Source organism: Oncorhynchus clarkii, chromosome 31 (genome assembly GCF_045791955.1).
Source record: "Oncorhynchus clarkii lewisi isolate Uvic-CL-2024 chromosome 31, UVic_Ocla_1.0, whole genome shotgun sequence".
Lineage (NCBI taxonomy): Eukaryota > Metazoa > Chordata > Actinopteri > Salmoniformes > Salmonidae > Oncorhynchus > Oncorhynchus clarkii.
The window spans coordinates 36,198,951-36,487,308 of record NC_092177.1 but is presented as its reverse complement, the minus strand read 5'-3'; the positions used below and the strand labels follow the sequence as shown (position 1 = coordinate 36,487,308).

General features: G+C 41.7%; 1 long non-coding RNA gene across 1 annotated transcript; it reads left to right on the top strand.

The window, feature by feature from the left end:
- The first annotated feature begins 147,932 nt into the window (after positions 1-147,932).
- Positions 147,933-280,331, top strand: LOC139390708 (uncharacterized). The gene is made up of 3 exons (XR_011629532.1): positions 147,933-148,246; positions 220,773-220,850; positions 280,244-280,331. It is a non-coding gene; the product is annotated as an uncharacterized lncRNA (long non-coding RNA).
- Positions 280,332-288,358: the final 8,027 nt, after the last annotated feature.

Below are 288,358 nucleotides of genomic sequence, written 5' to 3'. Positions count from 1 at the left end.
AAAAACAAAACTAGGTCAAGATTTTGACTGTGGCAGTGAGTAGGTCCGGAGACATGTTGGATAAAACACACTGAGTCAATGATGGATCCGAAAGCCTTTTGGAGGGGGACTGTGGACTTTTTCATTTGAATATTAATGTCACAAGAATATTATCTGCCATGACTACAAGATCCAATAGGAATTCAGGGAACTCAGTGAGGAACGCTGTATACGGCCCAGGAGGCCTGTAAACAGTAGCTATACAAAGTGATTGAGTAGGCTGCATAGATTATGACTAGAAACTCAAAAGATGAAAACACAGTCGTTTTGTTTTTATTGTAAATTGAAATTAACACCTCTGCCTTTGCGGAATGCACAGGGGATATGATCACTAGTGTAACCAGGAGAAGAGGCCTCGTTTAACACAGTAAATTCATCAGGCTTAATCCATGTTTCAGTAAGGCCAATCACATCAAGATTATGATCAGTGATTAGTTCATTGACTATAACTGCCTTGGAAGTGAGGGATCTAACATTTAAGTAGCCCTATTTTGAGATTTCACAATCTCTTTCAATAATGACAGGACTGGAGGAGATTGCTAAGGCGTGAGATTGCTAAGGCGAACACCGCCATGTTCAGTTTTGCCCAACCTAGATCGAGGCACAGACACGGTCTCAATGGGAATAGCTGAGCTGACAACACTGACTGTGCTAGTGGCAGACTCCACTAAGCTGGCAGGCTGGCTAACAGCCTGGGGCCTGGCCTGCACCTTATCACATTGTGGAGCTAGGGGAGTTAGAGCCATGTCTATGTTTGTAGATAAGATGAGAGCACTCCTCCAGCTAGGATGGAGTCCGTCACTCCTCAGCAGGCCAGGCTTGGAGCTGTTTGTGGGTGAGTCCCAGAAAGAGGGCCAATTATCTACAAATTCTATCTTTTGGGAGGGGCAAAAAAACAGATTTCAACCAGCGATTGAGTTGTGAGACTCTGCTGTAGAGCTCATCACTCACCCTTACTGGGAGACAATTACTTGATGCCGACACATCTTTCTAGCTGATTTACACGCTGAAGCTATGTTGCGCTTGGTGACCTCTGCCTGTTTCTACCCGCCATCGTATATATATATATTACAATATCCCTATACTCTCAACACTCGCCAATTTTAGACATAGCCAGCACCATCTTCAGATTAGCCTTAACGTCGGTAGCCCTGCCCCCTGGTAAACAGTGTATGATCGCTGGATGATTTGTTTTAAGACTCATATTTTGGGTATACCAAGCCAATGAGTAGTGTTTTCAATTTGTCAAAGCTAATGATGCAAGGCTCAGCCTCTGACTCCAACTTGTTGCTTAATGGTTAGAACCGGTTGAAAGTTTCTGTCGGCTGAATGAGCGACACCGGTTGAGCATTCCTACAACATTTCCTTCCAGAAGCCATGAGAAAATTGTCCGGCTGCGGGGACTTATACTACGATCTGTACTTATTGGTGGCACAGACGCTGTTTCATCCTTTCCTACACTTAAATTACCCTTGCCTAACAATTGCGTCGGAAGCTGGGCTTGCAGCACGGCTATCCTCGCCACAAGGCGATCGTTCAACTGTGTCATGACTCCTACCGAAGGTGGCTCCCCTTCCCGTTCGGGTGGCGCTCGGCGGTCGTCGTCGCCGGCCTACTAGCTGCCACTCATCTTTTCCTCCCCCTCCTTGTCTGTTTATTAGTTACACCTGTTGTTAATTAGATTTATCAGTTGGGCTTTATTAGCCAGCCGGCCCGCCTGCTGGGTGTGCGGGATTGTTTTATGTGTACTCTTTGTACATATACAGTGCCTTGCGAAAGTATTCGGCCCCCTTGAACTTTGCGACCTTTTGCAACATTTCAGGCTTCAAACATAAAGATATAAAACTGTATTTTTTTGTGAAGAATCAACAACAAGTGGGACACAATCATCAAGCTGTAAGTCGCTTGGGGTATGTCTCTATCAGTTTTGCACATCGAGAGACTGAATTTTTTTCCCATTCCTCCTTGCAAAACAGCTCGAGCTCAGTGAGGTTGGATGGAGAGCATTTGTGAACAGCAGTTTTCAGTTCTTTCCACAGATTCTCGATTGGATTCAGGTCTGGACTTTGACTTGGCCATTCTAACACCTGGATATGTTTATTTTTGAACCATTCCATTGTAGATTTTGCTTTATGTTTTGGATCATTGTCTTGTTGGAAGACAAATCTCCGTCCCAGTCTCAGGTCTTTTGCAGACTCCATCAGGTTTTCTTCCAGAATGGTCCTGTATTTGGCTCCATCCATCTTCCCATCAATTTTAACCATCTTCCCTGTCCCTGCTGAAGAAAAGCAGGCCCAAACCATGATGCTGCCACCACCATGTTTGACAGTGGGGATGGTGTGTTCAGGGTGATGAGCTGTGTTGCTTTTACGCCAAACATAACGTCTTGCATTGTTGCCAAAAATTTCAATTTTGGTTTCATCTGACCAGAGCACCTTCTTCCACATGTTTGGTGTGTCTCCCAGGTGGCTTGTGGCAAACTTTAAACAACACTTTTTATGGATATCTTTAAGAAATGGCTTTCTTCTTGCCACTCTTCCATAAAGGCCAGATTTGTGCAACATACGACTGATTGTTGTCCTATGGACAGAGTCTCCCACCTCAGCTGTAGATCTCTGCAGTTCATCCAGAGTGATCATGGGCCTCTTGGCTGCATCTCTGATCAGTCTTCTCCTTGTATGAGCTGAAAGTTTAGAGGGACGGCCAGGTCTTGGTAGATTTGCAGTGGTCTGATACTCCTTCCATTTCAATATTATCGCTTGCACAGTGCTCCTTGGGATGTTTAAAGCTTGGGAAATCTTTTTGTATCCAAATCCGGCTTTAAACGGCTTAAACTTAAGCTTTCTTCACAACAGTATCTCGGACCTGCCTGGTGTGTTCCTTGTTCTTCATGATGCTCTCTGCGCTTTTAACGGACCTCTGAGACTATCACAGTGCAGGTGCATTTATACGGAGACTTGATTACACACAGGTGGGTTGTATTTATCATCATTAGTCATTTAGGTCAACATTGGATCATTCAGATATCCTCACTTCTCCAAAGTTGCTGCACTGAAAGTAAAGTGGCTGAATAATTTTGCACGCCCAATTTTTCAGTTTTTGATTTGTTAAAAAAGTTTGAAATATCCAATAAATGTCGTTCCACTTCATGATTGTGTCCCACTTGTTGTTTATTCTTCACAAAAAAATACAGTTTTATATCTTTATGTTTGAAGCCTGAAATGTGGCAAAAGGTATCAAAGTTCAAGGGGGCCAAATACTTTCGCAAGGCCCTGTAATTTTTATTTTATTATTTTAAGTCATTGTCTTGTCTTTTAAGTCATTGTCTTGTAGGTCACGGTTGTTCGTGTATGTGAGCTGTTTTTTGGGACTGTTTAGTTCCCCTGTGTTTTGGGGCATTTGTTTTGAGTGGCGTCTCTTTTCACCTGGTCGGTGTATAAAGAAGTAGCCTACTCTGAACTCTCTGTCTCCTGCGTCTGACTCCTTCCTCCACTACACCCCGGGCATTACAAACTGTATGTTATGAGTACAGCAACTGCAATTAGAAGGCATAATGTTAATGTTACAACTTAGCTTCGGCTGGTGGATGTCCTGACATACCAAGTCCAGATAAAGTGTCCGGGGTGAAAATGTTGAATGAAAAACGTTGAGTGAGGGAAAAAATAATATAAAGCAGTAATTAAAAAGTAAAAAGCGCAAAGTTGGCAGGTAGCAAAGTAAGGTTAGCATCAAACCGCACAGCAGCACGTAAACAAGTCTACAAGTTGTGACCGAATAAGGTCCAGCTGACCAAAGACATGAAAGAAAATGCTTTAACGCCATGCTTTAGCCATCATGTGGTTTCAGTGATTAAAGGCATAAACATCATACAGAGGATGCAGTGGTATAATTTAAGTGCAGTGGTGGGGCTTATAAACAGCCTGGGAGAGGGTGCAAGCAATCAAACGTTTGGACACACCAACTCATTTAAAGGTTTTTCTTTTTTTTTTTACTATTTTCTAAATTAATAGTAGTAGTGAAGACATCAACACTATGAAATAACACTTATGGAATCATGTAGCAAACAAAAAAGTGTTAAACAAATCAAAAAAGACCAGCCCAAACACAGGACCAAACAGTCCGGCGAAAACACACATGAAAACCACTATCCAACAGAGTAATAAAAACAATCCCGCACAAAACAAGGACGGGACAACCTACTATATATAGGGAAGATAATTAAACTAAAATACACACAGGTGAAACTAATAAGACAAAACCAACAGACAAACGAAAAAGGGATCGGTAGCGGCTAGTAGGACGGTGACGACGACCGCCGAGTACCGCCCGAACAGGCAGGGGAGCCAACTTCGGCGGAAGTCGTGACAAACCATCTCAATTGGGTTGAGGTTGGGTGATTGTGGAGGGCAGGTCATCTGATGCAGCACTCCATCACTCTCCTTCTTGGTCAAAATGCCTTACAAAGCCTGGAGGAGAGTTGGGTCATTGTCCTGTTAAAAACCGAATGCTAATACAGGTAAACGCAAACAGATCAAATCAAATTTATTTATAAAGCCCTTCTTACATCGGCTGATATCTCAAAGTGCTGTACAGAAACTCAGCCTAAAACCCCAAACAGGAAGCAATGCAGGTGTAGAAGCACGGTGGCTAGGAAAAACACTCTAGAAAGGCCAAAACCTAGGAAGAAACCTAGAGATGAACCAGGCTATGAGGGGTGTCCAGTCCTCTTCTAGCTGTGCCGGTGGAGATTATAACAGAACTTGGCCAAGATGTTCAAATGTTCATAAATGACCAGCATGGTCAAATAATATTAATCACAGTAGTTGTCAAGGGTGCAACAAGTCAGCACCTCAGGAGTAAATGTCAGTTGGCTTTTCATAGCCGATCATTAAGAGTATCTCTACCGCTCCTGCTGTCTCTAGAGAGTTGAAAACAGCAGGTCTGGGACAAGGTAGCACGTCCAGTGAACAGGTCTAGGTTCCATAGTCGCAGGCAGAACAGTTGAAACAAGAGCAGCAGCACGGACTGGGGACAGCAAGGAGTCATCATGCCAGGTAGTCCTGAGGCATGGTCCTAGGGCTCAGGTCCTCTGAGAGAGAGAAAGAAAGAAAGAGAGAGAGCATACATAAATTCACACAGGACACCGGATAAGACAGGAGAAGTACTCTAGATATAACAGACTGACCCTAGCCCCCTGACACATACACTTCTGCAGCATAAATACTGGAGGCTGAGACAGGAGGGGTCAGGAGACATTGTGGCCCCATCCGATGGTACCCCCGGACAGGGCCAAACACACCTACTTTGCCAAAGCACAGCCACTAGAGGGATATCTTCAACCACCAACTTACCATCTTGAGACAAGGCAGAGTATAGCCCACAAAGATCTCCGCCACGGCACAACCCAAAGCGGGGGCGCCAACCCAGACAGGAAGATCACGTCAGTGACTCAACCCACTCAAGTGACGCACCCTCCTAGGGACGGCATGGAAGAGCACCAGTAAGCCAGTGACTCAGCCCCTGTAATAGGGTTAGAGGCAGAGAATCCTAGTGGAGAGAGGGGAACCGGCCAGGCAAAGACAGCAAGGGCGGTTCGTTGCTCCAGAGCCTTTCCGTTCACCTTCACACTCCTGGGCCAGACTACACTCAATCATATGACCTACTGAAGAGATGAGTCTTCAGTAAAGACTTAAAAGTTGAGACCGAGTCTGCGTCTCTCACATGGGTAGGCAGACCATACCATAAAAATGGAGCTCTATAGGAGAAAGCCCTGCCTCCAGCTGTTTGCTTTGAAATTCTAGGGACAATTATGAGGCCTGTGTCTTGTGACCGAAGCTTACATGTAGGTATGTACGGCAGGACCAAATTGGAAAGATAGGTAGGAGCAAGCACATTTAATGCTTTGTAGGTTAGCAGTAAAACCTTGAAATCGAGCCCTTGCCTTAACAGGAAGCCAGTGTAGAGAGGCTAGCACTGGAGTAATATGATCAAATCTTTTGGTTCTAGTCAGGATTCTGGCAGCCGTATTAGGCACTAACTGAACTTTATTTAGTGCTTTATCCGGGTAGCCGGAAAGTAGAGCATTGCAGTAATCTAACCTAGAAGTGACAAAAGCATGGATTCATTTTTCTGCATCATTTTTGGACAGAAGGTTTCTGATTTCTGCAATGTTACGTAGATGGAAAAAAGATGTCCTTGAAACAGTCTTGATATGTTCGTCAAAAGAGAGATCAGGGTCCAGAGTAATGCCGAGGTCCTTCATAGCTTTATTTGAGATGACTGTTCAACCATTAAGATTAATTGTCAGATTCAACAGAAGATCTCTTTGTTTCTTGGGACCTAGAACAAGCATCCCTGTTTAAAAGTAGAACATTTGCAGCCATCCACTTCCTTATGTCTGAAACACAGGCTTCTAGCGAGGGCAATTTGTGGGCTTCACCATGTTTCATTGAAATATACAGCTGTGTGTCATCCGCATAGCAGTGAACGTTAACATTATGTTTCCGAATGACATCCCCAAGAGGTAAAATATATAGTGAAAACAATAGTGGTCCTAAATCGGAACCTTGAGGAACACTGAAATGTACAGTTGATTTGTCAGAGGACAAACCATTCACAGAGACAAACTGATATCTTTCCGACAGACAAGATCTAAACCAGGCCAGAACTTGTCCGTGTAGACCAATTGGGGTTTCCAATCTCTCCAAAAGAAGGTGGTGATCGATGGTATCAAAAGCAGCACTAAGATTTAGGAGCACGAGGACAGACGCAGAGCCTCGGTCTGACGCCATTAAAAGGTGCAATCTCAGTGCTATGAGTGGATCTAAAACTACATTGAAGCATTTCATATACATTGTTTGTCTCCAGGAAGGCAGTGAGTTGCTGCGCAAGAGCTTTTTGATTTTTTTTTTGAGAGAAATGGAAGATTCGATATAGGCCAAGAGTTTTTAATATGTTCTGGGTCAAGGTTTGGCTTTATTACTGCCACTTTATTACTGCCACTTTTAGTGAGTTTGGTACACATCCGGTGGATAGAGAGCCATTCATTATGTTCAACATAGGAGGGCCAAGCACAGGAAGCAGCTCTTTCAGTAGTTTAGTTGGAATAGGGTCCAGTATGCAGCTTGAAGGTTTAGAGGCCATGATTATTTTCATTGTGTCAAGAGAAAAAGTACTAAAACACTTGCGTGTCTCCCTTGATCCTAGGTCTTGGCAGTGTTGTGCAGACTCAGGACAACTGAGCTTTGGAGAAATAATCAGATTTTAAGAATAGTCCGTAATTTGCTTTTTAATGATCATGATCTTTTCGACAAAGAAGTTAATTAATTTATCACTGCTGAAGTGAAAGCCATCCTCTCTATGGGAATGCGGCTTTTAGTTAGCTTTGCGACAGTATCAAAAATACATTTCGGATTGTTCTTATTTTCCTCAATTAAGTTGTGAAAATAGGATCATCGAGCAGCAGTGAGGGCTCTTCGATACTGCACGGTACTGTCTTTCCAAGCTAGTCGGAAGACCTTCAGTTTGGTAATGCGCCATTTCCTTTCCAATTTTCTGGAAGCTTGCTTCAGAGCTCGGGTATTTTCTTTATACCCGGGAGCTAGTTTCTTATGACACATGTTTTTTTTTTTTGTTTTTAGGGGTGCAACTGCATCTAGGGTATTGCGCAAGGTTAAATTGAGTTCCTCAGTTAGGTGGTTGATTGATTTTTGTCGTCTGACGTTCCTGGGTAGGCAGAGTGAGTCTGGAAGGGCAACAAGGAATCTTTGGGTTGTCTGAGAATTTATAGCACAACTTTTGATGCTCCTTGGTTGGGGTCTGAGCAGATTGTTTGTTGCGATTGCAAACGTAATAAAATGGTGGTCCAATAGTCCAGGATTATGAGGAAAAACATTAAGATCCACAACATTTATTCCATGGGATAAAACTAGGTCCAGAGTATGACTGTGACAGTGAGTAGGTCCAGAGAAATGTTGGAGAAATGGCTCCGAAAGCCTTTTTGAGTGTGTCTGTGGACTTTTCCATGTCAATATTTGAATATTATCTGCTATGACGACAAGGTCCGATAGGAATTCAGGGAACTCAGTGAGGAACGCTGTTTATGGCCCAGGAGGCCTGTAAACAGTAGCTATAAAAATGGATTAAGTAGGCTGCATAGATTTCATGACTAGAAGCTTAAAAGGCGAAAACGTCATTGTTGTTTTTTGTCAAATTAAATTTGCTATCGTAAATGTTTGCAACACCTCCACCTTTGCGGGATGCGCGGGGGATATGGTCACTAGTGTAACCAAGAGGTGAGGCCTCATTTAAATTCATCAGGCTTAAGTCATGTTTCAGTCAGGCCACTCACATCAATATTATGATCCGTGATTAGTTAATTGACTATAACTGCCGTTGAAGCTAACATTAAGTAGCCCTATTTTGAGATGTGTGGTATCACTACCTCTTTCAATAATGGCAGGAATGGAGGAGGTCTTTATTCTAGTGAGATTGCTAAAGCCAACACAGCGATGTTTAGTTTTGCCCAACCTAGGTCGAGGCACAGACACAGTCTCAATGGGGATAGCTGAGCTGACTACACTGACCATGTCCAGATAAAGCGTCACGATGTGAAAAAGTTGAATGAAAAAAAGTTGAGTGAGGGAAAAACTAAAAATATAAACGGTAATTAAAAAGTAAATACCGCAAAGTTGTCAGGTAGCAAAGTAAGGTTGGCAACAAACCGCACAGCAACACGTAAACAAGTCTGCAAGTTGTGACCAGAAATTATCTCGTCCTGATGTCAACAATACATGCACTTTAAAAATGAGGGATTGGGATGGCATATCGCTGCAGAATTCTGTGGTAGCCATGCTGGTTAAGTGTGAATTCTAAATATATCACCAACAAAGCACCCACACACCATCACACCTCCACCTCCATGCTTCAGGGTGGGAACCAAACATGCAGAGATAATCCGTTCATCTACTCTGGGTCTCACAAAGACACAGTGGTTGGAACCAAAAATCTCACATTTGGACTCATCAGACCAAAGGCCAGATTTCCACCGGTCGAATGTCCATTGCTCGTTTTTCTTGGACCAAGCAAGTCTCTTATTCTTATTGGTGTCCTTTAGTAGTGGTTTATTTGTAACAATTTGACCATGAATGCCTGATTCACGGAGTCTCCTCTGAACAGTTGATGTTCAGATGTGTCTGTTACTTGAACTTGGTGAAGCATTTATTTGTGCTGCGATTTCTGAGGCTGGTAACTCTAATGATCTTGTCCTCTGCAGCAGAGGTAACTCTGGATATTCTCTTTATGTTACGGACCTCATGATAGCCTGTTTTTGCAAGGCAGTGAGTTGCTGCGCAAGAGCTTTTTGATTTTTTTTGAGAGAAATGGAAGATTCGATATAGGCCAAGAGTTTTTAATATGTTCTGGGTCAAGGTTTGGCTTTATTACTGCCACTTTATTACTGCCACTTTTAGTGAGTTTGGTACACATCCGGTGGATAGAGAGCCATTCATTATGTTCAACATAGGAGGGCCAAGCACAGGAATGATAGACTGTCGTCTCTATTTACTTATTTGAGCTGTTATTGCCATAATGTGGACTTGGTCTTTTACCAAATAGGGCTATCTTCTGTATACGATCCCTACCTGGTCATAGCACAACTGATTGTCTCAAACGCATTAAGAAGAAAATAAAATCCAAAAATGAACTTTTAATAACATAACCTGTTAGTTGAAATGCAAGCTGGTTGAGAGAATGCCAAGACTGTTCAAAGCTGTCATCAAGGCAAATGGTGGCTACTTTGTAGAATCTCAGATATAAAATATATTTAGATTTGTTTAACACTTTTTTGTTACTTATGTGTTATTTCATAGTTTTGATGTCTTCACTATTATCCTACAATGTAGAAAATAAAAAATAATAAAATAAAAAAAATAAAAAAAACTCTTGAATGAGTATGTGTCCAAACTTTTGACTGGTACTGTTTATTGGCTATATTGTAGAAATTAATTTTGGTCTTAATTTAAGGTTATGTTTACGTTTAAAATCAGATTTAAAGTGACCACTCTGCAGAGCTGCCTCCAGAACAAGATTTATGACAACAACAAAAAACACTAACCTGCGTATTTTCCAGCCTATCTGTCACGACTTCCGCCGAAGTTGGCTCCCCTGCCTGTTCGGGCGGTGCTCGGCGGTCGTCGTCACCCTGCTACTAGCCACTACCGATCCCTTTTTCGTTTGTCTGTTGGTTTTGTCTTATTAGTTTCACCTGTGTGTATTTTAGTTTAATTAGCGTCCTTATATATAGTAGGTTGTCCCGCCCTTTGTGCGGGATTGTTTTTGTTACTCTGTTGTATGGTGGTTTTTCGTGGATGTATTCTCCGGACTATTTTGGTCCTGTGTTGTGCACTGGAGAATAAACTGACACTCTACTGAACCCTGCTCTCTGCGCCTGATTCCACCCACCACTCCTAGTATCTCGTGACACTATCACCATTATTAACAACAATTGTATTTGTAAACTTAATTGACAACGATAGGTGTTGATGAACAGGTAAGTAGACCAATCACATCTATGAGGATTTGGCACATAAAAAGTGATTGGAGAAGCTCCACGTTGACTTTACTTGATTGACCCTTAGAAAATAAGTGGAAACTATGTCTTGGGACAGCCCAGGGCATAAGTGAAATAAGCGGTCACTTAAGGACCCCAGCTACTAGGGGGCCCCAACAACATCATCATGTTTTATTTACTGTTGAGAGTTAAAATAGTACAATACACAGGAAGCAATTTCAAAATGTGGAAGTGCATCAGCAGTTTTTATCTTGTAATGTCAGTCACTGACAGTCACTTAATTAGCCCATGTCAACTAACATTATTTAATTTGGTAATTTAGTCTAGGCAGATATCTACACCTTGTAGTAATCATGGCCAAATTACTGACCAGGCACGTGGGGCATCTGCCCTTGGGCCCTGACCTCCATGGGGCCCACATAGACTTTGTCACTCTCACTCAGATATCAAATGAACATGGCATAAATCATAGCAAAATGTGTAGAATTGCATTAAATTAGCTTAAACATTTCTATTTTTTTCTCTCCACCCTAGGAAACATTTGTAGAATTACATGAAATTATTTTGAAAACTGTAACATGTTCTCTCTGCCCCTTAACAAAATGTGAAGAATTGCAGAAAATTTGCTTTCAAACCACAATATTTTCTCTAGAAGCTCCCAAGACGGGGACTATGTTTACCCATGAGGTGGGGGACCCCCAACCAAATATTGTTTAGGAATGCCAAAAAGGCAGTACTCACCTTGGGAGTTTTTACATGTCAACAGAGCAGGGAAAACTAGCTGAATATCTACAGTGCCTTCAGAAACTATTTATACCCCTTGACTTGATCCACAATTTGTTGTGTTACAGTCTGAATTCAAAATGGATTGAAAAACAATTTTCTCACACACAATACCTCATAAAGACAAAGTGAAAACATGTTTTTAGGCATTTTTGCAAATGTATTGAAAATTAAATACAGAAATATTTCATTTACATAAGTATTCACACCTGAGTCAATAAATGATAGAACCACCTTCGGCAGCAATTTACAGCTGTCGGTCTTTTTGCGTATGTCTCTATGAGCTTTGCATACCTACATTGTAAAATATTTGCACATTATTATTTAAAAAAAAATCTAGCTCTGTCAAGATTTTCAAGTCGATTGAAGTCAAAATTGTAACTAGGCCACTGAGGAACATTCAATGTCGTCTTCGTAAAAATATGTTGTTTGATGCAAGAAACCACTTTACAAAATAAAGGTCATTATTCCCATACTATTATTACAGAGAGTCAGACAAATTATGCTATCCTCTGCCTACTGGCTACTTATCTTATTCAAGCATGTCTCTGATAGAGTTCAGTATGTAAAATCGGAGGGTCTGTTGTCCGGGCCTCTGGCAGTCTCTATGGGGGTGCCACAGGGTTAAATTCTTGGACCGACTTTCTTCTCGGTATACATCAATGATGTCGCTCTTGCTGCTGGTGAGTCTCTGATCCACCTCTGCGCAGACGACACCATTCTGTATACACACCATTCTGTATACTTCTGGCCCTTCTTTGGACACTGTGTAAAAAACCCTCCAGGCGAGCTTCAATGCCATACAACTCTCCATACAACTCTGTGGCCTCCAATTGCTCTTAAATACAAGTAAAAGTAAATGCATGCTCTTCAACCAATTGCTGCTTGCACCTGCCTGCCTGTCCAACATCACTACTCTGGACGGCTCTGACTTAGAATATGTGGAAAACTACAAATACCTAGGTGTCTGGTTAGACTGTAAACTCTCCTTTCAGACTCACATCAAACATCTCCAATCCAAAGTTAAATCTAAAATTGGCTTCCTATTTCGCAACAAAGCATATTTCACTCATGCTGCCAAACATTGTAAAACTGACCATCCTACCAATCCTCGACTTCGCCGATGTCATTTACAAAATAGGCTCCAATACCCTACTCAATAAATTGGATGCAGTCCATCACAGTGCCATTCGTTTTGTCAACAAAGCCCCATATACTACCCACCACTGTGACCTGTACGCTCTCATTGGCTGGCCCTCGCTTCATACTCGTCGCCAAACCCACTGGCTCCAGGTCATCTACAAGACCCTACTAGGTAAAGTCCCCCCTTATCTCAGCTCGCTGGTCACCATAGCAGCATCCACCTGTAGCATGTGCTCCAGCCGGAAATATCTCTCTGGTCACCCCCAAAACCAATTCTTCCTTTGGCCGCCTCTCCTTACAATTCTCTGCTGCCAATGACTGGAACAAACTACAAAAATCTCTGAAACTGGAAACACTTATCTTCCTCACTAGCTTTAAGCACCAGCTGTCAGATCAGCTCACAGATTTCTGCACCTGTACATAGCCCATCTATAATTTAGCCCAAACAACTACCGCTTTCCCTACTGTATTTATTTATTTAGCTCCTTTGCACCCCATTATTTCTATATCTACTTTGCACATTCTTCCACTGCAAATCAACCATTCCAGTGTTTTACTTGCTATATTGCATTTACTTCGCCACCATGGCCTTTTTTTGCCTTTATACCTCCCTTATCTCACCTCACTTGCTCACATTGTATATAGACATTGTATATATTTTTTCTACTGTATTATTGACTGTGTTTGTTTTACTCCATGTGTAACTCTGTGTCGTTGTATGTGTCGAACTGCTTTGCTTTATCTTGGCCAGGTCGCAATTGTAAATGAGAACTTGTTCTCAACTTGCCTGCCTGGTTAAATAAAGGTGAAATAAATAAAAAATGTCCTAAAATACAACAAAAAATGCACTTTACCTGGCTCGCTTTTCAAAGATGCCTATAAATGCTTTTGTGTAACCAATCACCCATTGCTGACTAGAAATTAGCTATAACTGGGCTAATAACTCACTTGCTAGCAAAGAACCGTGACAAATTTGCGCACGTCGATCTCAAAACAAACGTAGGTACATGCATCTCTCGCTTCAATCTCAAAACAAACGTAGGTACAAGCATCTCTCGCTTCGATCTCAAAACAAACGTAGGTACACACATCTCTCGCTTCGATCTCAAAACAAACCGCATCTTCTCGTGAGCACTCATGCTTCATTGTGAATGGCACCAATCCATATATGGCAATGGTCTATTTGCATATAGGGATACTGCAGCTCTGATTGGTTAACTTAATAACCTCTTGGTGTTAGGGGGCAGTATTTTCATTTTTGGAAAAAAAAACGTTCCCGTTTTAGACAGGATATTTTGTCAGGAAAATATGCTAGAATATGCATATAATTGACAGCTTTGGATAGAAAACACTCTAACGTTTCCAAAACTGTAAAGATATTGTCTGTGAGTATAACAGAACTGATGTTGCAGGCGAAAGCCTGAGAAAAATCCAATCCGGAAGTGCCCCAGGTTTTGAAAGTGCTGCTTTCCAATGACTCCCTATTCAGCTGTGAATGTACCATCAACGAGCTTACAGTTTCTACGTATTCCCCATGGTGTCTACAGCATTGTGACATAGTTTTACGCATTTATGTTGAAGAATAGCCGTAGGCGGCTACATTGCGTAAGTGGTCACATGGTGGCTCAGTAAAATACAGAGGTAGCCATTACTCCAATCGGTCCTAGTGAAAAACGAATTGTCCCGACGGATATATTATCGAATAGATATTAGAAAAACACCTTGAGGATGGATTCCAAACAACGTTTGCCATGTTTCTGTCGATTATATGGAGCTAATTCGGAATATTTTTCTGCGTTGTGGTGACCGCAATTTCCGGGCGATTTCTCAGCCAAACGTGAAGAAACTTGAACTTGGCTGTCTACCTGGGAGTCTCGTGAGTGAAAACATCCGAAGTTCATCAAAGGTAAACGATTTAATTTGATTGCTTTTCTGATTTCCGTGGCAAGGTTGCCTGCTGCTAGCAAGGCATAATGCTATGCTAGGCTATGATAAACTTACACAAATGCTTGTCTAGCATTGGCTGTAAAGCATATTTTGAAAATCTGCGATGACAGGGAGATTAATGCTGCACTGGTTTGCAGAGTATGGGCTGAGTCATGCCTGTCAATGCAATAGAATCCTACTCCGGTGCATTTTGACCATAATAAAATCTCTTGCAAAGTTAGTTTTGCATAGTAAGTCAGTCTTGCATAGTTCATTTTGTTACGGTATGTTGCATTGAAAGTGGCTAATATGGGCAATTCCCACAGTAGAGGGAAATGTTGATAGTGCTAACTAAAGGGGAAAACTAGAAAGTTGGGTGAAGTTCAATCTCGTGCTTCTCTGCGCAGGCTGATATTTCTTCTGTGCAGAGGTCCCAGGGGAGCTGCACGCCCGTGCACAGTTTAGAGGGAACATTGGCTGTATTCCGTTTGTTTTTACCCAAAAAACTCCCTAGTCATTGTCGATAACAAATATACCCATAACCTTATAGATACTTGTATGTGTGTGATACAGAGATTAGGCAGTCATTCAAAAATCATGATAAACACTATTATTCAACACAGAGTGAGTCCCTGCAATGTATTATGTGACTCGTCAAGCCTTGTTAAATTTGACACCTGAAGTGATTGAGGCCTGACATAACTTTCAATGGCTGCAGGTGCAGTATTGAGTAGCTTGGATGAAAAGGTGCCCATTGTAAACGGCCAGCTCCTCAGTCTCAGTTGCTAATATATGCATATTACTATTAGTATTGGATAGAAAACACTCTAAAGTTTCCAAAACTGACAAAATATTGTCTGTGAGTATAACAGAACTGATATTGCAGCCGGAAGGAACCCTGAGGAAAACCAAAGCAGGAAGTGGATTCTATTTTGAAAACTCCATGTTCCACCCTTTGCTCCATTTAAAGGGATATGAACCAGATTCATTTTCCTATCGCTTCCTCAAGGTGTCAACAGTCTTCAGACATAGTTTCAGGCTTTTATTTTGAAAAATGAGCCAGATCGAGAACGTCGCGTCAAGTGGTCACACGAGTTTTGCTCGCGCAACAGAGTTTGGATAGGTATTGCTTTTCCCTCTCCTACTGTGAAAGACATTTGCGGTTGATACAGTGGGGCAAAAAAGTATTTAGTCAGCCACCAATTGTACAAGTTCTCCAACATAAAAAGATGAGAGAGGCCTGTAATTTTCATCATAGGTACACTTCAACTATGACAGACAAAATGAGAAAAAAAATCCAGAAAATCACACTGTAGGATTTTTTATGAATTTATTTGCAAATTATGGTGGAAAATAAGTATTTGGTCACCTACAAACAAGCAAGATTTCTGGCTCTCACAGACCTGTAACTTCTTCTTTAAGGGGCTCCTCTGTCCTCCACTCGTTACCTGTATTAATGGCACCTGTTTGAACTTGTTATCAGTATAAAAGACACCTGTTCTCAAACAGTCACACTCCAAACTCCACTATGGCCAAGACCAACGAGCTGTCAAAGGACACCAGAAACAAAATTGTAGACCTGCACCAGGCTGGGAAGACTGAATCTGCAATAGGTAAGAAGCTTGGTTTGAAGAAATCAACTGTGGGAGCAATTATTAGGAAATGGAAGACATACAAGACCACTGATAATCTCCCTCGATCTGGGGCTCCACGCAAGATCTCACCCTGTGGGGTCAAAATGATCACAAGAACGGTGAGCAAAAATCCCAGAACCACACGGGGGGACCTAGTGAATGACCTGCAGAGAGCTGGGACCAAAGTAACAAAGCCTACCATCAGTAACACACTACGCCGCCAGGGACTCAAATCCTGCAGTGCCAGACGTGTCCCCCTGCTTAAGCCAGTACATGTACAGGCCCATCTGAAGTTTGCTAGAGAGCATTTGTATGATCCAGAAGAAGATTGGGAAAATGTTATATGGTCAGATGAAACCAAAATATAACTTTTTGGTAAAAACTCAAATCGTCGTGTTTGGAGGACAAAGAATGCTGAGTTGCATCCAAAGAACACCATACCTACTGTGAAGCATGGGGGTGGAAACATCATGCTTTGGGGCTGTTTTCTGCAAAGGGTCCAGGACGACTGATCCGTGTAAAGGAAAGAATGAATGGGGCCATTTATCGTGAGATTTTGAGTGAAAACCTCCTTCCATCAGCAAGGGCATTGAAGATGAAACGTGACCATGATCCCAAACACACCGCACGGGCAATGAAGGAGTGGCTTTGTAAGAAGCATTTCAAGGTCCTGGAGTGGCCTAGCCAGTCTCCAGATCTCAAGTTCAAAGTCCGTGTTGCCCAGCAACAGCCCCAAAACATCACTGCTCTAGAGGATATCTGCATGGAGGAAGGGGCCAAAATACCAGCAACAGTGTGTGAAAACCTTGTGAAGACTTACAGAAAACGTTTGACCTCTGTCATTGCCAACAAAGGGTATATAACAAAGTATTGAGATAAACTTTTGTTATTGACCAAATACTTATTTTCCACCATTATTTGCAAATAAATTCATAAAAAAATCCTACAATGTGATTTTCTGGATTTTTTTCCCTCATTTTGTCTGTCATAGTTGAAGTGTACATATGATGAAAATTACAGGCCTCTCTCATCTTTTTAAGTGGGAGAATTTGCACAATTGGTGGCTGACTAAAAACTTTTTTGCCCCACTGTATATTATCGATTATATATTTTAAAAACCTGAGGATTGATTATAAAAAACGTTTGCCATGTTTCTGTGGACATTATGGAAACTATTTGGAATTTGTCTGCGTTGTCGTGACCGCTCTTTCCTGTGGATTTCTGAACATAACGTGACAAACAAACTGAGGTATTTTGGATCTAAAAATAATCTTTATTGAACAAAAGGAACATTTGTTGTGTAACTGGGAGTCTCGTGAGTGAAAACATCCGAAGATCATCAAAGGTAAACGATTAATTTGATTGCTTTTCTGATTTTCGTGACCGAGCCACCTGATGCTAAGTGTACTTAATGCTTTATTGTGCGATCGATAAGCTTTCGCTGTAAAGCATAATTTAAATATCTGACACGACAGGTGGATTAACAAAAGGCTAAGCTGTGTTTTCCTATATTGCACTTGTGATTTCATGAATATAAATATTTATAGTAATATTTATTGTATGTAGCGCTATGCTATTCAGCGGTTGTTGATGACACTTATCACGATATCGGGATTGCAGCCATAACAAGATAACAAAGGGATTGAATACCGATTGACTAAAGACATTTCAGCTTTTCATTTTTTATTAATTTGTAAAAATGTCCACTTTGACATTATGGGGTGTTGTGTGTAGGGAAGTGACACAAAATCTCAATTTTAATCCATGTTAAATTCAGGCTGTAACACAACAAAATGTGGAAAAAGTCAAGGGGTGTGAATACTTTCTGAACAGTGCCATTTATGACGAGGGAGGATTATTGTATTTTTTTTAATGGGCATTGCCTTACTTTTCTATTACAGCATGTTGGATAACTATCATTCATATTCCATTCACCCAGTTCAATGTAACATTGACAGGTTTAGGCTGTTACACAACTTTAGGCTACTACATACTCAAATTGTCCCTATACCCATCATGAGGTTGCTACAACCTAGCCTATGAATTAAAGTTTACAACGTAGGTGCACACAGGTCAAGATATTTTTTTTAGATGACAGACAGTGGCACATCCAATACTGCCTCGCACACTATTGCCGGCATCTAGCTTATCTAGGGTGTAATCAAAAGCCCAAAAGTTGCAAACAAGAGTTTCTATCGGACAAATTCCAGTATTGTTTATCCCGTATATGTTTAATTTCCTTCCTTTTAAGAAAAGTTAACAGAATCGACAGAATGAATACGCCTCTGATCACGCATAAACACAGTTCACTTTCATAGCAGCCATGTTGTATTCATTCTCGCCTCAACGCATTCTCCTTCTCTCACCTTTACCCTTTGTTTGTGAACTTCAATGAACAACACATCAGCTGTATGTGACCAGGTGAAAAAATATTTCCAAGCCAAGCCAAACCATTTCATAACCGCTACACACAGCCTACATTGTTGTCCCCATATTAGCTAACTTAACACCCTAAGTCCCCTTCCTCCTCTGAGGAGCCTCCACTGTTTCTGAAGGCACATGAATATAATGCAAGCAGATTGTACTTTAGCAGGTTCCCATTTTGTAGAAGCTCCCTTTTCCTACCTGCGAGGAGGTCACTGTGGCCTACAGCACTGGAGTCTATTGAGCAGTACAATTTGACAATACTGTACAGTATGTGGGTCTCTAAGCCATATAAGTAGTATTGAATTAGAATGTCAGTCCTCCATATGATAAAATAAACGGTGTCCTATTTTGATGTTGCGCAAATATTGGTGTGCGCAGAATAATGTAATGAACATCCAATCGGCATGCAGAACACGAAAGAGAGAATTGAAAGGAATGGTTTGAATAATAAATGGTGCAAGCAAGAAAAAGAGGAAGGAAAGAGAGGGATGCATCAGCAGATCTGGGACAAATAACTAGGATAGGGGCACTTAGTTCACGTAGCCTGTGAAATTGGACTAGTCGCCCCCTTTTTCCACAGGCTGTGTGAGCAAGTGGAAAACAAATAACTCAACACTTGACTACTAACGTTGAAACCCTTCTCTGAATTAATTTGCACACTGCTTTATTTATCTGCACTCTGCACCTCACGGTCAGCTCCCACTGTTGTTGTCTGTATCTCTGGCTCAACATCGCTTGGCTTTACTCATTTACTGTATGTTAATGGTCAGCTTGAATTTCTCTTCTCCCCTCCCTGACGCTCTTTAATAAATTTCTATAGCACCACCTTGCTTTGACCGTCGACTTTGTTGTTTTCGTGGCGACGAACAAATGGGACAACAATTAGGATTGCCCCCACAATCATTCCCTCTCATTCCCCGTTCACACACAATGCAGGGGGAAACGTGAGACATCTGCATATCCGCAGCTTTCCAACTGCGTGAAACTAGCATGAGACATCAACCAAAAGAGGACAGAAAGCACCACATAGTGCAGAACTGCGTGTTGTGTTAATATTTAATTTTCCTTGGAAACAATCCTCTTCCTGTTGGTTCTCAGTCAGTGACACTAGTCCACTTGATAAGAGATAAACTACTTTTGAGGTCTAATTCTAAAGATTTGTCCTAAGGTCCTCCAACAATATTTGAGCTCAAATGTGCTAAATCATTTATAATTAACTTCAATAATTTTCATTAAACTCACCATTTTAGGTCCACTGCCTTTGGGCTATAGTCTGTTAATTTCCTTTTAGATGGGTGTCATTAATTATGGTACATTGAAACAGTTGCAGCTGGTGGATGTCAAGCAATTGAAATACTTAAGAAGGATTGCAAAACGCTTAGTTCACTCCGAATGAGGAGGGTCATGCTACAGGGATTAGCAACTCACTCATGAAATTGATGGAAAATCTGGTATATTTGCATTTTCAGTGGACTATTTTTGTATTGTGCATTTTGTATTGTAATACTTTTATATGATGTACTGTTTTATATGTAATGTAAGTGCTTTAATGTGTTTGGACACCAGGAAGAGTAGATGCTGTCTTGGCAGCAGCTAATGGTGATCCCTAATAAATACATATACAAAATTATCCCTTTAATCTTGACCTATGTAATGGTGCAGGTATTTATCCATGTCAAGTTCTATGTGTGAAGAGTACATGTCTTCCAATGGCCCAAACGCAGGTTGACGTTTGTCATGAGTCTTGTCCTGGACGCAGAACCGAGTGATTTCCACTTAGATAGGCCAGCTGCAAAGTCAAAATTGGCTATATTATCAAAACTCATTAAAACAAAAATTGAGCTTTAAGGTTTGGCATTAGAGTTAGCAGTGTGGTTAAGGTTAGTTCGGGTTAAGGTTAAGATTAAAGTCAGATTGTGCCAGCTAGTGACCCCTCTGCAGAGCTGTTCCAGAACAAGATTCATGACGAAAAATGCTAACCTGCGGCCCAAACCCAAATGGATCCCTAGTGCTTACCCCTAGATCCTTAAGGCCCACATCTAATCCTTTCATATCTATGGGCGATTGGGCACATACATTGAAAAGGGGCAACAGATGAGTGAGGTATTGGTTGGCTTTACATCTCTTTATACCCATGTCATATCGAGTTGACTTGAGATATAGGATATAGGTCATGTGTTGAAAGTAGAGAAGGTTTCAATCTGTCTCTGCTGTTAATCTATACACCTTTCCCAGACACTTCTGCACTGAAACAGGTTATGGGCTAGATGCAGTAACAAATGTATTGAGGGTGAAAAAAGTATTCATATGGAGGGCTTAATATCCAAGGGGGCTAAACGAGAACCCTGGCAGAATTATTATGCTTCACTGATTTAATGATCTTGGGAATCTTGCATCCAGCCAACTGGGATGATTGAGAGCCCTCCACACTCTTTACCATCAGAGGTATGCATTTGAATGAAAAAATGCCTATGCTGGACAAAATACTGTATGTTTTTCACATACCTACCAGGAAAAATGCCAATGCTGGAAGAATTGTGTTTCTCACATATGTAACGCAAGCAGGGTTGAGAAACATGGGAGCCGATTTCAGAGAAATTAAATAAGGATCTACATGGAATATCTCAAATGTGGTTGTCTATGTCAACATTGGTGTATAAATTAGATGTTGTAAATAATGAATGAGGAACATGGAACATGCACCCATCCATTAGCTCATGAATGAGGAGTAGTTTCTCTCTCAATTGCTTCATTAATAAAGATCATGCTATATAAGACTATGGTGATTTTCACTCACTGACTCAGTTACACACAGCTACAAGGGAGACCTTCAATTATGACACTTACTTGTCCTCATATAGTAGATGTCTAACCCCAACTTTGACACCAAATTTGATTCAGTCCTTGGAGTAACATCAAATGTAGTTTATGAAAGTTCAATCAGGAAAGCTGTTCTGAATGGGTGTAACTTTTTTATCCATCTAGTAAGCATTATATATACACATCACTCCCTATCTCACGGGCATAGCAGGTGAGCCTATGGTAGCTTTTACAAAGTTACCTCATCAGCATAGCGTCACGTCTCTCCTCCTTTACTATTGGCAAGCATGAGGAATATCATTCACCTATTAATGTCAGCCTATGAGCACAGCACACTCAGGCAATGTTACCACACTTGCTGATTAACCTACGGGTTCACTCCTGCAATAATCGCTTTCCTTTGACTAATGGGCGTAAATCTAGGGTAGTATTTAAAATGTCAACTTACCCCTTGTGACTCTCACTTGCTGTTTTACAGCAACAGTATTTCAAAGGTCGAAATAGCAACAGCCTTCAATTCCCACTTTGTTGACTCTGTCAATGTACTGACACAGAACCAAACCACTGGATTCTTGGACTCAGCGCCAGTGAATGACACTCAACTGGCCTTCATTATAAGGGAGGTTTCTGAGTCAGAGTTGAACAAGGTGATTAGCTCACTAAAGCCAAAGATGTATTTGGGCTGGGCTCTACCTTTCTTAAAAACTAGAACTAGTCACTCATTGGCACATTACACAGGGGGAATTGTTGAGGCTGTATTTCTAGACCTACGGAAAGCTTTTGATACTGTTAACCATGAGATTCTCATCACAAAACTGTCCAAGTTAAACTTTTCCCCCAAATCCTTGAAATGGATGAAATCATATCTTGAAGGCAGAGCCCAGTGTGTCAATGTAATGTGGGCTTGCAACAAGGGTCAATATTGGGGCCTCTCCCATTCAGCCTGTATATTGATGATCTGTCTTCTGTCTGTGCTGGATCTGAAGTTCAAATGTATGCAAATGATACAGTGATACAGTTGAAGTCAGACGAAGTTTACATACACTTCGGTTGTAGTCATTAAAGCTTGTTGTTCAACCACTCCACAAATTTCTTGTAACTTCTTCAGGCTAGTGGGCAGTATTCAGAAGTTTGGATGAATGAGGTGCCCAAAGTAAACTGCCTGTTGCTCAGGCCCAAAAGCTAGGATATGCATGTCATTGGTAGTATTGGATAGAAAACACAAGTTTCCAAACCTGTTAAAACTTCTTGTGACTCTCAAACCCGGATCCGGGAGCGTAATCATCGCCTCAAACGAATTAGCATAACGCAGCAGACATAAATCTTCCTAGAAAATCTTCCTATTCATGAAAATCACAAATGAAATATATTGAGACACAGCTTAGCCTTTTGTTAATCACAATGTCATCTCAGATTTTCAAAATATGCTTTACAGCCAACGCTAGAAAAGCATTTGTGTAAGTTTATCATGGCATAATGCTATGCTAGGCTCTGCTGGCAGCAGGCAACATTTTCACGAAAATAAGAAAAGCAATCAAATTAAATAATTTACCTTTGAAGAACTTCGGATATTTTCACTCAGGAGACTCCCAGTTAGATAGCAAATGTTCCTTTTTTCCAAAAATATTATTTTTGTAGGCGAAATAGCTCCCGTTTGTTCTTCACGTTTGGCTGAGAAATCGACCGGAAAATATGGTCACTACAACGGCAAACTTTTTTCAAAATTAGCTCCATAACATCGACAGAAACATGGCAAACGTTGTTTAGAATCAATCCTCAAGGTGTTTTTCACATATCTATTCGATAATATTTCCGTCGGGACAATTGGTTTCTCATAAGAAGCGATTGGAAAAATGGCTACCTAAGTACTTTACGCAAGATTTTCTGCAGGATCCATCATGTGACCACTTGCTCAATGTGGTCCCTTACGGCTATTCTTCAACATAAATGCGTAAAAAGACGTCACAATGCTGTAGACACCTTGGGGAATACGTAGAAAGCGTAAGCTCATTCGTAGCCCATTCACAGCCATATAAGAAGTCATTGGCATGAAGCGGTTTAAAAAAATGCGGCACTTCCTGATTGGATTTGTATCTGGGTTTCGCCTGTAACATCAGTTCTGTTGCACTCACACACATAATATCTGTGAAAATAACAGAACTGATATGGCAGGCAAAAACCAGAGGACAATCCATCCAGAATGTTTTTTTTTTCAGCTCACATCTGATTACAAAGGCTGGGAATGGGAATATAAAAGGAATTCTTCCCAGATTGCAGTTTCTAAGGCTTCCACTATATGTCAACAGTCTTTAGAAAGAGTTTCAGGCTTGTTTTTTGAAAAATTAGCTATAATTTGTAGTATTTCTAAGTGGCCCCATTTTGGATGTAGTGTTTGTAGCGCATTCCGGTGAAGGCGCGTACTTTGTTATTTATCTCCGGTAATGGTCTCCAGAATTCTCAGTCTTAAATGTTATAGTTTATTTACATAATAGGGTACCTGAGGATTGATTAGGAACGTTGTTTGGCTTGTTTAGAAGAAGGGACGGGATTCATTTTGTATGCATTTAGAACGAGGGACACTGGTGGATTACTGAGTCAAGCGTGCCATCGAAACTTTTGGGGTATAAAGAAGGACTATCGAACAAAAGGACCATTTGTTACGTAGCTGGGACCCTTGTGATTGCAACCAGATGAAGATCTTCAAAGGTAACGGATTTCATTTATCGCTATTTCTGACTTTTGTGGCGCATCTGCTTTTTTGGAAAATGTATGTAATGCTTTTGTGTGCGGGGTGCTGTCCTCAGATAATGGCATGGTGTGCTTTTGCTTTTTTGAAATCTGACAACACGGCTGGATTAACAAGAATAAGCTTTTAAATGATGTATGACACTTGTATTTTCATGAATGTTTTTACGATTTCTGTAATTTGAATTTGGCGCTCTGCAATTTCACCGGATATTGGCCAGGTGGGACTGTAGCGTCCCAATAATCCGTAAGAAGTTAAACAGAAAACCCAAACCCATGCTCATCTCTGCAACTCCCAAGTGACGGAATCCCTTTCTCAGGAGAACAAGTTGTTTCGCTCAGAGGGAAGAAAAGTACAGCGGAAGATCCCAAGACGTGAGGGCATAAACTTCTTTGACCAGGCTGGTCCTCCTTCTTCCACTCCCCACACTGCTGCGGCCACCTCCACCCGGGCTCCCAGAACTGCGGCCGCAAACAACGACCCGGTGCTGGTGGCTATCCAAACCATCCTCGGCACCATGGACTCTCGAGGCACGACTCCAAGTGATTGAAGTAGACAGCTCCGCTTGCGGTATCGTTTCCAGCATAGCAGATCTGACCCCAGTTGTAGCTGGGGATCCTGAAGCAATTTCTTACATGCACAGCCCATGTTAATCCTGGCCTCGGCTACACCGGCGGCCCCCAATGGTAGGCCCTACGTGTCCTCCGCAGACTACGTGTCTCCCCGACTGAGGACCACCATCCCCCAAGGGAAAGACTGGTGACCAGAGGGTTGTGGCTTGTGGAGATGTAACAGCTGTCTTTAAGACCTCTGATCCCAGGATACAGCGTAACCTTTCCATCTCCGAGTTCGTTGTAGTTTTTAGCATTTGCTGCGACATTATTTGCTCTGTGTTTCACCTCAGGCGAAAGGAGCTAGATTTACATCTCTAAGATTTGAGATCTTAGTATTAAGTCTGAGGGTGCTTTTCCGCTAAAGCTGCCCTTCATCTAGCTACCTTCAACGAGGTCATCGACTGGTCTGTCCTTGACACGGAGTTAGTGGTGCTGCATGCTAGTAGCGATACAGTAGTTATAGGGCCCTAACCTGCTCAGATTGTGGCCAGCCAGGCATGCCCCGAGATGTGCCTGAAGGCTTCTTTTGGAGTCAAGCCGGCAGAGGTCCCCTGTGCTCCAGCATCATGTTTTGTTGTCAAGTCTGAGCAAATATGCCCTTCCCTTGCCCTTTTCACCACTCGCCAGGGATGTAAGGTGGAGTTTCACAATAACACAACCTAAATTCAACAATTTCAATGAAAATAATCTATAATTGCATCTTCCTCCATGTCTGCAGCTCATGCTTTGATCCGCACCCAAAGTCTGTGTGCCCATTTTGCCGCTCTACCCCTCAATGGCCAATGTTTTACATCATGTGGGAATCTCTGTATTATTTCGCTATCAGGCTCTCCTTGAAAGCAAGTTTAACAAACGGTAGTGTCACACCCTTATTGGTTTCACCTGTCTTGCCCCCCCCACCAGGTGTCTCCCATTTGTCCCCATTATCTCCTGTGTATTTATACCTGCCAGTTTGTCTTGTCAGGTCGTTCCAGTGTGTTTCCCGTTGTTTTTGTTTTCTAGTCTTCCCGGTTCTGACCATTCTGTTTGCACTGAGCCTGCCTGTCTTTGTCTTTGATTGACTCTGCCTTGGATTACTGACCCCACCTGCCCTTGACCTGCCATTTCCCTGCGCCCTGTTTTATAATAAATATCTGAGATTTGAACTGTCTGCCTCCTGTGTTTGCATCTGGGTCTCATCCTGAGTCGTCATGTCAAGATCGTTTGTAGAATTAACGGAACAAGGCACAGCGTGCGTAGAGTTCCACATGTTTAATAAATTAAACTCACCAAAAAAAACGAAACGTGAAGTCAATGCAGTGCTCACAGGCACTACACAAAATCAAGATCCCACAACAAACAGTTGGGAAAAGGCTGCCCAAATATGATCCCCAATCAGAGACAACGATAGACAGCTGCCTCTGATTGGGAACCATACCAAGCCAAAATAGAAAAACAGAAACTAGAATGCCCACCCTAGTCACAACCCGACCTAACCAAAAAAGAGAATAAAGGATCTCTAAGGTCAGGGCGTGACACGTGATAGGTAGATCTGTTCTGTGTATGTTTTTTCTAAGCTTCCCGTTCTGAAGTTTTGTTATTGCATCTTTTATTTCTGGTATATTACACCAGCTTCAAACAGCTGAAAATATATTTGACAGCGCTTTAGATGGTACAATGATTTTCTGCACTCTGAGTGCTTGTTTTGTCACAAACTGAAATTAGGCTGACTATTTGAATTTTAGCAACCAGGAAAAGGAGGAACGATGTCTGCATATTGCACCTTTAAATAACTACCATTTTTATACAATTTTCTGGTTATTAATTTCCCTCCTGACAATTCAGGCCACGCAATCTCAGAAATTCTAAGCTCTAGGCATCCCTCTGTCAGAGGAGAAAACTATTGGCCGTTCAACCACCCTTGAGTTCCTAGGCATAACTCTAGATAGCATCAATAGGTTTATCTCCCCCTAGATAAACTGCTACTCATCCATGAATCAGTGCAGTCCTTCACGGATGGGCAGCCCAACACTAAACACGATCTATTGACTATACTGGGACACCCTAACTTTGTGATGCGTATCATCCCTCAAATTCGCGCCTTTATATCACAGATTCTTATGCTAGCCTCTCAGACCTATTATTCCTGGATGAGGATTTCCATTCTTTGGTTCTGGTCTCTCTTGCTTAATAGCTGGAACATAAACTATTTTTTCTACGACGAGTTCCTCATGTGCTCGGATGCCCTCGAGTTCTTTATGGATGCGGCCCCATCCTTGGGTTTTGGGGGTGATTTTGAAGGTCAGTGGTTTGCAGGTAGATGGCCACCCTACCTCTCCAAATTAGATCACAAAAGGTAATTATTTCTAAGTTTACCCCATCGTCGTGGCTTGAGCTATATGGGGCCAGCGTACGGCAATGGAAGCGCAGAACTGTTCACTGTGAAAACGAAGCCGCACCTAACATGGCTGTCTGTCATTCATCATTGTATTATTAATGCCGTACATATCCCAGGGCACGAGAATACTGTGGCTGATGCTCTGTCTTGTTTCTGTTTTCAGGAGTTTCGTCGCAGGTTCCCAGCTGCTAGCAAGGTCCCAGTGCCACTGCCGCCACACTTGGAAATGCTGCTGTTCTAAACAATCCCGTGATAGCAGCCCTATGGGGGTCAGCTAAACAATATATGCGCAGTGGCATAGACGTTTCCACATTGAAATCATATGATTCTGTGTGGAAATCACTTTCTTTATCACTTTCTGCAGGGACCACCTTCATCTTTCTCCTCAATACATTCACTTTATGGTGGCAGGTATCCAATTCCATGTCAGATGTTGTGATCCTTCTTTTCTGAGTCTGTTTTCTCACCATGGAAATTAAATGGATGCTCATATGCATGAAAAAGATGTATCCCTCTCCTCCTGATGCTAGGCTTCCCATCACTCTCATCATACAACAAAATATGCTTGCTGGTGTTAGGGAACAGAGTTTTTCCCCCTTTATTGATATAGTGCCTGATGCTGTATTCCTCCCGACTTTCTATGGTTTCCTTTGTGGCAGTGAGTTCACTACTCCTTCCAACACTTTTTTCCCTTCACATGATCTTGGTTTTACTGATCTGGTCTTTCACCCCATAGAATCACTCTCAAGTATTCCAAATCAGCTTCTGGGTAATAGCTCACACTAACAGTCAATTCTGTCCTTACTCTTCCATGCTTAAATATGTCCTGTCTCAACTACGCTCTTCCCCTCATCACTCTCTCTGTTCATCATCCCTCCTCTTCTACCCTTGTCAAAATTCACCTTTCCCAAATAATACTATGCTGCAGTCTTTCAGCTCAACACTACACTAGCCACTCGTCCCGAATCGGAGCTGCGACTACAGCAGCCACACTCCAGCAACTAGCTCGCTGGTTATCCTCTGCCTACTCACAAGGTTGGGGAGTAATGGATTACATGTAAAACGGTAACTAATCTGTTTCGTTACCAGCATAAATATTGTAATCAGATTAAAGATATATGTTTGAAACACTAGATGAGGATGTGGATTTTTTATTGTTGTTGTTGACACTTCTTTGTTTCCTCAATGACATTCAAATCAGCATTGAAAAAAGGCACAAGTTCAAGTTTGTTACACCTGAGTGAGCCTGACCACAAGTCAGAGACCACTTTGATGACCCATCAAATATGTTTGATGGATTGAGGGAAAAGAGCAGGAATAGGCTTTTTTTGGCTACAGTCTTTTTGGCTATGTCTTCCAATTGCGCAACCGCTGTTGGCATCCAAAGATTATCCAACTTGAATAAACGCTTGGAGATGAGGATGTGGTGTAGTCTACGGCGATACAGATATCACTTATTATTGATATCTACAAAGAGCATTAATGTGAATCACACTGCTGCTCTCTCATTTAGTTATTTGCGCCTTACGGATGGATGATGGATGTTGTGAATGGCTGTTCACATATCGAAATATGTATTTGAACTCAATAATGGTTGAATTCAAGAAGTATAAATTGCCTATCAATCATTGAAACCATTCATTGAAACATTTTTCACCACAGCCGGTGAAAAATGTGCTTTTACAACAGCTACATGGTACGAATCCCAACATATGGAATAAAAGTGGGGCTTTTATTGCTCAATCTAATTCATGTTGATAAAAAATACATCCATAGACCTAATGGACAGGGGCAATCTGTAGTTGCTACATCCATTTTGGGATTTATAAATTATATATATTAATCATATTATTATATGTAAAAGAAAGTGATGGTTTGAAAAAGCCTACATAACCAACCCATAAAGTAAAATGTTACATCTATATATGGCCAGCTATGTAAACTTTAACATTGATTTATCCTGCAAAAGATGTTGTTCACTTGGTAACATAGATTTTTGAATTATTCTAATGGGGAAAGTGGCTCTAATCAGAATAGAAAGAGGAGTGGGAAGCCCTGGTGCACAACTGAGCAAGAGGACAAGTACATTAGATTGTCTAGTTTGAGAAACAGACGCCTCACACGTCCTCAACTGGCAGCTTAATTAAATAGTACCCGCAAAACACCAGTCTCAACGTCAACAGTGAAGAGGTGACTCTGGGATGCTGGCCTTCTAGGCAGAGTTGCAAAGAAAAAGCCATATCTCAGACTGGCCAATAAAAATAAAAGATTAAGATGGGGGAAAGAACACAGACACAGGACAGAGGAACTCTGCCTAGAAGGCCAGCATCCCAGAGTCGCCTCTTCACTGCTGACGTTGAGACTGGTGTTATCCGGACAAGGACAGTTCTAAGTGACTCCAAACATTTTGAACGGTAGTGTACATGCAGACATCTAATTTCAACCAAACGACATTAAACATTGTTAAAATCAGCGCACCTTGAATTAAAAAATACTTTCCATTACCTTGTCTTCAATCTTTATATGCAAACTTTGCTCCATGTATCCCTCCTTTCTGATGAGTAACTTATGCTGCCCAGCATAGGGTTACCTGTCATCCACATCTGGTACCCAGGAGCATTTTCTTGGAGACGAGGCCTCCCCCAATCTATCTAATAAATATTCCTTATTGCATTCTGTTTTGTTGTCAAATAAATTAAGCCTAATCTCGATTACACTGCCCATAAGGCTGACAAGTACACCATGAAGAGGGCTGTAAACAATGTTCTCGTTGTAATTCCAGCTTTTCAAACTCAGCAAATTTTTATGCTCCTGTGGAAAGCTCAAATGAAGTCGAGGAAGTGTTTTTTTTTGTCATTTTAAATGTATTATTGTCTTTACAAAAAACAGCAGCCAGCTCAGATAAGGCTTGATTGAGCAGGCACAAAAATGCTGATAACGACAGAACAGGGTGGCAGCAAACATCCATTTCATCTTTTGCCATTCAAATCAATGGTGCCCAGCTGTGAAACACAACGGGTTCTGCAACAAAAAGGGGCTAACTAAATACAAGACATTCCTTGTGTTGCATTACACCAGGAGGGCAAGGAAATTATGCTACAACTCCACTCTCTCTGCATTTAATTTGCATCCCAAATACTACCCTATTCCCTATATAGTCACTACTTTTGACCATTTGGGATTTACCCTTACAGCCGGCCCGCACTTAAGCTATAATTACTTGCAGTGGAAAAACAGGAGAGAGGAGGGGTAAAAAAAAATAAAAAAATCTGAATGCACACTATGCCGTGATGTATGAAAGGGAGAGTGTAAGAATGGAACAAACACAATCCCCAAACAATGCTTATTATATGGTGTGCATTTGTCATGAGGATGTAGTAGGCAGGCCCACATATTATTTGTATGAAAACGTTAATAAAAGACATGGGCTCGTCTTATCACATATTTCACATAATACCATTTTATGTTATGTTAGGTGATTACTTACAACCGGTTAGTTTGGAAAATCTGAATAACTTGCTTGAGAAGAACTATGGAATTCATGACCTTTGTTACCCGGAATTCTTGTGATTCTCATACATCCAGAACACTGTGGTGGTATTTCATAACTGACCAGCCAATTGGATCATACAGTTGTATTATAACATTGCCACAAAGTATATCTATTCAAGTTCTATCATATAGCATATACTGTATTGATGAACAATACTGTACTTTCCAAAATAAAGACTTCATATCATGGGCTGTGGCCCTCCGTGTACATTTAGTCTCCCACTCCATTAGAAAATAATTTTGATGCTGTTGTTTTTCTCTTTCCCCCGCAGCCATCGACGTCACTCCTTAGAATCTCTCCAGCCGGGAAGAGTGGACCCTGACTGGAGTCATGCTGTGCAATGCCTTCATTGCGCACACATTTGACTGTCAATTCCAAAACCCCGGGTGGGAGAGAGGGTGGGGCCGAGGAGGAGGGTCTCGCAGGGATTGCTCAATAATTTGCGCAAACTAACATTTCGCACGGCCATATTAAAGTCCATTGGAAAGCCTTTGCTGGTGAGGTCTCCTGTAGCTAATGGCAGATAAAGTGATTTGAAGCCCATCAACAGGTTTGTGTAACGTCACACTGTAACTTGCTTACTATTTAATGGGAAACCCATAACATGCTAAATGTGGGCAGTGCTACAGTATAAAGAGATATCAGTTGCAGAACCCATGACGACAGTGTTCTGTTTTATCTCTAAATTACAAATGAAATCAAATTAAATAAACATTTTAAACAACATTTTAACCTGCCTATTTAATGTAATTTATTAACCCTAAGCATCTTTACACATTCCAGCTCATTCTCTTCTCAATGATGAGTGCAATTTAAAACAAGGATAACTTTATTTTTAACAAGAGAAGACAAAACTAAAGTTGCAAATTTACAGCGACTGTGATTAACTGACTGTTTAAGTGGCAAATATCGACTATTAAGCAGATGATTACCACTATGTGTAAATGAAGCAGGGTTTAAATTAAACAATGATGGCTAAACTACTACTATTAACATATCTATCTTTCACATGGAATTATTGATTCTTGTGGACATCACTTCAAGGAAATTTGCATCTGTTGTGTGTTGACAGTTCAGGTTTGGTATTGATCGTAAAACATGCATCTGCACAACAATTTGCACACATAACATTTAATTTTGAAAGCCCAAGCATATTATTCTGAGATCCGTGAAACATCATTGTTGAAAAGTGTGACATTTACTGCGCTTGTTTGACTTTCATTGTTTCCAATCTAATTTAAATCAACTTTAAGGCACTCCAAGTACCCTCCAGAATGTAATTTAGTTTGACTTCAAGATTGAATTCCAAGATTCTTTGTTTTATCATGTGCAGGCATTAACCTTGATAATTTTCATACACTTACAGTATAGAAGCCCATTTAATCATACTGCAAATCACATGATACTTTGAAGAGCCAGACAACGTTTCTAGTTAAGAGTATTATCCCACACTTTAGGGCCACATTTCCCATCAAAACCCACATTTCCTCCCTTTTTGTTGCGGTACTGTAACCACCATTATTTACTGTATGTGGGAATCATACTTGCTTGTTAAGGCTTTTGTTCGAGACCGACACTAAAAGGACCTGATTCCACAAAAAATGCCTTAATGATTAAATTCACTATTTGAATCCATCAACAATTTGACATACCTCCTTAGTTTCATTGAAACCACCCCCTTCATAACTATGTTCTTCTGCTTTCCTTAATTTCTAATGCAGCAACATATGGCAGGTGGCAACTTACTGCAAATGTACTGTATGCATTTAAACAGAAGAGCTCATTTGAATAATGACTGAGTACATATTGTAATGAGCATTCAAATAAATATCTATCTAGTTGGTACTCACACTCTTAGAAAAATAGGTGCTATCTAAAACATGAATGGATAAAAAAATAACTATTTTTTTAAATGAACTCATCATGAGGGTCCAGAGTGGCTCCCAGGTCTACGTACCCACAATTATACCCCCTTGACAGTGGATAATATATATTTTTTAAAGTTAATTTCCTGCAAATCTACACAGTTTGCCACAGGGCGTAGAGTAACTGTTGCAGTTTTAAAGCAAGTTTTCTGCAATTTTACACATTCTGCCATGGGACGGAGAGAATAATGTGAAGTTTTATCAGCGAAATTCCTGCAATTCTAAACATTTTGCCATAGGGTGGAGAGAAATGTTTGCCGTTTTCAATATGATATTTGAGTTAGAGTGACTAACAAAATCAATCAGTTAATAAACCATGATTACTAAGTTTAGATACAGTCAGCAATAGTAGTACGGTGCCCCTGAAGAAAATGATGGTTAAGTGCCTTGATCAATGGCACATCGACAGATTTTTCACCTTAAACATTAAGCTATCTGCCGCTAGACAGCTAGACTAAATTACTATTCTAAAAAAATGCTAGCTGACATTGGTCAATTAAGTGACTATCAGTGACTGCCAAAAGATAAATGCTGGTACGCAACCGAAAAGGGTTCTTCGGGCAATCCTTTGAATAACCTTTTTGGGTTACATGTAAAACCCTTTCCACAGAGCGTTCTACATGGAACCAAAAAGGTTTCTACCTGGAACTAAAGTGGGTTATCCTATGGGGAAAGCTGAAGAACCCTTTTGGAACCCTTTTTAAAGAGTGCTTAAGGGATTCTTCAGCCCATCTTCTGTAAATATAAAGATCATACCTATGCTGATAAAGTCAGCAGAAATGTGAGGTCCTCTTGAGATGTTTGCTACAGGTATGGTGTTGACCAAATGTGTATCTAGAACCTAAAAGGGTTATTTGGCTGTTGGCTTATGAGAACCCTTGAAGAACCCTTTTGGGTTCTAGGTAGAACCATTTTTGGATCCATGTATAACCCTTTCCACAGATGGTTCTACATGGAAGCCAAAAGGTTTCTACCTGTAACCAAACAGGGTGAGGTTTGTATCAATATATTACAGAAAAATACATGCTGCTCACACATTCATGTCCTTAGATGTGGTACTGCCCACCTGTGAGTTTGGACTGTACTCAGGACACATCACTTGACAATATTCAACAAAGCTTCAGGGATATACTGTACCAGTCAAGTTTGGACACCTACTCATTTTTATTTTATTTTTTACTATTGTATACATTGTAGAATAATAGTGCAGACATCAACAATATGAAATAACACATATGGTATCATGTAGTAAACAAAAAAGTCAAATAAAAAAAATATATATATTTGAGATTCTTCAAAGTAGCCACCCTTTGCCTTGATGACAGCTTTGCACACTCTTGGCATTCTCTCAACCAGCTTCACCTGGAACGTTTTTCCAACAGTCTTGAAGGAGTTCTCACAAATGCTGAGCACTTGTTAGCAGCTTTTAATTGTGATTATGGAGGCCAGGTCATCTGTTGCAGCACTCCATCACTCCCCTTCTTGGTCAAATAGCCCTTACACAGCCTGGAGTTGTGTTGGGTCATTGTCCTGTTGAAAACAAATGATAGTCCCACTAAGTGCAAACTAGATGGGATGGCGATTCACTGCAGAACTGTGGTATTCATGCTGGTTAAGTATGACTTGAATTGTAAGTAAATAGCAGACAGTGTTACCAGCAAAGCACCCCCAAATCATTACACCTCCTCCTCCATGCTTCATGGTAGGAACCATACATGCAGATATCATCAGTTCACCTACTCTGCGTCTCACAAAGACACGGCGGATGGAACCAAATATCTCAAATTTGGACTCATCAGACCAAAGGACAGTTTTCCACCGGTCTAATGTCCATTACACGTGTTTCTTGGCCTTGGTGTCCGTTAGTAGTGGTTTCTTTGCAGCAATTCGACTATGAAGGGCTGATTCACGCAGTATCCTGTGAACAGTTGATGTTGAGATGTGTCTGTTACTTGAACTCTGTGAAGCATTTATTTGGGCTGCAATCTGAGGTGCAGTTAACTGTAATGAACTTATCCTCTGCAGCAGAGGTAACTCTGGGTCTTCCTTTCCTCTGGTGGTTTTCATGAGAGCCAGTTACATCATAGCTCTTGATGGTTTTTGTGACTGTACTTGAAGAAACTTTAAAAGTTCTTCCAATTTTCGGTATTGACTGACCTTCATGTCTTAAATTAATGATGGGCTGTCATTTCTCTTTACTTATTTGAGCTGTTCTTGTCATAGTATGGACATGGTCTTTTACCAAATAGGGGTGGTATACAGAAGATAGTTGTGTTATGACAAGATAGGGCTGATTGGCTCAAAATAATTAGTAAGGAAATAAATAATACAAATGAACGTTTAACAAGGCACACCTGTTAGTTGAAATACATTTCAGGTGATTACCTCATGAAGCTGCTTGAGAGAATGCCAAGAGTGTGCAAACTGTCATCAAGGCAAATGGTTTCTTTCTTTCTCTCTGAGGACCTCAGCCCTAGGACCATGCCTCAGGACTACCTGGCCTGATGACTCCTTGCTGTCCCCAGTCCACCTGGTCATGCTGCTGCTCCAGTTTCATCTGTTCTGCCTGCGGCTATAGAACCCTGACCTGTTCACCGGACGTGCTACCTTGTCCCAAACCTGCTGTTTTCAACTCTCTAGAGACAGCAAAAGCGGTAGAGATACTCTGAATGATTGGCTATGAAAAGCCAACTGACATTTACTCCTGAGGTGCTGACCTGTTGCACCCTCTACAACCACTGTGATTATCATTATTTGACCTTGCTGGTCATCTATGAACATTTGAACATCTTGGCCATGTTCTGTTATAATCTCCACCCGTCACAGCCAGAAGAGGACTGGCCACCCCTCATAGCCTGGTTCCTCTCCAGGTTTCATCCTAGATTCCGGCCTTTCTAGTTTTTCCTAGCCACCGTGCTTCCACACCTGCATTGCTTGCTGTTTGGGGTTTTAGGCTGGGTTTCTGAGCAGCACTTTGTGACATCAGCTGATGTAAGAAAGGCTTTTATAAATTCATTTGATTGACTGATTGAAAGTAAAAATAAAGACAATTCCTGGAATGAGTAGGCGTCCAAACGTTTGACTGGTACTGTGTAAATAATGCATACTTACATGTAGCGCTGAAAGAGAAGGCATGTATTGATCCACGTAGATGTATGCCACAGTGTATCGCCATCAATCATAAATATGATAGATGGCCTTATACATGGCTGTTAAGTGGTGTGGCTGCCTGCTCAGATCAAAGTCTCTAGGTGAAAAAAAACTTAGGATGGATTTGAAAGCATGCAAGACACACAATTCGCTGAAGAGAATGTCATTGCATGTACTACAAATGTGTAAACCTCATGGGCATCCTCAATGCAAGCTTTAGAAGATATATATGATCTTTCTGGTTTCGAGTGTTAATACAAATGTTCATGTACAGGTATATGGTATTATTTTTCTCTTATGTAGAGAAATCAAATTAGTTGGGCATTTAAAAGAATGGGTAGGTGTGTACGCATATTGTGGAGAAACCTGTCATATTCCACATATTTTGCACATAATTAATTATTTGCGTGGCACACATGAGTTGACGTGTTGTCCTGTACTGAACAAAAATGTAAACGCTACAATTTCAAAGATTTTACTGACTTCATATAAGGAAATCAGTCAATTGGAATAACTTCATTAGACACTAATGTATGGATTTCACATGATTGGGAATACAGATATGCATCTGTTGGTCACAGACCTAAAAACAAGATAGGGGCGTGGATATCTGGCATGACCATAATTTGCTCATGCAGTGCGACATCTCCTTCGTATAGAGTTGATCAGGCTATTGATTGTGGCCTGTGGAATGTTGCCCACTCCTCTTCAATGGCTGTACAAAGTTGCTGGATATTAGCAGGTATTGGAATATGCAGTTGTACATGTCGATCCAGAGCATCCCAAACATGCTCAATGGGTGACATGTCTGATGAGGATGAAGGCCATGGAAGAACTGGAACATTTTCATCTTCCAGGAATTGTGAACAAATCCTTGTGACGTTGGGTCGTGCAACATCTTGCTGAAACATAAGGTGATGGCTGCGGATGAATGGCACGACAGTGGGCCTCATCACGGTATCTCTGTGCATTCAAATTTCCATCAATAAAATGCAATTGTGTTCATTGTCCGTAGCTTAAGCCTGCCCATACCATAACAATAATCCGGTAGTGGGGTCAGTTAGACACACTGCCAAATTCTCTAAAACGACGTTGGAGAAGGCTTATCGTAGATGAATTAACGTTAAATTATCTGGCAACAGCTCTGGTGGACATTGCTGCAGTCAGCATGCCAATTGCACGCTCCCTCAAAACCTGAGACATGTGGCATTTTAGACTGGCATTTTATTTTACAGGTGCACCTGTGTAATGATCATGCTGTTTAATCTTGATATGCCACACCTGTCAGGTGGATGGATTATCTTGGAAAAGGATAAATGCTCACTAACAGGGATGTAATACATTTTTTGAAAACATTTGAGAGTATTATACTTTTTTTGCGTATGGAACATTTATTGGATCTTTTATTTCAGCTCATAAAACATTGGGCCACTTACAGACAGTCCTTGCAAAAATCTTGCTGGAGAAATTGCTCTTGTTTTATTTTGACAATTTTAATTGAACACAATCACTGTAAGGTACTTTATTCTTACCCAGAAATTATTTCATTTTGAGATTGAAATGGCTGCATTGGACCTTTAGGACAAGAGAGGTGTTTTATGAGCTTGGAGATCACATTGGGAGGGATCTCCCAGCAAACAGGGGACTTCCTGAGGGCATTCGGTGACGTTCCGATAAGGTCCCTTAATGGTTTTGGCGCAACGTTATCCCACTGACGCTCTAAGAATGTTACGGGATGGCCCCAAGGGAACGTTCCCTGGGGGACATTTGTCTAGTACCAAGGATGTCACTGAGGACCATGTCAGGATGTTTTTACATCATTTCTCAGGACTTTAATTTTACTAGTCCTTACTATGTCACATGATGGTCCCAAGGGAACATTCTCTGGGGTACCTTTTTATAGTTACCGGTTTGTTCTGGGGATGGTGTTAGGACGTTCTTGGGATGTCAAGTCATGGTCCCCTGAAGGTTCCCCATGGAGGTTTCGTCTTGTTCCCGGTCTGTTCCGGGGACGTTTTTAGGGAATTCTTGGGATGTTGTGTCATGGTATCCCAAACCATTATAAGTAAATAATTAAATGGCATGACTGTTTTAAGGTAAGTACTCTCTTCAGCTAAAATAGTGTGAAAATCGTTAATCAATATGATTACATTTGACACAATCATTTAGTCCTGACTTTCCAGTGACCCCACCTAGGATTTGAACTCATCTTCTGGATTTGGAATAAATGCTGCGCCACAAAGTCTGTCAAATTTTAGAAGTCTCCTGCACATTTATTACCGTTAAAATGTCTCTGCACTTAGCAAACGAGTACCATCTGCACTGCTATTTTAATTAGCAGTTTATCTGATTATTCTCTCATTGATTTTAATTTACTTAATTTAGCAATATGAGTTTGGGTTTTGAGTATAGTTGTCTAATGTTGATGAGGCATATTATTCTGGTTTAATGTTACACCTAGATAACTATGAGACATATAATCGTTTTTCTTCAGTGTAATTTAAACAGATTTGAGATTTACTTTGAAGTGCAAAGTGTAGGAATAGCACTACAGGTGAAATCACTCATTGATACAGACATGGTGGCGTAGCAGGAAGGTCAGTATGTTGTAAACCAAGAGGTTGTGAGATACTAATACTACTGTATAAAGGAACATACACAATGTAATCACGTACTTGTGTGTCAAATATGTAAGTTAAAAGCACTGTTTGTGTGCGTGTGTGTGTGTGTGTGTGTGTGTGTGTGTGTGTGTGTGTGTGTGTGTGTGTGTGTGTGTGTGTGTGTGTGTTTGTGTGTGTGTGTGTGTGTGTGTGTGTGTGTGTGTGTGTGTGTGTGTGTGTGTGTGGGTGTCCCTACTGTAGCATTGCCAAAAGACAAAGGGCTGTGACTGGATCAGTGATTCACCAATCAGGGCTTGGCAACACTAACGTAATGTAGCAGGTGTAAAATAAATGCCTGGAACTAAATCCCCTACATACTGGTCTTGATGATGAGAAAGAAAACTGAAGGGGGAGATTCTCTTCTGCACTGTAAAAACCAATCCAGTAAATGTGGAGGAGTTTTTAAGATGGACTAATGCCTTGTTTATTCTTTAGGGTCGAAGACAATGGGGGGAAGGGGGTGCTAAGCTGACATTTGGAATTGTTTTAATAAGAGGGTCATACTATGGATTATTTAGCTATGTGATTTGAAATTCTAGGACCCCTTGAGGTGAAAAATGTTTTAAACATTATTTGATAAATGTAGATTTTTTGCCTTTACTACCAGTATATCCCAAAGAAACGTATTGAATAACACATTCATAAATGGCAAAAAGGACAGTAAAAAAAATCATAAAGGTTTTGAAGTGTCTGTCCTAAATATTGGAGATAAGAAAACTCTGGAAATATATATGTTTTGTAGACATAAAACTAACTTCATACTTCAGACGAGTCCCGTGACACTTGTGGTCGTACAGACAAACCAAGAACACCATTGTGTTCGTGAGAACGTCCCTTTCCCATTAGTTTGTATCCCAAACAGTACAGATGCTACCAAACAGAAGTTGGCACATAGACGATACCGACTTCAGAAGAGTCCCCTGACAATTGGAAAATGGAGATTACCATCGTGGTCATAATACACTGCATTCCTGGACTTTTTCCAGATTCTTTTAGATTACAGCCTTATTCTAAAATTGATTAAGTTAGTGTTTCTACATCTATCTAAACACAATAGCCAATAATGACTAATTATTACATTTATAAAATAAAATAAAAAATACCTTGTAAGTATTCAGACCCTTGAGCTCAGAAGCATCCTTTTCCCATTGATCATCCTTGAGATGTTTCTACATCTTGATTCGAGTCCACCTGTGGTAAATTCAATTGATTGAACATGATGTAGAAAGGCAGACACCTGTCTTTATAAGGTCCCACAGTTGACAGGGAATGTCAGAGCAAAAACGAGGCCATGAGTTTGAAGGAATTGTTCATAGAGCTCCGAGACAGGATTGCATTGAGGCACAGATCTGGGGAAGGGTACCAAAACAATTCTGCAGCATGGAAAGTCCCCAACAACCCAGAGGCATCCATCATTCTTAAATGGAAGAAGTTTGGAACCACCAAGACTCTTCCTCTTGCCCAAACTGAGCAATTGGGGAGAAGGGCCTTGGTCAGGGAGGTGACAGAGAACCCGATGGTCACTCTGACAGAGCTCCAGAGTTCCTCTGTGGAGATAGGAGAAGCTTCCAGATGGACAACCATCTCTGCAGCGCTCAACCAATCAGGCCTTTATGGTAGAGTGGCCAGACGGAAGCCACTCCTCAGTAAAAGGCACCTGACAGTATGCTTGGAGTTTGCCAAAAGGCAGAGAAAGGATTCTCAGACCATGAGAAAAAAGATTCTCTGGCCTAATGAAACCGAGATTGAACACTTTGGGCTGAATACCAAGTGTCACATCTGGAGGAAACCTGGCACCATCCCTACGGTGAAGTATGGTGTTGGCAGCATCATGCTGTGGGGATATTTTTCAGCAGCAGGGTTTGGTAGAATAGTCAGGATCGAGGGGGAGATAAAAAGAACAAAGTACAGAGAGATTCTTCATGTAAACCTGCTCCAGAGTGCTCAGGATCTCAGACTGGGGCAAAGGTTCTACTTCCAATCGGACACCGACCCTAAGCACACAGCCAAGACAACGCAGGAGTGGCCCAGCCAGAGCGCGGACTTGAACCCGATTGAACATCTTTGGAGAGACCTAAAAATAGCTGTGTAGTGACGCTGTACATCCAACCTGACAGAGCTTGAGAGGATTTTAACTGAAGAATTGTAGAAACTCCCCAAATAAAAGCGGTGGTGGAAAAAGTACTCAATTGTCATGCTTGAGTAAAAGTAAAGATGCCTTAATTGAAAATGACTAAAGTAAAAGCGAAAGTCACCCAGTAAATTACTACTTGAGTAAAAGTCTAAAGTATTTGGTTTTAAATATACTTAAGTATGAAAAGAAAAAGTATAAATAATGTCTAATTCCTTACATTAAGCAAACTAGACAGCACCATTTTCATTTTTTTTAAACATGTAAGGATAGCCAGGGGCACGCTCCAACACTCAGACATAATTGACAAACTAAGCATGATTTTAATGAGTCTGCCAGATCAGAGGCAGTAGGGATGACAGTAGGTATGACCAGAGATAAGTGTGTGAATTAGACCATTTTCCTCTCCGGCTAAGCATTCAAAATGTAATGAGTTCTTATGGGTGTCAGGGAAAATGTATGGAGTAAAAAGTACATTATTTTCTTTAGGAATGTAGTGAAATAAAAGTTGTCAAAAATGTAAATAGTAAAATAAAGTACAGATACCCCAAAAAACTAGTTAAATAATACTTTCAAGTATTTTTACTTAAGTACTTTACACCACTGAATACGTGTCCTAGCTTGCAGGTACTGAGTACTGAGTAAAGGGGTCTGAATACTTAAATCTAAAAACCTGTTTTTGCTTTAATCCATTTAGAATTAGGCTGTAACGTCACAAATTGTGGAAAAAACTCAAGGGGTCTAAATACTTTCCAAATGCTAAAATGAAAACTAAAATGTAAACCTACATGCAACAATTTCAAAGTTTTTAATGAGTTACAGTTCATATAAGTTAACAAGTCAATTGAAATAAATTCATTAGGCCCTAATGCCTTGGAGGGCATAGGCCCGCCTACTTGGCTGCCAATCAGAATACTTTTTTTCCACAAAAGGTCTTTATTACAGACAGAAACACTACATTTGAAAGTGTTCATTTATTGTCTCCAGCACAAGGTCCACCTGTGTAATGATCATGCTGTTTAATCAGCTTCTTGATATGCCACACCTGTCAGGTGGATGGACTATCTTGGCAAAGGAGAAATGGTGACTAACACAAATGTAAACAAACTTGTGCACAAAATTTTAGAGAAATAAGCTTTATTCGCGTATGGAAAATGTGTGATTTTTTTTCGGCTCATGAAACACTGGGCCAACACTTTAGATGTTGCATTTATATTTTTGTTCAGTGTAGTTTTTAGGCCAAACTGTTCGAGTGCTACAGTGGTTTTTGAGAGAAGACTGATTTTTTGGGATGTCTGACAAGCATCGCTCTAGCTCTGCCACCTTTCACCGCAGATGTGAAAGTGCGACATCGGTGGATGCGGTGGATTGAGATGCATCCAATACAAAAAACCTACGCATTTGATGGGGATTTTTCGTTATGACCATCAGGTGTCGTCCCCAGGACCCAACGGAAACTAGACAAAACCTCCAGGGGACCATAACACAGCGTCAGGATAACTTTAGGCAACCATTTTGTGACGTCCCGTGTATATCCTCATTATTGTTTGCAGGGCTTAGACATTCTTGCATACAGAATCTTGGTCTGCGCTTATGGACTGCCCTCTTCCATTCAAACCTCTGGTTTACAATGGGGATCAAGTCCAGAGACTGAGATGACCTTCGATAATTTAATAACATTTTCTTTCTGGATTTTCATATGTGCTTGGGGTTATTGTCTTGCTGGAAGATCCACTTGCGGTGTCAGCCACCTGGCATAGGCAACCAGGTGTTTTGCTAAACTGTCCTCGCACTTGGTGAATGTCACTGGTTCAAATACCCGAGACGACAATGTGAAAAATCTGTCTGTGTCCTTGAGCAAGGCACTTAACCATAATTTGCTCCAGGGGTGAAGTAATACTATGGCTGACCCTGTAAAACAACACATCTTACTGCAATTATCTGGTGTATTTGACAATAAAACACACATAAATACATACACTATATATACAAAAGTATGTGGATACCACCTCAACTGAGTGGATTCGCTATCTCAGCCACACCCGTTGCTGACAGAGGTATAAAATTGAGCACACAGCCATGCAATTTCCATAGACAAACATTGGCAGTAGACTGGCCTTACTGAAGAGCCCAGTGACTTTCAAAACGGCATCGTCATAGAATGGCAAACAAGTCAATTCGTCAAATTTCTGCCCTGCTAGAGCTGCCCCGGTCAACGGTAAGTGCTGTTATTTGGAAGTGGAAACATCTAGGTTCAACAATGGCTCGGCCATGAAGTGGTAGGCCACACAAGCTCACAGAACGGGACCATGCTGAAGTGTGTAGTGTGTAAAAATCGTCTGTCCTCGGTTGCAACTACCAGGATAAAAACTGCCTCTGGAAGCAACATCAGCACAAGAACTGTTCGTCTGGAGCATCATGAAATGGGTTTCCATGGCCGAGCAGCCGCACACAAGCCTAAGATCACCGTGCGCAATGCCATGTCGGCTGGAGTGGTGTAAAGCTTGCTGCCATTGGACTCTGGAGCAGTAGAAACGCGATCTCTGAAGTGATGAATCACGCTTCACCATCTGGCAGTCCAACGGACAATTCTGGGGTTAGTGGATTCCAGGAGAATGCTTCCTGCTCGAATGCATAATGTCAACTGGAAAGTTTGATGGAGGAGGAATAATGATCTGGGGCTTTATTTCATGGTTCAGGATAGGCCCCTTAGTTCCGGAAAAGGCAAATCTTAAAACTACAGTATAAAATGTCAGTTGATGACAATTCTCTCGGATCCGGGAGAGGGAGTTCCAGGAGGTTAACTTGAAACTACCCATCCCGGATCCGGGAGAATTGTCATCAACTACACTAATTAGCATAGCACAACGGTCAAAAAATATTACTAGAAAGTATTCATATTCATGAAATCACAAGTGAAATATAGTGAAACACAGCTTAGCCTTTTGTTAATCACCCTGTCATCTCAGATTTTTAAATTACGCTTTACAGCCAAAGCAAAACAAGCATTTGTGTAAGTTTATCGATAGCCTAGCATAGCATTATGTCCAGCTAGCAGCAGGATGCTTGGTCACGAAAATCAGAAAAGCAATCAAATTAACCGTTTACCTTTGATGATCTTCTGATATTTTCACTGACGAGACTCCCAGTTAGACAGCAAATGTTCCTTTTGTTCCATAAAGATTATTTTTATACCCAAAATTCCTCCGTTTGTTTGTCACGTTATGTTCAGAAATCCACCGGAAATAGCGGTCACGACGATAATATCGACAGAAACATGGCAAACGTTTTTTATAATCATTCCTCAAGGTGTTTTTCAAATATCTCTTCGATAATATATCAACCGGGACAATTGGCTTTTCAGTAGGAGCGAGAGGAAAAATTACTACTTCTGTCTTTTACCCAAGAATCACTGAGAGCCCCTCAGCTGGCCACTTACACAATGTAGTCGTTTACGGTCATTCTTCAACATAAAGGCGTGAAACTACGTCACAATGCTGCAGACACCTTAGGGAATACGTAGAAAAAGGAATCTGGTTGATATCCCTTTCAGTGGCCAATAGGGGTACATAGGAACACAACGGTTTCAAAACATGAGTCACTTCCTGATTGGATTTTTCTTAGGCTTTTGCCTGCAAAATCAGTTCTGTTATACTCACAGACAATATTTTGACAGTTTTGGAATCTTTATAGTGTTTTCTATCCTAAGCTGTCAATTATTTGCATATTCTAGCATCTGGTCCTGAGAAATAGGCAGTTTACTTTGGGAACGTTATTTTTCCCAAAATAAAAATAGTGCCCCCCCCTAGTTTCAAGAGGTTATTAATGCAACCGCTGTGTCAGATTTCAAAAAAGCTTTACCGAAAAAGCACACCATGCAATAATCTGAGTACAGTGCTCAGAGACCAAAACAACCCAAACAGATATCTGCCATGTTGTGTAGTCCACAGAAGTCAGAAATTACATTATAAATATTCACTTACCTTTGATGATCTTCATCAGAATGCACTCCCAGGAATCCCAGTTCCACAATAAATGTTTGATTTGTTCGATAAAGTCCATAATTTATGTCCCAATACCTCCTTTTTGTTCACATGTTTAACCCAGTAATCCAAATTCATGACGCGCGATAACTAGGTGCAGACAAAAAGTCAAAAAGTTCCTTTACAGTCCGTAGAAACATGTCAAACGATGTATAGAATCAATCTTTAGGACGTTTTTACAATAAATCTTCAATGTTCCAACCGGAGAATTCCTTTGTCTTTAGAATTGAAATGGAACGCAAGCGAACTATCACGTGAACGCGCGTGGTCAGCTCATGCCTCTCTGGCAGACCTCTGACTCATTCCCCTCTCATTCCCCTCACACTTCACAGTAGAAGCATCAAACAAGGTTCTAAAGACTGTTGACATCTAGTGGAAGCCTAAGGCAGTGCAATATCACCCCATAGACACTGTGTATTCGATAGGGAATGAGTTAAAAAACTACAAACCTCAGATTTCTCACTTCCTGGTTGGATTTTCTTCTCAGGTTTTTGCCTGCCATATGAGTTCTGTTATACTCACAGACATCATTCAAACAGTTTTAGAAACTTCAGAGTGTTCTCTATCCAAATCTACTAATACTATGCATATATGGGCCTGAATAGCAGGCAGTTTACTCTGTGCACCTTGTTCATCCAAGCTACTCAATAAGGCCCCCAGCCAAAACAAGTTAAAAGACTAGGCAGTGAATACCAACCAATGTTAATCGTAATTAGCATTAAGCCAACATAATGCAAAAAAATTCTATATTCCAAAATGCCTAGGAACCAACCTTATATCCCAGCCGAGCCCCCACTTGTTACAAACCGGCTCTTAGCTCATAACAAAGAGGGAGACAACGCGGAGATAAAGAAATAAGAAACTTATATTTATTAAATAAAGTAACCTATATACACGTAACAATGCCGTGTTTAGTCAGTAGTGTAAGTGAATGGATGAGTGCATAGATGGTGATAATGAGGGGTGTTGAGAGGTGCCAAAACAAAAACAAAGACGCCCCAAAATGCCACAACAAAAGACAACAGTGTGTCTGCATGGAAAGTGACCTCGATGTATGGGGAAAAGGTGTATTTAATCCCGGAACACATCCGAGCCCAGGTGTGTTCCATTTCGCTGAAGACTCTCACAGCTTGGCCCACCGACATCCTATTAAGGAAAGCAAGAGCAGAGAGAAATAATTTGTCAGATTGAGTGGGAGGGTATTCGTAATATGTATGTTTGTGTATACAGTGCATCGGAAAGTATTCAGACCCGTTGACTATTTCCACATTGTGTTACGTTACAGCCTTATTCTAAAATATATATTTTTTAAATATCCCCATCAATCTACACACAACAACCTATAATTACATTTTTTCTCATTAAAAAAACCCTGAAATATCACATTTACAGAACCTTTGCTCAGTATTTGGATGAACACCTTTGGCAGCGATTACAGCCTTCAGCATTTTGGGGTATAACGCTATAAGCTTGGCACACATGTATTTAGTGAGTTTCTCCCATTATTCTCTGCAGATCCTCTGAAGCTCAATCAGGTTGCATGGGGAATGTTGCTGCTCAGCTATTTTTAGTTCTCTCCAGAAATGTTCGGTTGGGTTCCAGTCCAGCCTCTGGCTGAGCTACTCAAGGACATTCAGAGACTTGCCCCGAAGCCACTCCTGTGTGGTCTTGGCTGTGTGCTTAGGGTCATTGTCCTGTTGGAAGGTGAACTTACACCCCAGTCTGAGGTCCTGAGCGCTCTGGTGCGGGTTTTCATCAATAATCTTTCTGCACTTTCTGCACTGCTCAATTCATTTTTCCTCCTGAATGAGTTGGTTTGTCCAAACTTTTTTCTGGTACTGTATATGTGTGTATGTATATACTACCTGTCAAAAGAACAGGTAGTATATAGAACACCTACTCATTCAAGGGTTTTTATTTATTTGTACTATTTTCTACATTGTAGAATAATACTGAATACATAAAAACTATGAAATAACACATATGGAATCATGTAGTAACCAAAAAAGTTTTAAACAAATCCAAATACATTTTATAGGTGAGATTCTTCAAATAGCCACCCTTTTCCTTGATGACAGCTTTGCACACTCTTGGCATTCTCTCAACCAGCTTCACCTGGAAGGCTTTTCCAGCAGTCTTGAAGGAGTTCCCACATATTCTTAGCACTTGTTGGCTGTACTTTACTCTATGGTTCGACTCACCCCAAACCATCTCAATTTGGTTGAGGTCGGGGGATTGTGGAGGCCAGGTAGTCTGATGCAGCACTCCATCACTCTCCTTCTTGGTGAAATAGCCCTTACACAGCCTGGAGGTGTGTTGGATGATTGTCCTTTTGAAAAATAATTATAGTCCCACTAAACTCAAACCAGAAGAGATGGCGTATCACTGCTGAATGCTTTGGTAGCCATGCAGGTGAGCCTTGAATTCTAAATACATCACAGACAGTGTCACCAGCAAAGCAGCCCAACACCATAACACTTCCTCCTCCATGCTTTATAGTGGGAAATACACATACAGAGATCATCCGTTCACCCACACCGTGTCCCACAAAGACACAGCTGTTGGAACCAAAAATCTCAAATTTGGACTCTAGACCAAAGGACACATTTCTGCCGGTCTAATGTACATTGCTTGTGTTTCTTGGCCCAAGCAAGTCTCTTCTTATTATTGGTGTCCTTTAGTAGTTGTTTCTTTGTAGCAATTTGACCATGAAGGCCTGATTTACATAGCCTCCTCTGAACAGTTGATGTTGAGATGTCTGTTACTTTTTGCATTTATGTGGGCTACAATTTCTAGTAACTCTAATGTCATACTATCCAGGTCTGTGCCTAAATAATTCAAGCTTTTACTTTTAAAAATACACTTTCCAGAAACAAATCTCTCACCGTTGCTGCTTGTTATAGACCCCGTTCAGCCTCCAGCTGTGCCCTGGACACCATATGTGAATTGATTGCCCCCCATCTTCAGAGTTCGTACTGTTAGGTGACCTAAACTGGAACATGCTTAAAAACTTCTTATGGCTGCAGGGGCAGTATTGAGTAGCTTGGATGAAAGGTGCCCATATCAAACGACTTGCTCCTCAGTCATAATTGCTAATATTTGCATATTATTATTAGTATTGGATAGAAAACAATCTGAAGTTTCTAAAACTGTTTGAATTATGTCTGTGAGTATAACATAACTCATATAGCAGGCAAAAACCTGAGAAATTCCACTTCCTTCCACTTCTAGATTTTCAACCAAGGTCTCATTGAAATTACAGCGAGATATGGATGAGTTTTCACTTCCCACGCCATCCACTAGATGTCAGAAGTCGATAGAATTTTGTCTGATGACTCTAATGTGAAGGGGGGTCGATTGACACAAGAAATAGTCACCACAGCCATGAGTGGACCATGCTTTCACCATTCGCGTTCACAGGGGAAGGACTTGCATTCCACCGCTCATCTGAAGTAATTCTAATTCTCCGGTTGGAACGTTACTCAAGATATATGTAAACAAAATTTTAAAGATTGATTCAGTACATCGTTTGACGTGTTTCTACTGACTGTTACGGAACCTTCTGTTCTGAGCGCCATCTCAGATTATTGCATGTGTTGCTTTTTCTGTAAACTTTTTTTGAAATCTGACTCAGCGGTTGCATTAAGGAGAGGTATATCTATAATTCCACGTGTATAACTTGTATTATCATCTACATTTATGATGAGTATTTCTGTTGAAACGATGTGGCAATGCAAAATCACTTGATGTTTTTGGAACCAGTGAATCTAACGCGCCAATGTAAACTCCGATTTTTTTGATCAAACAAAACATGCATGTATTGTGTAACATGAAGTCCTATGAGTGTCATCTGATGAAGATAATTCAAGGTTAGTGATTAATTGTATCTTTATTTATGCTTTTTGTGAATGCTACATTTTGCTGGAAAATGGCTGTGCTTATTGTGGTTTGGTGGAGACCTAACAATCGTTTGTAGTGAAATCGGACAGTTTGGTGGGATTAACATCGAGAATAGCTTTAAAATGATATAATGTATGTTTTAGGAATTGTAATTATGAGATTTCTGTGGTTTGAATTTGGCACCCTTTATTTTCACTGGTAGTTGTCATATCGATCCCGATATCGGGATTGCAGACATAACAAGTTAACACACTGGCCGTCCTACAATCTAAGCTAGATGCCCTCAATCTAAGCTAGATGCCTTCAACACAAATTATCAAGGAATCTACCAGGTACAACCCTAAATCCGTAACCATGAGCAGCCTCTTAGATATCATCCTGACCAACTTGACCTTTAAATACACCTCTGCTGTCTTCAACCAGGATCTCAGTGATCACTGCCTCATTGTCTGTGTGCGTAATGGGTCCGCAGTCAAACGACCATCACTGGCAAACGCTCCCTAAAACACTTCAGCGAGCAGGCATTTCTAATGGCCCGGGTATCCTGGAAAGATATTGACCTCATCCCGTCAGAAGAGGATGCCTGGTTGCTCTTTAAAAATGCTTTCCTCACCATCTCAAATAAGCATGGCCCATTCAAAAATTGTAGAACTAAGAACAGACATAGCCCTTGGTTCACCCCAGACTTGACTGCCCTTGACCAGCACAAAAACATCCTGTGGCATTCTGCATTAGCATCGAATAGCCCCCTCGATATGCAACTTTTCAGGGAAGTCAGAAACCAATACATTCAGTCAGTTAGGAAAGCTAAGGCTAGCTTTCTCAAAAATAAATGTGCATCCTGTAGCGCTAATTCCAAAAGTTTTGGAACACTGTAAAGTCCATGGAGAATAAGAGCAACTCCTCTCAGATGCCCACTGTACTGAGGCTAGGAAACACTGTCACCACCGATAAATCTAGGATAATCGAACATTTCAATAAGAATTTTTCTACGGCTGCCCATGCTTTCCACCTGGCTACCCCTACCCTGGCCCACCGCTCAGCACCCCCTGCAGCAAATTGCCCAAGCCCCCCCGCTTCTCCTTCACCCAAATCCAGGCAGTTGATGTTCTGAAAGAGCTGCAAAACCTGGATCCCTACATATCAGCTGGGCTAGACAATCTGGACCCTCTCTTTCTAAAATGATCTTCCAAAATTGTTGCAACCCCTATTACCAGCCTGTTCAACCTCTTTCATATCATCTGAGATCCACAAAGATTGGATAGCTGCCACAGTCATCCCCTTCTTCAAAGAAACTGTTATAGACTTAATAATAATATGTATATATTAGTAACTGGGACTGAGGAGCAGACCGAGGAGCAGGTCGTTTACTCTGGGCACCTTTCACCCAAGCTACTCAATACTGTCCCTGCAAGTTAGTGAAACATAAGAAGAAGTTACAGAAATACATTCCAGGTGACTACCTCATGAAGCTGGTTGAGAAAATGCCAAGAGTGTGCAAAGCTGCTATCAAGGCAAAGGGTGGCTATTTACAGAATGTCAAAATAACATCTTTTTTGGTTATTACATGATTCCATATGTGTTATTTCATAGTTTTGATGACCTCAGTATTATTCTACAATGTAGAACATAGTAAAAATAAAGGAAAGCCCTTGAATGAGTAGATGTTTGTCCCCCTCAAATAAAAATATTTGATATACTGTATGTGTTGTCTTAAGGGGGAAGGTGTTACAGGCTTTGTTTTTTCCATTTTTCTATTTTGAGGTTGTACATTAGGATATTAGCACGTTGCCCGCTCCAAATGGTGTCACCTCTTTAGTCAATATGATTTACACCTGTGCTGGCTTGTCATCTCGTTAGTCAGGTGTTTCACCTGTGCTGGCAAAGATGATATTTAAGAGTGGCTGGCCCATTGCTCCATTTGGCTTGAGAGATGTTGAGGCTTACCATCTTCATCTGGCTCTCCCTGTTTGACAAAAAAAATAAAAAATCTGATCTTCCCTGTTTTCATTTTGCTCCACTGATTTGCTTCCTGTCTTTAAGTTTGGTGTGAGGTTTTATTGTGTTTGCATATTCTTAGGCAAATTTAGTGGGGTGTTCATTGTGGGTATCTTTTAGGTACTAGTTGTTGCTAGTCAACTTTCAGTGGACATCCCATGATTGTCTTTCAGAACCTGTCCTAGAACACCACCTATCTGATTTTGGTTGTTGTCAGTGACTCTTTGTTAATTCCCCCTTCTATTTGAGTGACATTTTTGTTTCACTTGCTCGGGAACATAACAGTCCAGGTAGCTATTTGGTTAACTATTTAACTAACTATGTAGCAGTCCTATGGCTTGGGGATAGAAGCTGTTCAGGGTCCTGTTGATTCCAGACTTGGTGCATCGGTACCACTTGCCGTGCGGTACTAGCCCATCCTCCCAGACTTTCTTTGGGCCTGTGTAGGGATCATATCTGGTTTGTTTTGAACAGCAAGGCAGTGTAGTGCAGTTTATTTAATTTTTATGATATTTTTTTTTTTATTGTGAGGAAGCGGGAAGCCAATCTTGGAAGCCATGTTGTGGTCAGAAGTGTTTGTAACTAGGAAACTGTAAATTTAATAAAAATAGACTTGCTATATTGCATTTACTTTGCCACCATGGCCTTTTTTTGCCTTTACCTCCCTTATCTCACCTCAATTGCTCACATTGTATATAGACATTGTATATATTTGTCTACTGTATTATTGACTATGTTTGGTTTACTCCATGTGTAACTCTGTGTTGTATGTGTCGAACTACTTTGCTTTATCTTGGCCAGGTCGCAATTGTAAATAAGAACTTGTTCTCAACTTGCCTACCTGGTTAAATAAAGGTGAAATAAAAAACATAAATTTTGTCTGTTCTCTTTGGTCACACTGTCATTTTTTTTAAATTTACTCCTCGTTTTAGAATGGTGACTGTTAAACCTCTTTGGGCTAGGGGGCAGTATTTTCACGTCCGGATGAAAAGCATGCCCAAAGTAAACTACCTGTTACTCAGGCCCAGAAGCTAGGATATGCATTTGCATGGTAGTATTGGATAGAAAACACTCGAAAGTTTCTAAAACTGTAAAAATAATGTCTGAGTATAACAGAACTTATTTGGCAGACGAAACCCCGAGCACATTCCATCTAGGGAAACATTTTTTTGGGGTCATTGTGATTTCCAATTATTTTCTATGGGAAACCTGATTTATTGAAATCAAATCAAATGCATTTATATAGCCCTTCGTACATCTGCTGATATCTCAAAGTGCTGTACAGAAAACAGGCCTAAAACCCCAAACAGCAAGCAATGCAGGTGTAGAAGCACGGTGGCTAGGAAAAACTCCCTAGAAAGGCCAAAACCTAGGAAGAAACATAGAGAGGAACCAGGCTATGTGGGGTGGCCAATCCTCTTCTGGCTGTGCCGGGTGAAGATTATAACATAACATGGCCAAGATGTTCAAATGTTCATAAATGACCAAAATGGTCAAATAATAATAAGGCAGAACAGTTGAAACTGGAGCAGCAGCACGGCCAGGTGGACTGGGGACAGCAAGGAGGCATGGTCCTAGGGCTCAGGTCCTCCGAGAGAGAGAAAGAAAGAGAGAATTAGAGAGAGCACACTTAAATTCACACGTACACCGAATAGGACAGGAGAAGTACTCCAGATATAACAAACTGACCCTAGCCCCCAACACAAACTACTGCAGCATAAATACTGGAGGCTGAGACAGGAGGGGTCAGGAGACACTGTGGCCCCTGTAATACGGTTAGAGGCAGAGAATCCCAATGGAAAGAGGGGAACCGGCCAGGCAGAGACAGCAAGTGCTGTTCGTTGCTCCAGAGCCTTTCCGTTCACCTTCCCACTCCTGGGCCAGACTACACTCAATCATATGACCCACTGAAGAGATTAGTCTTCAGTAAAGACTTCAAAGTTGAGACCGAGTTTGCGTCTTTTACATGGGTAGACAGACCATTCCATAAAAATGGAGCTCTATAGGAGAAAGCCCTTCCTCCAGCTGTTTGCTTAGAAATTCTAGGGACAATTAGGAGGCCTGCGTCTTGTGACCGTAGCGTACGCCAGGACCAAATCAGAGAGATAGGTAGGAACAAGTCCATGTAATGCTTTGTAGGTTAGCAGTAAAACCTTGAAATCAGCCCTTGCCTTGACAGGAAGCTAGTGTATGGAGGCTAGCACTGGAGTAATATGATCAAATATTTTGGTTCTAGTCAGGATTCTAGCAGCCGTATTTAGCACTAACTGAAGTTTATTTAGTGCTTTATCTGGGTAGCCGGAAAGTAGAGCATTGCAGTAGTCTAACCTAGAAGTGACAAAAGCATGGATTAATTTTTCTGCATCATTTTTGGACAGAAAGTTTCTGATTTTTGCAATGTTACGTAGATGGAAAAAAGCTGGTAGATGGAAAAACGTAGATGGAAAAAATGGTCTTGATATGTTCTTCAAAAGACAGATCAGGGTCCAGAGTAACGCCGAGGTCCTTCACAGTTTTATTTGAGATGACTGTACAACCATCAAGATTAATTGTCAGATTCAACAGAAGATCTCTTTGTTTCTTGGGACCTTGTCCGAGTTTAAAAGTAGAACGTTTGCAGCCATCCACTTCCTTATGTCTGAAACACATGCTTCTAGCGAGGGCAATTTTGGGGCTTCACCATGTTTCATTGAAATGTACAGCTGTGTCACCTGCATAGCAGTGAAAGTTAACATTATGTTTTCGAATGACATCCCCAAGACGTAAAATATATAGTGAAAACAATAGTGGTCCTAAAACGGAACCTTGAGGAACACCGAAATTTACAGTTGATTTGTCAGAGGACAAACCATTCACAGAGACAAACTGATATCTTTCCGACAGATAAGATCTAAACCAGGCCAGATCTTGTCTGTGTAGACAAATTTGGGTTTCCAATCTCTCCAAAAGAATGTGGTGATCGATGGTATCAAAAGCAACACTAAGGTCTAGGAGCACAAGGACAGATGCAGAGCCTCGGTCTGATGCCATTAAAAGGTAATTTACCACCTTCACAAGTGCAGTCTCAGTGCTATGATGGGGTCTAAAACCAGACTGAAGCATTTCATATACATTGTTTGTCTTTGGGAAGACAGTGAGATGCTGCGCAACAGCCTTTTCTAAAATGTTTGAGAGGAATGGAAGATTCAATATAGGCCGATAGTTTTTTATATTTTCTGGGTCAAGGTTTGGCCTTTTCAAGAGAGGCTTTATTACTGCCACTTTTAGTGAGTTTGGTACACATCCGGTGGAGAGAGCCGTTTATTATGTTCAACATAGCACAGGAAGCACAGGAAGCAGCTCTTTCAGTAGTTTAGTTGGAATAGGGTCCAGTATGCAGCTTGAAGGTTTAGAGGCCATGATTATTTTTATCACTGTGTCAAGAGATAGTACTAAAACACTTGAGCGTCTCTCTTGATCCTAGGTTCTGGCAGAGTTGTGCAGACTCAGGACAACTGAGCTTTGAAGGAATACGCAGATTTAAAGAGGAATCTTTGTGTTGTCTGTGAATTTATAGCACGACTTTTGATGTTCTTTGGTTGGAGTCTGAGTAGATTATTTGTTGCAATTGCAAACGTAATAAAATGGTGGTCCGATAGTCCAGGATTATGAGGAAAAACATTAAGATCCAATACATTTATTCCATGGGATAATACTAGTTCCAGAGTATGACTGTGACAGTGAGTGGGCCCAGAGACATGTTGGACAAAACCCACTTATTTGGGCCCAGATTGCAGTTCCTATGGCTTCCACTAGATGTCAACAGTCTTTAGAAATTGTTCAACGCTTTTCTTTTGAGAAATTAAGAAGTAGTCCTATTCTTTCCATGTGTCACTCAGATACACTCAAGTTTGTTGGTGCATGTGAATAAGAGCGCGCTCCTCGTTATTCTTCTCCGGTTTTAGAATCAGTTTATCCCGTCTTAAATTTTAGTGATTATTTACATTTTAGGGTACCTGAGGTTGGATTAGAAACGTTTGAAATGTTTGGACCAAGTTTACAGGTGACTTAGATACTTTGTAGTCATGTTGGGCGAGTAGGAACCAATGTATTTCTGAATCAAACGCGCCAAATAAATTGACATTTTGGGGATATATAGAAGGAATTTATCAAAAAAATGACCATTCATTGTGTCACTGAGACATTTGGGATTGCAAAAAGATGAAGATCTTCAAAGGTAAGGCATTTATTATATTGCTATTTCTGACTTTCGTGTCGTACATGCCTGTTTTTGTATGCGGGGCGCTGTCCTCAGATAATCGCATGGTGTGCTTTTGCAGTAAAGCCTTTTTGAAATATGACACAGCGGCTGGATTGACAAGAAGTTAAGCTTTATTTTGATGTATTACACTTGTTTTTATATGAATGTTAAATATTTATATTTCTGTAGCTGCAATTTCACCGGATGTTGTCAAATCTATCCCGGTAACGGGATTCGAGCGGGATTCGAGGATGTTTCTACAACTTGATTGGAGTCCACCTGTGGTAAATTCAATTGATTGGACATGATTTGGAAAGCCACACATCTGTCTATATAAGTTCCCACAGTTGACGTCACAGCAAAAATCAAGCCATGAGTTTGAAGGAATTGTCCTTAGAGCTCCAAGAGGATTGTGCTGAGGCACAGAGCAGGGAAGGGCTCCAAAACATTTCTGCATCATTGAAGGTATCCAAGAACACAGTGGCCACCATCATTCTTAAATGGAAGACATTTGCAACCACCAATACTCTTCCTAGAGCTTGTTGCCTGGCCAAACTGAGAAATCGGGGGAGAAGGGCCTTGGTCAGGGAGGTGACCAAGAACCCGATGATCACTCTGACAGAGCTCCAGAGTTCCTCTGTGAAGATGGGAGAAACTTCTAGAAGGACAACCATCTCTGAAGCACTCCACCATTCAGTCCTTTATGGTAGAGCAGCCAGACGGAAGCCACTCCTCAGTAAAAGGCACATGACAGCCCGCTTGGAGTTTGCCAAAGGGCACCTAAAGGACTCTCAGACCATCAGAAACAAGATTATCTGGTCTGTTAAAGCCAAGATTGAACTTTATGACCTGAATTCCAAGCGTCATGTCTGAAGGAAACGGTGAAGCATGGTGATGGCAGCATCATGCTGTATGGATGTTTTTCAGTGGCAGGGACTGGGAGACTAGTCAGGATTGAGGGTAAGATTCACAGAGAAAAGTACAGAGAGATCCATGATGAAAACCTGCTCCAGAACCTCACACTGGGGCAAAGGTTCACCTTCCAACAGGAGAACAACCCTAAGCACACAGCCAAGGCAACGCAGGAGTGGCTTCGGGACACATCTCTGAATGTCCTTGAGTGGCCCAGCCAGAGACAGGAATTGAAGCCGATCTAACATCTCTGGAGACACCTGAAAATAGCTGTGCAGCGACGCTCCCCATCCAATCTGACAGAGTTTGGGAGGATCAGCAGACAAGAAGGAGAGAAACTCCCAAATACAGGTGTGCCAAGCTTGTAGCGTCATACCCAAGAAGACTCAAGGTTGTGATCGTTGCCAAAGGTGCTTCAACAAAATACTGAGTAAAGGGTCTGAATACATATGTAAATGTGATTTTTTTGGGTTGTTGTTTTTTTCATACATTTACAAAAATTCCTAAAACCCTTTTTTGGTTTGTCATTATGGGGTACTGTATGTAGCTTGATTTGAAAACAACAACAACAATTTCATCTATTTTATTATAAGGCTGTAATGTAACAAAATGTGGAAAAAGTCAAAAGTTCTGAATACTTCCCGAATGCACTGTAAGAACCTTTGAACGGGGTATAGTAGTAGGTGACAGGCGCATGGTTCGGATGAGTTAACTGTAGGTTCGGATGAGTTAACTGTAACGCTGCTGGGTTTTTCACTCAACAAATTCCCCTGTGTATCAAGAATGGTCCACTGCCCAAAGGACATTCTGCCAACTTGAAACAGCTATTGGAAGCAATTGAGTCAACATGGGCCAGCATCCCCGTGTAATGTTTTAAACACCTTGTACAGTCCATGCCCTGATGAATTGAGGCTGTTCTGATGGCAAAGGGGGTGTAACTAAATATTGGGAGGTTGTTCCTAATATTTTGTACACTCAGTATATGTAAAACACAAGAACAAGTAAATCACATTTTTGCCGGCACTGGGCCTTTAAAGGAATCAGGCTGGCAGGTAGGATTTAGTTCCTCCTTGCCTCTGGCCCACACTCCAGTACAGTAGGTGGCAGTAATGCACCATAGCGTTGGATGCCAACCACCGATTAACCCCACGGTGGTTCATCCTTGTCATAGTTTGGAGTTGTCACAGAAGGAGGATCATGGCGGAATTGGATACCAAGTCTGAATTGAGAACAGTGTTGAGTAAAGTTGAAGATGATGAATAGAAAACCGTAGTGTCATAGAAGGAAATGATCAAAAAGGAAATGGTAAAAATTGGAATGGATGATGGGCGTAGGTCGGATAAGGATTTGTTTCTTGTTGGGATGCGTTTTTTGAGTAAGGATGTATACCTAGGAAACCCGCTTGAGGTTTCGAAGAAGGTGAAGCATGTGTTGGGAAGAGTGGAAACAGAGTGACCAGGAGTGGGCTTGTTCTGGTTAATTGGGTTTCTGAAGAGGAAGGGGTTGGGAATCACAAGAATTGCAAATTCCAAAGTATTATGCTTTGAACTGTGGAGTAGAGCACCAGTTAAAGGAGTCATAGCCGTGGTGTCGATGGAGGCCTGAACCACATGGTATATGGGGAAAAGGAGGAAAGTCTGTCGGTTCTTTTGTTTCTTGATAAAGGGCACATCCCTACACGTAAAGTTAGGTTATGTAAAGTATGCAGTAAGAGCAGTTGTCCACAAGCCACTACAATGCAATAACTGTAAAGGAGCTTATGCCTACCCATACCATAACCCCACCGCAACCATGGGTCACTTTGTTCACAACGTTGACAGCAGTAAATCACTCATCCACACAACGCTATACACGCTGTCTGCCATTTGCACGGTACAGTCTAAACCGGGATTCATCCATGAAGAGCACACTTCTCTAGAGTGCCAGTGGCCATCGAAGTTGAGCATTTGCCCACTGAAGTCGGTTTCGATGCCAAACTGCATTCAGGTCAAGAACCTGGTGAGGACGATGAGCACGCAGATGAGCTTCCCTGTGAAGGTTTCTGACAGTTTGTGCAGAAATTATTCAGTTGTGCAGTCTGCGCTTGTGAGGCAGGTAGGAAGTACTGCCAAATTCTCTAATACAATGTTGGAGGCTTCTTAGGGTAGATAAATTAACATTAGATTCTCTGGCAACAGCTCTGATGGATATTCTTGCAGTCACAATCCCAATTGCACCCTCCCTCAAAACTTGACACATCTGTAGCATTGTATTGTGTGACAAAACTGCGCATTTTTGAGTGGCCTTTTATTGTCCCCAACACAAGGTGCACCTCTGTAGGATTCAGTTCCTCCCTGTCTCTGACCCTCTGTAGCGCCATGGATTATATTGGAAAATAAGAAATTCTCACTAACAGGGATGTAAACAAATGTGTGCACAAAATTAGAAAAATATGATTTTTGTGCATATGCAACATTTCTTGGATATTTTATATCAGTTCATGAAACATGGGACCAACACTTTACATGCTGCATTTATATTTTTGTTCAGTATAATTTATAAAATACTTTTATGGCAAGCCTATGTAAGTTCAAGAGTAAAAATGTGCTTAACAAGTCACAAACTGTAAGTTGCACGGACCATCTGTGTGCAATATCAGTGTTCAACAAGTTTTTGTTGTACCCCACACATACAATTATCTGTAAGGTCCCCCAGTCATGCAGTGCATTTCAAACACAGATTTACACACAACACACAACGAAGAGCACTTACATCAGGAGGCTAAAGAAATGTGTTGTGTCACCTAAAACTCTCACAAACTTTTACAGATGCACAATTGAAAGCATCCTGTTGGGCTGTATCACTGCTTGGTACGTCAACTGCACCGCCCGCAACTGTAAGGCTCTCCAGAGGGCTCTCCCAATGCATTACCGGTTGCAAACTACCTGCCCTCCAGGACACCTACAGAACCTGAAGTCACAGGAAGGCCAAAAAGATCATCAAGGACCACCCGAGCCACTTCCTGTTCTCCCCGCAATCATCTGAGGTCAGTACAGGTGCATCAGAAGCTGAGGTCAGTACAGGTGCATCAAAGCTGGGACAGAGAGACTGAAAAACAACTTCTATCTCAAGGCCATCAGACTGTTAAACAGGTTTTCTAATGATCAATTAGCCTTTTAACATTATAAACTTGAATTAGCTAACACAACGTGCCATTGGAACATAGGAGTGATGGTTGCTGATAATGGGCCTCTGTACGCCTATGTAGATATTCCATAAAAAAAATATTCAGTTTCCAGCTACAACAGTCATTTACAACATTAACAATGTCTACACTGTATTTCCGATCAAATTTATGTTGTTTTAATGGACAAAACAATAGCTTTTCTTTCCAAAACAAGTGACCCCAAACTTTTGAATGGTAGCGTATATAGTCTTAATTCATTCCTACTTAGATGTGTGTGTGTTGGGTATATGTTGTGTAATTTGTTAGATATAACTGCGCTGTCGGAGCTAGAAGCACAAGCATTTCGCTACACCAGCATTAACATCTGCTAACCACGTCTATGTGACCAATAGAATTTGATTTGACTTATTGGTAGATGAATATAAAAAGCAGACATTAAATATCCCTTTGAGCATGGTGAAATTCTTAATTACACTTTGGATGGTGTATCAATACACCCAGTCACTACAAAGATGCAGAAGTCCTTCCTAATTCAGTTACCGGAGAGGAAGGAAACTGCTCAGGGATTTCCCCATGAAGCCAATGGTGACTTTAAAACAGTTAAGAGTTTAATGGTTGTGTATCAAAAACATTTGCAGTTACTCCGCAATAAAAGAGGGGATAACAAGTGCATGGAAAACAAGTGCTTGCAGAACACAGTGTAAGTACCCCTTATTTACAAAAAAGAGCTGCCCTGACATATAGCATATCTGCCTGCGTCCTTTGACAGTTGTCTTCTCATTAAAAAAATATGATTCAAATAATGCTTATGTTTTCAAAACTCCTAGAGATCGAGGGGCAATTAGAATGACCAAATCTGAACTCCTGCCTCAGTGGAGTTCACTGCACTCATCACTATCACAGCTTTTTCAATTCAGCAATTGTATTAGACCTGCCTTTTTGACCCTTAGCCTGCAATTTCTGCAGCCCCGCAGGAATCTAATGAACATATTACCCCCATCAAAATCCGTCTGTTTAAGCTAGATAACTTTTTGCATGTTCTGAGTCTCAATCCACTGCATATGCCGATATGGCCCCTCCGCATCTGCAGTGAAAAGTGGCAGAGCTAGAGTGGTGTTGATGATCAAACTGGCTCTAACCAGAATAGAAAAAGGGCAAGTACATTAGAGTGTCTAGTTCGATAAACGCCTCACAAGTCCTCAACTGGCATCTTCATTAAATAGTACCCGCAAAACACCAGTCTCAGAACAAGTAGTACACAGCTTTGTTTGTACGAGATCTTCAGTTTCTTGGCAATTTCTCACATGGAATAGCCTTCATTTCTCAGAACATGAATAGACTGAATAGTTTCTGAAGAAAGTTATTTGTTTCTGGCCATTTTGAGCCTGTAATCGAACCCACAAATTCTGATGGTCCAGAAACTCAACTAGTCTAGGCCAGTTTTATTGCTTCTTTAATCAGATAACAGTTTTCAGCTGTGCTAACATATTTGCAAAAGGGTTTTCTAATGATCAATTAGCCTTTTAAAATAATAAACTTGGATTAGCTAACAAAAACTGCCATTGGAACACAGAAGTGATGGTTGCTGATAATGGGCCTCTGTACGCCTATGTAGATATTCTATTAAAAATTGTTTGTTCCAGCTACAATAGTAATTTACAACATTAACAATGTTGTTAACTTTTGAACGGTAATGTATATACAGTTGATGTCAGAAGTTTACATACACTTATGTTGGAGTCATTAAAACTTGTTTTTCAACCACTCCACAAATGTATTGTTAACAAACTAGAGTTTTGGAAAGTCAGTTAGGACTTATTTCACTTATAATTCATTGTATCACATTCCAGTGGGTCAGAAGTTTACATACACTAAGTTGACTGTGCCTTTAAACAGCTCGGAAAATTCCAGGAAATGATGTCATGGCTTTTGAAGCTTCTGATAGGCTAATTGACATCATTTGAGTCAATTGGAGGTGTAACTGTGTATGTATTTTAAGGCCTATCTTCAAACTCAGTGCCTCCTTTGCTTGACATCATGGAAAATCAAAATAAATCAGACCTCTGGTTCATCCTTGGGAGCAATTTCCAAACTCCTGATGGTACCACGTTCATCTGTACGAACAATAGTACGCACATGGGGACAAAGATTGTACTTTTTGGAGAAATGTCCTCTGGTCTGATGAAAGAAAAATAGAAAAGTTTGGCCATAATGACCATCATTATGTTTGGAGGAAAAAGGGGAAGGCTTGCAAGCTGAAGAACACGATCTCAACCGTAAAGCACGGGGGTAACAGCATCATGTTGTGGGGGTGCTTTGCTGCAGGAAGGACTGGTGCACTTCACAAAATAGATGGCATCACGAGAAAAGACAATTCTGTGGATATATTGAAGCAACATCTCAAGACATCAGTCAGGAAGTTAAAGCTTGGTCACAAATGGGTCTTCCAACTGGACAATGTCCCCAAGCATACTTCCAAAGTTGGCCATCACAAAGCCCTGACCTCAACCCTACAGAGAATATGTGGCCAGAACTGAACATTTTGTGCGAGCAAGGAGGGCTACAAACCTGACTCAGTTACACCAGCTCTCTCAGGAGGAATGTGCCAACAACTGGTAAAATAATGAATTTATATATATATATATATACAACCATTATTTTACCAGGTAAGTTGACTAAGTACACATAATTTACAGCAACGATATAAGGAATTGTTACAGGGGAGTGGATGGGGGATGTTTAGGTGGCCATGATGTTATGAGGGCCAGATTTGAAATTTAGCCAGCCCCCCCCCTCTTACAATAAGTGGGATCTTTAGTAACCACAGAGTCAGGACACCCTTTAACCTCCCATCCGAATTACGGCACCCTGCACAGGGCAATGGGATCTTTTAAACCAGAGGAAAGAGTCCCTCCTATTGGCTCCCCAACACCACTTGTAGAGTTCTGGGAGGGTTTGCCATGTCTGTGTAAAGCTGATACAAAGCGAGACAGACAAACGTGTCAAATGCATAGAAAGTGAGTCTGTAAATCTTTAGGTGAGAGAGAAATAGGAAACCACAACCATGCTAATTCAACTGGAAAAAAAAAGTAGTGATCTGATAATGGTCAGTCAGCACTAAACGTACTCCATTGGGATGGAGTTGAGATCATTAGGCTACACTAAACCAATAGAAAAATGGTTTAGAGTAGAAAAACAAAAGAGGGCATAAATGTCATGTAGGCCTAAATAATTATGTGTATTCTAGAGAACGACCTATATGTATTTTTTTCTGGCCGATACTGATACCCATTTTGGGGGTTCAAGGAGGCCAATGGCCGATATTTAATACAGATATATAATGTCAGTACATTTCAAAATGTTGATGACATCATTTCCCAGAGAAAGGCATGTATGCATTAATGCCTCAATTTTAAAATCAAACAAATGACACTATGTTTACAAATCTAAATATCTTGAAAACTGGGTAAATCAAGAGGCCATAGGCCTACACAATACAGGTGAATGCATATTCAATAGGAGTGTGTGCATGTATTGAGCAATTGAGCTTGTTTTGGCAGATTTCCGTTGAGTTTTGCCACCCATCGCTGGCGACTTTCTTCAGCAAAGATGTCTGACAAAAAACATTACTCTGGAAGCAAATGTATAATGTTATGTCATAATGAGCAAAAAAATGTACAATTGAGAGGAATATGTTAATGTAGAGACAAACGATTGTGCATATTTTTTGTCATGAAGTTAATTTACAAAAATCTATATTTAGCAAGTTTTTTTTCAGTAATTTCTAATACCAGGTATCAAATTCCATTTTGTGAGTGATGCTGTGTCTGCATGTATGTATTACTATTATACACTTCAACTGTCACGCCCTGGTCTAAGTATTTTGTGTTTTTCTTCATGTATTGGGTCAGGCCATGGTGTGGCATGGGGTTTTTGTATTGTGGTGTGTTTTGTCTTGGGGTGTTGGTGTGTATGTATTGGGATTGTAGCTAGTGGGGTTATCTAGCAAAGTCTATGGCTGTCTGGAGTGGTTCTCAATCAGAGGCAGGTGTTTATCGTTGTCTCTGATTGGGAACCATATTTAGGCAGCCATATTCTTTGAGTTTGTCGTGGGTGATTGTCCTTAGTGTCTTGATGTCCTTATTCTGTGTTTATTCACACAAGTATAGGCTGTTTCGGTTTTCGTTCATTACGTTCTTTTGTTTTGTTTTGTAGTGTTTGTGTTAATTCGTGTTTACGTTGTTCATTAAACATGGATCGCAATCTACACGCTGCATTTTGGTCCGACTCTCCTTCTCACCAAGAAAACCGTTACAGAATCACCCACCACCAACGGACCAAGCAGCGTGTTAACAGGCAGGAGCCACAGGAGAGGCAACAGAGGCAGCAGCAGCAGCTGCAGTGGGAGAGGCTGCACCACCTGGAGAAATGGACATGGGAGGAAGATCTGGACGGTAAAGGACCCTGGGCTCAGCCTGGAGAATATCGCCGCCCCAAAGAAGAACTGGAGGCGGCGAAAGCTGAGAGGCGCAGATATGAGGAGGCAGCACGGCGTAGCGGATGGAAGCCTGAGAATCAGCCCCAAAAATGTATTGGGGGGGGGGCTCAGGGAGAGTGTGGCAGAGTCAGGAGTCAGACCTGAGCCAACTCTCCCTGTTTATCGTGAGGAGCCAAGGAGGAGACCAGAACCAGAGCCGGTGTTGGAGATGAGCGAAACAGAGACTGTGAAGGAGTTAATGGGGAAATTGGAGGAGAGAGAAATGAGGGAGTTGCTGTGTTGGTGCTTTTTGCATGGAATTCGCCCGACGGAACGTGTTGGGGATTTGATGGCACCTGGGTTAGCGCTCCATACTCGTCCTGAGGTGCGTGTTAGTCGGCTGGTGAAGTCGGTGCCAGCCTCACGCACCAGGCCTCCTGTGCACATCCCTAGCCTTGCACGTCCTGTGCCAACACTGCTCTCAAGATCTCCAGTACGCCTTCACGGTCTAGCCCATCCTGTGCCACCTCCACACTCCAGTCATCCGGAAGCAGCTCCCCGCACCAGGCTTCCTGTGCGTGTCCTCGATCCAGTACCACCAGTTCCAGCACCAGGCCTTCAGTGCGCCTCGCCTGTTTAGCGCAGCCAGAGCCTTTCTCCTCTACAGCGCTGCCGGAGCCTCCCACCTGTTTAGCGCAGCCAGAGCTTTTTTCCTCTCCTGCGCTGCCGGAGTCTCCCGCTTGTTTAGCGCAGCCAGAGCCTTTCTCCTCTCCTGCGCTGCCGGAGTCTCCCGCCTGTTTAGCGCAGCCAGAGCCTTTCTCGTCTCCTGCGCTGCCGGAGTTTCCCGCCTGTTTAGCGCAGCCAGAGCCTTTCTCCTCTCCTGCGCTGCCGGAGTCTCCCGCCTGTTCAGCGCAGCCAGAGCTGCCAGCCTGCATGGAGCAGCCAGAGCTGCCAGCCTGCATGGAGCAGCCAGAGCTGCCAGCCTGCATGGAGCAGCCAGAGCTGCCAGCCTGCATGGAGCAGCCAGAGCTGCCAGCCTGCATGGAGCAGCCAGAGCTGCCAGCCTGCATGGAGCAGCCAGAGCTGCCAGCCTGCATGGAGCAGCCAGAGCTGCCAGCCTGCATGGAGCAGCCAGAGCTGTCAGTCTGCATGGAGCAGCCTGAGCTGTCAGTCTGCAAGGAGCAGCCTGAGCTGTCAGTCTGCATGGAGCAGCCTGAGCTGTCAGTCTGCATGAAGCAGCCCGAGCTGCCAGTCTGCAAGGAGCTGCCAGTCTGCAAGGAGCTGCCAGTCTGCACGGAGCTGCCAGTCTGCACGGAGCTGCCAGTCTGCACGGAGCTGCCAGTCTGCAAGGAGCTGCCATTCTGCACGGAGCCACCAGAGCTGCCAGTCTGTAAGAAGCCGCCAGAGCCGCCAGTCAGCATGGAGCAGCCATTGCCGCCAGTCAGCATGGAGCAGCCAGAGCCGCCAGTCAGCATGGAGCAGCCAGAGCCTCCAGACAGTATGGAGCAGCCAGATCTTTCAGTCTGCCAGGATCCGCCAGTCAGCCAGACTCTTCCAGATCCGCCAGTCAGCCAGACTCTTCCAGATCCGCCAGTCAGCCAGACTCTTCCAGATCCGCCAGTCAGCCAGACTCTTCCAGATCCGCCAGTCAGCCAGACTCTTCCAGATCCGCCAGTCAGCCAGACTCTTCCAGATCTGCCAGTCAGCCAGACTCTTCCACATCTGCCAGTCAGCCAGACTCTTCCAGATCTGCCAGTCAGCCAGACTCTTCCAGATCTGCCAGTCAACCAGACTCTTCCAGATCTGCCAGTCAATCAGACTCTTCCAGATCTGCCAGTCAACCAGACTCTTCCAGATCTGCCAGTCGGCCAGGATCTGCCAGTCGGCCAGGATCTGCCAGTCGGCCAGGATCTGCCAGTCGGCCAGGATCTGCCAGGATCCGCCAGTCAGCCAGGATCTGCCAGTCAGCCAGGATCTGCTAAAACCACCAGCCAGCCAGGATCTGGTAGATCTACCTACCTGCCTGAGCTTTCTCTCACTCCCGAGCTTTCTCTCACTCCCGAGCTTTCTCTCACTCCCGAGCTTTCTCTCACTCCCGAGCTTTCTCTCACTCCCGAGCTTTCTCTCACTGCCGAGCTTTCTCTCACTGCCGAGCTTTCTCTCACTGCCGAGCTTTCTCTCACTGCCGAGCTTTCTCTCACTCCCGAGCTTTCTCTCACTCCCGAGCTTTCTCTCACTCCCGAGCTTTCTCTCACTCCCGAGCTTTCTCTCACTCCCGAGCTTTCTCTCACTCCCGAGCTTTCTCTCACTCCCGAGCTTTCTCTCACTCCCGAGCTTTCTCTCACTCCTGAGCTTCCCCTCAGTCCCGAGCTCCCTCAGTCCCGAGCTGTCCTTCAGTCCTGATCTGCTCCTCAGTCTAGTGGGTTTCTGGGTGAGGACTACTAGGCCATGGTCGGCGGCGAGGGTGGACTATCCAGGGACGCGAGGAGAGGGGACTAAGACATTGATTGAGGGGGGTCCACGTCCGGCGCCAGGGCCGCCACCTTGGACAGACGCCCACCCGGACCCTCCCTATTGTTTTGAGGTGCGTTCGGGAGTCCGCACCTTAGGGGGGGGGGTTCTGTCACGCCCTGGTCTAAGTATTTTGTGTTTTTCTTCATGTATTGGGTCAGGCCAGGGTGTGGCATGGGGTTTTTGTATTGTGGTGTGTTTTGTCTTGGGGTGTTGGTGTGTATGTATTGGGATTGTAGCTAGTGGGGTTATCTAGCAAAGTCTATGGCTGTCTGGAGTGGTTCTCAATCAGAGGCAGGTGTTTATCGTTGTCTCTGATTGGGAACCATATTTAGGCAGCCATATTCTTTGAGTTTGTCGTGGGTGATTGTCCTTAGTGTCTTGATGTCCTTATTCTGCGTTTATTCACACAAGTATAGGCTGTTTCGGTTTTCGGTCATTACGTTCTTTTGTTTTGTAGTGTTTGTGTTAATTCGTGTTTACGTTGTTCATTAAACATGGATCGCAATCTACACGCTGCATTTTGGTCCGACTCTCCTTCTCACCAAGAAAACCGTTACATCAACAGTGTTTACAACTCCTGCGACATCAATGATTATGCAAGACTAGAAACATTTCTATTTATTTATTTTACCAGGTAAATTGACTGAGAACACATTCTCATTTACGTCAACAACCTGGGGAATAGTTACAGGGGAGAGGAACGGGGATGAATGAGCCAATTGTAACCTGGAGATGATTAGGTGACCAAGATGGACAGCTTGGGAATTCAGACAGGAGACCAGGGTTAACACCCCTACTCTTACAATAAGTGCCATGGGATCTTTAATGACCACAGAGAGTCAGGACACCCATTTACCATCCCATCCAAAAGACAGCACCCTACACAGGGAATTGTCACCAATCACTGCCCTGGGGAATTGGGATATTTTTTAGACATGAGGAAAGAGTGCCTCCAACTGACCCTCCAACACCACTTTAAGCATCATCTGGTCTCCCATCTAGGGACCAACCAGGACCAACCTGGCTTAGCTTCAGAAGCAAACCAGCAGTGGGATGCAGGGTGGTATACTGTTAAACATGATTTAAGTAAAGGCTGATTTGTAATTCATATATACAGAAAAAATGTAAACTACACTTCCTATGCATATCTAACTCCCTTCATCTGTGTTAATCGGAGGAGGTTGTCCCAGCCATGTGGATGACTGAAAACAGGGCAGAAAAGTTTGGTTGTCACCAGAGCGGTTTAGAGCATATTACTATTTGCCTGTGAATAACCAGACCTTCATGCTGAATTCTTGACGCACAACCGAAGGTGCTGCCATATCCTGCCAGCACTCCCACAAGCGAGCCACTCTGGTGGAGAATGAAGTGTGGAAGTGAGCGAGGAACGAGATGGGAGTAACAATCCAGGCTATTTGCTCTGAGACTGGCATAATAATGTAATGAAACAAGCAGGAAGCAGGTTTCAAACCCTCAACATTCTAGCCCGAAGTCCAGCACGCTATCGACTGTGCCAAAAATGTCTTAATTGGGTTTGGGGTCGATTGTGGCTAAAAACAAGTGGAAAGGGGAAAAAGCATAGTTATTTCTTTTTCACAAGTGCAGCAGGCTGTGAATTATGCTAACAACGTTTCTAGGATGGACTATTAGCTAAACAATAGACTATTCAACCTTTACTAAGCCAAGCTAGGTGTTAACCCCCCCTCCCCAATTTGAGCTAGGTGTGAACCCCCCCTCCCAACTAGCAACAAATCATTTGTATCTACCTTTCCACATCTCGGTTAATGGTTAACGGTTAATGTTCTGAAAAAAAAGAAATGTATATATATACAGTATATACTGTATATATATTGCTCATGGCTTCCTAGTGGTGCAGCAGTCTATGGCACTACATCTCAGTGCAAGAGGCATTACTACAGTCCCTGGTTCGAATACAGGCTGTATCACATCCGGCCGTGATTGGGAGTGCCATAGGGTGGTGCAAAACATCTGGGTTTGGCTGGGGTAGGCCGGCATTGCAAATAAGAATTTGTTCTTACCTGACTTGTCTAGTTAAACAAAGGTTAGATTTAAAAAACAACTGGTGGCAACCCTAACGCAATCAATAGGAGGTGAACAGTGGCTGGTGCTGAAAATATAGCTAACTTGTTATGCAAGTGTTGGACACCAACAGATGGAGAAAACCTACACCAGTCGAGCAATTCGTTTCGGCAATAATCTTCATTTTAATTTGACTTTACAGACAATGAGGGCTTAATTTGAGTATTTCTTCCAAGCCAAGACCTATATAAAATAACAGCCTAATAGAAGTAAGATTGTCAAAAATGTAAATCATTTAAAGGAAAAAAGTCTGCACGTTTGAACCTAAACAATGTAAATAATAATGAAAAGCGCACATTTGTAAATCCCAAACTCTAATAGTAATTGACATTGTGGTTACAATAAAGAATGTAAACAAGATGCTGTGTTTTTATTTACAGTAGTGATTGACAACTGGAGGCATTTTGAAAACAGGCTTTCAAACACTTGTTTTTCACAAGTGTACTGTTGCACTGTAGCAGGTGTAGCCCATCATGCAAATGTTTCCTATTAGCAGGACAATATACTTTTTATAGCCCGGCTACTGTTGTGAAAATCCCTCAATTTGCAATGTATTTGGTGTTACATTTCTAACTCAAAACAGCAGTACAGTATTTCTTCTCATCAACATCTTAATGCTTTCGTTAATAAAATAACGAGAAAAAATACATTCAAATGCAGATGTTTATTTAAACTACATTTTAGTCGCACATCCACCCAGCTCCACTACCACAGGTAAAACCTTGCTGAGATGATCAATGTATTTGTGGCATTGTTGTATCGTCAATTTCTCTAGCCGAAACATCTTGATGGCCTTGACCAGCTCATCTTTGCTTGTCGGCTTGGCAGAGTTACGGATGAATGTTTTCAGTTGATGCCAAACAAGTTCGATCCGGTTTAAATCAGGAGTTGAGCAGATGCTTGGTACTCGGCTTGCTTGATTGCTCAAGGGCCATGGTTGATTTGTTTGTGAAGATGACGTCATTGAATGTCTCACCAGCTTTGATCCATGCCTGGGCCTGCAGGACACAAAGTTCTTTGTTTGTCAGACAAATCATTGGGATGAAACTACAGAACAGTACAAAACAAGCGAACACAGGGTTCTGAGAATTAAAAAATAATAATATATGTAAAACATTACTTACCGATCCTTTCCGTAAGTCCACACAAGTTTCTTCAAATGTCTTTTGACGGTGATTAGAGCGATGCTGTGCTATGATGCCAGCAGATTACAAATTGCCATTGCCGATTGCTCATCATCTTCATTCATCAATGAGTTGATGGCTTGAATAGTCTCGCTAGAAATGAAATACAATGTAAACATGTGCAGCATACAGTAAAGACCAGCAGTCGATTTACGCATTATTTTCAGCATTATTAGGCCTACTTTACAGTATTGTCGTCGACTCCACCAGTTCATTTTCCTGGGATTTCGAGTTTGGCGTAAAACAAGCATCTGATGATAGTGTTTGTGAATAGCACTGTCCGTTAACAAAATCCCCAAGTCTACCAGTATTTTTGAAATGTTTCCAGTAGATTTTCCATTCCTTCTGAATGCTCAATTAAATTAATAGAGATCCTAATCATGGTGCTAGAGTATGCTGTCCAGCATAATCAAAGTGAGGACATTCGGCGATCTGCTGTATACCTATTGTAACCTGAAAGTCACACCTTTCCTCACCCCGCCCAAAACTCCACCATTAAGGATGATCAATTGAAACAGGATGCACCTGAACTCAAATTTGAGTCTCATAGCAAAGGGTCTGAATACTTACTGTACCCGTCAAAGGTTTGGACACACCTATTCATTCAAGTGTTTTTCTTTATTATCTACATAGTAGAATAATAGTGAATACATAAACTATGAAATAACGCATATGGAATAATGTAGTAACCAAAAAAGTGTTAAAAAAAATCAACATATATTTTATATTTGAGATTCTTCAGTAGCCATCCTTTGCCTTGAAAACAGATTTGCACACTTTTGGCATTCTCTCAAACAGCTTCATGAGGTAGTCACCTGGAATAGATGTCAATGAACAGGTGTGCCTTGTTGTTGAATTTCTTTCCTTCTTAATGCATTTGAGCCAATCATTTGTGTTGTGACAAGGCAAGGGTGGTATACAGAAAACATCCCTGTTTGGTAAAAGACCAAGTCCATATTATGGCAAAAACAGCTCAAATAAGTAAAGAGAAACAACAGTCCATCATTACTTTCAGACATGAAGGTCAGTCAATTCTGAACATTTCAATAAGTTTGAAAGTTTCTTCAAGTGCAGTCGCAAAACCCATCAAGCTCTATGATGAAACTGGCTCTCATGAGGACCGCCACAGGAAAGGAAGACCCAGAGTTACCTCTGCTGCAGAGGATAAATTAATTACAGATAGCTGTACTTCAGATTGGAGCCCAAATAAATGCTTCAGAGTTCAAGTAGCAGACACATCTCAAATTCAACTGTTCACAGGAGACTCTGTGAATCAGGCCTTCATGGTCGAATTGCTGCAAAGAAACCACTACTAAAGGACACCAATAACAAGAAGAGACTTACTTGGGCCAAGAAACACAAGCAACGGACATTAGACCTGTGGAAATCTTTCCTTTAGTTTGATGAGATTTTTGGTTCCAACCACGGTGAACAGATGATCTTCGCATGTGTGGTTCCCACCGTGAAGCATGGAGGAGGAGAAGTGATGGTGTAGGGGTGCTTTGCTGGTGGCACTGTCCATGATTTATTTAGTATTCAAGGCAGACTTAACCAGCATGGCTTCTGCAGCAATGCGCCATTCCATCTGGTTTGCGCTTAGTTGGATTTTCACTTGTTTTCAACAGGACAATAATCTTACACATCTCCAGGCTGTGTAAGGGCTATTTGACCAAGAAGGAGAGTGATAGTGTCACGTTCTGACCTTAGTTTCTTTGTTTTGTCTTTGTTTTAGTATGGTCAGGGCGGGAGTTGGAGTGGGCAGTCTGTTCTTTTTTCTAGAATTTGGGATTTCTGTGTTTGGTATGGTTCTCAGTCAGAGGCAGCTGTCAATTGTTGTCCCTGATTGAGATCCATACTTAGGCAGCCTGTTTTCACCCTTGAGTTGTGTGTGATTATATTTTCTGTTTAGTGTGTGTTGCACCTGACGGAGCTGTTTCGGTTGTGCTTTTTGTTTCTTTGTTAGATGTTGTTCAGTTGAAATAAATAACATGAACAAGTACCACGCTTCGCTTTGGTCCTCACCTTCTTCCTCCGACGACCGTTACAGAATCACCCACCAACCAAGGACCAAGCAGCATGGTAATGGGCAGCGGCAGAAATCTCAAGACTCATTGACATTGTAGGAGATTCTGGACGGCAAGGGACCCTGGGCACAGGCTGGGGAATGTCGCCGCCCCAAAGCAGAGCTGGAGACAGCGAAAGCTGAGCGGCGGTGGTATGAGGAGGCAGCACGACAGCGCGGCTGGGAAGAGAGGCAGCCCCAAAAATTTATTGGGTGGGGGGCACACGGGAAGTGTGGCTAAGTCAGTTAGGAGACCTGAGCCAACTCCCCATGCTTACCGTGGAGAGAGATGGACCGGGCAGGCACTGTGTTATGCCATGAGGCGCACGGTGTCCCCGGTGCGTAGGCATAGCCCGGTGAGTTACATAGCAGTGCCTCGTATCGACCGGGCTAGAGTGGGCATCGAGCCAGGTGCCATGAATCCGGCTCAGCGCATCTGGTCTCCAGTGCGTCTCCTCAGGCCGGGGTACATGGCACCAACCCTACGCATGGTGTCCCCGGTTCGCCAGCACAGCCCAGTGCGGTCGATCCCACCTCGTCGCACTGGCCTGGCTACGGGGAGCATCCAGCCAGATAGGGTTGGGCAGGCTCGGTGCTCGAGACCTCCAGTGCGCCTCCACAGTCCGGTCTATCCGGTGCCTCTTCCACGCACCAGCCCTCCGGTGAGAGCCCCCCGCACCAGGCTGTCTCTCCGTCTCCTCCCTACAGGTGCTCCCTCCTGTCCAGCGCTGCCAGAGTCTCCCTCCTGTCCAGCGCTGCCAGAGTCTCCCGTCTGTCCTGAGCTGCCAGAGTCTCCCGTCTGTCCTGAGCTGCCAGAGTCTCCCGTCTGTCCTGAGCTGCCGGAGTCGCCCGTCTGTCCTGAGCTGTCGGAGTCGCCCATCTGTCCTGAGCTGCCTGAGCTGCCGGAATCACCCGTCACTCCGCCCGTCATAAACTTTGACGAAAGATACATGTTTTACATATAATTAAAGATACACTGGTTCTTAACCTCTCTGATCTCCCCATCCCGGATCCGGTGTCAGGAATACAGACTCAAGCTCATTACCATAACGCAACGTTAACTATTCATGAAAATCGCAAATGAAATGAAATAAATATGCCATCTCTCAAGCTTAGCCTTTTGTAAACAACACTGTCGTCTCAGATTTTCAAAATATGCTTCTCAACCATAGGAAAACAATAATTTGTGTAAAAGTAGCTAGCTAGCGTAGCATTTAGCGTTAGCATTAGCGTTAGCATCCAGCACGCAACATTTCAACAAACACATAAAAGCCTTCAAATAAAATCATTTACCTTTGAAGAACTTCTGATGTTTTCAATGAGGATACTCTCAGTTAGATAGCAGATGCTCAGTTTTTCCAAAAAGATTCTTTGTGTATTAGAAATAGCTCCGTTTTATACATCACATTTGGCTACCAAAAAAAAAACGAAAATTCCGTCCTCAAAACGCGAACTTTTTTCCAAATTAACTCCATAATATCGACTGAAAACATGGCAAACGTTGTTTAGAATCAATCCTCAAGGTGTTTTTCACATATCTCTTCATTGATATATCGTTCTTGGAAGCATGGTTTCTCACCCCCATTCAAATGGAAAAGTACAAGCAGCTGGCAATTGCGCACCGAATTCCACGCAGGACACCAGGCGGACACTTGGAAAATGTAGTCTCTTATGGTCAATCTTCCAATGATATGCCTACAAATACGTCACAATGCTGCTAACACCTTGGGGGAACGACAGAAAGTGTAGGCTCATTCCTTGCGCAATCACAGCCATATAAGGAGACAATGGAAAACAGAGCTTCAGAAATTCTGCTCATTTCCTGGTTGACGCATCATCTTGGTTTCGCCTGTAGAATGAGTTCTGGGGCACTTACAGACAATATCTTTGCAGATTCTGAAACTGTCAAGAATGTGCATAGTCGAGCATCTTTTCGTGACAAAATATCGCGCTTAAAACGGGAACGTTTTTTATCCAAAAATGAAATAGCGCCCCTAGAGATCAAAGAGGTTAATGCAACCGCTGTGTCCGATTTTTTTTTTAAACGTTATGAAAAAAGCATACCATGCAATAATCTGAGACGGCGCTCAGACGTACACAATATTTCTCCGCCATGTTGGAGTCAACAGAAATACGAAATTACATCATAAATATTCCCTTACCTTTGGTGATCTTTCATTAGAATGCAGTGCAAGGAGTCCTACTTCCACAATAATTTGTTGTTTTGTTCCATAATGTCCATTACTAGTGTCCAATTAGCTGCTTTTGCTAGCACGTTTAGCTCACATGTCCAAAAGCTGGCGCTGGTCCAGGCGAACTCGGACGAAAACTTCAAAAAGTTATTTTCCAGGTCGAATAAACTGGTCAAACTAAGTAGAGAATCAATCTTCAGGATGTTATTTTCATATATATATCCAATAACGTTCCAACCGGAGCATTCATTTTTGTCTACAGTCATGGAACGCAGGCGATATTAACAGAAAATTGCGCAACCAGGAAATGGCATTCTGCCAGGCCAGTGACTCATTCCTCTCCCATTTGGTCAAACATCACACTAGAGGCTTCATTCCACATTCTACTGACTGTTGACATCTTGTGGAAGGCGTAGGAAGTGCGAACATATCCATATCTTGTTTGGATGTGGACAGGCGATGACTTCAAAATCGACCAGCCTCAGAATTTCCACTTCCTGTTTGGAAGATTGCCTGCCCTATGAGTTCTGTTATACTCGCAGACATAATTCAAACAGTTTTAGAAACTTCAGGGTGTTTTCTATCCAATAGTAATAATTATATGCATATATTAGCGTCTAGGACAGAGTAGGATGCAGTTCACTATGGGCACGCAATTCATCCAAAGTGAAAATGCTGCCCCCTATCCCTAACAATTATCTTCCTCGAGACCAGTGTCCCATCCAAGGGACGGTTAAGCTAACATAGGCTAATGCTATTAGCATGAGGTTGTAAGTAACAAGAACATTTCCCAGGACATAGACATATCTGATATTGGCAGAAAGCTTAAATTCTTGTTAATCTAACTCCACTGTCCAATTTAGAGTAGCTATTACAGTGAAATAATATCATGCTACTGTTTGAGGAGGGTGCACAGTTTTGAAGTTATTAATAAACAAACTAGGCACATTTGGGCAGTCTTGATACAACGCTTCATTGGATCAGTCTCAGACGTTGCACATGCACTGCTGCCATCTAGTGGCCAAAATCTAAATTGCAACTGGGCTGGAATAATTCATTATGAATTATAACTCCTCCACACGCTTTTTCAGTTCTGCCCACACATGCTCTATAGGATTGAGGTCAGGGCTTTGTGATGGCCACTCCAATACCTTGACTTTGTTGTCCTTAATCCATTTTTCCAAAACTTTGGAAGTATGCTTGGGGACATTGTCCGGTTGGAAGACACATTTGTCACCAAGCTTTAACTTCCTGACTGATGTCTTGAGATGTTGCTTCAATATATCCACATAATTTTCCTTACTCATGAAGCCATCTATTTTGTGAAGTGCACCAGTCCCTGCTTCAGCAAAGCACCCCCACAACATGATGCTGCCACCCCCGTGTGTCACGGTTGGGATGGAGTTCCAAACAATTCTATTTTTCTCGTCCACATGTGCAGTTTAAAACCGTAGTTTGGCTTTTTTATGGTGGTTTTGGAGCAGTGGCTTCTTCCTTGCTGAGTGGCCTTTCAGGTTATGGCGATATAAGACTCGTTTTACTGTGGATATAGATACTTTTTCCTCCAGCATCTTCACAAGGTCCTTTGCGGCTGTTCTGGGATTGATTTGCACTTTTCGCTCATCTCTAAGAGACAGAACGCGTCTCCTTCCTGAGAGCTATGACTGCTGCGTGGTCCCATGGTGTTTATACATGCGTACTATTGTTTATACAGATGAACATGGTACCTTCAGGCATTTGGAAATTGCTCCCAAGGATGAACTAGACCTGTGGAGGTCTACACTTATTTTTCTGAGGTCTTGGCTGATTTCTTTTGATTTTCCCATGATGTCAAGCAAAGAGGCACTGAGTTTGAAGGTAGGCCTTGAAATACACCCACAGGTACACCTCCAATTGACACAGATGATGTCAATTAGCCTATCTGAAGCTTCTAAAGCCATGACATAATTTTCGGTAATTTTCCAAGCTGTTTAAGGGCACAGTCAACTTTATATATAAACTTCACCCAATGTGATACAGTGAAATAATCTGTCTGTAAACAATTGTTGGAAAAATTACTTGTCATGCACAAAGTAGATGTCCTAACCGACTTGCCAAAACTATAATTTGTTAACAAGAAATTTGTGGAGTGGTTGAAAAACAAGTTTTAATGACTGCAACATAAGTGTTTTTACACTTCTGACTTCAACTGCAGTTTCCTGAAACGGGACACATATGTGGGAACTCCGTCAACACTGTTGTAAAAGCATTCCAGGTGGAGATGGTTGAGACAATGCCTATAGTGTGCAAAGTTGTCATCAAGACAAAGGGTGGCTACTTTGAAAAATGTCAAATATAAAATATATTTTGATTTGCTTAACACTTTTTGGTTACTACCTGATTCCATATGTGTTATTTCATAGTTTTTATGTCTTTAGTATTATTCTACAATGTGGAAAATATTAAGGAAAACCCTTGAATGAATAGGCGTCCAAACTTTTGACTGGTACTGTATGTAAATAAGGTATCAGTGTTTTATTTTTTATAAAGTTGCAGACACTTCTAAAAACCTGTTTTCACTTTGTCCCCATGGGGAATTGCATGTAGATTGATGAGAATTTTTTATTTATTTAATCCATTTTAGAATATGTCTGTAACTTAACTAAATGTGGAAAAAGGGAAGTGGTCTGAATACTTTCCCTTGCCCATTCACCCTCTGAATGGTACTTTAGAAATACAAAATCCATGTCTCAATTGACTCAAGGCTTAAAAATATTTGTACGTGTCCCCTCCCCCTTCATCTACACGTTTTGAAGTGGATTTAACAGGTGGAATCAATAAGGGATTATAGCTTTCACCTGGTCAGTCTGTCATGGAAAGTCCTAATGTTTTGTACACTCAGTGTATATTTCCACATTGAGGTTTAAATAATACTGTGAAATTGCGAAAATGATAATGCCATTTTAGTGTAAGACCTGTTTGAAAAGACTGCCTGAAATATTAGCCTGTTGGGGCGATTTTAATTTAAAACAAAAAATGTCTCAATTCATGACCGATTCCTTAATTTATCTTGATTCAGAATAATTTGCGGAAGTGTTTTTTAAAATATTTTTATTTAACCTTTATTTAACTAGGCTACCCAGCTAGCAATGAGGAATAGGCCCCGAAGCAGCCCTCTTCCGCGGGCTAACTGATTGAATCGGCCCGGAATCAAAAGGAATGACAGCCCAGTATCGACCCAATAACATCGGGCAGTTTCCGTCGACCGGAATTCAGCCGAATTTGCCCGGCATCTTACCAGAATTCCCCAAGAAGTGGCCAGATGTTAATTTAATTAAATGTATACAAAATTACAAATTTACATTTTATACATACAAATTATACCCATCCACAAAAATAACATTTTGTGTTGGAGGAAACACCATACGGTGACCGTGTCATGTGCAGGAGTCGCTATATCATGATGGGACAAGGACATCCTGGCTAGCCAAACCCTCCCCTAACTCGGATGACGCTGAGCCAATTATGCATCGCCTCATGGGTATCCTGGGCGCGGCCAGCACGGGTCTCGAACCAGCATCTGTAGCAACACAGTTTGCACGACAATGCAGTGTCTTAGACCGTTGCTCCATCCACAAAGTTTTTAATGCTTATCAACTGCCGTCCGTGCACATAGTATCAAAATACTTAATTACGACTACATAGGACTCTTAAAATACAATTATTTTGAATCACAAACAAAAAGAAAATATGAAAAAATAAATAATGAAATGTTAATTATATAAAGCTGCCCGTGAAATCATCTGCCAGAGAGTAGACCCAATCAGCCAAATTGGGCCAGATAACTCACACCAGAATCGGACCGAGCTCAATCCTCGCATCCTAGCCATAAGTAATACTGCCGAAGGGCCACATGACATCGGCCGAGTCTGACTCTCACCCGAGTGCCCCGACTCTCAGCGGGAATTGGCCCAGATCCACTGTGCTAGCTGGGAAACCAGTTAAGAACAAATTATTATTTACAATGATGGTCTACCAGAAATAAGGGGCCCTGCTTCGGAAATCTATACACAAAACATTTTTTTTAAATCATGTTTGAGGAACAAAGCATGCTTCTTCTGTTCCATGGACACACAAAAAATCTGAATAAGACCAGCTCTTGTGACTCTCACCGACGCCACCTCACCCATCGCCTCCATGATGCTCAATGATCCAAAATCCTCACTCCGACTACAAACAATTTTGTTTCCATCACAACTTTAATGATTTTGTTTCCTTTTTTCTTTACGACTGTAGCACACTCGTACTCACCCTATACTCTCATCTTCTCAACTCACATTACCAAGGAAATAATAATGTCTGCCAAGCACAAAACGGGCAAAAAAGAGAATACTGTAAGTACAGAAATGTTTTGCTCAGTAGGAAATTAATATCCAATTAGTTAGTGACAAGCGTGTGGAGGTTGGAGTTTGTGACAGCAACTGTGTGAGCTTATTACAGCATTACAGATTTCCTATGATCTTCTATGTGGAACAACCTCTTACCTTCTAACAACTCTTGAAGCTTGTGAGCTTCATAGGGAAAAACAGTACATGCATGTTCATGGGAGTCTCAGCTTTTTATAGTTGGATCATAATAGTTTGTAGCTTAAACCATTCTGACGTTAGAGAGTTTGTGGGAATAACAATTTTCGGGATCCACCCTTGTCTCACAAAAACTGCTCGAGCTCAGCTCCCGTTAATCACACAGACTAATGGTTGGTATCAGTGGATGCTGAAGATATAGATGAATCCCATGCACCATCAGTCAGTATCTCAAACACAATGTTTAAAAGGGGTTAGAAGTTCAAAAAGTGCTGGTGTCACCATGCGAGTTTTACACCATAAAATGTACACAAGGGCTGGTACTCTAAGGGGAAAGTATTGCAAAACTCAGCAAAAAAAGAAAAGACCCTGACTATCAAAGATAATTTGTAAAAATCCAAATAACTTCACAGATCCTCATTGTAAAGGGTTTAACATCCCCAGCTACAATAAATGCAGCCTCAGGATATGTGGTTTCCAGTTTACATAGAGTCGAATTAAGTTATTTCAGGGGGAATGTACACGACTGTGATTATGATCGAGGAGAAATCTCTTGGTAGATAATGCGGTCGGCATTTGATTGTGAGGAATTCTAAACCAGGTGAACAAAAGGACTTGAGTTCCTGTATGTTTTTAGGATCAGACGTCTCGTTAATCATAAGGCATACACCCCCGCCCTTCTTCTTACCAGAGAGATGCATGTTTCTGTCGGCGCGAAGCGTGAAGAAACCAGGTGGCTGTACCGACTGTTATCAGTGAGCCATGTTTCCATGAAACAAAGAACGTTACAGTCTCTGATGCCTCTCTGGAAGGCAACCCTTGCTCGGATTTCATCTACCTTGTTGTCAAGAGACTGGACATTGGCGAGTAGTATGCTCGGGAGCGGTGCGCGATGTGCCCGTCTACGGAGCCTGTCCAGTAGACCGCTTCGTCTGCCCCTTCTGTGGCGCCTTTGTTTTGCATTGCCGGCTGCGATCCATTGTCCTGGGTGGTGGGCCAAACAGAGGATCCGCTTCAGGAGTCGTATTCCTGGTCGTAATGTTGGTGAGTTGACATTGCTCTTATATCAAATTGTTCCTCCCGACTGTATGTAATAAAACCTAAGATTCATCTTTACTACACTGCTCACTGTTTAGCACATGACCTCACATGTGAATCCTTAAAGAGATCGGTGGGGCTGGCAGAAGAGGGTGTGAACAATGCTAATGGGTGTAGACAAAGGAGAACTCTCCAGTAGGTAACAATACATTCAAAGGCCATTTTCTCAAAAGTGAGTTTACAAGTTCCATCAACTTTCAGAGCAGAATAACTGTTCCATTGTTCCTCAAAAATGCAGTGTATGATATACCATTTTGTAGCTCTGAGTCTCTACTTTTAAGCAATGTTAAACACTGTTTGCCATGCTTGTTCAATGAACCATAAACCATTAATGAACATGCACCTGTAGAATGATCGTTAAGACACTGACAGCTTACAGACGGTAGGCAATTAATAAGGTCACAGTTATAAAAACTTAGGACACTAAAGAGGCATTTCTACTGACTCTGAAAAACACCAAAAGAAAGATTCCCTGGGTCCCTGCTCATCTGCGTGAATGTGCCTTAGGCATGTTGCAAGGAGGCATGAGGACTACAGATGTGACCAGGGCAGTACATTGCAATGTCCGTACTGTGAGACGCCTAAGACAGGGCTACAGGGAAACAGGACGAACAGCTGATCGTCCTTGCAGTGTCAGACCACATGTAACAACACCTGCACAGGATCGGTACATCTGAACACGTCCATCAGTGCTCAGACTGTCCGCAATAGGCTGAGAGAGGATGGACTGAGGGCTTGTAGCCCTGTTGTAAGGCAGGTCCTCACCAGCCATCACCGGCAACATCTCCTATGGGCACACCCCACCGTCGCTGGACCAGACAGGACTGGCAAAAAGTGATCTTCACTGAGAAGTGATGGTTTTGTCTCACCAAGGGTGACGGTCAGATTCGCGTTTATCGTCAAATAAATTAGCGTTACACTGAGGCCTGTACACTGGAGCGGGATCGATTTGTAGGTGGAAGGTCCGTCATGGTCTGGTGCGGTGTGTCACAGCATCATCGGACTGAGCTTGTTGCCATTGCAGGCATTCTCAACACTGTGCATTACAGGGAAGACATCCTCCTCCCTCATGTGGTACCCTTCCTGCAGGCTCATCCTGACATGACCCTCCAGCATGACACTGCCACCAGCCATACTGCTCCTTCTGTGCGTGATTTCCTGCAAGACAGGAATGTCAGTGTTCTGCCATGGCCAGCGAAGAGCCCGGATCTCAATCCCATTGAACACGATCGGAGGGTGAGGGCTAGCGCCATTCCCAATGTCTGGGAACTTGCAGGTGCCTTGGTGGGAGAGTTGGATAACATCTCAAAGCAAGAACTGGCAAATCTATTGCAGTCCATGAGGAGGAGATGCACTGCAGTACTTAATGCAGCTGGTGGCCACACCAGATACTGACTGTTACTTTTGATTTTGAACCCCCTCCTTTGTTCAGGGACACATTATTCAATTTCTGTTAGTCACATGTCTGTGGAACTTGTTCAGTTTATTTCTCAGTTGTTGAATCTTGTTATGTTCATACAAATATTTACACATGTTAAGTTTGCTGAAAATAAACGCAGTTGACAGAGTTTATAAGGGAGGGCAAAGTGACATTAAACCCCCTTTAAATGGTTGAACACCCGCCCACCTAAAATGCTACCAGACGTTCTAGAAAACCTAAACCAGTCTGTGTGGGATGCCGGGATCCTGCCGGTACCACGCCAAATGTGAAAAACAGGTTTCTTTGATCACATCTTGCATAGAATCTTAAATAAAGGTCACTGCAAACTAAAGCTAAACAACAAAATGTACACAAGGGCTGTTACTCCAGCGGGAACATTTTTATGAATGGCAACGTAACATACAGTATATGGATATATTCCAACCATATAGATGTCTGCCTCCTCTTAAGTTGATGTCAAAATACACTCTTCGAAAAAAGGGTTCCAAAAGGGATATTTGTCTGTCGCCATAGGAAAACCCTTATTGGTTCCAGGTAGGACTCTCTGTGGAAAGGGTTCTCCCTGGAACCTAAAAGGGTTCATCAAATAATTATCCTATGGGGACAGGTGAATAACCCTCTAGATAAAAATAAATGTGCTGGGAGGAAGAACTTGAATTTACTACCACAAATGGCATACTTTACAAACAGCATTATAAGACAGTCCTTTTAAAAGGCATATTCAAGGGATATTGCATGTCATGCAGGCCTCTTGTCCACTGGTGTGGATTATGAATAGGTAATCAGACTGTAAATTGTTCAAAGTTAAACCGGTTATAAAATTATAACCATGAAGTTAAAATAGAATGTATAGGGATATCTATTGTTAATGTGGACTGGGATAAACATATACCAGCACTTGAAACTAAGTTCTTTATTAGTTGAGAACTATAATGCAGCACCTTTTCATTCAGCCAAGGTGACCTTTGCAAAGGAGATACTGAGAGACATACAACAAATGAAGATGCACCTGCACAAAGGTCACTGGCTTCTCTCAAAAGGACATCACAGAGATAGATCTGACAGACACCATGTGAATAACAATGACACAGAATTGTCTTTAAGCAGTGTAGCGATAGCCAAATGGGATAAATATTGGGGTGTATTGTGGTGTTCTGGACTAAATGCTACCCCGACAGTATTTTCGTTGTTGATCCTTTTTTGGAAGAATTAGTTATGTTTAGTGCGATTTAATTTAACAGCGTGTTGAGCTCAAGCATAATAACTGCTGAAATTATAACAAAAATGGGGTCATGTTTTGTGTGTAAATTGTTCATAAACTGTGGGGAATTCTTCAGAGTCATACCTTCCTCTATTACGTGAATTGCAGTAATCATGTCATTAGAAACCCTGAGCTTATTGGTCTGTTTGAATTAATTGTTTGTGTGTTCTGATTGGTTGCAGGTATGACTCTGGACAATGCATTTCTGCCCAGTTACATGACAACAGGCATCTCTGCAAGTATACTGTAAGTCTTAATTTATCCTAAAGTGAGACTATACCTGGGAAATGATCAACATTTTTTAATAACAATGATAATTAAAAAACAAAAAACAAAGCTGCCCTGTGTTTATTAAGAAGTGTCAGAGGACAAGATTAGCTCAAGTGTTGCCTGTGTTTTTAGCCTGTGTTGCTATTAGTATGAAAAGCCATCACATACATCAGTAGAGATGGCGAGACCATGAGTGACAAGGGGATGACGACTTGGATTAGACAGCCACACAGGTCCTAACGCGTAACTTTGACTGCAGGGATTTCAGAGGTCAGAAACAGTCTTGCTTGATTTATGCTTGTCCCTTGGGCATGTCTTTTATAAAGGGAAAATGGAAGTGGTTTGATTGTCAATGAGTATTTAGAATAGAAAATAGAAGTGAATACAAATTCTTAGAAAATGTAAGTGCTTTATTGTTGAGAAACTGTTTATTCATAGGATTCGTGTAAAATAAATGTTATTGCCTAGAACAGGGGTTATGGATGTAGTTTGGTTGCCATTGAGAATTTAGAATTGAAAATGGAATACATAACATGGTCATACCATGGATCACTTACCTATTTTATTTGGAATTTTAGAACCATTGTAAGTATAACACATTTTTGGGATAACATATTGAATTTGCCTTTACCTCTTATAGCCCATAGAAACACATTGAATAACACACGGTTTTGAAGTGTCTGTCCTATATCTAGGAGATATAAGACAGTGCAGCAAATATTTATTTATTTTTTGGACACATGTTTAACCCCTTTTTTTGTTGGCACAGAACTTCTCCCATACTTCCATTCGATTTTGAAACCGGGTTACCTTTAGACTAGTCTTGGAACACATACTGTACGAGTCCAGTCCATGTCCGTGATGTGTCTTACTACTATCAAAAACGTGAAATGCTAAGCAACAGAGAAGCAACAGTGAAGACCCCAGCAAGACTACAAATTCCTGCAGGAAGCTCCTGCATGTCATCTGTAGCCGACACTGTCAACTACTGTTCACCAGCAAGAGTCCTGTGCCCAATCCATTATGACTTCTTACGTCCCATTTCTCTGTCTTAGCTATCCACTGATTACACTTCAGCTAGCTAGTTAGCAGAGCAGTATACACGACCAGTCAAAGGTTTTAGAACACCTACTCATTCAAGGGTTTTTCTTTATTTTTACTATTTCCTACATTCTAGAATAATAGTTTTGAATAATAATAATAGTTTTGAATAACATACTTTTGTATTAGCTTAGAATATTAGCCTGGGGGCTCCTGAGTGGTGCAGCATCTCAGTGCTAGAGGCGTCATAACAGACCCTGGTTTGATTCTAGGCTGTATCCCAACCGGCCGTGACTGGGAGTCCCATAGGGCGGCGCACAATTGGCCCAGGTTAGGGTTTGGCTGGTGTCATGCCTGGCCTGTGAGGATCAGGTTGCCGCAGATTGCAGTTCTACAGAGGCATCCCCCACTCCCGCACAGGGGGAGAGGTATAGAAGAATGTTATGACACCTCACACCCATTGAAAATCTGAAGGCAGCAGACAAAACCTTGGTCCTGTTAGTGCTTGGGACTGGAATGTCTTTGTGTGGGCCTTATGGAGAATCTACCTCAGAACTGTAACATGCAATAAATGGACTTTGGGACAATATATGTAATCGGCCAAAATAGTGGTAACAATGATAGATGTAATATGAAAAGGAATGTCGTTATTATTATCATTAAAAGTTAAACAACGACGTTGTAACGAAAACATTGTAACTTGAAGAGTTTTCATAATATGTACATGATCTTTACATACTGTGCATTTGGTAGAACATTTCCAGATCAAAGACATTTTTTTTTGTAAAGATGAACTGTGAATTTAGTTGTCTAAACAAGATCAGGGTAAAATCCTGATACCTTGCCTTGTAACGAGCTACGTCCCCAGGGAACCCAGAGAGTATGCCATGAAGACGGAAACGCCCCTTTGTGACCTGAGGGTATAAAACTTGTGAGTTAAGAATTTACATACAGACTAAAAGGGTCCACAGCTTGATCTAAAATAGTTGCGACCCAACAAACGCAACATGAAGTCAAAGGAACCTCTTAACAATCATGGCTATGTTTGATTACTGTATCTAAGAAGGTGTATTCAAGAACCAGACAGTTATTCTCTTCAAATCATCGGTTGTCTACACGGCCCTCCTACTCAAGCTGGGAGCGTCGACATAGCTGATTAGCCTTCTGATATGACTACTCTCAGAATATCTACCTGGTAACGAAGGAGACGCTGCCATTGAGAGAAAATTTGTCAGCCAAACCTTTTCCACTAAGCGGAACTTACTCTCTTTCTTTAAATCTCAATTTTCTGTAACAAGTGTCAAATTGTGTAGGTCTGCTAGGGACCTGTTTGCCAATGTATGAAGTTCTAACCAATAACCAAGACTGTTCGTATATCTTATGTTATCATTCGGCTTGTTTAGTAAATAAATAAATCAACTCAATTGGTGTAGTATGGAATGATTTAGTGAGACCCGGGTTTGTGCAGATTTACGAATTATGCGACGTTCAGAATGAGACTTAAGAGGAAATCAATTAATTAGCGACTGTTATGAAATTAATATTCTGATCCTCTTTGAGTTAATTTGGGAAACGGTAACTCAATAAACTTTCCCATGGTGCCCCAGGTTACTGAGTTAATGGTTGCCAGATTAACTTGCCCTCTAAATACACCTCTGCTGTTTTCAACCAAGATCTCAGCGATCACTATCTCATTGCCTGCATCTGTAATGGGTCAGCGGTCAAACGACCTCCACTCTTCACTGTCAAACGCTCCCTGAAACACTTCAGCGAGCAGGCCTTTCTAATCAACCTGGCCGGGGTATTCTGGAAGGATATTGATCTCATCCCGTCAGTAGAGGATGTCTGGTTATTTTTTATAAATGCCTTCCTCACCATCTTAAATAAGCATGCCCCATTCAATACATTTAGAACCAGGAATAGATATAGCCCTTGGTTCTCTCCAGATCTGACTGCCCTTACCAACACAAAAACATCCCATGGCGTTCTGCATTAGCATCGAACAGCCCCTGTGATATGCAACTTTTCAGGGAAGCTAGAAACAAATATACACAGGCAGTTCGAAAAGCCAAGGTTAGCTTCAAGAAGAAATTTGCTTCCTGCAACACAAATTCAAAAAAGTTCTGGGACACTGTTAAGTCCATGGAGAATAAGAACACCTCCTCCCAGCTGCCCACTGCACTGTGGATAGGAAACACTGTCACCACCGATAAATCCACTATAATTGAGAATTTCAATAAGCATTTTTCTACGGCTGGCCAATGCTTTCCACCTGGCTACCCCTACCCCGGTCAACAGCACTGCACCCCCCACAACAACTCGCCCAAGCCTTCCCCATTTCTCCTTCTCCCAAATCCAGTGAGCTGATGTTCCAAAAAAGCTGCAAAATCTGGACCCCTACAAATCAGCCGGGCTAGACAATCTGGACCCTTTCTAAAATTATCTGCCGAAATTGTTGCAACCCCTATTACTAGCCTGTTCAACCTCTCATTCGTGTCGTCTGATATTCCCAAAGATTGGAAAGCAGCTGCGGTGATCCCCCTCTTCAAAGGGGGGGGGGGGGGACACTCTTGACCCAAACTGCTACAGACCTATATCTATCCTACCCTGCCTTTCTAAGGTCTTCGAAAGCCAAGTCAACAAACAGATTACCGACCAGTTCGAATCCCACCATACCTTCTCCGCTATGCAATCTGGTTTCAGAGCTGGTCATGGGTGCACCTCAGCCACGCTTAAGGTCATAAACGATATCTTAACCGCCATCAATAAGAAACAATACTGTGCAGCCGTATTCATTGACCTGGCCAAGGCTTTCTACTCTGTCAATCACCACATCCTCATTGGCAGACTCGATAGCCTTGGTTTCTCAAATGATTGCCTCGCCTGGTTCACCAACTACTTCCCTGATAGAGTTCAGTGTGTCAAATCTGGCAGTCTCTATGGGGGTACCACAGGGTTCAATTCTTGGACCAACTCTCTACTCTGTATACATCAATGATGTCGCTCTTGCTGCTGGTGAGTCTCTGATCCACCTCTATGCAGACAACACCATTCTGTATACTTCTGGCCCTTCTTTGGACACTATGTAAACAACCCTCCAGACGAGCTTCAATGCCATACAACTCTCGTTCTGTGGCCTCCAATTGCTCTTAAATTCAGGTGAAACTAAATGCATGCTCTTCAACCGATCGCTGCCTGCACCTGCCCGTCCAACATCACTACTCTGGAAGGTTCTGACTTAGAATATGTGGACAACTACAAATACTTAGGTGTCTGGTTAGACTGCAAACTCTCCTTCCAGACTCACATCAAACATCTACAGTCCAAAGTTAAATCTAGAATTGGTTTCCTATTTCGCAACAAATCATCATTCATTCATGCTGCCAAACATACCCTTGTAAAACTGACCATCCTACCAATCCTCGACTTCGGCAATGTCATTTACAAAATAGCCTCCAATACCCTACTCAATAAATTGGATGCAGTCTATTACAGTGCCATCCGTTTTGTCACCAAAGCCCCATATACTACCCACTACTGCGACCTGTATGCTCTCGTTGGCTGGCCCTTGCTTCATACTCGTCGCCAAACCCACTGGCTCCAGGGCATCTACAAAACCCTGCTAGGTAAAGTCCCCCTTTATCTCAGCTCACTGGTCACCATAGCAGCACCCACCTTTAGCACGCGCTCCAGCAGATATCTCTCTGGTCACCCCCAAAACCAAATCTTCCTTTGCCGCCTCTTCTTCCAGTTCTCTGCTGACAATGACTGGAATGAACTACAAACATCTCTTAACTTCTTGCTCCTACTTGAGACGCAGATGTCTCAAGTAGACACCTGGAAATGCAAATGCGCTACGCTAAATGCTAAATGTACTAGTTAAAACTCAAACCTTCATCAAAATTCACATGCAGGGTATTGAATTAAAGCTACACTCGTTGTGAACCTAGCCAACAAGTCAGATTTTTTAAATGCTTTTCGGCGAAAGCATGAGAAGCTATTATCTGATAGCATGCAACACCTCAAAATGCCTGAATGCGATGTAAACAAAGATATAGCTTAGCCGGCGCTACACAAAACGCAGAAATAAAATATAAAACATTCATTACCTTTGACAAGCTTCTTTCTTGGCACTCCTATGTGCCCCATAAACATCACTATTGGGTCTTTTTTTCGTTTAAATCGGTCCATATATACCCAAAATAGCTTTCTATGGAAGCTGTGTCATTCAGAAAAAAACATCGTTTTTAAACGCTGCGTCATTTTTTAAAATTAAAAAAGTCGACGATAAACGTTCACAAAACACTTCGACATACTTTTGTAATCCAACTTTAGGTATTAGTAAACGTTTATAATCTATCAAAATGATTACAGGGCGATGTATATTCAATAGCTCCTCGTTTTCAAATCAATGGCTGCCAATGTGCACATTCAAAACATCCTGGTGGAGACCGGAAGAAATGGAATCCAGTTAGTTGGATTTACCAAGAAAAAAGTCCCTTGAAAATGACGATAATGGCGACATCGTGTGGAATCTGTAGGAATTGCATGCAGGTCGATAATTAATTTTGTGCCCTTTTAACAATCAATGAAAGTGACGCATGGAAATCATTTTTAGCTTTCAGAGAGCAGTTTTTCTTGCGCTTTTCAATGAAACACACGATCTGTTATAGTCACAGCCGTGATTTAACCAGTTTTAGAAACTTCAGAGTGTTTTCTATCTACACATACTAATCATATGCATGTACTATATTCCTGGCATGAGTAGCAGGACGCTGAAAAGTTGCGCGATTTTTAACAGAATGTTCGAAAAAGGAGGGGGTAGACCTGGAAACACTTTTCTCCCCCACTAGCTTTAAGCACCAGCTATCAGAGCAGCTCACAGATTACTGCACCTGTACGTAGCCCATCCCCAAACAACTACCTCTCCCCCTACTGTATTTATCTATTCATTTTGCTCCTTTGCACCCCATTATTTCTCTATCTACTTTGCACATTCTTCCACTGCAAATCTACCATTCCAGTGTTTACTTGCTTTATTGTATTTACTTCGCCAACATGGCCTTTTTTTGCCTTTACCTCCCTTATCTCACCTCATTTGCTCACATCGTATAGATTTATTTTTCTACTGTATGTTTGTTTCACTCCATGTGTAACCCTGTGTTGTTGTATGTGTCGAACTGCTTTGCTTTATCTTGGCCAGGTCGCAATTGTAAATGAGAACTTGTTCTCATGTTGCCTTCCTGGTTAAATAAAGGTGAAATTTAACATTTAAAAAAATAAAAAATGAATTTAATCATGTAATTATCAACACAGTTAATTTTTCGATGAATAGCAGTCATCACATTAATGATACAACATCTTGACTTATTTGGCACCCCCGTGCTAGGAATCTGAGATAAAACTAGGCCTCACTGTTGAGTTCAGTCTATAGAAATTGTGAAGCAAAATACTTATACACAATAGCTATAGGCCAGATTATTGTTGAGAGTGGCGTGTGTGGGTTTTTTTCTCACCCAGATACTATTGGGGAGAGATTTCCCCATGCGTTGTGTATAATAAAAAAATCAGTGTGTGGTGGACTTACTGAATGCTACGAGCTAGGGCATATGTACCAGCCGATGCAGGCATTCTGAGAATAATAGTAGTTGGGCCCTACGTAGTGTTATTTCTGTCTATCACGTTCAGGAGCGAGTAGACTCGGTCATAAGTAATTTCTAGAGCAGAGGACATATGAGCCGGCCATTATGGAAATTTGAGTAGATATATATTCATTTGACTGAAGCAAAGTCATTACCTCTCGTGTTTTGGTAACGTGAAGAGATCAAGGTGGGTATTTCTTTTATGTTTCCGCATAGTCCGGAAACGTTGCTAGCATAGAAATCCAAACTACGTCGAACAGGTTGAATGTGAGACCTCACTTACTAGACTGTTCTCTTGTTGGAGGGGACTGTTGTTGTGCTGGAAAGTAAGATTCCGCACAAGTGAAGCTAAGCATTGCACCAAATTCTATGCTAACAAGGGGAGCAGCCAATTTGTTTCCTCTTTGTTCAAAGGGAAATCCTGCGCCGTGCGGGAATCCTGTGTGATTTCAGCTTGTGCTATTAGTAACCTCTGGTGGTGAAAAATCACCAGTCATTGTTTTTAAATAATTCAGGTTACACTGTTTAACATTTTAAACTTTTCTACATTAGATAAAGCAGCGCCTTCAGGTTAATTAAAGTTCAATTCCCAAATAGCCTAGACAGGTATCATTGATCAATAACATTTGTTAATCAAATGTGCTTTTACCAGCTCATTGGTGTCTACGGCCACATATTGTGAAGCTCCACCTTTGCTGGTACCCTGCACGACTTTAGCCTGTGCTATCGGGTACCTCTGGTTGTGATGAATCGCGAGTAATTACATTTTTTAAATTTTATTTCTTGTGACAGCAACCATATGTTCACATTTGTTACAATGGTGCACACTGTATGGTATCCAACCAATCTCAACTGATTGGATATCATTATCTCGTTCAATTTAATAAATAAGTTAAATTGCCATAATACCTTTTAGCTGGTTTATTGGGATAATACAAGAACTGATTGGTTCCAACCAATGAGGCATTGTTAAACTTTTCCACATTAACTTAGATACAGCACTGCTTTCAGGTTAATTAAAGTTGAATTCCCAAATAGCCTATACAGGTTTGATTTATCATTCAAATTGATGAATCAATAAAATGTGCATTTGCAAGTTCATTACTCCCACATTACTTATCCAGTTTTGATGATTCATTGACAATTATAAACTTCCAACTCAAAACCCAAACTTTACATACATTGAAATAACTGATCATCATAATAATGAGCAAGCTATAAAATGGGTTGCCACCCATTCCCCCGCTAATAAGTGAACCCTCACCCACAGAAAGATTGATCGCTGACCACAGCAGCGATGCAAATCCTAACTATGCAGAGGGTCTGATAATGTTAGATATCGATGCCATAAGCGAAGAAAATTCTGAAATTGCGATAGATGAAGTCCAAAATAGACCATCAGGCACAAGCCTTGTGAAGGTTCTCTCCAGTTTAGCCCTAAACTATGTCCACCAGCAGAGATGGACAGTGGTCCAATACCCAGCAGAGGCACGAGCAGGAAGCTGTGGAGTTGAAGGGACAGGTGGAGAGAACCAGCAAGTTGACTATAAAAGCCAACAAAGACAAGATACAGCTAGCTAGGAACTGTGTTTGATGAAAGATCTGGCTAACAATTATGATGAAGGACGTGAACAAACTCTTGACCAAGTCCGTATTCTACAGGAACAACTCGATGTGGCCAAACATAAATATGATTAAGTCCACACAGAACTAGATGAAACTGACAACTAACTAAAAATAGGGGCAAGCAACTTGATGCCATGCAAACAGTTTTGAATGAAAACAATCAAAGCAATAATGTTCTATTCCAAAAGCTGCAGACCAAAGACGATCAGATAAAGAACACAATGACCAAGGTGGATGGCAAACAGCAGAACTCATTGCCAACTCAAGTCACAGATTTAATGAAGGATGAGAAAACCAGGTGAGAAAGTTGGAAAATGTGACCTCTAAGCAAAATGAGGACATCTCATCACTGGATGTCTTGCTCCACACTCGAGACCTCTCCCTGCAAACCATGACAGATAAGTATGAGGCCGAACAGAGCAAGTGTGAAACCTGTGTGTCTAAGATAAACATCCTCAACTCCCAGGTGGATTCTGCGATGCAGCAGAATAACACCCTTAGGAATCATCTGGAGGAACATCAGAACAGTCACGTGATATCGCAAGACTACCGAACCAAGCAACCTAGCTCACAACCGGAGCTCAGGGAACGAGGGAATGTAGACAGGAGATTTCAGACTTCACCTTTCTTAGGGGTCCTTTAGTCTCTTCATCTTGACCATTCGGCCCATTTTGAAATGGCGCCTCCTCGCCAACTCAACCAAAGCTTGGTTTTTCCTCTTGGCCTTTCGGCCCACAATTCCCCACACGTGGGTGTAGATGCTCCCCGCGCACTTGACGGGGATCGACTTGACAAAATCGTAAAAAACTTCTGAATCTTTGACCCAGTTCCAGGAAAGCCATACAACACTTAGACGTTCTTAGCAGACATAGAGGACATCTTGGATGGCTACTCTAACGCTAAAAATACAGACAGACTTCACCTGTTGAAGTGAACGTCCAACAGACATGTGACAAGGTTTATCCGTCTACAACAGCAACACGTGCAAAACAACTGCGTTAAACTTGCCATGGCTTTGAAAATAGAATTCAGTGGTTCTGTGACTCACAAGCTTGGAATGAACACCCACAAGCCTACTATCATAGGCTTTGTTCAGCTTACTTTGGCATGCTCACTGAAACAGGATTGGAAGAGCTATTGCCATTCAAACAAATGTTTTTATCACCCTTAAAGAGTCGATACCATACACCAAGTTATTTGGTCCTTGGCACAGCCAGACCAACATGCCTTGTCTTTCAACCCGAATGCGAATGGCATCTGGGCAGACTATTCCTGAAGCATGCAAGGTGATAACTGAGTCCGCCATGGTGATTCAGCCAAGAACCACTAAGGTTTCTGTAAGACTGAAACTGGCGCCCGGCTACCAGATGGATGGCACCACTTCCAAAACTTTCTGCGACTATTCGACTTGGGGCTAATTATCAATGGTAACCCACTGATGGAACAAAATGCTAGATTCACTTACCTCCTGGTACCTATTCTGACTCAAATCGGACATATCCATTCCTTGGCACACTCAGCTAGGAACATTGATTGATTACTCCTTCCATGATTTTGAACTTGTTGTTCCCGTGATTGGGCATCTTCCGTCCTCCCTAGACCTATGTGGCGAGGGTGGTACGCATTTTACTTGTTCGTCAAAAGCAATCACAATACCTCCAGTATTGCCACCTGACTACACATCAATGTTCAGGCTGGATGTCGATTCTGACAAAAACCTGTTAATATACTTCATAGTCACAGAGAACGATACCGCATCTCCTCCTGCATGTGAGGTACACTCTTGTGAGGTAACAGTAGATGATTCCCCCACCATTGACATGCCGTCACCAGCTGATGAAGACCTGTACGATGTAGCCAAACCACATCCTGGTTTCCACGCAGAGGTGCTACAGCAACTGTCAGAGGCTGACACACTAGTCAATGACACTGAATGACATCAGTTGAGAGAATTGTTTAACGTGAGATCTGCTCGACAGACTCGCTGGATTGCAATGTTACAGGTATTCATACGCCACCAGGAGCAGCTCCTATGTTTGTGAGACAAAGCAAAATTAATCTTGCAGCGTACGCAGAGGTACAACAGATTATCGACTCCCTCTTAGCTAAACAGATAATCAGTGAGTGTTCAGGACGCACAGCGCTCCTGTGTGGCCCGTTTAGAAATCAATGGGTAAAAGGCATCTTACCATTGACTATAGACAACTCAACGAGCTGGTTCCTTTGTCTCATTTTCCAATAACACAACTCAACCAAGAGTTGCCAAAGGTGGAAAATGCCAAGTACTTCTTCACAGTTGACCCTCGTGACCAACAAGTTCAATCGTTGCCCGTTTGGGTATGTGAACTCCCCCCCGGAGTTCAACCTACCAAGGAGACACCATTGGTAGGCAAGAGGAGTTGCTTCGCTGTATGATGGAAGGGTTCCAGGCCACGGCCTAATGTCACGACCAAGCATTGGACATTTTGCGGGAGCAAGTCCTTGGGTTGCCTTCTAGGTAGCCAACCACAACGGTAACCTCCCAGCCCCTCCATAACCTGGCCGGGTAGCAGCGCCGTCACACCAGTCTGCAGCCTTCTTCGTTACCTTCGGACCGCTCGAAGATAGTGTATATTATTACACTGATGTCCGGGAGGGCACTCGTGTGGGAGAAACAATCCGCCGACAGCCTCAGTCTGGAGGAATTCGTGGCGGAGGTGAGAAAGGTGTTTGAGGCTCTGGTGTCCAGGAGAGAGGCTGCCCGGAAGTTACTCCAGCTTCGGCAGGACACCCTATGTGTGGCAGATTATATGGTGGATTTCCGCACGCTAGCAGCGGAGTGTTACCTGGAACCCGGAAGCGCTGTTCGACACGTTCCTGCATGGATTATCGGAGGAGGTAAAGGATGGACTGGTAGCCCAAGAACTACTGACGGATGTCGACTCATTCATCTGTAACCATCCGAATCGAAGGTCGGCTACGGGAACGTAGGAGGAAGAAGAGGTTTGATTGTGGTCCCAATCGCTCACTCAGGGATTCCACCTTGCAGCTGATAAACTCTGGACGTCCCCGAAAGGATCCGTGCTTATCCGTGTCCCTCCAAGAACCTCCAGAGACTGCCGAATCATCTCTTCCTGAGCCGATGCAGCTCCACAGGGCTAGGCTGTCTCCGGCCGAACGCGTACGCAGACTTGAGACCCAGAGTTGTCTGTATTGTGGTACTGCCGGTCATTTTGTGTCTACCTGTCTACCATATTTCAACCAGGCAGGCGCCATGAAAGTCAGAAATAGCGATATAATAAATGCCTTTGATGATCTTCTTCTGTTGGCACTCCAAAAGGTCCCAGATACATCGATAGTGTCCTTCTTTATATCCATAAAAACTCAGTTTTGCTGGCGCGCTTCAGTCAATAATCCATCCAGTTTCCCTCCATCAAAATGCATACAAAATGAATCCTAAACATTACTAATAGACTTATCCAAACAAATCAAACAAAGTTTACAATCAAACCTTAGGTACCCTAATACGTAAATAAACGATACAATTGAAACGGAGAATCTTTGTTGTCTTTACCGGAGAAAAATACCAAAGAACGCGATCTCTTCCACGTGCTTGGAAACACTACAGCCAAAATGGGAGCCACCTAAAAAAACTACAATTACAGTCTCATTTTTCCAAAAACCAGCATGAAACTCTTTCTAAAGACTGTTGACATCTAGTGGAATCCCTAGGAACTGCAATCTGGGAGGATTTTGCGTTATAATAAAAGTAGGCTGAAAATGATTTTTTTGGGGGATGTTTTGTCCTCTGGGTTTCACCTGCCATGTCAGTTCTGTTATACTCACATACATCATTTTAGAAACTTTACAGTGTTTTCTATCAAATACATGCATATCCTAGCTTATGGGCCTGAGTAACAGGTAGTTAGTTTACTTTTCCTCCCGACGTGAAAAAACTGCCCCCTACCCAAGAGAGGTTAAATGCCTTTAGGTGGTGCAGGGGGTCCATGGCCGGGTAGGGAGCACCCCCCACCCAATAGTGGGCGCCCCTGGTCATTTTGGACGTTTTTCAAAAAATCTTTAAAATACCAACAGAGTCTCTCTCATTGCACCATTGAGCGATGGTGAGTAACCACTATCACTGCTCGTCCATCCCGAGTACATCAGGCCACTCAATTGGGCATTTCAGCAGTATATTAGAGCATGTCCAATTTGTGTTGGTAAATGCCCATTGTAAGACATTGCAAATGGACAGTGTACATTTCCCATGTATTTAATGAGGGATTTACCATCACCAAATGGACATGCTGAAATCAAAACAAATGAGCGATGGAGAGGAACAACTATCACTGCTCGACCATGCCGAGTTCAACGGGCCAGTCAATTGGGCATTTCTGCAGTATATTAGAGCATGTCCAATTCTTGATGGTAATGCTCATTGTAAGACATTGCAAATGGACAGCCGTGCACCTGGTAATCTGAACGGGTTACTGTTATGAATAATGACTAAACAATGTATACATTTAACTAGAACTAGAAGTAATTGAATTCTACCCTGTTTTACTATATCTGATTAATAATGTTAGTTCATAAGAAAGAGGTTATGTAGCATGGACAAGGAGTAATTCAAAATGATAACCATTGTGGAAGAAGGAATGTATGTGTGTAATGAAAGAAAGCAAAGAGACTCCTCAACCTATGTTTGAACCTATCCAGCTATAACTCTGTGGAGATAAAATAAGACAGCAAGAGCCCCTCCAGTTTCTGTATCTGGTGGGGGCTGGAACTGTCATCTACTGTAAGTGGTAATAAACTGTGGTGAGACTTCAGGAGATAATCCAGATATAGTGTGTAATGTATGTGCGTTAGTGGGTTGGAATGGACTTTTGAAGCTGCTTTGTCTTTGTCGGAGAGGAGGATGGACATTTAAAACTCTATGAGGTTATACATGTATGTGATATATAAACTGATGTACATGGTATTTTAAGCAGAGCGCTCTCGAGAATAAACGCTATTGGCTAATTTTGGTTGACTGGTCTCTGTCTATTTTATGCAAAGAAGAATCTTACAAATTCTTAGAAACGGACAGAGTTGGTTAATGAACACATAAGAACTAAATTAATCTAACAGTTACCAGGAGCGTATTTTTAATGTGGATCTTAATGGCTTCGGGGGGTTCCAAGGGGTCCATGGCCGGGTAGGGAACACCTCCCACCCGGGTCCTGCCAATGTGGGGCGCATTTCACCAACGAGCGATAGAGAGGAACCACTATCACTGCTCATCCATCTCGAGTTCAACGAGCGAGTCAATTGGACATTTCTGTAGTATATTAAACCATGTCCAATTTGTGATGGTAAATGCCCTTTGTAAAACATTGCAAATGGACAGGGTAATTGCATTTAATGAAGGATTTTCCATCACCAAATGGACAGGCTGAAATCAACATCAACGAGAAATTCTTACTTCCTATGATCAAACATGACTAATAGACCTTCTTGGTTGATTCAGGGCTTAACATTGTGATAGATATAATTTGGTCAGTATAAATGCCATTTGGACATTTCTTATGCCATTTGGAAATGGTTCACTGACTTTTGGGTTCGGAAGCCGACTCCCTCTGATCATAACATCCTGATTTGGTACTTTCAATACTTATGTATGGCATTTGAACATGGTTCACTGACTTTTGGGTTCGGAAGCCGACTTTCTATGATCATATGTTGAAAATGGACAAAACATAGGTCTTATGAACAAACTCAATAAAATAAGACAAATGGATGTCCATACAGTTATTACATATGTATACTTGACCATTTTTTTTTTATGTTTCGAAAGACGGTCCAAAAAGCACTTGAAGTTTTAAAATAGATTTTATGTTGTTGAGATTTTCCAAATTTCCCCCTTGGGACCTGACTTGGTGAGCATTTGCCATATTAAAATCTACAGTGGAGCACGCTCGCTATCTTTGGGATTTTTGGGGTATGACACTTGGCATTTGCCATGTTCCACTTGCAATATGGTTTGATGAACTGCCGTCCATTTGAGTGGTATTTGCGATTGTGTATATGGTTCGCCCAATGCCAATAAATTGCCATTCATTTTTGTACATTTCATGGGGGTCTTCCCTTGCCCCCAGCATGCATTTCTTTGGGTTGGCTGCGAGTCCTGCATAACAAAGGGCGTCGAGGACCGCTGTTAATTGGATTAGGTGCTCCTCCCACGTGCGACTGTAGATTATCAAATCGTCCAGGCATAGGATTGATGTGGGTGCAGAATGCGATCCATCAGCTGTTGAAACGTGGCTGGGGCTCCGTAAAGTCCAAAGGGCAGTTGCACATATTGTAACCGACCGTCTCCATTCAAGCTACTGGGGTCAGAGGAACGTTCTCTCATTTCTTCAATGTGTTCCATGACAGTGTTGTGTGGGCTGGCCTGTTGTTCCCAGTTCTCTTTCATCACATCTAACAATCCCAATGCCTGTGGGAAAACAATAGCTCAAATGGGGAAAAAAAATCTGTGGATGCCTGGCAAACATAAAACCAGCAGTAGCTGGTCCTAGTTTCTCTCATCCCGCTCCATGATCCTTATGAACACGGATTTCAGGGATCTATTTAATCTCTTGACTTGACAGACATGCACAGTTGTTTGATTTGAAGCAATTTACATAAATCTTTTGTCATCTTGGACATGAACACCGTAACTTGGTCCGGCAGGATCTCTCAGGGTAAACCTACTCTAGAAAACATCTATAGCTGCTCTCTGGGGATGCTCTTGTTGTTGACAGTACACAGGGGAATTACCTCGGGATAATCCACTACAGCCAGTATATGTTGAAAACATGTTGCTAACCATGGTAAGGGTCCAATTAAATCCATAGCAATTAAATTGGATGGTGTGTCTTCTTCTTGACGCAACCCATCCCCTTAGCGGGATCATTTTCATTAACAACCACTGAATTGCAGAGCGCCACATCCCGTTAGCGGGATCATTTTCATCAACAACCGCTGAATTGCAGAGCGCCACATTAAAAATAAAATACAAAAAATAATTATATTCAAGAAATCACAAGTGCAATATAGCAAAACACAGCTTAGCTTTTTGTTAAAACCTCTTAAGTCTACCCCTTCCTTTTTCGAACATTCTGTTAAAAATCGCGCAACTTTTCAGCGTCCTGCTACTCATGCCAGGAATATAGTATATGCATATGATTAGTATGTGTGGATAGAAAACACTCTGAAGTTTCTAAAACTGGTTAAATCACGGCTGTGACTATAACAGATTGTGTGTTTCATTGAAAAACGCAAGAAAAACTGCTCTCTGAAAGCTAAAAATAATTTCCATAAGTCACTTTCATGGGTTGTTAAAAGGGGACAAATTGTAATATCGACCTGCATGCAATTCATACAAATTCCACACGATGTCGCCATTATCGTCATTTTCAATGGAATTTTTTGTTGGAAAATCCAACTATCTGGATTCCGTTTCTTCCGGTCTCCACCAGGATGTTTTCAATGTGGACATTGGCAGCCATTGATTTGCAGACGAGGAGCTATTGAATATACATCGCCCTGTAATCATTTTGATAGATTATAAACGTTTACTAATACCTAAAGTTGGATTACAAAAGGATTTCGAAGTGTTTTGTGAAAGTTTATCGTCGACTTTTTTAATTTTAAAAAATGACGCAGCGTTTAAAAACGATGTTTTTTTCTGAATGACACAGCTTCCATAGAAAGCTATTTTGGGTATATATGGACCGATTTAAACGAAAAAAAGACCCAATAGTGATGTTTATGGGGCATATAAGAGTGCCAAGAAAGAAGCTCGTCAAAGGTAATGAATGTTTTATATTTTATTTCTGCGTTTTGTGCAGCGCCGGATAAGCAAAGTCTTTGTTTACGTCGCATTCAGGCATTTTGAGGTGTTGCATGCTATCAGATAATAGCTTCTCATGCTTTCGCCGAAAAGCATTTTAAAAATCTGACTTGTTGGCTAGGTTCACAACGAGTGTAGCTTTAATTCAATACCCTGCTTGTGAATTTTGATCAAGGTTTGAGTTTTAACGAGTACATTTAGCATTTAGCGTAGCGCATTTGCATTTCCAGGTGCCTAGTTGAGACATCTGCGTCTCAAGTAGGATCAAGAAGTTTTAATCCACCTGCCGTGTCAAATTTAGAAAATATGCTTTACAGCGAAAGCAACCCAAGCGATTGTGTAAGTTTATCGATCACTAGACAAAACATTATGAACACCTAGCATCAAAGTAGCTTGGTCACGAAAATCTGAAAATCAATCAAATGAATCGCTTACCTTTGATGATCTTTGGATGTTTCCACTCACGAGACTCCCAGTTACACAATAAACGTTCCTTTTGTTCCATAAAGATTATTTTTATATCCAAAATACCTCAGTTTGTTTGGCGCGTTATGTTCAGAAATCCACAGGCTCTAGCGGTCACGACAACGCAGACAAAAATTCCAAATAGTATCCGTAATGTCCACAAAACATGTTTTTTATAATCAATCCTCAGGTTGTTTTTAGAATATATAATTGACTATGTCACCCGGCACTGTCTCTTTTTCAGTAGGAGAGGGAGAGACAATTGCTGCCCCACTCTGTTGCGCGAGCAAAACTCATGCGAACACCCAGATATCCACTACGCGATATTATCTTTCTCGCTAATTTTTCTAAATAAAAGCCTGAAACTATGTCTACAGACTGTTGACACCTTGAGGAAGCGATAGGAAAATAAATCTGGTTGATATCCCATTTAAATGGAGCGAAGGCAGGCTATGGAACATGGAGCTTTCAAAATAGAAGCCACTTCCTGGTTTGATTTTCCACAGGTTTTTGCCTGTAATATCAGTTCTGTTATACTCACAGACAACATTTTGACAGTTTGAAATTTTTGAGTGTTTTCTATCCTAATCTGTCAATTAAATGCATATTGTAGCTTATGGGCCTGAGAAATAGGCCGTTTACTTTGGGAACGTTATTTTTCCAAACATAAAAATAGTGCCCCCTAGCTGAATCCATAAGGAGGGATTTCGTAAATCAGGGAGCGGTGAGGTTCTCTGACAGTCAGGACACCCCTGACAATATGCAGAAGCATTGCCAGGGGCATTGTAACACCCATTCTTGTGTTTTTTTTCTGTCCGTAAATGTCCTCCCAATAAGTGACTATGGGCCAGGTTCAGCACTGGCCGCCGAAACGGAGTTGGAACAAACAGCTGCTCCACTGGGAGGTCATTGGACTTCGTGACCTGGTATAAGAGAATGTTTCTCATGGAAAAAAGGGGAAGGTGAGTACATGAGCAGTATTTACAGGTACACCACCTGTTACCTTGACATTCTGTCTTACCCTCTATAGTGTGGTGTCTTCCAACTGAGCAGTAGCAAACTTTCCCCTATACTGTGTTAACACAGGAGGTAAAATTCATTGGCATAAGAATTTACAGACCCCTCGGCCTGGGTTTTCTTCCATCATTTCTGGCCCATTTATCCCCACTGAGTTTACTGTCCCTTCGTTGTTTCCTTCCCCTTCTTCTCCCAGGAGAACTCGAGTGTCGGCTACAGGATACGGGTAGGTAAGTACCAACTTGTTAACGTTCTTTTCATAGGTCAGTGAGTTATTTGGTTGTGGTTTTATTTCCTTTCCACTGGAAAATGTACATGGTACCTGGCATGCACCATTACTGGCTCAACCATCTCCTTTGTCCTGTAGACATTTCCACAATTCTTGAAAATATGGACAGTCGCGACCCACTAGCACAGGGTGTGGTAGGTTCTCAATCAACCCTAGGTTACCTCTGAACTGCCCTCTGGTGGTGTTAATCTCTACATCTGCGGTTGGGTAAGTTTTGGTGTCCATGTGTACACAGGTGATGTCCATGGTTGCAGTTGTAGTCCTCTGTGGCTGGGTTAATAGTGAAGGTATGATGAGGGAAACCATGCCCCCGGAGTATAGAACAGCATAAACTTATTTTCCTTGGACCTGTACCCGACTGAGCTGTGGTGGGTGGCCATGGGCTTGGACATGTGCAGAAATTACATGGCAGTGGTGTAGATTGTCGACCTGCGTGGGTTCCTCCTTCTTGGGGCAGTTCCATGCGATGTGTCCTATTTCACCACAGCGATATCACTCCTGGGTGTCGGTATCCACCCCTCTGTTCCTAGTCTTTGCTTCCGGTTGGAAAACCTGGTCCTGATGCCCAAGTTCCCCATCCGATCTTTGGATTTGGTTTGAGCAGTTCGTCAGTTGCTTGACATCTCTCAATGAGGTCCACCACTCCATTCACAGTGGTGGGACTGCCCAGGCTGACAACCTTCTTTAACTCATAAGGTAAGGCCCGGATGTAGTGGTCAATCACTATTCTTTCCACGATTTCCCCACTACTGAGGGTTGCGGGCTCCAGCCATTTTTTTTGCTAGGTGGACCAGATCAAATATCTGTGACCTCGGTGCCTTCTTGGGTTGATATGTCCAAGTGTGGAACCGCTCTGCCTTCAAAGACACAGTGACTACCAACTGTATTGATATTTTCTTCAGTGTGTCATAGCTATTGGCTTCCGTCATCATCCAACGTTATTTTCTGCAGATACTGACTGGCCACGATGGGTAGACCAGCGGTCTGTTGAGCAATTTTTACCGCAGTGATGGATCAAAAGTTAACTTTTGCATGTCTATATTCATCTGCAGTTGACACTTCCCTTGTCCCTCTAATAACAAGTGATTGGTTTCCTCTTGTTGCATGTTATTGGAAGTGACCAATTGCTTCAAAAGATCTTACATGGTTGACTGTCCTTAATTAAAACAACCCCAAAAACATTGTTGTGGCTGTATGTGTATCCTCACTGCCAGGCCCACATTCTCAAAAATGTGGCGGTTTCGGTCACAAGAACTTTGTAAGGAAAGGTTTACACAGACAAACATACACCACCAGTTCAAGTGAAGGGTTCAACCAGTTTATTACTATCAGGTTTATATACCAAAATCAAAGCAAAGAGAGTAACTACTTTGTCACCAGTGGAAGGTCTTCCAATCTTTGGGGGTTCATTGAAATCATAAGTTCCTTTCTTCTTATGGCTTAGATCCCGCTAATGGGATCAATATGACAACAGCCAGTGAAAGGGCAGGGCGCCAAATTCAAAACAACAGAAATCTCATAATTAAAATTTCTCAAACATAGAAGTAATTTACACCATTTTAAAGATAAACATATTGTTAATCCCATCACAGTGTCCGATTACAAAAAGGCTTTACGACGAAAGCACACCAAATGATTATATTAGGTCTGAAAAAGTAGAAATAGAGATAAAATTAATCACTAACCTTTGATCTTCATCAGATGACACTCACAGGACTTAATGTTACACAATACATGTACGTTTTGTTTGATAAAGATCATGTTTATATCCAAAAATCTCAGTTTACATTGGCGCATTACGTTCAGTAATGTTTTGCTTCCTAAACATCCGCTGATTTTGCAGAGAGCCACATCAATTTACAGAAATATTCATCATAAATGTTGATGAAAATACAAGTGTTATGTATGGAACTTTAGATAAACTTCTCCTTAATGCAACCGTTGTGTCAGATTTCAAAAAAGGTTTACCGAAAAAGCACACCATGCAATAATCCAAGTACAGCGCTCAGACAACAAAACAAGCCATACAGATATCCGCCATGTTGTGGAGTCAACAGAAGTCAGAAATAGCATTATAAATATTCACTTACCTTTGATCTTCATCAGAATGCACTCCCAGGAATCCCAGTTCCAGAATAAATGTTTGATTTGTTTGATAAAGTCCATAATTTATGTCCAAATACCTCATTTTTGTTCACGCGTTTAGTACACAATCCAAAATCACGACGCGCGGGCAAGTCCAGCGAAAGTTCATATTACAGTTCGTAGAAACAACGAAGTATAGAATCAATCTTTAGGATGTTTTTATCATAAATCTTCAATAATGTTTCAATTTGAGAAATCCTTTGTCTGTAGAAATGCAATGGAACGCAGCTAACTCTCACGTGAGCACGCGTGATCAGCTCATGGCACTCTGGCAGACCTTTGACTCATTCAGCTCTCATTCCCCCCTCCTTCACAGTAGACACATCAAACAACGTTCTAAAGACTTGACATCTATTGGAAGCCTTAGGAAGTGCAATATGACCCCATAGACACTGTATATTCGATAGGCATTGACTTGAAATACTACAAACCTCAGATTTCCAACTTTCTGGTTGGATTCTTTCTCAGGTTTTTGCCTGCCATATGAGTTTTGTTATACTCACAGACATCATTCAAACAGTTTTAGAAACTTCAGAGTGTTCTCTATCCAAATCTAATAATAATATGCATATATTAGCAACTGGGCCTGAGTAGCAGGCAGTTTTCTCTGGGCGCCTTATTCATCCAAGCTACTCAATACTGCCCCCAGCCATAAGAAGTTAATCCTCCATCACCACCGTACATTCTATCTCTCCAACAACCTCCTACTCCTTCACAGTCTGGGTAAAGGGAAGACAAAGACAGAAAAGCCAAGGGTGCGGTTAGGTTGTGGCCCTTATTGGTTTAACCTGTCTGCAGTTTGGCTCTGATTACCCCACTCTTCAACCAGGACACCTGCAAGTTCCCAGACATTTCTGGGCAACTGGCCATGACAGGCCAGTCTTGCAGGAAATCATGCACAGAATGAGCAGTACAGCTGGTGGCATTGTCATGCTGGAGGGTCATGTCAGGATGAGCTTGAAGGAAGGGTACAACATGAGGGAGGAAGATGTCTTCCCTGTAACGCACAGCACTGAGATTGCCTGCACTGACAACAAGCTCAGTCTGATGATGCTGTGACACACCGCCCCAGACAATGATGGACCCTCCACCTCCAAATCGATCCCGCTCCAGAGTACAGGTCTCGGTGAAATGCTCATTCCTTCGACGATAAACGCTAATCTGACCATCACCCCTTGTGAGACAAAACCGTGACTTGTCAGTGAAGAGTACTTTTTGCCAGTCCTGTCGGGTCCTGCGACGGTGGGTTTGTGCCCATTGGCGACATTGTTGCAGGTGATGTCTGGTGAGGACCTGCCTTACAACAGGCCTACAAGCCCTCCGTCCAGCCTCTCTCAGCCTATTGCGGACAGTCTGAACACTGATGGCGGGATTGTGCATTAATGATGTAACTCGGGCAGATGTTGTTGCTCTCCTGTACCTGTTCTGTAGGTGTGATGTTCAGATGTACCGATCCTGTGAAGGTGTTGTTCCACGTAGTCTGCCACTGCCAGGACGATCAGCTGTCCGTCCTGTCTTCCTGTAGTGCTGTCATAGGCACAGTACGGACATTGCAATTTATTACCCTGGCCACATCCACAGTCCGCATGTCTCTTTGATTCATGCCTAAGGCACATTTACGCAGATGGGCAGGGACCCTGGACAAAAACAACAACACAGAGTTACACATGGGATAAACAAATGTACAGTCAATAACACAATAGAAAATCTGTATACAGTGTGTGCAAATGAAGTAAGAAGGTAAGGCAATACATAGACCATAGTGGCGAAGTAATTGCAATTGAGCAATTAACACTGGAGTGATATGTGCAGACGAGGATGTGCAAGTATAAATACTGCTGTGCAAAAGAGCCAAAAAAATAAATAAATATGGGGATGTGGTAGGAAGTTGTTTGGATGGGCTATTTACAGATGGGCTGTGTACAGCTGCAGCGATCGGTAAGCTGCTCTGACAACCGATGCTTGAAGTTAGTGAGGGAGATATAAGTCTCCAACTTCAGTGATTTTTAGCAATTCGTTGGCAGTCATTGGCAGCAGAGAACTGGAAGGAAAGGCGGCCAAAAGGGTGTTGGCTTTGGGGATGACCAGTGAAAAATACCTGCTGGAGCGCGTGCTACGAGTGGGTGTTGCTTTGGTGACCAGTGAGCTGAGATAGGCGGAGCTTTACCTAGCAAAGACTTATAGATGACCTGGAGCCAGTGGGTTTGGCGACGAATATGTAGTGAGGACCAACGAGAGCATACATGTCGCATTGGTCAAACTACAATTAATTTTCACCCGTGTGATTTTCTTTAAATATGATCTTATCGATGCTTGCATGAGAGAACTTGCCAAAGAACCCTCCAAAATACTCCACCAGGCAGAGAAAAACACATTTTATATATATATATATATATATATATATATATATATATATATATATATATTTTACTAGAGTTGACTGTAAAACATTATTTTCTCAGCACTTAAAAGTGCATTTGCTCCGAAAATGCGAAGTACTGCTGCACAGGAACCTAATGAGCTTGTGTTGCTTTCTTATGAATAAGACATCTTGAACATATAAACCTCTGTCTTTGTTTTAGTATGGTCAGGGTGTGAGTTGGGTGGGTTGTCTATGTTCCCTTTACTATGTTTTGGGATTTCTGTGTTTGGCCTGGTATGGTTCTCAATCCGAGGCAGCTGTCAATTGTTGTCCCTTATTGAGAACCATACTTAGGTAGCCTGGTTTCACTTTTGAGTTGTGGGTGAATATTTCCCGTTTAGTGTTTTTGTCTTTCACCTTACGGGACTGTTCGTTTGTTATTTATTGTTTTGTTCAGTGTTCTAGTACTTCATTAAAAGATATGAACACTTACCACGCTGCGCATTGGTCCTCCGATCCTTCCTACTACTCCTCTTCGTCAGAAGGTGCAGTAAGAGAAGAAGAATCTTCCTCAGAACATGTGGGACTACATTTTGGAGGATACGAAGCTACATCTGTGATTCCTTAGGAGGAGTCCTGGCTTCCTTGGCCTAGTAGTGTGTGAAATATGTTATCTGGGCTCCATGGGGATTTCCATGCAGCTATCACTAACATTTGACCAACCTATTCACAACCTTATCCTTCCATTACTTCCCTTAACCGCTGTTGAACGTTTTATTGGGTATGCCCATTAACTTTTCTTTTATCAAGACCGCGGTATAAAAACGACGGCAGGTTTTTTCCAATATTGAAAGTAAGATAAAAATATGTCCTGATGAAAAAAAAAATTCTGTTCAAAATGCAGAACATCTGAAAGCAATGCAATTCAATAATGAATCATATGAAGTTGTGCTGGATGTAGATATAGCTTTTTGAAATGGCTGCTGAAAAGAACAAGTGCCCCTAATATATGTATCTATTGAATAATTTGGGACACAACTTTTCGGTCCCACTTTAAACTTGATCTATTGTCATTTTAGTCTGCATCAACCATTACACTACTGTTCCAATAGGTTCAACAACAGCCCAACTTGTGAGTTTGAGAGCATCAGTACTTCTGATTGGTTGCCCTAACTGTGTTAGTTTATCTGTTTACTCTGACCAGGGAGATAGTCTGAGTTCCTTTGATGTGAGGACTGTGATTTGAAATGGGAATGCAGCACTGGTGGAAAGTCCCAGATCGTTCCTCGCCTATACTGTACGAGCTGTTACTGGAAGCCATATCCCATAAATCAGTGGGGCACACAATTGTAATTAGGGGACATTTGTGAAGGGATCCAACTCTCATTATGGCTGGTCCACCATCAATCCCCCAGTCTGCTGCACTACTGGTCCTCTGGTGTCATAAAGAACAACATGGCCGGATTTATATTCATTGCAAACCCAGGCCAAATTAATCTCCAGACAGCGATAAGTAGCTTTGCGATGATAATGTTGACAGGGTCTGTGTCTTAGGAGCATCTTGAATTTTGATGCCAGCAACAATGGCGCAGAGCAGATTCAGAAATGTGCACTGAAGGGGCCAAAGGGTGGGATTGGGAATTCCCATTGCACTCGACAGGAAATCGCGTAAACAAAAGCTAGGGAGCGATGAATGGGAAACAGGGTAGTGGGTACCCATAAGCCTTATGTGTGAGGGAATGCACAGATGAGTCCACCTCGTGGAGCTCCTTGCAGAGGCTGGTCCCACTCACAGCTCTCTGAGCAGATGTAGGCTTGGCAACAGTATCAAAGAGAAAACAGGAAAAAAAACATTGGTGTACTGGGCAATTCGACGGAAACAAAGAATGGGTGTCAGCTATGACATGAAACCTTGAGTTTGAAATCTCTTTTGTTTCTTGAACTACAGTAAGTGAAGTGGATTTACACCCGGTAACATATTTACAGTAACGGAATTACATCATGGGTCCCTGATCTATACTATACAGAAATGCATAATTATGGATATGAATGTCATTCTCTTCATGGCTATGTATCCTGAATAGGTACACAACGGTAGAAATATGCAATATCATCCTTTGCATAAATGGTTATTATTCTACACACTGGTTATTATTCCAATGAGCTCCTCACCCAAAAAAGAGCAAATTTGGTAGGTCTGACCCAATCATACACTTCTATGTTTTATAAGTTTGGACTGCACAGTAGATGCAAAGTAGAGTACAGTACAGTAAGATCTTAATTTGATCGCCCTGTTGCAGGAGAGTTTTCCTAGAATGCAGGACATGTCAAACCTGTAGTGTATTTAAAGTTTTAAATACATTTGATATGCAGTTTTAGAAACTGTTCTTCGTCTTGTAAGCGTTACATGGCAATTACGGAATTTTGAAAGCGCACAGGTCTGCGGGTCAGAAGGTTGTGGGTTTGCAGTCCACCATGGACAAGAGTAGGGGTGGAAATATCTCCTTTCATAGTAAAAGCGTTGCATTGTAAGAGCACGGTGGCTAGGAAAAACTCGCTAGAAAGACAGGAACATAGGAGGAAACCTAGAGAAGAACCAGGCTTTGAGGGGTGGCCAGTCCTCTTCTGGCTGTGCCGGGTGGAGATTATAATAGTACGTGGCCATGAAGGCCAGAATGTTCTTCAAGATGTTCAAACCTTCATAGATGACCAACAGGGTCAAATAATAATCCCAGTGGTTGTAGAGGGTGTAACAGGCCAGGAGTAAATGTAAGTTGGCTTTTCATAGCCGAGCATTCAGAGGTCGAGACAGCAGTTGTGAGAGAGAGAGTCGAAAGCAGCCGGTCCGGGATAAGGTAGCATGTCCGGTGAACAGATAAGGGTTCCATAGCCACAGGCAAAACAGTTGAAACAGCCAGGAGTCATCAGGCCAGGTATTCCTGAGACAGGGTCCTTGGGCTCTGGTACTCCAGGAGGGGAGGGAGAGAGAATTAGAGTGATCCTACTTAAATTCACACATGACACCAGCTAAGACAGGATAATTACACATAGACTATTGCAGCATAGATACTGGAGGCTGAGACAGGGGATCGGAGGACACTGTGGCCCCCGGACATGGCCAACCAGGCAGGATAAAACCCCACACACCTTGCCAAACCACAGCCCCCACACCACTAGAGGGATATCAATAGACCACTAACTTAGTACTTAAGGCCCACGAATATCCCCTCCACCACACGAGCCTGAGGGGGTGCAAAACCGGACAGGAAGAAATGCATAATTATGGAAGAGGAGTAAGCCAGTGAATGCCTCATTCTCAAAGGAGGTTCGTTCATGCCTTTCCGCTTCGCACACATGTATCCAATATAGGACCTACTAGAGATAAGTCTTCACAACGGTAGAACATGGATAGGCAGCAATATCAGCCCTGCCTTCAACCTTTGCATAAAGGCCTGCGTCTTGTGACCGTGGCATACGTGTATTCTGGGAGCAACACTAATGATTTGTAGGTTAGCAGTAAAACCTTGAAATCAGCCGTAGCCTTAATAGGAAGCCAGTTTAGTCAGGCTAGCACTAGAGTAATATGATCAAATGTTTTGGTTCTAGTCAAGATTCTAGCAGCCGTGTTTAGCAATAGTTGTCCTAAAACGAAACCTTGAGGAAAAACAAAACTTACAATTGATTTGTCAGTGGACAAACCATACACAGAGAAAAACTGATATTTCTTATTCCTACAGATAAGCTCTAAACCAGGCAAGATCTTGTCAGTGTAGATATATTAGGGTTTCCAATCTCTCCAAAAGAATGTGGTGATCGATGGTGTCAAAAGCAGCACTAAGGTCTAGGAGCATGAGGACAGATTCAGAGTCTTGGTCTGGTAATTGACCACCTTCGTGAAGGTGGTCAATTACCAGACCATGTCTCAGTGCTACTGTATTATGGGGCCTAAAACCAGAGTGAAGCGTTTCGTATACATTATTTTGAGAGGAATGGGAGATTTGATATAGGCCAATCGTTTTTTACATTTTCCGGGTCATGGTCTAGCTTTTTCAAAAGAGGCTTTATTACTGCCACTGTTAGTGAGTTTGGTACAGATCTGGAGGATAAGGAGCCATTGGAGGGCCAAGCACAGGAAGTAGCTCTTTCAGTAGTTTAGTTGGAATAGGGTCCAGTATGCAGCTTGAAGGTTTAGAGGCCATGACTATTTTCATTAATGTGTCAAGAGATACAGGATTAACTGTGCAGACTCAGGACAGCTGAGCTTTGGAGAAATGTGCAGATTTAAAGAGGAGTCTGTAATTTGCTTTCTAATGATCATGATCTTTTTGTCGAAAAAGTTCACGAATTCATCACTGTTGAAGTGAAAGCCATCCCCTCTTGGGGAATGCTGCTTTTTAGTTTTGGATTGTTCTCATTCTCCTTAATTAGGTTGAAAAATAGGATGATCGAGCAGAAGTGACGGCCGTTCGATATTGCACGGTACTGTCTTTCCAAGCTAGTCGAGAGACTTCCAGTTTGGTGAGCACCATTTCCTTTCCAATTTTCTGGAAGCTTGCTTCAGGGCTCAGGTATTTTCTGTATGCCAGGGAGAATTTCTTGTGACAAATGTTTTTTGTTTTTAGTGGTACCACTGCATCTATCGTATTACACAAGGTTACATTTAGATCCTCAGTTAGGTGGTTAACTGTACGACATCCTTGGATAGGTGGAGAGAGTCTGGAAGGGCATCTAGGAATCTTTGGGTTGTCCAAGAATTTATAGCACAACTTTCGATGATCCTTGGTCGGGGTCTGAGCAGATTATTTGTTGCAATTGCAAACGTAATAAAATGGTGGTCCAAGATTATAAGGAAAAACATTTAGATCCACAACATTTAGAAAAAATAGATCCAGGGTATGACTGTGGCAATGAGTAGGCCCAGAGACATGTTGGACAAAGCCCACTGAGTGGCTCCAAAAACCTATTGGAATGGGTCTATGGACTTTCCATGTTAACATTGAAGTCACCATTTAAAAAAAAAAAGATCTACCATGACAACAAGGTTGGATTGGAATTCAGAGAACTCGGCAAGGAAGGCTGTATACAGCTCAGGAGGCCTGTAAACAGTAACTAGAAAAAGTGAACTAGTAGGCTGTATAGATTTCATGACTAGAAGCTCAAAATATGAAAAATATGTATTTTTTATTGAAATTTGCTGGCATAAATGTTAGCAACACCTTAGCCTTTGCTGGATGAGCGGGGGATATGGTCACTAGTGTAACCAGGAGGCGAGGCCTCATTTCACACAGTAAATTCATCAGGCTTGAGCCATGTTTCAGGCAGGCCAATCACATCAAGATTATGAATAGTGATTATTTAATTGACTATGACTGCCTTGGAAGTGAGGGATCGACCATTAAGTAGACGTATTTTGAGATGTGAGATACCACAATCTCTTCAATAATGACAGGAATGGAGGAGTTCTTTAATCCAGTAAGATTGCTAAAGCGAAAACCCCCATGTTTAGTTTTGCCCAACCTAGATCGAGGAACAGGCACGGTCTCATTGGGGATTGCTAAGCGGACTCCACTGACTGTGCTTGTGGCAGACTCCACTAAGCTGGCAGGCTGGCTAATAGCATGTTGCTTGGCCTGCACCCTATTTCATTGTGGAGCTAGAGGATTTAGAGCCCTGTCTATGTTGATAGATAAGATTAGAGAACCCTTCATTAGGATGGAGTCTGTCACTCTTAAGTAGGCCAGTCTTGGTCCTGTTTGTTGGTGAGTTCCAGAAAGAGGGCCACTTATCTACACAGTTTATCTTTTGGGAGGGGCAGAAAACCGTTTTCAACCAGCGATTGAGTTGTGAGACTGCTGTAGAGATCATCACTTCCCCTAACTGGGAGGGGGTCAGAGACAATAACTCAATGCCAACACATCTTTCTAGCTAATTTACACGCTGAAGCTATGTTGCGCTTGGTGACCTCTGACTGTTTCATCCTAACATCGTTGGTGCCGACGTGTATTATAATATCCCTATACTCACCAGTTTTAGCCTTCAGATTAGCCTTGTCCCCTGGTAAGCAGTGTATGATCACTGGATTATTTTTTAAAGTGTAATATTGCAGGCAATGGAGTCAGCAGCTCAGAGCCCGTAACGGGTGGAGGAGAGACTATCCTCACCATAAGGGGATAGTTCTCCTCTATATTATGAGTACAGCAACTGCAATTAGACAGTTTAGTGTTATTTTTTTTATTTAACCAGGCAAGTCAGTTAAGACCAAATTCTTATTTACAATTACAGCCTACCCTGGTAAAATCCAGATGACACTGGGCAAATTGGACTCCCAATCATGGCCGGATGTGATGCCGCCTCGATTTGAACCAAGGACTGCAGTGACACCTCTTGCCCTGAGATGCAGTGCCTTAGACCGCTGCGCCACTCAGGAGCCCATCAACAGTGTTAATGTTACTAATTAGCTTTTTGAGCAGGCGGAGGTCCTGTAGAACCACGGGATGAAAAAAAGTTGAGCGAGAAAAAACAAAGACATTGGTAAAGGTGTCAAATGCAGAGTTTTGATTAAACCGTTGTGAAAAGTGTGGCAGGTAGCCAAGTAACAATAAACAGCACAGCAGCCCAGAGACAAGTCCGGAGACAACTCTATCCCTCTCATAACCCCTTCAAATCACATTAGTTTGTAGCCCAAACGGTTTGGACGTTACAAACAGAAGTTGACACAAGACGGTACAAACTTCAGAAGAGCCCCCTGACACTTGTGGGGGTTGTAGAGCAAAACTGAGACCCACACCAAACAGTTCGGACCCTGCCGATGATCTTGTGAGAATAACTATCTGACAAACAACACTTCATCACCATTCACCGTAGACGCGCAAGTGTTACATAGGCAGATGTGGTGGATTGAGATGCTTCAATTGACATACTGTTATGGGGATTTTTTTTATTGTGCTAATTAGATTTCCGCGACCTGAGGGGGTTAAACTGAACTGAACATTGGCTATAGGTTAGTCCGCATGCAAGAGTGCAGTTTTTGGACTATGCCTAATCAAAAATTATTTTCGGGAAGAGGCCCTTACTCTCCTCCTGCCACTGTAGGCCTATATAGCACAGCCATTGGTTAGGCAGCACGCCAAAAAAGCTTTTGATCAGCAAGAGCAGAGCAGGCTCAAGTTTGGAATATCCTTTGCTGTGTCATTTATTTTTATTTTTTTAATTATTATTTTATTTAACTAGGTAAGTCAGTTAAGAACAAATTCGAATTTACAATGACGGCCTATCCAAGCCAAACCCTAACCTGGACGACGCTGGGCCAATTGTGCGCTGCCCTATGGGAGTCTCCCTCACGGCAGCCTTGTTTAATTTACACCTTCCAAGCAGCCATCTTAGAAATACAACTTTGCTCTATGCTTCTCCGAGCATGCACTTCATAGCCTATAGGCTATGGATAATTTGACTGAGATAATACTAAATACCCTATAGGCGTACTTGATATTGCACGCACAGTGGAGAATCCGAGATGGGGGCAGCATTGTGTCAGGTCGGTGTCAACACTTATAAAACCATGAATTTGTGTCACTGTAATGATGTACGCTGAGAGTCGGGAAGCAAGTTCAGGGAGTGAATACATGTAATTAATTAATGAACAAAACAAGAAACACAAACAGCGCACCAACAAGAAACAGCAACAATGACGACTGGGGAATAAACCAAAGGGAGTTAATCAAGAAGGGGATTGAGTCCAGGTGTGTAATTATGCACATAACGATAGGTGTGCGCCCTAACGAGCAGCCTGGGAGGGAGAACACTTGACAGTACCCCCTCCCCAATTCGCGGCTCCAGCCGCAGGACGCCAGGAGTGGACAGGTCACCTTTGCTAAAGCGCGGGAACATGTTGATCCGGCTGAGGCGCAGAAGCATGATGACCTCTGGAGCTGGAGAGAGAGCATTCGGCTCCAGCAGCAGGACTCAGACCTCAGGGATGATCCCGGGGATCCGGAGCGGACCGGTTGCCTCCGCTGAGGCACAGAAACCTGACGATCCGGCTGAGGAGTGAACCTGATGAGCCAGCTGAGACCTGAGACCTCCCGCCTCGACTGAGGCAGGGGAACCTGTTCACCCAGCTTCGGCATGGGAGCCAATCGAACCCGCTGAGGCACGGGAGCCTACAAACCGGCTGAGGCCTCCCAGGTAGCTCCGGCTCCATCACCCGGACCTGACACCACCCCCAAAACAAAACCTTATTTTTTTTACTCCCTGACTCTTCCCTTTGATGAGTCGTCATTCTGTAACTATGTACACTGAGAGTTGGGAAGCAAGTTCCGGGAGTGATTACATTGAATAAATAAATGAACAAAACAAGAAGCACAAACAGCGCACCGACATGAAACAGGAACAGAAACAATGATGACAGGGGAAGAAACCAAAGCGAGTGACATATATCGGGCAGGTAGTCAAGGAGGTGATGGAGTCCAGTTGAGTGTCATTAACGCTGGTGACAGGTGTGCGCCCTAACGAGCAGCCTGGTGACCTAGAAGCCGGAGAGGGAGCACACGTGACAGGTTGCCTATCCTGAATTTGACTCTGATACACAGAAAGTATTTGACTCTAGCCACAAAATTAAGGAAATTAGAAGGGGGGGTTGGGATGTTTTCAGAAAGGCCATTTTCTTGTCTTCCGAAATTCCCCCCCCCCCTTCTATCTTGGAACTGCAAGGCCTGGCACACTTCAGGATCATTTTGGTAACCTATCATGCCCTCTGATGTGTGCCACTGGAAGTATTAGACTCTAGTCACAAAAGGAAGTGGTTAATTCAGCAATAATAGTGTTCGGGTCCCTTTACTGTTCTCTCTACCCATCCCTCAATCCCTGATCCCATCGTGCTTTTCCCTCATGGCTTTTCCTGATTTTTTATTTTTTCTGTTTTAGTTTTAAAAAGTGTACTGTAGTACGTACAGTAGTAATAATACAATAATAGTAATAATAAATATACAAATTGTACTCTGGATGAAAAAGAAAGTTAATGTATGTCAACATGATCGCATTTCCATAATTACAGTAAATTGTTATAATCAGATTTTTTTTTATGTATAATGCAATAATAAACAAAACTATGACTGAATGTGCCTCCATGAAGAATCGCCTCCCCAATAGGTCCCTTCGCCCTCAATAGGACACCCCCAGCACCACCATCCCCTCAACCACAAAACCCAATAGTGATAATACTAATTGAAAATAAAATTGAAAAAATACATACCAAGATATATATACACATACACACACAAATTCACAGGACACTCAACTTATCTCTTATCTTTTCCTACATCAGATATGCAGGTGACATTTCCACCTGGATGACAGCACATATCAGCAAGGCGGAGATGCTCTACATCCGAGGGAATGCCTGCCCGTTCTCAGATGTTAGATCATCTGAGATGATCACGTCCTTTACAGCCTAGTGGTTAGAGGCGTTGGACTAGTAACCGGAAAGTTGCAAGTTCAAACCCCCGAGCTGACAAGGTACAAATCTGTCGTTCTGCCTCTGAACAGGCAGTTAACCCAGTGTTCCTAGGCCGTCATTGAAAATAAGAATTTGTTCTTAACTGACTTGCCTAGTTAAATAAAGGTAAAATAAAATTCCAGCCCTAACCTGAACGTTCTGCTTCTTCCTCCACACCATCTAGTGATGCCCCCAAGATGCTAAGTCAGAGCCTTGTCAGCACCAGATTTGACTACTTCAACTCACACCCTGCTGGAATCCCTGCATTCTCCGATTCCCCTCTGTTATTAATCTCTATATTGTAATCAAGAAAGTGTATCAAAATGATGTACTTTAATTAACATATATGTTCAGATCATTCCTGAGAGTGAAGGGGTGTAATATCTACAGATGGGCGTGTGGTACCCTTCCTCACCCATGCCAACAAGATGTTACTTCTTGTGGGGTCTTTGCCTTGAAAGTAAGTATGAGAGTATAAGTAATGTACAGTTAACCTACTGAAAGTATACTGACTAAAAGGCAAAACAGAACTGTCAAATTATATTATAGCTGTGTCGTTCTATACTTGCAAATTAGAATCTTAAGTTTAACATCATTTTGCTGAGGAAAACTGAAATGACCATCAAATTTTTTTTTACCCAGTTTGCTGAATGTGTTCTGAAGGAGGAGTCGATTGTCTTTTAAAATACGGACAAGATGTTAACATCATGAGAGAAGAAATGGTAGTCACTATCCTCAAACACTGGTATGTTCAAATTCTAATTTAATATAATTGTAGATACAAACAACATTTAAATGGATATTTCAAGGTTTTCTTTGATCCGACTTCTGACTAGATGGCCACTAAAACACATTATTGAAATAATTATGTTACAAGAAACCTAAACTATGGCCTTGTTCCCTGTTTGCTCAGATACATGTAAAGATGTATAGACTGCTTGACATTGTTTTGCTAGATGACCTGAGCCAACTGTGCCACTTCTGTGGGGAGGTGGACAACAATGAGGAAGACACTAACTGGGTAGTTGCTTGTTCACTTCTAATTTGTATAAGCAGTAATATTTCTAGAGGTAGTATCATCCGCATTGTCTGATAATGAAATAATTGTAATTCAAGAAAATGTATTCAATGTTTTATATACAGTATATTAACATTTTTCAACATACATTTCAGATTGGTTGTGACCACTGCCCACGATGGGTCCACCAGTCCTGTATGAAAACCATTTCATCATTGGAGGATCATGTCTGCGCTGCCTGTCAGGACTAGGATAGGCTTGAGTTCCAGGTGACGGTATCACCGATCCCCTTTTCCTTTTCTGTTTGTTATGTCTTATTGGTTGCACCTGTTTCTTGTATGAGTTTTGGTTCAGGACTATTTAAGCCTGTTTGACCCGCCTGCTTTTGTGCGGGCTTGTTTTGTGCGGGCTTGTTTTCTGTTAGTCTAGGGTGGTTGAGTGTTGTGTGCCCTGTCTGTTTGTGCCCAGTTTTGGGTTGGACACTTTTGATTATCGCCTGTTGTTTTTTTGGATACCGCAATAATGTTCGGTTTCCCCCATTATCCTCTGCTCTCCGCACCCACCACTCCTGGCTGTGTGACAGCTGCAGCTTTCCAATATTAGTTGATGTTATTTATTGTCTTGTTATATTTGATTTGTCACTTTATATCTTATTATGCAAAGATCGAAATTTGTATTTCTTATTTAATGTTTGTTAATAAACTTAACTTTCTGTGATGTTTTTGTGTTATTGTGTGATAATGTTTGTGAATTATCTTTATTTTCTTAAACATTACAAAATGTTTCTAAAATAAATGTTTATGTTTCTTTATACTCTAATTTTACTTTCTGTGGCACACACTACTGGCCAGGCCTTGCAGTCCCAAGATAGAAGGGGGGGGGGGGGGGATTTTGGCAGTCAAGAAAATAGCCTTGCCAAAATCCCCCCCCACCCCCCCTAATTTCCTTACATTTTGTGGCTAGAGTCAAATACTTTCTGTGGGACACAGAGACAAATCATTTCTATAGAACAAACTTCACATCAGGATAGGCAACCAAAATGAATAATTAATGTATGTGTGTTATATTAAACATAGTGGAGGGAGTAAAATATAGGCAAGCAATAAACATTTCAGAACAACTACTAGTCGAATAAGACATGGGAGAGATGATGAATTTTAGCAAAGAGATTTATTTATGGAATAATACACTTGAAAAAAAGCAGCAGAGGGGAGCTTTCTGGCACAACACCGGCTCGGTGTTATTGGCATTTTTTAAATTTATTATAAGCTGCAGCTTTCCAATATTTGTTTATGTTTTTATTGTCTTGTTATATTTGATTTATTGTCACTTTATATCTTATTATGCAAAGATCGAAATTTGTCAGGAAGAGTTGAATAAGCGTTAACTATGGAATATAAATGAATCAACCAGACTATAGAACATCACTACAGAGTTTCAAGCAAACAATAAACAATGAAGTCTCCACAACATCCGAAAGGGTCTTCAAGCCCAGTTCACAGTAGTAGAGCAAAAAACTACCACAGCTCTTCAGCAACAGGAGTCGTTACTAACTTGCTATATCCATTACAAGAGGCAAAGTCTATTTTGACAATCATAAAAGATCATCCCGAGGACTTCAGTGGCAATATAATTACAGGCCAGTAAAAATCGTATTTGTTATCCAGACCTATTCAAAATATTCTGTAATTGAAAACATAGGCTTTGCATATTTTCCATGGACTGTATTAGCCTTTCTCACTTGACTAAAAGCATCACAATTATAAGCCAGAAATAATTTAAAACACAACACTCTAATTACCACTTAAAAGATAGCTGAAAGATCCACACCTCCTCTGCCCACTTCACGGAGAGAAAAAAGTGTGGGAAAGTAATAACCGTTAGGCAACGTTGAATTAAAATTCATTATTAAGACCAGGTACGCATACAGTACTCAAGCATGACAGCCAGCACTTTATATTCATAGCCACATTCAGCCTTCATGCAGTTGTATTACTTTCAGTTACAGCTCATGAATAACATCAAACAGACCATGGTGTGCATAGAAATGGAATTACGTTATAACTATATTGGTGTAACCAGCCAATGTTTGAAGTACCTTTGAGCAGTGGTGTTGCGGAGGGTATACGCAGGTACAGTGCCTTCAGAAAGTATTCACACCCCTTGCCATTTTCGACATTTTGTTGTGTTTAAAGTTGATTTCATTTAGATTTGTGTCACTGGCCTACACACAATATCCCATAATGTCAAAGTGGAATTATGTTTTTTTCGAAATGTTTACAAATGAATAAAAAAATGCAAAGCTGAAATGTCTTGACTCAGTAAGTATTCAACCCGTTTGTTATGGCAAGGCTAAATAAGTTCAGGAGTAAAAAATGTGCTTAAAAGTCACGGAATTTGTTGCGTGGACTCTGTGTGCAATAATATTGTTTAACATGATTGTTGAATGACTATCTCATCTCTGTACCCCACACATACAATTATCTGTAAGGTTCCTCAGTCAAAGTTATTAATTATACCCACTCACTACAAATATACAGGCCTTTCTTTGGTGACTTTAAAAGAGATAGAGTTGAATGGCTGTGATATGAGAAAACTGAGGATGGATCAACAACATTGTAGTTACTCCACAATACTAACCTAATTGACAAAGAATGAAGCTTGTACAGAATAAAAACATTTCAAAGCATGCATCCATTTTGCAACAAGGCACTAAAGTAGTACTGTAAAAAATGTGGCAAAGCAATACACTTTTTTTCCTGATTCAAAGTGTTCATTTTGTGGCAATCCAATACATTACATCACTCTCCATATTTTCACGCATAGTGGGGGCTGCATTATGTTATGGGTACCTTTGTAATCATTAAGGACTGGGGACATTTTCAGGATACAAAATTAACAGAATAGAGCTGTACAGGCAAAATCCAAGAGGAAAACATGATTCAATCTGCTTTCCACCAGACACATAGGAGATTATTTCAACCTTTCAGCAGGACAAGAACCTAAAAAACGGCCAAATCTGCAATTGAGTTGCTTACCAAGAAGATAGTGAATGCTCCAGAGTGACCAAGTTACAGTTTTGACTTAAATCTGCTTGAAAATCTATGGCAAGACTTAAATGGTTGTCTAGCAATGATCAACAACCAACTTGACAGTGCGTGAAGATTGTTTTAAGAATAATGGGCTAATATTTTACAATCCATGTGTGGAAACTCTTAGAGACTTACCCAGAGACTCACAGCTGTAATTGTTGACAAATTGGATCATATCATGTGTTGACTCAGGTGTGTGAATACTTGACACCCCTTCAAATTAAATTCAAACTTTCGCGTTGAGTCAACTATTCACCATATTTTATGCACTGCAGTGCTAGCTAGCTGTAGCTTATGCTTTCAGTACTTGATTAATTCTCTGATCCTTTGATTAGGTGGACAACATATCCAGCATCCTGCTGCAAGGAATTGATAGGTTAGAGGACATTCTCCGGAAGTTGTCATAATTACTGTGTAAGTCTATGGAAGGGGGTGAGAACCACAAGCCTCATAGCCTGGATGGGTACCAAAGGAGGATGGAAATTAGCTGTCCTCTGGCTACACCATTGTGCTAACCTACAGAATGCTGTTGAGTCTACTGTAGACCTTCATTGCAAAACAGTGTTTTAATAAATTATTTTCTGATGTGAACATATTTAGTATAGTTTTATCTAAAAAGGATCACCTTCCTGTTTCACTATATATATCCAGGCGCTTGGCTGCACCATGTCTTACTGGATGTATATGGCCCTAACTTTATGCAGGAGGGTTAAAATTCTGGGTCGCCGGGATACGACACGCACAAAATGGACAACTATTCTTGTTATCCAATTGGCATGAATCAGAGTTGGTACAAAGTGTAGCCTATTTGGAATGCATCGTAAACATGAATCATTCATTTATGACTGCTAGTGAGTTTCCTGGCTTTTCAGGCTGTTGAAATTACTAAGCCAAATTGAGGGGTTTTGCATGCCTGTTACCTATTATTTGCCCTTGTGATTCGGAGGCATATGAAAACACTGAAGCTGGAAATAAGCTATTGAATGGTCGGTGATCATCTTTTGAAGCATATAATTAACTAAATAGAATTACATTTGGCTGCAATATGTTATCGGCCAAGTGGGACCGTCATGGTAGACTACATCAGGAGAATGCCATTTTTAGGCCAAGGGATAGGCTTCACAACTCCGTAAGGAGTCAAGACTAGCTTGCAAAAAAGAGGAAGTGGACTAGCCATTGTTTTTTATACCAAGACCCCTAAGCGGCTTCCTCCATTGGTTTCAAACAATTAAGGAACAGTACAAATATAGTTCTACTTCTGATGGAAAGGCTTTCCCAAAACATATATCTCAATTAAATGTTAACTACTGTGTCTTCAGAAAGTATTCATACCCCTTGATTTATTCCACATTTTGTTGTTACAGCCTGAATTCAAAGTGTATTCAATTGATATCTCACCCACCTACACACAATCCCCGAAAAAGTGAAAAAATATTTTTAGAAATGTATGCACATTTATTGAAAATGAAATACAGAAAAACCATTTACATAAGTATTCACACCCCTGAGTCAATACTTTGTAGAAGCACCTTTGGTGGCAATTATAGCTTTGAGTCGTCTTTGAGTATCTCTGTATCAGCTTTGCACATCTGGATTTGGGGATTTTCTCACATTCTTTCTTGCAGATTTTCTCAAGCTCTGTTAAATTAGATGGGAAGAGGCGGTGAACAGCAATCTTCAAGGCTTTCCACAGAGTTTCAATTGGATTCAAGTCTGGGCTTGTGGCTGGGCCACAGAAGGACTTTCACATCCTTGTTTTGAAGCCATTATAGCATTGCCTTGGCTGTGTGCCTGGGGTCATTGACCTGTTGGAATGGTTCGCATTAAGGATTTTCCTGTATTTGGCTCCATTTATTGTTCCCTCTATCATTATCTTTCTCCCAATCCCAGCCACTGAAAAGCATCCCCATAGCATGATTCTGCCACCACCATGCTTCATTGTAAGGATGGTGTTAGATGGGTGATGAGCTGTGCCTGTTTTTCCAGACATACCACTTTGCATTCATGCCAAAGAGTTACATTTCTGTCTCATCAGACCACAGAATCTTATGCCTTATGCTCTGATTCTTTTGTGTGTCTTTTTGAAATCTCCAGGCAGTCTTCCGTCTGGCATCTCTCCCATAAAGCCCAGATTGGTGAAGTGCTGTAGAGACAGTTGTCCTTCTGGAAGGTACTACCATCTCAGCCAAATAACTCTTTAGTTCTGTCAGAGTGGTAATTGGGTTCTTGGTCACCTCCCTGACTAAGGTCCTTCTTGCCCTGTTGCTCAGTTTGGTCGGACTGCCAGCTCTAGGCAGAGTCTGGGTAGTTCCATATTTTTTTAATTTCCCAATGATGGAGACAGGTGTGTTTCTTTCTAATAAATGTACAAACAATTTAATTGACCCCAGGTGGGCTCCAATCAAGTTGTAGTGACACCTCAAGGATGATCAAAGGAAAGTGTGTGCACCTGAGCTCAATTTGTAGTGTCATGGCAAAGGGTGTGAGTACTTAAGTAAATTAAATCTTACTGTATTCCATTTTGTCATTATGGGTTATTGTTTGTATATGAACAAAAAACAACAAAATGTGGAGTAAGTCAAGGGGTATGAACACTTTCTGAAGGCACTGTAGCTACATGTCTATCTGGCAGAACAATAGCATCAATCCAGTCGACATTTGGTTTGTCAAATCAAATGTTGTCACATGCACCGAATACAACCTTACAGTGAAATGCTTACTTACAAGCCCTTAACCAACAATGCTGTTTAAGAAAAATACATGTTAAGAAAATATTTACGAAAATAAATTGAAGTAAAAATTAATGATACAAAAAAAAAAAAAAAGAGAGAAAATAAATAAATAAAGACCAACAATGAATTAACAGTAACAATACTATATACAGTGGGTGGTACAGAGTCAACGTGCGGGGTCATAGGCCAGTCGAGGTAAGTTAATATGAAGAATACCAGTCAAGAGTTTGGACATAACTACTCATTCCAAGGGTTTTCTTTATTTTGACTGTTTTCTACATTCTAGAATAACAGTGAAGACATCAAAACTATGAAATAACACATATGGAATTGAAAGTAACATTTTTTTTTTAAAACAAATCAAAATATATTTATATTTGAGAACTTTCAAAGTAGCCACCCATTGCCTTGACAGCTTTGCAAACTCTTGGCATTCTCTCAACCAGCTTCATGAGGTAGTCATCTGGAATGCATTTCAATTAACAGGTGTGCCGTGTTAAAAGTTAATGTATGGAAAAAAAATTTCTTAATGCATTTGAGCCAATCAGTTGTGTTGTGACAAGGTACAATTGGGGTGGTATACAGAAGGTAGGGCAATTTGGTAAAATACCAAGTTCATATTATGGGAATAACAGCTCAAATAAGCAAAGAGAAACGACAGTCCATCATTACTTTAAGACATGAAGGTCAGTCAATCTGGAAAATATCAAGAGCTTTGAAAGTTTCTTCAATTGCAGTCGCAAAACCATCAAGGACTATGATGAAACTGGCTCTCATGAGGACCGCCACAGGAAAGGAAGACCCAGAGTTCCCCCTGCTGCAGAGGATAGGTTCATTAGAGTTACCAGCCTCAGAAATCGGCAATTAAATGCAACTCAGATTGCAGCCCAAATAAATGCTTCACATAGTTCAAGTAACAGACACATCTCAACATTAACTGTTCAGAGGAGACTACGTGAATCAGGCATTCATGGTCGAATTGCTGCAAAGAAACAACTACTAAAGGATACCAAAAAGGAGAAAAGACTTGTTGGGCCAAGAAACACAAGCAATGGACATTTGACAGGTGGAAATCTGTCAAAACTTTAGACTAGTACTGTGTATGTTTTTCTGCTGTGCGTAATATGTGGTAGGCTATGTGTTGTAGAAAGACACAATAATTATTTTAATAAAAAAATAAACAATAATTTGGGCCTAGGCTCATATACTGTGTAGGCTTATGTGTATGCATAAGCTCTAATATGCGTATGTTTGTTTTGAATTCATTATAAGCTTAGAAAGTGATGTCCATTTCATTATTAGGCTTTGAAACAACATCCTCAATGACCATATTTTCCACTCAGTATCAACCTGTTGTTATATTTCTTTATTCAAATTGATCAATCACAGTGCTGTTTTTTATGTGTTTGATGTGATATTCGATTGGATTTGCATTGATGTCAGAGTATTTAGAGTGACAATAAAGCCCTAAGTACCAGGCCATTAGCGACCTGATGGTTGTAAGCGCGTTGGGTACTACCATCGCAAGTCTTGAGTGCCTAAAAGGAGATTACCTCGACTCATGACTGCTAGTGTGGTGTTAATAGTTTCACAGCAACCGCCCTAGCCATGACTAGAATACAGTACGGTTAAAACAGTATGTAACGTTATGAAAGTGACCAGTGTTCAATTACTCTATGTACATAGGGCAGTGGTTCTCTCAGATGCAGGGCAGAGTACAGGGTGGTAGCCAGCTAGTAACAGTGACTAAGGTTCAGGGTAGGGTACTGGGCGGAGGCCGGCTAGTGGTGACTGTTTAACAGTCTGATAAACAGCTATCTCCAGGCCATCAGTCTCTCGGTCCCAGCCTTGATGCACATTTAACATCTCAAACTACTAGATGGTAGGGGGGTAGATGGCCACCATTGTTCCAGTACCCAAGAAGGCAAAGGTGACTGAATGAAATGACTATCGCCCCACAGCACTCACTTCTGTCATCATGAAGTGCTTTGAGAGGCTAGTCAAGGATCATATCACCTCCACCTTACCTGTCACCCTAGACCCACTTCAATTTGCCTATCGCCCCAATAAGTCCACAGATGATGGAATCGCCATAATACTGCACACTGCCCTATCTCATCTGGACAAGCGGAATACCTTTGTAAGAATGCTGTTCATTAACTATAGCTCAGAATTCAACACCATAGTACCCTCCAAGCTCATCATTAAGCTTGAGGCCCTGGGTCTCAACCCCGCCCTGTGCAATTGGGTCCTGGACTTCCTGACGTTCCGCCCCCAGGTGGTGAAGGTAGGAAACAACATCTCCACTTCGCTGCCCCCTCCTGTACTCCCTTTTCACCCATGACCCATGACTGCATGCAAGCCCTCCAACTCAATCATCAAGTTTGCAGACGACAGAACAGTGGTATGCTTGATTACCAACAACGACGAGACAGCCTACAGGGAGGAGGTGAGGGCACTTGGAGTGTGGTGTTAGGAAAACAACCCCTCACTCAACGTCAACAAAAAACAAAGGAGATGATTGTGGACTTCAGGAAACAGCAGAGGGAGCACCCCCCTATCCACATCGACGGGACAGCAGTGGAGAAGGAGAAACTTTAAGTACCTCGGGGTACACATCACGGACAAACTGAAATAGTCCACCCACATAGAAAGTGTGGTGAAGTAGGCGCAACAGCACCTCTTCAACCTCAGGAGACTGAAGAAATTTGGCTAATCACCTAATACCCTCACAAACTTTTACAGATGCACAATTGAGAACATCCTGTTGGGCTGTATCACCGCCTGGTACGGCAACTGAAACGCTCACAACCGCAAGGCCCTCCAGAGGGTGGTACCATCTGCACATCGCATCATCGGGGGCAAACTACCTGCCCACCAGGACACTTACAGCACCCGATGTCACAGGAAGGCCAAAAAGATAATCAAGGACAACAACCACCCGAGCCACTGTCTGTTATCCCCGCTACAATCCAGTAGGTGGGGTTAGTATAGGTGATTCAAAGCTGGGACCCGAGAGACTGAAAAACAGCTTCTATGTCTAGGCCATCAGACTGTTAAACATCCATCACTATCACAGAGAGGCTGCTGCTGACATAGACTTGAAATCATTACCAATTTAATAAATGTATCACTAGTAACTTTAATAATGTTTACATATCTTGCATTACTCATCTCATTGGTATGTAAACTCAGCAAAAGAAGAAACGTGTAAATATTTGTAAGAACATAACAAGATTCAACTGAGACATAAACTGAACAAGTTCCACAGACATGTGACTAACAGATTTTGAATAATGTGTCCCTGAAAAAAGGGTGGTCGTAATCAAAAGTAACAGTCAGTATATGGTGTGGCCACCAGCTGCATTAAGTACTGCAGTACATCTCCTCCTCATGGACTGTAAAAGATTTGCCAGTTCTTGCTGTGAGATGTTACCCCACTCTTCCACCAAGGGACCTGCAATTCCCAGGCATTTATGCATGGAATGGCCCTAGCCCGCACCCTCCGATGGGAATGAGATCTGGGCTCTTCGCTTGGCCATGGCAGAAAATTCACATTCCTGTCTTGCAGGAAATCACACACAGAAAGAGCAGAATGGCTTGTGGCATTGTCATGCTGGAGGGTCATATCAGGATGAGTCTGCAGGAAGGGTACCACATGAGGGAAGAGGATGTCTTCCCTGTAACGCATTGCACTGAGATTGCCTGCAGTGACAACAAGCCCAGCTCGATGATGCTGTGACACACCGCCCCAGACCATGACGGACCCTCAACCTCCAAATCGATCCCGCTCCAGAGATCAGGCCTTGGTGTAACGCTCATTCCTTCGATGATAAACGAGAATCTGACCATCACCCCTGGTGAGACAAAATTGAGGACAGTCTGAGCAGTGATGGAAGGATTGTGCGTTCCTGGTGTAACTCGGCAGTTGTTGCTGCCATCCTGTACATGTCCTGCAGGTGTGATGTTCAGATATATCGATCCTGTGCAGGTGTTGTTACACGTGGTCTGCCACTGCGAGGACGATCAGCTGTCCATCCTGTCTCCCTGTAGCGCTGTCTTAGGCGTCTCATAGTACGGACATTGCAATTTATTGCCCTGGCCACATCTGTAGTCCTCATGCCTCCTTGCAGCATGCCTAAGGCATGTTCACGCAGATGAGCAGGGACCCTGGGGATCTTTCTTTTAGTGTTCTTCAGAGTCAGTAGAAAGGCCTCTTTAGTGTCATACGTTTTCATAACTGTGACCTTAATTGCCTACCGTCTGTAAGCTGTTAGTGTCTTAACAACTGTTCCACATGTGCATATTCATTCATTGTTCATGGTTCATTGAACAAGCATGGGAAAGAGTGTTTAAACCCTTTACAATGAAGATCTGTGAAGTTATTTGGATTTTTAAAAATTGTCTTTGAAAGACAGGGTCCTGAAAAAGGTTTATTTTTTTTGTTGAGTTTATATACTGTATTTTATACAATCTATTGCATCTTGCCTATGCCACTCTGTTATTGCTCATCCATACATTTATATGTTTATACTCTTATTCCATTCCTTACTTAGATTTCTGTGTATTAGATAGTTGTTGTGGAATTATTAGACTGCATTTTAGACATTGCTGTTTAACCGATGTAAAATGGCTAGCTAGTTAGAGGTGGTGCGCCCTAATAGTGTTTCGATCGGTGACGTCACTCGCTCTGAGACCTTGAAGTAGTGGTTCCCCTTGCTCTGCAAGGGCTGTGGATTTTGTGGAGCGATGGGTAACGATTCTTCGTGGGAGGCAGTTGTTGATGTGTGCAGAGGGTTCCTGGTTCAAGCCCGGCGAGGGGACGGACTAAAGTTACACTGTTAGATTGATGCTGTTGACCCGGAACAATGGTTGCTGCGGAAAAGGAGGAGGTCAAAAGGGGGGGTGAGTGTAACCAATGTGAAATGGCTAGCTGGGTAGCGGTGGTGCACGCTAATAGCATTTCGATTGGTGACGTCACTTGGTCTGAGACCATGAAGTAGTTGTTCCCCTTGCTCTGCAAGTGCCGTGGCTTTTGTCGAGCGCTGACATAATCAAAATGGTATTTTGATTGTATTTTTGTCCGAACACAGAGAGTCCACTGAGAGGTTAGAGGAACCTTGAAGACATCTCACTTCAGAAATGAAACCATATCTGTATTGTTGCCTGAATATTGAGGTTTCACAATTTAAGGTTATTATAAGATGTATTGCATTATGGAAGTGTAATGAAAATATGTTATTCTGGAGCTGTACTGAGGATTTGAATAATAACTATATGTTGGGAGATGAACAATTCAAGCCCACGTGCCTTGTTTCAATTCTAGTGATTACAAAATGAATTGAAAAGCTGGGGTTGGATATGGATTAACAAGTAATGCTGTAGTTGAGTCAACTTCTGTGATGTTTTCAGACATGAATACTCAGGGAGAAAAAGGTGTAGATTCACACGCAGAGCGCGGCAGGTGTTTATTTCGCCTTTGCAGAAGACAGGAATTGTGGTCACAGGCAGGGAATGGTCTTTCACAGGTAGGCAAACAGGCAGGTGAATCAAAAACTAGGACTGAAGGCTATAACTGGTTCTCACAAACGGGCAGGTAAAATGCTTAGTAGAGTCAAAATGAACAATACCTCAGAAAGGCACAAACAGAATTAACTGAACTAAATAAGGAGCTGATGAGACCAGGTGAGTAACTGACACAGGTGAAATCAATGAACAAAAATGAAAGACAGGGCTACATTCCAGAACACAAAGAAACAGGGCTATGTTCAAGAACACAATGAGACACAACCCAAGGTTGACTAAGAAAATAAATACAGGACCTTACAGCAGCATCTGAAAATCTTTCCATATTACTGAGTTGGTTAATGTGACTTACTGTAAGATCCACTCACTAAACAGGCCTCTTATTTTCATTACTTTGAATTTGTGAAAAGATCCAAGTGAAAGGTTTTTGCTAGTATAACCTTTGGTTTCCAACCATATATAGTGAATTTATGGTCCATTATGTTAAATGTGAGCGCTTTTGCTGATTCAACAATAACACTCTTGAGTATATAACAAATCCGCAGTGATACTTAGGTAAGCAATATGGACATTTTGCTTGAGGTAGTGACGTGTAGATAACAGTAATTTAACGATCCTTTGCCCAAGTACGGGAAAATAACAATGTCATTGATGCGTTTTGAGTTAATTTACTTTGGCCTTATGCTGCTACCAGGAGACTGGAGAAAAAAATGTAGGACATTTGACATTTGATTATCACTGATTATCACTGAATGTATGCATATCCAATTAAAACAGCCAGTTTAGCACTAGTTGAGTTCAACCAATATCATGTGGCATTCATGTTAGGGCAGCAGGTAGCCTGGTGGTTAAGAGTGTTGGGCCAGTGACAGAAAGGTTGCTGGTTTGAATCCCCAAGCTGACTAGGTGAAAAATCTGTTGATATGCACTTGAGCAAGGCACTTAACCCTAAATGCTCTGACAAAATGTATTGTGTCAAGTTGGCTGGATATCCTTTGGGTGGTGGACCATACTTGATACACACGGGAAACAGAGCAGCTTTGCACCCTATTAATGGCACACATACCAAATGCATGTCTCAATTGTTTCAAGGCTTAAGAATCCTTCTTTAACCCTTCATCTACACTGATTGAAGTGGATTTCACAAGTGAAATCAATAAGGGATCATAGCTTTCACCTGCATTCCCCTGGTCAGTCTGGCATGGAAAGAGCAGGTGTTATGAATGTTTTGTGTACTCAGTGTATTTGGAAGTAGTTTAGTGCCAATTGTTTTATATGGATATGGGTAAATATTATTTTTTTTTTATCCTGATATTTTTTAAATCTCTCAGATACAGTATAAGACAGACACTTTAAAACAAACTTCCTTATGATAGTCCCAAAAATATATATATGTTTTTCATGTATGAATCCCTTATTCAATGTGTTTCAATGGGCTAGCAGCAGAAAGGACAAATTCTGGGACATGCTTAACACCCCGGCATTCCTACAATCTAACCTTGATGCCCTACATCTCACACAAATGATCAATGAACCTACCAGGTACAACCCCAAATCCGTAACCACGGACACCCTCATAGATATCATCCTAACCAACATGCCCTCCAAATACACCTCAGCTGTTTTCAACCGAGACCTCAGCGATCACTGCCTCATTGCCTGCATCCGTAATGGGTCTGCGATCAAACGACCCCCCCTCATCACTGTCAAACGCTCCCTAAAACACTTCAGCGAGCAAGCCTTTCTATTTGACCTGGCCCGGGTATCTTGGAAGGATATTGACCTCATCCCATCAGTAGAGGATGCCTGGTTATTCTTTAAAAGTGCCTTCCTCACCATCTTAAATAAGCATGCCCCATTCAAAAAAATTTGAACGAGGAACTGATATAGCCCTTGGTTCACTCCAGACCTGACTGCCCTTGACCAGCACAAAAACATATTGAGGCGTACTGCATTCGCATCGAATAGCCCCCGTGATATGCAACTTTTCAAGGAAGTTACGAACCAATATACAAAGGCAGCTAGGAAAGCTAAGGCTAGCTTTTTCAAACAGACATTTGCATCCTGTAGCACAAACTGTAAAGTCCATGGAGAATAAGAGCACCTCCTCCCAGCTGCTCACTTCACTGAGGCTAGGAAACACTGTCACCACCATTAAATCCACTAAAATTGAGAATGTCAATAAGCATTTTTCTACGGCTGGACATGCTTTCCACCTGGCTACCCTTACCGCGGTCAACTGCCCTGCACCCCCCACAGCAACTGGCCCAAGCCTCCCCCATTTCTAATTCAGCCAAATCCAGATAGCTGATGTTCTGAAACAGCTGCAAAATATGGACCCCTACAAATCAGCCAGGACAGACAATCTGGAAACTCTCTAAAATTATCTGACAATTGTTGCAACCCCTCTTCAACTTCTCTTAGATTCCCAAAGATTGGAAAGCTGCCGTGATCATCACCCTCTTCAAAGGGGGAGACACTCTAGACCCAAACTGCAAGATACCTATATCTATCCTACCCTGCCTTTCTAAGGTCTTCGAAAGCCAAGTTAACAAACAGATTACCGACCATTTAGAATCCCACCGTACCTTCTCCACTATGCAATCTGGTTTCAGATTTGGTCATGGGGGCACCTCAGCTACGCTCCAGGTCTTAAACAATATCATAACCGTCATCGATAAGAGACAATACTGTGCAACCTTATTCATCGACCTGGCCAAGGCTTCGACTCAATCACCACATTCTTTTCGGCAGACTCAACAGCCTTGGGTTCTCAAATGACTGCCTCGCCTGGTTCACCAACTACTTCTCTGATAGAGTTCAGTGTGTAAAATCGGAGGGCCTGTTGTCCGGACCTCTGGCAGTCTCTATGGGGGTGCCACAGGGTTCAATTCCCGGGCCGACACTCTTTTCTGTATACATCAATGACATCGCTCTTGCGGCTGGTGATTCTCTGATCCACCTCTACGCAGACGACACCATTCTGTATACTTCTGGCCCTTCTTTGGACACTGTGTTAACTAACCTCCAACTAACCTCTGAGCTTCAATGCCATACAACTCTCCTTCCGTGGCCTCCAACTGATCATAAATGCAAGTAAAACTAAATGCATGCTCTTCAACCGATCACTGCCCACACCTGACCGACCGTCCAGCATCACTACTCTGGACGATTCTGACTTATAATATGTGGACAACTACAAATACCTAGGTGTCTGGCTAGACTGTAAACTCTCCTTCCAGACTCACAATAAGCATCTCCAATCCAAAGTTTAATCTAGAATCAGCTTCCTATTTCTCAACAAATCATCCTTCACTCACACTGCCAAACATACCCTCGTAAAACTGACCACACTACCGATCCTTGACTTCTGCAATGTCATTTACAAAATAGCCTCCAACACTCTACTCAACAAATTGGATGCAGTCTATCACAGTGCCATCCGTTTTGTCACCAACGCCCCATATACCTCCCACCACTGCGACTTGTATGCTCTCTTTGGCTTGCCATCGCTTCATACTGGTCGCCAAACCCACTGGCTCCAGGTCATCTACAAGTCTTTGCTAGGTAAAGCCCTGCCTTATCTCAGATCACTGGTCACCATAATAATACCCACCCATAGCACATGCTCCAGCAGGTATATCTCACTGGTCACCCCCAAAGCCATTTCCTCCTTTGGCCGCCTTTCCTTCCAGTTCTCTGCTGCCAATGACTGGAACGAACTGCAAAAATCACTGAAGCTGGAGACATATATCTCCTTCACTAGATTTAAGCACCAGCTGTCAGAGCAGCTCACAAATCATTGCACCTGTACATAGCCCATCTGTAAATAGCCCATCCAACTACCTCATCCCCATACTGTATTTATTTATTTATCTTGCTCCTTTGCACCCTAGTATCTCTACTTGCACATTCATCTTCTGCACATATATCACTCCAGTGTTTAATTTGCATATTGTAATTACTTCGCCACCATGGCCTATTTATTGCCTTACCTCCCTTATCTTACCTCATTTGCACACACTGTCTATATACCCTTTTTCTACTGCATTATTGACTGTATGTTTGTTTATTCCTTGTGTAACTCTGTGTTGTTGTATGTGTCGACCTGCTTTGCTTTATCTTGGCCAGGTCGCAGTTGTAAATGAGAACTTGTTCTCAACTAGCCTACCTAGTTAAATAAAATAAATTAAAAAAACTTAAATCTCCATATGTTAGCAAGCGTTACGGGACTTGTCTGACGTCGGTACCACCGATCTGCCAGTTTCTGTCTGTAGCATCCAAACAGTTTGGGCTACACAATAATATACCCCTCTATTTAAATGTGAGACTCTCACGAATACGAACATGTCGGTTGTTTTGCTTTAGGAAGCCCACAAGCTTTACAAGCCTCATCTGAAGGTAGCCCAGTACCAGTTTAAATTACGTGAAAGATGTATTGGCAACACTGGTGATTTTACCATGTACATCTTGGTTGGGCAAAAATAATAACGTGGGATGCATGCTTGCAAAACCACAACAATAAACAATACATTAATTGCCCACAAACTGTTAGGGCCTACATAAAGCTGTCCCAACAGCAGTTGTCTGGCAGTTGTCAGCAGTTGTCTGGCAGCTAAACAGTTCATTCAGCCTCATTTACTGCCTTTAAAAAAACATAGCTGATATGGCTGACTTGCTTAAGCAAATGTGGTTTCTAATGACAATTGAGATGTACAAACTATGCATAGGGGGACGACAAGCGCATAAGAGGCAATCCGTAATTTCAATTAAGACATTGATGATCAAGCTAGGACGGACATAGTCAATATAACTACTTGTTTAGCACTTTTGAAATGTACAGTGACAAAATTCAGAATATGGGCCATTCGTACAGTGTTCTCCCTGTACACCAAGTCAGCACTCAAATACAGTGAGGAATAAAAGTATTTGATCCCCTGCTGATTTTGTATGTTTGCCCACTGACAAAGAAATGATCAGTCTATAATTTTAATGGTAGGTTTATTTGAACAGTGAGAGACAGAATAACAACAACAAAAATCCAGAAAAACCCATGTCAAAAATGTTATAAATTTAATTGCATTTTAATGAGGGAAATAAGTTATTGACCCCCTCTCATTCAGAAAGATTTCTGGCTCTCAGGTGTCTTTTATACAGGTAACAAGCTGAGATTAGGAGCACAGGAGTGCTTCGTATGACAAGGATTAAAGAGGATTTGCCAGTACATTGTTGACTTGATTCATGATGGTGACTGCTAGCTAAGATTTTGAAAGTATGATGTTGACATGATCAGTCCAATGAAAGCTACTGTACATATAACATGATTTGACGTCATTTTTTCCGCGGTCAATAACCATGAGCCTTCTTGGATGTGCACTTCTAATGGCAGCACCCAAGGTGCTAGATTTTTCTAGCTCTACCCTTAGACTTGGTGGTGACATAGTCTCCCCATGAGTGACAGAACGCTAAGCCAATCACGGCGCAACACTCCATATTTTCTGCCGGCTTGCTCCACCACCACAGATAGCACTGAGCTAGGCTGAAACACCTGCATTTTGGAGCTGCCTTACTCAAGAAAACAAAAAAGAGACCATGTGTGTATGCGGCTTTATTAATAACTCAATGATATATATATTTTTTACATTGTTTGCAAACTGATATGTGACACGTATTAATGCCAAAATAACATACGAAACAATCAAGCTAAAAATGTGGGGTTATGAATGACGGGTTGGCAGGTAGAGGACATCAAACTCTGTTTAAATAAACCATCACTGACATTCTGTGAACCTATTCCAGTGCCTGTAGCTGGTGAGCACAGGAGCTTTGCATTACCTTGCATGTTAGAAATCAAACCTACAACTTAGTCGTAACCCATAATAAACTTCTCCAAAAGCATGACAGCATCAATAGTGGGACAAATGCTCATTTATTGTAACTTCTTAGTCACTTCCTCTTATGAATTCATAAGAATCTGTATGCAAAGTCGACAACTACGGAAGCAGTGTGTTATATAATTTGTCTGTTTTGATTGCTTTGTTATGGAAGTGGAAGGGAGAAACAAGAGCGGAGGCCACAAACACATCATAGCACAAATGAGACCTATTTTCTATTTCACACTTCTTTAACCAGATATGATTCACTAATTATGGTCTCCTGGAAGAATAAGTGATTTTTGCATAGCTGTCGGGCACCCTCCCATCAGCGAGGGATTTCAGCGCTTTTCTCAACGCCTGGTGCTGCCCCAGTCGTTTTTCTAGACAACGTGTAGAGGTCCCCAGGGGTGGGGAACATGGCAGTTTGTTAGCACCTGGATGATTCAATTTCTCTTTACTCCATAGCAGAAGCACCATAGCTGAAAAAAACATATCAAGCCCTATTCTCTCCTGTCTGAAGTAGCAATTTTGCCTTTTCGTTATCACAAAGTCTGGTCTATTAACTAGTAAATGGAAGCTGTCTAGATAAGATGGATTTCATAAAACATTAGAGTTGAGTACTAGTAGGCATACAGTGGCCATTGCCCGTGATGAAAGCTTAGCCACTACGGAGAAAAATATCTTAAGCAGATAATTCACAAATAAAGTACTGTCTCAGAGAAAAGTATTCATACTCCTTACTACACATTTTGTTGTGTTACAGCCTGAATTCAAAAAGGATTAAATCTATATTTTTTCTCTCACCCATCGACACACAATACCCCATAATGACAAAGTGAAAACATGTTTTTAGAACTGTTTGCACATTTATTGATAATGAAATACAGAAATATCAAATGTACATAATTATTCACACTCCTGAGTCAATACGTTAGAATCACTTTTGGCAGCAATTTCAGCTCTGAGTCTTTCTGGGTACAGAACGTCTCTAAAAGCTTTGCACACCTGGGTTATTCAATATTTAAAACATTCCGTCAAATTAGTTGTTGATCATTGCTAGACAGCCACTTTCAAGTCTTGCCATAGAATTTCAAGACGATTTTAGTCAAAACTGTAACTAGGCCACTCAGGAACATTCTATGACATATTGGTAAGCAACAAAAAAATGTTTATAAATAAAATAAAACTAAGTATTGGTAAGCAACTACAGTGTATTTTTGGCCTTTTTTTAAGTTATTGTTCTGCTGAAAGGTGAATTTGTCTCTTCGTGTCTGTTGGAAAGCAGACTGAACCAGGTTCCCATCTAGGAATGTGCCTGTGATTAACTCTATTGTCACGTTCTGACCTTAGTTCTGTTATTTTATCTTTGTTTTAGTATGGTCAGGACGTGAGTTGGGTGGGCAGTCTGTTTGTTTTTCTATGTTAGTCAAATCAAATCAAATCAAATGTATTTATATAGCCCTTCGTACATCAGCTGATATCTCAAAGTGCTGTACAGAAACCCAGCCCAAAACCCCAAACAGCAAGCAATGCAGGTGTAGAAGCACGGTGGCTAGGAAAAACTCCCTAGAAAGGCCAAAACCTAGGACGAAACCTAGAGAGGAACCAGGCTATGTGGGGTGGCCAGTCCTCTTCTGGCTGTGCCGGGTGGAGATTGTAACAGAACATGGCCAAGATGTTCAAATGTTCATAAATGACCAGCATGGTCAAATAATAAAAATCACAGGCAGAACAGTTGAAACTCGAGCAGCAGCATGGCCAGGTGGACTGGGGACAGCAAGGAGTCATCATGTCATGTAGTCCTGAGGCATGGTCCTAGGGCTCAGGTCATCCGAGAGAGAGAAAGAAAGCGAGAAAGAGAGAATTAGAGCGAGCATACTTAAATTCACACAGGACACCGGATAGGACATGAGAAGTACTCCAGATATAACAAACTGACCCTAGCCCCCCGACACATAAACTACTGCAGCATAAATACTGGAGGCTGAGACAGGAGGGGTCAGGAGACACTGTGGCTCCATCCGAGGACTCCCCCGGACAGGGCCAAACAGGAAGGTTATAACCCCACCCACTTTGCCAAAGCTCTAAACAATATTGTGCTGCTGATGCCAGGTGCCATAGCAGTCTCTTTCTGCTGTAAAGTGAGTATCAACAGGTATAATAAACAGATATATATATAGATTACAGGGAACATAATGTTGGATATATAATTATCGACCTGCTAGATCTACTGTCTCTTTTATATTATGACATTTCAGCTAGATCTACTGTCTCTATTATATTACGACAGACCAGCTAGATCTACTGTCTCCATTTCACTTTGGCCATTGTTGTGGGCCTGCCCTCCCCTCAACAGCCTCAAATAGGCTATTTCATGTGGGTTGGGGTGGGGCGGCAACACACGCATCTCACATTTCATTGCATTACATTTTATATATTGCTTCTAAAATTTTAAAAAATCACAAATAATATTTTATATTATTAATTTCAAACAAGGGCATTAGCATGAGAAGAACTTACCAGTCCAAAACATGTCCTCTCCGTTCAAAAAAAATTTCTCCACTTTGGGATCACTAAATGAATCGTCCTACAACAATCTCTGTCTCACTTTTCCGATCAATTTCTTCTAAAATTGTGTGTACACCTGTATATCTAGACTTCGATTTAGCTTTCCCTGACTTAGTCGCCATACTGATTGATATATAAACAGCTGAATCTGCTTGTTTACCAAACAATGCTGTGCGTAATATGCATAGCTCCTTCTGGTATAAAACTTCAATAGCGAATTACTCTCTTTACGCCGGAGTTTACTACATGGGTTGGTCTTCCAACACATAACCATTGCATATTGCCGTTTACCTCAGCTCATTGGCTATCTACCCAGCTATATTTCAAGACGATCAGAGGTCATTGGGTTAAAATACAGTCAATCAACGAAACAGTGGTCATATCATTGGTGCACAGTGATGTCATTACTTTTTGTTTTCAAATCGGTTTCTTTCAGTCAATACCTCCCGCGAAATGGCCTATCAGGTTTGGTTGTGTTACAAACAAACCAGTTGATTGCAATGAAACCAAACATGACAGGAAAAGTCACGTTTTGTGTGGGTATTTACCCTCAAATTTGTCGTCGAAAATGGAATGAGACGGAATTCACGACACAAGCAAATCACAAAATGTTTTGTATTAGGCTATAAAAATGGATTTGATCAAACAAAAGAACATTCATTGTGTAACAATGAGCATTGAGATTGCAAACAGATGAAGATCGTCAAAGGTAAACAATTTATTTTAATGCAGTTTGTGATTTTGTTAGCCTGTGCTGGTTGAAATAGTTTTTTTTATGGGGCTCTCTCCTCAGATAATCGCATCGTATTCTTTCACAGTACATCCTTTTTTAAATCTGGATTAGAAAGATTCTAGGCTTCCGATACATGTGAGACACTTGTATTTTCATGAATGTTTAATATGACTCTTTATTTAGCGATCACCTTATGTTGTGGAATTTCAGCCCGCTACCGGGTTCCGTGCGCAGAGAGGTTAAATAGTATTATTTTCAAACAGTCCATGCAACTTATTATATGACATTATTACTCCTGAACTTATTTGGGGGTTCTAAGGGGTTGAATACTTATTGACTCAAGAGATTTCAGCTTTTCATTTTTAATTTGGTTGTAAAAAAAAGCCATATGGCACAGACAGCTCGAGGCTACGAAGGTATTGGACTATTATTATGGGAGATAACTGATGTAGACATTGGTTCATCGTGGACAACCGCGAGGTTGGCCAGACATGGTGTTTATTAGTTGAGTACAAGTGAATGTAAAACTGGTAATATCCCCAAATCGCTTAACAGCAGAACTCCTTCCAATAGAGCTGAACTGAGCAACCCAATCAGTGACTTTTGAATGATAGACTAAAACACCAATATTAAAAACATATAGGCGTATGTCAACCCACAAGAGGAGTTGAAGGGAGATAATATGTGTCATTATTGATTTACGATGCACTGTAATAGTTTAAAGTGTATCATTGTGCCTTTTTTTATATATTATTGACTAATGTGCTATTACTCAATCTCTCTGCCTACCTTTAGTACATAAACATCTGAACAGGCAACAGTGCAATAGAATATGTTATGATCAGTATCAGGTACTTCACACTGTAAGGAGAGGAAAAATAATTATAGGGGAGTGGTTGTACTGTTATGCAAATATCTGCTACCCATAAAAGCACCATTTAGTCAGAGAAAATAATGTTTCAGATGGTTCTTACAAGTAAATGTGACTCACATCCCCTACTGGGGTTCCGTGTGCAACAAGCCATTGCTACTTTGTACCTACCCTCCATCCTAAAAACAGTATAAAGATAATAACATATTAATCTTTCCCTAGCTCGATGCCAACTCATTACAGTATGCAAATGAATGCAAACAGTGCATATTTCTCTATCAGATATTCCGGCAGGTTGGGAGGCTTTATATTTTCATCCATCATATCTGTTAATTACCATTAAATGGGGGTCATTGTCCTTCCTGTCGACAGTAAATTGTGGCTACTTGGTCCCTCTCATGTAGACAGGGAGACAAAGCACAAACTGACCTTACAACCATCCCGCTTCAGAATATTAATAGACATCATCATCACTAGATATCTCAGCCTCATGGAAAAGGCAGTAAGGCACCCACATGTCTGAGTAGCACACGTTGTAGAAAATGGACAGTTCTCCCAAAAAAGTGGATAATACAATCAATGACTTTCAATGACTATCAACTGGTGACTTGGTAGAACATGTTGTTAAAAAGGGTACTTTCTTACTTTCCTTTAAAGGTAAAATTATATGTCAATTTCAGTGTCCTGTAATGTATTTTCACTATGAATTTCACTGTCCTTATTATTGTATTATTGACGGTAATATTTGGCACAGTATCTAAATGGCCTATTCATTCTAAGAACTAAGAACAGATATAGCCCTTGGTTCACTCCAGACTGCCCTTGACACTGTAATAGTCCATGGAGAATAAGAGTACTTCCTCCCAGCTGCCCACCATTGCACTGAGACTAGGAAACACTGTCACCACTGATAAATCCATGATAATCGAGAATCTCAATAAGCATCTCCCTACGGCTGACCATGCTTTCCACCTGGCTACCCCAACCCGTCCAACAGCTCTGCACTACTACAGCAACTGTCCCAAACCCCCCCCCCCCCCCCCCCCCCCCCCACACTTTATATCCATCCTGCCCTGCCTTTCTAAAGTCTTCGAAATCCAAGTGAACAAACATAACACCGACCATTTTGAATCCCACCGCTATGCAATCTTTTTCCCGAGCTGGTCACTGGTGCACCTCAGCCAGACTCAAGGTCCTAAACGATATCATAACCACCATCAATAAAAGGCAGTACTGTGCAGCCGTCTTCATCAACCTGGCCAATGATTTCGACCCTGTCAATCACCACATTCTTATCGGCAGATTCAACAGCCTTGGTTTCTCAAATGACTGCCTCACTTGGTTCACTAACTACTTCTCAGATTGAGTTCAGTGTGTCAAATCGGAGGGCCTGATGTCCGGACCTCTGGCAGTCTCTATGGGGGTGCCACAGAGTTCCATTATCTGGGTGCCTCTTTTCTCTGTATACATCAATGATGTCACATCAATGATGTGCTGCTGATGATTCTCTGATCCACCTCTAGGCAGACGACAACATTCTGTATACATCTGGCCCTTCTTTGGACACTGTGTTAACTAACCTCCAAACGAGATTCAACACAATACAACACTCCTTCAGTGGCCTCCAACTGCTCACAAATGCTAGTAAAATGAAATGCATGCTCTTCAACCGATCACTGCCCACACCCGCCCGCCCGACGAGCATCATTACTCTGGACAGTTCTGACTTAGAATATGTGGACGACTATAAATCTATTGGTGTCTGGCTAGACTGAAAACTCTCCTTCCAGACTCACATTAAGCATCACCAATCCAAAGTTAAAACTAGAATTGGCTTCCTATTTCACAACAAAGCCTCATTCACTCATGCTGCCAACATACCCTCGTAAAACTGACTATCCTGCCGATCCTTGATTTCGGCAATGTCATTTACAAAATAGCCTCCAACACTCTACTCAGAAAATGGGATGCAGTCTATCACAGTGCCATCTGTTTTGTCACCAAAGGCCAATATACTACCCACCACTGCAACCTGTATGCTCTCGTTGGCTGGTCCTCGCTACATATTTGTCGCCAAACCCACTGGCTCCAGGTCATCTATAAGTCTCTGCTAGGTAAAGCTCCGCCTTATCTCAGCTCACTCGTCACCATAGCAATACCCATTAGTAGCACACGCTCCAGCAGGTATATTACACTGGTCATCCCCAGAGCCAACTGACTTTGGTCGCCTGACAGAGCCAACCGACTTTGGTCGCCTTTCCTTCCAGTTCTCTGCCATCCAACCAACTACCTACCTCATCCCCGTATTTGTTTTGTTTTTCTTTTTGCACACCAATATTTCTACTTGCACATCCTCATCTGCACATATATCACTCCAGTGTAAATTGCTAAATTGTAATTACTTCGCCACAATGGTCTATTTATTGCCTTACCTTCTTACTTCATTTGGGGCGGCAGGGTAGCCTAGTGGTTAGAGCGTTGGACTAGTAACCAGAAGGTTGCAAGTTCAAACCCCCGAGCTGACAAGGTCAGAGCTGTCGTTCTGCCCCTGAACAGGCAGTTAACCCACTAGGCCGTCATTGAAAATAAGAATTTGTTCTTATCTGACCTTGCCTAGGTAAAAAAATAAAATTGCACACACTGTATACAGATTTTCTATTGTGTTATTGACTCTAAATTTGTTTATCCCATGTGTAACTTTGTTTTGTTGTTTTTGTCGCACTGCTTTGCTTTATCTTGGCCAGGTTGCAGTTGTAAATGAGAACTTGTTCTCAACTGGCCTACCTGGTTAAATAAAGGTGAAATAAAAAATAAATAAAAAATCTACATTGCACTTGATTCTAACCTGAACCTCAAGATGTTTCTATTGTACTTTATTAAAGGGAAATTCAGAGTATGTATACTGTGGCCAAAATAACTCAAAGTCATTGAGATTAATTAAAGCACAAATGTGTTCCTTTCAACCTCTATGGGATCGGTGTCCCCCCCCGCGGGACGGTGAGCTAATGTGCGCTAATGTGATTAGCATGACATTGTAAGTAACAAGGACATTTCCCAGGACATAGATTATTATATGGGCAGAAAGCTTAAATTCTTATTAATCTAACTGCACTGTCCAATTTACAGTAGCTTTTACAGTGAAATAATATCATGCTATTGATTGAGGAGAGTGCACAGTTATGTAATTGAACATTTATCAATAAACCAATTAGGCACATTTGGGCAGACTTGAGACAACATTTTGAACTGTAATCCAATGGTTCATTGGATCAGTCTAAAACTTTGCACAAACACTGCTGCCAGTGGCCAACATCCAAATTGTGCCTAGAGTCCTTAGTTATATAATGGACTTTATCTTGCAGTTCAAAGATGATGGAACAAACAACAAAAATGCAAAAGCATGTTTTTTCTTTGTATTGTCTTTTACCAGATCTAATGTGTTATATTATCCTACATTCATTTCAAATTTCCACAAACTTCAAAGTGTTTCCTTTCAAATGGTGTCATGCATATCCTTGCTTCAGGTCCTGAGCTACAGGCAGTTAGATTTGGGTATGTCATTTCAGGCGAAAATTGAGAAAAAGGGTCCGATCCTTAAGAGACAAGGGTCATTTTGGAAGGACAGAGTAGTCTTCTGGGCTGTCTGGGCTATTCAACCGCATCATATTGATATAATTTGTAGTACACAAATTGTACTATCTACAAAACCATTATCTACTCAGTTAAGACCTGAATACAAATATTTACAGTAAGAGCTCATAGACTAATATTGACCACAGGAAAACGTTATTAACAGTTCAATGACTCTGTCAATAGCTTCCCACAACAGCCATACGTAGTCAATATTAACTCTGACTCAAGGGATTAAAATAACCTACTGTTTATAAAAAACAGTGTGAGGTAGTGTGGGTCGGGAAGGTTAAACACCACTGAAATTCAAATGGTCTCAAAAGAGTTGGACAGTATCCTAACTTGAGCCTTTTAGTCGTTGTTGGGGTCACAACCGGGCACTTGTTAACTGACAGGCCAATGTAGTGTCAGCCAAGATTACTTTAAAGTACCATTTGACATGTCAAAATGGTCAGTATGCCATCATCACAATTTTACGTTTACATTTGATTCATTTAGCAGACACTCCTATCCAGAGCAAATTAAAATTAGTGCAGTCATCTTAATATGCGGTATATACAACAAATATTGGTGATCTTCATAAAATATCTGAGTGTGTTATGGTCAACACATATGCAGCAGATCTGTGACTTTCTTTTCTGTGAAGCTGCCTTGGTGGTACACCTTTGGAAGAATATTCCTAACACCCAGTTTGCATTGTATAGTAGGACCTACATTCCACCAGTCTATCAATCCTAGGCCCCACATTCTTCTCAATTTACATCATTAACATAGCTCAGGCAGTAGGAACATTTCTCATCCAATAATATGCAGATGATACAGTCTTGTAGTCAACTGGCCCCTCCCCGGATTGTGTGTTAAATGCTCTACAACAAAGCTTTATTAGTGTCCAACAAGCTTTATCTACCCTTAACCTTGTTCTGAACACCTCCAAAACAAAGATCATATGGTTTGGTAAGAATAATGCCCCTCTCCCCACAGGTGTGATTACTACCGCTGAGGGTTTAGAGCTTGAGGTAGTCACCTCATACAAGTACTTGGGAGTATTGCTAGACGGTACACTGTCCTTCTCTCAGCACATATCAAAGCTGCAGGCTAAAGTTAAATCTAGACTTGGTTTCCTCTATCGTAGTCGCTCCTCTTTCACCTCAGCTGCCAATCTAACCCTGATTAAGATGACCATCCTACCCATGTTAGATTACGGAGACATAATTTATAGATCTGCAGGTAAGGGTGCTCTCGAGCAGCTAGATGTTCTTTACCATTCGGCCATCAGATATGCCACCAATGCTCCTTATAGGACACATCATTGCACTCTATACACCTCTGTAAAATCTCTGTATACCCGTCGCAAGACCCACTGGTTGATGCTTATTTATAAAACCCTCTTAGGCCTCACTCCCCCCAATCTGAGATATCTACTGCAGCTCTCATCCTCCACATATAACACCCGTTCTGCCAGTCATATTCTGATAAAGGTCTCCAGAGCACACACATCCCTGGGTCACTCCTCTTTTCAGTTCACTGAAGTTAGCTACTGGAATGAGCTGCAACAGTTACTCAAACTGGACAGTTTGGCATTTATCGTTTACGTCATTCAAAGACTCAATCATGAACACTCTTACTGACAGTTGTGTCTGCTTTGCGTGATGTATTGTTGTCTCTACCTTCTTGCCCTTTGTGCTGTTATCTGTGCCCAAAAATTTTTGTACCATGTTTTGTGCTGCTACAATGTTGTGTTGTTATCATGTTGTCGCTACCATGCTGTGTTGTCATGTGTTGCTGCCTTGCTATGTTGTTGTCTTAGGTCTCTCTTTATGTAGTGTTGTGTTGTCTCTCGTCGTGATGTGTGTTTTGTCAAATATTTAAATATTTAAAAATGTTTTTTTAATCCCAGCCCCCATCCCCGTAGGAGCCCTTTTGCCTTTTGGTAGGCCATCATTGTAAATAAGAATTTGATCTTAACTGACTTGTTAATAAAGGTGAAATAAAATAAGTAAATAAAAATCAGCAAAACACAGTTCTTGTGTTTCGCACAAGAGCCGTCAAGAGAAGACACAAAAGAAAGAACGTGGTTATCTCTGGGAAACAGTACTTCTTCTATAAACCTTCATTTTGCAATGTGCTCAGCATTTCTCACCTCAATTTTGTCACACCCCGATCTGTTTCACCTGTCTTGTGTTTGTCTCCACCCCCCTCCAGGTGTCACCCATTTTACCCATTTGTTGCCAGTTCGTCTTGTCTCGTCAAACCTACCAGCGTGTTTTTTTCACATACTCCAGTTCTCTCTAGTCCCTGTTTTCTAGTTCTTCCGGTTTTTCCTTTTCTGCCTTCCCTGACCCTGAGTCTGCCTGCCGTTCTGTACCTTTCTGACGCTGCCCTGGATTACTGACCTCTGCCTGCCCAATGGAGAATCTGCTTTTTAGCTCAGGACTAAACTTATTCTGTGTTCGGGAAACCAGCCCTATGGTTATTAACATCCATCCACATTGTCACGCCTGCTCCCGCTCCCCCTCTCTGGTGCTCATGTTCAATCCCTGTACTTGCTTCTCGTCTGCAAGCGTCTGTCCACACAGAATGCTGACACCACAATTCGAAGCATCAGGGAGTTTTTTTGTTTTTTGTATGTGTTGGTGATGTCGGGTCCAGGTGTCGCTGCCAGAGGAACCGGGGTTGCCTCAGCTGTCTTGTCGGGCTTCCACACCTTAGCTTCCTCGGGAGGTTTTCTTGCCTTGGTTGGCTCGGCATGCTCCCATCCTACGTCATGCTGCAGCCGGCTCTTCAGGCTTTCACGCCTCAGCCGGCTCGTTGGGGTCCCACGCCTCAGCCGGTTTGTCCGACTCCCGTGTCTCGGTCCGTCAAGCTCGCCCAGGTGGGACGCCAGGGGGCACCCCTAGAAGGGAGGGTACTGTCAAGCCTGTTCCTGCTCCCCCTCTCTGTCGCTCAAGGGGCACCAGGCTGCCCATCATGTTCACTCCCTGTACTTGCTTCTCGTCTCCAAGCGTCTGTCCTCACACAGATGAAGATTGGGGTAGCATGCTGTAAAGGGACTAGCCGTATAGAATCTGAAGATTGTTGATACAATAAAGAGTCTGTAGTGATCAAAAGTTCCCTGAGGTCATAAATTAAACTTCATGAAGCTCAGCATACATTTTATAATTGAGAGGTCTGTCTCGGTCTGCTAGTAATCCCATCTCTCTTTGTAGATTGTCTGAACCAGAGGGCAGACTCCAAGCCTACCTGCATATTAACTGAGTTAACATACAGTGACTGCTTCGGGGCAAGAATTGGTCTGTTTTGTAGGACTAATATGTACAGTGCATTCTGAAAGTATTCAGACCCCTTAATTTTGTACACATTACAGTCTTATTCTAAAATAGCCAATGATGACAAAGGGAAAACAGGTTTTTAGAAATACTTGCAAATGTATCAAATAAAAAACAGAAATACCTTATTTACAAAAGTATTCAGACCCACCCTCAAAATTGTGCTCAGGTGTATCCTGTTTCCATTGATAATTCTTGAGATGTTTCTACAAATTGATTGGATTCCACCTGTGGTAAATTCAGTTGATTGGACATGACTTGGACAGGCTCATACCTGTCTATATAAATTCCCACGGTTGACAGTGAATGTCAGAGCAAAAAACGAAGCAATGAGGTCGAAGTTATTGTCCGTAGAGCTCAGAGACAGGATTGTGTCGGAGCCACAGATCTGGGGAAGGGGAGGGCATGAAAGGTCCCCAGGAAAACAGTGGCCTCCGTCATTCTTAAATGGAAGAAGTTTGGAACCACCAAGACTCATCCTAGAGCTGGCCGCCAGGCTAAACTGAGCAATCGGGGGAGAAAGGCATTGGTCAGGGAGGTGACTAAGAACCCGATAGTCACTCTGACAGAGCTCCTCTGTGGATATGGGAGAACCTTCCAGAAGGACAAACATCTCTGCAGCACTCCACAAATCTGGCCTTTATGGTAGAGTGGCGAGACAGAAGCCACTCCTAAGTAAAATGCACATGACAGCCCGCTTGAAGTTTGCCGAATGGCACCAAAAGGACTCTCAGACCATGAGAAAATAGATTCTCCGGTCTGATGAAACCAAGATTGAACTCTTTGGCCTGGATGCCAAGCGTCACGTCTGGAGTAAACCAGGCACCAGTCATCTCCTGGCCAATACTATCCTTATGGTGAAGCATGGTAGTGGCAGCATTATGCTGTGGTGATTTTTTTCAGCAGAAGGGACTGGGAGACTAGTCAGGATCGAGGGAAGTACAGAGAGATCCTTGATGAAAACATGCTCCAGAGCGCTCATGACCTCAGACTGAGGTGAATGTTCACCTTCTAACAGGACAACGATCCTAAGCACACAGCCAAGACAATGCAGACAATGCAGCTCTGACAATGCAGCCAAGACAATGCAGCTCTGGCCCAGCCAGAGCCCGGACTTGAACCCGATCAAACCTCTCTGGGGAGACCTGAAAACAGCTGTGCAGTGACTCTCCCCATCCAACCTGACAGAGCTTGAGAGAGTCTGCAGAGAAGAATGGGAGAATCTCCCCAAATACAGGTGTGCCAAGCATGTAGCGTCATACCCTAAAATGCTAAGTAAAGTCTGAATACTTATGTAAATGTGATATTTCAGTTTTAAAGTTTTAATACATTTTCAAAAATGTCTAAAAACCATTTTTTCTTTGTCATTATGAAAGATTGTGTTTTATTGTTGAGGGGAAAAAACAATATCATCCATTTTAGAATAAGCCTGTGACGTAACAAAATGTGGAAAAAGTGAAGGGGTCTGAATACTGCACTGTAATGCTGACACTGTTAAGTAGAAAGACAAACCAGATCACAATAGCTTTACTCAAAATAATTTCAATGGTGAACGTTTAATGTACTCAAGGAACAACTCAAATTGTGGTTGAGTTTTCCCTTTGCACGACAGGTACACTCTTTAATATTGAAGAGTATAGTAGGTGTCTTTCTCATCTTATTCATAATGAGGCTTAGTTAATGAACCATGATACCCTAATTAGCTATGCCTTTACATGTCTCAATATCAATTCCACTGTTGATCAATGAGGTAGAGACGAGCTGCTTCATGTACCTTGAGGCAAAAGTGGCAGACAAGCACTTTGTGGAAATCCCTAGGTTTAATCAGTGGGACTCTTCGGGCTGACAATGCAGACAAGACAAACAGACCCATAGGGTAAGTGGTTAAGAAATTGCCTGGAGAGTCCAAGGAGGCAACACAGCGATTGTGAATAACGTCTAGCACAGATGCTTAAATGTGACTGACAAAACCCATTTCTTAGTTGCCAACTAACATCACCAACACAATGCCCTTCTTTTGACGCTCAACAAGTATATATTTTATCCTGCTGTTACCATTGGTACTGTATCTGTCTGGCATTTATAATTTACGTCACTAAGATGTGTCAAATACTGGAGGATGTGTATTTTATACTACTTAGCCTTTTACTTTATGTTTGTGTTCTTAACTTTTATTATTTATTTTGTTGTTGCATTGTCGAGAAGGAACCTGAATGTAAGCATTCTGTTGGACGGTGTATACCATGTGTATGCTTTACCTACAACTAATACAACTTGAAACTTGTTCCCTTGAAGAAAGCCTTACAAGTTAAGCGTAGTCTGCTTCAGGTAAAGCCACCGCTTACCATTCCAAGAATATTGTACGTCAGATAAGTAACCATTCATACCTGTGTCTATGTATATTTTATGTATAACGATTATATAAATAGGATGCCCTGGATATGAGCAGTTTGCAAAGCAACTTGAGTCCTAATGATGTTCGCGGAATTGCAAATGGGCTGTGTGCGTGCCACTGCTGTTTAGAGGAATGTAGGTTTGGACCATGGAGAGTTGTGTTGGAAATGGCACCACCTGGATAATGAGATGCGGAGAGGCCCGTGCCGGTGTCTGAGCCAGAAGGCTTACCCGGGCTTATCTGCAAGCTGTCCCACATTAGGCGGACACTGTAGAGCGAGCACTGTAGTCCACACAGAGCACTCTTAGGTCTGGCTTCTGTCCTTTAAAAACTTGGACTCCAATGTCAAAATATGTCCTACGTCTAGCCATTTCACTTCTGGGTTGTTATGTCTTCTTCAGGGAGCCCATCAATTAGATTTTGAGGAGTTTATGTTTGCAATTTGATTGCTTTGACATCCGATTCTAGAACATTGCAAAACGTTATTTATCATTGGTGCAATGTAACAGCACAGTTATAACATAGAAATTACTGTCACAGTACGTGATTGTAGTTCAACAGTAAAGAAAGGAACGAGCATTAAAAACCTGCTAATGATTCAGTCTCTTGAATTATAATGGTTAGATAGCTGGTCTGTGATGTGAATAGTTCCAGTTACATTTTCAACCACACTCTTTGATAGACTGGAGTCGGTAGTTGGGTGGGCCATTTGATGTGTGCCATTGGCTGTGATTGAGTGTGCCAATAGATGTGTTTTCTAGGAAAGACAGGAGTGTAATGGTGATGATGGAAAGGATGCAGAGGTCAGTGGACCGGTTGAGGGTTCTTCATCTTTTAGCTTCATAGTTAGATGACTTATAGAGATCAAGGTCATGCTCCTTCCTGTTATCACGATCTACGTAAAACATGATCTAATGTCCTTTTGTCTGTAACACTTTACATTAAGATTCTCTTTTACCTGTGTAATTACTCTAGTAACAACATTATCTTAACTGTCACAACATGTTGTCACTAGAGTAATTACTGCATTACACGGGTATAAGAGCATCAGTCACGTGAGTCTTGTTGGATAAATGTTCGGAAAGCGTGAAGATTATGTGAGAAAAATAAATGTAGTAAACAAAAAGTGACATTTCTCACACTGGCACGATTCCCAGCAATTTAATTCCTGAGGTGATAATCATCAGTCATTATTTATGCTTGGTTTGTAAAAATAACACACACATGCTGTCATGCTATGCCTAAGTACATGACAAACGGATTACGCCTGAACGTTACTCTAGTAATCAAGTGTAAAGACATAGCTTAGATACATGCCGATGCTCCACTTGAAATGTTCCAGGGACCTATTTCTTTTGTTTCTAATTGTTGTGCATATTGTTTCATTCAGCTTCCGTGTCCAGGGTAATATTCTGTGTGTATGTGCACTGAGTGATAAGGGAATTGCTGGCAATTTGTTTAGGCTGCTAATTGTAAAAAAATCCACGCTTTGCTAAATCTCGTGGATTGTCCTTGCCTCGATTCAGAGCACTGGTCTGTTACTGCTGCTATTTTCGTCTCCCTCTTCAATCTCTCTCGACAGTTGGCCAACATCAACTCCTGACCTGATCCACTACAAGGCATTTGCAAAAGAGAGATGAAAAAGACCAAAGCTCCATGGAGTCAGTAATAATGGGGGGGAAAAAAGGTTAGTCAGAGGCTTGCACTTTCTCGTTTCTCGTTCCTTCATTAATGTTCATGTTGTTTCTCTACTCATTCTCTATTTAGCTTCCCATATTTATCAGACTATTATTTGTATCCCTAAGGGATCCTAAGAAGTGCAGGCGGCGAACCTTTTCTATCTGACATAACTGTGAATGCCAAAGAGGTAATTGTCAGACGACAGACATGGGAGAGAGACCAAGAGGGAGGAAGGAGAGAGAGAAAGACAGAGAGAGAGAGGAAGGGAGCGAAAACAAGGGGGTGGGGGTTGCAGGGAGGAGTGTGTGTGTGTGTGTGAGAGAGAGAGAGAAAGAGAGAGAGAGAGCAGCGTTCATTCTTCCACTTCTCAGCAGACAGCGTTCTACAGGGGAGAGCAACAAAACAAGGCAAATTGGAAGGGGAAAAATAGAGAATATTATACAAGAAGAGTTCGCTATCCACTTCTACATCCTATTGGGTGGTGAGAGGTGTCTGAAAGTTTGCACTCTGGGGGACCCCTCCCCCCAATGCTGGGCTGAACAGAGGACAGCTCCCATCTTCGAGGTGTGGAGAGCACAGACTACCTCTAGTCATTTTCAGGGAAGCCAGTGCGCACGAGGAGTGTTCTCCCTCTGTGGATCTCGCAATTAATCGCTGCCTGCCTGTCTGTAACAAAAGAGGAGAAGATCCAATCAGCGTTTGGGTTTAATAAGGTGGAATACCAAGGGACGCAACAGAAAAGATACAGCACAACCAGGGAAATAAAGGAAGTAGGAGCACACAGCAATGAAAGACATCATTTAGAGAAAAAAAAAACGCTTAACGGTATTTTGAATTCAAAGGCTCCTGTTCCAGGTGAACTTGAGAAGCATCCTTTTCTTTTTTGGAGCTCTCAGCTTCAGTCAGCTAATCTTGTGGACTATTGAATCCTGGATGGCATTTCAAGGTAAGGACCTATCTTCAACTCTCCCGGTGTATCAGCCGGCCAGCTACTGTACTCTTCCTGTGTTAGGTAACTGCAATACTCAGCAGCAGAAGAAAAAAGGGGAGAAGAATCAGACAGAGAGGTAGGTGCGTTTGAGTCATCACCAGGCTGTTAATGAAAAGTTTCTGTGATTTCTCTTCCTCTTACCTTATCCCTATGCATGATTGATATGATGCCAGTGTGGAAAGCAATTTATCTTTGGGGACTCGGTCTCTGCATCGTGGCTTCCAGCAGTAAGCCTGGGTAGAAGGTCATAATTACCACTGGTGTTTGCCTTCGTCTTTGTAAGGGCCATATCTATGGGCCATGGGATTACTTTTGTATTTTAACCACCACCACCCACCACCGAGTCACAGCTGCACAGCCACAGCCACTCTGTATATGAAGGGCTGTTTTCGACTTTAGTCGTAGCAGACAGCAAACAGATTGCTTTCGTTGTTTCGAATGCTGCCCGAATGTCTTAAATGCCCCACATCATACTACTGCCATCAGTTCCTTGCGAGTTTTTCAAGGAAAATCTTGTAATGCAATGCATCGTTTCTGTCCTATGGTCATGCCCATCTTTGTTCCTGCTAAGCTGAAAGTGTGATGAAACGCGTAGATAAGCATGTGTTTTCTCTCCTCAAGGTCCTTGTTGAATGTAAATTAGAAGAAACTGATTCATAGGATGATTGAGGGATATAAAAGAGGGGGCTATAAATATAATGCAGCATTGTTAGAGGGAATCTACAGCACCTCCCTATCGATATATCTTTTGTAGGAACAGGCTGAAATATTTATGATTGCATGCACATCCTGTCTGCCCTGAAATATTGAAAATAATTGAATAATAAATAGCCTGTACCTGTCAAAGCCTGCCCCTGCTGGGGAGGATTATTATGACGCTACCTCGTGTAGCATGCAAACCAGTGACCACTAAATGCTTTTGCCTCTAGAGACACCAACAGGGGGCTAGAGGGGGTGTACCAGGCAAAAGAGGGTGGATGGAAGTTGAAGACAGTTCCTGAGGTACAGTTGCTTAATGTCCACCAATAGGACTGGCTATTTCTTATCTGTAATATAATGCTGGTCAAGCAATATTGTAAATAACAACGTGTTCTTAACTGACTTGCCTAGTTAAATAAAGGTTCAATAAAACATTTAAAAAACAATATTTAGAATATAGGATTTTGCCCATCAATGTGACAAAGCTCTGGTATTGGAATTAACGTGTGTTTTCACATGTTACCTCATGAAAGAGACTGTTGGCTATTCATCTTTTTGTTTGCACAGTCCAGGTATAGGTGTAATCTAATGAGCAGTATGGCAGACGTGTGTTTTTATGTGTGTGTGTGTGTGTGTGGGTGTTGAGTGTGTGGGTGTATGTGCGTCCAGAGCTGTGCGCTTCATCTGCTTTGATGTTTTATTGAGTGTTAACCATGTCAGCACTGACGCACAGACTACGATCCGGGGTTACACGGGTAAAGGAAGATCTGAATTGGATCTCATTAAACCTTGTAATGCTTTTCACTGTCAATAAGCAATGGCGATTTTGCTTTCTCGGCTTTTTGAATCTGCTAAATGATTTAGTCCAGGTATGTTTGCATCTGAGTGTGTGTGTGTGTGTGTGTGTGTGTGTGTGTCTGTGTATGCTTGTGTGTGTTTATGTTCGTGTGCGTATGCTTGTTTGCGTGTGTGTCTCCAACTCCTGTAAAGGGAAAAGGTGCGGTCTGTTTTTTTCTGTCTGATGCTGGCAAAGGAGTCAAAGACTTGGTCTTCCATTTCAGTAGAATAATGCATCCACTGAGTCATACAGTATTGATGGACCATAGAGGGAGTTATCATTTTTTTCCATTTAATAATCAGAATCGTAGACGACACATTAACAAGTGGTAGAAATGAGAGAAGAAAACAACTTTGATGTAAAAAGTCCTGTGCTTTTGATTTATTACATACAGGTACGGTTTGAATCAGTATAAATGTTCATCACTAAGCAGCTGAAATATGACATAAGTGTTTCCAACTATAATAAATCATTATCTATAGTTTCTGCGTTTTGGAATCACATAGATGAAATATTTTGAATTATGCCCTATATTTTAATCAGGAATTTGTTAAGACTTGTTTATAGCCAATATTACTTATTACAATTTAACCAGAATCTGTTTGCTGAAAGAATAGGGGGATTGTTTTGAATGAAAACACAATGTTTTGTTGTTTCTCTGTAATATTAGCCACTTTTAGCTAGCCAGCTAGATAGGTTCCCAATCTCCCAACCTCATAACTAGCTACCAAGCCACTTCAGGCTATCAATCAAGGGAGCGTAGCTGGTCTAACTACCTTAGCCTGCATGCCTGCTGAAAAGGTTGCTAGACTTTAGAAAAGCAAGCAATTGCTAAATGTAACGAATAAGATTTACATTCCAATCGATCTTTTACCCAGATTTTTAGCCGAGATGCAGACAAGCATACAGTATTTAGGGTTATGCTACTATGTTGTATGCCAGTGTGACAGTTGTACTAAACTCCAATTAAATTAGAATTTGCAGATGGGTCACGCAAAAACAGTTGCACTTCAGAGTTCTACAGAACTAAATGTGACTAGTGAGAGGGATACATTTACAGGCACGACAGTGAAGGCTAATAACAAGCACTCTGCATCAGTGAGAATAAAGCCAGGGATTACTTCAGGGAAGGAAGACTTCCAGCTAATACAGCACATGTGTAAGATGTGCTTGGAAGGATTGGACAATCGTGGTTTAGAGTAGCCACAGAGGAACTGGAACGATTGCACTTAAGTCATATTACCTGGGTTGCTATGTAACTATAAACTACTCATACATCAAGAGGACTTGTCAGACCCTTCAATGATGAATAAGAAGGCCCACTTTCGCTGTAGAGATTCAGTCATATTCAATGTTTGCTAGCCATTAGAAGGTAACTCTATGCGTTGATTTAGACTAGGAAATTATACCAGAGCATCCTCTATGCATTCTTCGGAGATTCACAGGCGTCTCAACGTTTATGTGGACATTAAAAGATCTTCTTTCTGTCCCGGGCTATTAACTGTACTGTTCTTAAATGCCTCCATCCTAAAATGTCAATACTTCAGGCCTCCTGCCCAACTGTCTGAAAGCACTCTGTAGAACATTACTGTAATATAACAGAGTTGTTATTATCCAGACTGTAGAAGCAAAAATGTTGCCATTATAGGAGGTTGACTTGTCTGTCAGAAGTAGCGTGGTTGAACTGTGTGAAAGGGAATACATGGCCCGAGCACAGTGGCATATTTTTAGACAGTCCATTAAGGAATAGGAAAATCAATGCTCTCTGTGCTGTCAACATTGGGTTTCAGGTTTTTCGACACAATGACCTTTGTCGGGTACAGAGAGGAGCCTGAATGGCATTGTCATACTGTGGCTTGGTGACAGAAATACGCAGGTCATTATGAAAAGAGACACATGCAGTGTCTTGTTGGCATGTCTAGCACCAACATGAATGACCGTCTTCCATCTTTTTTTCTGAAATTAATTTGATTTGGGCTTGAATACGCTTTCTCCTCCACTGTTTCTTGTTAAACGGATCCCTTGGGTGAATATTCAATATCTGACAGGCTGATAGATGCACCTCTGATAAATCCATTTCAGGCTAATTATAAATACATTTCAGGCTTTACTTAGCCACATGCTTACACAGATCGGGCCACTAAGCGCATGCTGTCTTTTTACATAGTGAACATGTTTATTCCAGTGTTCAGATGTCCCACATCTGTACCGTATAGACAGCCAGCTTTCTTAAAGACATTTTCAAGAGGACCTTGTGTTGAATGGAGATCAAGTCTAAGTCTAAGTCTAAGAATACTCATTGACTACTATCAAAGTGGTTAGCCAAACATTGGTTTGTGAAATGGAGCACCACTGGTTCTCTAAAATGTGGTTCGCTTGTAGCAGCAGTGCTACCAAAGGTAGTGATGGTTTCACAGTTCACCCACCGAAAATCATAAACAAAAGGAAACTTGTTTTCTATTAAGTGCATGAAACCAGGACAGTGTCCTTGCCACATGAGCACACTATGGCCAGCAAGGGCATGGCGTGGCAGAATCCTCTGGCCCCTGCTCCAGTGGTGGATGGCAGAGAGTGACCATTGGTGGCAGTGCAAATCCCTCTGGGAAGAGCACACGAGGAGAGGCTGGGGCTTGAGGACAGATCATGGACAACTCCTGTTGACAGTGACCCTGTCAACAGTGTCACTTTGGACCACGACCTCTCTGAGTGAACTGCCGGGGACTAGCGTTGCGGGTCACCTCTAGCAAAGTCCCCTTCATCCCTCCCGAGTTTGTCAACAGGAAGCATTAGTACGGGTCAGATGGGTAACGTGTCTGGAGCGGGATTTTTGTTATTGTTGTTGTAATTGTATCAGTAACTTACTGTATTAATCAACAGTATGACACTGTATAAACTGAATGCAGTAGTTTATCATAGAATACACAGTACAATACCATACATTTATTTTACAGCACACTGTAACACCTTTCTGTAATTTAAACAGTAGAACACTATAGAATGCAGTGGTATCCTACAGTAATCTCAGGTAATGATTGAGGTCTTCGTAGCCAATGTGAGTAAAACCATTAAAAAGGCTAACATTCACAAGGCATGGGTTGACAGGCTGCCCTCAGGTGGTGAGGGTAGCAACAACACATCTGCCACGCTGACATCAATACAGGGGCCCCTCAGGGGTGTGTGCTCTGTCCCCTCCTGTACTCCCTGTTCACCCACGATTGCATACACCATCATTAAGTTTGCAGACAACACAACAGGGGTAGGCCTGATCACAGACAATGATGAGACAGCCTATAAGGAGAAGGTCAGAGACCTGGCAGTGTGGTGCCAGGACAACAACCTCTCCCTCATCAACAAACAAGCTTATCATGGACTACAGGAAACGGAGGGCCGAACATGCCCCCATTCACAACGGCGGGGCTGTAGTGGAGCGTGTCGAGAGCTTTAAGTTCTTTCTATCATGGACCAAACAAACCAACACAATCGTGAAGAGCACACAACAACACCTCTTCCCCATCAGGAGACTGAAAAGACTTGTCATGCAACATCAGAAGTTAAACATCTGCACCATTGAGAGCATCTTGACTGGCTGCATCACAACTTGGTGCCTAGCGCAAGTTTGTTACCAAAAGGCACCTGGAAAGCTTCTACTCCAAATCCATAAGTCTGCTGAACAGTTAATCAAATTGCTACCCGGACAATTTAAATTGACCCCCTTTATTATTTATTCATCTTAATTGTTTTGCCCTGCATGTTGATGCCACACACACACACACTCACACATAGACACACATTCAAACTTCACATACGCTGCTGCTACTCTGTTTATTAAATATTCTGATTCCCTAGTCACTTTTACCCCTACCCACATGTACATACTGTATTACCTCAACTACCTCGTACCCCTGCACATTGACTCAGTACTGGTACTACTTGTATATTTGAAGCTGGAAGTTTACATACACCTTAGCCAAATACATTTAAACTCAGTTTTTCACAATTCCTGACATTTTATCCTGACATTTAATCCTAAAATTACCTGTTTTAGGTCAGTGAAGATCACCACTTTAATTTACGAATGTGAAATGTCAGAATAATAGTAGAGAGAATTAATTATTTCAGCTTTTATTTCTTTCATCACATTCCCAGTGGGTCAGAAGTTTACATACATTCAATAAGTATTTGGTAGCATTGCCTTGAAATTGTTTAACTTGGATAAAACGTTTTGGGTAGCCTTCCACAAGCTTCCCACAATAAGTTGGGTGAACTTTGGCCCATTCCTCCTGACAGAGCTGGTGTACATGAGTCAGGTTTGTGGGCCTCCTTGCTCCCACACACTTGTTCAATTCTGCCCACACATTTTCTATGGGATTGAGGTCAGGGCTTTGTGATGACCATTCCACTACCTTGACTTTGTTGTCCTTAAGCCATTTTGCCACAACTTTGGAAGTCTTGAGATGTTGCTTCAATGTATCCACATAATTTTCCTTCTCATTACGCCATCTATTTTGTGAAGTGCACCAGTCCCTCCTGCAGCAAAGCACCCCCACGGCATGATGATGCCACCCCCGTGCTTCACGGTTGGGATGGTGTTCTTCGGCTTGCAACCCTCCCCCCTTTTCCTCCAAACATAATGATGGTCATTATGGCCAAACAGTTCTATTTTTGTTTCATCAGACCAGAGGACATTTCTCCAACAATGTACGATGTTTGTCCCCATGTCCAGTTGCAAACCGTAGTCTGGCTTTTTTATGGCTGTTTTGGAGCAGTGGCTTCTTCCTTGCTGAGCAGCCTTCCAGGTTATGTCGATGTAGGACTCGTTTCACTATGGATATAGATACTTTTGTACCTATTTCCTCCAGCATCTTCACAAGGTCCATTGCTGTTGTTCTGGGATTGATTTGCACTTTTCGGCAGCAAAGTACGTTCATCTCTAGAAGACAGAATGCGTCTCCTTCCTGAGCGGTATGATGGCTGCCTGGTCTCATGGTGTTCATACTTGTGTACTATTGTTTGTAGAGATGAACGTGGTACCTTTAGGTGTTTGGAAATTGCTCCAAGGATGAGGTGGAGGTCTATAATTTTTTTCTGAGTTCTTGGCTGATTTCTTTGGACTTTACCTTGATGTCAAGCAAGGAGGCACTGAGTTTGAAGGTAGGCCTTGAAATACATCCACAGGTACACCTCCAATTGACTCGAATGATGTCAAATAGCTTATCAGAAGCTTCTAAAGCCATTACATAATTTTAAGGAATTTTCCAAGCTGTTTAAAGTCTGACCCATTGGGATTTTGATACAGAATGTTGCTGCATTGGGTAGTTCTAGTAATATACTTAAACAATAAGTCATGAGGGGTTGTGGTAAATAGCCAATATACCATGGCTTAGGGCTGTTCTTATGCACAATACATTGCGGAGTGCCTGGACACAACCCTTATTACTGGCTTTACACTGGCTACAAACACAGCAATCTAGCTGTTTTAGCTTCCTACATCTCCATGTGAAATAATCAGATGTATTATCCCAGTTTGATATGCTGCTTGTGTATTAATTCCCATATCAGCTAAAAATAGAACATCATGTTTTGGTTGTGGAGAAAAAGTCACATAGCTAGCTAGTTGGCTATAGCAGGTCCTACCATTTCACAATAGCCTGTAATCACATTACTTCTAAATATATATATATTTTTTTGGTGGATTCTTGGATTTTCTTGTTGTGTTCTCATTTGTGGTGAAAGTAAAATTAAGAATCCATTGTCTTGTCTTCACTTGCTAGCAAGTTGGCGAAACACTGCTATCTAACTACCCTTTTAGCTTCCCACATCTGACAGCACATTTACTTATTAAGCTCTATTATGTTTTCAGAAGCAGAACACAGAGTGTATCTGAGAGTAACATCAAAGGTTATTATTACGGCTTTTTGCAGCAGTTACTTAGGTGACTGACTGGTGCAACAAATGTGATTTTATAAGAAATATGATATTCAATGTGCTTTTTTGTTGTAGAATGCACTATCAAACATGGAAACATTGAAAGTCATGAGACCTTCAACTTTATATAAAGGTTAATACATTTTAGCACCAAACTTCCCAACTTGGACACAACAACCCATTTCTACAGTCGTACCATGTTTCTAATGCTGGACTATCACTTCCTCATTTACTAATTACATGTAATGTAATATGTATAAACTGTAATAACCAGCCTATATCGTTATTCCTTATAAGATTTATACGGGCACAAGTCTAATGGCAGGACCATCCATTTTGTGTTTAGCCTTCATCAGCCACTTTGATGTGTCCTTAAGACGACTTTGCCACTTACCCCCTCTTTTTCTCTGCCCTCGGTTTCCAGCAGCGAAGCCTGGTATTTAGAGTATTGAACGCTTTGCTCTTTAGACGGTTACAAAAGTGCTGTGTGTGTGGTATCAAGGTGGGGAGCCAGTTGAATATTTAACTCCTTGCAGCATTTGTTGTCTTCATAAGCAATGTTGTCCTGGTAAGACATGTTGTCCTGGTAAAGGATGTTGTCTTAGTTGGCACAGTGGATTAGAGTTGAGTGGCTGAGTATTAGCAAATGTCTAATCTTGATTTGTAAATTTGATTCTAGAATCCAATTTCCTTTTGTGTTAGTCCAAGAAAGGGTTTTCAAATTTTCATTGACATAACGTTAATGGTTATGACTATTCAGCCACTTATCCAATTATTGGACTTGGACAAATCAGAAAAGACCAACTCGAAAGAATAACAGAAAATTTGATAGAAAAATACTGAGAATCAAATTTCTGATTTTTTTATTGCCTTTGGATTGGGTTGGATGTCAGCAACACTATAGTATATCTTATATACCAGACAGATTATCTTAGCCGTGACTGCCAGTGTATCAATAGTTTCTCAGCAGGGCATTGGATTTAGTCTTGTTAGTGTAGGTCACTGATCCTCACTCCCTTCAGGGCTACACTGCCAGAGCAGTAGACCACATTGCTGATGTTTGTAAGTTTTAACAACGGGCATGCCTTGAAGACTCTCTATATTGAGATTGTCACTTTCCCACCCAAGCATCAGTGGCCAGTCTCCCTACGTCTTGGTTGATGAGATGCTGCTGGGTTAAGTCCCATACAAGGGTTTCATCTGCCATGTGGCAATTGCACCTTGTAGAGGAACATGCTTTCTTTCTGCGAGAGAGGGAAGAGGAGAGAGAGCCCATGGGTCTTTAAAGGGTTGCGATAAGATCCTGCCTCAAAGCTCTAGGGGGCATCAGGTTGTTGTATCGCTAGTTCACCATAGAGATTATGATTTGTATTCATGTAACACACACATCCACCCCCTCAAATACACAGATCCTCCACCAATTATGACAACGTACCACACCTTCCTTTTATGGTGCAGAGATGAAAGGAGAGCACTTCCTTCAGGTCAGACTTAATAATAATGATGTCCTAATATGGACATCATAAATATATTACATTACTAAACATTTGCCCATAACTACAGTATGTTATGAAATCAGTATGTTATGAAAGTAGTTTCCCATGCAGTTTTTTAATGAGTCAGCCACGGTAAATAATGAAGTGCTATAGTATTTGCATCTCACTTTACCACGACATTGACACTAAAGGCATTATTTTTGCCTTCACTTACATTTCTTGATATGAAGTGTTGCACTATCTTCTCCCCCCTCTACTTTCAGTCTGTTGTGTTAACTGAGGGTGAATATGGAGAGGGAGTGCTGAGTCACTTGTCGTTTTAATCTCTCCCAGATTTGTAAATTTTTACATTTAATCTGAGTTTAGCTGTCAATGGGATGAGGGAATCATTAGCCCCCATGCTACTGTGATACTCCTGTACCGAGAAACACGCTTAACCGAGAAAAGCTCAACAACTCTCTGAGCCTATTCAGAACGATACTGGAGGTTTTGTTGTCAAATGGTAGCTCTCAAGAGGTTTTTGCATCGTTCAAAGAGATGGGTGTCTTGTCTGCAGGAAGTAATCCTGTGTCATAGTAGCAGCGTTCACTGGTGGGTTATAGGGGGATGTTATGTGACAAGTCAGGTACAAAGTCAAGAGTCTCACGATGAATGCTTGATCTCTGTGTGTGTGTGTGTGTGTAGGTGCGTGTGTGTGTGTGTGTGTAGGTGCGTGTGCGTGCGTGTGCGTGCGTGCGTGTGCGTGCGTGTGTGTGTGTGGTCGATCGGTGATTGGGGGGGTGCAGGGTTCTGGATGCAGGGTTCATATTTTGTGTATAACAAATATGTTGTCAAAGTACATAAATACACACACTACTGTGCTAAACTGGGATGGAACAGTATGCTGAATCAAATGAATGAACAGGCACCTCTTGAATGTTGACAAAGTTTAAACAATCATGTTTACAACACTGTGGAGGACCCAGAATGCACCTTCCCTCTAGTGGAATTGCATACACACAAGACACTAATGCACCCCCTTTGTCAGAGGAGCCGTAAAAAAAAGCCACGGCATCTAGATAATGACCTTTACATCCTCATGTACAAGTGCCGTCGCTGTTGTCAACATGTGTAATTCCGACCCTTGGTTGCCAGCGTGGCTGTGAATTATAAATCAATGAGCTTGCATTACTGTAAAATTCCCAGGCCCCTGGGCTTTGCAGATGATCGAATAATGGATGACGGGGGAGCCTTTCTGTCCAGCTCTGGGTCCACTGTTCACATGCCAGCTCCCATACGGTGATGGAAGAATGGGGGGGTTACATCACAGTGGCTCAGACAGTGAGCTGTATGGGGGGATGGGAGGTTGGTGGAGTAGGGAGTTGAGTGTATGTGGGGGGGAGGGGTGGGGGGGGGGGTGTACATTTGATGTTTGATATTCATAGTAAATTTATACTCTTCTGTGTTTGTGGGACACATCCTATCCTGTGAATTTCCAGATATCGGTTTGGTATGGAAACAAAGCTATAGTGTGTTATAAATCGACTTTGCATCAGATCGGTGGTCTTGAGGGACACTATAGGACGATGGTCTGTCAGTTCCATCAGGGTTAGTTAGCACACACCCCTTAATCTCTTCTGTCTGGAGGACTTGAGTGAAACAGTGAAGACAGAGGAAGTGAGTAGGATATACTGAATGAGAACAGTGGCGTGTCATGTAGCTCAATTATTCAACAGGAGCTTGTCTGTGATTGTAAGGCTTAGGGAGAACTCTCCCAGAATTTCAATAGGGGATGCCATTGCCTCTGCTGAAAAACCAGCGCGTGTATGTGCTCTGCAGTGAGTATGTTTAAAGCCTACTTGATCTTAAACATTTATTTGAATTAGCACTTGGGGTTGAATTTATAAGCTCTATGCTTCTGCATGCTACATGTTATTGAATAGACGTCCAGCGTAGATTTAGTGAAAAGGGACATGTAAGGTTTATGCACTGCTATAGGAATAAATGCATAGTATGCATTATGGTTACCTCTGTCTGTATGTGAGCCACAACACATACAGAATGCGATTCACCCCTCAACCTCAACCCACTCACGGCACATGCTAAGCGACAGTGATCCAAAAAGTAAATCTGTGCACAACCCATTTTCTGTGCCAACCCTAACGCCATCTTCAACAGCTACAGTAGATGAGGAAATATCGCAGCCACCAACCACCATCTGTTTTTTGAAAGATTTGCCAAGTTTTGGATGAGGAGAATGCAACATTTGGCTAAACATTAGGGACCATGCCGTTGTGTTCTATTACAAAGGGAGCAGACAGCTTGAAACTTGTTTGTGGAGATATTATCTTGTGATATAATGTGCATCATACTGCATAGAATTTACAAGTTCTTCCAACTGTATGCGAAGGCCATTAATGTGCAAAGTGATGGCAGAGGCTTGGCTAGGTTGAGGTGTACGTTATTGGGGTGGCAGGGTAGCTTTGTGGTTAGAGCGTTGGGCTAGTAACCAGAAGGTTGCAAGTTCAAATCCCGGGCTGACAAGGTACAAACTGTCGTTCTGCCCCTGAACAGGCAGTTAACCCACTGTTCCTAGGCTGTCATTGAAAATAAGAATTTGTTCTTTAACTGCCTTGCCTAGTTAAATAAAGGTAAAATAAAAATCTCACCAATTACTGCACAGTCAGAGATTACAACCTCTACTACAGTGCTCCCTTGGTCATATAGTATGCTTTTAACTCTTGAGGCACCCACGTACTGGCTCTGCCTCTTCCGGTGTTGATGGCATGATGCCAATCTGGCCCTATTTAAGCCTGTGACTTGCTCCTTTCAGAAGTTACAAAAAGTACATCAATAATGTATTCCTTGGGTGTAGCCACCCCAGGATCAATGGCAACACAAAGCCCATCTACAAAGGTGCGCTTGGCTCAAGGCCATATTTGATCACTTCCACAGTGCACGCTCGCTCCTTTGTGTCAGCCTGCTGAGACTTCATTATTTGTGTTTGTAAGCTATTGTTGAAAGAACAATAAGCAAAATATTTCAAGTTGGTTGGGGGGGAGAAAATCTTTGAAGGGACATGAAAAAAGCAGTTGGATGGTTGTACCGATTTAAACAGTGATAAAGGGAGAGAGGAGGAGAGCGAGGGAGGGAGAAGGAAAATGTGTATTCAACATCCCGTTCCTTGATGGGATCGTGAGGAGAGATGTTGCATGACAAAGGGTCGCCTTTGTAATGTTCATGCACAGTATTATGACAGCAGAAAAAGCGGCAAATTACATGATCATTACCTAGCAGTTGATAGAGCACGGCACTCCATGTTGTCTGTCACGACTCATTGATGAGATTTACAATTTCAGCTTTTTTCGAGTCAGATGCCGTCTCCTCCCAAAGTTGTGAGCAACCTGAGCAACAGACAGCAGATGCTCTTGCGGAAAAAAAAGCGCAGATTTATTCTTCCTCTCACCCCTCTGTAGTTCTCTTTATTTACAAAGCCAGATGATCGGGTTTGTAGCCCGAGATTGAGATTTTCTTCGAGAAAATGGTTTTCATGCCTTTTTTTTCTCATCCTGACGACAGAGCGAAATCTTCTTGGCACAGAGGGAGGGCAATGTACAGCAAGACCGACTTTGCCTCAGACAATACGAGGAGCGTGTGTGAGGGATTGTGTGTTTACAGGGCCAGAATCACACTGAAATGTAGATCAAAATGTCCTTTAGCACGATAGGCATGAAACAGGAACAGAAGTCATCGTCCATCTCGTGCAGTGTCCTCCACATTGGTAAAATGTGTTTCTCCATAAGGACCATTGACATTGGGAAACTAAATGGTTTGACATTTGGTTTGATACACCCATTATAATACAAAACACAGTCTCTTGGTCTCTGGCAAATACATTGTCACCAACACATGAAGCACAACCGGACAATAAGAAATATTGTTTGCCAACGAGAACTCACTGAACAGACAGAGACCTAAAAAAAATATGAACTGTTAGTCCTCGGGGTTTTGTCTGCTACATAAGTTCTGTTATACTTACAGACATGATTCAAACAGTTTTAGAAACGTCAGAGTGTTTTTTTATCCAAATCTACAAATTATATGTATATCTTATGTTCTTGGCATGAGTAGCAGGAAGTTGAAAGTGGGCACGCTATTTATCCAAAAGAGAAAATTCTGCCCCCTAGCCCCAAGAGGTTTTAAGTAGTGGTTCTTTGCAGAAATTCGACCATTAGGGCCTGATTCACACAGTCTCCTCTGAACAGTTGATGTTGACATGTGTCTGTTACTTGAACTCTGTGAAGCATTTATGTGGCCTGCAATTTCTGAGGCTGGTAACTTTAATTTAACGTATCTTCTGCAGCAGAGGTAACTCTGGGTCTTCCTTTCCTATGGAGTTCTTCATGAGAGCCAGTTTCATCACAGCGATTGATGGTTTTTGTGACTGCACTTGAAGAAACTTTCAAAGTTCTTGTCTGACCTTCATGTCTTAAAGTATTTATGTATTGTCCTGTTTCTTTCATTATTTGAGCTACTCTTGCCATAATATGGACTTGGTCTTTTGGCAAATAGGGCTATCTTCTGTATACCCCTACCTTGTCACAACACAACTGATTGGTTCAAACGCATTAAGAAGGAAAGAAATTCCATAAAATAACTTTTAACAAGGCACACCTGTTAATTTAAATGCATTCCAGGTGACTACCTCGTGACTCTGGTTGAGAGAATGCCAAGAGTGTGCAAAGCTGTCACCAAGGCAAAGTCTGGCTTCTTTGAAGAATTTCAAATCTAAAATATATATTTTTTTGTTTAATCATTTATTTGTTACTACATTACTCCACCTGTGTTATTTAATTGTTCTGATGTCTTCACTATTATTCTACAATGTAGAAAATAGGAAAAAAACAAACATGTAATGAGTAGATGTGTCCTAAGTCACCCAAGTCATAGACTTTGTTGAAGCACCTTTGGCTGCGATTACAGCCTCAAGTCTACTTGGATAAAACGCTACAAGCTTGGCACACCTGTATTTGGGGAGTGTCTCCCATTCTGCTCTGCAGATCCTCTCAAGCTCTGTCAGGTTGGATGGGGAGTGTCACTGCACAGCTATTTTCAAGTATCTCCAGATATGTTCGGGTTCAAGTCTGGGCTCTGGCTGGGCCACTCAATGACATTGAGACTTGTCCCGAAGCCACTCCTGCGTTGTCTTGGCTGTGTGCTTAGGGTTGTTATCCTGTTGGAATGTGAACCTTCGCACCAGTCTGAGGTTTTTTATCAAGGATCTCTCTGTACTTTGCGCCGTTCATCTTTCTGTTGATCCTGACTAGTCTCCCAGTCCCTGGAGAAATTCCACACATTAACTTATAACAAGGCACACATGTTAATTGAAATGCATTCCAGGTTACTACCTCATGAAGCTGGTTGAGATAATGCAAAGAGTTTGCCATGCTATCATCAAAGCAAAGGGTGGCTGCTTTGAAGAATCTGAAATATAAAATATATTTTGATTTGATTAACACTTTTTTTGGATAACGCATGATTTCATAGTTTGATGTCGTCACTATTATTCTACAATGTAGAAAATAGTAAAAATAAAGAAAAATCCTTGAATGAGTAGGTGTATCCTAACTTTTGACTGGTACTGTGTATACAGTGAGGGAAAAATGTATTTGATCCCCTGCTGATTTTGTATGTTTGCCCACTGACAAAGAAATGATCTGTCTATAATTTGAATGTTAGGTTTATTTGAACAGTGAGAGACAGAACAACAACAAATAAATCCAGAAAAATGATGAGACCAAAATGGAGCTCTTTGGCATCAACTCAACTCGCCGTGTTTGGAGAAGGAGGAATGCTGCCTATGACCCCAAGAACACCATCCCCACCAACAAACATGGAGGTGGAAACATTATGCTTTGGGGGTGATTTTCTACTAAGGGGACAGGACAACTTCACCGCATCAAAGGGACGATGGACGGGGTCATATACCATCAAATCTTGGGTGAGACAGGGCACTGAAAATGGGCCGTGGATGGGTATTCCAGCATGACAATGACCCAAAACACACGGCCAGGGCAACAAAGGAGTGGCTCAAGAAGAAGCACATTAAGGTCCTGGAGTGGCCTAGACAGTCTCCAGACCTTAATCCCATAGAGAATCTGTGTAGGGAGCTGAAGGTTCGAGTTGCCAAACGTCAGCCTCAAAACCTTAATGACTTGGAGATCTGCAAAGAGGAGTGAGACAAAATCCCTCCTGCGATGTGTGCCAGCCTGGTGACCAACTACAAGAAACGTCTGACCTCTGTGATTGCCAACAAGGGTTTTGCCACCAAGTCATGTTTTGCAGAGGGGTCAAATACTTATTTCAACTCATTTGCAACTCAATTTATAACATTTTTGACATGCGTTTTTCTGGATTTATTGGTTGTTATTCTGTCTCTCACTGTTCAAATAAACCTACCATTAAAATTATAGACTGATCATTGCTTTGTCAGTGTGCAAACACACAAAATCAGCAGGGAATCAAATACTTTTTTCCCTCACTGTATATACTTTGCCGAGTGGTCACATGTTGGTCATGAGATTGGAACCTTTTGTACTGTACTGGACATTTTTCCATCCACATTGATATTGAATTAGGTCAATGCACCTATCAAGTAAATGGAAGAATAGGTCGTTGTACATGTGTTGGTTTCACTTCATTACTTAACTAACCAGTCTTCACAATGCATCAGCTTATCTCAGGCAACAATGGACAATCCAACTGGTTACAAGGAGTGTTCATATGACTGGCTAGTTTGTAAATGATAACACTATTGCCTCATGGCTATAAGACCATTTGGGTTAGGTACAGTAATTACAACTGGACCTTGTAATTACACAGTAATAACTTTGTGACAAAAATGTGCATATTAGGGATGGGGGGGTCGATACAGTAGAGTATCGCAATATTCTTTTTGATTATATTATTTAGATTCTATGACTACAAGTATCGGTTCTCTAAAAAAAAGGAGCTAGGTAGTTAGCGTTAACGAGCGCTAGTCGTCTGTACCTGCCCCAAAACCTCTGTATTTGTCCTCCTACAGCTTGGCCTCAATCTTCTTTTTCAATGGTATGCCAGTATATTTTCAGCACTTTTATTTCCATGACTGATCAACAGTTATTTGCATTATGGCTCTCTCTTGTCCCTCTGCATCAGACATATAGTGAACAATATGATTGGAACATCGAATCCCAATAAAATCTCAATATCTAATCGCAATACAGACAGTATATAATCGTGATACATATATAATCGCAGTATATATTCAAATCAAATCAAATTTTATTTGTCACATACACATGGTTAGCAGATGTTAATGCGAGTGTAGCGAAATGCTTGTGCTTCTAGTTCCGACAATGCAGTAATAACCAACAAGTAATCTAACTAACAATTCCAAAACTACTGTCTTATACACAGTGTAAGGGGATAAAGAATATGTACATAAGGATATATGAATGAGTGATGGTACAGAGCAGCATAGGCAGGATACAGTAGATGGTATTGAGTACAGTATATACATGAGGTGAGTATGTAAACAAAGTGGCATAGTTAAAGTGGCTAGTGATACATGTATTACATAAGGATGCAGTCGATGATATAGAGTACAGTATATACGTATGCATATGAGATGAATAATGTAGGGTAAGTAACATTATATAATATTGTATTGGCAAATAAGTATTGTATTGTGATATCATATCATGAGGTCCCTGAATTATTATAATAACATTATAGAAATTATGGTCAAATTAATAGGTGTGATTATGTTTGTTAAAGCTACTGTTTTGTAATTCAATGTTTTGTCATTTAATAAACACTAGTAATTTTAATTTTGGTTAACCTGTCAGGATCAATTCAGGGCCTCTTCAGATAGCAAGAGGCAGATTGCAACAGCCAACAGCCAACCACAATTGTATTGTGTAAATTGACCCTTGCCATGATGGAGAGCGCGGCAAGACGCCATGGAGTATGTTGGTTACGACCATCAGACAGGCTCTTGTCATTAGATTGTTGATTAGAAAGTGAGGAAGCCTTGCATGGCTAATTTGAGATGTTGCACGGTTGGCAGCAATCCATCTTGCTGTCAATCAATGGGGGTATTTTAAAAACCCTGAGTGATCGAGTAACCCTTTCACCATGTTGATTGGCAGAATGTTGCCTGATTCACGTCCTGTCTGCATGTAGGAGCAATTGTCTCCTTAGCTATTGCAATTATAGTTTTAGCTGTGATGGGAATGTTATCAAGATGTGGTGAATTGATTCCTCACACAGTTGAAACAAATCAGACCCAATAATTGAAACATCAAAAGATTATATAAAGGTCAAAGAAGAAAAATAGTGTATTGCTTAGTTGACTTAATCATGGTAATCATGAGGCCATACCACAGATGTGATCAAAACCACCAGTTTGACTTCCCACAAAAGCACAATGATTTTGCCAGGCAACCAGGTACTTGAAAATCTGTCTCAGTGAACCTTGCAAATAAGTGTTTAATTCCAGTTCTGTGTGTACTTCACTTGGGCACTGCCCAAATGTCTTCTCGGCCGTGTTGAGGTCAGATAATCTTGCATGTACTACTTTGTTGAAAGAGGGGAGCGCTGTTTCATTAAATGGAGAACTAGGTCACTTTATGTGCAGCAGCGAGATGGAGGAGATAATATGGCCGGTAGCGGGAGGTATACTCTCAGAGTGGAAATGCCACAGTCAGCGTTGGCACTGCCAGCATAGAGAACAAAACCAGCTCTAAGAGCCACCTGCATTTTTCTCCAAGAATATAAAACATATTATTTTTTTGATTGCTTGATGATGCGTTTAATGTTTAAGATTATAATTTGCGGTTCTTCATAAACTGTAGGCCCAATGTTATTGATTATTATAGAGGGCCTAGCACTAGCATCCCCACATTGCAGTTCAATTCCCATTTGTCTGACTCATTAGCTGCACACAGAATTCAACCTTGAGTGGCTCACACCATTTAATTTTAGTTGCAAGTTGTCTTGTCTGCGGGGAACATATTCCCGAAGAAGTGGAAGATTTACAATCAAATGTGTCGGTGTGGATGATGGCCAAAAGTGCAACATGTACTTGAAACAATTTATACGTACTGGAATAATGCCTAAGTGTTAATTATTATTATTAATTAATTGGGCTCTTCAATGGTCATCAGCACACAACAAACATACATCACAGTTTACATGCAGAAAGATGAAAGATGTTTATTAAAATCCTAATCTATATGTGTGCTTTCCAGTTATGTATGTCTTGCCTAATTTTGGGTTGTTGTAACAATCCAATACCTCTCAGGATCTCATCTTAACTGAGGGGTTCACAAGCGGTTCACATGCAGTACAGGGAGCTGATGTTTCTTCGCTGATTTTGTCAATTTAATCTTACACACAAATACTCTGTCGGCAGTCTGCATCACTTCATAGAAACCCTGTTTCTTATATTTTATAGTAAAGATAAGTGGCCCATTTACCTGTTCAAATCAAACCACATTTTATTGGTCACAGGAACATATTTAACAGATGTTATTGCGGGTGTAGCGAAATGCTTATGTTCCTAGCTCCAACAGTGCAGTAATATCTAACAATTCACTGCAAAGATCTACAGCTGAGGTGGGAGACTCTGTCCATAGGACAACATGCAGTCGTATATTGCACAAATCTGGCCTTTATGGAAGAGTGGCAAGAATAAAGCCATTTCTTAAAGATATCCTTAAAAAGTGTTGTTTAAAGTTTGCCACAAGCCACCTGGGAGACACACCAAACATGTGGAAGAAGGTGCTCTGGTCAGATGAAACCAAAATTGAACTTTTTGGCAACAATGCAAAACGTTATGTTTGGCTTAAAAGCAACACAGCTGAACTCACCATCCCCACTGTCAAACATGGTGGTGGCAGCATCATGGTTTGGGCCTGCTTTTCTTCAGCAGGGACAGGGAAGATGGTTAAAATTGATGGGAAGATGGATGGAGCCAAATACAGGACCATTCTGGAAGAAAACCTGATGGAGTCTGCAAAAGACCTGAGACTGGGACGGAGATTTGTCTTCCAACAAGACAATGATCCAAAACATAAAGCAAAATCTACAATGGAATGGTTCAAAAATAAACATATCCAGGTGTTAGAATGGCCAAGTCAAAGTCCAGACCTGAATCCAATCAAGAATCTGTGGAAAGAACTGAAAACTGCTGTTCACAAATGCTCTCCATCCAACCTCACTGAGCTCGAGCTGTTTTGCAAGGAGGAATGGGAAAAAATGTCAGTCTCTCGATGTGCAAAACTGATAGACATACCCCAAGCGACTTACAGCTGTAATCGCAGCAAAAGGTGGCGCAACAAAGTATTAACTTAAGGGGGCTGAATAATTTTGCACGCCCATTTTTTCAGTTTTTGATTTGTTAAAAAAGTTTGAAATATCCAATAAATGTCGTTCCACTTCATGATTGTGTCCCACTTGTTGTTGATTCTTCACAAAAAAATACAGTTTTATAGCTTTATGTTTGAAGCCTGAAATGTCGCAAAGTTCAAGGGGGCCGAATACTTTCGCAAGGCACTGTACATATGAAATGAGTAAAGCAATATGTAAACATTATTAAAGTGACTAGTGTTCCATTATCAAAGTGACCAGTGATTCCATGTCTATGTATATAGGGCAGCAGCCTCTAAAGTGCAGGGTTGAGTAACCGGGTAGTAGCCGGCTAGTGATGGCTATTTAACAGTCTGATGGTCTTAAGATAGAAGCTATTTTTCAGTCTCTCGGTCCCAGCTTTGATGCACCTGTACTGACCTTGCCTTCTGGATGATAGCGGAGTAAACATGCCATGGCTCGGGTGGTTGATGTCCTTGACGATCTTTTTGGCTTACCTGTGTCATCGGGTGCTGTAGGTGTCCTGGAGGGCAGATGCATTGGCCAGACTGCACCACCCTCTGGAGAGCCCTGTGGTTGCGTGCGGTGCAGTTGCCATACCAGGCTGTGATACAGCCCGACAGGATGCTCTCAATTATGCATCTGTAAAAGTTTGTGAGGATCTTAGTGGCCAAGCCAAATTGCTTCAGCCTCCTGAGTTTGACGAGGCGCTGTTGTGCCTTCGTCACCACACTGTCTGTGTGGGTGGACCATTTCAGATCGTCAGTGCGCCGAGGAACTTGAAGCTTTCCACCTTCTCCGCTGTGGTCCTGTCAATGTGGATAGGGGCTGCTCCCTCTGCTTTTTCCTGAAGTCCATGATCAGCTCCTTTGTTTTGTAGACGTTGAGGGAGAGGTTGTTCATCACACTTCATCACACTTCACCTCCTCCCTGTGGGCTGTCTCATCATTGTTGGTAATCAAGCCTACTATAGTTGTGTCGTCTGATAATTGAGTTGGAGGCATGTGTGGCCACGCAGTCATAGGTGAACAGGGAGTACAGGAGGGGGCTGAGCATGCACCCTTGTGGTGCCCCTGTGTTGAGGATCAGTGAAGTGGTGTTGTTTCCTACCTTCACCACCTGGGGGCGGCCCATCATGAATCCACAACCAAGTTGCATAGGGCTGGGGTTCAGACCCAGGACCCCGATCTTGATGGTGTTGAATGCTGAACTATAGTCAATGAACAACATGCTTACATAGATATTGCTCTTGTCCAGGTGGGATAGGGTAGTGTGCAGTTCAATGGCAATTGGGGCAATAAGCAAATTGAAGTGGGTCTAGGGTGTCAGGGAAGGTAGAGGTGATATGACTAGCCTCTCAAAGCACTTCATGATGACAGAAGTGAGTGCAACGTGGCGACAGGAACAATGGTGGAAGCAATTCGGGACAGAATGATGGGATAGGGAGAGATTGAATATGTCCATAAACACTCTAGCCAGCTGGACTGTGCATGCTCTGAGGACGTGTATAGGGAAGCCGTCTGGGCCGGCAGCCTTGCGAGGGGTAACACGCTTAAATATCTTACTCACGAAGGCTACGGAGAACGAGAGCCCACAGTCCTTAGGAGCGGGCCGTGTCGATGGCACTGTGTTATCTTCAAAGCGGGTGAAGAAGGTGTTTCGCTTGTCTGGGAGCAAGACGTCAGTGTTCGCGACATGTCTGGATTTCCCTTTGTAATCCATGATTGTCTATAGACCTGCCACATACATCTCATGTCTGAGCCGTTGAATTGCGACTCTTTGTCTCTACTGACGTTTTGCCCGTTTGATTGCCATTACGGAGGGAATAACTAAACTGTTTGTATTCAACCGTGTTCCAAGTGACCTTGCCATGGTTGAATGCGGTGGCTCACACTTTCAGTTTAGCACGAATAATGACATCTTTCCCCGGTTTCTGGTTTGGGTAGGTTTTAATAGTAACAGTTGGAACAACATCCCATATACACTTCCAGATGAACTCAGTCACTGTGTCCATGTATACATCAATGTTATTCTCTGAGGCTACCCGGAACATTTCCCAAGCCAGGTGATCAAAAGATCTTGAAGCATGGATTCCGGTTGGTCAGACCAGCTTTGAATAGACCTTAGCACGGGTACTTCCTTTCTAGCTATAGGAAGGGAAGAGCAACATTTTGTAATTATTGGATTTGCTGAAGGGAGGGCAGGGCAGGGCCTTGTAGGCATCCTGGAAGAGAGAATAGCAGTGGTTGAGTGTTTTCCCAGTTCGAGTACTGCAGTCAGTGTGTTGATAGAACTTCGGTAGCGTTTTCCTCAAAATTGCTTTGTTCAAATCCCCAGTTACAATAAATGTGGCCTCAGGATATGTGGTTTCCAGTTTGCATAAAGTGCAGTGTAGTTCCTTGAGGGCTGTCGTGGTATCGGCTTGAGGGGGAATATACATGGCAGTGACTATAACCAAAAATAAATATCTTGGGAGGTAATACAGGTGGAATTTGATTGTGTGGTATTCTAGGTCGGATTAACAAAATGAATTGAGACTCTGTACGTTATCACAATCACAGCATGAGCGGTTAATCATGAAACATACACCCCGCCCTTCTTCTTCACGGATAGTTTTTTAATCCTGTCTGTGCTATGTACTGAGAACCCAGCTGGCTATATGGACAGGGACAGTATATCCGAAGAGAGCCATGATTCCGTGAAACAGAGTATGTTGCAGTCCCTAGTGTCTTTCTGGAAGGAGATCCTCGTCAACTTTTTCAGAGACCGAACAATAGCAAGTAATATACTCTGAAGCGGTTGATGGTGTGCTCGCCTTGTGTGTAAGACTAAAAGTTCACTTCGAGTACCTCTTCTCCGCCGGCGGCATCATGGAGCAGCCTCTGGGATAAGTTCAATTTCCCTGGGGGGGGGGTGCGAACAAAGGATCACATTTGGGAAATTCCTTGTCGTAATGGTAGTGACACAAAAAAACTAAATACTGCAAAGTTGCTTAGGAGCTTGAAGCTGAGCTGCCATGTCTGTCAGCACTGTCATGCCAAGTGTTTCTTGCTCAGAGATTTTGAGATCCTCTGTTCCCTCTCTTGGCCATTTATGCCAAGGCTAAAGCTTTTACAGAACAAATACATGCAACAAAAAAAACACTCAGTGCACCATTAAGGTGCTTTCGGAAAGTATTCAGACCAACTTGACTTTTTCTGTTATGTTACAATCTTATTATAAAATTGAGAAAAACTTTTTTTCATAAATCTACACACAATATCCCATGATGACAAAGCAAAAATAGTTTTTTCTAATTTTTGCAGATAAAAAATACAACGGAAATATCACATTTACATAAGTATCCAAACCCTTTACTCATCAAATCAAATTGTATTTCTCACATGCGCTGAATACAACCTTACCGTGAAATGCTTACTTACAAGCCCTTAATGCAGTTCAAGATATAGAGATAAGAAAATATTTACAAATTAACTAAAGTAAAATAATTCATAAAATCTAAAAGTAACACAAGAAATGTACAGTACATAAGTTACAAAAAAAAAATTCCCAGAATAACTTTTAACAAGGCACACCTGTTAATTGAAATGCATTCCAGGTGACTACCTCATGACGCTGGTTGAGAGAATGCCAAGAGTGTGCAAAACTGTCACCAGGGCAAAGGGTGGATACTTTAAAGAATCTCAAATATATATATATTTTTTTTTTGTTTAACCATTTTTTAGTTACTACATGATTCCATATGTGTTATTTAATTGTTTTGATGTATTCACTATTATTCTACATTGTAGAAAATAGGAAAAATTCAGAAAAACCATGTAATGAGTAGGTGTGTCTAAAGTCATAGACCCAGTAATTTGTTGAAGCTCCTTTGGTAGTGATTACAGCCTCAAGTCTATTTGGGTAACATGATACAAGCTTGGCACACCTGCATTTGGAGAGTATGTCCCTTTCTGCTCTGCAGATCCTCTCAAGATCAGCCAGGTTGGATGGGGAATGTCACTGCACAGCTATTTTCAAGTATCTCCAGAGATGTTCGATCGGATTCAGAGATTTGTCCCGAAGACACTCCTGAGTTGTCTAGGCTGTGTGCTTAGTTTTGTTGTCCTGTTGGAATGTGAACCTTCGCACCAGTCTGAGGTTTTCATCAAGGATCTCTCTATACTTTGCTCCTTTCATCTTTCCCTTGACACTGATTAGTGTGCCACCACCATGCTTCACCATAGGGATGGTATTGGCCAGGTGATGAGGGGTGCCCGGTTTCCCCCCAACGTGACTCTTGGCATTCAGGCCAAAGAGTTCAATCTTGGTTTCTTCTGACCAGAGAGTCTGGTTTGAGAGTCTTTAGGTGTCTTTTGGCAAACTCCAAGCGGGCTGTCATTTGCCTTTTACTTAGGAGTGGCTTCCGTCTGGCCACTCTACCATAAAGGCCGGATTGGTGGAATGCTACAGAGATGTTTGTCCTTCTGGAAGGTTCTCCCATCTCCTCAGAGGAACTCTAGAGCTCTGTCAGAGTGACCATCGGGTTCTTGGTCACCTCTCTGACTAGGGCCCTTCTCCACCATTGCTCAATTTGGCCGAGCGGACAGCTCTAGGAAGAGTTTTGGTGGTTCCAAATGTCTTCCATTTAACAATGATGTAGTGCACTGTATTCTTGGGCGCATTCAATGTTGCAGACATTTTCTTGTACCCTTCCCCAGATCTGTGCCTCAACACAATCCTGTCTGGGAGCCATACGATCAATTCCTTCAACCTCATGGCTTGGTTTTTGCTCTGACATGCATTGTCAACTTTTGGACCTTATATCGACAGGTGTGTGCCTTTCCAAGTCATGTCCAATCAATTTAATTTACCACAGGTTGACTCCATTCAAGTTGCAGGTACATCTCAGGGATAAACAATGGAAACAGGATGAGCTCAGATCCAAGTCTCATGTCAAAGGGTCTGAATACTTATGTAAATATGGTATAATTATTTTTTTTATACATTTCAAAATGTTCTAAAAATCTGTTTTTGCTTCGTCTTTTTATGGTATTGTGTGTAGACTGATGAGGATTTGTATTTATTTAATCAATTTTAGCATAAGACTGTAATGTAACCAAATGTGGAAAAAGTCAAGGGGTTTGAATACTTTCTGAAAGCACTGTATATATCCATTCATGTTTTTGTTGCTCTTTCCATTTTCCATTTTTCTTTTACATTCTATGCACTTCAGCTCGGTGGATACGTATTGCTGTATCGCTTCAGCAATTCTTTCTGAATATTTAGGAGATTGAAAGAACAGGTGCAGAAAACAGTGGTTGGCATAGAACACTCCCCTGGGGGACTCCACCTGTGTGGGCAGGAGCAGTATCTTGAGTGGCCATGCCACCGTTGCAGAGACCTACTGAGACCAATGGGAGACCATCATCCTTTGTGGTCAGTATCGGTTCATCTGTGACCATCCAAACCAAAACTCTTGATTTATAGATCCAACTGCTGACATTTAGCTAGCTCTGACCTTTTTGACACTTCAGTTCCAGCAATGCATTCCTGTATTCAAATCTAAATTAGACATTTGGTTTTACAGGACTGCTACTTGCAGAGAATGTCAGTGGAAAAACAGAATTCGAGCACTGATCTTTGATTTATTAGGATCCCCATTAGATGATTGCAATGGCGATAGCTGATCTTACACAAAAGCCTTTACAATTTACATACCTAAAAAATATTTACATGTAGTATGTGTGCATCAAACTGAGACAAAAGTGCATCCCTAAACCAGTTTTTTTTGTGACAGAGCTAGGTCACTTAGCAAACTTGGAAAATGTTAAGCGAAGCAGCAGCTGGATGTGGAATGCTCTGGCCAAATGCTTGGAACAGGTTTGGAGCCCAGACAGAGACTGATTCAGAAAATCTGGGAACCGCATGGTCTCATTACTGGGGGAAATCACCAGGTCTGCCATGATAAAGATTACCCCAGTCTAATGCACAATGAAGGTTAAAATACATCCCTCATCTTACAGCACTTTCTCTGCTATGATTACATTTATAACAGTTGTCATGTTTGCAGTGATGTGAGCAGCAAGTCAAAATAGGTGTTCAATTTCCACTAATTACAGTTATTACACTGCTTACAATGGGTGGGTGGGTTTTTTGGGGGAAGACATTTTACATTACATATTAGTTATTTAGCAGACGCCCTTATCCAGACCAACTTACATTAGTGCATTGATCTTAAAATAGCTCGGCGAGACAACAACATATCACAATTGCAACAAGTACATTTTCCCTCAACAAAGTAGTCAACAGCAAAGTCAGAGCTGGTAGGAAACGTGCATGCTGGAAGTAAACCTTCTAACAGCAGAGATTGACATTGTCTGTCAATGTCTGTCAATGTGGCCACAATTAAATGTTTTCCTACATGACTAGCGCATTTAAACAGTGTTGTACAGTATGTGATTATGGCCAGTTATAACATATAATGATGTTGATAGTTCAGTGGAAGACATGAGGCTTGTGTTCAACGTCATAAGGATTGTGATTGACAATATCATAGAATGTGAAAGTACCTGTTTTATTTATCATTTTCATTCCTATTTATCCTCATTACCTCAAGAAGTGCAAGCATCATATGCTATCATAGTGATGGACACCAATTCCTTGTAATAGCACTTGTATTGTGAGTGAAATGCACGTTTCTTAGCATGTACGCCGACCTGGGATTTAATTTAAGGGATGCTGCTGATGCGTCACCAAGGACTTCAGTGGAGCTGTCCTAGATAAGTCTCCTCATTTCCGCATGGCATAATCCTTTCTGTTCAGTTGGTTCAGTTGATTATAGACATCTAGCTTTTGAAACTGGAACATTCCTGAGGTAGGCATTGTACTGTACACTGTGAGATGTGAGCCATGTGAGTACTTGCTTATTTATTCAGAATTTGAATACAGAGGATTTCACCTGTTCTACTTACAATCAAATATGGGGGATTAGTGTTTTTACCATGGGCCACTACACCTGAGTGGCAGTTGGTTCATTTCTGCACAACATACTCTTAAATAAAGTTAATGTACTGTAAATGGGTACAATATTGGTAATATTACTTTATGTTATGCTGAGAAGTACACTTGCATGTAATTGGGGTAGTTTGTATGACTGGTTCCAAAAAACTAACAGAGTCATCCATATTGGAGTGATTGAGAAAAAAATGTGGCAACCAATACTCAATCAGAATTTCCTCACAAAGATAAGCATGAATGAACTAATGTAGCAAATGAACCATTGTAATGGACAGAATGTATTGTAGAGAAGATAGCAGCCTCTGAGCCTCCCAATGATGGGAACGCTCAGTCGTTTACAAGAACTGTGTCTGTTAATCTGAAAGGCAATCCTATTTTTCCGTCTGTCTGTCTGATAGGCCTCCGCATTTTAAAGCTGTTGAGCACCAATACAGTCCATAATAAGAGAAGTCACTTTATAGAGATCTTTTTTTATCAACTCAAAGGCAAGGATTGTATTAATGTCAGAATAAAGTTATTATCAATATAGCTATATAGGTGTGTTGCAACAAATTCTAAATTCACTTTCAAATAGTCATTGCCCAAAATATGACATTTGTAAAATAATTAAACAGTTGTGGAGAATTTGAATAATGCCTTTATGAGTTAGCTCATGAATGTTGACAATGTTTTCCCACTTGACTGGAAAGTGTTGGGAGGGCCAAACCAAATCAAAGTTTATTTGTCACGTGCACCAAATACAACAAGTGTACAGTGAAATGATTACCTACAAGCCCTTAACCAAAAGTTAAAAATAAGTATTAGGTAAACAATAGATAAGTAAATAATATATTTTTTTATAATGTAAAAAATAACAGTAGCGAGGCTATATACAGGTGGTACCGGTGCAGAGTCAATGTGTGGGTGCACTGGTTAGTCGGGCTATTTGAGGTAATATGTACATGTAGGATTAGTTAAAGTGACTATGCATAAATGATAAACAGAGGGTAGCACCAGTCCTGAGTCTCTGGTCACTATCTATCTGGCCCTTATATCATCACGGTCACCTAATCATTCTCAGCTTACAATTATCCCCCCTCTTCTCCCTTGTAACTATTCCCCAGGTTGTTGCTGTAAATGGGAATGTGTTCTCAGTCAACTTACCTGGTAAAATAAGGGTTATATAAAAAACACTATGAGAAACTAAAATGGCTGGTCTTTTTAAGCGTTTAGCATGCTAGCTAACAATGGTTTCTGTGAAGTAGATAATACAAATGTTACTGTTGTCAAGAAAATGGGAATAACAAAGGCAAACAATAACTGAATTGAGGAAGCGATGTGATAAATTATTAAAGATATTTCCATAGAAGTGAAAGATAGCAATGGCATTTGCCTTGCTGTATTTGACCCTTTCATGGGAGCTACTGTAGAGTTGCACTTTTAACATTGTGTGAGTGGGAGCCTCATTCCACACAGATTCTGCAGGCACTTTAAGTGGCTTTTAAGCACTGGACATGATAACAGAGGAGGAACTATTTCTGACTCAAGGCTAAAGCCGTTTGAGCGCTGCCTGTGGCTCGTACATTGTTCTGATGGAGAATGGGATTATTTGCTAACTCATGGATTTCCACCATATTGTCTCCACCCTCAAATCCACCTTCTCCTATTTCCACCTCCACGTTGTCTCCCCCCTCCCGACAATCCCTTTCTTCTTAGTGTCTGTGATGTATCCTACATCCTCTGGAACCCCTAGAAAGTCAAACAGTGTAATAATGTAGTCTGTTGAATGGATTTCCAGAGACTTGGATTCTATGGCTGTTCATCAGAGACACTGTCCCAATTCAGCCCAATATGAATAATCTCATTGTAATTTCCTATTGGTAGTTTTGAAATGTGAAATGGAAATCACACCGATTTATACAAGGGGTATTAGGAGGGAATGATAATTCCTCCTAAATGACTCTCCACCCTACCAGCAGCTGCCATTTGCTAAAATACAGGGATATACTGTGTCAACTGTTTTTCATACAGGCCATGCTAGACCTTGAATTACCAGTCATTTGGGTGCAAAAATAATTAACCCATCATACTTATGGTTCCCACTTTCAGGGGAAGGTACATGTACAGGATGAATTGGAGTTGCTTTGTACTGCCACTGAAAGCATTGCAGTGAAAGTCTCATAATGACTCGCAGAGATTAGATATTTATTCTCAGATTTTTGGATAACCATTTATCCAGCAGAGTAGATGACCATTTTACAGGAATTAGTTCAAATAAATAACATTTTGAAGTGTGCCCCTCAAAGACATGTTTATATTAGAAGAGGTGTCTTTTGCAACACATGCTTCAGGTAAAATCAGCGCTTCTTTGATTGGTTTGATTTCCCACTTTGTCATTGTCATTTTCAACTGTCTCTACACTCTGGTTAATATGACATTTTGTCAAACACTAAAAGGTAAGACCAAAATCAATGTTCTGACAAAGGATATAAAATGTAACATATTTTGGGTAATCCAACGTCGTATCCTCAGAACACTTAAATGGAAGCAATGCATCAACTCACATCACACAGGTATAGTTTGATTAATTAAATGAATTATTCAAATCACCCCCATGCATAGCACCACTATAAATAAATAACTATGACATATAAAATAATACTAATATATCTTACTTCTAATTATAATAACCCATTGTAATTTAGGGACAGGCAATGATATAGTTGATGCATGCAGCAGATGGTAGGTGTTTTTGAAAGGGACTGCTAAAGGCCAGGATAATGTACCATATGGTCGGGCCCCCACACACGCACACCTGGGTCCGTTGTCATGAGGTGTGTGACGACGGCAATGAAAGAGCGAGCGTGGCTGCGAGCCGAGTGGCATTGTGCATGGTAAAGTCATAATTACATCCAATAGTTTTTTTTTTCCCTGCCTCCCCTCTTATTTTTCATGATTTATCGCTTTACCACAGCTGTCATACGTTGGGCTCCTCTGATTGGGTTGTAACTGGAAATTGTATTAAAAACGTTAGTGTGGCATGCGGCAGCGCAAGTCCGTCCAAATACTGTAACGGGGTCGAGTCAGTCCGCTGCTCCCGAAATCGTGAAATAAGAGCAGGGTAATGAGCAGAATGGATCGCAGATGAAGATCCCGAAGTGTCGAGCTGTTTTACAGTGTCACTTTATCTCTAGATCATCCTTGTCTGGCATTGATTGCCTCGTTTCAAATGCATGCATTGATACTGAGATATACAGTACCAGTCAAAAGTTTGAAAGTTAAATGTTTTTTCTTTATTTTTACTATTTTCTACATTGAAGAATAATAGTGAAGACATCAAAACTATGAAATAACACATATGCAAAGCTTCAATCAAGGCAAAGGGTGGCAAAGTTTGAAGAATCTCAAATATAAAATATATTTAGATTTGTTTATCACTGTTTTGGTTGCTACATGATTCCATATGTGTTATTTCATAGTTTTGATGTCTTCACTATTATTCTACAATATAGAAAATGATGGTCTATGATGTCTCCCATCACACTAAATGAAGACTCCACCATAGGACCATGGAAGACAGAGAAAGCCCCTAGTACAACCTGGTTCAGGCCTAGGTACTTTCCAGTGTTCATGACTTCAGCCCACCACTAGACCATTGTGTCCTCACCATCCTTGTAAGGGGAAGGGTGGAGCCCACATTACATTTAATGACTTCCAATGGCACATCACATTTGGGTTGCACTGGGTGGCCCATTCTCCCCACAAGCCACTTTAGCAGGATGCCAGTCTGTGAATGGCCTTTCACCATTGGATCCCATAGCAGAAAGTGATTGCAGGGTCCTGCTGTCCTGGGGCAGTTTTTTCTGCATGTAAGCTGCAGTTGTCATGTGTGCAGTCTTCACTGCGTCAAAAAAACTGCTACACAATCTGGAAAATATTATGACAAAATATTTTGCAAATGAAAATGTTTTACACAGAGAAAAAGTGTTTCGTAATTAATTTCTCATTATACATTTACTAACCGGGTGTCCTGGATTTTCTGCCTTAAGTTTTTCAGCCACTAGTCCAACATACGTCTCTCTGGAAGGCAGCATCTTGTCAATAAAATCTCATCTCTATGAGCTTCTTGGGTGTGGTGTGGAGATGCTCAGCCTTGACGAAGCATGCCATGCAAGTGGTGATCACTTCAAGTTGATTGTCATGCAGCTTGTGGACGAGGGTTGGCTGCCGTGTGTATGAATTACGGCATGTTATTGTAAAATGCTAAATAATCTATTTTAAGACCAAACTGGTTTACAGTTTTTGGGGCAAGTGTTCTGCTTGTAAGACATTCCAACTGATGAGACCCAGAGAGGATAGGCCTATTTAGTTTGTCTATCAGGAATGTAAAAACTATCACGTACTCCTTCAAGATGGGAAGCACACCAAGGTTGGAGGTCTGTGGTGTGGTTCTCGTACCAGATCTTCTTCAGCACCCATTGCTTCCTTCCGGTCCTTGCCTAGTTGCATCATTCCTGAAAGAGACTAATTTAGACTAAAATAGGGTCTTTAGGCTACATACAGTATAGAATACATATAACATTGTGGGGGCTGACACCCATGCTTAAATGTTTCTAAACTTCGACAGGGAACAAAATATAAAGGCCTATATTAATTGAGTCTATGGGGGCGCTATTTCATTATTGGATAAAAAAACGTGCCCGTTTTAAGCGCAATATTTTGTCACGAAAATATGCTCGACTATGCATATAATTGACAGCTTTGGAAAGAAAACAGTCTGACGTTTCCAAAACTGCAAAGATGTTATCTGTGAGTGCCACATAACTCATGCTACAGGAAGCTGAAGCTCTGTTTTCCATTGTCTCCTTATATGGCTGTGAATGCACCACGAACGAGCATGCCCTTTCTGTCGTTTCTTCAAGATGTCTGCAGCATTGTGACGTATTTGTAGGCATATCATTGGAAGATTGGCCATAAGAGACTACATTTTCCAGGGGTCCGCCCGGTGTCCTTTGTCTAAATTGGTGCGTAATCTTCAGGTGCGGGCATTTTCTCCTGGGATTCAGGAGAGAAAGCACACTTCCACGAACGATATATCATCGAAGAGATATGTGAAAAACACCTTGAGGATTGGTTCTAAACAACGTTTGCCATGTTTCAGTCGATATTATGGAGTTAATTTGGAAAAAAGTTTGGCGTTTTGATGACTGGATTTTCGTTTTTTTTTGGTAGCCAAACGTGACGCGCCAAACGGAGCGATTTCTCCTAAACAAATAATCTTTCAGGAAAAACTGAACATTTGCTATCTAACAGAGTCTCCTCATTGAAAACATCTGAAGTTCTTCAAAGGTAAATTATTTTATTTGAATGCTTTTCTGGTTTTTGTGAAAATGTTGCCTGCTGAATGCTAAATGCTACGCTAGCTAGCTACTGTTACGCAAATGATTGTTTTCCTATGGTTGAGAAGCATATTTTGAAAATCTGAGATGACAGTGTTGTTAACAAAAGGCTAAGCTTGAGAGCTAGCATATTTATTTCATTTCATTTGCGATTTTCATGAATAGTTAACGTTGCGTTATGGTAATGAGCTTGAGGCTGTATTCACGATCCCGGATACGGGATGGCTAAGTGCTAGAGGTTAACTAAAATATGACTAATTTCACCTTTCTTGCAGATGTATTCTGAAATGTATTCTGGCCTTTGCCCTCTTGGTGACATTGTGGTCCTCATAGATCTTCTGGAGGGGGTCTTTGTATAGGGTCTGGTCTGCCTTGTTTCAGGAACCAAAAGTAGAGGACCTTGTACTCAGGCAGCAGTCTCTTGTTATTGATGCCAAAATCATATGCTGAGAGCAAGCGGTGAGACACAAAGCTTTGGGGGTTCGTCCTTGCAATGTCCATGAACTCGCACCCCTCCAGAAGGTATTTCACTTGAAAACAAATAAAATTAAATAGAAAAGTTTTACACGTTATTTAGCCCATTACTCCATTAGGCTATTTATTAGTATATTTCAGATTTATACTTCTCTATATCTGTTGAAATTACCTCGTCTGAAGGCCACTGATGGTCAGTGTGTAGGTCAGTGAACAGCTGTTCCACTAAATGCCCAAAAGGGGCAGTAAACATTTTTGCAGCATTGTTAATATGGTGGCAGGTGTCTCCATCAACATCTAGGAGGGTTGGGCAAAGCTTCTGTCGCACTCCTGTCTCCAGTCCCGTCTTCCTTCCTCTCATTACGCTGCAGGGGTCAATCATCATGCTGATTAAGTTTGAAAAAGGGATGTTGTGGTCTTGGAAAAACGTCAGCAGTGCAGTCTCTAGGCTGGCAGCATTGCCCTTCAAAACTTCAAGCGATCCCAGGTGTTCAGGTACATTCTTCAGAGCTTAATTGACATAGCTGACTAGAATGGAGAGAACCTTTTCGTTGCTGTTGGAAGTGCTCTCATCTAGGTTGATGGAAAAAGGACACCTCCTGGTATTCATGAAGGTTCTCTCTGAGAAGGTGTGTTCCAAGCCATGTACCATTTTATATGAAGCTGCTGTTCAAGAAAACTTCATTCCACTCAAAGCCACTTGGTCGGCAGCCAGAGTTTGAGCTAGCTCCACTATCACTGGGCCCATGGTAAGAGGGAGTGAATGTTCTGCAATAGTAGAAAGAACCAGATACTGACTAGCACAACTGATTGCACGCCAATCTCTTTGGCTGAGCTTGAAGAGGCAGTACAAAGCATGGACATAGTAAAATCACCAAGCTATAATGGAATCCCTCCTGAGTTATTGACTGCTTTCTGAGAACAATTGGGGAACCATAAATAGTGGTTCCCCAATATGATTCAGTTTTCTAGAACCAAAGGGTTATTTTCAAGAGACTCAAACACAGCAATTATTTTGCTTTTACTGAAGAAAGAAAATGCAGATACATTGGATCTATCATTGTTAAAAATTCTGATTTGAGTTTATATGCAAAATTATTGGGACGCATACTTAAACCTTACATGACAAATTTAGTTCATCATGATCAAACTGGCTTCATAGAAACTTGTCTGGCATCTGACAACATCAGCTGTCAGTTACACATCATTGACGCAGCTGCAGATGTGGAACTACCTGCTGCTGTTCTCTCACAACAAAAAGTCCTTTGATCGCCTTCAATGGCAGTACCTCTGGACAGTCCTTAAACGTATGGCCTTTGGAGATTATTAGCATGATCAAAGTGTTGTATTCTAATCCATCCAATATTGTGCTTACTGGGAAATTAGGTTCTAAACAATTCCCCATTGCCAGAGGGAGAAGGCAATCATGTCCTCCAAGCATCTTACTATTTGCTTTATCACTAGAACCCCTGGCTCAGGCAGTCCATCATTCCACATGTGTTCCTATCACTGCTCACAACTCTGACCACCATATCTCCCTTTAGTTGGATAATATTTTATTATAAACTCAGCAAAAAAAGAAACGTCCTGTCACTGTCAACTGCGTTTATTTTCAGCAAACTTAACATGTGTAAATATTTGTACAAACATAGCAAGATTCAGCAACTGAGACATAGACAACAAGTTCCACAGACATGTGACTAACAGAAATTGAATAATGTGTCCCTTTGGAGGTCACAATCAAAACAAAGGGGGGGGGGGGTTCAAAATCAAAGTAACAGTCAGCATCTGGTGTGGCCACCAGCTGCATTAAGTACTGCAGTGCATCTTCTCCTCATGGACTGCACCATTTTTGCCAGTTCTTGCTGTGAGATGTTACCCCACTACTCCACCAATTTATTGCCCTGGCCACATCTTCCATCCTCATGCCTCCAAGTAGCATGCCTAAGGCACGTTCACACAGATGAGCAGGGACCCTGGGCATATTTATTTTGGTGTAATTCAGAGTCAGTAGAAAGGCCTTTTTAATGTCCTAAGTTTTCATAACTGTGACCTTAATTGCCTAAGACACTACTAGCTGTTAGTGTCTTAACGACTGTTCCACAGGTGTACGTTCGGTAACTGTTTATGGTTCATTGAACAAGCATGGGAAACCGTGTTTAAACCCTTTACAATGAAGATGTGTGAAGTTATTTTTATTTTTACAAATTATCTTTGAAAAACAGAGTACAGAAAAAGGGACGTTTCTTTTTTATTTAATTTTTTATTTAATTTTATTTAAAAATTGTTATACCAAGGATCATTTAGACATATGATTTTGAATTTTAAGACCACTTAAGGACTCCAATTTTTAAAAAAAATTGATGAATCTTTGATATTACTGCTATTAGACAATAGAAATGCACTGAATAACAGATTCAAAACATGGAACAACAGACACTCCCCCCAAAAAAAAATCAAAAGAAAATTCTTTCTGAAGCGTCTGTCCTAAATCTGGGAGATATAGCAAAGATCAGGAGACTATTATATACAGTTGACTTTGGAAGTTTACATACACTTAGGTTGGAGTCATTAAAATGCGTTTTTCAACCACTCCACAAATTTCTTCAAACTATAGTCGGTTAGGATATCTACTTTGTGCATGACACAAGTTATTTTCCAACAATTGTTTACAGACAGATTATTAAAATAAATACTCACTGTATCACAATTCTAGTGGGTCAGAAGTTTACATACCCTATGTTGACTGAGCCTTTAAACAGCTTGGAAAATTCCAGAAAATGATGTCATGGCAGTCACACTTTGCAAATGCACATGGGGACAAAGATCGTACTTTTTGGAGAAATGTCCTCTGGTCTGATGAAACAAAAATAGAACTGTTTGGCAACAATGACCATCATTATGTTTGAAGGAAAAAGGGGGACGCTTGCAAGCCAAAGAACATCATCCCAACCGTGAAGCACGGGGGTGGTAGCATCATGTTGAGGGGGTGCTTTGCTGCAGGATGGACTGTTGCACTTCACCATATAGATGGCATCTTGAGGATTGAAAATTATGTGGATATATTGAAGCAACATCTCAAGCCATCAGTTAATTAAAGCTTGGTCGCAAATGGGTCTTCCAAATGGACAATGACCCCAAGCATATTTCCGAAGTTGTGGCAAAATGGCTTAAGGACCACAAAGTCAAGGTATTGGAGGGGCCATCACAAAACCCTGACCTCAATCCCATAGAAAATTTGTGGGCAGAACTGAAAAAGCATATTCCAAAGTATGTTCCAAAATCTCTTTCAAAAGTCAAAAACCTCTCATCACTCAAATGCTTACAATAAGACGTTCAATGGGGAGCCATTGCAAATATATTATTAATCATGACCCCCATATACCATTGTTTAATAATTCTAGTCTCCTCTTGGGTGGCCAGCCAATATCTTTTCCAGCTTGGAGATAGAGGGGAATTCATACTCTCATACTGACATTGTGGACAGTTCATACTCTCATACTCGCGTTCCAAGACTTACGATCAGCCTGCTTTTCAAAATTGATTTCTTTCCAGCTTCTGCTTTCCGTGCTTATAGAGTACCCTGCGGTTCAGATCTAGTATCTCATCCTATCCACAAATTAATGACAGCATTCTAAGGGCATAGTCTCCAAATTATATAGGGTGCATTCATAAATATACTCCAGTATGTCAGAGTGTGCTCTGGGTCGTTCATATATTCAGATCGTTGTCAGATTGTCTGTTCATAAATTCAGAACGTTTCGCTCTCAGGGCGTTCAGAGCGCACACTGGACACTGGCAAAGGAGTAGGGTTGATCCAAGCTTTCTGACTCCACAACTGCAGTCAAGCACCCAAGCTAACTGGATAAAGTTGGCTAGCTTGCTAGCTACTTCCAGACACAAATGAGAGAACACCTCACTCTGACCATTTTACTCACCCTAGCAGAGCTGGATAGGATGAGTTCATGTTATCTAGAGCATTAGTTACTGTTACTGTGCTGCTGGCAATAATTTATTGACTTTTCTTGCCAACTTACTGACACCGGTCGGGTGTTGCACGTTCGTAAAATGCATGAGTTATTCTGCGCTCTTGCACAATCAGACGAGAGTGCTTTGAAATCGGAGTAGATAGACAGAGTGAATTTACGAACGCACCTATATATATTCCTACTCAAACCAACATATTACCAATTCATTCAAAATGGAACAAAGATACATCAGCAGTGAATATTAACTCGAGTAGTGTCTGGTCATCAAGAACCCAAATCACCAAATTACCCACTTAAATTTTGCCCATAGTTATGCGACTCTCAAAATACTTTTCCAGATGAACATCAACTCAATCCCTGTCTGTGTGCTCTGCCCCCTGGCTAATCCTGGCACATTTGTTCATGTGGTTTGGGAGTGCCCAGAGGTTTTCTCCTTTTGACAATCTCTGGCTTCATCATTTTATCTAAACCATCCCATGTCTTCCCAATGTGCTACTGCTCTTCACTGAGCTTAACATACAGGCAGAGAAGGATTTGGCTTGCTGGCATAACAGCAGTCAAGAAAATGGTTGCCTTATGAATGGTTGCCACACACTCAGCCAAATCAGCAATGGATTGATTTATTCATGGCCATAGCTCAACTTGAACTGTCAATCGCTCAACTGCATGGTGCAAAATCAGACAATATTAATATATGGACTGCAACACTTGTCAGTATAAAATCATTACTTGAATATACTGTATGTACTTAGGTAAGAATTATCTGTTGGTGTGATATGGAGGAAGGTGGGGGGATACAGTGCCTTGCAAAAGCATTTTTCCTATTTTGTTGCACTACAACCTGTAATTTAAATATATTTTTATTTGGATTTCTTGTAATGGACATACACAAAATAGTGCAAATTGGTGAAGTGAAATGTAAAACAAATTGCTTGTTGAAAAATGTAAAAAAAAAATATAAACGGAAAAGTGGTACGTGCATTGAGCACTGAGACCATCTTTGGCGGTGTATTCACCCCTTTTGCTATTAAGCCCCTAAATAAGATCTGGTGCAACCAATTACCTTCAGAAGTCACATTATTAGTTTAATAAAGTCCACCTGTGTGCAATCGAAGTGTCACATGATCTGTCACATGATCTCAGTATATATACACTTGTTCTGAAAGGCCACAGAGTCTGCAACACCACTAAGGGGCACCACCAAGCAAGCGGCACCATGAAGACCAAGGATCTCTCCATAAATGACACAATCTTCAGTCTCTTTCCACAGGAATCGCGATGTAGACCATTTGCATTGTGAAGTCAAGTTGAATTGCATGATTTTTTACGTTATCGTTTTAACGTTTGTCACATCCTTATTGCCCGTGCTACCTTGCTAGGTTTTGTAATAAAGCAACCACATTTGTAAAGTTACTCCCTCTCTTCCTCGAATGCATAAGTGTTTCATGGGCTATTGTACACAGACATGTGAAGTAAGCTGAGGCAAAAAAAGTGAAATGAGGCAAGTGAGTGGTAATGTAAGCTTGCCAAATGAGATGCTAATGTAGCTAGCCAGCTAAACATTAATAACTGTAATAATTTGGGCTGTTGAAACATACATGCAACTATAATTAGCTTTTTATCATCTATAATAACTGCAGCATTAGGAACCGCAGCAGGAACATAATTTGTACCAGCCAGAGAAGGTTGTGATCACACAGGGAGAGGATCTCTATTATCGCTCAATAGGTGATACACTCAACATCTGCATACTTTTCATTAGACAGTCTCCTGGTTAGCCTATTGTCTGCAAAGACATTAAAATGTAACTTCACTTTACATGAAGTTGCTGAACAAACATGTAAAGTGTTGGTCCCATGTATCATGAGTTGAAATAAAAGATCCCCTACATTTGAATACGCACAAAACGCGTATTTCCTTCTCTTTTTGTGCACACATTTGTTTACATCGCTGTTAGTGAGCATTGGTCCTTTGCCAAGAAAATGCCGATTAAACAGCATGATCATTTCACAGGTGAACCTTGTACTGGGGACAATAAAAGCCACTCTAAAATCTGCAGTTTTGTCACACAACACAATGCCACATATGTCTCAAGTTTCATTTCTCATTCCTTCATTTATGGTATGGGCAGGCATAAGTTATGAACAACAAACACAATTGCATTTTATAGATGGCAATTTGAATGCACAGAGATACTGTGACGAGATTCTGAGGCCCATTTTCGTGCCATTTATCTGCCGCCATCACCTCATGTTTCAGCATGATAATGAACAACCCCATGTTGTAAGGATCTGTACACAATTCCTGGAAACGGAAAATGTCCCAGTTCTTCCAAAGCCTGCATACTCACCAGACATGTCAGCCATTGAGCATGTTTGGGATGCTTTGGATGGAACGTGTAAGACAGCGTGTTCCAGTTCGCGCCAATATACAGTGGTTCCTCCTTTAAAAGTTATGTCATACTGCGGAACACCCTGCAGCATTCTGAGGCACGTCATTTAATTCTCAGCAATTTCTTCTGTTACTGCAAAGTATTGCTAGTTTGACCACCAGAGGGCATCTTTGAGAAGCATTTGATAGTATTCCTTTTTGGCATTTCCAGGGAATTGAAAACCTTTTTTGTAATAACATAGTATATGGGAATGATTTTAAGAAATTTGGCTTAATTAATTTGATTAATATTATGGTGTTTACATTCAGAGAAAAATGAAAAACGAATCCCTAAGGGTTTCCATTAGGATGGAATGGAAAATGTGGTGCTGTACAACTTGATTGTCGGGAGTAGGCTACAGGATTGGAGGATTCTACATTGTTCGCCTTCATTAGACAACTTTGTACCAATATTTCTGTAAATCAGTGATATTTATTCCCATAGTAATTTGTTATGAATCCATAACTAAATCAACATCTACATTTTGAAAGAGTATTTTTTTTATCTATAATTTGTTCATGAAATGTGGTTATTTGTTTATTGGGCTACTGTGCTCTGGTATTCTGCACTCTGGTACACAGACAAGAGTGCTCTGAAATCCATGTAGATAGTAGGCTGGACACATTACATTTTTGACAATGTTCTTTTCTGACAAAAACTTGTTCATTGCATCCTCCGTGGAGCCCAGTTTGATAATATGACCATATTTCCCAGCTGCTTGACGTCGTTTTGAAGTAATCGTGAAAAAACAGTCCTTATTTTAGTGCATTTTTAACCCTGCCAGCTCCGATTAGTTCTATCGAGCACCGTGGCACCAACTCGCCTTTCAAATGTTCTATTCTCAGCCTATTATTCAACATCACAATGCCTGCTTCGATATTGTTGACAATGAGACCTGCTTACGCTGTTTTATAGTTGAAATGTAAAGAACAAAAATCATATTGGAACTCTGCCATCTTACTATTGTTTCCTATGGGGGAAAATAGGCATCACTGTTTATTTAGCCAAATATCTCACAATTTGTATATATAGATTTTTTTCAAGTCGGACGCCATTTCAATCATGAGAATCTCCGCTTTCTAATTATGTAAGCCTGGGCAGCTAGCTCGGTTGTCATCAAATGAGCGCCCAAAATTGTTTTCCTATGGACAGTTTTGTCGGTCTATTTTGCCAAATATCTGAATGTGTATATTTTGGGTTTTTTCAAGTCGGTTGCAACCGGTTTGGAATGGCTAGCTCGTCACTCGCTCTGAGACCTTGAAGTAGTTGTTCCCCTTGCTCTGCAAGGGCCGCAGCTTTTGTAGAGCGATGGTTAATGATGCTTCGAGGGTGGCTGTTGTCGTTGTGTAGAGAGTGTCCCTGGTTTGAGCCCAGGTAGGGGCGACGAGAGGGACAGAAGCAAAACTGTTACACTGGCACCATTTTAATCGGGAGATTCTCCAATTTGTAATTATGTAAGTCTGGGCAGCGAGTTTGTTTGTCATCGATTGCTAGGCCAGAATATTTCTTACATTTCTCCCTACTTTTTTATTACGCAGACATAAGCACAGTTGACACCATCGAGGTGCGGATGTTTACTTTCTACACAAGTGTGTTTTTGTCCAGTTTCGTCCGACGAACAGATTGTAGTGGTTAAATGAAAAGGGATACATTTTTTATGGAATTCTAAACATCACTCCAGTCAAAACAAGCTCTGCGAACGTTCGATTCCATTCATTTGCTATGGGTTCACGCTCGTGTTCCAGTTTAGCCAACCTTCTTAAGCCGTTTTTCAGCCTTGGGTGAATTTCGACTATTTCCATTGTCCAGCCTATAGATAGCCAGAACGAATTTACGAAAGGACCCGAATGCCCATTGATAAAGCACAACGACTATACCATTTAGCTAAGCTAAGAATGACGAGAATAATCAAGTCAATAAACGTTGGGTAGTTAGATAGCCTATAGTTAATATACGAGCAAATTTGATGTATAACTACTAATGTTAGGTAGCTAGCTAACATACCGGTACATACTGCTGTAATGATATGCTATGTGGTTCGTGAGGACAGCGCAGCTAACAAATTGTCAGCCAACATAACGTATAAGGTAACTTATTTTAACGTTATTACTTTATTACATTGAGTAGCAAGCTACCCCTTGGTCGTTAGGGCAAATCTGGTCTGTGATGGGGGGGGGGGGGGGGGGGGGCTATTAGACTATTCTTTAGTAAAGGTTGACTAGTCTATTGTTCAGCTAATAGCCCCTCTCCCCAATTTGCAACAAGTTGTTCCCATCTCATTCCTTCCTCTCTTCCACGTGTCATCATTCTGCTCCTGTGTGGCTCGATTGTGGGCGTGCTGGCAGGATATGGCAGCATCTTCGGTTGTGTGTCAAGAATTCTTCATACAGTAGCACGTTTGTATGAAGGTGTGGTTATTCACAGGCAAACTGTTATATGCTATTTAGGTACATTTGTGCCTTTTTGTCGAGAGCCAAAAAAATATATATTTTCAATCAAAAATAATTGTTCAGAAAGCAACTTTTTTCCGACACAAAGGAAGTAAATGCAGACACCTACGAAGATGGCATCTCAGGTAAGCAGCACTGGGCTGTATTGGTGTGTCCTAAAAATGACATCTGCTGCTTTAGATTGAATGGTCATATCTCAGTTATGGTTTTCATATGTATAAAAAACAAGCTTTTTTCATTATTTTCAGAGAGCGACCTGATCAAGGGGTCGAAAATGTAGATATTGCCAGATGTTCACTGTCTGAGGAACAGGCCGTGGAAGCTTTATTGCAGGCAAAAATATCCATAACCAGAGGTAATTAAACTGTTCTGTGTTATTTTTCTCAATCTCTGCCTGTCTAGTTGTACATGGAACCTGTCTCACATGCATTAATTAAAAAACCCTTAAGATGTCAGCTAATAATTTTGAGATTTACACAACATAAACACAGCCTTTTTCACTGGACTACCTGTTGCTATCTATTGCTGCCAAGTCATGATTTCCCTGGGGGTTAGCCTTGCAATAACCAAGTGATGAGACACATAGCCCTCTGTATTTAAATGTTTCAGGTACACTCCGATAGGTGTCTGCGTCACATACAGTATCTTCTATTGACATTATCTGTATTTCAGCATAAAGTACTCTGTAGCCATTTAGTGTGGACACCAGGTGAGACCACACACACACAATAACAGTCTCTCTTCTTCACTTCATCTCTCTCCCCCTTCTCCCCAGATCCTCTAGGTTACATCAGCTGTTTTGGTGAACCCCTCCCGCATCTGAACTAGCTGACACAGAGGACACAGCATGATCATACTTGAGATGTCACTTGGTCGGGTCAACATGAAGTATTATTAAAGAGATGCTTTACATTGAAATAAAGACAGAGATGTAGTAGTCCCAGAGTGACTGAACATGTTAGAATAAAAAAAACAAGGCTAAATCATGCTCTCTCTCTCTCTAACCATCTGTCACTCATCTGGAGGTATGTTTTTATGTGAGAGATGAAGCCAGTCCCGTCATCGCCATCTCACCCGCTCTTAAGATATCCTTCGGGCAAACTGGGGGCCCAAGGCTGGTTAGGAGACACCGCAATTGTGATGAACTGAGAGAATATTAGGGTAGCACTGTAATTCATTAATCATAAGCTGTCTGCCTCTGTTCTTACCTCTTTCCCTTTCTGTCTTCTACACCTCTCTCCCCACCTCGTCTTTCTTCCTCATTTTATAGTGCACACCATATGTGCATTGAAGTACAGATTGATCTTGTATTTATAATATAATATTACAATTATCATAATGATAATGCATGTATTATGTATTTATAACACCTGGATAATGAACTTCTTTCAATAAAGCGTTTCACATTCTCCACTGGTTGAAACTAAGTATCTTATTGAAATACTATCCTGTGTCCTCAGATTAATGCAGGTGAAGGGAGTTCGATATGCATAGTTTTGTTTTCTGTATACTGTATACGAATTTCAAATCAAGCATGTTTCTAGTCTATTGCATAGTTACAATGTGTAATCATTGATGTCCCAGTAGCTGGAGTGGTAAACACTGTTGAAGTGTATAATTGTAATACATACATGCAGACACAGCATCATTCAAATAACGGAGTTTGATATGACTGAAAAATAATGTCTCAGAGATTCATACCTGAACCGCACCTTTTTTTCCCCAAGGAAGAGTACATGATCAGTGAATATATTCAATGTGCAGGCGACTTTGTGGGAATCTCATGTGTGGTAATAACTACAGTACATATATCTAGGACTTGCATCCTTGGCACAATAAAGTGTTTATATTCTACTCTGTCCATATGTAACAGTATAGCTTCCGTCCCTCTCCTCGCCCCAAATTGGGCCCTTCTGCACACATCGACAACAGCCACCCTCGAAGCATCGTTACCCCTCGCTCCACAAAAGCTTTTGCAGAGCAAGGGGAACAGAGCTAGTGATGTCACTGATTTAAACGCCATTAGCGCACACCCCACTAACTAGCTAGTCATTCAGACTGGTTACACATAGGCAAATCAGTTAAGAACTAAATACTTTTTCCTTTTTTTTTTAGCCCTTTTTCTCCCCAATTTCGTGGAGTAGCTACTATCTTGTCTCATCGCTACAACTCCCGTACGGGCTCGGGAGAGACGAAGGTTGAGAGTCATGCGTCCTCCGATACACAACCCAACCAAGCCGCACTGCTACTTACCACAGCGCGCATACAACCCAGAAGCCAGCCGCACCAATGTGTCGGAGGAAACACTGTGCACCTGGCAACCTTGGTTAGCGCGCACTGCGCCTGGCTCACCACAGGAGTCGTTGGTGTGCAAAGAGACAAGGACATCCCTATCGGCCAAGCCCTCCCTAACCCGGACAACGCTAGGCCAATTGTACCAGTACCAGTATGGGGATGAGGTAGGTAGATAGATGGGCTGTTTACAGATAGGCTATGTACAGATGCAGTGACCTGTAAACTGCTCTGACAGCTGGTGCTTAAAGCTAGTGAGGGAGATGTGAGTCTCCAGCTTCAGAGATCTTTGCAATTCGTTTCAGTCATGGGCAGCAGAGAACTGGAAGGAAAGATGACCAAAGGAGGAATTGGTTTTGGGGGTGACCAGAGAGATTTACCTGCTGGAGCGCGTGCTACGAGTGGGTGCTGCTATGGTGACCAGTGAGCTGAGATAATGCGGGGCTTTACCTAGCAGAGACTTGTAGAAAACCTGTGGCCAGTGGGTTTGGCGATGAGTATGAAGCGAGGGCCACCCAACGAGAGCGTACAGGTCGCAATGGTGGGTAGTGTATGGGGCTTTGGTGACAAAACGGATGGCACTGTGATAGACCGCATCCAGTTTGTTGAGTAGAGTGTTGGAGGCTATTTTATAGATGACATCACCGAAGTCGAGGATATGTAGGGTCAGTTTTACGAGGGTATGTTTGGCAGCATGAGTGAAGGATGCTTTGTTGCGATATAGGAAGCCGATTCTAGATAACATTTTGGATTGGAGATGCTTAATGTGAGTCTGGAAGGAGAGTTTACAGTCTAACCAGACACCCAGGTATTTGTAGTTGTCCACGTATTCTATGTCAGAGCCGTCCAGAGTAGTGATGCTGGACGGGCGAGCAGGTGCTAAAAGCATGCATTTAGTTTTACTTGCGTTTAAGAGCAGTTGGAGGCCACGGAAGGAGAGTTGTATGGCATTGAAGCTCGTCTAGAGGTTAGTTAACACAGTGTCCAAGGAGGGGCCAGAAGTTTACAGAATGGTGTCGTCTGCATAGAGGTGGATCAGAGAATCACCAGCAGCAAGAGCAACATCATTGATGTATACAGAAAAGAGAGTCGGCCCGAGAATTGAACCCTGTGGCACACCCGTAGAGACTGTCAGAGGTCCGGACAACAGGCCCTCCGATTTGACACACAAAACTCTATCAGATAAGTAGTTGGTAAACCAGGCGAGGCAATCATTTGAGAAACCAAGGCTGTTGAGTCTGCCAATAAGAATGTTGTGATTGACAGAGTCGAAAGCCTTGGCCAGGTCGATGAATACGGCTGCACAGTAATGTCGCTTATCGATGGCGGTTATGATATTGTTTAGAACCTTGAGCGTGGCTGAGGTGCACTCATGACCAGCTCTGAAACCAGATTACATAGCGGAGAAGTTATGGTGGGATTCGAAATGGTCAGTAATCTGTTTGTTAACATGGCTTTCGAAGACCTTAGAAAGACAGGGTAGGATAGATATAGGTCTGTAGCAGTTTGCGTCTAGAGTGTCACCCCCTTTGAAAAGGGGGATGACCGCGGCAGCTTTCCAATCTTTGGGAATCTCAGACGATACGAAAGAGCGGTTGAACAGGCTAGTAATAGGGGTTACAACAATTTTGTCAGATAATTTTAGAAAGAGAGGGTCCAGATTGTCTAGCCCAGCTGATTTGTAGGTGTCCAGATTTTGCAGCTCTTTCAGAACATCGGCTATCTGGATTTGGGTAAAGGAGAAATGGTGGGGGCTTTGGCGGGTTACTGTGGAGGGTGCCGGGCAGTTGACCGGGGTAGGGGTACCCATGTGGAAAGCATGGCCAGCCGTAGAGAAATACTTATTGAAATTCTCAATTATAGTGGATTTATCAGTGGTGACAGTGTTTCTTAGCCTCAGATCAGTGGGCAGCTGGGAGGAGGTGTTCTTATTCTCCATGGACTTTAGTGTCCCAGAACTTTTTTGAGTTAGTACTGCAGGATGCACATTTCTGTTTGAAAAAGCTTGCCTTAGCTTTTCTAATTGCCTGTGTATATTTGTTCCTAACTTCCCTGAAAAGCTGCATATCACGGGGGCTATTCGATGCTAATGCGGAACGCCACATCTGTGACCAACATATGCATATATCTGTATTCCCAGTCATGTGAAATCCATAGATTAGGGCCTAATTTAATTATTTAAATTGACTTATACGATCTGTAACTCAGTAACATCTTTGAATGTGTTGCTTGTTGCGTTTATTATTTTGTTCAGTTTAATTACAAGTATATCCTATGAAACTACATTGTTCTTACATAGCCTTTGATACTGTTATCTTCAGGTCATTACTGTTTTATTTTGTCTTTCTGTTGTCTTGTAGTCAAACCAAGAGTGTTAAAACAGTCTGAGTCTAGACAACCCCTCCTCCTCTCTCCCTCTCTGCGTCTATCTCTCACTCTCCAGTTAATATCACCTCCCCAGCCCTTTCCATTTACTGTAACCAGAATCCTCACCCACTGAGCACCGACCGACACCGGACACCAATGGACATTGAAAAGTAGTTAAAATTTTGTCAGTCCACCCTGGCCTTGACTTTAAAGGGACACTTCACAGTTAGACACTACTTGGGGGTGTTTTTCCAGTCTCCCTACATAAATATGAGTGATGAGAGGTGTTGCAGACATAATTATACACCATAGCAAGCTAGCTAACAAGCTAGAAACACACCAAAACATTGTTTAGAAAGTTGCTTTTAGTTGCCTGGTTTGATAGATTGACATATACTCAATTCATTTATAAACGGGTGGATTTAATGGTGTTAAAATGCACTAGTGCAGCCTGTAGTTTTTGTGTTTATGCTTTTTCAGAACGACAACAACAAGTTTAATGTCAGATGGCAATAGAATGTTCATGAGGATGTGACAACTGTCGATAGATGTAGTATAAACCAGCCTTTAGTCTTCAAATCTTTGGTTGTTTATTACATGGCCTCATATGTGAATCCTTAAAGAGATGGTTGGGGCTGAGGCTTAAGTGGGTGTGAACCATGGGTGTAGACAAAGAAGAGCTCTCCAGTAGGTTTAACAAAACATTCAAGGGCCATTTTCTCAAAAGTGAGGTTTCAAGTTTATAAACTTTCAAAGCAGAATTACTTTCCCATTGTTCACATTGTTTTCCAATAAAATAAAATAAATACATTTAAAATGTTGATAAATAGGATCGAATTGAGCCAGTCGGTCACATTTAAAAACATTAATTGAAATATTTCCAAACGTAATGAGAAGGATCATGAAGGTAGGAAATGGAATGAAAGACAGGACCTGAAGACCTGGAGATCCTGAAAATGTAGTTATGTTATACTCAGTCTTATTCAAAATGTGTTGTGGCCTCTTGATTGTTCAGGCCGCATGAAGGAGAACAACTGAAGAAGATGGCTGTGTCTCTGGTTGAGTTGGGTGGTTCCTCGTTCAGGTTGCTTCTTTGGTCCTGAGAATAGCTCGTTGCTAGCAACACATATAATAGGCGAGATACTGAAACAGAGAAGATGCCCGCTATAGGTGCACAATGGTGGATGTAGAGGCATTACAGCAGAGAGGGCTACGGTGGTGTGTTTCAAGAGACCCTGGATTTACCACTGTCCTGCCAGCTGTCCTGCCAGGTACCACAACGTCAACTTCTCATGTTTTCCTGGGAGATGCAGCTTTCCCCCTACATAGAAGCTCATGTGCCCTTATCCAGGTATGTTGATTATATAAAGTTTTATTTTCTGTTATTATTTCCCTTGTTACTGCATACATGTACGCACCTCTGTATGAGAAGTTCCATGTTATCAATGCTTTTGGATTATGTTTCATGGAAAATGGTATGGTGGTTTTGTTTACCAAATATTTATCTGACATTCTCTTGTTATCTGTCATTCACAGGTGTCAATAAATCTGGGCGTACCTGGAACTACCACCACTCTCATTGTCAGAGAGTCAGAGAATTCATTCGGCATCATGGCTGCAAGGGTGAGGATTCTTGATGGACGCAAAGACTCTTTGTGTGCACTGTGAACCAGTAGAGTTTTAAACGTGTTAATACAATTCAAACCTGATTCTGAGACATCTCAGTGTGAAGTAATTTATATTACATTGAACTACACCACGAGTAGAAGAACGCCTGTATAGTCTGTGAAACACAGCTGTTCTGTATGTTGTCAGCAGTTGATTCAAATATGGTTCAAATATAATGCATTGAAATACTTTTGTATTGAGAAATGTCAACAGAGCTTTTTCAGCAGACAAATAAACGTTTATTCTTGCTTCTGAAAGTAAACCACAATACAAAAGTGTCTGCTGAGAACAGACATGTAAACAAGTGTCAATGGAATAAAAATGCATGTCAAATATTTCTGAACAATAGTACACAGTGTCGGCTATGAACAGACATGTCAACAACAAAAGGATCAAATATAAATAGTGTAGATACAAATATATATGGGAAATATACATTTTTAGGAACGATATTAAAATAGTGCCTTATAAACAGACACGTACATAACAACTGTTTATGCAATAAAAATGTAAGTTTCTCTTGACTCCTGAGATGTCTGAACAACAGAACAAATTAATAATTTCACTGTGGTCCATGTCCTCTTCTTGAAGTCATGCACAAACTCATGCAGCTGGTCATCGAATTCCTCCTGGAGTTTTGGCGAGAGTTCATCCATGAAATCAGCAACAGGTGCCAGGACCCTGTGGAGAGGATGAGAAGAGGGGGGTAACTATGAGTGTCTGGAGAACAGTGTGCATGGTGAGGAGAGGAGGGAAAAAGGACCTCAGAAGAGAGGAAATTTATATATTTGTATTTATTTACCTCTGTGACAAACTGCTGGCACAGTACATGCCATTCTCCATATCTTCTTAGGGATATGTCTCCAATCATTTGCAATGCCTTTGCGAGTGATGTGTCAAGGACAGTCTGCGGCTTTTTTCTCCCTTCTCACACCCCTGCTACGACTTCTGCTGCTCTGTGGCGTCGGTGAGGAGCAAGCTAGTGGAGTAGGTCTTGGAGGTGGGCCCAGGATAGAGCTTCCCAGGTCCTGCATGAAGATTGTTTCTAATTCTGCACTGCAACTCAGTGTGGGAAATGGGCTGGGGGCTGATCACCAGTCAGTACTGGGGGCAGAGGTAATGCTTGGGGCCGATGAGAGATGATTTTTGATCAAAAGTTGTAAAGATCTCTACTTTAGTTGGTTGGCTTGCTTTCCAAGAAACCAGTATGCTGCTTGGCTAGCTAGCCACTAGCCAGGCAAGTAACTAGCGCTAACCGGTTAGCTCTTGTTTCCAAAAAATGGCTACTCTTTTTGTCAACTACAATAGAAAATACAACAACATAACCCATCCTTTGGGGAAGACGGAATGTTGCTTTCTGTCTTCCCATGCTTCACTTGCCAACAAGTCAGCAGCAACATTTCTGGAGTGGCCTTTCTACTGGTATCTCCACTCCACTGCTTGGTTTTTCATGCTCAACAGCTTCCCGTGTGTAAAAAGAACGGTTCACCAACCAAAGGACATCCAGCCAACTTGACACAACTGTGGGGAGCATTGGAGTCAACATGGGCCAGCATCCATGTGGAATGCTTTCGAACACCTTGAGTCCATGCCCTGAAGAATGTAGGTTGTTCTGAGGGCAAAAGGCGGGAGGGGGGAACTCAATATTAGGAAGGTGTTCCTAATGTTTAGTATACTCAGAGTAGACAGTAAAAGGATGTTCAACATTGTTCAACATATGACATTAAAACGACACGTCTCTACACATATGTACATGAGCTAGCAATATCTATACTGCAATGCAGTTGTGAGCATACTAGGTATTCTGATATTATACTACAACATACATCTTACTGAATGTGGATATTGTGTTGGCTGAATATTCCAGGCAGGGTCCTGAAGAAGCTTGTCTTGTGTTGGGCAATTGCAGCTGGTCTGGCAGAACTTAATGAGCTCTATGACCTTGGAGTCATAGACTATACCCCTTTGCCAAAGCCAGCCCCATGCAGTCTTTTCCTTTTGTGAGTCAGAGGATGTTGAGCTTGATCTTGTTCCCGGCTGAAAGCTTTCATCCAATGGGTCTACAGGATCTGTACTACTAAAGCTGGTGTCAAGATCATCATCAGAAGCAGGATTAGTATGTAGGACACGCACTAGTCTGTGATTAGCTATCACATTTCAAGTATGACCCAGATGCAGACAGTGTCGATGAAACAACATTTTATTTCTAATACAAGGGCCAGCAAACGACAGGTCAAAGGCAGGCAGGGGTCAGAAATCTAGAGAAGTTGCAAAGGGTCCAGAACGGCAGGCAGTCTCAGGGTCAGGGCAGGCAGGGGAAAAATATCCAGTGAGGTGGGAAAAGGTATAGAACGGCAGGCAGGCTCAGGGTCAGGGTCAGGGCAGACAGAAGGGTCAAAACCGGGAAGGACTAGGAAACAGGAGCAAGAAACAGACAGGAGCAGGGGAACAAACGTGGGTAGGTTTCACAAACAAAACAAACTGTTAACAGACAAACAGAGAACACAGGTATAAATACACAGGGAATAATGGGGAAGATAGGCAACACCTGGAGGGGGGTGGAGACAAGCACAAAGGCAGGTGAAACAGATCAGAGTGTAACATTAGCCAACATTTTACTACTTTGTCCCCATCAGTACACACTCAAACAAGGTACTATATCCACCCATCCCCCTCATGTCAATAGATGCATACTGCCAATCATGCATACTAAACTTCACACACAATACCCACCCCCAACAGACACCAATTATTCATCCACACCATCCCCTTCTTACTAATAACACTGTTTTTCGGACTCTGATGGGATCGGACAACTGGAGACACATCGACAGGGGTGGTAAATCAGTATGAATTCTGGATATTGTGGTTTGCTTACAACCAGGAAATGTAGATGGCATGTTTCTACAGGTGAGATGCAAAAACTCGATTTTTATGAGACATATTATATGTTAATAACATATTAATGGACATATACAGTGAAAGAGCAGCAATGAAATTTCCCTTCAATGTCCACTGAGGGACCGGACTGGACCAAATCTGAACCTATCCTAGACGTATGTTTCACAAGTTTGGAAAGTACAGTGAGTAGAGCACAGTAGATTACAGTCCAATGCAATACAGTTGTACAGTACAATACAGTATAGTGCAGTAAAGAAAAGTATAGTACAGTACAGCATAATAAAGTACATTGTACTATACTCTACTGTACTGGACTCTACAGTACTCTACTGCACTGTAAACAACTCTACTCTGCTGTGCTGTAATGTCCAAATATGAGGAGAATTACATTCATATCCATAATTATGCATTGGCTGTATTACAGATCAGCGACCCATAATGTAATTCTGTTAATTGCGTTACCGGGTCTAAAAACATATCACTCACTGTAGTTTGATAACCCCCCCCGAAAGATATGTAACAGAGTTTTGTGGTAACATGGGTACATAAAAACCAGAGGGAGATTTTACAGTTCTTCCGTTACAAAAGCTGGCGTCTGTACAGTTCTTCCAGTAATTATTATTTATATTTATTTAAATCGGTGGAAATTGTTAAAGCTACAATATGTAATGTTTTGGGTGACCCGACCAAATTCACATAGCGTTATAGATCTGTAATTCGCACTGAAAGCAAGTCTACGAAATGGTAGATCTTTTCTATGTGCGCCGTTTCTATGTTTCACATTAAGTTTTGTTTTTGCGTCTTTTACTTTCGGTTTTGTACACCAGCTTCAAACAGCTCAAAATACAACATTTTAGATTATTGAAAATGTATTTCAATGCAGAATAGATGGTACAGTGATTCTCGATACACTGAGTGCTTGTTTTGACACAAACTGAAATGGTAACACTTTACTTGACACCTAGCATCACTAGGCCTTAGCCCCAGCCATGTCTTTAAGGATTCACATGTGAGGCCATGTTCTAAACAGAGGGAGTAGTAGTGTAGTTCACATGTTCGTGAAATAGTAAACATCCAAAGATTTCAAGACTAAAAAGTGGTAAATGTAGTAGCCTCCAATAAGGAAAAACTGCAGATAAAAATACACTATATTTAGTCCTTGGCCTATATCCTAAGCTGACTTTGGTGCAGGTCATGTTGTTCTTCACATTACTGTCTCTTGCTCTGGTAAACACACACTACATTAAATAAAATCTATGTTTTATTTGTCACATGCACAAGATACAGAAGGTGTAAACGGTAGCTAGCTGATAATCCCAACTCATACTACTACCAGTACAAACATTGTCATATCTGTAGTATGAATCTGCATGTAGCTAGGTCTAATCAAATTCAACATTTGGTGGTGTATTTAATGTACAGTTGAAGTTGGAAGTTTACATACACTTAGGTTAGAGTGAATAAAATGTGTTTTTCAACCACTCCACAAATTTCTTGTTAACAAACTGTAGTTTTGGCAAGTCGGTTTGGACATCTACTTTGTGTATGACACAAGTAATTATTCCAACAATTGTTTACAGACAAATTATTTCACTTAAAATTCACTGTATCACAATTCCAGTGGGTCAGAAGTTTACATACACTAAGTTGACTGTGCCTTTAAACAGCTTGGGAAATTCCAGAAAATTATGTCATGGCTTTAGAAGCTTCTGATTGGCTAATTGACATGATTTGAGTCAATTGGAGGTGTACCTGTGGATGTATTTCAAGGCCTACGTTCAAACTCAGCCTCTTTGCTTGACTTCATGGGAAAATCAAAGAAATCAGCCAAGACCTCAGAAAAATAATTGTAGACCTCCACAAGCCTGGTTCATCCTTGGGAGCAATTTCCAAACGCATGAAGGTACCACGTTCATCTGTACAAACAATAGTACCCAAGTATAAATGGGACCATGGGACCACGCAGCCGTCATACCCCTCAGGACGGAGACGCGTTCTGAATGCTAGAAATTAACGCACTTTGGTGCGAAAAGTGAAAATCAATCCCAGAACAACAGCAAAGGACCTTGTGAAGATGCTGGAGGAAACAGGTAAAAAAAAGTTTCTAGAAACATAGTAAAATGAGTCCTATATCGACATAACCTGAAAGGCCGCTCAGCTCAGAAGAGGCCACTCCTCCAAAACCGCCATAAAAAAGCCAGACTACAGTTTGCAGTTGCACATGGGGACAAAGATCGTACTTTTTGGAGAAATGTCCTCTGTTCTGATGAAACAAAAGTAGAACTGTTTGACCATCATTATGTTTGGAGGAAAAAGGGGGAGGCTTGCAAGCCAAAGAACACGATTCCAATCGTGAATCACGGGGGTGGCAGCATCATGTTGTGGGGGTGCTTTGCTGCAGGAGGGACTGGTCCAATTCACACAATAGATGGCATCATGAGGAAGATAATTATTTTGATATTTTGAAGCAGTATCTCAAGACATCAGTCAGGAAGTTAATGCTTGGTCTCAAATGAGTCTTCCACATGGACAATGACCCCAAGCATACTTCCAAAGTTGTGGCAAAATGGCTTAAGGACATCAAAGTCAAGGTATAGGAGTGGCCATCACAAAGCCCTGACCTCAATCATATAGAACATTTGTGGGCAGAACTGAAAAAGCGTGTGTGAGCAAGGAGGCCTACAAACCTGACTCGGTTACACCAGCTCTGTCAGGAGGAGTGGGTCAACATTCACCCAACTTATCGTGGGAAGCTTGTGCAAGGCTACCTGAAACATTTGACCCAAGTTAGACAATTTAAAGACAATGCAACCAAATACCTATTGAGTGTATGTAAGCTTCTGACCCACTGGGAATGTGATGAAATAAATAAAAGCTGAACTAAATAATTCTCTCTACTATTATTCTGACATTTCACATTCTTAAAATAAAGTGGTGATCCTAACTGACCTAAGACAGGGACTTTTTACTAGGATCAAATGTCAGGAACTGTGAAAAACTGAGTTTAAATGTATTTGGCTAAGGTGTATGTAAACTTCCAACGTCAACTGTATCTCAATTAATAAATTAAAATTAGGCCCAAATGAAAACTCTGTCAACATCTGTTGAACTGATTTGGTCTTTCACAAGAGCTGATGTAACACTTCTCATTCCTTACAATGGGATAAAATATAGGGTAATCAATGTGCTTGTGTCAGCAAGAACACTATTGTTATTATTCATACATCTTCTATTATTTCTAGTCTTCCCAGTTTTGCCGATGCAACTACTTGTTTTTTGGCAGATGTATTCAGAATGCTTTAAACGTTCAATGTACATTCGAAACTTGACAACTTGGTTTGAAGTACTAAAAGTACAAAACAAGATATGCGTGGCATTTCAATAGCCTTTTCAAATTGTTTTTATGACTACAACATTGTCCAGGACATAGCTTAAACCTCTTCGATGTAAAGTCCCTTATTTAGGGGAATTGTATCATTTCTGGACCGTTTACCGACAATTTTTGTGGACAGAGTGCCCTGTGAACGGCGCAACATCAATTGCTTTGTACTCAGCTGAAGAGAGGAGCCTCTGTCTTCAGCTGCTGATGCCCCGGAAGAAATTAGATGGACAATGTGAAATCTGACACCTCATTTGAATAGGGAGTGACACATCACATTTTCTGGCCTGTCCAGACAAGGGTTTGATTTTCTCTGGCTGAGCAACGGAGCCCCATGTGGGAGACAACATATTAAAGAGGGCAGCCTGTGAATGCAGTGATATCGGTCTTGTTGTGGTATTCTTAGACAGATTTCCATATTTATTCTTATATAGACTCTCAACATGGAAAAATACAAAAATAATTTCAGAGAAACAAGACCCCTTTCTCTTGGTCACAGAGGGACAAAATCACTTTGTAATGAGTCGGCAGGCATTTGAATGGCATCTATGTGTCGCTCAGAGGTACGCTGTGCTCTGTCGTCAATGATATGAAAATGTGCCAATTTTGTACTGTCAGTAAATATAATAATATTTATTTTACAGTTATAAGGAAGGTACAGTCTTACAGTTATCATTTTATAATTGTTGCTGTATTTAGATAGCATTTCAATAACTTCAAGCTGTATTCCACCACGTTAGTTGAATAGAAACTACATCATATATAAGATTTTCCTCATATTTTTTATTATATACTTGACCTTATGTCCTCAAGTGAGTTTTCATAACTACCAGAAAGGTGCAATTAAAATATTTATTAGAGTATGCTGCACTACTAGTTATTGTTTCATGATAAATAATTACTATTTAGGCGGAAATGTTCGGCCCTGATGCACTCGGCAACAGTAACAAGGGGTGGTGTGTAAAGAAACAAGCAATTTTGGGGGGGATACAATTTGTTTGGGACCATCAGGCGATGCCCTAAAAACGTCTCTAGTGATGTCCCCATAAACAAATTGGGAAACTAGACAAAAACCTCCAGGGGATGGACCAAGACAGAACATCATATGTTTGAACGTGATTGGACGTTAACCCTCAGATATGGCAAATGGCAAATTCCTCATGGCAAATTCTGGGTATGTTCTGCATGATATTAGAAACGGTTCTCCTAACTCTTATTAACATCAAAACATGAAAATAGGTTCTCAGAAGGTTTTTTGCTAGCAAAGATTGTTCCCATAACTAGACAAAAAACTGGACACTAAACGTCAGGGGAACATTACAGGTAACAAAAATATTCTCTGTCCCTAGAATTGTTAGTTGGGAATAGAAAAGAAGGCAATCATTTTTACTAAACATTTAGTCCACCAGGACGCTGATTAGCCACCTTGGGGGTCCTATACTCCTCGTTCCAGTCTTGGACTGGAACGAGTGGGTATACGCACTCAATCATATAAACAGCCCGTACATGTCTGGGGTACAGGAACAACAGACCCTATCCAATTAGACAAGCTTCAGGGCTGTGGCTCAATAAACGCCTACTGTTGGATTGGAAAGCAGTTACACAGAGTAGCCTAATGGGTTGTTGAGAATGAGTGATCATGAGGCTGGTTGCCTTTGACAGGTGGGATCCAGTGAACCTACCGTGGATTGGAAACAGACCTCCTTCTTCTTGATCCATGGAAACGACATTGAGCCTGAGTCCTTGAGGTTACGAGACAACACCATCAAGGTCCAGAGAGCCCCCTTTATATGCAGCTTGAACGGCAATGCTTTATTGCCTTGTCACATACATGTTTGGTTGGTCAATATCTCTCTTGACTGCATGAGTAAACCCTATTAAAGCTGTGTATTACATGAAGGATGCATGGATGGAGTGCTCTTGCTAGTTGCTACTTTCCCCCAATGTAGGGGGAGAGGATGAAGCCGGGCAGACATGAGCTGGAGGGGAAATATGTTGGTGGATTCCCTCTGAACACAACATCTGTCGCCCCCCTTTCCACGTGATTCAGGATTTGGGCGCCGCGTCGAAAGCACGATGCCAGAATGTTGGCGGTTGGCAGGCCAGTTAGCAAACTCCAGTTTCCTCTCTCTACCCCATCTGGTCATTTATGGAACAGTAGTATAGAATTTGCTCTGTGGTTACGCAGCATTGGACAATGGAATGGGATGCTACAGATGTTGGGGATGGTCATGTATTATGTTAGCTACAGTTCCTTGGGCTCCAAAACTCCATGAAAACATTTTGTGCCTCCCCTCCCTTTCCCTACTCTCTCTTACATCCCTGCTGTTTCTCAGTAGACAGACTGACTGCAGTATAAGTATACTGGAAAACAGACGGATCATTAACAGCCCTAATTCAATACTGGCCATCATCAAGCATCTGCTCTCGCTGTCCATGTGCTGTAGCACGTGTTGCCTGTTTTTTTTATCAGGGAAGTCACAAGGGGATATTGATGGTAAATTGGGTTTATGGGTAACCAAGCCTTGCTGTAAAGGTTGGGGCTCTTTGTGTCACTGGTCTCAACCCGGCTAGGGAGTGTTATATCCGGGTTTCAGCTCTCCTGACTTTGGAAGACGGGCAACTCTCTCCTCGGTTTCACAACACAGTCATCCTACACCTGCAGCAAATCAATAGTAGGATGCCAGCACAGGCTTCCATAGAGGATAAGCTCACCCCCGTTGTAATGGATTGCAACTGGGAACGTGGGAGTAGCATTGCAAGCAGGTTGACAGTTTGACAGCTACCTCAGGATAGCGAAGGGATAGGAAATGGAGTCAACTCTGTTTGTAATTCTTACACTAGACTGCAGCATGCAGATACATTCTTTTTTTTGGGGGGGGGGGGGGGGGGGTTGCAAAGCATTCAGCGAAAAGTCTTTGTGGGCGCTTAAAAAAATTATAGAATGAAAGAAGCCAATTTTAACCTAGCAGTATAAATTATGAATCAAAATGCAGTGAAGGGGTTTCTAAAAGGAAGACAGGCAGAATGTTCTTTCAGTATAGGATCTTGTAGAGGGGATTTAAAAAATAATGAGAAATCAGGTCCATGCAGAAGACACTAATCCTTTTATTAAACAAAAACTATTTTTGATTTAATCATTGAAGCATTAGACAACAAATTTCCCCAATCTTATGATCACACCGCCCCACTGCAAAATGACTTGACAAATGACTCCAGTTACGTTTACTTTTTTATTTGTTCGTTTTTATTGTTGCTGAAACGTGTCTGTACATGAACGAGCCCAGAGAGATTACTAACGCGGTCTAAGGTGACGGCAAATCACTAAACATGCCAATATGGGAGCCATTGTTTTCTTATCCACTCATTCCCCCTGCATATAAACATGGTTAGCTATGCCGGAGGGTTGAAGGGGAGTTGGCATGGATGTTAAGAGGTGGCAGAAGGCTCCGGTTGGTGACATAATCTTCCCTTGGCAGTGCCCGCCTGGGAGGTCTGGCCACGTGCTTAGCACCAGGTTCATTCTCACTGCCACTGTAGCTTTGCATTCCATAAATAACAAGGGGCAGACGGTGGGTAGAGAATGGAGACATTGTGACAAAGGGGTTGAGAGCCTGAATAAGAAACCGACTGTTGTCACAAAGACAAAAAAGAGACGCTTGGTGATTTGTTTCAGAGAACAGAAGCAGATTGTGGATGAATTGTAGCATGACATTGGGAGAACAAAAATGGTAACCACTGCAGAACAGAGATAAGACACACCGTGGAAAGGTATGGAGGGGAAAAAGGCAAAATAGAGTTTTCCCCCTGAATAACATCTTTGTTATATATGTTTCCATGCGAGACATTGCTAAACGTCAAGATTATTGCTGTTCTGTCGTTGATTATTGTGCAAACATTAACCAGTGATGGCAACACCGGAACACTGGTTTCAACATCGACACTGAATCTAAAACAGCACCGTAACGTGTAATGCACATTTTTCACAACATCACACTGTTGGAGACTATTTGACTTGAGCCCTTTTTAGATACACAATGAGTGTGTTTATACTTGCATAATCAATTATTATTAGTAATATTTTATTATTTATTTATTTTTATTTCAACTTTATTTAACCAGGTAAGCCAGGTGAGAACAAGTTCTCATTTACAACTGCGACCTGACCAAGATAAAGCAAAGCAGTGCGACAAAAACAACAACACAGAGTTACACATAAACAAACGTACAGTCAATAACACAATAGAAAAATGTATAGTGTGTACAAATGTAGAGGAGTAGGGAGGTAAGGCAATAAATAGGCCATAGAGGCGAAATAATTACAATTTAGCATGAACCTTTCTAGCGCAGGGTTTCCTGCGAATTAAATCATCTTTGATGCCAAAATGGAGAAAGCATGTTTTCTCAACTGTCTGAGCAGTTGACCTCATTGTCTTCATAGTGCTTGTACAAAACAGTTCATTCCCAGCACTCAATCTGCTCACAAAAAGCCTAATATGTTTACATTCAACCTTAAAGTGTTTGTCTCATTACTATTTACAGTAATTGCACTACATATGGCCTAAATCAGGGTCAGGCTCATAAAGCTCTTACAGGATCCTAATAAGGACATCTTTGCTCCTTAGTCTTCTTCATGCTCTATGACACATGGTCCTCGGCCATTCTCTTTTCCGTTATTACATGTAATGGTCACTCGGACCACGGCAGAAAGTACAAGGGGAGCATATTAACAGCTGCAGCATTCTGCATGGTGGAATGCACCACTGCTTAAGGTTAATGTTTTATTCAAGGACATGTACCAGTACAAGTTTAGACACACCTACTCATTCAAGGGCTTTCCTTTATTTTTACTATTTTCTACATTGTAGAATAATAGGGAAGACATCAACATTATGAAATAACACATAGAATCATGTAGTAATCAAAAAAGTGTTAAACAAATCAAGATATATTTTTAATTTTATATTCTTCAAAGTAGCCAGTCTTTACCTTGCTGATAGCTATACACACTTTTGGCATTCTCTCAACCAGCTTCACCTGGAATACTTTTCCAAAAGTCTTGAAGGACTCTACGGTCCAACTCATCCCAAACCATCTCAATTTGGTTGAGGTCGGGTGATTGTGGAGGCCAAGTCACCTGATCCAGCACTCCACTATCCTTCTTGGGCAAATAGCCCTTACACAGCTTGGAGGTGTGTATTGGGTCATTTTCCTGTTGAAAACAAATGATAGTCCCACTGAGTGCAAACCACATGGGATGGCTTATCACTGCAGAATGCTGGGGTAGCCATGCTGGTTAAGTGAACCTTGAATTCTAAATAAATCACTGATAGTGTCACCAGAAAAGCACCCACACACCATCACATTTCCTCCTCCATGCTTCACGGTGGGCACCACACATGCAGAGATCATCCGTTCACCTACTCTGCGTCTCATAAAGACACGATGGTTGGAACCAAAAATCTCAAATTTGGACTCATCAGACCAAAGGACAGATTTCCACCGTCTAATGTCCATTGCTCGTGTTTCTTGGCCCAAGCAAGTCTCTTGTTCTTATTTATGTATTTTAGTAGTGATTTCTTTGCAGCAATTCAACCATGAAGGCCTGATTCATGCAGTCTCCTCTGAACAGTTGATGTTGAGATGTGTCTGTTACTTGAACTCTGTGAAGCATTTATTTGTGCTGCCATTTCTAAGGTGCAATTAACTCTAATGAACTTATCCTCTGCAGCAGAGGAACTTCTGGATCTTCTTTTCCTGTGGTGGTCCTCATGAGAGACATTTTCATCATAGCACTTGATGGTTTTTGTGACTGCACTTGAAGAAAATGTCAAAGTTCTTGAACTTGTACGAATTGACTGACCTTCATGTCTTAAAGTAATGATGGAATGTCATTTCTCTTTGCTTATTTGAGCTGTTCTTGCCATAATATGGACTTGGTATTTTACTAAATAGGGCTATCTTCTGTTTACCACCCCTACCCTGTCACAAAACAATTGATTGGCTCAAATGCATTAAGAAGGAAAGAAATTCCACAAATGACACTTTTAACAAGTCACACATGTTAATTGAAATGCATTCCAGGTGACTACTTCATGAAGCTGGTTGAGAGAATGCCACTGAGTAATGGTGCTGACGGATAGAGCTGCAGTGTTTATTTCTTACATTATTTTCCCGGGAAATATTTAGTGTTATTATGTACAGTCGGGAATAACTTTTGGATATCAGGGCGGAGATAACTCACCAGCATTACCAGCATTATGAATAGGAATACGACTTTCCCTAACCGGATCCTTTGTTAAATCCCCCAGGACAATTGATCTGATCCCAGAGCCTGTTCCAAAACTCCGCCGGCAGAGAAGAGGCACTCGAAAGTGGTCTTTGAGTTCAACTCAGTAGGCGCGTACACCATCCACCGCTTCTGAGTATATTACTCTCTAATGTTCAGTCTCTGGATAATAAAGTTGACAAACTCAGGGCAAGGATTTCCTTCAGAGAGACATCAGGGATTATAACATACTCTGTTACAACCGTTTACGGATGCACAATTGAGAGCATCCTGTTGGGCTGTATCACCGCCTGGTACTGCAACTGCACTGCCCGCAACCACAGGGCTCTCCAGAGGGTGGTGTGGTCTGCCCAAAGCATCATCAGGGACAAACTACCTGCCCTCCAGGCCACCTACAGCACCCGATGTCACAGGAAGGCCAAAAAGATAATCAAGGACAACAACCACCCCAGCCACTGCCCGTTTATATGGTAAGAGTTAGACGGTAGACTGCAAACAAACAGGAAGCCCACATTCCTTTGGGGCGGCAGGGTAGCCTAGCGGCTAGAGCGTTGGACTAGTAACCGAAAGGTTGCTAGTTCAAATCCCAGAGCTGACAAGGTACAAATCGGTTGTTCTGCCCCTCAACAGGCAGGTTAACCCACTGTTCCTAGGCTGTCATTGAAAATAAGATTTTGTTCTTAACTGACTTGCCAAGTTAAATAAAGGTTAAAAAAACAAAAAAACAAACAGGTTGTCATTGTTTACAATGAGAGCATGGCAGTAAATGGCATTGAGGCTGGCAGTGAATGCCTTCAGCCGCCACGGTAGACGGGACTTGCTGCCAAAGTTCAAATATGAATATTTTTGCTGTCTGCTGTAGCGTTTATTTCTACCTGATGTTGATTTGTATTGTTTGTTTACTGAACTCACCATAGCAACGAATACCGTCATGCAGGCTTGCTTTTGCAGTCACCGTCTTTCTTGCTTTCTTGTCTCGCTATGCCGACTGGTATTGCGGCTTTTGCGTCCCTAGTCTAAATGCAGCATAAGGAGGCCATATAAACATTGCCCAGGTTTTGGTAACAGACAAAATTCCGTTAATCCTAAGTGAAAGCAGTATTATTGTGGTCTCATCCGACATACTGTACCGTGTCCAATGCATTGCTTAGCACATTTGACAACGCTTCCCTGACATTTGTGACTAACAATGTACTCTCAACTTAATAATATCCTGATGTTCCATTATGGATTTGCCCTTGGAATGGGAAGCTTAATTGATGGAAAATAAAATTTCAGGATATCTATAAGCTTTCAATACAGTCTTGTAGCATTAGTCTCATTATAGCTGCAGTGTTGACATTGTCCTGGAGAGACTTTGTTTGGCATTAGAGTCTCATTGACTTCCAGGTCCCTGGCAATAGATCTATCCTAAGGAAAAAACAGAGAATCCAAATGAATCAATGTATTTCATGCATGGCAATGGTATTCAAGACAGAGATTCTCCTGATACGTGTAATTCATTAATGATAATTGTAATAAAATATACCCAAATTATTGTAAAACCCTTAGGTGGATACTACACATTGGAATCATAGCCTTACACTGCATGTCTTATAATTCCATATATTTACTTTCAGTTGAAATTGATTCCCCTTCAAATTAATGACTTTCGACAAGATTAAAGATTAAAGATCTAAAAGGTTGAGTGTGTGTGATTAACAGCGATGAAAGAACTTTACTTTGTTCTGATCGACGAAAACAAAAGCCAGTCTATATCAAAGGAAAAGGAGGCCTACAGCCATGCCACTATTAAATGTGCTTATGATGGCAGATAACTCAGTATGCGGTATACTCAGTGGAGTCTGTTCCAGGATATGGCCCCACCGACTTCCCCCTGCTGTACCCCTGACAATACCCATACTAACTTCCTCCTTCACATGCAGGGAAATGGCCTGGTTCTTCAATTATTCACAAATACACTTCTCCTGTACAATAGGATCTCATTAAACTTATAGAACAAAAACACAACATTAAGGCAGATGTTTAGGTTCTCGTTGTAGGTGCATATGAGATATTGTACTGGGTGCTAGGGAAGTAGTTATGTGGAACTGAAAACAGACTATATTAAATTAAAGTCTCTATGTAAATGTGCAAGTTGAACGGAGGAGACAGTAGTCTTAAAATGTATTGATGCTCAGTCACTAAAAAGATTTATGAGTTTCTTTCCTTTATTTTCTTCCCTTTAGAGTATTGATTTATGGCCGGTATAAAACACCATATCCAGTGGTGTCACATCAAAATGCCACTATGTGCTCTAGTTGACAAATTACAGGTGTGGCAATGTTTGGACACACACACACATGAGGATTGTGTGCTGTTTTTGAACTACGATTGGTTACTGTATATGCAAAAACATCACCAAATTGCATTCGTTTTTTTTTTACTTTCTTTTACACTACATGCTCCAAGCTCACCTTGTTCATTCAAGTGCATTCGGAATGTCTCAATGTGTCATTTTTTTTTTTTTAAACAGCCATCATTGTATTAAATCCCCACTAGACACAGACTGGTTGAATCAATGTTGTTTCCAAATCATGTCAATGAAATTACGTTGAAACAACGTGGAATGGATATTGAATTGATGTCTGTGCCCAGTGGGATGTGATTGTTATAGCATATATCAACTGAAATAACAAAATGATGGGAGTCTACTTTAAAAACAGTGCCAGTTGTCAGCGTCTTATCTATTTGTCCCCTTGTCTACATGGAACACCATCCAGAAACACTGTTTTTCATTGTAACCCTCACTTGACCTCATCAATGTGTCAAATACAAAGTTCACTATGAAATGAATTGACTCTGCACTATATTTGAGACATATTCTACAGTACTTATCACAGATAATAGGCACCACTAGTGAGAGTGATGGATTGCCTGGGCATTATAAAAAGTCTGCAACTCCAACAAAACTAATTAAAATGACGGAACTTCACAGCAGTGAATGAGAAATGGAGTCGTTTACGGCACAGGCTCTGAGTAGACTTAGCTCTTGAACAGCTCCACAGATATGTGTGTATTAATATTTTTACGCCGGTATTGCCTCTCGTCCTCAGTTCTTCTCAAATCATAGCTCAGTGAATCTATGGAGGCCTCAGGCACTTCAATACATACCGCTTCTGACAGAGTGTACAGAAAATGAAAGTACAATTTTAATTGCAAACATTGCAAATGGCTCCGCTTCCCGGTCCAGTGGTAGCACATTAGCATGTAAAGAGGATCATAGATGATCCCATCGAAGCAGACGGAAAAAGACAACCTCTCATTCATGCTCACTAAATTGTGTCTTCTCTATCATTGTCAAAGTTATTTTTGCCGTTGATCTGTTTCTACACTTGAGAGAGATTGCAAGGGTGAAATCCATAATTTAGCATGAATCCCTTTATTTTCTATATAATATTTGCGGTTGCCTCATTGAAATTGAGAGGGAAGTATTCACATTGCATTTTGTACACAAAGCTCTTCTAGAATTGGAACAGCATGGTTTCTGCTATACATCAATTTACATCATGTGAAATAATTATCAATAAAATATTTGATCATTCCAAATGGAATTGTACAGACGTACATACACTATGTATTTATTTGGACAGTGGAGCCAAAATGTCTATACACTTCAGCATTTTGGATTTGTGATCAAATGTTTCATATGAGGCGACAGTACAGCATGTCACCTTTTATTTGAGGGTATTTTCATACTTACCGTTTAGAAATGAAAGCACCTTATGTATCTAGTCCCCCATTTGAAGATTATTTTCCACTGACAACTTCACTAATGGTGTATTATACTAGTCAAAAGTTTAGTGTTTGGTTCCATATTCCTAGCACACAATGACTACATCAAGATTGTGACTCTACAAACTTGGTGGAAGCATTTGCAGTTTGTTTTGGTTTTGTTTCAGATTATGTTTTTCACAATAGGAATGGAATGGCGAATAAGGTATTGTGTCAATTTGCAGTCACTTTTATTGTAAATAAGATGTTTTCTGAACAGTGTGGATGCTACCATTATTATGGATAATCATGAACGAACCATTAATATTAATGAGTGAGAAAGTTACAGTCTAACAAAGATCATAACCCCCCCCCCCCCCCCCCAAAAAAAATGCTAACCTCTTTCCACCAATGTTTCTTGATTCAGGCATTGTCCTGTGTCAATTTATGAAAGCTCTGCAACTGTACCTTTCCTTGCCACCACATTCATAGCATTAACGGAATCTGATGTTCTTTTGGACTCTTATTATATGGCCTACATTCTGTCTCAGAAGACGTGGAGCATGATAAAATGTGCCACGGATTCCCAGATGGGAAATGTGACACTGTTTACAAAACCACTCCCGATAATTTATTGAAAAACAGCAGAGATCTCAATTTAAGTTGTCTTCTCCCTGCTAAATCAATTGAAGCTGCCTCCTGTATTGAACCGAATAGCCAAGATATTGTATCATAAGTTTGAAGAAAAGTGTGTATGGCAGCTTGTAGCTAGCAGAAAGTACACTGTAGCTCCATTTTCTTGCATGCTTAACTTTCTGTGTTACACAACTGAAAATTCAACTGAACCTCAACCGTGCCATATCTTCATTAACAGAAAGGGCCTGCAAGAAGGAGGCAAACTAAAGCATTGATGTCTGTAGAAACTGCATTGCAATGTCTGTCAGGATTCACAGACTGTTCCAGATGTTGAACTATGTGACGCTAATGCTAACTGAGGCCCTCATACTGTCTCTTGTATACATTCTGGTGGTGACTGCGTCTCCCAAAGGTGAAACTAGCTCTTCTCAGACACACTGGCTTTCAGCTCCATAAATCATTTACTGGCCTTTGGGAAATCCTGAGAAAGTATTAAGAGCAAGACTTTCAGACAGCTTCAAAAGGCTCTCGAAGCTCATGTGAGATGGACTTCAATGATTGAGTATTGACTTATTTTTGATTGGGGAGAAGAAGAAAGAAAAAACTTGGCGACTGGATGCAACCAAGATGACAAAAACAAACTTGAGCGTTAAGTTAGCTCTTAGCCCCGCAGCTACATAAAGGCTACATGAAATACCTCACAGGAAGCCAGTGTGATGAATGTTAGGAGCCTTTTGAAGGCCAGTCCAAAGGCACACCGTCTGAAGTGTTTATTTACCCTTATGATGTGAAAAGGTTAAGCCTATTCTCCCCTCCAATGCAGAAAACTCCTTCATTATGAATAAGCATTATCCATGATAAATTACCAATATCTCGTTGAACATGCAGCCTAACAACCACATTGTCTTTAATGGACTATAGAGCGTTGTGTTTTCTTCTGTAGCAACAAAGTTTTCTTCACAATATCTAAACTCCAAAATAGAGTACTATTATGCTTTCATCTGGACCTTTAACCCTAATCTATCCACTATAATTTACCTTGCAAGGCGAAGATGCCGCTCTGGCATAGCTCATATTCTTTGAGGCACGCAAGCCTCTTCAACGATGAGAAGGTCATATCATAGAGAAAAGAGCTGAAAATACATTCAAAACGACAAAACAGAAAACTGCACAAAAACAACGCAATGCTTCTCTATCGAGCAGTCTGGCTGAATCTGTGGAACAAGAACGCACAATCACATGGGGAGAGGACGAGCAAAACACAATGAGATTTGATGAGCGAGAGAGCAACACAAAGAGAGAACAAGGGGAGTAAAATACAGATAGGGGGAGGAGGGAAAGAAGGGAAGTGGATGGAGGTAAGGCATGCAGTGCCAGAAACGTCAAAGCAGTGCAAAGCTGCTTGGCATGAGTTAGAAGATGGTGCCTTTGGGGGTGTGAAAACACACCGGGAGACTCGCAAGCTGATTAGCACGCTTGGGGAAAGCCTTTTTGGGGCTGGAATTGTTAGGGGGAAAGAGTCTTTTCCTCCCAACCATCAAGCATACTTTACCCCAGAGTTAAGCCTGTGTATTTTTTTTAATGAGCAATCCTTTTCAATTGACCCCCACTTCAAGTGTTGTATTGGATGGCCTAGGATGGTCTTTGTGAGACACAGAGTAGGTGAACGGATAATCTCTGCATGTGTGGATGAGGTGTGATCGTGTGGGGGTGCTTTGCTGGTGACACTGTCAGTGATTTATTTAGAATTCAAGGCAAACTTAACATGGCTACCACAGCATTCTGCAGCAATATTCCATCCTATCTGGTTTGCGCTTAGTGGGACTATTGTTTGTTTTTCGAACAGGACAATGACCCAATGCACACCTTCAGGCTCTGTAAGGGCTATTTGACCAAGAAGGAGAGTGATGGAGTGCTGCATCAGGTGACTTGGCCTCCACAATCAGCCGACTTCAACCAAATTGAGATGGTTTGGGATGAGTTGGACCGCAGAGTGAAGGAAAAGCACCCAACAAGTGCTCAGCATATGTGGGAAGTCATTCAATACTGTTGGAAAAACATTCCTCATGAATCTGGTTGAGAGAATGCCAAGTGTGCCAAGCTGTCATCAAGGCAAACTTTGACTACATTGAATCAAAAATAATTGTTTGACGCTTTTTTGTTACTATGTTATTCCATATATGTTATTTTTGATGTCTTCACTATTATTCTACAATGTAGAAAATTGTAAAAATAAAGAAAAACCCTTGAATGAGTAGCTGTGTTCAAACTTTTGACTGAGACTGTACACACATATATATATATATATATATATATATATATATATATATATATATATATATATATATATATATATATATATATATATATAATTTAGAAACCACTGGTCTAGCGGTCTAGGCCACTGCCTCTGGTGCATATGTATTATTTCTGCACACTCTCATCTATATCTCTCTCTATCCAATAAACGTACACAGACTTAAAAAATAATATATATATCTATTTTTTTATGTATTGGGCTATGCTCTTTTGTGGCTGAATTTATATGTGTAACGGTTTTCTTTAGGCGAAGTAGAGTCGGACCAAAATGCAGCGTGGTTGTTATTCATGGTTTTTTAATGAAGGAAAACTATACATGAATAAACTACAAAACAATGAAATGTGAAAACCTAAACAGTCCTATCAGGTGCAAACATAGAGACAGGAACAATCACCCACAAACACACAGTGAAACCCAGGCTACCTAAATATGGTTCCCAATCAGAGACAATGACTAACACCTGATGGTCAGAATGTGACAATATGTAGATGGTATCCAAATCGATAGAGTACAGCAAGTATGGAATCAGTTAACATTATGGTCGATTAAAAATGCAGTATTTGATGGGAAAATCCAACAACCTTGTTGTTGCAAGCATCACAGTCCAGCCATCTGAGCTCCCTGAACCACCAACCTCCTCCTCAGCCAAATGAAAGCCTCACAATCTGGGCCACTACCAGGGGAAGACAGGGGCGAACTCTCTCCACTGAGCTTTCTCCACAGAGGGACAGAGTCAGTGAAGAGTGAAGATCTCAATCTTAGGGCACTGCCATTACAGTGTCAGTCTGGCAGCCTGGTGTGTGTGTGTGTGTGTGTGTGTGTTCGTATATTTGTGTGTGTGTGTGTGTTGGGTTTCATGTTAGACTAGAGAGTAATGCTGACCTTGGTTTACCTCTCAGGATTCCATTCTGGACTTCCGTCTACCCCCAACCATTACAGACTCCCACCTTCCCCTCATCCATCCTTCCCTTCCTCCCTTTATCTATCCCTCTTTCTTGGGGATGAGAGTGGGGCCAGACTAAGCCAACGGCTGTGGTAAAGAAGTCAGGCATCTTTGTGTCCCTCCACCTGTGCCAAGCCACAGTAGTCTGCAGGCTCTAACCTCTGCACGCTACCATTTTAAAGGCGTAGGGATACGCTACCAACTACTACATCCAGTCATTAAAAGGCTTGTGCCAGAAAGCCTCTGCTCTATTTGACTTTCCCTGTCATACGAATTTCTGCTGGCTCTTAACTTTCCGGGCAACAGTGAAAGCAAGCTAATTTTAATGCATGCGACTGTCAAAAAGATTCCCCATTTTATATTTTCAGTGAGAGGTTATTGTGCTTTTCCCTTCATTTCAGACGCAACATGATAAAACATAAGAGACGTGCTTATGTCGGGGTGGGAAAAAGCTGCCAAGTACGATACAAAAAGAGGAGATCAATGGCGATATCACTGTCAGATATTCAAAACAGTTTACCATTAATGAGAGCACGGCGCTCTACGACTTTGCCACCATAATAACATTTGCTGTGAAGGAAATGACAAGGTAACATCTAGAGTTGCTAGATGCAGGAGAATTGCCAGTAGATAATATATTCTAACTAGTTTCCAAAACACAGATTAAGCCCAGATGCCTGGACTTTTCAGCCCATATGCTTTTCAGTACACGATTAGGCTTAATATGGGTCAGGGTTAATATGGGTCTATGGGGGTAACGTTACTAAACCAGTTCAGATGAAGTGTCAACTTCAAATCACATTGAAAAATCTCCAGCACAATAATAGTGTGACATAAATTGAATTGAATTACCACAACAATTAATTGAAAAACGTTAGAATGACAAACCAAATAAATATGTAGTCTACAGCAGCCTAGAGGTAGGCAAATTGTGTTTTTTCCCCCTGTCGTCTCTCTGGCGGTGGCGAGAATGATTAAGAACTGTAGGCTACATGTGTGCACTGCGGAGGCCCGTTAGAGGCTTGACAAAAAATGTAAATTCCCTTTTTGCCTTGATGTTCATAAAACTCCACCAACCCCATCTTGCGCAGTGGAACCCAATATGATATGTGACCACCTGGTTACTGCAAAACTATTCTGCCGAGGACACCAAAACCAGAGTGTCCACCGCAAAGCCCAAGAGCCTGACCCTCTCTAGAAGTTGCTATAGCCCTGCTTTTGATATTTAGAATATATTGGCCATTGTCCAAATAGAATATATTGGCCCCAAACGTCAGTGTTTCCATTCAAATGGTACCAAGAATATATATATCCCGGCTTCTGGGCCTGAGTAACAGGCAGTTTACTTTGGGAACGTCATTTATCCGAACTTCCGAACACTGTCCCCTAGCCCTAAGAGGTTTTAAGGAGCCTTTTGGTCCTAGACTTGGCACTCCGGTACCGCTTGCCATGCGGTAGCAGAGAGAACAGTCAACCTGTGTGACTGGAGTCTTTGACCATTTTTTGGGCCTTACTTTGACACAGCCTAGTATATAGGTCCTGGATGGAAGCTTGGCCCCAGTGATGTATTGAAAGCTTGATTTTATGGCTATTTTAAAACAAATTTCCTGCAATTTTACTTAGTATTGATTTATGTTCAATACTTGGTCAATTGATTTGATGATTAAATCTAAGCAAGTAAATTATATGAATTGATAGTTCCCCTATCTGTTTTATTTTATTCTGTAATGGGCTCGCAAGTGGAGCAGTGGTCTAAGGCACTGCATCTTAGTGCTAGAGGAGTCACTAAAGACACCCTGGTTTGATTCCAGGCTGTATCACAACTGGCCGTGATTGGGAGTCCAATAGAGCGGCGCACAATTGGCCCGGTGGCGTCTGGGTTGGCCGTCATTGTAAATAAGAATTTGTTGTTAACTGAATTGCCAAGTTAAATAAAGGTTAAATAAAAAAATAGGGTATATTGTAACCATGTGTGTAAGCAAATCAAAGTTGATTTAGCGTTATCCTTTAAAAACCATAAATGGGTGTTCCAATAATTTAAAATAACACTCCTTAAATCTGTTTCTTATTTCTAATAGTCCTACTCATCACTATAATATTTAGAAATAGAAAATGACCAGTTCTCACAATGGTGCTTGTTTAGTAAAGTTAGATCAAAGCTGAATCAATATCTTGTAAGATCACAAAGCAATTCATTTGTATTTTGCATAACATAACCAAATATAATGTCCTAGCATAGCAGGCCTATAACTTTACTGTTACACCAAAAACACCTGCTCATTTCCAATGAAATTTTAGGATAGTTAGCTGAAACTGAAAAGCCAACAACAGAAAATCACATGCGCCAAAGCTCAACAGAGCCTCTAGGCAGGATATACAGTGCATTTGGAAAGTATTCAGACCCCTTCCCTTTTCCACATGTTGTTATGTTACAGCCTTATTCTAAAATGGATTAAATCCATTTTTTTCCTCATCAATCTACACACAATACCCCATAATGACAAAGTGAAAACAGGTTTTTAGACTTTAATTTTTTTAAATTAATATTTAAAAAGAGTAATACCTTATTTACATAGGTATTGAGCCCCTTTGCTATTGAGCTCAGGTGCATCCTGCTTCCATTTATCATCCTAGAGATGTTTCTACAACTTGATTGGAGCCCACCTATGGTAAATTCAATTGATTGGACATGATAAGGAAAAGCACACACCTGTCCATATAAGGTCCCACAGTTGACATTACATGTCAGAGCAAAAACCAAGCCATGAGGTCAAAGAAATGGACCGTAGAGCTCAGAGACAGGATGGTGTAGAAGCACAGATTTGGGGAAGGGTACCAAAAAATGTCTACAGCATTGAAGGTCTCTAGGAACACAGTGGCCTCCATCTTTCTTAAATGGAAGAAGTTTGCAACCACCAAATCACTTCCTAGTGTTGGCTGCCCGGTCAAACTGAGCAATCGGGGGAGAAGTGCATTGGTCAGTGAGGTGACCAAGAACCGGATGGTCACTCTGACAGAGCTTCAGAGTTCTTCTGTGGAGATTGTAGAACCTTCCAGAAGGACAACCATTTCTGCAGCATTCCACCAATCAGGCCTTTATGGTAGAGTGGCCGGACGGATGTCACACCTAAGTAAAAGGAACATGACAGCCTGTGTAAAACAAGATTATATGGCCTGATGAAACCAAGATTGGCCTGAATTCCAAGAGTAATGTCTGGAGGAAACCTGGCACCATCCCTACAGTGAAGCATGGTGGTGGCAGCATCATGCTGTGGGAATCTTTTTCAGTGACAGGGACTGGGAAACTAGTCAGGAGAACAGAGAGATCCTTGATGAAAGCATGCTCCAGAGCGCTCAGGACCTCAGGCCAGTGCGATGGTTCACCTTCCAACAGTACAATGACCCTAAGCACACAGCCAAGACAATGAAGGAGTGGCTTCGAGACAAGTCTCTGAATGTCCTTATGTGGCCCAGCCAGAGCGCGGACTTGAACACGATCAAACATCTCTGGAGAGACCTGAAAATAGCTGTACAGGGACGCTCCCCATCCAACCTGACAGAGGTTGAGATGATCTGCAGGGAAGAATTCCAAATAGAGAAACTTTCCAATACAGGTGTGCCAAGCTTGTAGTGTAATTCCCAAGAAGACTGAAGGCTGTAATCGCAGCCAAAGGTGCTTCTGAGTAAAGGGTCTGAAATCTTACTGTATGTAAATATGATGTTTCAGATTTTTTTTAATACATTTGCCGAAATTTAAACAAAAACTGTTTTTGCTTTGTCATTATGGGGTATTGTGTGTAGATTGATGGGGGGGGGGGGGGGGGGGGGGACTATTTAATAAATTTTAGAATAAGGCTGTAACGTTTTTAAAAAATCTGAGGGGTCTGATCACTTTCCAAATGTAGTGTATGCTTTGATTGAAACAAAATACGAGAAAGGCTAATAGTTTGTTAACACCATCTGCACTCATTTGCTCACGAAACAGTAATTCAAGAATATCGATCAAAATGCATAGGCTATTCCCATGAAACTGATTGAGATCAATCAAATGATTGGCATGCAGATGCTTCACCAGTAAAACGTGAAGCATTATCATTCCCTATTGCCAGTGATGGCCTATTTTGAAATTAGGTATGCCTAATTTGGTGTTATGAGGGTATTAAAAATATAACATTTTCTTGAGACAATATGTGTGGGCATAGGCAGATGTTGCAATTGGAGGATGCATTTGATGCCTATTCTATGCAGGGCTCTCCAATCCTGTTCCTGTAGAGCTACCATCCTGTAGTTTTTCATTCCAACCTTAACCTAGCAAACCTTATATCTAATAATTAGCTGGTTTATAAAATGAATCAGATTCGTTACAACTGGGGTTGGAGTGAAACTCTACAGGGTGGTAGCGCTCTAGCAAAAGGGTTTGGAGAGCTCTGTAATGATAGGCTATTCAATAGGCTACATCTGTCGGTACAAACTTTGATTGTGGAAATGATGACGTCAATAAAACAAATAGCAGTACTACACCACTGGTGGAACCAACAGTATCTCATTTTTAGTTTGAAATTGATCTCTTTTAAACCTCCTAAATGAACCTGTTTGTTTCACACTAATTATGCTATTTAGTTCACTTCATTGCAAACTCTGCAGGAGGCTCCTCTTTACATTGTTCACATCACATTCTCCGTCTTTTAAGAAATAATGGTTTTCGAGAGAAGTTGCTAGATAGTGGCTAGACACTGTTGGAATGACTTAGTGACCATTGGGCTGACAGGCTAAATCTCTGTGAAGCTCTGCGTCCAAAATCCTAACCGTTAACGATATCCTGATGCTAACTCTGCCCTTCTCTCTCTCTCACTGCCTTTCAGACTGACTGTTCCATGGCCCCTCATCTTCTGTCTTCTTAGCCGGAAAAGAACCATGTAGTCTGAACATCTTCTGATATGGTAAGTTGCTACAGCTTGTCAGTGTAATGGAGGCCGAAATGTAAGGGCTAAAGCGGCAGAATTCATGCTAGGATAACGTATTACATATTTTGATATCCACGTTTGCCCTGACTATTCATCCTTAGCTTCATGACCCCACAAAAAAAAAAAAAGTTTAATCATAGACGATGTACATTATTGGCCACGGCCACTGAATATTAGTTTAAACAGAGAAAAAATATTTTTTTCACTTGGTAGCAACGATTAAGGGGGAGGACGGGTGATATAGTCAAAGTCGATTAAAAGCAACTTCAATCAGTTTTGGAACTGTGACATGGAGAAAAGTACCACTGCCTTCCCTGTTTGAGCTCAGTCTGGATCAGTCTGTCTGATCTGGGCTTGGTACTTATACATAGACGCATCACACGGGAAGAAAAGGGAAACGCAGTGGGTGGCTTTCCAAAATGTGCAAGTGTGTTCTTCACAGATTCAAATACTAATACATGTATATGCATTCTAACAGTGGAAGCACTTTTAAAAAATTACACAGCCTTGACATCCACATGTCAAATTTGCATTATCAAGAGATCAGATGAAAACAAAGGAAAAGACTGAAATGCAATGTACAGTAGAGCCCGCAATGCAATACATTTGAAAGACTGAACTACAACGAAATCCAATGCATTTGAGGAACTGAAACGCAATGCATCTCTTTAAAGCCATCAAGCTCTAGGTTATCAATTTGTATACAACATGCAAAAATAAGGCACAAATGCAATGGCATGCATCGTGTTATGTTTGTTACCATATTCAGCCATTGACAATTTTCATGATTTGAAAGAAGAGGTCATCAACATAAAAGGTTTCAAATGTTTTTCATATGATTATCACTGACAGTTTCAGCATTAGTATGTTTTCAATGTCAATTGTCAGTATAAATGATTTGATTGTAGCAATACTGGGTTACATCAATGACACATATAACAAATAATATCAGATATGATCAGTGTTCCCGGGAAAATAGCACACAGTGGATTTGTCATTCTACTGCAGTAGTCTTAAAACGGAGGCAGAATAATTCATTGCTGGAGGGCTTAAGCATCAGGACACAGCGGGGACTCTAGGTGAATAGGGCCCCAGGGCCCTTCTTTTTTTTTTATTACTCAAACCCAATACAAATCCTCCCATTATGTGCAACAAGATAACAGCTGACCAGAGGCCTGTGCCAATCAGGCTGCCCAATCCCAACCATTCTATGTTCCCAAATTGTAATGGGAATGGTAGGACATTGCACATTGGAACAGAGACTCTGGCACAGCACAGAGCCAATTATTTCTGTAGCCAGAGCTAAACTCTTTCTTGTTCTATGTTTATATTGGCGTCAAAGAGTAAGAAAGCCACTGATTATACAATAATAATACTGTGGTTTCTTTACACGGATGACTGCATTATGCAGGGGTGTTTTTACATTAAGCACAGGCAACAAAACCTGGAATAATAAACCAGTTGGTGCTCTGAAGCACTGTTTTAATTGTATTGCTCTACCTCCTTATAAAATAGGAAAAATAACTCTGCAAAGAGAGTTTGTCACAAAACTGAATTCCCTGAATCACTGTTACAGGCTCAGTGCTATAAATCCATCGATGACAGTAAACATGACGTACATTTTACTTATTTTCAATGTTTTTAACCAGCTGCGACGAGCAAACCCGGATCCGGGATCCTATTCATGAAAATCGCAAATGAAATGAAATAAATATGCTAGCTCTGAAGCTTAGCCTTTGTTAACAACACTGTCATCTCAGATTTTCAAAATGTGCTTTTCAACCATAGCAAAACAAGCATTTGTGTAACAGTATTGATAGCTAGCGTAGCATTTAGCGTAGCATTGAGCGGGCAAGATTTTCACAAAAACAAGAAAAGCATTCAAATAAAATCATTTACCTTTGAAGAACTTCGGATGTTTTCAACGAAGAGACTCACAGTTAGATAGCAAATGTTCAGTTTTTCCAAAAATATTCTTTGTGTATTAGAAATCGCTCCGTTTTGTACATCACGTTTGGCTACCAAAAGAACCAGAAAATTCAGTCATCAAAACTCCGAACTTTTTTCCAAATTAACTCCATAATATCGACTGAAACATGGCAAACGTTGTTTAGAATCAATCCTCAAGGTGTTTTTCACATATCTCTTCGGTGATATAACGTTCGTGGAAGTCTGGTTTCTCCTCTCTATCAAATGGAAAAATAGTTGCACCTGGCGTTTGCGCACCAATTTCGACGCAGGACACCAGGCACCTGGTAAATGTAGTCTCTTATGGTCAATCTTCCAATGATATGCCTACAAATACGTCACAATGCTGCCGACACCTTGGGGAAACGGCAGAAAGTGTAAGCTCATTCCTGTCGCATTCACAGCCATATAAGGAGACAATGGAAAACAGCGCCTCAGAAATTTAGCTCATTTCCTGTTTGAAGTTTCATCTTGGTTTCGCCTGTAGCATCAGTTCTGGGGCACTCACAGACAATATCTTTGCGGATTTGGAAACGTCAGAGTGTTTTCTTTCCAAAGCTGTCAATTATATGCATAGTCGAGCATCTTTTCGTGACAAAATATTGCGCTTAAAACGGGAACGTTTTTCATCCAAAAATGAAATACTGCCCCCAGAGGTTCAAAAAGATATCTGTAGTCATATGAAGTTTTCTTTCTGAAATACAAATGGATGTGCCCTGTAAAAGATGAATGACTAAAATTGGAGCATGGGTCTCCTTTGATGAAGTCAATGGCAAATACATATTTTTTGAGGAAAACCCAATGTTTCCTCTGATAAAATTCTACATCCACTCTGTTGTTTGAAATATAACAGTGTCTGGTTTGCTATCGGGGAACAACTATACAATAAGACAACCGCAATGCTTGAGTGTATACTATGCCTACGGAGTATGCATATCCTAAACCCTAACATAGATATTTATCTGCCACGGTAAACTGCTAATCACATATTTGTAAATATTTCTTCATCATCTTTTTTTCTTTTGTGAAGGATTGTGGTAAGGCGACAGCAACACTATTGGTAATCAGCAGGCGTACTCCTGTTTGAAAACAAGATAAAGCCTTTGAGGAGACCGTTGAATACGGCAATAATCACAAAAGGACTGGCGGCCCTGCCGCAGCTTAACCTCAACATTATAGCAAATGCTGCTGGGAAATCTCCCCCGTAATGCCCCTCTCTAGCATCCTCATCTTGTGGAGATGGAAGCTCTGGTAAAAAAAGAAGAAGCTTCTTACTACCTTAGAAGACCCTGAAAACCTCTACAGTTTTGTCTGAGCCTCTCTGAGTCGAATAAGCAAATATAGCAGCTCACGCTATATACCAATGAGCAATATTCAATGGGGTATTATTATATCACAGTCAGACAGCTTTGCCTATTATTAGTAATATGGTTATTAGAATATCATATTTGTGGCACTCTGCAGTAGATAGTAATTTCTATTAATTTTACTTGAGTCTATTTACATGCAATATTACAGGAAATGCACATCTCCTGCCATCACAAGAAAGAAAACTATTGTTAATAATGTATTACATTTCTGTAGCACTTTTCATAGAATCTCAAAGTGCTTTAAGAGCAAAAGAACAAACAAGCAATATATCATGACAGGCCAACCAATAGAGGACAAGTCTATGAAAGCTGTTAATCTCACTTTTACAGTATGTCAGTAAACAATTCTACTAAATCCACTGCCTTTGGATTGTTTTCTTTTCTCTTAGCGGGCTTCCTAGTGTTGCTAGTTTTCTTGGTAGCATCAGTTATTCGATGTGTATTTGTTTCTCTGAGCAAATTGATGTCCACTGTCCACTATCAATTAATTCATCCTGACAATAGGTTGCGGTGAGCAACTAATGACACCAAATATAGAAACTGCCAAAAAACTATTGAAAGTCAAGTCCTGTACTGTTTAAATAAGACATATATTATAATTCCTTAAAATGAATATTGACTCAAGAGCAGGGCCATCTGGCTTGCCTTTTTTTTGTACCATCATCTTTGAAATGCAAGAGAAAGGCCATAATGTATTATTCATCCCAGGCGGAATTTACATTTTGGCCACTAGATGGCAGCAGTGCATGTGCACAGTTTTAGACTGATCCAATGAACTATTGCATTTATGTTCAAAATGTTGTATCAAGACTGCCCGAATGTGCCTAATTGGTTTATTAATATATTTCCAAGTTCATAACTGTTCACTCTCCTTAAACAATAGCATGGCATTATTTCACTGTAATAGCTACAGTTACTTGGACAGTGCAGTTAGATTAACAAGAATTTAAGCTTTCTGCCAATATCAGACATGTCTATGTCTTGGGAAATGTTGATGTTACTTACAACCTCATGCTAATTAAATTAGCCTACGGGGGGGGACCCAGCGATCCTGTAGAGGTTTTAAATTATATTTATCTAAGTATTATGGATTTGGATTTCCTGATAATAAAATAAAGTGTTTCATATCACAGCACACATGTTTTTTGAAGATCTTAATTAGATATACAATGGTAGCCAATAGTCAGGTATCTCAGTATAGCGCCTATCAACAACTGTTGTCTGAATAGACATTGACAACTATGTTCAACTCTTTACTGTTGGAAAAGTGACCCATTTGATTGAAATGAGTAGTCAATACCATACATCTTTCCACATGCACGTATGGCCCAACCAGTTAGTTCAATGGGGCGACAGGTAGCCTAGTGGTTAGAGCATTGGGCCAGAAACCGAAAGGTTGCTAGATTAAATCCCTGAGCTGACAAGGTAAAAATTAGTCGTTCTGCAAGGCAGGCCGTCATTGTAAATAAGAATTTGTTCTTACCTGATTTGCCTAGTTAAATAAAATAAATGAAGACAGATTTCATTGGGATTGAAGATAATGTGAAAGGTGATTGTTGAATACAAAGAGCAGTGTGTTCCCTTATGGTTCTGTTCAGTAGAAAGTGGACTGGAAAAAAACCTTGTATTTGCTTTAGGTATAGACTCCAAAGCAATGAACAAATGGTAAGGCTACAGGAGACGTCTGGAGACAATAATTTCTTCTTATACCAAACACTATGGGCTAAATGTTCAACGCAGGCTGCAGCAGGAGGAATAGGTTGCAAATGGAGCACTCTGAGGACAAGTAGGTGACAAATTCTTAGTGACAGTCGGAACATTTGAACCACGCACAAACACACATTACTTTTTAATGTATTTTACATTTGTGTGACTGTCCTTGTCAGTGTTTTGTAACTTGCCATATTTTTATGTTTTTTTTGTGGACTCCAGGAAGAGTAGCTCAGGCTTCTGCAAAAGCTAATGGGGATCAAATGAACAAATATACCACATTGTAGAAACAAAATTATAAAAGAATCATGCACTACATGCATTGGAGGAAGAAAAATGCAATTTTTGCGAAAAACCGGTCATTATGAATTCAGTATACATCAGGTCGTAATTTACATTGAACGTTGAGAAAAAAAAATGGGAAAAAAAGTCCAAAAGATTGCATGTTTCACCATGGATTTTTCAGGCCGCTGTTTTCTCCACCCAATTAGGGAACATTACCAGGAGCGGTTCCCACGTGAATGTTTGAAGAGCGGGGGCCTTCCAATACTACATTAGAGCCCCCCCCCCCCTATCGCTCTACAACACATGTGCACTAACACTGCACCACCTGCATTCAGGAGAGGGAGAAGGGAAAAACATGCCGTGTTGATCTCTGGCGTTTTTCTAATTGGCCATGAATTACCCAGTCAAAACCTAGCCACTCCAATCAGTTCACCAGAGGGCATATTTTAGGTCAGTCATCATTCATGGAGTAACAGTATGTGGTTATCAATCATTAAAACATTGTTTTGCTAATCTTACACTAATGCTCATCAATCATGTTTTCCCCCAAGAAAAGAATGTGCAGAAAACGAAGGTGAAGGGCATTGATTGGTCTCAAGGCCCAGAGCCGAGGGTCTATCCATCTGTGTTTTCCTTCTGTTTTCTCCTCAACCCTAACGTCGTCAGGCAACATATTAATAATGAAATCATTTTTGCCACTGACATGTTTTCCTCTCTCTCTACATGTTTTCGTCTCTCTCTCTCTCCAATTTTCAAGAGGACGCTCATCAAACAAAGCTTTTCCTCTCCATTTCTGAATTCTTTAGACTCACATTCAAGACTACAGTGCACGTTGTAGCTGTAGTGTGCTTCCTTACAACTATGATGAGTCATTAAAAGAAGGAAGTTCAGACTGGTGTTTCTCCTCAACAACCTGAACTGTGACTGTTCCACATGTGCTGATCACAGCCAAAATGTTAACAGTCCTTATTGAAATTCAGGAGTAAAACCCACATGTAGCCCAGCTAGCCAGGCTCTGAGATAAAAACATACTGCGCCTAAACTATCTTTGTCCTCATGAGAGTAAACAATATATTTTCCTTTTGTGAACGACCGGCAATTTTAATAGCATGACTGTCCTTCACTTTTACTGGATGCACCTCCTGTGCTCGACTCCGACAGTCAGACAACGACTCTTCTCAGCTCTTGTAATTGAACAGGAGACATTTTTCCTCTCTCTCTATTCCTTCTCCGTCAGGTGACACTGTCCTCAATTTAACCCCGTAGAGTCGATGTCCACACCCCCACGGAAATCGAGTTAGCATAATAATACGTTAAAATCTGTCCCAATCAAAATCCGTCAGTTTAAGCTAGGTGTATATTTATTTGTTTGCGTTGGATGCATCTCAATCCACAGCATCCGCAGATGTCGCACTTCCGCATCTGCGGGGAAAGTTGACAGCTAGAGGTATGTTCGTCAGACCATGAGATATCCTGAAAATCTCTTCTCACAAAATCGTCAGTGGCGTCCAAACGGTTTGGCCTACAGACTATTATGACCCCCTCTATGGACTACGTACATGTTGATTGTTTTGGTCTAGGATACCCACAGGCCTCACAAGACTTGTCTGAAGGTCCCCTGGTACCAATTGAATGCCAATAATAAGGGGTTAAATACACCAACAACAAATAATCCTGATGTTTCGTATATTACTCTCATATATAGGACAGACACGTCCTTCATTTTTTTGTGTGGAACTATCTGTCGTTCCATTTAGTCAATCTGTTATTCATTGCATTTACATGTGCTAACAGCAGTAAGGCCAAATAAACATTTTCATCCACATTTTTTTCGATCTTTTTTTATACTTCAAGGGGTCTTAAAATTTCCAGATCAAATGACAAAATTATCCTTGGTATGAGCTTCTTAAATTGCCTTCGCATATTGGCCAGTAAATAAAACAAAATGTGAGCCCCACCATTTTCTCACACTCTACACTCCAAAAAACAATTGTTGAATTACTGTAAATGCAGTCTTAGGTAGGATCCTTATCATAATATCCATTTGATCCAATGATCCAGGTCTTTGCCATCTTTAAGCCTTGGGGTATTCTTCCATATCCCTGATAGTTTAATGAAATTCATTATTTGCTTAAGCAGTCGCCTCACCTAGTCTCCCGTTAGTGACTAACTTGCTGATTGAACTGTAATGCCTTATTAACTTGGTGTGTGCCTTAATTCCTTAATTACATGGCTCCCAAAGACTCAAGGGCAAGATCCCCACCCTACACACCTCGCCAGATGGGGAGGTGGTGTCATTTCACTGTGTCCCTATCCTTCAACTTCCCTAGGCTGCAAACTGTCTTTCAAGGGGGTTCTTTGTTCTATCCCGTGTGTTATTGGTCCTGACTGAGCCAAATAAACAGATGGGATCCTCCATCGTCTGCTGAAAATCATATGACAGAATGCCAAAACACATTATATAGGTGCCGATTACACTCGCTGATTTGAAAACATAACGAGGGTCAATGAGGTCGGTTGTCATAGCAGTGTGGCATCTCCAGTAGAGCATTCAAAAAATGAAGAAGTGAAAGAGAGGAGGAGAGAGTGAGGTGCCACAGAGTGAGTGAGTTGTGTAACTTGGCCCCATCCATTATGTAACAAAAGGACTCCTAGCAGCTCTGTTCTTAAGCAAAGCCTGATTAAGCCCAGGTCTATGGCATGAGGAGGGACTTAAAAAGGCTGTTTTCTAGAGGGCTGGGCTAATCAATATTGACAAGTGTTCCTCAAAGAGAGTAGGAGTGATTCATGTTTCAAAGTGATTAAATTGCCCATGCTACACGGCTACGCTCTTCTCTGTTTGAAGAGAACCCTTTGACTAGAATGTCTCACTGAAGTCTCTGCCTCAAAAGATGAACTTGTGTTGTTGTCCCCGGCTGAATTTGTTATCTTCTCTCTGCCGCTGTCGTGCATCAAGATGAATTGTCCAGCGTAGAAGGTAGATGTTGTGATAATAAAGCGCTTCTTTTATATATTTTGTGCGAACAGTGCAATTTGTACTTAGGCTTTCAATAAAGAGGGAGTCCATACATTTTACTTAGAGACAGGATTCTACTGCCTAGGGCACAGGCAAAGTGCTAACAATAAGATTAAGATAGCCGGTCCTGAGTTCTAATCTTCAGGAAAAATCCAGCTTTTTATCAAAGTGGATTTACTGTTTTCCTAGTGTGAAGCGTCTGTATATGGTGGTAAAAGCTCCTCTGCTATAGGAGGCAAATGAAATGAGAAACTCAAAGCCCCACTGTGCTACCAAGGTGGATAATAACAACTGGGGGTTCAGACACAGGTGGGAGAACACTGACAGAAAATGACACAATTGCAGCCCTAAATGAGGTACCAACATAATTACCATTGGAGTTCTGGTAGCCCTATTTTTTTCCGGGAAAAGTCAGCTCTTTAATGACAATATTTCAATGCCCTATGATCTCTTCCAAAGCCTACACCAACCAGACTGATCACAGCTAACCATCATGTGTTAAAGTCCCCAATTTACCCAGATAAAATGACAACATTTTTGTTTTAGGGACCATTGTTTTTCATATAGTCAGACAACACATAGACCCTTTATGAGGCTTTACTCCACCAGGATAAAATGTAATGGTATAAAGGGGTAAATGTATGGATCATTGTATGTAACAATCAGATTGTAAAGGATCTCAAAATAACCCATGTTGAAGCTATTAGTGTTAATAGTGTTGCTACGGAAGAGCGTTGGGAGCATCAAGTAGTTCATAAAATGGACAACATACACTTGTTTCATACCTGTTCCATTTCCCCATCTGAACTCAATGGCTTTGTTTGGTGTGCTCTATCATCTCACCTTTCACCTTTCATCCTATCGAGTAGCCCAGATGTCCTAAAATGGACATTGTACACCTGTTCCATTCCATACTGTACCTGTTTAATTTACTCATGTGAACTCAATGTCTTTTCTTGGTTTGCTCCGTCTCAACATACACGATCATCACTTCCCTGGCTGCATCCCACATCATTTGCTTTTTAAAGGAGCATAACTGCAGGGCTGAGGTGCTGCATGGGTGGATCTTCCGGAAAACTGACAGTAAGCAGCATGGTGCCATGGGTGGCACACAGCTGCAAAGTGAACATGAATACATTAAATGGGAAAATATATGTATCCACAGGATTGACTTTTTTCTTGTTTATCTCATGTCTGTCTACCTCACTCTATACCTTCTCTTAATCCCCCACTCTCTTCTCTCGCTTCCCTCCCCCTTCTTTCTAACCTCTCACCCTCTGTCTCTCTCTCCCGCTCTTTCTCTCTCATCCTCACCTTCCTCCTTCTCCCTCTCCCTCTACATTTTATCTCCCTACTTATTTCCCTCCCGCCACCTCCTCTTTCTTATCTCTCCCTTTCCCTCGTCTCTCCCACGTCCCTCCCTCCCTCACCCTCTCCCTGTTTCTCTACCCATCCCTCACTCTCCCCTTTCTCTCTCACTCCTCTCTACTCCATTCTCTTCCTCCTTCTATCCTGCATCCCCCTCCTCACATCTCTATCTCTCCCTCCTCTCTCTCTCCCTCCTTTCTCCCACCTCGGTCTGTCTGTTGACTCCCTGCCCTCTCTCTCCCCTCTCCCCTTACCTCACTATCATCTTGTCCATTGACTGCAATGTATTGAGATTAACATCAACCCTGTGGTGCTCATCTTTTTCCATTAAAAGCAATGCATTGACAAAAACATAAACCTTGTGACACTCACCTTTTCCCATTGAATGCAATGTACTGAGAAAAACGTCAGCTACTCTGACAGTTGACCTTTTTTGCGAAAACGTGCCAGGATGACATTTCATGTTGATAATTTGCTGAAGAGATAACAAAATGGAGACGTAAACACCTGATGGCACCTTCTGACAAATCAATCACCTGTGATATTGCATCAGAAGCAGAGAGAGTTGAGGATTGCAGGAAGGCTAATGTCACACACGGCAGCGTGCTAAGTTCTCTGTGACAGTGCATTGTTCAATTGACCAAATATCACGACTCGCATCAATTTATTTATCTGATTTAGTCGAGACTGAGTCGTTTAACCTTTGGAACCTAGCATTTTTATACTGCATCAATTCCAGTTACCGAGGCACAAACACTAAATGGGAAATTGATAATTGTGGCCCACCTGTCATGAGTAATCTATGAAACTTTTATCTTAGACTCATTCAGCTATCTATCTCTCTCTCTCTCTCTCTCTCTCGCCAGTTGATTTGTATTCCTTGTACACGTATCTTTTTGTTGTTGCCAAGCCAATAAATGGGATTTGACTGTGAGGGCTACGCACTCTGATGTTTGATTGACAGGTCAATGTTCCAGGAGAGATGCTGGGAAATGATCTGAATATTTAACATTATAAAAACTAATTCTATACCTTGTGTACTCTCCAGAATATATCCAGCTGAGGACAGAGGGAATGGAAAAAAATTGTGTTGAAAATGTCATTGTGTTGAAGATGATCTGGAATAATCTATTAACAATGCTGACAGACTGTCAAGTGGAGTTCTATTTGGTGAGGAGACTGGAAGTTAATTTGAATTACACTTGCCGAGTTGACTTGACTGAAGATGAGCTGGAATTTCATCAAGTCCACCCATTCATTTGTTTGGTTGAGCAACAGACTAAATTAGCTGGCGTCACAATGACCTTGAAAAAACACGTGGCGAAATGACACATATATGGAGCACATCTAAACCCAAACGTGCATTGTTTGCATTATAGCGCTATGTAGTATGTACAGGTATTGTTCAATATTTTTGGTAAAGTTCATTAGAAGTTTGACGCGTAAACCTTAGTAATTCTAACGAGGAGATTAGACTTTGTTCTCGACTTTTTGTCGGTGGCCTTTGATGACATTATTGAAAAGATGACAATCGACAGCCAAGGTAATCCTTGAAACATTCACTTCAGCGACGACGAGCCTTCATGCTAATGTCATGTTTCTTTTGGAATAGCTGAACCCCATGTATTGACTGAGACCCATACAATGGGTGTTCGGCAATGGAGAGAGAGATCATTTGATTAACTGTGGTGCATCGAGTACAGCAGCTTAAATAAGACATATGGCCATCTCAGTCAGCTGTCTAACTCCTCAGTCCTTAGAAGCCATTTCTCTGTGTCTCATTTCCCACAGTATTGATGTATTTAAGTGAGCTGCCCAACAGCCTGAGGGGACTGGATGTTTTATAGATCGCTTGCAGGGTGTCGGAAGTCAAGACACACCTCACAAGTGGAACTCCAGCATTGGCCTTGCTCCTAGCTACTCAATGAATAGTGATGTCTCAATATATGTTGTCATTTTTCTGTGCGAAGAAGGACACTTTTGACACCTTCTTTCCAATGAGAAAGAAAGTCAAAGTTTGCTCATCTTCAGCTGTAAACCACTTAAGACGGGTTGTTTTCAAACGATCGATCTCCTGGTTGTCACATTGAATGTGAGTAATTGTCTCGGACGGAAAATCAACCAAAGATATTAAAACCTCTTTATCCTACCCCCTCCTTTTTCGAACATTCTGTTAAAAATCGCGCAACATTTCAGCGTCCTGCTACTCATGCCAGGAATATAGTATATGCATATGATTAGTATGTGTGGATAGAAAACACTCTGAAGTTTCTAAAACTGGTTAAATCACGGCTGTGACTATAACAGAGCGTGTGTTTCATCAAAAAGCGCAAGAAAAACTGGTCACTGAAATCTGAAAAAAGTATCCATGCGCCCCTTTCATGGATTATTTAAAGGAAACCAAATTTAATATGGAGAAGGATGCAATTCCTACAGCTTCCACACGATGTCGCGAAAAACGTCATTTTCATTGACAAAAATCCTTTGAGACATTACCAATAGATCCGTGATTCCATCCAGCCTACCTCAATCGATTTTGGAAGATTGAAAAATGGACACTGTTTTCTTTTGTAGCTGCTATTGAATACAGATCGCCCAGTGATCAATTTGAACGCTTATTAACGTTTACAAATACCTAAAGTTGGGTTATAAAAGTAGGTTGAAGTGTTTTGTCAAAGAATATAGGCAACTTATATAATTTTTAAACATGACGTTGCGTGTTGGAAGAGAGCTTTTTTCGTGATGCAGACAGGCTATACAAATGGATATTTTGGGCATTCATGGACGGATTTAATCGGGAAAAATACCAATTTGTAATGTTTATGGGACATATAGGAGTGCCAACAAAGAATATCATCAAAGGTAATGAATGTTTTATATTTTATTTCTGCGTTTTTGTGTAGCGCCGGCTACGCTAATTATTTTGTTTAAGTCGCCTTCAGGCATTTTGGGGTGTTGCATGCTATCAGATAATAGCTTCTCATGCTTTCGCCGAAAAGCATTTTAAAAATCTGACTTGTTGGCTAGATTCACAACGAGTGTAGCTTTAATTCAATACCCTGCATGTATATTTTAATGAACGTTTGAGTTTTAACGAGTACATTTAGCATTTAGCGTAGCGCATTTGCATTTCCAGGTGCCTACTTGAGACGTCTGCGTCTCAAGTAGGAGCAAGAAGTTTTTAAGACATATTGTCTTGACTTTGAATTAAGAAGGTGAAGGAAATATAATTCACTAAGCAATGATATAAAGTATTCAGACCCCTTGACTTTTTCCACATTTTGTTACAATACAGCCTTATTCTAAACTGGATTAAATAAATACAAATCCTCAGCAATCTACACACAATACCCCATAATGACAAATCGAAAACAGATGTTTAGACATTTTTGCAAATGTATTAAATACAAAAAAACAGAAATACCTTATTTACATAGGTTTTCAGCCACTTTGCTATGAGACTCAAAATTGAGCTCAGGTGCATCCTGTTTCCATTGATCATCCTTGAGATGTTTCTACAACTTGATTGGAGTCCACCTGTGGGCCATTCAATTGATTGGACATGATTTGTAAAGGCACACACCTGTCTATATAAGGTTGACAGTGCATGGCAGAGCAAAAACCAAACCAAATCATGCTGTGGGGATGTTTTTCAGCAGCAGGGACTGGGAGTAGTCAGGATTGAGGAAAAGATGAACGGAGCAGAGATCCTTGATGAAAAACTGCTCCAGAGAACTCAGGACCTGAGACTGGGACAAAGGTTCACCTTCCAACAGGACAACGACCCTAAGCACACAGCCAAGACAATGCAGGAGTGGCTTCGGGACAAGTCTCTGAATGTCCTTGAGTGGCCCATCCAGAGCCCGGACTTGAACCTGATCGAACATCTCTGGAGAGACCTGAAAATAGCTGTTCAGCAACGCTACCCATCCAACCTGACAGAGCTTGAGAGGATCTGCAGAGAAGAATGGGAGAAGCTCCCCAAATACATGTGTGCCAAGCTTGTAGTGTCATACCCAGGAAGACTCAAGGCTGTAATCGCTGCCAAAGGTGTTACAAAAAAGTACTGATTAAAGGATCTGAATACTCATGTAAATATGATATTTCAGCTTTTTATTTTGTGTAAATTAGCAAATATTTATAAAAAACAGTTTTTGCTTTGTCATTATGGGGTATTGTGTGGAGAGTAATGAACTTCTTAGGGATACGAGTCCCGCTATCGGGACAACTTCCGGGGAAGCTGGAGGGCGCGCAATTCAAATAAATAATCATAACTATTATTGATTTTAAACATTGATGGAAATATAAGTGTCTTATATTGGTAAATTCTTATTCATCTAAATGTACTGTCTGATTTACAGTAGCTGTTACTATGACAACATGTCATGCGATTGTTTGAGGATGGCGTACAGCATCAAAATATTTTTCCACCGGCACAGGTTTCATAAATTCACATAACTATTAAATATTAATTTACTTTGTCACGGTATTCATTGGAAGCAAACTCGAACTAACATGCAGCGTGATCTGGGTTCCATATCTTTTATTAGAAATAAGTGAACCACACAACAAACAATAAAGACTAAACGAAACGTGACGAAATGGAGTGCTAACATGCAACTACACATAAACAATATCCCACAATCACAGGTGGGAAAAATGCTACTTAAATATGATCCCCAATTAGAGACAACGATGACAAGCTGCCTCTAATTGGGAATCATACAAATCACCAACGTAGAAATATTAACCTAGAACCCCACATAGAAATAATAAACTAGAATACCCCCCAGTCACGCCCTGACCTACTTCACCATAGAGAAACAATGGCTCTCTATGGTCAGGGCATGACATACTTTTTGAAAATCTTCCACTGATTTGTCATCCAAAGGGTCCCAGCTATAACATGTAGTGTTGTTTTGTTACATAAAATCCTTCTTTATATCCCAAAAAGTCAGTTTAGTTGGAGCCATCGATTTGAGTAATCCACCCGTTCAACGTGCAGAGAAAGGAATCCGAAAATCTACCCCTAAACTTTGTTTCAACAAGTAAAAATACATTTCTATTTACTCCTCAGATAGCCTAAAATGTAATCAAACTATATTATTTCTTGCGGAAAGAAGTATGTTCAATAGGAACCCGATTTTGGCAGGTGAGTAATGTCTTCATGCCGCACGCAAACACACATTTCCAAGTCTGTGTCCTTCTGCTAAAACTGATATTTCTTATTCATTTTTGAATAAGAACACTCTCCTTTGCAGCCAAAATGAGAGCCAAATGCTATTTCTGTATCTTGATTTGTCTCGTTTTTAGAGGTTTGTAGTGTGCAAAGTGCAATGTAATTGTAAAACATTGCAAACTGAATGTTTTATGAGTTTTATGATTTAGTAAGAATAAAAACGTGTTGACATTAGGCTACCATTGCCTAGCTAGCCATCTAGTTAGCTAGCTACATTACCCTGTTTTTTTACTAAATAAAAATAGTTATTGCTTTGAGTCTGAAATGGGAAATGGAATTTGAACACTTTAAATATGAATCTTATTTAAATCAATTAAAGATACAAACTGAAAAATGCTCTCCTGTCTCGTTATTTCTCCTGTTTAGTCAATTGTCTGCAAAGGTTGTTACATTGTAAATACAAAGTAATCAAAATTCACCTCAATTTACATTAAGTTGCAAGCTCCTGGGTAAGTATATTGTAAACAAACTAACTGAAAATGACAGGTATTTAATGACAGTGTGTGCCTTGTTTCAATTGTTGCAAGGTCCAAGCCTATTTATCATCCCGGGTATTAGATGTGGATTCGATGGTAGTGGCCACTTGTAGTACAAAAGCTTAGTCACCTCCTGTACTCAATGTTCACCCACGACTGCGTGGCTGCCCACGACTCCAACATCAATTGTTCCAATTGTGTAGGACTGATCACAGACAATGATGAAGCAGCCTACAAGGAGCAGATCAAAGACCTGGAAGTGTCGTGCCAGGACAATATCCTCTCCCTCAACGTCAGCAATACAAAGGAGCTGATCATGGACTATAGTGGACTAATCATGTTTCTACATCTGCATTGCTTGCTGTTTGGGGTTTTAGACTGTGTTTCTGTATAGTACTTTGTGACATCAGCTGATGTAAAACGGGCTTTATAAATAAAGTGCATTCAGTAAGTATTCAGAATCCTAGTTGTTTTCACTCACCAATCTACATACAATATCCCATACTGACAAAGCAATTTTTTTTTTTGTAGTTTTTTTTGTGCAAATTCATAAAAATAAAAATATATATGACATTTACATAAGTATTCAGACCCTTTACTCAGTACTTTGTTGAAGCACCTTTGGCAGTGATTACAGCCTTGAGTAGTCTTGGTTATGACACTTTAAGCTTCTTCCATTCTTCACTGCAGATCCTCAAGCTCCTCTCTTGTTGGAAGGTGAGCCTTCCTCTAGGAAGAGTCTGTGTGGTTCCAAACTTCTTCCATTTAGGAATGATGGAGGCCACTGTGTTCTTGGGATCTTCAATGCTGCAGAAATGTTTTGGTACCATTCCCCAGATCCCGGGTGGCGCAGTGGTTAAGGGCGCTGTACTGCAGAGTCCCTGGGTTCGCGCCCAGGCTCTGTCGTAACCGGCCGCGACCGGGAGGTCCGTGCGGCAACGCACAATTGGCCTAGCGTCGTCCGGGTTAGGGAGGGCTTGGTCGGTAGGGATGTCCTTGTCTCATCACGCACCAGCGACTCCTGAGGCGGGCTGGGCGCAGTGCGCGCTAACCAAGGTTGCCAGGTGCACGGTGTAGCCTCCGACACATTGGTGCTGCTGGCTTCCGGGTAGGATGCCCACTGTGTTAAGAAGCAGTGCCGTGTGTACCGGAGGACGCATGACTTTCAACCTTTGTCTCTCCCGAGCCCGTACGGGAGTTGTAGCGATGAGACAAGATAGTAGCTACTACAACAATTGGATACCACGAAATTGGGGAGAGAAAAAAAAAAAAAGGATGATCAATGGAAACAGGATGCACCTGAGCTCAATTTCGAGTCTCTGAATACTTATGTAATTAAAAAAAGAAAACGGGGTATTGTGTGTAAATTGAATTAATTAATTTTTGAATAAGGCGCTGTACTAATAATAACAAAATGTGTGGAAAATGACAAGTACTGTAATTAAGCATTTATTTCTCTGTTAGTCCAGATCTGTTGTTTACAAAGCATGTGACATATACAATTTGATTTAATTAGGTCATATTATGGTTTGAGTTATTAATATGGTAATTCACAGGTGACTTTCAAATGTGTAATTACAAAACATTAGTTACATAGTTGAACATGAAAATGTGCAATAACATCAGTAGTTACACAGGTAGAATAACCTTCAAATGAATGTGTAATCACACATCCCTTGTTCCAATTGTGTAATTATTGATACCGCAACAACCCTATTACCATGTAATTACATAGTAGATTTACATAGGTTTTACTATCTAACTACAGTTATTACTGTGTATTTACATAGTAATAGGGACAACTTAATTTAAAGCGTTACCAATCTTGGTTGCAGTCCCGAAACCATGATGATGATGTTGTGATGTATGCTACTGTGAAATGCAATATTTCTCCAGAGAATACAAACACATCATTATTGACATGGTCATGCTGGTGTCCTCCAACCAAATAGCTTAACTTTATCCAATGTATTATGTCAAAAAGGCAACAGAAACAGTCTGTGACAAAAACACTTATTTAACCTTCAGACTTCAATCGCAAGTCACCTTTACAAACAACCTGAAAAAGAGAACAAAGAAAGGCTGAGGAGAATATAGTTTAAGTGGCAAAGGCATGAAATCGCAAACTTCCCTCGCAGACATAACTATTCTCACGGATACAAGCAGAAAGAAAACCATTGGTGCCAACTGAAAGATGTTCCCCAACAAAGGGAATGTGAGAAAGGAAATAAAACAAAACCAACGGAAAATCAATACAGTTACTCAGCAACATAGTGAAGGAAGAAGGTGGGGACACAAGCCCGGTAGATGAATAGCTACAGTAGTTTGCTTAAGAGAAAAGAAGGCATAAAGTCAGCCATTCCTTTAGGATAGCATGAAAGAGGTCTAGAAGTGTGTAATTTGTTCAGCAATCATAGACAAAGTGTACTCTGGAGAGAGAGGATAATTGTAAGTTTTGGGATGTGAGCAAGAAAACCTCAGAAAAACAGTTTGCCAATCCAACGTCATACTTAGAGTCCATACTGGGTGGATACTTTCTTGAGTTTCCGCAGTAGCACACAGAAAATGCAAACTAACACACCAAAACACACATACTGTACATGCGGGGACTGTGTAGACCAGATACAGTATATAAACAGCTATGTCTAGAAATGCATATGGACTTTGGGTTCACACCTGGTATTAAAATGCATCTTCCGCCTAGTATATTCAGTTTTAGAGATGTGCGCCATTATGCAATCAACATGTCCATGCTCTAATCGGATTTCCCATTGCATTTAGCTGCCTAAGCGTCTCAATTATACCACAACGCACAGGTGTTCAATCAGATGACACCATGCAGCATCAGATCACAATGCGTTCTCTGCTCATGTTCATCTGGCCAGAAACCGACAAACTCACGGAATATGGTCTAATAAATACAGGACTCATTTCAATACCAGGTTTACAGGTTCACATTTTCTAGGAAAATAGGATTGTTGTATTTTGCACCCCACAACATTTTGTTGTGCTTTTATAGGTTGTATTTTGTTGTTGTAGGCTGGCCCAGCCCTTGAAGTGCAAAGATTGCCTCTGTGTTGCCTTAGGAATGTTGCATTATCTCTCTCTGGCCCAAATTCTGTCACACCTCTGGATTGCAGAGGTTCTGTTGTGATAACATCCAGTAGGTCTGATATCTGATTGATTGGAAGTTGACTCAACAGTATCCTATTGGTCAGCAACTCAGATTTTGAATACAAACAACTAGCATATTATAAAGGGGTTGGAGATTCATTGTCTCTTTCTCTTCTTTGTTCCTGACCTGTGCTGGTCAGAAACACACTCTCTCTCTCCTATCCACCCCAAGGAAGCTTGGGGCATTGCCTTTCAGGCTATGACTTCTCTATTTCTCTCCCTCTCTGATCATGCCTAGAATACTGCCTTGTAATACTTGTTAATGCTTTGTAACTTAAGCTTTACGCTTTATGTACGTGATTTCATTTATTTTACAAATAATACTTGAATTTTGTATTCACTTTTCAGGACCATACCTGGATCTTAGTCAGCTAAACACAATACTTGATTGCACATGGTTTCACGATAATGTTAAATGTAGTCAGTCAGGTTTATCAAATTTATATAGTTAAATATTATTTACCACTAAATTGTCTGATAAGAATAGATCGTCGAAGAAGAGTGTGAGTGTGCATGCAGTCAGACTACAGTCATTAGTCAGCTTAGCTCTGCGTGGTTAACAGGGTAGCTGACCATTGGCTTCCTCTGCTGCCACAAAAATACCAGAGTTGGTTGTTCCCTCAATCAAATATGCCTATGATTACCATCAGCAATTACCTGCAGAAATGATGTACCTAGTTCCCCGTCTCTCCTTATCTTCTGTGTAGTGAAGAGAAGGCTGGCTACTGGTCACAGAGAGAGGTCAGAGCTTGTGTGTTTTCCAGTTTTTTACCGTCTGTTACTCAGGACCTCGTCACACAGTCCATTCATCATTGTGGAGTAATTGCAGTAGAGCAGTCGCCTTCCAAATTGGAGCTTCCGTGTTCTACACACCTGACACATGGGGACAAAGCTAACATGCTAATTGCTAGTAGAGCACAGGCTGTAAATATGCAATAGTCCACTATATGCTAGAGCATTTTCACCTTTCCGTCATTTGCTAGGCTACTAACAGGTCATAACTAAATCCTACAGAGAAGCTCATGGTTTGGGAGATACAGTATGCTCTACATTGTATTTACACCTAGCCCACACTGTGGCCCAATTTGGCTTTAGAGATATTCCAGGCTTGTGTGGTGAGTCATGTCCACCTCTGTTCTTCTGAAATCTCTTGGACTTCTGTGAAGTGAGTACATTAAACATTCAAATGAAACTGAACTTAAAAAACAATCTGGTTGAAAAGAGCCTATGTGGCATCAATCTTAGTGAAACATTTATTCCAGTGCCAAAATATACTCAGAAGTGTAAGTAGTGTCATTTTGGTAATAAAGTCAGCACAATCCAAAACAGAGTTGTGAGATTTGTGTAGCTAAGTATGTCACAACATAACAGCTGCCCAGTGTGCAGCGGTGGTCGCTATCCAATCGCTCACCAGAATCAACCTACAACAGAATCAACCTGCAACCGCCCATTTAGAAGTAACAATTAGCATGCAATGCCTCTGAGATGTTCAGACAACAATATATAAGACATTGTCGCAAAAGTTGTTGAAAGAATGAGAGTTGTTCTTTATTAACATCCTCACATTTGAGCTAACATTAGCATCACAAACACAACTTTCATCAAAGATACGTTGCTAGATCTAGAAAACAGGATGCAAACAACATTACCGCCAGGATATGACATAGCAAACATAACACATCCATATCTCGATCAACAACCTCAAGACTGAAATATTGTTTTTCTTAAAGACAACTGCCCCTATGAAACAACTTCTCATTTATAAAACAGTCCACATTCTACATTGTAGAATAATAGTGAAGACATAAAAACTATGAAATAACACATATGGATTCATGTAGTTACCAAAAAAAGTGTTACTTGAACTCTGTGAATTATTTATTTGGGCTGCAATATCTGAGGCTCGTAATGCTAATGAACTGATCCTTTGCAGCAGAGGTAACTCTGGGTCTTCCTTTCCTTTGGTGATCATCATGAGAGCCTCACGACTGCACTTGAAGAAACTTTCAGAGTTCTTGAAATCTTCCGGATTGGATGATCTTCATGTCTAGACGTAATGGCGGACTGTCAAGTTTGCTAAGTTGAGCTGTTGTTGCCATGATATGAGCTTGGTCTTTTACCAAAGAGGACTATCTTCTACAGTATATACCAGCCCTACCTTGTGACAACTGTCACGCTCGTTTAAAGATGGATTGGACCAGCGTGGTAGGTGTATATTTTTTCTTTATTTAAATGACACCGAAAAAACAACAAAATACAAAATTGAACGTGACGCTATATGCAATGCAGAACGCAACTACACACAAACAAGATCCCACAATCTAAGGTGGGAAAAAGGGCTGCCTAAGTATGATCCCCAATCAGAGACAACGATAAACAGCTGCCTCTGATTGGGAACCATATTAGGCCAACAAAGAAATAGATACATAGATTTGCCCACCCAAGTCACACGTGACAACAACACAACTGATTGGCTCAAACGCATTAAGAAGGAAAGAAATTCACCAAATTAACTTCTAACAAGTCACACCTGTTAATAAACGCATTCCAGGTGACTAAGTCATGAAGCTGGTTGAGAGAATGCCAAGAGTGTTTTGTGTCAAAACTATGGCATCGATAGTCAGAAAAATGTATTCTACTGTCAAAATGGACTACAAAGTGTAAATAGGACAATTTTTGATCATAAAGCCAGTCTCGGCCGACTTGTGGTTGTGGCTGCATCACAACATACATTAAGGTTTGGTTTGTTTAAATTCTGGACACATGCTCACAGCTGGCACACAAGTAATCATGAACTGAGAGTGCAGCTGCACGAGAACCGATTGTAAGGCCTGTGGTAAATTCGAGTAGACTTTGGATATCCCTATGGGGCTAGTTATGGACCATCGGCAAATTATACAATGTACATGGGACAATATGTTTCAATTCCAATAGCTCTAAATTTCAATGACTTAAACAACTATAAACCAACTATAAATTGTAGAAATTCATGTACAAATATTGAAAGCATTTTTTTAGAGAACTAAAAAGGCCTGCAACATGAAAATATTGCCTCATTTACATTGTGTAATTTATTGACGATCCTTTACTAGCCAAGGCTATCCAAGTAAAAACAATTTTGTCACTTAGGTATCAAAAAAATATATTTATAAAAATATGAAAAAATATTGATTTCGGCCTACTATAGCCCATAGGAACGCATTGAAAAATAAATTAATAATTGGCAAAAAAAGTCAAAGAATAAATCATAAGGCATAAGGGTTTGAAGTGTCTGTCCTATATCTAGCTCAATAAATATTAAAGTTGTTTGGGGGCACATATTTAGCCTCTTATTTTGTTGGCACAAAACTACCGCCATACTGCCATTTGTTTGTATGGTCTACCTACGGAGCACACCATCCCGTTCTTGAGAGTCTCCCCTTTCCGTAGTGAACTAATATATAAACGCAAACATGGAACAATTTCAATGATTTTACTGAGTTACAGTGGACATAAGGTTCATTAGGCCCTAATCTATGCATTTCACATTAGGCAGGGGAGCAGCCATGGGTGGGCATGAGACAACATAGGCCCACCAACTTGTGAGCCAGGCCCAGCAAATCAGAATTTGTTTTTCCCAACAAATGAGCTCTATTACATATATAATTACTCCTCAGCTGTCGGGGTGGCTGGTCTCAGACGATTGCGCAGGTGAAGATGCCGGATGTGGAGGTCCTGGGCTAGCGTGGTTACACATGGTCTGCGGTTGTGAGGCTGGTAGGAATTACTGCCAAATTCTCTAAAACAACGTTATAGGCAGCTTATGCTAGAGAATATTAACATAACATTCTCTGGCAACTGCTCTGGTGGACATTCCTGCAGTCAGCATGCCAATTGCATGCTCCCTCAAAACTTGAGACATCTGTGGCATTGTGTTTTGTGACAAAACTGCACATTTTAGTGGTATTTTATTGCCCCCAGCATAAGGTGCACCTTTGTAATGATCATGCTGTTTAATCAGCTTCTTGATATGCCACACCTGTCAGGTGGATGCATTATCTTGGCCAATGAGAAATGCTCACAAACAGGGATGTAAACAAACATTTGAGAGAAATAAGCTTGTTTGTGCATTTGGAACATTTTGGGGATCTTTTATTTCAGCTCATGAAACCAACACTTTACATGGTTTCACTTTACACTTTATATTTTTTCTTCAGTGGAGGTTGCTGAGGGGAGGATGGCTCATAATAATAGCTAGAACGGAATGGCATCAAACACAGGGAAAACATATGTTTGATGTATTTGATACCATTCCACATATTCTGCTCCAGCCATTACCACGAGCCCATCCTCCCCAATTAAGTTCCACCAACTTCCTGTGGTATAGTATGTAGCTGAAATGGTTCGGTTGCTACAGACAAAAGAGTCGAAGATCAAGATTCCATACAGTGGTCATAACAGTTTGTAGGCCGTTTGGACGCTACGGTTGTTTGCGCAAGATTGATTTTATGGGATGTCTCATGGACTGACAAACACAGCTGTATCTCGGCCAGCTTCCACCACAGATGCGGAAGGCCGACATAGGCGGATGCCGACATGGACTGAGATGCAGCCCATGCAAGAACTGATGTCTATAGCTTAACATGACGGATTTTGATGGGGATTTTTTCATTGTGTTACTTCAACTGACGCGCGGGTGCATCAATAGACTCCTAAGGATTAATGAGCAACAGAAAAACACATGGGGAATCAATGAATTCAGTTGCTCTTTAAGGAAGCCTGCCAGGGAGATCTTGACAGCCGTCATAACTTGGTCACCACTTTTTTTTTCGATCAATGTTCGACCTGTATACTAGGACCAATTAACTTCAATGAAACTGCTGTGAAGCTCAAAGCAACAAAACATCACAGATGGCTGGAGAAAGGTCATGGCGTACAACATCCATAACCATGGAAACCATGTCTTCTGAATTTGAGAATTCCAAGGGAGAGCAATAGAAAAGCACAATGTTCTTCCTTTGTTGAAGTCTTGAAAAGCCTACAATTTGGCAGCTTTGTGCCAATAATGTGCTACCTACTAATAAGAAATTCAGTAAACAACATATGCTGTTGTTATTGAACTTTATACACTTTTACAGTATGCATAACACAAGAGGCGCTAGCAGAATTAGCTCTCTGATCTCGTCATGCATCTACTGACATTTGGTCTGGCTAATGAGCTAATCGTTCCACACCTTCTGCATTTGATGATGTTTATCTCTTCCGAAATAAGGGAAAATAATACAGGCATTAATTAGCTTGTCACCCAGACAGACTCTAATTAATAGGAATCGTTTGGGGCTCGTTTAGAGACAGTGTCAGCATCGGGCCAAGACACCATGTGGTTCTGGGAGTGCTGGTGTGGGCTAAATCATCGGAAGAGCCCTTTAAAAAAAGCTCCCCTTGTTTGTCTCTGTCTGTGAGGGGAGGATGACTGTCTCCAAACATCCAAACCTTTTGTACATTGACATTGGAAATTGATGGCACCCTTCCCTCTGTGGTGAGCCTGTGTGGGTGGCTTTTAACCACCCGCACAGGCTCACAAGGCTCACTGGGGCTCCGAGATCCAGCCGGGATTGGGCTGTTGGAGCACCCGACTCTGGGCAGTAATGGCATCATTACCCGGTGTTAACCAGGGGTCGGTTGCATCCACTACGGCCATTAGGGTCTTATTGGCTGGCGAGATAGAACCCCATGGCTTTATGGGACGAGGGGTGCAGGATGTGGGGAGCAACATTTAATTACAGTTGTTTAGGAGGGGTACCATCTGCCTGACCAGAAAACCTTGGGCCTGGCTGTCTCGCTGAAGTTTGTTATTTGTTACATGTTCTTTATGGGGATGCTATCTACAGGCATTGACAGATTTAGCATAGTGAGGGTTCTTTTAAAACAATGTATTTCTTTGCAGCAGCCAAGTATTCTAGTTCCACCACCTCAATAAAACATTGTGCAGAAATCAGTATTTTCCCCAAACAAATGAATTTGCATTGTAATAGCAATGCATAATTGCAATGTAAAATACATCAGTGAAAAAGCTGTAAAAATTGTCTGGGGACTAGACATACAATTCTCCTGAAACATTATGCATGAAAACAATGTGTAAAGGCTGGCAGTAATGCACTCTGAAAGTACAGCATGAGCCATTTCTTTTGCAAATAATGTGAAATTACATTTAACTTGTGCTAACAGCTCAAGCTGTCATCCTTGTTCTCACTTCAACAGTCTTTTAAATAATGTTATGGCATTGCTGGTCTCTGCAAAAATGGTATTGGTCTCTTTCGTTACATACTGCTTTGGGTTTTTACATCCTTAGGGATTGTGTCTTTACATTTGCTGGACCTAGTACTTAGTATTATCATTGGTGATAAATGGTGATCTGTAACTGAAGTCCAAATCATCATTCAAAAATATGCAGAGGTTGTAAGCAGCATCTGGAGTAATATATCTCATATGGGATGTATGTATTGTAGATGTTTTATTTAAGAGACAATAACATACACACATACAGTTATATAGTATTGCCCGAAGGCTTTGTTTCATGTTATGTGTTATGTTACGAATGTTATGTGCAATGTCTTTGCATTGTTTGCTTCTTACTCAAGGTTCGCAGTAATACATGATAGTGTCTAAGCTGACACCAACTACTTGTGAAGATAAGTCTGTCCAAATATGGACACCATGACAGTAGTTAAAAACACACAATGCACGTGAGCCTCGATCAGACAATGTGTTAAATTGCGGAGACATTTTCCTTCTTTTTGGTGGGTAGTACTTCATCACCTATGTTTCTGATCCAGTGTGGTTGTGTTTTTAATTGTCCTACCAGGTCATGACAATGCCTTTGTTTTCTCTGTTGGAATCAGGTACCATTAAAATTAACATGACACAGCTTGCCCCTTTCAACTTTCAGTAAATACGAAGTTAATTGAGATCAATAGGTAGAGTAAAACACTCCTAAAAAGAGGGAAAAGCAATGTGTTGCTTCTCCCTTTTTTATGAGAACTGAAGCATAGCCCATTGGGGGTTCTTTCACTCTCCCTATTGATTGCGAAAGGCCATAATGAACTTTTTTCCAAAAGTAAGCTTTTCACCCCATTAAGCTCTGCTCTTGGTTTCTCTGGCTGTAGAGAACCTTCGGCTTCACCATCATTAACACCTGCCTTGATCATTACACTTGCTAGTCGCTACCTGGACAAAAAGGAGAGGGAATATAGATTCCACCAATCCTTCTTTGCATAGCTTGGCTAGTGATTTGCATAATTGTCTGATGTTTGGAGTAAACTAATGAACAACAACACTTAGGCTTCTACTTCCAGCTTATGCATACTATATACATTCTATGAACACAATCTGTTTTTACTCCTATCTTTCCGCTACCTAATTCTGAAGACCATCCAATTTGATTGCTGTTTTCCATATATGTTTAACTGTGCCGTTTAACAAACGTTCAGAACCAATATACATTTTACGGACACAGTATATTTGACATTAGTTAACTTGTTCTTATTAGTCCCACCCTTTAGCTCCCCTCAACCCCTCCCATCTATCTCTTAACACCATAAAAATTGCCATTTCTTTTTTCAACTGTGCTGTAATGTTTCACAAATGTTATTTCTATTCGCATAGTTTCTACAGATTGTAAATCCAAGATAAACATTTTTGCTAAATGTATTATTATATGATTGATTGATTGACTATGACTTTTCAAATCACCCATTAGTGCTATGTGCAGAGTTAGCTCCAGGTAAATGTTGCAATTCCTCAGCCATTCCTGGACATTCGGCCAAAAACAAGCTACATATGGACAGTACCAAAACAAATGATCTAATGATTCTGTTTCTTTAAAGCAATATCTGCAGAGCTGGGATGGTTGTATCTCCCATATATATAACATTCTATTGGTTGAAATAATTTTGTATAATAATTCAAATAGAAAAATTCTAAGTTTTGAGTCCGGCGTCGTTTTGCATATCAGTTCAGTAACAGCACAGTAAACCTTGTGCCATGGAATCTGCACATGGAAAATCTCTTCCCAACTAATTTTGCGATCTATATGGCACAGCTGTCAATTTTTTGGTGGTTAAATTAATTGTCTGATAGTTAGCATAGCAGCAGGCCCCATGGTTGAAAGTCACTGGGAGATGAGAGAAGTTGCCAGACATCTCCTGATGCTTCACATTACTGAGATGGCTGGTGGCCATTTTGAGACAGGACTCCTTGTAAGTACATGCGGCCTAACTACAAAGCAAAAACTGCTCTTTTACACATTTGATTAATAGAATTATGATGTGCCTCAATAAAGAGACTATATTAGAACACATCTAAATGTAATCCTTGCTGAATCTCAGACTGCCTATCAACATAATGTTTGGTCTGACCTGCTCCAGTGATATTTAAACAGAAAGGGCATCACTATAGACTAACATGTAGACCCAGTCACATACTGTATGAGGTAAATGAAGGTAGCCCTCCAGACGCAGTTGAATAAAGCTCAAAGTAGCATAAGAAGATCTCTGAGAAAAGTTCAAGTTTAAGAGCAAGGGTTCATGAACCTCCAGCATGGGTTCATACTTTAGAATCCAGTTCCTACATTTGAATTTAAAAATGTATTTTATCAAACAAAATGATGCTACATTTGATCTCTGGAACCCTCAGGATGACAAATCAGAGCAGGATGACTGAATGTATGAACATTATTTACCTTCAGAGGTGAATGTATCAAACCAGTTGCAGTGATAAAAGTTTTTTGTTGTTGTGTTGTCTCCTCAAACAATAGCATGGTATTTTTTCACTGTATTAGATACTGTAAATTAGACAGTGCAGTTAGATTAACAAGAATTTAAGTTTTGTCATGTACTGTCATGTTGTGTCTTGTCTCTGTCCTTTCCCTTCACCCTGTCTCCCTCTGCTGGTCGTTGTTAGGTTACCTTTTCTCCCCCGCTTTCCCCCAGCTGTTCCTTGTCTCCTCTAACTACCCATTCACCCCGTTTCCCACCTGTTCCCTTTTTCCCTCTGATTAGGTCCCTATATCTCTCTCTGTTTCTGTTCCTGTCCTTGTCGGATTCTTGTTTGTTGTGTTTCATGCCTGAGCCAGACTATCGTCATGTTTGCTGTAACCTTGTCCTGTCCTGTCGGAATCTGCCGGTCTATCTGAGCCTACCTATGTTTGGTTATTAAAGAAGCTCTGTTTAAGTTAGTTCGCTTTTGGGTCCTCATTCACTCTCCATAACAGAAGAATCCGACCAAGAATGGACCCAGCGACTTCGGATCCTCTCCACTCAGCCGTCGGGATCCAGGGAGCGATGCTAGGCAGACACGAGCAGGAAGTGTCTGCTGCTCGACATGCCGTTGAGACCCTGGCCACCCAAGTCTCCAACCTCACAGAACAGGTTCACCATCTCCGCCTCGATCCACCGGCCACTTCCAGGGCTTTCGAATCTCCGGAGCCCAGAATCAATAACCCGCCGTGTTACTCTGGGGAGCCCACTGAATGCCGCTCGTTCCTCACCCAGTGTGATATTGTGTTTTCTCTCCAGCCCAACACTTACTCCAGGAGCACTGCTCGTGTCGCCTACGTCATATCTCTCCTTATTGGACGGGCTCGTGAGTGGGGCACGGCAATCTGGGAGGCAAGGGCTGAGTGTACTAACCAGTATCAAGACTTTAAGGAGGAGATGATACGGGTTTTTGATCGATCTGTTTTTGGGGAGGAGGCTTCCAGGGCCCTGTCTTCCCTATGTCAAGGCAATCGATCCATAACAGACTACTCTATTGAGTTTCGCACCCTTGCTGTCTCCAGTGGCTGGAACGAGCCGGCCTTGCTCGCTCGTCTTCTGGAGGGTTTCCGCGCAGAGGTAAAGGATGAGATTCTCTCCCGGGAGGTTCCTTCCAGCGTGGATTCCTTGATTGAACTCGCTATTCGCATTGAGCGACGGGTTGATCTTCGTCACCGAGCTCGTGGAAAGGAGCTCGCGCTCTCCGTCGCCTCCCTCTCCGCATCACTACCATCTTCCTCTGCCGGCTCGGGTGCTGAGCCCATGCAGCTGGGAGGTATCCGCATCTCGACTAAGGAGAGGGAACGGAGAATCACCAACCGCCTCTGTCTCTATTGCGGTTCCGCTGGTCATTTTGTCACTTCATGTCCAGTAAAAGGCCAGAGCTCGTCAGTAAGCGGAGGGCTACTGGTGAGCGCTACTACTCCTGTCTCTCCTTCAAGATCCTGCACTACCTTGTCGGTCCATCTACGCTGGACCGGTTCGTCAGCTTCCTGCAGTGCCTTAATAGACTCTGGGGCGGAGGGCTGTTTTATGGACGAGACCTGGGCTCGGGAACATGACATTCCTCTCAGACAGTTAAAGGAGCCCACGGCCTTGTTCGCTCTGGATGGTAGTCCTCTCCCCAGGATTCAGCGTGAGACGCTACCTTTAACCCTCACTGTTTCTGGTAATCATAGTGAAACCATTTCTTTTTTAATTTTTCGTTCACCTTTTACACCTGTTGTTTTGGGCCATCCCTGGCTAGTTTGTCATAATCCTTCCATTAATTGGTCTAGTAATTCTATCCTCTCCTGGAACGTCTCTTGTCATGTGAAATGTTTAATGTCTGCTATCCCTCCTGTTTCCTCTGTCTCTTCTTCACAGGAGGAGCCTGGTGATTTGACAGGGGTGCCGGAGGAATATCACGATCTGCGCACGGTGTTCAGTCGGTCCAGGGCCACCTCTCTTCCTCCACACCGGTCGTATGATTGTAGTATTGATCTCCTTCCGGGAACCACCCCCCCCCGGGGTAGACTATACTCTCTGTCGGCTCCCGAACGTAAGGCTCTCGAAGATTATTTGTCTGTAGCTCTTGACGCCGGTACCATAGTCCCCTCCTCCTCTCCCGCCGGAGCGGGGTTTTTTTTTGTCAAGAAGAAGGACGGGTCTCTGCGCCCCTGCATAGATTATCGAGGGCTGAATGACATAACAGTGAAGAATCGTTATCCGCTTCCTCTTATGTCTTCAGCCTTCGAGATCCTGCAGGGAGCCAGGTTTTTCACTAAGTTGGACCTTCGTAACGCTTACCATCTCGTGCGCATCAGGGAGGGGGACGAGTGGAAGACGGCGTTTAACACTCCGTTAGGGCACTTTGAATACCGGGTTCTTCCTTTCGGCCTCGCTAACGCTCCAGCTGTCTTTCAGGCATTAGTCAATGATGTCCTGAGAGACATGCTGAACATCTTTGTTTTCGTTTACCTTGACGATATCCTGATTTTTTCACCGTCACTCCAGATTCATGTTCAGCACGTTCGACGTGTCCTCCAGCGCCTTTTAGAGAATTGTCTTTTTGTGAAGGCTGAGAAGTGCACTTTTCATGCCTCCTCCGTCACATTTCTCGGTTCTGTTATTTCCGCTGAAGGCATTAAGATGGATCCCGCTAAGGTCCAAGCTGTCATTGATTGGCCCGTCCCTAAGTCACGCGTCGAGCTGCAGCGCTTTCTCGGCTTCGCGAACTTCTATCGTCGTTTCATCCGTAATTTCGGTCAGGTGGCAGCTCCTCTCACAGCCCTTACTTCTGTCAAGACGTGCTTTAAGTGGTCCGTTTCCGCCCAGGGAGCTTTTGATCTCCTCAAGAATCGTTTTACATCCGCTCCTATCCTTGTTACACCTGACGTCTCTAGACAGTTCGTTGTCGAGGTTGACGCGTCAGAGGTGGGCGTGGGAGCCATCCTTTCTCAGCGCTCCCTCTCTGACGACAAGGTCCACCCATGCGCGTATTTTTCTCATCGCCTGTCGCCGTCGGAACGTAACTATGATGTGGGTAACCGCGAACTGCTCGCCATCCGGTTAGCCCTAGGCGAATGGCGACAGTGGTTGGAGGGGGCGACCGTTCCTTTTGTCGTTTGGACTGACCATAGGAACCTTGAGTACATCCGTTCTGCCAAACGACTTAATGCGCGTCAGGCGCGTTGGGCGCTGTTTTTCGCTCGTTTCGAGTTCGTGATTTCTTATCGTCCGGGCTCTAAGAACACCAAGCCTGATGCTTTGTCTCGTCTCTTCAGTTCTTCAGTAGCCTCCACTGACCCCGAGGGGATTCTCCCTGAGGGGCGTGTTGTCGGGTTGACTGTCTGGGGAATTGAGAGGCAGGTAAAACAAGCGCTCACTCACACTCCGTCGCCGCGCGCTTGTCCTAGGAACCTTCTTTTCGTTCCCGTTCCTACTCGTCTGGCCGTTCTTCAGTGGGCTCACTCTGCCAAGTTAGCCGGCCACCCTGGCGTTCGGGGTACGCTTGCTTCCATTCGCCAGCGTTTTTGGTGGCCCACCCGGGAGCATGACACGCGTCGTTTCGTGGCTGCTTGTTCGGTCTGCGCGCAGACTAAGTCCGGTAACTCTCCTCCTGCCGGCCGTCTCAGGCCGCTTCCTATTCCCTCTCGACCGTGGTCTCACATCGCCTTAGATTTTGTCACCGGACTGCCTTCGTCAGCGGGGAAGACTGTTATTCTTACGGTTGTCGATAGGTTCTCTAAGGCGGCTCATTTCATTCCCCTTGCTAAGCTTCCTTCTGCTAAAGAGACGGCACAAATCATCATCGAGAATGTTTTCAGAATTCATGGCCTTCCGTCAGACGTCGTTTCGGACAGAGGTCCGCAATTCACGTCTCAATTTTGGAGGGAGTTTTGCCGTTTGATTGGGGCTTCCGTCAGTCTCTCTTCCGGCTTTCACCCCCAGTCTAACGGTCAAGCAGAACGGGCCAATCAGACTATTGGTCGCATCTTACGCAGTCTTTCTTTTCGTAACCCTGCGTCTTGGTCAGAACAGCTCCCCTGGGCAGAATACGCCCACAACTCGCTTCCTTCGTCTGCGACCGGGCTATCTCCTTTTCAGAGTAGCCTCGGGTACCAGCCTCCGCTGTTCTCATCTCAGTTCGCCGAGTCCAGCGTCCCCTCCGCTCAGGCTTTTGTCCAACGTTGCGAGCGCACCTGGAAGAGGGTCAGGTCTGCACTTTGCCGTTATAGGACGCAGACTGTGAGGGCTGCTAATAAGCGTAGAACTAAGAGTCCTAGATATTGTCGCGGTCAGAGAGTTTGGCTCTCCACTCAGAACCTTCCCCTTAAGACGGCTTCTCGCAAGTTGACCCCGCGGTTCATTGGTCCGTTCCGTATTTCTCGGGTCATTAATCCTGTCGCAGTTCGACTTCTTCTTCCGCGATACCTTCGTCGCGTCCACCCGGTCTTCCATGTCTCCTGCATCAAGCCCGTCCTTCGCGCCCCCGCTCGTCTTCCCCCCCCCCCCCCCCATCCTTGTCGAGGGCGCACCCATCTACAGGGTCCGTAGAATTTTGGACATGCGTCCTCGGGGCCGTGGTCACCAGTACCTCGTAGATTGGGAGGGGTACGGTCCTGAGGAGAGGAGTTGGGTTCCCTCTCGGGACGTGCTGGACCGTGCGCTGATCGAGGATTTCCTCCGTTGCCGCCAGGTTTCCTCCTCGAGTGCGCCAGGAGGCGCTCGGTGAGTGGGGGGGTACTGTCATGTACTGTCATGTTGTGTCTTGTCTCTGTCCTTTCCCTTCACCCTGTCTCCCTCTGCTGGTCGTTGTTAGGTTACCTTTTCTCCCCCGCTTTCCCCCAGCTGTTCCTTGTCTCCTCTAACTACCCATTCACCCCGTTTCCCACCTGTTCCCTTTTTCCCTCTGATTAGGTCCCTATATCTCTCTCTGTTTCTGTTCCTGTCCTTGTCGGATTCTTGTTTGTTGTGTTTCATGCCTGAGCCAGACTATCGTCATGTTTGCTGTAACCTTGTCCTGTCCTGTCGGAATCTGCCGGTCTATCTGAGCCTACCTATGTTTGGTTATTAAAGAAGCTCTGTTTAAGTTAGTTCGCTTTTGGGTCCTCATTCACTCTCCATAACAAGTTTTCTGCCCATATAAGACAGGTCTATGTCCTGGGAAATGTTCTTGTTACTTACAACGTCGTGCTAATCACATTAGCGCACATTAGCTCAACCATCCCGGTGGAGGGACACCGATCCCGTGGATGTTCAGCGCACACTGAGAAGCAATTCTAAAAGAACAGCAGTTGGGAGAAGAGCATAATTAACCTGAAGAAGGGGGAATATGTCTAAATATTTACTTGTTCACTTTGCTGTTACATGTATTTACCATGCAACAACTAAATTATGCTTTGTGACTTTGATATTTAAATAAAACAAACACACATACACCCACCCGCACAAATGAGCAAGAACAAGATTGAATACAGGCTCAGAGAGCACCTATTTCCCTGACAGCTCAGACAGTCTTTGGGTTGGTTAGAAAAATAAAAGAGTAACAGGATCGGTCTGCAGTCAGCAATCGCCAGACATCTAAGAAGCTTGGCATGTGATGCAAAGTGAAGATTAATCTCCCTATCGATCCACAACCAACGTGTCTGCTGAATGTCAGTGAACCAAGACCCCAGCTAGATGCAAATGCTTCAGTAGGGCCAGTGAACCTTTCACCCTTTGGTATCCACAAGAGCGAGAGGGAGAGAGAGCCGGGGTGGGAGAGAGAATGAGAGGAGAGAGTGGAAATAACAGAGACTGAGAGCGAGTTGAAAGTAAAACAGTGTCACTGCCTCCCATTGATCTAAACCATGTTCACAAATGACATTGTTTACCCAAATATTTCCCACCTGATCTCATAGCATATTGTGGCTGTTAGTATTTCCAGTCCTTATTGTTAGCTAGGAATGTAGTGTAATTTCATTGCATATACTGTGGTTCATTAGGCATGAGTTGCTGTTATGTATTCCCTTTGACACATTTGATAAAGATGGATATGAACTGCTCGATGACAGAGGATAAAGGCCTTTGTTATGACTTCAGGTCAAGATCACACAGTACTTGTGGAAAATGTCTCACAGTCATCACTATCACAAATTACTAGAAGAAGGTAATATTTCTAAGATGGAAGTCATTCTGCAAGTCTCTAGGTTTTTGGTGTCTGCTGAAAGATGATATGGTTGGAGTTTGTCCAATGTGTTAATGGTACAAGTCTACTCATCTGTTATGATGCACCTCACTGCATCCTTAATCAAAACTGGACTGGACTGTGGTGTGAAAAAGGCTGACCAAATGCACTGAACTCCTCAGCATACTCATACTTGTGTTTTGTGAAAAGAGATGTTGGAAGAGATGTGTTATAGAGCCAATAAATGTCAACCCCTGATAGACCCTCCAAGATAGACCTTCCAGATAAAATGTGCATGGGATGTCATAATGACCCTATTCTAGTTAAAAGACACATTAGATGTGACAAAAGACGTCGATGCAACCAGTTTTGCCTACTGGGGACGCAGATCCCAACTCAACATTGAGGCATGAAAGATAAGAAAGCTAAAACTATCCAGGAACCGAACAAAAAGCCAAATTATACATTTAGAGGCTCACGGTAATGGCTAAAAATCGGAATATTATCTGACAAATAAGTAAATAAGGAAGGGAAATCAACGTCCGCCCACGATTTGCCATGATGGGAAATGCTCCTGTGCTGCGCACCATTAGTGGGGCCCAGGCTTCACGGAACGCGGGCGGGCCTCTCTGTTTTCCAACCTGCCTCCTCACATGGCCTTCCACACAAATCAGAGTGACACAGCGGCTCGCTGGTAAACAGTTGATGGAGAGTTAAGGGGACCGAGCCACTCACTCACCGGCTGCCTCATTTCAGCTGTGCTGGTTAAGTTGGCTCGGTCCCTTATGAGGTACGCAGAGAGAGGTTCACTACGACTCCATTTACTGTCGTTTATGCAAAGTTGAAAGAGACGTATGGAGGAAAAAATACATTGACCTAGCATAGATGTTCTGTAAATACTACGTTTTCATGCCGGATGTCACGTCAACATCTGTCACTGTCGAGGGTGCAATGATGAGAGGAGACCCAGCAGATAGATACTAGGGCATGGTGTTTCGATCACAGGGTTCAAAGGTGGAGCATACAAAACAAACAATCAAAAACATTGAATAAAAACAACATTACCTTTTTAGAAAATAATCAGCTTCTGCATAAGTAATGTCATTGGTATACACCAGTTACACATTTTGGAAAGGCTCAGGCAGGTTACATTTAATATTGAAAGCAACAAATTGTATTTCAATCCAATTACAGCAGTTATATTTTCAGTTGTGCTCAATGTTGACTAGGCCTGCATGCCGTCTGAATAGAAAGTAGCATGCTAGGGATTTGGCCACAGGGCAACTCGGATTGTTAGAATTAATTTATGGAGCTACTGCTCATGGGCAAACCACATATATCTGTGACCAGTCAAACAGCACAAAGTACTGCCTGACCTCCAGAATATCTCCCTAACTATTTAATTCACTCGAATTTAGGCATGTTTTAGTTACCAATGGCCAAATGTGTTTTGAGTGCAAAGCTAGTGTATTGCAGTAGCAGGAAGTGTTTCAGGTGTATGTGGAAGAAGATATTGCATTTGGTTCTTGAGCTCCTCGATTAAGCTTTTCCTCTTATCCTATCAGCCAAATGTTATCCAATTTACTTTCAGGTTGATAAGTAGATTGAAAAATAATATAATAGAAATGTGTAACTTGGTATCTTATTGTTTGTTGTTGACATTCAGATGAAGCAATGACCCTGTTAAGGGCAAGTACAACTTTCTGTCAGCTTCTGTCAACAGCAACAAGGTGAGCAGAATGAGTGGATGGCAAAATATATATATACCTGTCAAGATTCCAAAAGAGACAGAGTGAGAATTCAAATGAAATTCAAAAAGATAACAGCTGACATTTTGCGCTAACATGTAGGAGATTGCTATCGGGAAGATGAATGTTAAAGCTGAGATGTTTTGATGGGGCCATCGTCATCGACAGCTGAGGCCACTAACGCGGGAATACAAAAACATCATTTGAAAACAACATATACTTGAGGTTTTTGCATTTTAGGGGTGTGGGTGTTTGTGAGTTATTTGGTCATTCAGAAGTTACGGTGTTTATTCTTTATTTCCATCCTGTTATTATAATGCAGCAACAGAAAATGTCTGTGTTTTGGTTTATTTTGCCTCTGTAATACAGAAAGTAGAAACACAGAAATGAATGAATAATTTGGGTTTAATGAGCTTGTAATGAGTTCCGGTAGCCAGCCATCTTCACAAACCTTGTATTACAGAGTAGCGGTAAAACAAAAGTACACTTTCGGAACAAAATAAGAATAAAGTAAAGAAAGACGATAATTAAACAAGACTGGAACGTGACTGCGTGACCAAGTTTTGCCTCTTACTGTTGTTTGGACAGAAATACAACTTAATTCAATGGGCATGAATAATTGTCTGTCAGACTCAGTAAAATTAACGATTCAACATCTTGTATAAAAGAAAGAACAAGGGACTCCTTAGGGCAGAACACTGTGCAAACGACAAGAGGTTTGCAATGAGAGACACACAGATTGGTAGAGCAAAGATGGGCAGAGCAAACACAGACACTGGGATGTTCCTTGGAAATGTGCGGCCATTATCACAAAGACAAAGAATATATCATACTCATCAGTACCATAAAGTACACACAATGCAGTCCCTTATTGCAAGTTGGGGCCCGGCACTCCTAGGTGGGCCTTGTATGCTGACTCCAGCTTTCTGTGGCTGAGAAGCATACAATCTGCCAATTAGAATCGTCCATTAACAAGTCAATCAACGGAGTTCGCCAGCTTGTAGTCCTAAAAAACAGAAATGAGTTAGCGTTTTCTACCTCTGTTTGTTGGCTATTCCTATGGGGGCAATAACTGGGGATAGAATGGTGTTACACCATACACCAAAACAAGGTCTGTTAACACAGGCTTAGGAGATCATACACGTTTTGTTCTGTCAGATAATATCAGTCCGTTAAAATGACCTTCATGAATGATGAAGCCTTTATGTGCTTCATGTGGTTGCTCTGATTATGGAAATTCTTCAAAAGTGACGTTAGCTGATGAAGATTATCTCATAGATCAAAACGTATCAGATCTCCTAAGCCTGTGTTTAACACAGACCTTACTTTTGGAGTTTGTCAAAAAAAACAACCAAAAAAAACAAACATTTAATTTCCCCATAGGCTTCGGCCAACGAGCCGAGGGTTGAGTTAGCCTCCGTTAGTGCCTACAAAAATACACCATTACTATTGTTCTCTATAGAGGTGGCAAAACAGCAGCAATCCCTATGCTCTGACATGTCATGGCTATGCATTGGTCTTTGGGTTGCATGTTGCACATGACCTGTTCAACGGAGGACCTCCGTTTGAATCGCTTTGCAGTCCAGGAGTAGGCTCAGTGACGTTAGCTCACCTTTCTCAAAGGGTGTTGTGACCATAGGACCCAGCGATGGCCTTGTACTCTGGACAGCATACAGTGTAAGAACCGTCATAGTTCAGTCTTCAATTATTTTATTAGACAGAAATGTACAGTGTGAGAGCAATATTATGTGACAACCATAAGATTTACATTTCAGGTTAACTAGGCACAGTCACATTGAAGTCACTTTAAAGGGCACACACCATCAAAGGACAATGTCCAGGCATAGTGCTTGCAGTATATTGGGGATCCACATCAATACTTTTTTTGGGGGGGGGGGGGAACGACGACGACTCAATCAAATGCATGGACAGGTGTCCAATTAGCTTTTTTGTTGACCATGAAATTACATTTTCACAAGACTTCGGAGTTGATGGAAAATGCTGCAGGTCTACCAACAAGAGGATTGATGTCATTTTTCTCCCTAGATAGGTCAGTTATAAGAGTACAAGTGATCATGAATAAGGAAATATATTAATATCAACGAAGCAGAATTGATTATTGTGTCGTCTTTGAGTGGTTAGGGGAAATGTCTTTGACACGCTCTTCTTTAGGGTATTAAAGTAGTCAAAGTTGCATTATTTGGTCCCAAATTCCTAGCACGCAATGACTACATCAAGCTAGTCACTCTACAAATGTATTGTATGCATTTGCAGTTTGTTTTGGTTGGGTTTCGGATTATGCTGTGCCTAAAATAAAATAATGGTAAATAATGTATTGTGTCAAAGCTTGTGGAAGGGTACCCGAAACGTTTGACCCAAGTTAGACAAGCACAAAGATTTGAATATGTTATCGTGGGTGCAGTGAAATGCTTATGTGTCTAGCTCCAACAAAGCAGTTATATCTAACAAAAACAATACACATATAATCCTCCAAAAATTATAACAATAATTAAGAAATATCAGAGCGAGCAATAACAAAGCGATGAATGTCAAAGTCCGGAATATAAATATGTTTATCTATAAATGGTGTGTATAGACAGTATGGACAGTATATGACTAGAAAATGTGTGTACAGCAGTAGTTATAATGGATTAACCATAACTAGAATGCAGTATATAGATAGATAAGTGGGTCAAACAGTATGTAAACATAATTATAGTGACCAGTGTTTAATGACTCAATGTACTGTATATAGGGCAGCAGTCTCTAGGTTGCAGGTGAAGGGTAGAGTACTGTGTGGTAGCCATCTAGTGACAGTGTCTTAGGTTCAGAGCAAGTTACCAGGCGGAGGCCGGCTAGTGATGACAGTTTAATTAGCAGTCTGATGGCCTGGAGATAGAAGCTGTTTATTAGTTTCTCGGTTCCAGCTTTGATGGACCTGTACTATCTCTGCCTTCTAGATGGTAGCGGGGTGAACAGGCTGTGGCTTGGGGAGCCAAATCGGATGTATTCAGCCTCCTGAGGTTGAAGAAGCATTGTTGCGCCTTCTTCACCACGTTGTCGTTGTGGAGGGACCATTTCAGGTCCTCAGTGATTTGCACACCAAGGAACTTCTCTCCACTGTGGCCTCTTTAATGTGGATGGGGGCGCGCTCTCTCTGCTGTCTTCTGTAGTCCACAATCATCTCCTTTGTTTTGTTGACATTGAGGGAGAGGTTATTTTCATGGGTGAACAGAGACTACAGGAGGGGGCTGAGCACACACCCATGGGGGGCCCCAATATTGAGGATCAGCGTGGCAGAGTTTTTTTTACATACCTTCACCACCTGGGGTTGGCCCGTCAGGAATTCCAGGACCCAGTTGCACACGAAGCGGATCAGATCCAGGGCCCTGAGCTTAGGGATGAGTTTGGAGGGCACTATGGTGTTGAAGGCTGTGTTCTAGTCGATGAACAGCATTCTCACAATGGTATTCAACTTGTCCAGGTGGGATAGGGCAGTGTGCAATATACGTTGCAAGATCTTAATTTGATCAAGCTGTTGCAGGAGAACTTCATGCAATGCAGGAAATGTACAACTTGTAGTGTACTTGACATTTAAAAAAGCTTCTGAAGTTTGTAATTTTCAGATTGAAATTTCAGACTTGATTTTCCCTCTACAAAAATGTCCATGAATTATAATCCACATAATAATTTAAATGTCATGTTGCTGCAGGATTATTTTCCTGGTGTAGCAAACTGGCTCAAATTAAGATCCTGCATCTGTAGATGCTGACTGTCAGGTAAACATGATTTTCCCTCCGACTGGGCTTTGTTTGCTTTCCACTTTCAACTGCCTCTACTGAAGCATGTTTCAGCTCTGTGTCACTTCAACCATGACATATACTGATTGAAGCTACTATACTTTCTCAGCCTGCATTTACTGCATCTCTCTCTCTCTCTCTCTCTCTCTCTCTCTCTCTCTCTCTCTCTCTCTCTCTCTCTCTCTCTCTCTCTTCCAAATGGAGAAGCATTCTCAACAAAGGAATGTAAAACCATTTAAAATTGATCAATTTCACTACCCCTAACTGTTATGCATTTATTTAATTATTAAAAGCTTCACTCACTAAACAGTAATAATACAATAACCTAGGGGGGGGGGGGGGGGGGGGGGGGCGGTGGAATCTGTAGACAGTGGAATCTGTCAAATGTGTATCCAAAATAGATTAGCTGTATAAAGAGCTCAGGCAAAGATGGACATCCTTGCAGTGTACGTCTCCACAACAAATTAGCTTGAAGGTAAAAGAGACCAGGAAATTACGATGCATTTCCTTAAACCTTTTCCAGTAATCCTTTTCCATTAAATCCTTTTTAATCGTGAAGCAATCCCTCACAATACCTGGTGGCCGACCATTTTAACTGTCCATTTGGCTTAAAGTTTGTGTCGGACATGATTCTGCTTAATATTTGGAGCCAGACAAATTGGGCAAAAGTGCCAGCTGCTGAGCATGGAAAAGCTAATCAGTTGAACAGAATGTGGAGGATTACACGTTCAAAGACTTGTTGTTTCTTTAACTCAGATATACAGTACATCTGTCGGCTTGTTGGTTTAGTGTATTTTCCCCTAATTCCTCCCAGATCATGTCTTAGCTGTATTATTTGCTCGCTGTTGTCTTTCCATCGGGTGAGGAGATGTTGGGGGAAAGCGTCCCAATTAAATACGGATTTGGTAGCGTGTTATCACATCAGAGACGGCACACACGCTCCTGTTTAGGCCACTGGGTATAAATCACCTCCCTAAGTTAATTGTGCTTGCAACACCACATGGTGTGTGTGTATGCGCGTATGTGTGCGTGCTTACATGTGTGTGCCTTCCTGTGTGTGTCAATGAGAGCGTGTCTGTGGGTAAAATATATATATAGAGAGAGAGTGCCCGTGCTTGCACACACTGGGGAACAAGTTTATTTTATGTCTCTATTTGTTTGTGAGCAAAGCCTTCTGGTAACACATTACTTAAAATCTGCAATTCTAATGCATTATGATGCAGCTGTAATGCATAATAACAGTTGTCACTCTAGCTGTTGATCGTCACTGGTAAAGGTGCATGCAGCCCTTGTGTGACCAGGTTAGAGACCCTTTAGGACTCCATGACGTTTGGGATTCAAGCAGAACATGACTTAGAAATCTCCTACAGAATGCTATACCGTGACTATTTTCATGTTCTGACATACCCTACTATCCTGTAGGGAGGCAGTTATTTTTGGCCTGAGCCATCTTTAAGCAGGTGCCATTTGTGCTGGCATTATATGGATAATGGTGTGTCGTAGAAATTATGCAATTGACTATATATTCTGCATGTCTCTGAAGTATTTGGAGTTTCTCCCCACCTACTGATGCTGACGGACCTATCAATTTTAATACTTCTGTGAAAACAATTGACATCTAGCAGTGGTTCCCAGGATCCATCATCTTGAAAACAGCAACTGATAACTGTTTGGATCAGATCTGACTTAACACTCCTCAATAGCCGCAGTAGCTTAAGTTGAAGCTTGACAATGCTGCGGATGGAAAAGAGCACTTTGTCTCCTGGGGGTGTCTGCCTTTGCGTTCTTCCTGCCCATTGTGTAAGATTCATCTAATGAAGCCAGTCCTGCGGTCGAGAACTGTCGGAGTCTGACTCATACACGGCGCCGGTATGAGTACTAATGTAATAACCTCGGTGTAGGAAGAGCGTTCACATTGCATTACTGTGTCTTATTCACCAAGCTCTCATCAACAACTCTCAACGTAGGCCAAAGGCACATGCTGTTTCTCCCCCCCCCCCCTTTCCCTACTGGCTTTTATCTTCCAAAAAGGTTCTCTTTAATAGTTTTACCTTGTCCCCCACAACCATCTTTTTTTCCAGGCATTCTTTTTATCTGGATATTTATTTATTTTTTCGAGGGACCCAGCAGGTAAATTTGCATTCAACTTCTTTCCCTCTGTCTGCATATGTTTGTGACTCGCTGACACTTTGCTGACTGTGCCTCCAGGCTGAAGTTCCATTTGTTTGTTTCATCCTCATTGTTGACATATCGATTTGATCTCTTGAATATCGCTTTTATATTGAAGTTCTCACAAAATGAATACTGACCTCTGTTTGACTTTTTGGAAGAAACGAAAATAATTCCTAGGCTATGTAGCCCATTGACAATGTTTTCTCTGCTTTTAGTGTGTCACTCACTCCCCAAAACAACAAATGACGTCTTTGTATCCAGAAAATAGTATCTAGGCAACCACCTGGTTTATCTCAAAACCTGAAAAGTGATTGATTTGATTGTATGACGGTAAAAATCCTGCTCGGATGAACTCACTGAATTCACTCTTATAGATAAAACAGAAATGTGTTGTCCTTGACATTAGTGACCACAATCACCCCATTGAAATCAACGACGAGAGAGATATTCAGATTGATTAAATGTGACGTGGAGTATCTGCTTACGTCACAAAAGCCATTCATGTAGTTCTAGTTTGGAGGCAGCAATTCATTGCACGTGGTACAATGGCTGTTTCTCCAGCTGGTTGTCTTAACGGAGTGTGATAAAAAGGTCAATCTCTTCGTATTGTACAAAAAAGTAATTGCATGTCCTGGTTTACTCTAGTCTAACTAAGTATCCTAACTGTAAAATGTTTATGGTCAGTGCGAATCTAGATGGCTAACTTTGGCTGTGCCAGAGTGTCCCTGAGGACCGAATACAATGCAATTCAACATCACAATGTAACAGAAGTAGAAATTATTGCTGTTAATGGTCCTCAGTATGAGTGTAATCGAATTAAGCTGTGGATCAATGCAGCTGTGCCTAAAACCTCCTTCGGCATATTTGTGTCATCAAGTCGAATTGAATGCACAAGCTTAGACTTGCTTCAGTCTGCCGCCACATAATGGAATCACAATGGTGACCAAGCCAGAGGGGATTGAATGGGGAATTGAAGTGGACTGGAAGGTTTGAAAGCCACAAGTTCATCTCAGCCTTGTCTGGGACAAACTGAGATACGACGCCGGGCCTTGAAAGCAAAACAATTAAACAGTAAAACAATTCTAGCAGGGGAATGTAAAGCAAAACTGTAAATTCTACCAGAAAAAGTGGCAAGGTACAGCATTGGCTATGGGACAGACAGGAGGGGAGTTTTATGGTTCTGTTACAGAGACGTGAGTTGAGACTCTGCACCAAGTTGAAACTGCACTGCTGACAAAGTTTCTATAAACTCAATCTCGCTTTAAACTGGAACCGGGCTACTTTTAGACTAGACTTGTTATGCTTGTGGGCGTCCTAGAGCAAAACGGCATGAGAAACTTAACTTTCCACAGAGAGTTGATTTTAGTGTGTAGCCTAAACTGTTTGGACACTACAGACAGAAGTTGGCAGATCGGCTGTACCGACTTCACACGAGTCCCGTGAGGGTTGTGGAGGAAAACCAGTGTGTCTCATCTTTCCATGGATGGGTCATAATAGTTTGTAAGCCAAACCATTTGGATGCTACAGAAGTTTTCGTTAGAAGACCGATTTTCTGGATGTCACAAGGTCTGACAAACACCGCTCTAGCTCTGACAACTTTCACCACAGAGGCGGAAGGGAAACATTGGCGAATGTGGTTGATTGAGACGCAAACCATTCAAAATACGTGTATATATATATACACTGCTCAAAAAAATAAAGGGAACACTTAAACAACACAATGTAACTCCAAGTCAATCACACTTCTGTGAAATCAAACTGTCCACTAAGGAAGCAACACTGATTGACAATACATTTCACATGCTGTTGGGCAAATGGAATAGACAACAGGTGGAAATTATAGGCAATTAGCAAGACACCCCCAATAAAGGAGTGGTTCTGCAGGTGGTGGCCACAGACCACTTCTCAATTCCTATGCTTCCTGGCTGATGTTGTGGTCACTTTTGAATGCTGGCGGTGCTTTCACTCTAGTGGTAGCATGAGACGAAGTCTACAACCCACACAAGTGGCTCAGGTTGTGCAGCTCATCCAGGATGGCACATCAATGTGAGCTGTGGCAAGAAGGTTTGCTGTTTTTGTCAGCGTAGTGTCCAGAGCATGGAGGCGCTACCAGGAGACAGGCCAGTACATCAGGAGACGTGGAGGAGGCCGTAGGAGGGCAACAACCCAGCAGCAGGACCGCTACCTCCTCCTTTGTGCAAGGAGGAGCAGGAGGAGCACTGCCAGAGCCCTGCAAAATGACCTCCAGCAGGCCACAAATGTGCATGTGTCTGCTCAAACGGTCAGAAACAGACTCCATGAGGGTGGTATGAGGGCCCGACGTCCACGGGTGAGGGTTGTGCTTACAGCCCAACACCGGGCAGGACGTTTTGCATTTGCCAAAGAACACCAAGATTGGCAAATTCGCCACTGGCGCCCTGTGCTCTTCACAGATGAAAGCAGGTTCACACTGAGCACATGTGACAGACGTGACAGAGTCTGCTGCCTGCAACATCCTCCAGCATGACCGGTTTGGCGGTGGGTCAGTCATGGGGTGGGGTGGCATTTCTTTGGGGGGCCGCACAGCCCTCCATGTGCTCGCCAGAGGTAGCCTGACTGCCATTAGGTACCGAGATGAGATCCTCAGACCCCTTGTGAGAACATATGCTGTTGCGGTTGGCCCTGGGTTCCTCCTAATGCAAGACAATACTAGACCTCATGTGGCTGGAGTGTGTCAGCAGTTCCTGCAAGAGGAAGGCATTGATGCTATGGACTGGCCCGCCCGTTCCCCAGACCTGAATCCAATTGAGCACATCTGGGACATCATGTCTCGCTCCATCCACCAACGCCACGTTGCACCACAGACTGTCCAGGAGTTGGCGGATGCTTTAGTCCAGGTCTGGGAGGAGATCCCTAAGGAGACCATTTGCCACCTCATCAGGAGCATGCCCAGGCATTGTAGGGAGGTCATACAGGCACGTGGAGGCCACACACACTACTGAGCCTCATGTTGACTTGTTTTAAGGACATTACATCAAAGTTGGATCAGCCTGTAGTATGGTTTTCCATTTTAATTTTGAGTGTGACTCCAAATTCAGACCTCCATGGGTTGATACATTTGATTTCCAATGATAATTTTTGTGTGATTTTGTTGTCAGCACATTCAACTATGTAAATAATAAAGTATTTAATAAGAATATTTCATTCATTCAGATCTAGGATGTGTTATTTTTGTGTTCCTTTTATGTTTTTGAGCAGTGTATATATATATATATATATATATATATATATATGAAGAATCTCAAATATAAAATATATTTTGTTTTGTTTAACACTTTGTTGGTTACTTCGTGATTCCATGTGTTATTTCATAGTTGTGATGTCTTCACTATTATTCTACAATGTAGAAAATAGTTAAAATAAAGAACAACCCTTTAATGAGTAGGTGTTCTAAAACTTTTGACTGGTAGAGTATCTCTAGAAATGATATTATCAAGAAATGTCTTCTGTCGTGTACGCCTGAAAGCTGCAACAAATTTTCACCTACTGTACCGATTGACTGCAATGTAAAGGTTTTGAGTCAGGTTTGTAGGCCTCCTTGGTCGCACACGCTTTTTCGGTTCTGCCCACACATTTTCTACGGGATTGAGGTCAGGGCTTTGCCACAACTTTGGAAGTATGCTTGGGTTCATTACCCATTTGGAAGACCCATTTGTGACTGAGCTTTAACTTCCTGAATAATGTCTTGAGATATTGCCTCAATATATCCACATAATTTTCCTTCCTCATGAAGCTATCTATTTTGTGAAGTGCACCAATATCTCCTGCAGCAAAGCACCACCACAACATGATGTTGCCACACCCGTTGTCATGCCCTGGTCTTAGTATTTTGTGTTTTCTTTATTATTTTGGTCAGGCCAGGGTGTGACATGGGTTTATTATGTGGTGTGTTTTGTCTTGTTTTTTGTAGGCATTGGGATTGTGGTATAGTGGGGTTGTCTAGAAAAGTCTATGGTTGCCTAAGGAGTGGTTCTCAATCAGAGGCAGGTGTTTATCGTTGTCGCTGATTGGGAACCATATTTAGGCAGCCATATTCTTTGAGTGTTTCGTGGGTGATTGTTCCTGTCTCAGTGTTTGTTTGCATCAGATAAGGCTGTTTAGGTTTTCACGTTACGTTTATTGTTTGTATTGTTCGTGTTTATCTTTTTCTTAAACATGAATCAAAATAACCACCCTGCATTTTGGTCCTCCTCTCGGAAGAAAACCGTAACAGAATCACCCACCACAACAGGACCAAGCGGCGTGGTGACAGGCAGCGGCAGCAGGAGCAGCGAAATCCAGATTTCTGGACATGTGAGGAAATCTTGGACGGAAAACGACCCTGGGCACAGCCTGGAGAATATCGCCGCCCCAAAGAAGAGCTGGAGGCGGCAAAGGCGGAGAGGCGCTGGTATGAGGAGGCAGCACGGCGACGCGGATGGAAGAGCTAGAAGGGCTAGAGAGACCGGGCAGGCACCGTGTTATGCTGTGGAGCGCACAGTGTCTCCAGTGCGAGTGCATAGCCCGGTGCGGTACATACCAGCTCCTCGTATCGGCCGGGCTAGAGTGGGCATCGAGCCAGGTAAGGTTGGGCAGGCTCGGTGCTCAAGAGCTCCAGTGCGCCTGCACGGTCCGGTCTATCCAGTACCACCTCCACGCACCAGCCCTCCGGTGGCAGCTCCCTGCACCAGACTTCCTGTGCGTTTCCTCGGCCCAGTATCACCAGTGCCAGCACCACGCAACAGGCCTTCAGTGCGCTTCGCCTGTCCAGCGCTGCCAGAGCCTTCCTCCTCTCCAGCGCTGCCGGAGTTTCCCACCTGTCTAGCGCTGTCAGAGCCTTCCTCCTCTACAGCGCTGACGGAGTCTCCCGCCTGTCCAGCGCAGTCAGAGCCTTCCTCCTCTACAGAGCTGCCAGAGTCTCCCGCCTGTTCAGCGCTGCCAGATCTGCCAGTCTGCAAGGAACTGCCAGTCTGTAAGGAGCAGCCAGAGCTGCCAGTCTGCAAGGAGCTTCCAGTCTGCAAGGAGCTGCCAGTCTGCAAGGAGCTGCCAGAGCTGCCAGTCTGCAAGGAGCTGCCAGTCTGCAAGGAGCTGCCAGAGCCGCCAGTCAGCAAGAAGCCGCCAGAGCCGCCAGTCAGCAAGAAGCCGCCAGAGCCGCCAGTCAGCATGGAGCAGCCAGATCCGCCAGTCAGCATGGAGCAGCCAGATCCGCCAGTCAGCATGGAGCAGCCAGAGCCGCCAGTCAGCATGGAGCAGCCAGAGCCGCCAGTCAGCATGGAGCAGCCAGAGCCGCCAGTCAGCATGGAGCAGCCAGAGCCGCCAGTCAGCCAGGATCCGCCAGATCCGCCAGCCAGCCAGGATCCGCCAGATCCGCCAGCCAGCCAGGATCCGCCAGATCTGCCAGTCAGCCAGGATCTTTCAGATCCGCCAGTCAGCCAGGATCTGCCAGAACCACCAGCCAGCCAGGATCTGCCTGAGCTTCCTCTCGGTCCCGAGCTTCCTCTCGGTCCCGAGCTTCCCCTCAGTCCCGAGCTACCCCTCAGTCCCGAGCTACCCCTCAGTCCCGAGCTACCCCTCAGTCCCGAGCTGTCCCTCAGTCCCGAGCTGCCAGAGCTGCCAGTTTGCAAGGAGCTGCCAGAGCTGCCAGTCTGCAAGGAGCTGCCAGAGCTGCCAGTCTGCAAGGAGCCGCCAGAGCTGCCAGTCTGCAAGGAGCCGCCAGAGCTGCCAGTCAGCATGGAGCCGCCAGAGCCGCCAGTCAGCATGGAGCAGCCAGAGCCGCCAGTCAGCATGGAGCAGCCAGAGCTACCAGTCAGCATGGAGCAGCCAGAGCCGCTAGTCAGCATGGAGCAGCCAGAGCCGGTAGTCAGCATGGAGCAGCCAGAGCCGCCAGTCAGCATGGAGCAGCCAGAACCACCAGCCAGCCAGGATCTGCCGGAGCCATCTACCTGCCTGAGCTTCCCCTCAGTCCCGAGCTTCCCCTCAGTCCCGAGCTTCCCCTCAGTCCCGAGCTTTCCCTCAGTCCCGAGCTACCCCTCAGTCCCGAGCTGCCCCTCAGTCCAGTGGGCCCTTGGTTAGGGTTACTAAGCCAAAGTCGGTGGCGAGGGTTGCCAATCTAAGGACGCGATGCATGCGGACTAAGACTTTGTTGGAGTGGGGTCCACGTCCCGCGCCAGAGCCGCCACCGTGGACAGACACCCACCCGGACCCTCCCCTATGGGTTTAGGTGTGCGGCCGGGAGTCCGCACCTTGGGGGGGGGGGGGGGGGGGGGGGGTTCTGTCACGCCCTGGTCTTAGTATTTTGTGTTTTCTTTATTATTTTGGTCAGGCCAGGGTGTGACATGGGTTTATTATGTGGTGTGTTTTGTCTTGGGGTTTTTGTAGGTATTGGGATTGTGGTATAGTGGGGTTGACTAGAAAAGTCTATGGTTGCCTGGAGTGGTTCTCAATCAGAGGCAGGTGTTTATCGTTGTCGCTGATTGGGAACCATATTTAGGCAGCCATATTCTTTGAGTGTTTCGTGGGTGATTCTTCCTGTCTCAGTGTTTGTTTGCACCAGATAAGGCTGTTTAGGTTTTCACGTTACGTTTATTGATTGTATTGTTCGTGTTTATCTTTTTATTAAACATGAATCGAAATAACCACGCTGCATTTTGGTCCTCTCCTTCGACGGAAGAAAACCGTAACACCCGTCCACGGTTGGGATGGTGTCCTTCAGCTTGCAAGCCTCCCCCTTTTTCCTTCAAGCATAATGGTCATTATGGCCAAACAGTTCTATTATTGTTTCATCAGACCAGAGGACATTTATCCAAAAAGTACAATATTTGTCCCATGTGCAGTTACAAACCGTAGTCTGGCTTTTTAATGGCGGTTTTGGAGCAGTGGATTCTTCCTTACGGGGCGGCCTTTCAGGTTATGTTGATATAGGACTTGTTTTACTGTGGATATAGATACTTTTGTACCTGTTTCCAACAGCATCTTCACAAGGTCCTTTGCTGTTGTTCTGGGATTGATTTGCACTTTTCGCACCAAAGTACGTTAATCTCTAGGAGACCCCTTACTGAGGGGTATGACAGCTGCATGGTCCCATGGTGTTTATACTTGCGTACTATTGTTTGTACAGATGAACGTGGTACCTTCAGGCATTTGGAAATTGCTCCCAAGGATGAGCCAGACTTGTGTAGGCCTACAATTCTTTTTACGAGGTCTTAGCTGATTTCTTTTGATTTTCTCATGATGTCAAGCAAAGAGGCACTGACTTTGAAGATATGCCTTGAAATACATCCACAGGTACACCTTAAATTTACTCAAATTATGTCAATTAGCCTATCAGAAGCTTCTAAAGCCATTACATAATTTTCTGGAATTTTCCAAGCTGTTTAAAGGCACAGTCAACTTAGTATATGTAAACTTCTGACCCACTGGAATTTGATACAGTGAATTATAAGTTAAATAATCTGTCTGTAATGCACAAAGTAGATGTCCTAACCGACTTGCCAAAACTCAAATTTGTTAACAAGAAAATTGTGGAGTGGTTGAAAAAATAGTTTTAATCACTTCAACCTAAGTGCATGTAAACTTCCGACTTCAACTGTACGTCCTAATGACCACTACAGAGGACAATTTTGCACTTACAATAAAATATATGTTTTGTTTTTAAATAATTATGCTAATCAGTTTTTTTTTCATTCGAAACACTTGTGTTACATAAACATATAAATACACTATACATACAAAAGTATGTGGACACACCTTAAAATTAGTGGATTTGGCTATTTTGCCACATGCGTCTCTGACAGGTGTATAAAATCGAGCACACAGCAATGCAACCTCCATTGACAAACAGTTGCAGTAGAACGACCTTATTGAAAATCTCAGTGACTTCGAACGTAGCACCATCACTCTGCGCCATCGTCTTGGTACGCCTTACAAAATACTTTTAAACTGGAAGAACTTGTCCCGATTGGTATTTTTAAATCACTGATTAATGATCTTGAGACTGATTCCCTGACCTGTCAATGTTTTTAATTTGATGTTTTTGATTTTGTTATACTCTTGTGAATTCTATGGTTTTTACTAGATTACTTGTGGTTTTTTATGTTGTTTGTCTGTAATTTTTGCAATGACTTGGTGCTGCCTATCTTGGCCAGGACGCTCTTGAAAAATATATTTTAAATCTCAATGAGCCCTTCTTGGTTAAATAAAGATTTTTAAAAAATAATAATAATCATAGGATGCCAGCTTTCCAACAAGTCAGTTTGTAAAATGTCTGCCTTGCAAGAGCTGCCCCAGTCAACTGTAAATGCTGATATTGTGAAGTGGAAACGTCTAGGAGTGGCTCAGCCATGAAAAGGTAGGCCAGACAAGCTCACAGAACGGGAACCCCGAGTGCTGAAGATTGCAGTGCGTACAAATAATCTGTCCTTGGTTGCAACACTCACAATCGATTTCTAAACAGCCTTTGGAAGTAACGTCAACCCAAGAACTGTTCATCTGGAGTGTCTTGAAATGGGGGTTCATGGCCGAGCAGTCGCACACAAGCCTAAGATCACCATGCACAATGGTGTAAAGCTCGCCGGCATTGGACTCTTGGTCAGTGGAAACACGTTCTCTGGAGTGATGAATCACGCTTCACCATCTGGCAGGACGAAGGACGAATCTGGGTTTGGTGGATGCCAGGACATCACTACCTGACCGAATGCATAGTGCCAACTAAGGGTCTAGGCCCCTTAGTTCCAGTGAAGGGAAATCTTAACGCTACAGCATACAATGACATTCTAGACAATTCTGTGCTTCCAACTTTGTGGCAACAGTTTGGTGAAGGCCCTTTCCTGTTTCAGCATGACAATGTCCCTGTTCACAAAGCGAGGTCCATACAGAAATTGTTTGTTGAGATCGGTGTGGAAGAACTTGACTGGCCTGCACAGAGCCCTGACTTCAACCCTATCGAACACCTTTGGGATGAATTGGAACGGCACCTGCGAGTCAGGCTGAATCACCTAATATCACTAATGCTCTTTAGGCTAAATGGAAGCAATTCCCCGCAGCAATGTTCCAACATCTAGTGGCAAGCATTCCCAGAGGAGTGGAGGCTGTTATAGCAGCAAAAGGGAAACCAACTCCATATTAATGACCATGGTTTTGGAATGAGATGTTCGACGAGCAGGTGTCTACATACTCTTGGTCATGTAGTGTATATCCCCCCTAAAAAAAGAATGCTGGGTCTCAGGATGCTATGAGAAAGAAGAAACATTGATTAATGACTTGTGTCTGTGTAGACTAAGACAAAAAGCTCAACAATGCTGCTGTACTCACAGTATTCCCAGTGGAAATAACCTCATTACCTTTCTCTTAGGATTTCTATGAGACGACAGCGACCATTAATTAGATGGGATTTAACATAAACAGACACCTGTAGATCAATGGAAACTGCATTACAAAACTTAACAAACAAGGATGCTCACAGTCATCTAATACATGGGTATTTATCAAACAAGTGATACAGGGTGCTGTGTAAGAAGGTAGATAATAGGGCTGGTTCTGTGGCTTCTTGTCTGTGGCGAGAAGAGGAATCTAGATTGATTGATGTGCACTCTGAGGCCAGCTATTTGTCTTAGTCAATCATATCTGATCTATCATAGACAAATGGAGATGGGCTCCCCAGTTGAATAAACTCTGGTCTGAGACGGGGGGGGAGGTCAGGACTGTGCCAAGCACAATTTCTCTCTTGGGTGGAGAGAGAAAGAGAAGGAAGGGATAGGGTGAGAGAGAGATGGACAGGAAATGTGTGTGGCGCGTGTTGATACTTTCATTGAAAGGTACACTCATTTATTCACCTGGTGTTTAATTGTATATTTAGAAACCTGTTCACACTAAAGTATTGTCAGGAAGAGAAACAACTGAAGCAAAAGGACAAACCAAAAGTTACTTAATGCCAGTCAATGTAAACGCTTGCATTTTTTTTTTCAATAGCGTACATATTCAAAGAAATCTAACGTAGTTTACATTTTTTAAATATATTTGATTTATGAATTTTCGATTTTTACAAACAGACAGATAATGACGGCAATCAATACATCGAGAATACCCACCCTTCAACAGGAGACAGAAAAAACAAAACAGAAAAATAGAACACAACATTGCTCTTAAGGAATTGACAACTTGCTTCATTGACATTTGACACAGTATAAGTACACAGTACACAGTACAGTATAAGGATTATGCTAGGCATTAAAATAATTACTGTGGATCAGGGTGGGTTGCAGGTTGTATTTTGTGTTGCCTATCATCATGTGAAAGATATGCTATAAAGAGCTGCCATATCTTCATGAATGTATTATATCTGCCAGAGATAACATGACAAATCCTTTCTATATATTGCAAACGGGTGACTTCAACTAACCAGGTTTTAAAAACAGGTACAGTCTCCTCATTCCAAAGGCTTAAAATGTTTATTTCTGGAATAAAGCCATATTGCACAGTCTTCTGTTACCAGAGTGTTAAAGTTGTTAGGTGTTGTGACCTTCCTAAAACAGCACTGTCCGGGGCTGTTATGAGGTTACAGCTGTATACTTCTGAGTAACACTTAAAAATCTATCTATACTGAACGTAACATGTAGAGTGTTGGTCCCATGTTTCATAAGCTGAAATATAAGATCCCAGAAATGTTCCATAAGAACAAAAAGCTTATTTTGCTCAAATTCTATGCACAAATGTATTTATATCTCTGTTAATAAGCATTTATCTTCCACCAAGATAATTCATCCACTTGACAAGCATGGCATATCAAGAATCTGATTAAACAGCATGATCATTACACAGGTGCACCTTATGCTGGGGACAATAAAAGGCCACTCTAAAAAGTGCAGTTTTGTCACACAACACAATACCACAGATGTCTCAAGTTTTGAGGGAGCATGCCAATTGGCATGCTGACTGCAGGAATGTCCAACAGAGTGTTGCCAGATAATTGAATGTTCATTTCTCTAACATAAGCCACCTCCAAAGTCATTTTAGAAAATTTGAGAGTAAGTGCAACTGGCCTCACAACCGCAGACCACGTGTAACCACATGTAACCACGCCAGCTCCGGACCTCTACATCCGGCTTCTTCACCTGCGGGATTGTCTGAAGATGGGGTTGCGGGGTAATGAGGAATATTTCTGCCTGTAATGAAGACATTTTGTGGAGAAAAAAACATTCTGATTGACATAGGCCTTCTCCCCAGTGGTTGGGCCTGGCTCCCAAGTTGGTGGGCCTATGGCTGCTCCCCTGGCCAGTCATGTGAAATCCATAAATTAGGGCCTATTGAATATACATTATTTAAATTGACTGATTTCCTTCAATGAACTGTATTTCAGTAAATAATTTGAAATTGTTGCATTTATATTTTTCTGTCTATCTGTCTAACCTTTATTCATCCAGGTGAGTCCCCATTGAGACATAAATCTATTTGACATAAATACGGGGTGATGCTGTTGCCATTTTTGTTCTGTTCAACTAAGGCATCTCTCCTAAAATGACACCTTCATTTAGCCTCAAAATAAAGTGAGTGATGTGTGAGGGAGTGAGGGACACCAGAGACATCCTTCTTAACATACTCGCCATCAGGCTTCAGTTTAGAATCTCCACAAAAAAACATTCTCTATTCTCATTTGGAAAGCTTTAATGCTGATCCCTTTGACCGTGTTATCTCCCTACCTGGGCCATTTCTGTGCCGCTGATTACAGTCCTTAATAAGGGACTCTTATTAAGTATTTTCTGCAATTAAGCTGAACTCATTTTCCGCTTCGCAATTCCTCCACGACTCCAGTCTTCCAAATCGTCCAATGGCGGATTATTCCAATCTGTGGGTCGTGAGTCATTTACAAGGCAATGAACGGATGGGAAGTCTTGTTTTGATTTTGAGAGCAATTAAGACTTGTTTGTTTGTTTTTCTAGAACATTGTCAGTGCACACTCAGGTGAACTAAGCTATAATTGGCGTACCATCAAAAAAGATGATGTTTTGACATGCTGGAACTACAGGGGGAAACACAAGACCAATGCTCTGAAATTCCAGGAATGTAATAATTGTGTTGTTCAGCAGACCAGACCTTTGCCTCTTTTGTGTAATGGTTTACTACAGTATATTGTAGGCCTATGTCCCAGTCAATTGCCTTTCTGCTTTGTCAAGCTGAGTTTAAAAAGTTATACCGGAACTTTAACTTGTCCATTTTGGAGATTGGCATTCTGCTGACCAATTTGGAGATTACAAGGAAATGCTGTCTGCTCTAAAGCCACCACAGAGTTGAGTGCCCACACTGCTATCTTAGATTGCCACATTGGAAACATACTGTGGATTTCCTGGATGACCAACAGCCATCGATTTCCAGACTGCACAATGAAGGAGCAGCTTAATTTCTTAGTTCAATGTGTGCACCTCAGTGGCAGAACTGAAAATGACAAAGGCCGTGTTAAAATGGAGGACCCGACGTCCTTTTTGGCTGGTGTGGAGCAGAAAATCAGGAGATAAAATAGGTGGTATGTATTTAGGCCTAGAGTACACGTGATGGAGAAGACTGGATCCAAAGACATATTTACAAATTAAACAGATGCAGAAATGACTTAACTTGGTTAAAACATTAAACTTATTTGGCCTATACTAAATGTTCACTAGACTAACTAACCGCTCCCCATGAAGGAGGTGGAAGAGGATCCTTAAAAGACCTGCGGAATGGCAAAAATCATTCACACATTTAAAGCTAGAATCCTGAGTTGCTGCATCCATTTATGTACATACACATTTTTTATTTGTTTTCATTTCACCTTTATTTAACCAGGTAGGTTAGTTGAGAACAAGTTCTCATTTACAACTGCGACCTGGCCAAGATAAAGCAAACAACAACAGAGTTACACATGGAATAAACAAACATATAGTCAATAACACAATATAAAAAAGTATATATACAGTGTGTGCAAACGAGGTAAGATAAGGCAATAAATAGGCCATGATGGCGAAGTAATTACAATATACCAATTAAATATTGTAGTGATAGATGTGCAGAAGATAAATGTGCAAGTAGAGATACTGGGGGTGCAAAGGAGCAAAAGAAGAAATAACAATATAGGGATGAGGTAGTTGGACGGGCTATTTACAGATGGGCAATGTACAGGTGCAGTTATCTGTGAGCAGCTCTGACAGGTGGTGCTTAAAATTTGTGAGGGAGATGAGTCTCCAGCTTCAGTGATTTTTGCAATTCGTTCCAGTCATTGGCAGCATTGGCATACATTAATGATACATACCATAGATTTGAGAAGAAAATAACTTATGAATGCCTCATGAGCTTAGTTCAACTGTCGTACCCCATCTAAAATCAAAATACAAGCTTGTTATATCCTCCAATGTTTGTAAACAAAGTAAATGTAAACAAATACTGTATAGACTCAAAATATGACTTGTTTCTTTGATGATGGCGTTGCCGGAGATGGCAGCATCGCAACTAGCTCTTAAGAAACTCTGCAGTATTTTGTTTGTTTATGTATTATTTTTAACATTATTAGCTCAGGAATTGTTTTGTGTCATTACATACAGCCGGAAAGAACGTTTGGATATTAGAGCAGCAGTAACTCACCAGAAATTCCAGCATCACGACCAGGATTACGACTTCCCTGGAGTGGATCCTTTGTTTGCTTTCCCCAGAGCAATTGAACACATTCCAAAGGTTAACCCAAAACAACGCCTGTGGAGGAATGGTACTCGAGACGGTCATCTGGTCCGACTTAGGAAGCGTGCACACCACCCACCGCTCCAGATTATTTTATTCGCTAATGTCCAATCTCTGGATAATAAAATGGATGAGCTCAAGGCGAGAGTCACCTTTCAGAGAGACCCCAGAGATTGTAAACATACTCTGCTTCACGGAAACAAGGCTCTCTCGAGATATACTATCTGACTCTGTAAAGTTGGGTTCTCAGTACATCGCACCGACAGGAGCAAACATCTCTCTGGGAAGCAGAAGGGTGGAGGTAAATGTTTTATGATTAACAACTTATGGTGTAACTGTGATAACATACAGGAACTCAAGTCCTTCTGTTCACCCGACATAGAATATCTCACAATCAAATGCTGACCGTACTATCCCCCGAGATAATTTTAATCAATAATAGCCACAGTGGTCTATATCCCCCCCTCAAGCGGATACCACAACGGCCCTCAAAGAACTTCACGGGACTTGCGAACTGGAAACCACATATTCTGAGGCTGTATTTATTGTAGCAGGGGATTTTAACAAAGCAAATTTGAAGAAAAGGCTCCCAAAATTCTATCAACATATTGATTGTCTTACTCGTGCTGCTAAAACTCTCTGCCATTGTTATTTATACAACCTTCCAGAATGCATATAAGTCCCTCCCCCACCCACCATTCGGCAAATCAGACTACAATTCCATCTTGCTCCTCCCTTCCTATAGGCAGACACTCAAATAGGAAGCACCCATGATGAGGACTATTCAATGCTGGTCTGACCAATCGGAATCCACGCCTGAAGATTATTTTGATCATGCAGACTGGGATATGTTCAGAGTAGTTTCAGAAAAGAATATCGACACATATACCGATACAGTGAATGAGTTTATCAGGAAGTGCATTTGAGATTTGTACCCACTGTGACTATTAAAACAAGCATACCCATAACATCATGCAAAAACCACCATGCTTGAAAATATGAAGAGTGGTACTCAGTAGTGTTGTGTTAATGGTTTGTATTCAGGACACATTATTTGCAGTACTTTATTAACTAATTGCAAACAGGATGATTGTTTTGGAATATTTTTATTCTGTACAGGCTTCCTTCTTTTCATTGTGGAGTAACTACAATGGTGTTGATCCATAATCAGTTATTTCCTATCACAGCCACTAATCTCCAAAACTGTTTTAAAATCACCATTAGCCTCATGGTGAAATCCCTCAGTGTTTTCCTTCCTCTCTGGCCACTGAGTTAGTAAGGGTGCCTGTATCTTTGTAGTGTCTGGGTGTATTGATAGACCATCCAAAGAGTAATTATTAATAACTGCACCATGCTCAAAGGGATATTAAATGTCTGCTTTTTGTTGAACCCATCTACCAATAGGTGCCCTTCTCTGCTAACAATTGGAAAACCTCCTTATTTAGGCTTACCATATTGACTCACGATATTTCTTTTTTTTTTTTTTTTCTCAATTTAATCTATATTAAATCCAGGCTGTAATGCAACAAAAATGTGAAAAAGTCAAGGGGTGTGAATATTTTCTGAATGAACTGTATATGATTACCAGACTCTGGGTGTTTGTTCTTCACATTCCAAACAGAATGTTTGATGGGACCAACGATAGCATAGTTAAGTTAGGAAACATGCTAGCATCAAACTTTGCAGCAAAAAATATATTCATATGGGGAGAAATGGAGCAAAATGTCCAAAATCAGAGACACAGTTGGAGTTTAATTTATATATTCAAAATCCCCATACAGCCTTGTTTAATTGTAGGCTATAAGGAAAGTGTGGATGTAAGTCATTTTTTCTTAAATACAAGTACTATTTGGGTTTATACTGGTTGATGTAGCCTATATTTGCGACCACACCAGTTGAACAACCAACACTGTATGGAACACAAGTTAGACTCTAGATCTTAATCCAATTGTCGAGTGTTATTAAGTGAATTCCTCGATGACTTGATACTAGGAATTGTATTATTCCTCAGTCATAGTAACATATCAGTGGCTTATCCTCTGGGAGCAAACTCATCTCACTCACTGACATGGCGTGCAATTCATTGAATTACTTATTGTCACATTTAAGACATATATTTTATCAGGTTTATCTACACCTGGGACTGATAAAAGCAACATAATAAGAAGGTCATCGTAATTGACTTTCATCACGTCTCTAAATTTCGTTTAATATGAATGGGATAAATAGTAGTCATGCTCACAATGGGAGTGTAAATGCACTTCAACATTTACTGTATTCTGTCCAACATTGCATCATCCTATTAACATCTCATGAAGTATTCCTCACTAAATGCTTCAAGCAAACTGAGTCTCCTCCCCCTCATTAGGCAGATCTATTCTGTAGCATCCTGGGACTACTAATTAAAAAAAACTGGTTGACTAATCATGTACAGTTGCGGCCCAATATATTGACACATTTACACTTTTCTTAAATGGTTCCCTATTTCTTCTAAAATAAGTTGAAATTAAAAACAACTTTTGGTTACCACATCTTGTAATTGGATTTTCTATACTGCAGAAGCAATTTTATTTTAAATAAATGTATGCATACAATTTTAGTTTACAGAAAATTAAGACAAATGGCATTGACAAGATTATTGTCACTCCAAAGCTAGTACTAGTTGCACAGCCTTTGGCCAAGATAACTACAGACAAACTTCTTGTAGCCATCAATGAGCTTGCTGCACCTTTTATTTGCAAACTTCTCTAATTCTTCAATGTTGTTGGACTGTCCTCCACCAACTACTGTTTTCAGATCGTGCCATAGGTTTTTAGATGTGATTCAGATCTGGCCACTCCAGAACAGTCCAGCATATCTTCTTGAACTATTCCTGGGTGATTGTGTTATGTGTGTCTGAGGTCGTTGTCCTGCTGGAAGACCCACATCCTTCAATGGAGACCCAGTTTTTGGAAACTGGGATGAACATTGGACTCCAAAACACCTGATAATCTTCTGATTTTATGATTCCTTGCACACATTCAAATCCCCTAGTACCAGAGACAGCAAAGCAACCCCACAGCATTATTAAATCTCCTCCATGCTTGATTGTAGGGAGGGTCTTATTTTCATTGAATGCTCCCAGCCGGCAAGGTAGAAAAATATGCCGTTTTGCCCTTGAGCAAGGCAGTTAACCCAGTTAACAACAACTTCTCCCTGGGCACCGAAGACATGGACATCAATTTAGACAGCCCCCCATACCTCTCTGATTCAGAAGGGTTGGATTCAATTCGGAAGACATATTTCGGTTGAATGCAGTCAGTTGTGCAACTGACTAGGTATGCCCTTTCCCTTTATTTGGTCATTAGTAAACACAGTGTTTATTGCCTAATTGTCTTTCATTGGTCCACAGAACATTTTCCCCATGATTTAGGCTTGTATATAAAAGAAATTGAGAAATTCAATCAGGCTTTCTTGTGTCTCCTTCAGCATGTTTACCAAAGACAAAACAAAGAACACCCTCTCAACAGTAAAACATGGGGAGGTTCAATAATGCTGTGGGTTGCTTTGCTGTCTCTGGTACTGGGAGACTTGAATGTGTGCAAGACATCATGAAATTCGTTAGATTATGAAAATGTTTTGGAGTACAACGTTCAATCCTGTGTCCAAAAACTGTATCTCTGTTGAAGGTTGAGGGTCTTCCAGCAGGACAACAACACAAAAACATATCAAAAGAAAACTGGAATGATTCAAGGAAAAAACGTGAGACTGTTCTGGAGTGATCAGCAAAGAGCCCAGATCTGAATCACATCCATAACCTACGGTCGGATCTGATAACAGCAGTTGGCGGAGGGAACCCCTCAGACAAGAATAGAGGCAATTTGCTGCTCAAGAGTGGGCCAAATTGCTACTATAAGGTGCAGCAAGCTCATTGATGGCTACAAGAAGCATTTGTTGGCAGGCTATGCAACCGGGGTGCCAATAATTTTGTAATGCCATAAATTGTGGTCAACAGATTAATTCCATCCCTTCCCCTGGTTTGATACTCACGTTTGTAGCCAAAACATGACAGTTAGGAGTTAAATCAGGATATTCTCTCATAAAATTCCTTGGCCAGTCGGGCGGGTTACAGTGCCGAGAGAAATTAGGATTTAATGAAGCGTCCCTTGGCAGCCGTTTGGGCAGAAAAACGATCAATCCGCCCAAGCGTTGAAGGAAGATACTGTGCATGTCAGAGGTCTTTTCCTTCTTCAACGTAGTGGCCTTCCTCTGTCTTCCTTGGGCTGACAGTCTTCAAGGATGTTTGTCTTGGTTCGATGGGCTTGTTACTGCTTAGACTTGTGCTACTTCCGGAAAGCTCCTACCCTATGTCTGCTTAAATTTCTTCTCTTTTTTATTATTACAGACATCGGAATCTTGAAATAAGTGACCTGTGCATTCCACTGGGGATTTTTAACTACTCTTTAGTCACACTCCATGGACATCTACTATCAGAGGTCCTGCCAGGTAAGAAAATAATATTTATCTTCACATTTTTTATTGTACTCATATTCACTGTAAATATTCCCACACGTGTTCTTTTTTGATGGGTCAAGGAATTTTGTTATCAGCTAAAATTATTTTACTGTATGTATTCTAGAGGAAATAGTTATAGTTATGCTATTAGTTTGACCAACTAGTCAGAAATGGAGTAAATACAATACAGTGCCTTCAGAAAATATTCAAACACCTTGACTTATTCCACATTTAGATTTTGTGTCATTGATCTACACACAAAACCCCATATTGTCAAAGTGCCTCTACATCTGCATTGCTTGCTGTTTGAGGTTTTAGACTGGGTTTCTGTACAGCACTTTGTGACATTTGCTGATGGAAAAAGGGCTTTATAAATACACTTGGTTAAAGTGGAATTATGTTTTTAGACATTTTTTACAAATTAATCAAGTTTAAATGATTTTTGAATGACTTCCACATCTCTGTACCTCAGACATAATTATCTGTAAGATCCTTCAGTTGAGCAGTGAATTTCAAGCACGGATTAATGACAAACACCAGGGAGGTATTACAATTCCTTGAAACAATGTCACTTACTGGTAGATGGTGGAGGGGAAAGCAGACATGTAATATCCCTTTGAGCATGATGAAGTTATTAATTAGACTTTGGATGGTGTGTCAATACACCCAGTCACTACAAAGATACAGGCATCCTTCCTAAGTCAGTTGACGGTGAGGAAGGAAACTGCTCAGGGATTTCACCATGAAGCCAATGGGGATTCTATTGAGTTAAATGGTTGTGATAGGAGAAAACTGAGGATGGATCAACAACATTGCAGTCAATCCACAATACTAACTTAAATGACAGAGTGAAAAGAAGGAAACCGGTACAGAATAAAAATATTCCAAAACATGAATCCTGTTTGCAATAAGGCACTAAACTAACACTGCAAAAAATGTGGCAAAGAAATGAACTTTTTGTCCTGAAAACAAAGCTTTATTTTTGGGGCAAATCCAACACATCACTGACTAGCACTCTTCATGTTTTCAAGCAAATTAACCTTTCAGCAGGACAACAACCTAAAATGCAATGCACTGGACTTGTTTACCAAGATGACATTGAATGTTCCTGAGTGGCCTAGTTACAGTTTTGACTTAAGTCGGCTTGAAAATCTATATGGCAAGACTTGAAATTGGCTGTTTAGCAATGATCAACAACCAACTTGACAGAGCTTGTATTGTTTTATATTAGTGTTATTTTCCATGAATTAAAAACATTGACATTACAGAGTATTTTGTATACATCTCTGACCAACAAAAAAAAAGACAATTAAATCCAATTTAATCCCACTTTGTAACACAACAAAATGTGGAAAAAGTCAAGGGGTGTGAATACTTTGAAGGCACGGTATACCACCTGCTTCTTTTGAAAATAGAGTTTGATTGATTTGATCTTTGACCTGTTTTACCGCTCCTTTGACGCCTCCGAGGGACACTATCCTCCAAAGGGTACACATGACAGAAAATGACTCTGAGATGTCAAACGCGTCAAGTAAACATGCTTAAATGCTAAATGCTCATTTTCAAATGCCAACCCTGTGTTGTATGTGTATGGCCCAACCGAATTCCAAACAGGGTTCTGAGTTCTCCCCCCCCCCCCCCCATTCTCCTTTCCCGTCACGTTTTCAATAAGCACCCTGTGAGGATGTGGCAGGGGGAGATTGGGACTGTTTGGAAATAAATGTGATCACGTCGGAAAAGGAACCGCTGCCGGACGAGATGTGGGGGAAAAATCAAATGTCATATTCCCAAACACTTCATCGCCATGAGGTGTAACACAGACTTTTCCTCTCTTTCTCCAATCTGATTTCCACTTTCATCAGGTTTAACGTTTAGTAGTGTAAATAATGTAACAGCAGAAACCAGAGTACTCTCACAGATCACTGTTACAGTTTAATTGAGTTGCAGTGCATTCCTACGAAGGGTCACACTTGAGTTGGATGGAAGACAGAGGTGACGGCGAAGGAAAATAGGAAGCACAGACACTGTGTGTGTCATTATGTGCATGTGTTGAAGGTGTTATCTGTGTTAAAATACAGGGCTAAGGTTTTGCTATGGCAGAAGTTGCTGAGGATATATCGAGCAAAAATGTGCTCCCAGCTGCATAGATGGCATCAGCATGGCCCGGGAGGCTGATTAATTCATTTGCTGTCTCACTTCAATGTGAGTGTCATGGCAGACCGGGGATGGTTGTTTGGAAGAGGTGAAAATTTGGCTCTGGAACTCTGGATTCCGTCAAACCTGTAGAACATTTTTTGACGCAGTATCTTTGTTTAAACAACCACTGCACTGAAATCAACCTATATGTCTTATTGTGATTGGAGAGGAGCCTCTAGAACACAAGACCATTGTGCAATTCTATTTGGCAACAGGGAAATGAAATATACCGTACCCACCAGCAATGTGGGTTTGATTGAACTCTGCCTACAGGAGCTGTTGATAGCTCATAGGGTCACATGATTAGACCGCTGCACTACCTTTGCCTCAAGACCAGCATGTTCATGTGTATATTAACAACAACCGTTTGCCGTTGAGTTCAAACTTAATTGTTTTATTACTATTTTCAATCTATCCACAGTTTCCGTCGACATGTTTTTGTGTTATTGACATATCTGGTTTCAACAGATGCCAATGCTCAGGAGGGCTAGCATGAACAAGTCCAAAACAGCTGGCCATGCACTTGTATATCAAATAGTTTTTTGACATGACTCATGGATCAAGAAATATTTTAACAATATTTGACTGTGGTTATGCTTTATTGGAACCAATGTAAAGGCTTGATTAAGCCATAAGCTACACATCTTCCATCCTAATTTCTTTTTAATTTGGTGAGAACTCGGCCGCATATTGCTACAGTGGATCTAACATTTTAATTAAGTAAGGGCTGTAAAAATGATTACTACTACCGGGTTGCAGAAGGGCTGGTGCTCACAACGTTATGGAGAATGGGGAACTAGTGGTCCAAAAATGACACCCCCCAATTCCAAGACCATTCCCTACCACAGAGCCTTTAGATCACTTATTTTTGTACACTCAATGGCAATAATTACCTGTGTGGTCTCATGAAATGCACTAGCCATGTCCAAAGTCTTTTTGACTTTGCCTATTGAGTTTATTACATAAATGCATTTAAATCTATATAGGAGTGTGGGGGGGGGGGGGGGTTCTCTTTTTTTACGCTAAATCCATCTTGAGAATCTACTTTTTTATATATTGTTGCATAATGTTGCCTTTGGCATAAACAGTGGAACTGAAAATAGAACTCAGTGGCCTTCAGATTAATTTGCCACACAGAATCCAAACTTGAAACACAGGAGGTAAAACACTTTAAATAGGAATGGACATGTGCATATAGAATCAGGGAAGATTAATTTAGCATGTTACATGGGTTATGATAAGTCGATTAGATCCAGAGGTGGAGAACAGGCAAGACTGAACATTTACCGTAGAGAACGTATTTTTCTTCATACTGGGTGAGATTAAATACGGGATGTATGTGGGAAACGATGAAAGAGTATGGAACCGCAATGCCTTTTGAGTGCATTCACAGGATATCTAAATCCTATCACAAAGGAAAGCCTCTTCCCTAAAGAGATACAGTATGTTAGTTACTGCTGGGCCTTGAGACCGTGCAAATGTATCATTACAATGACACCGCGTCATTTGCATGCAAGCAATGCATTGCACAGCTTGACGGCCTATTCTCACCTTGATAGGCTGACTCAATGGTCTTTGATTATTTGACAATGACATCCACACGATACTGTCAATCTCTTTTTTTGACAAACTGTTCAGTTTGCATGTAAAGAAAAAACCCACATTATTATTATTATTGCACTGCTTGTCAATGGGTGGTTTCTGTTCTAGCAGGCAGGACATGCCCTTTGGCAGACGAATGCACAGCGGTGGGTGAAGGCTGTCTGAATGGCACCTATCTCACGGTTGAGCTGCCAGGTCTGTCTGATGTTTCAAACCCAGCAGAGAGCAGCTTTCTAGCCTTTCAGTGCCCTGGACAACCCCTGTGTATGCCTTGCTGAGGAAACTGTCCACATGCGCAGAGCATTAATGAATGCCCCTCTCCCCACAGGTGTGATTACTACCTCTGAGGTTTTAGAGCTTGAGTTAGTCCCCTCCTACAAGTACTTGGGAGTATGGCTAGACAGCACACTGTCCTTCTCTCAGCACATATCAAAGCTGCAGGCTAAAGTTAAATCTAGACTTGGTTTCCTCTATCGTAGTCGCTCCTCTTTCACCCCAGCTGCCAAACTAACCCTGATTCAGATGACCATCCTACCCATGCTAGATTACGGGGACATAATTTATAGATCGGCAGGTAAGGGTGCTCTCGAGCGGCTAGATGTTCTTTACCAATCGGCCATCAGATTTGCCACCAATGCTCCTTCAAAGGAGACATCACTGCACTCTATACTCCTCTGTAAACTGGTCATCTCTGCATACCCATTGCAAGACCCACTGGTTGATGCTTATTTATAATACCCTCATAGGCCTCACTCCCCCCTATCTGAGATATCTACTGCAGCCCTCATCCTCCACATACAACAACCATTCTGCCAGTCACATTCTGTTATGGGTCCCCAAAGCACACATATCCTTGGGTCGCTCGGCTTTTCAGTTCGCTGCAGCTTGCGACTGGAACAAGCTGCAACAAACACTCAAACTGGACAGTTTTATCTCAATCTTCTCATTCAAAGAATGGACACTCTTGCTGACAGTTGTGGCTGCTTTGCATGATGTATTGTTGTCTCTACCTTCTTGCACTTTGTGCTGTTGTCTGTGCCTAATAATATTTGTACCCTGTTTTGTGCTGCTACCATGTTGTGCTGCTGCCATGTTGTGTTGCTACCATGCTGTTGTCATGTTGTTTTGCTACCATGCTGTGTTGTCATGTGTTGCCGCCATACTATGTTGTTGTCTTAGGTCTCTCTTTATGTAATGTTGTGTTGTCTCTCTTGTCCTGATGTATGTTTTATCCTATATTTTTATATCATTCATTTACATTTTTAAATCCAGCCCCCATCCCTGCAGGAGGCCTTTTTGCTCTTTGGTAGGCCGTCAAGATAAATAAGAATTTGTTATTAATTGACTTGCCTAGTTAAATAAAGGTAAAATAAAAAAATAATTGTTTGTGAAAGAGGCACTCGCACGTTGTTTGTAGAACTGGCTCACCTTGCATATGGCCCAAGGTGGAGTCCCACATACCTAGCAAACAGCCATGGAAAGAGAATGAACAATATGGATAGAGATACATTATGTAAGTGGGAGAAAGGGAGTGAAGTCTATAGTCTCTTTTCTTCGCCCAGAATTAAACAGGTCTCTTGTTCTTTTATGTCACAGTGCCCCAACAATATGCAAGAGGATATACAAGTCTAACCGGAAAAGACTTATTATATGACCAACCAAGGCTCTTTTTGCAGATGTCTGGTACTTTCCCTCGTGGATTGTCGAGTTGTGCTGTGCATTGTGTGCAGCGGTTTGTGTCAAGCCCTTGCAGCAATGTGAAACAAGGTAACGGTTTCACTTGTTGTTGGAGGTTCAGGAACTGCAAAGGTGGAGATTTGTAAGACCAGAAGCCAATTCCCTATTGAGAGCTTTGTCAGAAGAACCTCAAGCAGGGATTTCTGGAGGGAGAACGGAATTGGGGTTGATTTATAAAAATAGGACTTTTTGAGTACATTTTTAAATACTGAAAAACAGATAAGTGAATCTATTGAGACATGCACATCTTTGTCTTGACCTTAGAATTCCGAGCAGTTACCCACTTAGGTATACTATGGGGATCCAAATGAATCCTAAATAAGATTTTGTGCATTGTTGGATAAGCACAGAGGTATGAGGTAAGTGAATTTCCACATTTTCCTTTGCAACCATGTTCTATTCACAGTTACAAGACTGAATTCAACTCAGTGGCATTAAGCCATTATTCACAAATAAACTACCGACCTAGACATTGTGCCACTTTCTCAAAAAGCTAACATTCATTTGGCATGTTGTTGCATTAACAGTCAGAAATATTATATATAGGATCGTAATTTGATCTGTATTGTCACAGAAAGAAAATCCTGCAGCAACAGGATTTGAACATTTCGTCCATAATGTTGCATGCAGTGGCGTGTATTCATGGTTGCCGAGGGAAGCAAGGTTTCCCCCAAACATTTGACCAAGTAAAAAAAGAAAAAACATACAAAATAATTAATCTTCCGTCCTCTCGGCGTTAAAAAAAATATTGTTGAATTCACAAGAGGCTGAATATATCTCACCGGAGAAAGTATCCGAGAGATCAAACTGTATTAGTACTGTATGTGTAGCCAAAATATCTGATGCTGTCTTTATCCCTTGATAAAAAATAAAGAAACGTCCCTTTTTCAGGACCCTGTCTTTCAAAGATAATTCGTAAAAATCCAAATCACTTCACAGATCTTCATTGTAATGGGTTTAAACACTGTTTCCCATGCTTGTTCAATGAATCATAAACAATTAATAAACATGCACCTGTGGAAGGGTCGTTAAGACACTAACAGTTTACATACGGTAGGCAAGTAAGGTCACAGTTATGAAAACATAGGACACTAAAGAGGCCTTTCAACTGACTCTGTAAAACACCAAAAGAAAGATGCCAAGGGTCCCTGCTCATCTGCGTGAAGGCATGAGGACTGCAGAGGTGGCCAGGGCAATAAATTGCAATGTCCATACTGTGAGATGCCAAAGACAGCACAACAGGGAGACAGGACGGACAGCTGATCATCCTCGCAGTGGCAGACCATGTGTAACAACACCTTCGCAGGATTGGTACATCCGAACATCACACCTGCAGGACAGGTACAGGATGGCAACAACATCTACCCGAGTTACACCAAGAACGCACAATCCCTCCATCAGTGCTCAGACTGTCCGCAATAGGCTGAGAGAGGCTGGACTGGGGGCTTATAGGCGTGTTGTGTGGCAGGTACTCACCAGATATCACCAGCAACAACGTCGCCTATGGGCACAAACCTACCGTCGCTGGACCATGCAGGACTGGCAAAAAGTGCTCTTCACTGACGAGTCGTGGTTTTGTCTGACCAGGGGTGATGGTTTGATTCGTGTTTATCGTTGAAGGAATGAGCGTTAAACTGAGGCCTGTACTCTGGAGCGGGATCGATTTGGAGGTGGAGGGTCCGTCATGGTCTGGGGCGGTGTGTTACAGCATCATCCAATTGAGCTGGTTGTCATTGCAGGCAATCTCAACGCTGTGCGTTACAGGGAAGACATTCTCCTCGCTCATGTGGTACCCTTCCTGCAGGCTCATCCTGACATGACCCTCCAGCTTGACAATGCCACCAGCCATACTGTTTGTTCTTGTGTGTGATTTCCTGGAAGACAGGAATGTCAGTGTTCTGCCATGGCAAGCGCAGAGCCCAGATCTCAATCCCATTGAGCACGTCTGGGATCTGTTGGATCGGAGGGTGAGGGCTAGGACCATTCCCCCCAGAAATGTCCGGGAACTTCCAGGTGCCTTGGTAGAAGAGTGGGGTAACATCTCACAGCAGGAACTGGCAAATCTGGTGCAGTCCATGAGGAGGAGATGCACAGCAGTACTTAATGCAGCTGGTGGCCACACCAGATACTGACTGTTACTTTTGTTAACCCCTCCTTGTTCAGGGACACATTATTCAATTTCTGTTTGTCACCGTGTCTGTGGAACTTGTTCAGTTTATGTCTCAGTTGTTGAATCTTGTTATGTTCATACAAATATTTACACATGTTAAGTTTGCTCAAAATAAACTAAGCTAAAATCGGCACATTCTTAAAATAGCCATGGATGGAAATAAGAATTTGGACTTGTGGTTTTACTTAATTCTCCGGACTGGCCAAATTTACATACACCTTAGCCAAATACATTTAAACTCAGTTTTTCACAACTCCTGACATTTAATCCAAGTAAAAATTCCCTGTCTTAGGTCAGTTA